This window comes from Onychostruthus taczanowskii, unplaced genomic scaffold (genome assembly GCF_017590055.1).
Source record: "Onychostruthus taczanowskii isolate IOZ18803 unplaced genomic scaffold, ASM1759005v1 scaffold75, whole genome shotgun sequence".
In the NCBI taxonomy this organism is placed as follows: Eukaryota; Metazoa; Chordata; class Aves; order Passeriformes; family Passeridae; genus Onychostruthus; species Onychostruthus taczanowskii.
In genome coordinates, this window is record NW_024505339.1 from 1564814 (window position 1) to 1807112 (window position 242299).

At 51.5% G+C, this 242299-nt stretch overlaps 12 protein-coding genes and 2 non-coding genes across 19 annotated transcripts; 7 read left to right on the forward strand and 7 right to left on the reverse strand.

Annotated features, from left to right (window-relative positions):
- Positions 1 to 6109: 6109 nt before the first annotated feature.
- On the reverse strand, positions 6110 to 24972 carry FOXN1 (forkhead box N1). Its single transcript, XM_041423082.1, has 8 exons — positions 24853 to 24972; positions 21698 to 22192; positions 19564 to 19674; positions 15436 to 15563; positions 14575 to 14671; positions 9770 to 9977; positions 8567 to 9094; positions 6110 to 6354 (listed from the first exon to the last, which is right to left on the reverse strand). Exons 1-8 carry the CDS (start codon positions 24970 to 24972, stop codon positions 6110 to 6112), a joined length of 1932 nt encoding a protein of 643 aa, XP_041279016.1.
- A 35215-nt stretch (positions 24973 to 60187) lies between these two features.
- On the reverse strand, positions 60188 to 72479 carry SLC13A2 (solute carrier family 13 member 2). Its single transcript, XM_041423009.1, has 12 exons — positions 72378 to 72479; positions 69177 to 69305; positions 68707 to 68843; positions 67417 to 67637; positions 66351 to 66528; positions 66012 to 66134; positions 64836 to 65057; positions 64637 to 64734; positions 63322 to 63443; positions 62042 to 62203; positions 61071 to 61208; positions 60188 to 60319 (listed from the first exon to the last, which is right to left on the reverse strand). Exons 1-12 carry the CDS (start codon positions 72477 to 72479, stop codon positions 60188 to 60190), a joined length of 1764 nt encoding a protein of 587 aa, XP_041278943.1.
- Positions 72480 to 75578: 3099 nt separating this feature from the next.
- On the forward strand, positions 75579 to 80507 carry SLC46A1 (solute carrier family 46 member 1). Its single transcript, XM_041423036.1, has 5 exons — positions 75579 to 75994; positions 76395 to 77247; positions 77607 to 77690; positions 78617 to 78773; positions 79310 to 80507. The coding sequence occupies exons 1-5, from the start codon at positions 75761 to 75763 to the stop codon at positions 79383 to 79385; spliced, it is 1404 nt and encodes a 467-aa protein (XP_041278970.1). The 5' UTR covers positions 75579 to 75760; the 3' UTR covers positions 79386 to 80507.
- A 1111-nt stretch (positions 80508 to 81618) lies between these two features.
- On the reverse strand, positions 81619 to 91935 carry SARM1 (sterile alpha and TIR motif containing 1). The gene is made up of 9 exons (XM_041422983.1): positions 91463 to 91935; positions 88454 to 89072; positions 87156 to 87368; positions 86942 to 87033; positions 85697 to 85932; positions 85509 to 85602; positions 84362 to 84551; positions 84151 to 84272; positions 81619 to 83663 (listed from the first exon to the last, which is right to left on the reverse strand). Exons 1-9 carry the CDS (start codon positions 91879 to 91881, stop codon positions 83534 to 83536), a joined length of 2115 nt encoding a protein of 704 aa, XP_041278917.1. The 5' UTR covers positions 91882 to 91935; the 3' UTR covers positions 81619 to 83533.
- Positions 91936 to 93139: 1204 nt separating this feature from the next.
- On the forward strand, positions 93140 to 98628 carry VTN (vitronectin). Its single transcript, XM_041423016.1, has 9 exons — positions 93140 to 93381; positions 95059 to 95201; positions 95654 to 95773; positions 96246 to 96530; positions 96637 to 96776; positions 97031 to 97187; positions 97296 to 97445; positions 97992 to 98264; positions 98446 to 98628. Exons 2-9 carry the CDS (start codon positions 95075 to 95077, stop codon positions 98562 to 98564), a joined length of 1371 nt encoding a protein of 456 aa, XP_041278950.1. The 5' UTR covers positions 93140 to 93381; positions 95059 to 95074; the 3' UTR covers positions 98565 to 98628.
- Positions 98629 to 98789: 161 nt separating this feature from the next.
- On the reverse strand, positions 98790 to 102749 carry KIF12 (kinesin family member 12). Its single transcript, XM_041423113.1, is given in 17 exon segments — positions 98790 to 98854; positions 98989 to 99125; positions 99230 to 99351; positions 99428 to 99502; positions 99589 to 99760; positions 99936 to 100207; positions 100295 to 100399; positions 100511 to 100629; positions 100716 to 100851; positions 101064 to 101155; positions 101399 to 101534; positions 101620 to 101754; positions 101875 to 101950; positions 102102 to 102223; positions 102305 to 102383; positions 102509 to 102633; positions 102636 to 102749. Coding segments are annotated over 17 exon segments (2082 nt in total).
- A 2198-nt stretch (positions 102750 to 104947) lies between these two features.
- Positions 104948 to 107272, reverse strand: TMEM199 (transmembrane protein 199). Its single transcript, XM_041423007.1, has 6 exons — positions 107064 to 107272; positions 106917 to 106990; positions 106751 to 106840; positions 105844 to 105880; positions 105434 to 105546; positions 104948 to 105350 (listed from the first exon to the last, which is right to left on the reverse strand). Exons 1-6 carry the CDS (start codon positions 107233 to 107235, stop codon positions 105255 to 105257), a joined length of 582 nt encoding a protein of 193 aa, XP_041278941.1. The 5' UTR covers positions 107236 to 107272; the 3' UTR covers positions 104948 to 105254.
- Positions 107234 to 116580, forward strand: POLDIP2 (DNA polymerase delta interacting protein 2). The gene is made up of 12 exons (XM_041422847.1): positions 107234 to 107240; positions 107291 to 107489; positions 107851 to 107932; positions 108512 to 108609; positions 109507 to 109603; positions 110069 to 110144; positions 110732 to 110839; positions 111065 to 111201; positions 112129 to 112155; positions 112341 to 112466; positions 112870 to 112949; positions 114430 to 116580. The coding sequence occupies exons 1-12, from the start codon at positions 107234 to 107236 to the stop codon at positions 114542 to 114544; spliced, it is 1152 nt and encodes a 383-aa protein (XP_041278781.1). The 3' UTR covers positions 114545 to 116580.
- A 171-nt stretch (positions 116581 to 116751) lies between these two features.
- TSR1 (TSR1 ribosome maturation factor) lies at positions 116752 to 123371 on the forward strand. Its single transcript, XM_041423146.1, has 15 exons — positions 116752 to 116909; positions 116987 to 117090; positions 117375 to 117591; positions 117672 to 117806; positions 118120 to 118547; positions 118805 to 118964; positions 119263 to 119426; positions 119706 to 119902; positions 120313 to 120475; positions 120705 to 120815; positions 121380 to 121512; positions 121856 to 121972; positions 122239 to 122379; positions 122488 to 122562; positions 122658 to 123371. Exons 1-15 carry the CDS (start codon positions 116804 to 116806, stop codon positions 122834 to 122836), a joined length of 2430 nt encoding a protein of 809 aa, XP_041279080.1. The 5' UTR covers positions 116752 to 116803; the 3' UTR covers positions 122837 to 123371.
- Positions 119963 to 120053, forward strand: LOC121345902. Its single transcript, XR_005954022.1, has one exon. It is a non-coding gene; the product is annotated as a small nucleolar RNA SNORD91 family (small nucleolar RNA).
- On the forward strand, positions 121560 to 121652 carry LOC121345903. Its single transcript, XR_005954023.1, has one exon. It is a non-coding gene; the product is annotated as a small nucleolar RNA SNORD91 family (small nucleolar RNA).
- Positions 123372 to 123394: 23 nt separating the features above from the next.
- SRR (serine racemase) lies at positions 123395 to 125419 on the reverse strand. 2 transcript variants are annotated; one of them, XM_041423145.1, is made up of 7 exons: positions 125254 to 125419; positions 124939 to 125074; positions 124650 to 124753; positions 124458 to 124577; positions 124292 to 124366; positions 123875 to 124021; positions 123395 to 123614 (listed from the first exon to the last, which is right to left on the reverse strand). In XM_041423145.1, the coding sequence occupies exons 1-7, from the start codon at positions 125410 to 125412 to the stop codon at positions 123417 to 123419; spliced, it is 939 nt and encodes a 312-aa protein (XP_041279079.1). In that variant the 5' UTR covers positions 125413 to 125419; the 3' UTR covers positions 123395 to 123416. The 2 variants fall into 2 exon arrangements, with proteins under 2 accessions (XP_041279079.1, XP_041279078.1); XM_041423144.1 differs by having other exon boundaries at positions 123875 to 124084.
- Positions 125420 to 125467: 48 nt separating this feature from the next.
- On the forward strand, positions 125468 to 230666 carry SMG6 (SMG6 nonsense mediated mRNA decay factor). 5 transcript variants are annotated; one of them, XM_041423142.1, is made up of 20 exons: positions 125496 to 125597; positions 126012 to 126039; positions 126402 to 128154; positions 129997 to 130189; positions 130886 to 130996; positions 131695 to 131801; positions 132420 to 132498; positions 133208 to 133318; positions 133902 to 134114; positions 148605 to 148666; positions 152218 to 152363; positions 176082 to 176198; positions 176716 to 176884; positions 185118 to 185319; positions 213172 to 213348; positions 216265 to 216414; positions 223242 to 223395; positions 226575 to 226786; positions 227037 to 227118; positions 228631 to 230666. In XM_041423142.1, the coding sequence occupies exons 3-20, from the start codon at positions 126407 to 126409 to the stop codon at positions 228759 to 228761; spliced, it is 4164 nt and encodes a 1387-aa protein (XP_041279076.1). In that variant the 5' UTR covers positions 125496 to 125597; positions 126012 to 126039; positions 126402 to 126406; the 3' UTR covers positions 228762 to 230666. The 5 variants fall into 5 exon arrangements, with proteins under 5 accessions (XP_041279074.1, XP_041279075.1, XP_041279072.1 ...); XM_041423140.1 differs by lacking the exon at positions 126012 to 126039 and having other exon boundaries at positions 125468 to 125597; XM_041423141.1 differs by lacking the exon at positions 126012 to 126039 and having other exon boundaries at positions 125468 to 125597; positions 216268 to 216414.
- Positions 230667 to 232339: 1673 nt separating this feature from the next.
- HIC1 (HIC ZBTB transcriptional repressor 1) lies at positions 232340 to 235313 on the reverse strand. Its single transcript, XM_041423034.1, has 2 exons — positions 235125 to 235313; positions 232340 to 234431 (listed from the first exon to the last, which is right to left on the reverse strand). Exons 1-2 carry the CDS (start codon positions 235174 to 235176, stop codon positions 232486 to 232488), a joined length of 1998 nt encoding a protein of 665 aa, XP_041278968.1. The 5' UTR covers positions 235177 to 235313; the 3' UTR covers positions 232340 to 232485.
- Positions 235314 to 242299: the final 6986 nt, after the last annotated feature.

The window sequence follows — 242299 nt, forward strand, 5'->3', positions numbered from 1 at the left end:
GAACACGCTGGGCTTATTCACCTACTTGAAATTAAATTCCAGCAGCTTCCTGGACAAGCAAGATCTTGAATTCTGTGTTCAAATAATGTGAATTCCCTTCTCCAGTGGTTTTTTTTTGGGGCAGATGTGCTTCTGCCTGAGCTCTCAGTGGGTTTTTTTCCCTCACCCACCCAGCCTGGGCCGCTGCTGCTGGAATGAATTTCCCAGTGCCGATGGCGTGAGTAAGGAATTAATTCATGTGACTAACGAGGGCTTTTGCTGCACAGCCAGGCCTAATTGGTTTTGTCAGGAATAAATCTTTAATGGTTTTTCTGTCCTCTGCTGTGCCCAGGTCGATCCAGAGCAGGATTCCCCCATTCATCCGAGCAGCAAAATGGCTCTGGGGTGAATTTACTGGGGCCTTTACACGTCCAAAGAGCCTCCAAAAGGGCTGAGATGGGGTTTTGGTAAGTCAGGACAAGGCAAAACGGCTTCAAACTGAGAGAGGAGAGGTTTAGATGGGATATGAGGGAGGAATTGTTTGCTTAGATGGGATATAAGAAAGAAATTTTTGGCTGTGAGGGTGGTGAAGCACACGGAAGTCGTGGCTCAACATCAGTCTTGGAGCAAGCTGGCCCAGAGAAAGGTGTTGGACAAAACGGTCTTGAATGTCCCTTCCTACCCAAATAATTCTATGATTTTATGATTAAAAAAAGACCTAAAAATCATCAGTTTCATATTCAGTCAGCATTTATTATGATTATACCCAATGCCTGGTATTTGTCATCAATGTGCTGCTTGAATAAGAGCCCCTGGGTGAAATAAGTGCCATGTGCATTAATGATCTTCCCACTGCTGTAATTTCCAGTGATTTAAATGTTTTCTATGCAAACAAATATTCTTTGTGTGTGTTTATTTCTTTGAACTAAAAAAATAACCTTTTTCTGCTTCTACACAGACTGCATTTAAATTCTGTTTTATGACAACTCCATCATTCATTATTTTAGTAGTTCTCAATTCAATTTTTGCTGTGACCACAGATGGAAAATGCTTCTTTAAAGTTTCCATTTATATCATTGCAGGGAGGGAATGCACAGTGAACCAGAGAGTTAATATTCTACTACTGAGGGTTTTGGGTTTGTTTGTGTAAGACTGAAAATGAATTAGGAGGTCAGGAAAACCTAATGTAAAAGTGTTTGCTGGTTTTGATATTCAATAGATTAAACAGAAACATTCACACACAAATCTGGAAGCCCCAAGTGCAAAAATGGAGCAGCAGCCCTGGTAAACTAAATTCTGGAATCCAAATATTTATTCCAGTGGTTTAAGTTTGTTTGAAAGTGCCAGGAAGCCAGTTGCACTTCTGAAGCTCTGTGTACAGTACAGCTGATGTGATATTCAGTGTTTTATCTGTTCCATAATTCCAGTTAATCACTGCTGGGTTTAAACAGCTCAGTGCTGTGCCAGGGGTTTGAAAGATTGTGCAGAGAGAATTCTCCTCAGATTAGCTCCTATCTCAACAAAAGCAAGTGAATGTTCAGGGATGATGCTTTTATATCAAGAACATGCAAATGTGGGAGGCAGAAGTCTTGTAATAATTTGGCCCCATGAGAAGAGAAAAGAGCTTCAAAACATAGTTCCAATATGAATGGTTATTTGAATGTTTTGAAGTTTAAATGAAACCTGCAATAAAAAAAAGGTTAAGCTAATAAATCCTAAACTTTAGAGTGCAAATTTTTCCTAATCATGTGTTGGAGAGGGCGGCTGTGAGCACTTTCTTCTGTTTGGTAATAAGATATTTTTATGGTAATTACACTTAAGGTTATTTTTTTCCTAGACAGGTTTGCATAATCTCTTTGGAAGAGGCTGATTAAGCAGACAGCATTAGCCCTGGACTGGGAAAACTTCATTCTTTCCTTTCTTTCTCCACCTTTTTTCAGAGTCCTGATTAAAATGGAATTTATTGCTAATGTATCTGAAATAGATTTGCAATGTGTGCAAAATACTGATTTTATGGTAGGTACAAGATAAGGTGTCACCACCTCTAAGGAAATGTTTATGTGCTGTCAGTGAAGTAATTTCAAGAATCAAAAACAAGGATTGCACAAGCTGAGGGTTATTCTTGTATATAAACTTTGATAAAAGTAGTTCAAAAACATAATTTCAACTTTGTTTTTTAGTAATTGTTCTGGAATTGTAATTTATAGTGTAACTCTTTCCTCATCAACCCATACTTCAATGGGTTGGATTTGTGTCTACCAGAACCACTAATGTTAAAGTGAAGCAAGACAATAAAATTTCAGATGCAGGAGCCTGAAGTGGAGCAGGAAGGGAAACCCAAGCCCAGACAATTTATATTAGTTAATAACTTGCAGTATTGTTTGTTTGTTTATCTTAAACATAACTCTTTTAAATAAAAGTTATTAGAGGACTTTTCTTATAACTTCTGTGAAATGTCCAACCATAAATTTTATTCCATTAAATATGGAATGCATTGGAAAAAATACTTTCAGGTGCTTTGAATAAAGAACTTCATAAAGAGAGGACAAACCTCTGGTGTGGAAAAAACATGTTAAAGTGGTTTTTTTCCCCTTTTGTTCTTTATGTCTGATCATGCTTCAAAGACTCATTACTGAAAAAAAAAATAGAATATAAGTCTGACAGTTTGATTTCTTCTCCATTTCTTTCTCCCCCTCCAGCTTGTGATCATGTGTGTGGTCACAAGCATGGAATATATTGGTGCCTCTGAGGGAATGGCTGAGCCTGAGGCCACAGAGGACACAAGTGACACACAGGAATTAACAAATCATGGATGGGATGTTGTGCCCATAAATTATAAATCTTTGACCCAGAAAAAGCAGTTTTGCTTTTCTCGCATTCAGATCTGTGAATGTGGAGTTTCACAGATATTTAACTCAGCTTGATAATATTGTCCAGATTCCTACTGTCAGTTTTGATGGATTTTTTTCACATGCCACGGGTTTGCTTTCATCATAAATATTTTATTACATTTCTGTTTTGTTTTTAGGGTGATGAGCTGCACTTCCTCTGGTGTGTTCTCATGCTTTTTTTTTTGTTGCCTCCCTCTATCAGATATAAAACACCAGCAATGCTGCTCATTCTGTCAGGAATATCTTGCAAAAGCCTGTGGTGTTCTGGCCATGGAGTGGTTCACTGTGTGTGACTCAGGAGGGGAATTTGCAAGGAGTTTTAAAAGGATTTAATAAGAATTTGGTGCAAATAGTGACTGAAAGTCATGGAGAACTGAGCATCTCACTCCCTTGGGGTGCTGAAAGTGTTTCAGAATATCCATGTGCCAGCTCTTTGCTGTTTGCAGAGAAAAGCTTTGAAAAGGAGAGTGTTATCTGGAAATTCCTTGAGGATGGAGGTGTGCAGAATTCCCACTTGGACTGAAGAGGCTGAAATGAATTTGAGGGGTTTGGAGGGTCTGCACCCTGGTCCTGCCCAACACTGGGAGTCCTGGTCCAAGACTGGGATCTTGTGTTGAAGTCAGAGCTCATGAACACACAGAGCCAAAGGAACCCATGAGCTAGACCTGGGTCTATATTCTTAGAGAACAATATTTACCAATTATTCTTATTATTTTTGGCCTAGGAGTGACGGTGACATATTTTAAGGCATCAGAGTAGCAGTGTGTTCAAGAGCCACAGGGGTACAAAAACAGTGCCTGAGCACAGGGCAGGGGCTGCTTTGGTTTTGCTTTTCCTCAATGCATGTCTGTATGAAAATGTGTACTTATTTGACTAAAATGTGATTTTTTTTTTAAAAAGGCACTTAGGGTAATAATATCCTTCCAATAATATCTACTCTAAATACTGTGTGTTTAGTTGTAAGTTGGTGATTCTTAAATTGCACTGAATATATATATATGCATTTATAATGTGCTTTAAATATATATTTAGTGTTATATATATATATATATGCATGCACACTGTTTATGAATAGTATTTTATATTTACATATAATGCTATATATACATATAATTTCCTGTTCATATACAGTGTTTCATATACACATACTGTGCTTTATATATTACACACAAATATATACACACTATATTTATATTTATATTTATATTTACATTTATATTTATATTTATATTTATATTTGTATTTATAGTTATAGTTATAGTTGTTATAGTTATAGTTATAGTTTTATTCGTATTTCTAGTTCTAGTTCTAGTTAGTTATAGTTACAGTTATATGTATATTTATATGTATAGTTATATTTATAGTTATATTTAGTTATAGTTATATTAATAGTTATATTAATAGTTATTTATATTTATATACTGTTTAGCAGCTTTATACTCACTGCATGCTTTAGACTTACCATAATATTCACATTTCTAATAATGCATCACACTTAACTTTTTCTGCATTTCTTTATCCAGACCTTAAGATGGCCAAAACCTGATTCCCCCAGCTCTAATAGGTTTGCATAACTCTCATCCTGCTGGCTTTTTTTTTTCCTGGCTGCATTTCTTCTGCTCCTTATTCTGTTTGCAGGCAGAGGGGTTGGAGTCAAGTGAGGATTTCTGGGTGGTTGCGTGAGGGATTACCGAGCTGCACCACGTGTGTTCCTCCTGAGTCTCCTTTATCCGTCTGCCCCTAATCTGATTTTAAGTCTGGACTAGCAGGGAAGGGTGACGGTGTAGCTTTAGGCCTTGGTTTGGGCAGAGCTCCCACCTTGCTGGCCAATTAAACCCCTGTGTCTTTATTTTTTTATTTATTAACAATTCCATCTCCTTTGCCCCGTCCTTGCTTTTTCGTGGTCTAAATCGCCCAAGCTGACTCAAGTTTTAACCTCCTTGGTTTAGTCCGAGTTTACATCACCTGTGAATAGAGATCAGAGAATCCCACAAGGGTTTGGGGTGGAAAGGACCTTGAAGGTCACCCAGTGCCACCCCCTGCCATGGGCAGGGCCACCTTCCACCGTCCCAGATTGTCCCAAGCCCCATCCAGCCTGGCCTTGGGCACTGCCAGGATGGGGCAGCCACAGCTTCTCCAGGCAACCTGATTTTTTTTGGGGTTTCTAGACTATTTTCCATAGTGCTGCTAACTTCCTTATATTGCATCACTTCAACCAAAATTGTTTTATTCTATTTTATTCTATTTTTCTACTTTTTTTTTTTTTATTCCAGCTTTGTGGAAAATCAGAGGGAGAAGGTTGTTCCTGAAAAACAGACCTAAAGTTCAGCTCACAGTAGGAACCTACTGCAAGATTTGGTTCAGGATCACAAGAAACCCCACTGGAGGGATCAGTAAAACACAGATGCTCTCTGGATTTGGCCAACTGCAATTCCTCTCTTCTTTTTTATTACCATTAAAAAAAAAGGGCTTAATAATGCATGCTAATGCTTAGTTTATGTGGTAAAAGATAAGAGGTATGAATGGGAATAATTTCCAGCCAAGTAAAAATTCTACTAAATAGTTTTGTTCTTTTTTATTAAAAAAGCAGAGTTTAAAATTTCTTTTTAAATACAGTAAAACTTTGATATTTTCCACTGAAGTATATTTGTTGCTTTGGTTTAGTCTGTCAGCAGCTGTCCTCTGTCTTCTAATACTTGCAGAATGTTCAGTTCACGTTTACCAAAACCCAGAAGTTCTTTCAAGGGGATTATAAATGTTTTAATAGGTAGATGTTATATTTTGAGTGGTCTGTGGTGGATGTTGTTGCCATCAGTGGCTCCAAGAAATAAGTTAAATTGTTGTGTGCTGTGAGTTCTGTGTTCTTTTGCAAGCAGCTTTTGTTGAAGAAAAAGAAAAAAAAAAAAAAAAAGAAAGGAAAAAAAAAGGTCAAAAATTTGTTTTCCTCTTATTTCTGGAAGACGAAGAAGATGAGCGCCTTGATAAAATGGTGTTGGCAAGTTCAGCTGTTAACCATACTCTCTTTAAATAATATTTTACAATCTTTTTTCTATTTTTTTTTTTTTTTTAACATCAGTCTGTAGAAAATCATCGTGGTAAAGCTACATATCCTGCAGGTGAGTTCTGGGGGGGGAAAAAAAAAAAGAAAAAAAGAAAAAAAAAAAAGATAAAATTCATATTCCCGTGGATATTCCCACCAGGGAGCCAGGGCGGATAGGGCGAGGCTTTTGGGGTGTGGTTCACATCAGGGCGATGGGTTTGGAGCCGGGGTTGCTCAGGTAGGAAGGGGACACCGTGTCCAGCTCCATGAAGGCGGAGTAGAGCGTGGTGAGCTGCAGCTCCGGCGCGCTCCCGTGCGCGCTCCCCTGCGCGCCGGGGCCGCTCTCCAGCTGGCAGTGCGAGGGAAAACACTGCGGGGATGACGAAATGAGGACAAGGGGATCCACGGCCAGGCTGTCGTCCTTCAGCTCCTCCCAAAGATTCCCTGCAATCAAAAAAAAACAAACCCCCGTGTTGGTTCACAGATTTGTGGGAACCCTGGAGGCTGAGAATTTTCAACTTTCCTCGCTGAAAGGCACAGACCCACAAAAAACCCCACTTCATTTGACCTGAAAAGGCTTCCAAAATTGAATGATAGAACTGAGATTGTGGGTGTGTATCTTGAATAGAAGTGTGTCATTTCACAGGGTGGAAAACTTAGAGTTTAAGGCTTATAATACAGCTATATATCTATATCTATATCTATATCTATATCTATATCTATATCTATATCTATATCTATATCTATATTTATATCTATCTATATCTATATCTATATCTATATCTATACCTATATCTATATCTATATCTATATCTATATCTATATTTATATCTATCTATATCTATATCTATATCTATATCTATATCTATACCTATATCTATATCTATATCTATATCTATATCTATATCTATATTTATATCTATCTATATCTATATCTATATCTATACCTATATCTATATCTATATATATCTATATGTATTATAGCTATATTATATAGCTATAATATTATAATATGGCTATATATACACATATATATACCTAAATTACTATATTACTATATATAAATATATAAATATAGCAATATAGCAATATAGCTATATAGCTATATAGCTATATATATATAATTTTATATATATATATAAAAAAAGGCAAGATGGAGGTTTTAGGATAGTGGCTGGTTGTTCTTCACCTTCTTCTCCATGGGTTTGGGTGGTATTGTGTAACTGGACAGAAAAGTCTCTGCTTCACAGACTTCTGGTGGTTGGTTATTGGGTTAAAAGTAAAAATAATTTAGGTGTCGTTTCTTAATTGGATAGTTTAGCCTTAAAAGGCCTTGTAGAGAAAGAGAGTGAGCATTTTGTGGCTTGTTAGTAGAAAGCTGTAGAACCTACAACTTGTATAATAAACATCTGAGCCTGAACACAAACTACCATCCTCAATCCTTGACAGAGGCAGAAAAGAAGTTAAAGAATCGACACAGATTGATCCACAGTTCTTTATATTTTCCCTCCACATGTTTTTTTGGGGTTTTTTTTTCAATCATTGTGTTGCAGGAGATGTTGGTTATTAAACATTTGTGGAGGTGATCCTAATCTCTTGGGACTGAGGAAGGGAAGAGGTTGCTTAGATGGTTATTATTTGTCTGTTTCCATGAATTTAAATCTGGGAGAAAACAGCATTAACTTAAGAAAATTCCTTCTAAAATTCTATTAGAAATGTATATATAAATGAAAAATATAAGAAGACACCTCAGAAAATATAATTATTTGGGGTGTAGATGCTATTACTGCCTTGGGAAGAGGGAAAGAGCATCCTTTTTAGCAAAGATTAGGAATCAATATTGATAAAGAAAAATGCTAACATGTTAATTCAATCAAATTTACTTCTCTTGGTGCCTTTCACTCAACAATTCTCTTGTTAGAATGGCACTAAATAGTTGTGCTTGAGCAGCTTCCAGTTGAAAATGGGTCTGAATTTAAAGAACACATTCTAAAAACTGTATTGCAGAATTTAATATCAGCGATTGTAACTGGGGGGGAGCAGGAATGTTTTTTACATTCCTGAATGCAAATCTGTAGCTTCCTTGGGAAACTTTTTAAAGCTTTAACACAAAATTGCATTGTCTTTATATAAAATGTAACCCAGGAAGGTGGTGGGGTTTGTAACAGCGGTGTGGGGATGTGAAAAAAGGGAGAGAGATGGATCTTGTGGAGGATGGGATGGGATGGGATCCACGGGATGGGATGGGATCCATGGGGTGGGATGGGATCCACGGGATGGGATGGGATCCATGGGGTGGGATGGGATCCACGGGATGGGATGGGATCCATGGGGTGGGATGGGATCCACGGGATGGGATGGGATCCATGGGGTGGGATGGGATCCACGGGATGGGATGGGATCCATGGGGTGGGATGGGATCCACGGGATGGGATGGGATCCATGGGGTGGGATGGGATCCACGGGATGGGATGGGATCCATGGGGTGGGATGGGATCCACGGGATGGGATGGGATCCATGGGGTGGGATGGGATCCACGGGATGGGATGGGATCCATGGGGTGGGATGGGATCCACGGGATGGGATGGGATCCATGGGGCGGGATGGGAACTAACCAACCTGACTCTCCAAGATAAAAACACCTCGAACACCTACCTTGGAGATCAAAATCAGTGAGGGATGGATTGAGAGCATCGATGTCATTGCTGAGGTCTCCCTCCTGCAGCAGCGTGTCCTGCACCGTCCTGGCCGGAGAATGCTCGGGCAGCATCTTCATCCCGCAGCTCGGGGGGCTCTGAGCCGGCACTGGGGAATCCTGAGGGATGCTGGGCTGAGTCCGGAGCTGGCTCTGAGCCTCCCCAGCAGGGAACAGGCTGGGGGGCTCGGGCGTGTGCTGCAGCAGCGCCGTGGGCATTTGGGGGAAGCCCTGGGGGGACGCGTAGCAGCCGGGCTGCTGCCCCCCGAGCAGAGCGGGCAGGGGGCTCTTGGCGTGCAGGGCTGCCGAGGCGTGGATGCCGTGAAATCCCTGCGGGATGCCCGAGGAGAGCGAGGGCTCGCACAAGGGATGGGATTGCGCTGCCATCTGCCTGGAGAGGGAGGCACCTGCAGCGCCCGTGGGGCTGCAGGACGCCAGCGACGAGCGCAGCTTCTCGCTCTTGTCGCCTATCAGGGTGTCAAGCTCCTCTGGAAAACAAGGGAAAAGTCCGTGGTTGACTTATTCCTGCATTGCTTGCAGCAGGAGTTGTGCTGCTACTCAGGAAATGGCAATGGCTGGCTTATCCCTGGATAGCTTCCAGCAGGAATTGTGGTCTTACTCAGGAAGGCAAACAGAAGTGCTAGCTCTTACATATTAAAACATCCAAAGCCTGAAATGTTTGCTTGTAAATTATCATTGCCAAGTGAGTATGTAATAAATTCCACTTTTAAAGGTTGGATACTTAGCAGTTAATCTCAGGTTTTATTTCATATTTTGTATTTCAGCATTCTTTTTGTCACAGAGTGGTTCGGATTGGAAGGGATGTTGAAGATCATCTCATTCCACCCCCCTGCCATGGACAGGGACACCTCCCACCACACCAGGTTGCTCCAATCCCATCCAACCTTGCTTTTTATCTTAAAGTTTAGTGAGATGTCAAGAGAGAGTATTTTCTTGGGGAAGCTTGTTTGTGCTTATCTGGAAACATCTACAACACCAGGCCTACTTTAATTCTGCTTTTTAATTTTTTTACTTGTTTTGCCGACCAGGAAAAATCCTTAAATGCTTTCCTAAATCATGTTTAAATTCTCTTACGGATCTTGGTAAAAAGAAAAATTCTGGGGAGAGCTGTTTGAGAGCTGAAACATCGAGAAATGACTGACCTGGCTTTGCCATACTCTTCCTCACGGCAACTGGGTCTTTCCTCTTCCATTTCTGAAGCTCCTCCTGCATCTTGTCAATCTTGGCTGGGTTCAGAGCCCACAAACAGCCCTTCCGAGAAGAATTCCCTGACTTGTTCTCAACTTTCTCAAAGCACTTGTTCAAAGATAAATTGTGGCGCACGGAATTCTTCCAACCATCTGGAGCTGTCTGGAGAAACAAACCCAATGTAAGAACAAGCTGAAAAAAATAAAATTAAAAGCTAAAAAAAAAAAATTTAAAAATGCATGTGTGTATATATATAACTGTGTTTTGACTGGTAGGGTTACAAGAAATGCTGTTTAAGTTTGTGCCTTCTGCAGTGAGAAGCTTGTACGTTAGAGGGAAGCCACAAAAATGTTACAGTCATGTTGTGTGGGAAGAGAGGGATCAGATAAAATAGTAACTGATCTTCTAAGCAAAAAGGTTGTCAGAGACCTGCTGGATCTTTAAGAGTGAATTTGCACATCACAAGAATTAAGTGTGCAAAAATTAATGTTCTAGAACTAACCAGAAATCAATCAGAATCTATCTTAGAACACCTAGAAATATTTCCAACTCTTCATTAAAGTACTGGGTGCTACCTGGGCTCACATTCAGTGTCCAGGCAGACTTCAAAGGGCTTTCTCATGCCACTGTAGGTGTAACTTTGTGTGCTGGCCAATTACAAACCCAAATGGTTTAATCACAAGCCCTCCAGATGAGATACAGGTTTCCACAGCTGATCACTCATCTCTGTGCTTTGCATTTGCTTTTAAATCAGCAGCAGAAGCTGGAAGGTTCTTGAAACTGGATCATTAAAATTATTATTTTCTTGTTTGCTAAAAATTCTCATATTTTCTTTTCAATTTCTCATAAGAATTGCAGGAAATGAAACAGCTCTGAAATGTGGGGAGGTTGTCGGTGGCTGTTGATTCATATTCATGGATGCAAATATTTATCATAACTGTTTGTATCAAGCAGATAATTATTGAACAGAGAGCATGAGAAATAAATGTAGGTTTCCACAGTCTATTTTAAAATGTTAAAAATTAGAATTTCCCTCTTAGGTTCATTAAGTTTTTTTTTTTTCATTTTATATTTTTTATTAATAGGATCCTTCTCTCATAAAAAGCCAGATTTTTGATAGTTTGATAATTTCTTTAACCATTGTCTAGTCCATCAGACTTCCTCTCAGACCATCTTTTATAAATGGATCTGAGCCCATTTGAAATTTTGGCTTTCACCAGGCAGACTGTGAATTTTGAACCTACTTTGATGAAATTATTTTATCGGGATTTAATTTTTTTGTACATGCTTTTATAAGAACTGTAAAACCTGTTGTTTTGTAGCTTGCAAAGAACCATTGTGTGGATAAAGCCTTATTGATGAGTTGAGGACCAAATTTAATACTCAATTAATTAAAAAATAAATAGATGTGGAATTAAATACATACTATTTACTAAAAGAGAAACTATTTTCCCTTCAGAGCAGCAGAGTTTCTTCCATTTTGGCCCACCTGATGTCAGCATTTCACTATCCTGACTCATGGGTGAGACAACACAAATTGAAACAGAAAGGAAGAGAAGAAGAGAAGAGAGAAGAGAAGAGAAGAGAAGAGAAGAGAAGAGAAGAGAAGAGAAGAGAAGAGAAGAGAAGAGAAGAGAAGAGAAGAGAAGAGAAGAGAAGAGAAAAAAAGAAACCCCAAACCTTTAAAGACTTTTCTGCCACAGGGTCATACTGAACATGACAAACCAAATATTTTCTCCCTTGCAGATAACATTCAAGTAACTTTCTGGCAGTTCCAAAAGTGAATAAAGCTGTTCCTCCCAGGCAAATGATGTATTTAGCTACTGAACAAGCTGACCTGGAAGAATATTCCTGTTTCTTGCCCTGCACAGAGGCTCCACACCCCCCTGTGTACCTAGACAGGATAATTGGTGTTTCTGCTCAGATGGGAGCGGCACGGGCTCCTCAGAGGATTTCAGAACGTGTGGGGGTGTAAATTAGGAGATGGTTTTAGAAACTGTACAAGCAAAAAGTACATGGATTGATTTTGGAGGCTGCTGCCAGGAGCAGAGCTGGTTCTTGCATTAAATTTGGGACTGCTGAGCTGTGAGAATTTGTTTGTCCAGGTAGGGCTTAACACCCTGAGTGTGTCAAGAGAAAAACCACCAGTTTTAAAAGCAGGTGTGATTGTTAAGTGAACAAACTTTGGCTGCTGGGGCTGCTCTTGAGTAGGAATCTCCTTGCTGGGGCTGATTTCGGCCATGGTTACATTCAGCAGGTGAGGATAAAAGAGCAGAATCACAAAATCAGCTGGGGAATCCCAGAATCACGAGGTGGGAAAAGCCCTCTGAGGTCACCGAGTCCAACCACTGGCACTGCCAAGGCCACCAGCAATCCACGTCCCCAGGTGCCACATCTACAGCCCCTGAGCCCTTCCATCACACCACAGACCTTTCTGCCCTCTCAGCCCACTGGCAACAACTCCAATTAAAAAGATTAAAGCTTTCTGTTAGACTCACAAATCACTACAAAAAAAAAAAAAAAAAAAGAGAAAATTATTGTCCATCCCCACTGATCCTGACCAGCTCTTGAAGTTTAAAGAGTTCAGTGATCTTGCAAAACCCTTTCTCTTTAAATCTAGGTCTCAAGAGAAGGGAGAGGTACATCAAAGACTAATTCAACTTTAGCTGCGTAGATTTTTTTTTTTTTAAGGACGTAGGAGTTGGATTGCTCTGTTTCAACTAGAAATGAGATTGTTGCATCACAGAAACTAAATTTGCTGTGGCAGCGAATCCCAGTTAATTTGACTCGGCTTGTATCATCCCATGTCTCCCAGCAAGGCTCTGCGTGCACTTGCTCTCTTTTTTCCTCCAACCTAAATTTCTTCCCCTCTCCCTGTTGTATTCTGATTTTTAGTGAGCACTGGTAGCAGCAGCAAAACGTTCTTTGCTGGTTTTTATGTGGTTTTATTTTGCTGAAGAGTCTCCAAAAGCAGGGAGGATGGAGGATATAAATTTTTGCCATCTATTGTTAATTCTCTGCTATAAAGACCAGAGGAGACAGAGACTGATGACTGTAAATGTAATGTCTGATTGCTCATTCTCCCCTGGTTATAAATGTAATGTCTGATTGCTCATTCTCCCCTGGTTATTTTAAGGATGTTACAGTCAAATACATCTGGCTGCGTTTGTAAGTAAAATGCAAAAACAAAGCTGCTACAAAATAGGGAATGTTTGGGTAGCACCCCCTGCTCTATTCTTTTCCTGCAGCAGTAACCTCACCCTCATCAGTTCTTAAATGAATTTTATAAAAAGACATGAGGTTCTGGAAAACCAGGAAGGGCCAGGATGGTGACAACTGGAGGAGCCACAGTCCTGAGTCCAAGGGATTCTGCCCATGCTGGCAGCAGCAGCTTTATTTGATTTAAAGCTGCTGATTAATTTTATAATCAATTGTGTTGTAAGACAACAGAGAATTAATTTCAGTTTGATCTGGTGAATGGACATGCATGTGCCTGCAAAAATTATTAATAATATTTCTACTTCTCTGCTTGAAACTCCTGCTATTTTCCTGTGGATTCCCCTGGGATTTCTAATGGTAGATTTCTTTATTTTTTCCTCCCTTCTCTTGCTTGTAACAAATGATGGAGTACTTAGTGATTCCTTTGGGAGGAAATCTGGGAGTACAGGAATGTGATGGATCCTGCCAGTTCTTCCTCTGTGATAATGTGTATTTTCTTTGATTACTGACATATTCAATCTTCTTTTTTTTTTTTTTTTGTGTGTGTGTGTATGCTCTATTTATCCTCAGTGTCCAAAGCCACTGCAAAATTGTATTGGAACATTTATTTTTCATTACTCTCAGCGTTCCTTTATTACAAATGTTTGAACTGCCTTGCTGTGGCTGTTTTAAATTTGCCTTGATTGCTGCAGGGCTATTTGCAATAGGAAACAGGACAGACACACTGGCTTTATTTTCATTTTTGGGCCTTGCTCAGGGCTGAGCTCACCCACTGTGGACTTCAGTGAGGCGCTTTTGGAGAATCAGCAGGAAAAAAAAAAAAAAAAAAAAAAAAAAGCCCTGAGTGGAGCAGCACTTGATGATTCCATTACAATCTGAACTAATCCTCCTGCCCGTGGATCCCTGTGCTGAGTGAGCATTTCCCGCTGCCTCTCCAAGTGTGAGGAGCCATTCCCTCCCAGCAGGGATCCAAATTTCAGCGGTGCTGCTGCAAACCATCCACCCCTTCCCTGCCCAGCTCACCGTGTCATTATGAGCTTAGTGCCATTATCACACCTGGCACTTTTCTTTGTGCAGGGCATGCTGTTGCCCAAGATGAATATCCCAGCTCCAGGATGGAGTGAGAGAACCTGGAATTCTCTGCTTCCACACCGGCCCAAAAGTGCTGCTGGTGGCAGAGGAAGCTACAAGACCAGTTCTGCCTGTGTTTGAGACCTGAGAGGAAGCAGTGAATGCTGTTTTTTAAATTATTTACCCTTTTTATGGGCTGCTGGTGAGGAATGTCACTGTTATACACACAAGCTCACAGCTGGAACAGTTCTTAAAATCTTCTTGAGTTAAATATCACCACATTTCACATTTCTGCCTAGGTGCAAAAGGCTGGGTGGCTTGTGACCATGGGAGGATGCAGTGTGTAATTGATTTGGTATTAATCTCCAAAGAAATAATCCCTTTTCATAGCGGGAATCCCATCCCTTACTCCCTCTGCTGCCAGATAAGCTTAGAGGGAGATTCCCCTCCCCATCCCTGTGGAACTCACCTTAAAGTAAGGGAAGTGTTCCGTCATGAAATTGTAAATCTCACTGACTGGCAAACTCCCTGTCTTGCTGTTTTTGAGAGCCATGAAGATCAGGATGCTTTAGGGAGAGAAAAAAAAGCATTTTAGCCTCTTCTGCCCGACTCCTCACAACCAAAAATAGATTGTTTTTTGCACTGTGTGTAGTTATTCTGACTTTCACTGTCACAGCACAAATACAAACGTGATTTTATGTTTCCACTCAGCTGTTTACAACAATCTCCTAACTTCTCCAAGCTCATCTAGAAGGTCCAACCTGGGTTTAAAATAAAAGAATACAGAAAGTAGAATCAAGACCTTCAAATCCTGCTGGTGTGTAGTTACTGAAGGTTTTGTTTGACTGGTGAAGGCCACAAAGAGGAGCAAACTGACAGTGACAGAGGGATAATTAAAATTTAATTGTCTGATCTACTTTGGGGGCTAAACCCCTGTGGTGACTGCCATAGCTGATACATTTTCAAGGCATTTACTTGCTCAAGTAACTGGGGGAAAAATCAGTTTTAATACAGAACAGACAACTAAGTAGCACCAGTCTTGCGCTGATGAAATTCGCAACACTTAAAATTTTGCATTAGAGAAACCTCTCACTTTTTTTTTTTTTCTCTGGGGAGTGATCAGGACTGCTCCCCTGCTTTACACCACTCAGTTTCTCTGCCTTGGCTGGCCCCAGAGCCTGGAACGTTTTGTGATCCACAGGGACAGGACAGAACACCCCGGGAACAAGACAAATAGAGCGAACGTGTTGCTGCAAACGATGCTGGAAAGGGGCCAGGGGTGAACAGGGTATTTCCTGTAAGGTGAGGGCTTGGAAAAATATTGGATTACCTGTAGGAGTAGATGGGTTTGGGGAACAGAGGCTGCTGAGATTCTTGGCTGCTTTGAGGAGCAATCCTTTGGTAGGGGTAGTGCGAGGAAGCGATGTAAGTCACGGGGTAGCTGCCTCCTGAGGGGTACTGGGGGGACAGCAGAAATGTTATTTATTTTAGCAACAACCCCCCCAAAACATTCCCTAATAACAGCATTATTTATGAGGATACTGTACGGGAAAAAGTATTTTCTTTATTGCCTGCTATGAGGAGCTGTGTGCTATTAATTGTCCCCAGATAATTCTTAATTTTATAGACCTAAAGCTTATCTCCCTCCAGCCATCTCTTTTGAAGTATTTCAGCCTGCTCAGCCTCCCCTGAATATGCACACAAATAAGGAATGATGTAATTTTATTGACATTAAAACCCCAAACCACCAGAGTAAAAAGCTTCAATGTTCACATTAGAAAAACCAGCTGAGGAAGTAAAGCTGCTAAAAATGTAGGAAGAAACAGAGAAGTTTTGCTTGAGCCTTATTTGGTTTTGTGTGATATTTTTGGTTGCTTTTTTCTTTAGGTGGAGAGGGTACAGAAAGGCAAAAATTGAAAGCATATAATATCTGCTCCTAAGGGAATAACATCCCAAAATCTCAGTTAAAATCACTGTTACTGTGCAAGGCAGGGAAAAACCCAACAAACAACAACAGGAACTTTAATGGATGCACCAGAATATATTTAAGAGGAATGTATTATTATGGAATAAGTCAGTGTTGTCATTCCAGGGGTCAGGAGAGCAGCATATGAGACATTTTTGGGATGGTCTCACACTGCCTGTCTCATGCTGAGGCTGTTGGGCTGCTCCCTGTTTGTTCCCTCACAGTCAATTCCAAGGAAAAAGCTTCTCCACAGGGCCAGGAGTTCATGTGCCACCACCTCAAGTGACTTTTCCACTCCATTTTCTCTATCAGAAAGCTGAAAAGAATAGCCAGGACCCCTAAAATCAGAAAATATTTATGTCATTCTTGCCCTGGGGCCAGCCACAGAAGCTCCCTGAGGAATGCTGACCTATCTCTCCAGGGGATCTCTAAGCCTGTCCCAAGACACACTACAGTGATGGGATCACCAGGATAAAAAACCAGGTGAGAGATGAGATGATCCACACAGACAGCCTGGATTGCACCAGAGCTTCCACAGATTTGTCCTCAATTTCTTAACACAGCACTTGGTCTTTTCCTTCTCTGAATATTCCACTTTTTCCTTCCTCAAATTACAGTTTAAACCTGCTGCAAAGAGACTTTCAGGAGCAAAGGAACGTGATGCAGCGCAGATAAGATAACATCAGCTGGCTCTCTGGGAGAGAGGAATTTCTGCCTCTTCCAGATGAATCTTTCCAGATGCCAGGGGTGAGGACATGGCCAAAATTAGAAGTCCTGTCACACACTACTAAAAAATCTAGCTGGATGCCATCCCTGGTACTCAGAGGTTGCTGAGCCCTGTCCTGGTGTTTCACTGCTCAGCTCCAGCAGTCCTGTGCCATGAGGTTTGTGTGGTTCCTCTAGAAAATTATCATGTAGCTCTCAAGACTCATTGGGAAAAATCCCTTGGACATCTCCTTGGTTTCTAATTCTACTTCCTTTATTTTTCTGGATCAATAGTTTTGATTGCTCTTGGTCTTTGCCCCCTTAAAACAGCAAAATATTATTTATTTACTCTGTGCTCTGAATAATTGATGTCATTTTCTCAGTAATTTTATGCTGGCTGCTGGCATTTTTCTTGCCTGTTTGCTTTTATCTTCCTTACACTGAACTGCCTGAAATGGAATGTGGAAAACCAGACTGAATAGACTCGGTTGTTTGCATGGTGAAAGAAATGAAATGTACATAATTAATCATGTCCTGCCTTGTTAAACTAAATATTGGGCACAATTAGAGTCTCCAGAGCAGCCGTGAACTAATTTTTGTGTGCACCGTGGTGCTCCCTGCCTTGTGCACAGATTTTCCCCCAAGAGCAGAAAACCAGACAATTCCTACAACAATTCTGACTTTTATTTGTTTTGGTGGCTCTTTGAAAAGAAACAACCCTAAGATAGGGCTGGTTTTGATGTCACCATGAAAGGCCAGACCTGGGCGTTTTAGGGATTATTTCTGTTTTATTGGTTCCATGAATCCTTTTTGAGGGAAGAGAGGCTGGGGAACGGGCTGGGATGACAGGCTGGAGCTGGTTTTACAGTCTCCCATGGCATGAAAGGTGTTTTATGGTGGGTGGGTGAGTGACTCCAGCCAGTGCCTGCTGCTCACTCGGGTCAGTAATAACTCATTTTTTCTTCTGAGTCACCACTTCTGCCATGTCCAGCCAAGGGGAAGGTGAGGCTGTTTTATCTTCTGCACAAAATTAATGAAGGGGCTGAATGCCTCTCATCCCTCTAATGAAAACTGGGGCCCAGCTGGAACATCCTTCACTCCAGGGCCCGTTCTCCAGAGTGGAGCTTCCTCGGAGGGATTGAACTTGCGCTGCCCCATTCCAGCTGGAAATGTGAAGAGTTAATAATGGGGCTGCTCCATGCAGGAGGGGTTATCCCACTTTTCTCAGCTGCATCTCAGCTCTTTTCATTTCCCAGTGTGTGATCATGGCACGGGGACAGCAATTCTACCTCTTTTACCTCTTATAGCTTTGCAAATTATTATTTTTCAAATTTTGTTTTTATTTTATTCCTGAGCAGTAGAACACGTTGCCAGACTTTTTCTACACAAGCATTAAGCACAGGTATTGAAAAGTCTGACAGAAACCTGCTGCACTTCAGAGATTTTGTCCCAGTGCCAGCCTGCAGGTGGATGGAGGATTTTCCTCTTGGTGCCTGTTGGGTCTTGCCTGGCAGCTGCCAGGAGTTTTAAATCTGGAGGTTTTTGGAATGTGATCAGTACAGAAACAGCACTGCTGTCAAACCAGCAAGGACAGGGGAAAGGTGCCTGCTGCAGAGTGGATAAAGAAATTAAGAATATTCCATGAATTCACAAGATAAGTGGGGTTTCTGCACACAGAAATGGCATTTTTATAGTGAGTGAGATATATGGAGCTGTGACATATCCACAGTAGTTTATATCTGCAGCAGAGCTTTTTTTTTGGCACCATTTTGGGACCATTTTCTTCTGAAATAACAGTAATGGATTTCTAAGTTAGGATGGTAGTGCAATATCACCTTTCCTTTTATTATATTTATATGTATTTATATATTTATATTTATATTTATATTTATATTTATATTTATATATATACAACTATATATATTTATATCTATATTTATTTTCTATTTGTATTATTTTTAATGTTAATTTTTATATTTATTTTATTTTCATTTTATTTATTATTATTTTTATTTTTATTATTGTCAATTATGCTTCAGCTGAATAATCTTTCTCTGGGGATGATGTAAGAGGCAAAAGGTTTCAAAAGGGGTGTGTGTGCCATCAAGCACAAGGAAAGTGAACATCATTTTTATTATTTTTAATGTTAATTTTAATATTTATTTTATTTTCATTTTATTTATTATTATTTTTATTTTTATTATTGTCAATTATGCTTCAGCTGAATAATCTTTCTCTGGGGATGATGTAAGAGGCAAAAGGTTTCAAAAGGGGTGTGTGTGCCATCAAGCACAAGGAAAGTGAACATCATTTTCCTGTTCCAATTTTACTTTAAAATATTTTTCTGTTTGGTCTGAATTTTAACAATCCATTTAGGTTTTTTTTTCCTGAAGTTAAAGGAACTTAAGTTAAAGGAAGTTAGTGTGTCACCCTAGGACACACAGTTAATTAAGACCCTGAAATATCAAGCGTTACCATTAATTTATCTGGCTCCAAAGCAAATTTTCTTGAGTGTAATAATGAAAATATAAATATCCAGTACCAAGATTCAATTCCTACAAGTTTTGGTTTTTTTTTTTTTTTTTTTTTCCCTCCTTCATGACCATCTTAAATAGCATTTAGCTGTGGTTCTTTTTAGATCTTACTCTCATAAACAGACTGTAGGCATATAAACACAACCCTGCAAACCCAAAAACTTAAAGATATTTTTAAATTCTTAAAAAAAAATGTGATTACCACAATTTTTGTACCATTTGAGTGCTAAAAATCAGGGATTTTGGTGCTGACCTGATGGAAAGGGTGAGAGGAGCAATACATCTGCTGCACCTGGGGCTGGTAGCAGTACAAACCAGGCTGCCCTTCCAGGGGGGATGTCCTGAGCTTCAGGTCCGAGTCCTGCTGCAAAACAGCCAAGGGAGAGCAATCAGAGAGAACAGCTGGATTTAGAGCAGGATAATTGGTCCCTGCCTGGGTTTGCCTTCCTTGTGTTGAGTTTTTGGGGATTAATTGTGTTTTAGTGAGGGTTAACAGAGGTTGGTTTTTGTTTTAGCGGCAGATCTGGGATGAGCCGTCCCTGGGAAGGGCCAAGGCCAGGCTGGAGCACTGGGACAGGGCAGGAGGTGACACTGGATCATCTTTAAGGTCCCTTCCAACCCAAACCACTCCATGATTCCATAAAGACATGAACCAATTCCTGCATTTCCATAACTACAACTCGAAAAAAGGAAATCCCAGCCCACATCCCGTGCAGAGGGCGATGCAGGAAAGGTCAGGCTCTGTTTATATTTTTATTTTTTCCCCTCCCTGCACACACAAACCACTCGCTCCAGCTGTCATTCCTCAGTGTCTCCCTCGTTTTTCATTCTCCCTGATTTTATCTTGCAGGCTGGCAGTGCCTCAGCTGCCTCTGGAATTTTGGCATTGGCTGGAGGGTGAGGTCTGTAATGTACAGGAAGGAGGTGGCAGAGAGAAAAATCACACTGGGCTGGCTACTGGGTTCAACCAAGATGCAGGAAATGTGTAAAAATGGAGGAATTCAGTGAGAATCTTGTGTTTTCAAGAATCCAATAGCGCTTATCCTTCTGCTTTAAAACATGGCCAGTTTTAATGGCATTTTAGTCTGTGTAAAAATATTAATAAATAAACATATATATACATTTTTTCTTATGTATATTTTATATATCATGCATGTTGTAAATCTAATAAATATAAAATATTCAGTATTTTTATGCTATATTATTAGAGGCACAAACTAAACTTGGTTTGACATCCACTACTAATAAACATCAGTGTTATCTTGGTGACCACCAGATGATGATTTTCAGAAATCCCAACTTTCCAGCAGTATGGAAATGATTTAAAAGTGGGAAGTTGGGTTCTGGCAGGACCCAACAGGGAGCAGCTACACGTGCTTGTAAAGGACTCCTGCTCTGCTGCCTTTGCATCCTGCAGCCCAGGGATTTGGGAAAAAAATGGGAATATTTTTTTTCCATCAGCTGCTCATAGGTTTTGCAGCACTGAACTCCTCTGACCTAGATGAGTGTTTATCCAGGAAATAAGAGATTTAGATCAATTTCCTCCTTAACCTGGATGGCTTCAATCCCCAGGTATGTTCCCTGACAACATCTCTCCATTCCCCTGGTCTTAATCCAATTAAGACTTTTTTTTTAACTCCTCTTTCATTTGGTAGCCCTGAATTTCTCCTCTCCCAGCCATTCAGAACCAGCTCAGGGCTCCCCTCTGGCAGGTGGAGTTGTTCTTTCTGGCTGCAGGAGATGATCAAGATGCACTTTGCACCTTGGATCACAGCAGAGATATTGTGGAGACACTGGAGGGTAATTTAATTTGCTTTTCAGGGATCTCTGCCACCCTAAGTAGGCAGTTGCCTCCATCTAGTATTGAAATTAGCCCAGGTAACTTTGCACTGCACATATAAACAGAGCTGATATTTATTTTTGGTGGGACTCATGTCTTGGAGTTTCTCTTCTATTTGCACTGAGAAAAGTGCAGGTGAGCTGTGGGACCAAATCTGCTCCACAGCCTCATGCTTGAAAATATTGTTTTGTGAACTTTTGTCTCTAGAAAACACAAGCTGATGACAAATTTGGACATTTAGGATTCGTGTACCCCCGTCTGATAGAAAATCATTTCTCCTTGTACCTCTTTCTGAGGATTGTTTGAGGAAAAGCCCAGAAAACAGATAATTTGGCCAAATAAACACACATCTGCTAATAACCCTAAATCTAAACCCTACATCTGCTTTAATAACCCTCAAAATAACCTAAATCTGCTTTCCCTGACCTCCAACCTGTATCCTCACAGAGCGACAAACACCAACATAGCCACTACGACAAAAAAAACCCTTCCAAAAGCGCATTTTTACCCCCGAAAAGAGGGAAAACAACAGCAGAACCCCACTGACCATGGCCTGGGAGCCGTGCTCCTGCCCGGCGGTGCCGTACTGGAGGCTGTCACACCACGGCTGCTCCGCCGAGATGTTTGGGATGTGGGTGGGAAACGCCTCCGGCTCCTCCGCGGAGCCCGGCAGAGCCTCGAAGCCATCGATGCCCCGGTGGCTTTTGAAGGGAGAAGCTTCTGGTGGCAGGGCCTGGTGAGCTTCCTGGAAAACATCCTCGCCGATCTGCCTCTTGTAAGGGTGGAAGGGGTTCCTGCTGCTCTTGAGGAAGCGCTCGTAGCTGCTGGTGCTCTCCTCGTAGCTGCAGCGCCGGAACTTCTCGGCGCTGAAGGATGCCCTGAATTTGTTCTTGCCACAGGGGATCCCTTGGCTGGCAGGGAACCGGCCCTGGATGGGGTCCTGGCATGGGGAAGCAGGGCTGGGGCTGGCAGAGGATTCCGAGCTCGTCCGCTCCGTCCTGGAGTCCGGCTCGTAGGGCTGGCAGCTGTAGCTGGGGTTGTCCTGTGGTGGGACATGGATATTCATTTATGGAAGGTCAGGACTGAAGTCTGAGCAAATATTTTATACTGTTTTCATTGTCTAAGTTATTTATTTATAGAAATTTTAACATAGAAATATATAGAATATATATAACGTATATATATAGCATTTATATTTTAATTACATTAAAAGCTGCGATGGAATATTGACATTTATTTTAGGTCAGGATTGAGGTTTGAGCAAATATTTTATATTATTGTCATTGTCTAAGTTATTTATTTATAGAAATTTTAACATAGAAATATATAGAATATATATAACATGTATATATATATAGCATTTATATTTTAATTACATTAAAAGCTGCGATGGAATATTGACATTTATTTTAGGTTAGCACTGAAGTTTGAGCAAATATTTTATATTGTTTTCATTGTCTAAGTTATTTATTTATAGAAATTTTGACATAGAAATATATAGAATATATATAACACATATATATAAAAGTATAACATTTATATTTTTATCACATTAAAAGCTGTGATGGGATATTGACATTTATTTAAGGTTAGCACTGAAGTTTGAGCAAATATTTTATATTATTGTCATTGTCTAAGTTATTTTATTATTGGCTAAGTTATTTTCATTGTCTAAGTGATTTTATTATTTTCATTTATTTATAGAAATTTAAAAATATAAAATTTATATTCTAATTACATTAAAAGCTGTGACGGAATATTGACATTTATTTATTTAAGGTTAGTATTTAAGTTTGAGCAGATATGTTATTATTTTCATTATCTAAGTTATTTATAGAATTTTTTAAGTTGACATTTATTTATTTAAGGTTAGTATTTAAGTTTGAGCAAATATTTTATTATTGTCATTGTCTCAGTTATTTATTTATAGACAATTTTACAACATGAAATTTATATTTTAATTACATTAAAAATGCATTTTTCATGGTAAGTATGAAACGACCAGCTCTAACCACCTTCATGTAGGGAAGCCGTAAAAAAACCTCAAGGGTTTTCTGGTTGCTTGGTATCCAAAACTCTTCATCAATTAATTAACAAAAGCAAGGCCAGGTTGGACTGGGCTTTGAGCAGATCTCCACACATTCCATCACTTCCCCTCATCAAGGTGGCCACATCTTGGGTTTCTGTGTTGAGGTGACCCCGAGGTGTTAGAAATTCTCTTTTTTCCCAGCCCCACGACAGAAGAAGAAGTTGAGATTCATCAGTTCTGCTTTTCAAGGTTTTTTATTTTTTCTTATCTGTTACATTCTTTCCCTGACCTGCTGAGATCTGTCCTGCAGGTCGGGTTGTGGCACAGTGCCTGCCCTTGGGGTGGTGTTAACTTTTTATACTAAGAACTATTTATTTATAGATTATTTACAATAATTTCCCAATACCTATCACCTACGTTAGTCTATCTCTACTTCACACCAATCCAAAAGTGTCACCATCACTGCAGAGGATGGAGGACAAGAAGGAGAAGAAGGAGAAAAAGGAGAAGAAGGAGAAGAAAGAGAAAAAGAAGAAGAAGGAGAAAAAGGAGAAGAAGGAGAAGAAGGAGAAGGAGCAAAAGGAGAAGAAGGAGAAGAAGGAGAAGAAGGAGAAGGAGAAGAAGGAGAAGAAGAAGGAGAAAAAGGAGAAGAAGGAGACGAAGGAGAAGAAGAAGAAGAAGAAGAAGAAGGAGAAGAAGAAGAAGAAGGAGAAGAAGGAGAAAAAGGAGAAAAAGGAGAAAAAGGAGAAGGAGAAGGAGAAAAAGGAGAAGAAGAAGAAGGAGAAGGAGAAGAAGGAGAAGAAGGAGAAGAAGGAGAAGAAGGAGAAGGACAGGACACACCCAGATTCCTTTATCTTGCCTCTTGAACCCCCATTCTAAAACCCCAAAATTCTACTTTTCCACCCCGTGACAGACCAACTATCATTCCACTCAAACCCTTGCAGCTTGTACATCTTCACACAAAGTTGTTAATTTTTTCCATGGGCTAAAATCGAAGGCCCAGGTGTCTTTGACTCCGTGCCAAGCTCTCTGAGCCCCCTGCCAGGGTCTCAAACCAGCCGGGGCAGGCAGAGGAATGTCCTGGTTTTCCACAGCCACGCTCATTTGGAGGCACGAGACAGGATCTGGGCAGACACTCCAACATCCCTGTGCCATCTCCTCCCTTCTGCCCTTCAGCCAGCAGCAGCTGCTGCAGTGCTCTGTGATCTGGAGGAAAAAGGCTGGAGCAGGGCTGCAGTCTGAAAATCTGAATCTGGCGCTGAAAATCTGCATTTCCCTGACATCAGGGATCAGCAAACACCGGGGAGCCTTTGGGAGGACACACACCAGGGAGGGGGAATGGGATGGCCTGTGCTCCACAAAAAGGCAGGCCAGCTTATTGAGCACTCCCCGCCCTCTCCAAATCCCAGAAATCCCACAAGGAAAATCAGGATAAATCCAGTTCTTTCTGCAGGGGAACACAGCACAGCTTTCCCACTCATTTTAAGGAGTGGAACGCAACATTCAGCTGGAGTTTAAGATTAGCTGAGCAGCATAACTCAGGTTTCTACCCTTCAGGAATAAAACTTCCAGTATTTGCTCTGTCACCAGTAGGTTTGGTGAGATTCAGCAAGAGCTGAATGTTTATTTTGATCTTTAAAGAAGGAGAACAGGCCTGGGCCAGTTGTACTCACACTCTGCTGAACTGGGGATATTGAATCCCCCTGTGCCTTCATCAGGTCCTGCTGGTCCCTTTCCAGAGTGTCCGAAGGAGAAAATTTAATATTGGACTGGTCCTGGAGTAGCGAAACCATCACCAAACCCACGTCAGACAGAAATCCTGTGAGGGCAAAAATCAGATTACAATAAGCACTTTTTAAATTTCGTACTGTGAGACAAACCCCTTGCTGGGTGCACAGGCTGGGATGTGCAGCTGGAGCCATCCTGAGGAATTTCTGACACAGTGGAATTGTTTTTTAGCTCTTAAAGAAATGTTCTGGAGATGCAATTCCAATGAAGATGTGGCACGGGGTTTCTGTGGATTCACCACATAATTTTTATAAAAATAAGCACTTTCTTTGTTTTCTATAGGATCATAAATTAATGAAAATGTACTGGTTTGGGGTTGTGCAAATTTAGCAATGTCACTTTTTTGAGAGATTGGGATATAAATGCACCCCAGCTGTTTTCAGAGAGACTATATTAAAAAAAAGGATATTTTTCTATCACTACTCAGACTGATGGCTACCACACACTTATATTTTCATTTTGTTTTTTATTAGTCCCAATCCCTTCAGCCTTTCTGTGCTGGTTTGCATGACTTAAATGCATCTGAGATATGTAAATTACTTAATCATTCCATCCCTGTTTTTGTTAGTTGGATCTCCTCTCAAGTTCCCAATCTTTGATCTTTGGATATAGGAGCTATATCTGATGGTGTTCTTTGGATTAAAAGGAATAAATTTAATCTTCTGGTCTTTTGTTTTCCTTGTTCACTGTAACCTTAGAGTAAAACAAAGGTAGAACATGCATCCTTTTATGCCATGCACCAAGTTTGTAGTTACATGAAGGTGTTCATGCTCATAATTTCAATTTCAGGTGAACAAATCAGGGGGAAAAAAAGCCACTTTAATTCAAGAGTTAATCTGCCAGGTCTTTGCCACGTGTTGAAACAGCTGCTAGGTAAATATCTAAGGGGTTTGTTAGGTTTGCTTAACAAAGATATATCACCTAAAAATGTGGAAACCCTTTTTCGCCTTTATAGTTCAAAGAGAAATCTGTATTTATGATGAGCAGAACTGCACTGCCCGGGGGGATGGAGCACAATGGGGCTTGGAAATCAAGCAGGAGACCTGTGGTAGTACATCAGGGGAAAAAAAATGATGTGAGATGGAGTTCAGAACATCTCAGGCTCTTCTCCCAGTGGCTTGACTGGAGGCTGATGAGGAGAGAGATTCCTCATCTTGAAAGAGGCAGGTGGGAAAACTGTCAGCTGGGAAAGAGATGCGAGTGTCTATTTGTAATTTGTAATTTGTGAGTGCTCCACGCTGGCTGCCCTCCCAGTGCTGCTTCCCCACTTATCTTCAGGTTATACAAAGCTGTCTCTGACCTCTCTTTTATACTGCAATTTTTCAGCCCAGCTGCCTCATTTGTGGTCTGGAGCATTAGAGTTTTATTAAAAGCTTTTGCACAGGTACAGTTCTTGCCTGGTGACTTCTGCACTGTGAGAAATTTTCCCAAATCCTTTCTGAAAGCAAAGGGAATTTGTCAGGGTTGTTTGGAAAATCAATACAAAAGGTCCAGAAAACCAAATCACTCTGAGACCTTTGCCAGGTTCTGTTGATAAATTGCATTTTGGTAGGGAAGGAGGAGTCTTAGTCACATTTTACACTATAAAAATTTCCCCCTCTGTAGGGAAACTACTTGCATTTATTAAATGAGAAGCAGCCATAGGGAAGGTATTTTTCTTTTTTTACTGTTAAATGAGAAGCAGCCTTAAACAGTGTTGGGCTGACAATCTGTACTCAGTGGTGGTTTTGGAATGCCTTTGTCAGGAATCCATCCTGAAGGATCTGCCACGTGGGGATAAATCCCAAGGCTACAATCCCCGTGCTGCTTTCAGGTTTCACACTGGCACCTCAGTGAGAGCTGCAGCTCCAGGTTCTGCTCGTCCTGGAACGTTGTGGAAATGTCTTGCTGTGAGAGAAAAACCTCTGGCCATGTACTTCTGATTTTTGTTTTATTCTTGGAGCCCAAACCTCTCACTTCAAAAGCCATTTGCAGCTTCAGCCTTGCTGGTGTGTCTCACAGCAGGTTGCAAATGCAGATCAGTTTAAACTGCCAAATCAACATACTGAAAAATCTTTTTGCTGTCGCTTCATTAAAATATTCATTAAATCTTCCGTTAATGTCCCTTAGAGACATTCTATTTTGTTAAAAGAACATGTAACTAAAAACCAACCAACAAACCAAAACCCACAAAAAAACAACAACAAAAAACCCCAAACCAAAACAAAAACCGACTCAAAACCACTTTGCATTGTTAACATAGATTTTAGCAAAGACAAATCACAACACTCACTGACAAATCTTCTTAAAGAGCAGAAATTACAGCCAGGGGAGGTTGCCAATAATCAGGATTACAATAAATCATTTGCAACAAACTGTTCCTGGGAGACAGAGCTTAAGGAAGCTGTGGGTTGCCTGGATGTAGGACGTGCTAAAGCAAACAATGATGCTTTGATTTGGAGAGAGGTATCTGATTATCCCAGCTGCAGCTGGAACCATTTCATGCCATTTTGGCTGCTGTAAATGTTGCGTGACCATGCAGGCTCCTGTGATAAGATAACCACCTCGAAAATAAGAAAAGAGTGAGAAAGTGTAACCTCAGCTGGTGTTGGGGTAAGCGAGGCAGCAGCAGCTGATCTATTAGCTCTGCATGACTGAGCCCGAGGCAGGAATCCATGGCCTGAACAATCCCTGGGCTTGTGTCTCCTCTGCCTCCTGCAGCCACCTGAACTGGCTGGGTGCTGCTGTGAGTGCCCTCTGCAGCCCCTGGGGCTGGGGCTGCTTCTCACAAGAGGTGTTTGGATGTTCCTCAGCTCCCAGTCCATCCTCTGCTCCTGTGTGACCTGCTCACTTCTCTGCCCAGAACCCTAAATCATCATTTGCCTCTCCACATCGCACTGATGCTTCCCAAAAAGCTCTGTGGGATCTTCTTTTCCCCCTCAAGTATTTATGGAAAAAGGAGCCACGAGGTTTCAGAATCCCATTTTTCCTCTTACAGTTAAAAATCCATCACATGTCAACCAATGATGCCACAAGGTTTCAGAATCCCATTTTTCCTCTTACAGTTAAAAATCCATCACATGTCAGCCAATGATGCCACGAGGTTTCAGAATCCCATTTTTCCTCTTACAGTTAAAAATCCATCACCTGTCAGTCAATGATGTCGTGTGCCATACATCACAGAAGTGCCCAGAATTTTGTGATAACACTTGTCATGGAGACAGGAATTTTCTACACATAATTAATTATGGAAAACCTTCAGAAAAGGGATTTGTTAATAAGAATCAGCATTTTTTCGGAAAGGATTTTCATGAATTCAAGCCTTTTCTAAGGTTCTTCCTGCCAGGCTGACACTGGAGGTTGTGCTGGCTCATCAAAGCTGTCACTGTTTTGTTGATCCCTGACATTCCTGTCACTAAGGCTTGCCCTGTTTTCAGGAGACATTTTCAGGAACAGGATTGGAACCTGCACAGCCCAGCACTAAACTCTGGTTTGGCCACATGAATTCCTCATTGCTTCCTTGCTCCTCTTTACAGGATGCAAGAACCTTGATTACAGGATACTTGAATAACTTTACAGAGCTTCTAAGGACTGTAATTTCTTTTCTTCTGGATTTAAATCTGCCTGTGAATTTGTTTAATTTAACTGTGCTGGTTTTGCTTTCTTATTCAAAGGTTCTGAGCTCAATTCTCTCACAGTTAGCTGTGATTGCTGCCCATAACTGGCTACCTCTGGATATTTAGATATTTATTTACCTTTTGCACATTTAGAGAAAAATAAGGTTAATGTGACAAAATCAAGGATGAGTGAAGAAAATTTGCAATTATCAGACCCTTTCTGCATCCAGTAACATGGGATGTGTTTGCTGCCAGCTAAGTAGTAAAGTACTGAATTCCTGTAAGAGAAGGATGCCATTTTTAATGAAATCATTCCTGAATTATCAGCGTTTGTTCATTAAGGAACACCTGTAGGCAAGGCTGCATACCAGGTGAGAACTGGGGTCTAATTGCCACCATGTCCAGCTGTGCTGTCCAGCAGGAGGGGTTGGGAACTCTGGAACATCCAGGTGTCTCCTGCATGAGGTGGGGAGAGTGTTTGCAGAAGGTTTTTAATCTGCTCTAGGAACACATTTATAAAAAACTACAACTCTCTGTAAAACAAAAAACAAAACAAAACAAAAAAACCCAAAACAAACAAACAAACAAACAAAAAAAAAACCAAACCCCCCCCCCCCCAAAAAAAAACAAAACTTTAAAAGGCATTTATCCCACATCAATTTTATGGGGGAAAAAAACTGAGGCAGAACAAGGAATTATTTGTTGGACTGCAGAAAATATCCAGGTGATGTTTCAGTGTGGTCCAGGTTCCTATCCTTACATCAGCATTTTAGTTTTTCTTCTTTACTTATATTTTATCCTGCATCTTTTACTTCTGACACCAACAGTGAGGACGGTCTGTCCCTGCAGATAACTTTGTGAATTATTAAATTTTTCTTATTTTCCCACTTTTTTCCTGGATGAAATGTACTAATTTCTCATTCTGAAGCCATTCCACACCTTAGACTGTACTGCAGCCCTTTCCTGAAGGATTTCTAGTTCTGCTGACACCTTTCTGGGATGGAAAGGCAAAAAACACCTGTGGTGTTTAAGATGTAGGCACACCATGGTGGTTGCTGTCCAAGCACACAGAAATTCCCTCAAAATAGAGAAAAGCAGATTATAGAGCTTCATTTCAACTTCATTGCTGGTCCTGTTCGTTCTGGGAATGGATTTTACCTCTAGTTCTAAAGTATTAATTTATGCAGAAGTAGAAAGCCCGACACAAATTCACACTGTGGCTGAAATAACACTGTAAGGACTCCCCTGTTTCTTGTAGACTGGGCAGGCTCATCATGTGGGAAGTTATAAATAGAGAAAAGTCCCTCACAGGTGCTGAACTTGCACAATCAGCCCAGCAAAGAGGGAACTCAGCACTGAGCAGAAACCAAGCATGGAGAAATGAAGCTGAGAAGGAGAATGAGTTCGTCAGGTGCACTTGGTTTTCCCCTCACCTTTTTCCCCCCATCCTAAACACTAAAACACCTTTCCAACTCCACCAGTTAAGCTGTAAAATAGATGTCAGCTCCCCCTGCCAGCCCTGCGACTCTGGCAGTGTTTTCAAACCCAATCCTTTGCATACCCTGTCCTGTTTTCTGGGTGAATGGTTCTGCTGCTTCCTGAAGGAGGGGTGTGAAATTTCATTGCTTTCTTGTAGACATCTAAGCATGAAGTCAGACACGGTTCCAAGGGCTGGGAGCAGTTAATATGATACAGAAACTGTGTGATTCTGTCATGAATAACCAGCTGGGTTGGCAGGAAAAACCAGCACAGGAGATAACGGCGTTCGCTGGCTGATGGCAGCAAATCTGTAACTGAGTCCTCTGGGCTGAATTCAGAGTTTTACTCTGGGTCAGGGCACTGCCAGTGAGGAGATGCCAGAAACACAGCAAAGCTATCAACACAACCATGTGGTTTATAAAAACGATTGCTAGGAGGAAGCAAGGCTGAGAGCTGCAGCCAAGCAATGGGATGGTGGGTAAGGAGGTGCCTCCTTTGGCTCAGAAATTCACCTGCAGATTGCTGAAATCTGGGAGAATGCAGCAGGGAATGAGCACTTTGTCCTTCTCCAGGCATCCCTCACAGCCCCTGCGCCTGTGCTTCACTCTTACCTTTTTTACAGCCCTGTTTCACACCATCATTTGTGAGCTTCAGTGTCCCTTTCTCCTATAATTATGTGTTCTGTCTCCCACGTATTCCTTCATCCTTTCCTTTCCTTTCCTTTCCTTTCCTTTCCTTTCCTTTCCTTTCCTTTCCTTTCCTTTCCTTTCCTTTCCTTTCCCTCTCCCTGCAATGACAGTCTAGGTCACTTTATTTTCTTCTACCACATTATAAAGTCATTTAATATATTCCAATGTACCCCTTTCCTTTCTGTGGCTATTTTGGTTCCCAGTTTCCAAAGCAGTTTACGAGCTATCCACAATATTTTCTATACCCGCAATATTTTTGTATAAGGTTATTTTTTTTAGAGTCCACCACTACATTTGAATGAAAAGGCAAATACCAGTCGGTTTTAACACCAGATGCTAAGAGTGGACATTGGTTAACATTTCCAAAAATGTGAGGAGCACTGAATGATACAACAAATAATGTGGGTCAGGGATTGCCAGCTGCTCCAGACCCAAAACACAACAAGTTGTGGCCCTGCTCCTTGTGGGTAATAAAAGATGATTAATGAGCAGCTGCTCCCATGAATTACCTATTGATAGCTCAAGGGCTCTGGTGCCACCATGCACCTCATTAACTCTCTGGGGAACTTGTAGGGGGGACACAAAGGGGAAGGACTTTTGGGAGCCTCCTAATTTGTTTTAGGTTCCTTTTTCTCCCCGGGTGAGTCACGCTCATCTCCCTGGGACTTGAGAGTTCATCTTGGGATCTCATGCCATCCTTCTGTCTTTATGAGAAGGTGTGGATGATGATCCACCCTAATGGTTTCTGTTGCTGGCTGTGGCAGCATGTTTTATGACGGGTGTGGTACATTCCCATTTTCTCTGTTGTGCATGTACAGCCCCACCCGTGGCCACTCCCACCCTCCCACTGGGAATCGCCCACAGTAAGCTCTGTAATTACCTTTATTTGATCTGAGAAATGGATTTGGGAATCTTATTATTACTCAGCACAGTCGTAAGCTGAGTATGTTAAAAAAAACAAAACAAAACAAAAAACCCCCAAAAAACCACACATAAAACAAAACAGGAAAAAAAATATCCAACAACAAAAAACCCCTTTTGGATGGCTGATTCACAGCAGGGATGTGTTAAGTGCGGAAACATCAGAGACAACAAAAACCAAGCTCAGGGGCTGCTTAACTTCAGTTTGCTTTAGTTTTTCTTTGGAAATGTCAGAGTACAATACGTGTAAACACATAGAATTTCACCTGTTTTGAATTCCTAATGTCAGCAGACAGATCTGCCCTGAGTTAGAGTTTTGATTGGAACAGATTCTGTTGGTTTTACATGGAATTAAATGGAATCAGCTCAAACTCCAGCAGGTTCATGTTTTACATATTTACTCTGGACTGCACAGTGTAGTTGACACAAGCCTCTGAGCTTCTCAGAAAGAAAAAAAAAAAAAAAAAAAAGGAAAGAAAAAAAAACCCAAAAACCAAAACCAAAACAATTTATGCAGCCAATTATGCAGCATTTATTTTGGGGCAAAACTCTGAAAAGGGAGGGAAAAAAAAATCCACCCAAACCCCAAGACTAAAGCTCCTGCTCTGACTTCAGAAGATCAAAGGTCTTTCAGCATCCTTGTAACAAGCAGTAGCTAATCCAGGCACTGACAGGAGCTCAGCTGATGTGCAGTGGTGTGTCCTGCTGACACCTATTCCCAGGCATGCATGAGAAATGGGGCATATAAAGCAGGAAAATGGAGGAACAGGTCATGGAGAGTGACATTTGTTCCTCACCTTCCACTCCTGGTAGAAAGCTCTCTGTCTACAAAGCTACAGTGCTGTTTTTTCCCTCTGCTCCATACTGGTTCTCATGTTCAGGTTACTGGGGAAACTGGGCTGGTGGTTTGCTTGGGTGAGCAGGAAGAGCTTTGGATAAGATTCTTCCTCACCAGGTTTTAAAGGAACAAAAATTTCCACTGAAATCCTGAATATAGACAGAAAATCTCTTTGCATGGATGATGAATATTTGGGAAAGGGAAAATAGAAGGTAAATGTGCTGGGGTGACCTTTAGGGGTCTTAAAGTATTCCCAAACAGCATGGAAAAAGGAGGTGTAAAGCTCCCATGAGAGAATTTGTAGGTGATGGTGTTGTTCTGAACAGTTATGATGAAGATGAGGTGGGAGGAATAGCAAAAATAAAAAAAGAAAAAAAAAAAAAAAGAAAAAAAAAAAAAAAGAAAAAAAAAAAAAAAGAAAAGAAAAAAAAAGAAAAAGATGAGGTTCAGTGATGGGGCATGAACCTGACAGGTTAAAGAGGAGTGAAAAACCATTGTTAACCAAAACAGGGCTGCAGTTCTGCACCAGCTCTGATATGAGAGGTCTGTTTTAAACACATAAACCCTCAGAATATTTCACATTTCAGTGCCACGAATTCTCTGCAGTGTAAAAAGTGACACAATTCCAGAAGTTACAGCTGCAGCTGGAGCAAACACTGCTTAGGGAAAAGGAAACAAAATTGTGGGTGAAAAAATAAAAAAAAAGGCAAATGCCTGATTATGCCAACAGTCTTGTCTCCCCCCACAAAATTGCAAAGTCATTAAAACCCCAGCAGCCAGCTGAGAACTCAGTTTTGTAGTTTAAAGCATTGTCTTTGGGATCGCAGGAAAAGCACGGGACAGGCTGAGGGGTAAATGAGGGCCAGTTTGGAAAATGAAAAAACCCTGTGGGAAAATACAGCCTGACATTGTTGTGCAAAATGAATAACACAGAAAAGTGTTAATCCTTTGGGGAGGAAAAACTGCTGGGAAGATGAGATAGGAGTTGAAATTAGGAAGACTAAAAAAGTGGGGAGGGGGAAGAAAAAGCAAATCTTATATTAAAAATAGAGGTTATGCATAAAGGCATTAAACTCCCCAGGAAGGGTTTTGTAAGCATTGGAAAACTTAATATTTGCTGTAAATATAAGTACAAAGGAAATTCCCAGGACAAGATCTGAAAAAGAGGGGAAAATATGAAACAGGCCCAGCTAAACCCTTCTGTTTTACAGTCCTGAGATGCAGCAGAGAATCTCAAACCTGTAAATTGCAGCTGCATCATTCCTGCCCCCAATTTCCCTTCTCTGCCTCCACTGCCAAACGTCCAGGGCTGGTTCTTCCCCTTTTCCCTGCCCTCTTCCCAAGCACTCCCACCTCTGCTACACCCAGTGTTTTCATTTATCCCTTCAGCCTATTTCTGTCTCACAGACCCTGTGCCCTCACCACGAACACGAAGAGCAGAAACCCCTGTCCCTTGGTTTATAATATAATTTAATTCTATTCTTCCTCTACTTTAACTCTTTAGGGAAAATTCTTTGTGGAAGCTGTCCCAAAAGAAAAGCAAAACAATGTTTCTTTCCCCAGTTCTCTCCATTCCTGTTTGGAAACAGATTGTTCCAGCCAGCGTGATTTAAATGTTTCAAGCAAAACTTTTGTAAAATTTGTTTGTCTGGGATGGGATTTTTCAGGCTGTGTGAAGTTTTAGAGGTTTTTATATTGATTTTAATTTTTCCTCAGCAAAACCACAGAGGGAAAAATCTCAAAGTTGGTGATGTACAGAATTTTTTTGAGGGATAAATGAACCTCTTCAGGGCCTCAGTCTTGAAAGTATTTTATCAAGAGTAGCTAAGAAATGGAGACCATGATAAAAGTATTTTCCATGCTTAAATTTCTCGACTTTTTAATGAATATCTGAAGCAATAACGTCCTTCAAGAGCTCTGTTGGTGTCCAAAAAAACATTTCTGCTTTCCACTGTTTCTGTGCAAGTTCCAAATTCAATAGATTTTGTGTGTCCCTGTTCTGAGTGAATCCCTTCAGGCTGAGCACGTCCACTGTTCTGATAACTGAGACAACAAATGTGCTTTTACTTTTTTGCTATCTCAAATTATGGTTAATGAAAATATCTTATGGCAAAGTATGAATAAAGAAAAATAAAATCTAGGTTAAATAAACCAGAAAATGCAAAGGAGGAATTTGGTTCTCTGATTTTATGAACGCTTCTCACTTGCAGGAAAACAAAAAAAAAAAAAAAAAAATTAGGGATTTCTTTCACCACAAAACCTGAGGTAACAACACCCTTGAAATAAGGGGCAGGAATTTCACAGAAAGAGCAAACATCCCCAAACTGTGTGTGCAAAAACAGTTTTGCAACAAACACTGAATAAACTGTCCCTGTTTCACTGAGGAAACATCATTTAAGCAAGAATATTGAATTGTGCACAGGACCTTGAAGCTGTTACAAAATTCTTCACAGAGATGAAAATGAGAAGCAAGAAAATGGTTGAAATTAATTAAGAATCACCCCAGTCCTGCATTTTCCTTGTGCAGTTTATGAAGCCCAAGAGATTCTTCTGGGAGCCTCATTCTCCCTCTGAACAGGGATTTTGTCCATTCTTAGTGTGAAAATTAACTCCTTTATTGTAACAGAAATTTTGGGGAGCAGCTGGCTCTAAAGAGGTTGGAATTATGCTCATTTCTTCTCTTAAAATATTAAATTTCAGCGATACATAAAACATAAATTAACTGATCTAAGGGGATTACCACATTAAAGGCCGAGACACAAAACTAAACCTAATACAAAAGCTCTTCTGTTTTCTTATACATAAAAAATCATGCAAATCAAACTTTTTATGGGTGTTTGTTTTCAACACATAAAGCACAGCTGATAAAGAATATTCATTAAGGGACTAGAAATACAGTTTTGTGTTGTTGCTGATGGGATCCTGTGGCAAGCAATTTCAGGAGAAAAAAAAAAAAAAGATATTTTAATATATTATCAAATAATATAAAGAAAATCTGCTCACAGATCTGGATCAAATTTGATAATGGCAACAGCTCAACACTTTGCCTCCTCCTAAAGATCTCTGTGGGTAATCAAATTTTCACTTGTTCCAGTTTTTTTATTTTCTTGGATTTTTAAGCAACTATAGGACTAAATTTATAATATTATGGTATTTTGGGCATTATAAAGAGTGATGCAAAACCAGAACAAGGAGTCATGGATTTAGTAGGAGAAAAAAGGTGTCAACATGGGAAAGTAGGAACCTGAACAAAGAGACTTTGTAGATGTTTATTCATAAATTAATGAATAAACTTGAAATTAAAGAACATGTTTTTATTTAAGGCCTTTTGCATTCACATATTTACACCCTCTGATTTCATATTTTTTCCTTTTTAAACCCAGAATTTTATATTGTGGCAGCTTGTCAGTTATTAAGTGGGAAATGTGTTTTATAGCCAGGGAGATTTGTGCCTGGGGTGAGTTTTATCTGAGTTTGTTGCAAAGGAATTTCTATATGAGTTTTTGTCAGCTTTGGCTGCTCTTTGCTGGTGAAAAGGCACAAATTTCTGTGTGGAAGCAACCTCATACGTTACTTCCTTTGTCACATTTATTTTTTGCGACAGAAGATCTCACTCCACAGTTAAAAACCATTTCCCCCCATGGTTGGGAGCTTTTAGAGCAGAGCTAAAAAGTGCCTGGTTTTCAAAGCCTCGGTTTCCAATTTATGCTGAGATTTACAGAGCAGAAATTTCACCAGAGAAATTCAGGACTGGGCTGGAAGGGATTTCTGGAGCTGACCTGCTCCAGCCCTCCCTGCTCAGCTGGGTTAAAGTGGAGACAAGAGCAGGAAAACAGTTAAAAAATAAAAAGCACGTGCCTGGCTCCTCCTGTCAGGGAAATCCAGTGTCTGCTCCAAAACTGTGCATGATGTTTGGCCATTAACATCCCTAATGAGCCCAGCATCAAACTCGCTCCACCGGGTAAAGGAATTCTTATGGGTTCTCTCATTTGCTTTTCTTACAGTCTTTCTTTTTTTTCTCTCTCTCTGAATAAAACAATGCCACTTGTCACTTTTTTTTTCTGCTGGAATAGGGAGTGTGCAAGAATTGCAATTTTAATCTCATCAGGAATGCAGATGTTTGCATTGGCAGTTAAGAAATAAAGGTAAAAGCTTGACTCTCACAGGTTTCTTGTAAAACCACAGGCAAGTATTATAGATGCATCACATGCTTATTTTTCAGAATTTGAAGATGCTCAATTTTATAATCCATGTTGTTAATTTAATGAAGTTCACTCCTGTCACTTCCCACCTTCACTTTCAGCGTTCACAGATTCCACATTTTCATTCTCTCTTAAATTCCACTTTGCCTTTCTTTCTCAATTTTTTTTAACCTTAACAGTGTCTTTATATGTGGGAAAGTATTCTATTCCTGTATACCTGACCTTTTACTATTTTTGCTGAACAGATTTTTATGAATAGCTTTTTCTGTGGGGGCTTTCAGCAATGATGAACATCATCAATTTAAGCCAAATTTTGCAGCCTCCTTTGCAGTCCTGCTGAGCATTTCTGCATGGATAAATCTGACTTATTTTGCCTGTTAAAAAGAGTTTCCTGCTGTATTTTGTAGAGTCAGAGAGGAAAAGGAGCAGGTGACAGAATTATGCTGAGTTTTAGCTGTTATATTTGCTGAACACTGAGCTGCAGGGCACTCTCACCTCTGTGAGGATGGGCAGAAATCTAGGAAAAATTACCTTTTTTTAGGAAGAATTCTAGAGTGTTTTAACCATTAAATGATTTTTTTTTTTTGAGGCAAAGAGCTTTTCCACACAGGTATTTTATGCTGTGTGCTGAAGTGGTATATACCCACGAACAGTAAATTTCCATAGATTTAAATAAGTGGTGTTATTGCTCAACACCTCACAAGACTGTGTGCAGACTATCCAAAAAAAAAAAAAAAAAATTACTTTGCATGAGTGGCTAATCTTGGGTAAGTTGGTCCTGGCTTATAATTTTTGAGTCCTTTGAAAGGTTCTTGTAAAAGATGTTGGACAATAATACTTGCTGCATGTTCCCAAAACAGAATCCAGGTGTCACAAAGCTGACCCCAAACCCATAGGGTAGAACAGGTGCTCTCTAGACACTCTGCATTTCAAAGAAAAAAAAAAAAAAAAAAAAAAGAACCCATCCCAAATCTATTCCTGGGTGGAAAAGTAGGGCAAACATTAATTACTGACCTTAAAGCACAGTGGAAAACTAACGGGGCATTGCCAAGTCAGAGGATGAGAAATTCTGGAATATTAATGATGTTTGCCTGTGATCTCACCCGTGGAAGAATACCTGTGCTCTCACCTCCCAGAGGACAGGGCTGGGGCTTTGTCAGGGCTCCAGGTTCAGTGGCCCCAATTAATTTAGTTCAGGTGAATTTTAGAGAATCAGCTGAAATTACTGCAGAGCTGCAGGTCTGAGAATTGGCTGGCTACCAGTGGATTTGCAGGACTGAAAGGAGGAAAATCACTCCCCGTCATCAAAGCAGAAAGGGTGAGGGAATTACAGGTGGCAGATTTAACTTTAACTCCCAGAAAAGGACAAAATTTTAAACCCACTGGACTGAGGGGGAGGAAAAAAAGGCAAAAGCAGAAAAGGAAAAAAATTTAAAGTCACTGAACTAAGGGGCGAAAAAAGGCAAAAGTAGAAAACGACAAGATTTTAAACTTATCCAACTAAGGGGATAAAAAAAGGCAAAAGCAGAAAAGGAAAAAAAATTAGACTCACTGAACTAAGGGGAAAAAAAAGGGCAAAAGTAGAAAACTACAAGATTTTAAACTTATCCAACTAAGGGGATAAAAAAAGGCAAAAGTAGAAGGTATTGTGAATTTGCTAAGGAGGAATTGTCCTGGCAGTGTAGTTTCCCTGGATCTTGGCCTTGCAAGGACAGAATAATACAGATTATACAGCTGGGTGTTAGTGAGGCTGCTCTGCTTTTGCCTGTGATGTTCCCCATAGCAAGCTGAGAAAGTGTATTTGAGATAAAACTCAAAGAGAGGAATAAAGCTGGGTGGAGCAGAGCATTAGGAGGAGTTAGAGACTGGCTGCTGTCACAATGAAAGGGTATTTGGAGTGGATTTCTTCAAGAGCCTGCCACCACTTGGTATTTTCACTAATGACTTGAGTGATAGGCTGGAGAGGAGCTCTAATCAGATTTGGAGACAACTGGGGGTGGGAGCCTTTGCCTCTCTAGGTGGAGGGCAGGATTAACATTCAAAAGGAGCCAGGAAAAAGAGTCTGCAGACAGCAAAACACAGCTCAGAGATAACTGAGCTCAGCACCCAGGCAGGAATAAGGAGCCCTGCAGACAGGGAGTGAGGGGAAAGCAACAATTCTGCACGGGAACATCTTGGGGGTTTGGAGGGCTGTGAGCTGAGCCTAAATCAGCCAGACTGTGGCATAAGGGAACAGGGAGCCATGCTGGCAGAAATGTGTTCTATGAGACCTGGGAAGGGAAATCCTCTTGGTCGAGTGACCGCTGGAGGTTTGGGGTTTTGGTCAGAGCGTTTCAAGAGGTTGCTCTCCAGTTTGAAGTGCACAGGAGAGGAGAAGGATGGTCAGAGCCCTGGGAATTCTGGCTTGTGAGGAAAGACTTTCAGAATTGATCTGGAGGAGAATTTATACTGCAGGACATTCCAGCTCTTAAGAGGAGGGAGGATGGTCAGAGCCCTGGGAATCCTGGCTTGTGAGGAAAGACTTTCAGAATTGATCTGGAGGAGAATTTATACTGCAGGACATTCCAGCTCTTTTTTTTCCCCCCCTCTTACTTGCTCTTCTTTGCAGCAGCTCAGGAGGACAGTGCCTGGCTGTTTAATTATTCCAGCTGGGAAAATAGTAAATTATTTCCTTCTATGAATTACTTGCATTCCTGGGAGAACAGGTTCCTGTCTAATATTTCTGGCATCCTACCATTTGCCCACAGAGGGGAATGTTGCAGGGACCTGTCCTGGCAGGTCTGTTGAACCAGCAGTTAAGAGTTTGCAGGGCAGGGATACCTACCCATTCCAGGAGCAAAGTACTGGATAGGTGTGGAAGTTGTAAGCTGACACTGGATGAGCTCCTTTGAGAGGCTCTAACAAACTGGTGAGGCAGCAGTACAGAGGGAAACAAATTGGGTTAAAATGACAGCATGTTTAGCTTCATTACATGACTCTGATGGAACCTCACCCTCGATGCTTCATTCATTTCTGAGCACTTCACCAACAGAAAGATAATAATGCTCTGCATTGCAGTGGCCCTGTCTCATCCAAACATCTTTAAATGATTTTACATATATTTACCGAGCCTCAAAAGGCACTGCTGAGATTTGTAAAGGCTGCACAGGAATCACTTTGCTAACCACATGTTTAGGAGCTGCCTCCAGTACCCAGCAAACATTCAGCAGGGCCCAGAGAATGCAGGCTTGGTTTGAAAATGGAGGGAATTTAGATAAAAGACAAATAATGACCTTATGTGTTATTATTTTGTTCATAGAATGCAAAAAGAGGAACCATGCCAGATAGCTCTAAGCCCTTGCATCCTGAATAAAATAAAGAATAATACATTCTAGCACAGTTGTTTGGAGCAGCCTGGTCTAGTGGAAGGTGTCCCTGCCCATGGAACAAGATGAGCTTTAAGGTCACTTCCAGTCCAAACCATCCTGTGATTTTATGGTTCTGTGTGGGCTCTTTTAATTGCTTTTAAAAGGAATAATAGTGGCATATATTCCCCTGGGAAGGGGGACTTTTTTTTTCCCCAAAAGAGTTTTTTTTCCTTGCAAAAAACCAGCAAGCCCAGAGCTCTGGGTCATACCCAGGTCTCAGCTCTCTTGGCATGATGGAAACAACCACTGCTGGTAGCTCAGGTGTGACCAGGAGTCTTGGGTGCACAAGATGGGTGAAAAACCCCCCAAAATGGGCAATGTTATGGACAGGACTTAATTGATTTTAAAGAAAACAACAAGATTTGTGTCTATGGGGTGAGGAGACAGCTGGGGAAGTAGCAGAGGATGTGTTAATGAGGGCATGACTTGGATTTCTGTCTGAAGAGTTAATTATTGCCCCAGTCTTATCAGAAGTGGCAAAGTGTCTTTGATCAATAGGACTGGCCAAGACTTGGCTTTCAGTTTCCAAAATCCCAAGCAGCATCGTGGGGTTGGCAGCACATCAGGGCACAGATGCCAGAGTGACTCAGGAGGGAGAGCAGCACCTCACAGCTCTGATCCTGACCCACAAATCCATGGAATTGTTGGGGTGGGGAAGGACCTTAAAGTTTAACCTTCCACCAGAGCAGGTTGTGGTGATTTAATCAGGGTAAATCACTTTATTCTGGCAGCTCCCAGCCTGCTCTCAAGCAGTGCCACCATGAAGAATTTCTTGGGAAGTCACAGCCCTGGCCGTGCTCACGGAGGCAGCAGAGGAGGATGTGATTTGTAGCTCCCTCCTAATCTGCATTATCTCCATAATTAATCTCTTTGTCTTTGGAGCTAATGATTTTTGAGGTGCAGGAGAGCAGGGAGGTGTGTTTGACCCAAATCTCAGAGCTGGGGCTGTCTGAGGAACGAGAAAGGGCAAGGCCATCACCAGCAAATGCTCTCTGCTGGGAAAAATCCACATTTCCTGGGCTTAGGGACACTGAGCCCCAGCTGCTGCTTCAGCAAATCTTCCTCACATCCAACCCAAATTTTCCTGACTTTCCAAGGGGCAGGAGCCAGCTCCAAAGCTCCAGCAGGAGCCAGGCTGGAGTGCTTTGCATGTGTAATTGTTTGGTTTGTAAGCAGTATCTGTAAAAATCCTTTGTGAGACACTCCAGTGCTTTGAGTCTCTGCTTTTTAAAGGGTAAATACATGAAGTGGTTTTAAATTTTTAAAATTTTGTTTGGGTTTATTTGAAATTTTATCCTTTTTAAAATGTCTTGCATGGACTAATGCAAGACTTCTGCCTCCCAACCTATCGTGGTCACTTTGGGCTGTAACCAAAGGATCCCTGTGCTTCTAACATGAGTCAATTATCAATATTTTCTGCAGGGGCTTGGAAATTTCTGTTTCAGATTTTTTTGGAGGCCATAACCTCTGCCTCCCTGTCCTTGGTCATTTCCCAGCACATGAAATCAGGTTATGGGAGTGATTTCATGAGTGAAAGTAGTTCTGACACCAATTTTTGTCTGAAATATCTGGAACTTTGTAGCCAAAAATTTCAGAATATTGTCATTGTTGTTAATGTTCAGTTTCCAGAAATACTAAAAAATTACATTTTCTTTTAATTTCTATTTTACAACACAGATGCTCTGAAAGGACAGAGAATGGAAAGGACATTTTCTGATTTTTTAAAATGTATTTTTCTCATTATCCTGAGCTACAAAAAAGGAAAGCCTGTTGTGACCACGGATGGATCTGAAGGATTATACTCCATGTAGGTGAATCTTCCCTCTCTCTACACTTTCCTCTTTCAGATCAGTAAAATCAAATGTTTTGTGTGCTCCTGGCAGGTTCCTGTGCTGCACCTACCACAGTGGCATTTTACAGATATTTCCATTTACTCCCCAGAGTGCTGGACTGACTCTGCCTCTGGCACGTGGCTGCAGTGACACCCAGGAGCTCAGCAGCATCACACCAGAGTCTGTGCTCTTCTACAAGCCAGGACTTTCTCACACTCTGCTTTTACATCTGAAGCTCAGATTATTTCATTTACATTACATTAACCCTTCTTCTGCCAGTGCCTGTCTCCCCTCAGCAGGATAAACAATCTGCTTTCATGGTGTATTTTCTTGGCTGCATGTATCATAACTGGCTGGCAGAAAACTTCACAATCCTTTGCTCCTTCAGAAATATACTTTATCGATCCAATTTTTTTTCCTTTACGCCCATAATTAGTTATTAACAAAATAAATACATTTTCAGCCTACACCTCACCCAGTTCAACATATCTCATATAGTATTCAAATTAGAAACATATGATCCTGATAAACCAAACTTTTATAAAGTCTAATTCCCCAAGATTTAATCTGCTGTCCAGGAAGGCAGAAGGGTCAAGAGTTGAATGACAGATGGTTGTTATTTATAGGTTTAGGTAATTACTATGTTTGTAACACAAACAGTCCCTTTCTTGCTGGAAATCTAACAGTCTGAAACTAAAAAGTGAAAAGAAAGCAATGTAAATAAATAAGAATTCCGTTTCTACTTGCAGTGCTCACATTCAGCCATTCCTGCCCTTAACACCTCCTGGCTTCTCTCTGGATGTGACTTCAGCCACCTTTCCATGTGGGAATAAATCCAAACAAAGTTTTTCATCCTCTGCTACAAACCACACGAGGCACAAGCACCAGATTTAAAACAGCAGTAAAGACAAGATTGGTTTCAAAACATAGAACTTCCCAAGGTTTGGATTCACCACTGGAAGAGTTTGATACAAATCTTTCAAGAATTGCTGAGACATGGGGCTTCCTGTATTTTTTCAGCAATATTTTTCTTGGTTTGTTTAATTCCCCCTGTTTGTTTTGTTTTTTTTTTTCTTTCAGGTAATGAAAACACTTCCAGCTTTCTTTATAATTATGGAGCAGAAGGATTGGATTAAGCTGCACCCGAGACGAGAAAATCAACTTTTTTTTCCTTTGGGAAGTCACCTCCAATCTTCCCTTCTCCCAGCACCAATGGATCCATGGACTCACCTGGATCTCCCCGGCTCCTTCTCCTGCTCCTCTGCGCTGCTGGCTGGTAAATACTACAGGAGCTGCCGAGGAACAGGATGGAGGTGCTGACCTGGAGTTCTTCAAAGCCAGCCCCAGGGACTTCACATTAAATAGAGGAGCCAAGGCAGGAGAGCTCTGCTCCCCCTTCTGTTTGGCTTCCACGGCTGAGTTCTAAAAAAGCTGCACGGAGCTGTCAGAGGTTTCCTCTTACCTGGGTACTGAAGCACAACGGCGTGGTGCTGCTCCAGGACAGGATTAGGTCATTCAAACAGCCCTGCAGAGAGAGTGGAGCTCAGCGGGACGGAGGCTCCAAAGGCTGGAAAGATCTGATCTTACATCAGGTGAGAGAAGGCAGCTGGCTGGGCAAGCCAATAATTATGATATCAGCTCTTGTTCGCCTCAGGCACTCCTGCATTTAATAAGAATACAAATATGACTAAGCTGCATTTTTTTTTTTTCCCCCTTGTTCTCTTGGTAATTCCTCAGAGAAGTTGGGCAGGTATGGAGCTCTAACTGTCTGGAAAGAGAGTGCTCCCTCTCCACCTCTCTGTTTTCCTTTTGATTTAAAATACCCATCTGGTACCGTGTTTTGCAAACCTATTATCCACCTGTGGTTATTAAAAACACTCTTTCCTGGCATAGAGTTTGCCAGAGGATCCCAAAGTCTCCAGCTCCCAGAAGTAGGTGCCTTCCTTGCGTTTGTTCAGCCTGAACTCCCAGCATGGAAAGGAGCCGTGGCTCCACGCTGGAATGTCAAAACATCTTCCACTGTTTAAAGCATCAGAGGAACACTACCAAACCAGGGCACTCAAGATTTTATTCCTCCCCAAAAGTGTCTCACACAGGACTAAATCAGAGGACTAGGTTAGTGTGGGCCTGATTTTGTACACACGTTTCTGTGGGGAGGCGTTTTTGTGCGCAGATCCGTGGAGAGGAGCAGGAACTGAAATGTGCAGTTGCAGGAACGTGTGTTCTGCTGCCCTTACCTGGCTTTGTGCACACTCTCCAATCCCCTGATCACACCTACTGTAATAACACTCACCTACCTCATAGGGTGTTGTGGGGATTAATTAATGTTTGTAAAGTGCTTTGAAGATGAAAAGCCCTGAATGAGTGCTAAATATAATTATCGTCATTCCACAAAACAGTAGAAACATCTCCATGGCCCCCAGGTCGTTGTATAGGTACACCCATGTTTATCTCCCACGATTATGGTCAGATATTGAACAAGGCATTGAAACTTTGATAAAAATTCCCTCTCTGCTCTGGAGGATGCCTTTAAATTCATGTGAAGTCCATGCTATTCGTGAAGTAGTTTTTTGTGATGCCTGTTGGAGAATATTTCACACTGATCTGTGATAGAAAAGCTCTGCCAGGGCATCCACATGACACAAAACCAGGAAAATCCATGTTTTCACCTGTGATGAATTATTTCCTATCACGAGTTTCCCGGTTTGATTTCATTAAATCTATCAGAGACTTCTGCTACTAGAAATGAAGACTTTGTCAATTTATCTGCTGGATCTTCTAATAATGTGCAGTGTTGGTGGATATGCTCTTCCTGTCTGGAAGATGCCAAAGATAGTGCTGGGTAATGACTTGACTTTCCCAAGGACTTCCACGTTTGATGTTCCTCAGAGCTGTGTGTCTAAAGCTGCCAGGGAAGGTTCTAGGATGACACTCCACATCTCCACTTCATTATTCCCAAATTCTGCAGCACCTTTAATCTCCAGCCCTCACTGTGATGGCTGGGACAGACAAACCTGAGGTGGTTTTTGTGTGGGGACAGCCCAGAAGCAAAGGCAGCCCCTGGCCTGGGTGTCCCCCCAGGCTCCTGGGGTGCAGCTGCTGGTCCCTAAATTTGCTGTTTTAACACCAGCCTGCTGGGTGTGCTCCCTCCAGCTGGAGTCAGTGCAGAGATAAGAGCCTGAATGAGAGTGAGCCACTGGCTGGAGAGCATTATCTCTTCATTCCTGGGATGAGTATCAGGAGGAAATACCCAGAGGAAAGCAGGCTGTCAGAATTTGCTCATTTTCCTGTTTCTTACCAACGTGGGTCACAGCCCTGGATCAGCTCCCATTTTTGTGGATGTGAGGAGCACAGCCCAGCACTGCTTCGTGGAGTCTCTCCTCTCCAGTGGCAGAACAGTTTTGTGGCATTTAAAACCAGCAATTTTTTCCCTTAGAGAGTTTTGTTTAAAGCAGTTTTTTCTTCAGGAGGTGCAGATGAACAACAGGAGAGATCAAGGTGTTTAAATCAGAACAACCTTGGTTTTGTCAGATCCAGACTAGACTACTGCAATGTGATAACTTTATATCTCTCCTTGGTCTGGGCTCTTATGGAGAGACTGAGCTGTTGATTTGCTGAACTGGCAGTGATGCTAAAGTGTTAAATTCTGTTCCCTAATCTGACATTTAATTTTAGGGGGGAAGAATTAAAATTACAGCCATCAAAGTTGTAAAGTAAATATTCAAAAAGCAAGTCAGTGGAACCAATTCAGTGCTGTCTGACTGTGTCCTCAGTCTGAAGTAACAATGGCAGGTGGAAATAGTTCCTATCTGCTTCCAAGGGCTCCTTGTTTTCCACAGTTTGATCCTTGTCCCAGAAGTTTTCCCTGGACTGGTGCCTTTCTGCTTTCCAAAGGAAGTGGAAAAGCTGAGCTCAAAGCTGTGCATGACACCCTGTGTGCAATTCAGAGCGTTTGATCAATTTTAACATTAAATATTCTTCAATTCCTTGACATGGAAAAGCACTGCTGACCTCATTATAAACCCCTCCTGCTATTTATAATTGACAAGAACAGTCTTGTTGATCTGGAAATTTGTCAACCAGTAGTTCTCTCTATGAACTTCATTTTTTGCCCAGCCAAAGCATAAATTAATCCCTTTGATTCAATATTCCTGCTTAATTTAGCAGTGGGATAATTGCTTATTTTTAATACATTGTTTATATTTTATTATGCAGTGATGGCAGCAGTATTTGTTATCATAAATAGCTTTGTAGGCTTACAATTTTTCTATCCTAACATTTGGATGATAAGCTTACAAAATGACTTAGGATGTAATCTAACCAGCTATTCTGCCACCATTAAATAGGAAAAGTGGCCCAGCATCTCTCCCTTGGGATCACCTGAGGGGAGACACACCTGGGTGTAACTTTACCCGTCTGCTGGGCTGCCTTTAAATAGTAGTTAGGACTTGCTTTTTATCTTCTGAGATATCCCTAGGGAATACACACCTTGGTTTAACCTACATACACTCCAGTCCATTTCTGTCCCTCAGAAGTAATCATAAGTGCATTTATCTGGCAGTTTGATGTGTGGAGAGAAACACATTGGCTCAGCTGAGCTTGGCACTGTCAGCATCCCAAATATTTCACCAAACCAGAGAATGCTTTGGGCTGCAAGGGACCTTGAAGACCATTTTGTTCCACCCCCTGCCATGAGCAGGGACACCTTCCACTAAACCAGGTTGTTCCAATCTGGACTTGAGCAATTCCAAGGGTTTAAGAGAGTATAGTTCTCATTCCCTCTTCTTTTGGCCAAATTTATCTGTCTTTCGCCCTGTTATTGTTATAGGGGAGCTGTGAGCTGGAACAGTGAAGGACAAAATTCACCAGGGAGATCTGAATTACAGCCTCCAAATCTGGCACACCCAGAAGATGCTCTTTTGTTGGCATTTGCAGAACTTTCAGCTTACTAATTGTTCAATCTTAAATTAAAATACAAAGAACCATCATTACACACGAAATATCATTTCCTGACCAGTGATTTAGCGCTGCCCATAAAGCGCAGCATGAGGAGCAGTGTGGCAGCCACTGTAAGGTGTCATTTTGTTATTTTGGAAATGAGGCTGAGCTCAAGATGGTGTTAGACTTGACTCTGTGCCTTTCTGCTCTAGGTGAAATTCAGGAAGGTGATCTAGACACGTGTTCCATCATTGTGTCACCAGCACTGGGCTTTGCTTTGCATTTTTGACAAGACTGCTCTTAGTGTGCAGCTTTCAGTGCAGAAGGGAGATAATTAATTAAAGAGAGACAGAGATTGGGCTAATAATTGGGAGTAATAATCTCTGATTGGCCTCACAGGTTTATTTTGTCCCCTGCTTAGTTATTTGGTCCTTCTGTGTTCAGTAGCAGGACCCTGCATTGTTCCAGGCTAGCTGGAGCTGGATCTTTCTCCTGTCCTCAGGGAGGAATTCCTGTTCCTCCTTGGAGCTGATCACTGTAGAAATACAGAATTCCAGGCCTCAGAACCAGGTTGGAATGCCCTGTAACAGATCATAAACCTTCTCTCCTCACAGAACATAGTGAAGAGTTGGCAGCATTCTGTCAACTTTCCCTTTTTTGTTGACACTGCACTTCAGAAAAAAAGCCTTTTGTGATTTTTTTCTCCCCTTTTTTTTTTTTTTTTTTTTTTTTTTTTTGCTACGAGGTTAACAGAAAGGGAGCAGGCTTTCCTAGCCTGCAGCTGCTGGATAAGTGGTAGCTTGGCAGGCTGTCTTTGTTTGTTTGGTCTTATGGCTTCTGCATTTTTGGCTGCCAGGCTGTTTCCAACATCACAGAGAGGTGCGGAGCGAGGCTGCCGGGGGAGTTCTGGTGGCAGGACAAGGAAAGGAGAGATCCTGCCTTCCACAGTTCCCAGAGCATGGGAACTGGATGGATGTCAAAGCCAGGGGTGTAGAAGAAGGTGGCCAATGTCACAAGACAAGGAGGGAATCCCAGCAGTGCTGCTGATGTAGGAGGGGTTGTTCCTCTGTCCCGTCTGAGCAGGACCTTCTGAAGGTCAGACCCCAGCAGATTCAGAGCAGAATGCTGCTGCACCCTGGTTTTAAGGCCCTGAGGGACTGTGGGAGTTTCAAGAACATGTGGATCTCCAAGGGAGACCTTTGAACCACATGAGTCCTCCCAACCCAATCCTGTCACACTCCTGACTCTGAATATGTCATGCAGGTTTGGCCACTTAGTGCCCAGGCATGAGCAGGGAAATGATCACTCATCCATGACTTCATTCTGTTGTTTCTAAGGCTTGCTGCCTGCTCTTTTTATTTTCCATTTATTTTAGGCTGAGTGGTGATTTCAGAGGTGTGGAATAACCCACACCTTCCTCCAGTAATGCCCAACTTTAAGTTCTTGGGTTGGGTTTTTTTTCTGTTCCTCCTTGCTGATGCTCTGTGGTGAACTTGCAGCATCATTTCTGGAGCTGTGGCAGAGCTCAGAAGCTGAATTAGTTTGTGAATAAGATGTTGCTTGGTGGTTCAGACGAAAATGTTTGCAATTCACTGCACTTCACAACCCAAGGTGAAACACTGTCCTCTGGCACTGTTCCTCTACAGCAGCAGGAGACAATCTTGTTGGAATTGCTGGAGTGTCTCTCCACATCCTCAGCTTGCAAAGCCTCCTAAATCCCTTCCAAAAAAATTATGAATTCAGGAATATTGCCTTGCTCAGTGTATTTTCTACAGAAGTCAGAGAATCCTTCAGCTAGAGATAAAACACAAAACCCTCTTGGCACCACAACCTTTAACCAAGTTTCTCTCCAGTTAGTGACATGATTGGTTCTAAACAGGATGATTAATATTTAGCCAGCTAGAAGACAGCTAACAGTGTTTTACTCCTGCCAGAGGCTTAGGCTAGCACATGATTATCTTCTTATAACTGGCTTGGCAGAAACGTGTGTGTGTGTGTTGGTTTGGTGCTTCTTTTCTTTTCTTTTTTTTTTTTTTTTTTTTTTTAGCCCCTTAACCATGTCTAATAACCAGAACAACTGGTCTGTCTTCTTTCCTTCTTGGAGTGTGTGCTTGGATGTTCCTGACTGCTCCATGAGCAGCCAGTGCCAACACATGCACACCCTTTTGGAGTTTCTCCACTTCCACAGAATCTGGGGGAATGATTTTCCCAAGATTTCCCAAGTATCAATGGGAGAAATACACATGCATCAGCAGAACTGGGTTTCATCCAACCATCAGGGTTGTATTGCAGAAATTCTGGTTCAGGAGCACAACTCAAATTCAGCTCTCGAATCACAGAGTCCCAGGATGGTTTGGGTTGGAAGGGACCTTAAAGATCATCCCATTCCAAGCCCTACCCAAACATCAACCAGGCTGAAATGTGAATTTCTTGGGAGCTCCTGAAGAGAGCACAGTTATACCTGCAGGACTGGTCTAATAACCAGAACAACTGGTCTGTCTTCTTTCCTTCTTGGAGTGTGTGCTTGGATGTTCCTGACTGCTCCATGAGCAGCCAGTGCCAACACATGCACACCCTTTTGGAGTTTCTCCACTTCCACAGAATCTGGGGGAATGATTTTCCCAAGATTTCCCAAGTATCAATGGGAGAAATACACATGCATCAGCAGAACTGGGTTTCATCCAACCATCAGGGTTGTATTGCAGAAAATCTGGTTCAGCTCTCGAATCACAAAGTGCCAGGATGGTTTGGGTTGGAAGGGACCTTAAAGATCATCCCATTCCAAGCCCTACCCAAACATCAACCAGGCTGAAATGTGAATTTCTTGGGAGCTCCTGAAGAGAGCACAGTTATACCTGCAGGACTGCCAGGTGAAGCTGACGGGTGTGTGATATCACCCCTCCAAGGTGTTCCTCAAATCCTACCAGCCATTCTTACATTGATTTTGAAACAGAAAGGAGCACTGGGAAGACCTGGCCTGGGACACTGGAAAGCACGGACACACTTGGGTTTTCCTGACCAATCACAATGCAAACACAGCGTGGGATGGATTATTTGAGCCAGACTAGAGCAGTGCCTGGGTTTAGGGAAATAAGCAGCATGTTCAGCAGGAAGGTTATGGAGTTACAGCTGTCTGCAGTCAGGTTTGAGCTGACCTCCCAGCTCCTCTGTTCAGGACTTTGCAGCCATCAGGTTAATAATCAGAATTCCCAGGTTCCCCCAGTCCTGTCCAAACCATTTCCCCATCTTTCCTGGACCATCTTCATCTTCACCTTCACCCCCAATAGTGGAAAACACAAAAACTTTGCGCTTCCTCAAACAGCCACTGAAATCATCCCAGAGGTATTATCTTAAAAATGAGAAAATGATTCAATGAAAGAAGGGGTGAATCACGTAAATACCCAGAGTGTTGTACCTCAGCAATGTCCCTCCCTTCTGAGTACAAAGCAAAGAACAAAAGCAGGCTGCTGCCTGGCATGGGCCCCTCCTAGATGACTTACTGGGACTGTGAAATCATCAGAAGCCTCAGAAAGAAGTGCTTAGGCAGCGTTTATAACTTGATTTTCTTCTCTTCAGTCCCCTGTGAGTGTGGACCTGCTCACTGTGTTTAGCCCACAAGATGGATGAGGAAGGCAAATATTTAATGCTCACAGAATTCTGGATGCCTTTTACGTTTAGAGGATGACAATGGGTTTTTTTAGAGCTAAAACATTGCATGGTGGAAGGGGCATAAACATTATAAGGTCATGAAAATATGAAACCGCATTTTTATTGCTGAGGATGATTTTAAACACACTCTTAGAAAACAGGCAATGTGAAATCTTGTCTGTTCAAAGGGAGAGTTATAATGGGAGGTAAAAATCCTCAGCAGGCCATTAATTCCTCTCTGGCAGCAAAACCAAGATTGCTTCAGCACTTAGAGGAGCTTCAGTTAGAATGAAATATTGATCTCATATTGTCAGATTTAAAATTAAGTGTGTGAGACACAAGAGTCCCAGTAATCCACTCTAGAAGGTACTCAGTGCAAAGTGTGCTGTGAAAGATCCTAATTATTTTATGAAAAATCGTTGTACAAAAGATGAAAAGACCCAAGGAGGATAAAAAGGAAGCAATTGCAACCCTGAAGTTTCCATTCTAAATTCAGTTTAAAACGTTTCAGCTTTAAACAAGTGTTTTGAGTCCGTGTGATTCTCCACAGGCTCCAGTCCATGCAGCTCCTTAGGAAGAACAGGATCAGCTCTCCCTCACTGCCAGCCCTCTGTAAGTCCTGAGTTTTTAATGGTTTATTCAGTGAAATGGGAACACTCTGCACTACTCCACACTGCTGAAATGTCTTTGTCAGTGGTTTTTTTCCCTTTCTCATTGCCCTCCTCAGTTGTTTTTCTGCACTGTGTGCTTTTCACTCTGGCTCTTGTGACATCAGTGGCGAATGTCTGTGAGGAATTGCCTCGGGCCAGTGTGACTTTCAAAGGATAAGACAATTTGTTCCCTTGCCAATGAACAGTTTATTACATTTCTAATTATTGTTATTAGTCTGGCAGTTGGTGCCATGCATGATATTTTTACAACTGCCAAAGATGCAGGTATTTCTTTCATGATGAAAAAATAACCTGGGTAAGATTTAAAGGAAAACCAGGTGCTCTGCTGTTGTATGTGCTGGATCATTCTTTGCACTAATGTGGTGCACTGGTTATTTTCAAATCTTAAGTTGAAACATCCTGACTCCTGAAAGATTTTGTTGTGAGACCAATTGTAATTAGTGTGTTAGCAGCCCAGGTTAGATATGGAGATTTCTCTCCCATCCTCCCTCTCAAACTCTTTCCTCTAATCTTTATTACTCTACTTGTTGTGCAAATTAAAGACTCATCATATTTATAAACTCTAACTCAGAGTTCACGTTAATCACTGCCTAAGAATATTAAATACCCCTTTCCCAATGAAGATCTAGGTTCCTGAACATAGAGATTTGACTTTCTCTGCTCTGTGGGGTTGCATGCAGCCAGATTAAAGACATAAAAATGATATAAATACTCTGTGCTGGTGCAACACCTTAATATCCCTCTGGAGCAGCCCAGTCCAGTTCTACCCACTACTCCCTGTGCAGAGCAGTTTATAAACTCTGAGCAACCTGATCTAGTGAAAGGTGTCCCTGCCCATGGCAGGGTGTTGGAACCAGATGGTTTTTAATGGTTTTCACCTCAAACACTCCATTATTCCATGACAAATTGTGTCACTTGTGCCTTTCGCACTCTCCTGGTATTGTGTGGCAAAATACACTTTCTGAAAGCAGTTTCACACTGTTTATCCTGTAAATCTTGGATGATTTCATGTTACACTCTCACTAAAGAGAAAAAGTGAATTCAAAAGCAATAGAGAAATGAAACTGATTTATTCACTGATGGTTTCAACAGCCCAGCTGACAATAATTAGAAGGGCCAAAGTCCAGCTAGAACTTAATCTGACCACTGCTGTAAAAGGCAATAAAACTGTTCCTATAAATACATCAGCAACGGAGGAAGAGCCAAGGAGATTCTCCCTCCTTTACTGTCTGGAGAGGGAAGCCCAGTGATAGCAGATGAGGAGGAAGCTGAATCCATCTAGGGACACTGAGGGAGCTGCTGGAAATGCTCCCTGAGCCCCTTTCCATCATTCCCCAGCAGCCCAGGCTGGCTGGAGCTTGCTGGAGGTCAGCAAATGTGACACCCACCTCCAAAAAAAAAAGAATCTGAAGGGGAATGCAGGGAATTCCAGACCTGCCCTTGGTGCCAGGCTGTGGAGCAGACCCTCTGGAATGCCATCACGTGGCAGGGATGGGACAGGCAGGTGATGGTGCACAGCTGGCAGAGATCCACCAAAGGCAGGTCCTGCCTGACCAACCTGATCTGCTCCCGACAGGGTCAGGGTGTCAGGAAAGGCTCTGACACCGCTTCCCACAGGATTCTCCTGGGGAAACTCACGGCTTGGATGGATGCACAGCTGGTGGAACACTGGCTGGGGCCCAGGGAGCGCTGGGGAATGGGGTCAGAGCCAGCTGGGGCTGCTCACCTGTGCTGCTGCTGCCCGGGCTCACGCTGGGGCCACTCCTGGTGACATCTCCACATCTTCATCAGCGGTTGGGTGAGGAGGGTGGGACAGCCTCAGCAAGATTGGATCTCAGGAAAAACATCTGCACTGAAAGGGCCACCAGTGGTGGAGTCTCCATCGCTGGGGCACTGACCAGAGTGTGGCTGTGGCACTTGGGGACAGGGCTGAGTGCTGGCTTTGGCAGTGCTGGGCTAACGGTTGGACTCACTGATCCTAAAGCTCTTTGCCAACCTAAACAATTCCTTCATTCCATGTTTGGATTCCATCAGCATTGCAGCAGCAGCTACCTTGTTGTTACTCACGTGGCTGCTGTCTTTACAAACACAAAGCAACTGTCTCTGTCATTCTCATGACAAAAACAAATGTATTCTGGGGAAAAAATAAATTTATTCTTTTCATATATACCCTTCTTTTCTTCTCCATTTGCCCAGGAATATCAAACAATCCGATTCACTAAAACCAGACACACAAATTTGCTATAATTAATGCAAATGGATTTTACTGAATTGTACTTTGGTTTGAGGAGTTAAAGAGGTGGGACACTCTTCAGCTCTGTCCCTCACCTGATGTTTTATTGTGACAGGACAAGTTTCCTTAATGCCACATTTTTGCCCCATAAAAATGGGCCATAAACTTGCAGCGCCAGAAAATTAGGAACGTCCTGTAAGAAAAACAAACCAGTAGAACAATTTAGTACAAAACTGAGTGGTTTTGTCTTTCGGTGACTCGCAGGAGCTGCAGCTGCGCTGGGATGGGTTCAGGACTTGGCTGACTTGTGTCTGCACCCGCCAGGGCTCCAGGTAGGAGCAGATCCTGCTGGAGCAGGGAGCATGGGCATGTTTTGGAGTCACTCCCTGCAGGGGCTGTTCAGCAGGTACAGGAGGCCAACAGTGGCACTGAGTCAAAATAGAGGCTGCAAAGATATTGCAGAGCTGACTGCACCTGGTGTAGAGGGAAATAAAGATGTCAGTGCCCTCCCCTTTCCCCATCACTTGTCTCATATTTCTGAGATACAGGTGTGTGGTTACTGTGTAAACAGAGCAAAGATTTTTCTTCTAGGCTAATAAGCTGCATGTTTTGGTTTGGTTGGGTTTTTTTTTTTTTTCCTTACAGTATCTCTGCCAAATTACAAAAGCTTAGAGTGTGAACTCCTGCACTTCCACACCCCTGTGCTCACTTGGGAGAAAGGCTTTGGTTTCTGAGCCAGGATTCAGTCAGAGCCTGCCCCTCTGGCAGCTCTGCCTCAGCCTTTTCTGAATTTATTTCAGACACTTATTTTTGTCTTGCCCATGCACCATGTAATCCACCAACAGTCAGAGCATCTTAAGTTAACAGATAGTGCATGAGCATGAAATTGGTTCTTGTTTTTACTGCCCCATTCACCAATCTGTTGTGACTATCCAGGTAGCTCTGGCTGTGGTCATTGATTTTTGCCAGTAATTGGTGGGGGGGAACTGCCTTATCTGCACCCTAAAAGTCCTCAGAACTAATCCTGCCGATGCTGCTATCTGCCACAGAGCCTGGGTGACAAAAACATAACACAAAGGTTATTTTGGGTTATGTCCACAGGATCTTGTGGGCTGCTCTTTCTGCTGTGCCAGCTGCAGCTCCCAGTGCCACAGGAGCGCTCGCTGAGGTCTGAGAAGAAAAGCAAAAGCACAGGTGTGAGGAGGCTGCCATTGTCCAGCTGTGTTATCTGTGATGCAGACAAGTGATTTATGATTGCAGGTTTCGTGTAGCAGCAGTGACATCGCCAGAGGTAAGAGCAAGGAGGAAAACTCAGGCTCCCTTCGGGTGACAGACCAAAGGAAAGAGGATCCTTTTTCAGCTTCCTGGCAAGTCTCATCAGGAGAGTCCTAGAGCAAAAAAGAGAAATGTGCCTTTCCTTCTGCAGTCACCAAACTGCCCCAGACTAAGCAGTGCTCACTGAAGTCCTCACTGGGAATGCTGGTGGCAGCCCAGCTAACTGGAGCACTCTGCACACACCCTGCTGCTCCATCCCGGCAGGTTCCAGCCGCGCTGGGCCCGGTGCACTGCCGAGGCCAGGATAGTCTCAGCGGAGGCTCAGGCTTGGTCCGATCTCCCAAGCCATTCCTAGCTGCAGGCAGCCAAGCAAGCTCAAGTGATTTCAGCTCTTAGTGATTATCAGCTCTGTGTGATTATCAGCTCTTTTGGCTTGCTTGGGCCGAGGCAGCAGATGCAGGGAGAGAGAGGAGAAGCGCTGTATAAGGTTCCGCAGGATTCTTTATTGGAGTGTCCCACTAAGGGTCTCAGTGACAACTCTTCTGCCGAACCAGGCAGAATTAGGGGTTTTTATACCCTACAGGGGTTTTGAAAACTGTCCAATAGAAAGGGTCAGGGAAAAGTGACCTATAGGCTTACAGAGTTATCTCTCTGTAAGCAAGGCAGAAGAGAGGGGCTTCTAAGGCCCGGTCATCGTGACTCGGCATTTCCTGGCTCAGGCTCCTGACCGCCAAGGAGGCCTTGCAGGCCCCACGCCTGCTGCACTGCTCTCCCCTCCCATCGTGCAATTCCTTATTCGTGTGCTCTGTTTTCACTGGCAACCCTGACCGCTTCTCCTTGTGCCTGATGGAAAGGAACAGGAATCGGCAGAATGAATGAAATTTGGGTTTCTGAATTGGGAAATTACTGAAATTCCCTTCCAAAGAATGGAAAGTCCTCGATGGGGGGAAATTGGAGTTGCTCTGCTCCTCATGGACTGGACAGGGATCAAGGGAAGTGAGGAAATTCCTGGAGTGCTGCTAGGTGGGCAGGACCTGAAGTCCTCTGAACGGTATAAATTGGAAGCAGAGTAAGTTTCTGATGGTCTAACTAATTCTAGTTCATATTTCAGGTGCAGTGGCAACTAAAAGTAGTTGTGATTCATTGTTAGATCACAAATACCTCACACAGGCATCCAACATCTGAGCCTTGAAGCAGCTGAATCTGGTCTGATTCATAAAAATAAATGTGTTGAACCCTTGAATTAATCATTCTGGTCCTTCTCTATTTTCAAGTTCATTTGGTTTTGCTGCTTTGATTTTTTTTTCCCTTTGGACAATTTTCATAAAAGTTATTAAATGTGTGACTCTGCTGCCCTGCATTGCTTTTGAGAAGTGTTCCCCTGTTCCATCCCTTTTTAAGGGAGTTTTCCAAGGAAAATCAACACCAACCCTGGTGCTTGGCCTGGATTTGGGGACCCTGGGCATGGCCTGGTGCAGTGTCTGCAGCCAGGAGGTGACACGTGGGGAGGGAACCTGCACCTCCTGCATGGCACCTGCATGGTTTCGGTGTGTTAATATGATTAAAGGATAAATAATGCTAAATGTCTCCTTAATAGGAGAAAATACCCAGCATTGACAGTAGTGATTAAGTTCCATTAAACAGTTGTTAGTTTGGACACCAGGTGATTAGTACATCCAAACCACTTCATTTCCAGACTTTGGCACCTTGCTCATTACTAACTCAAGCCATAAAGTTCAGTGAATCAAGTTGTAAATAGTTTTATAGGTCCCATGTTGGAAAAAAAAAAAAGAAGAAAAAAATTGAGGGTTGTGAAATTCCTGGATGATTTCAAGTTAGGTATTTCTTAAGTCCTCATGTTTCTGCTTTCTGTCCTTAGTTATTCATCATTGCAGAGGGTTTTAACTCTGTTTCTGCTTTAGCAGGCACTAAATCCAGTGGGCTAGTTGAGAGCAGAGAGTTGTATTCTTAAAATGAAATAAACCAAATGGAGAGAGGGCTGCACACAGCTGCCAACACGCCATAGTTATCCACGGGAGGAATTTCCTCAAGGACACAAGAGGAATAGCTTTTACAGCTCCTAGAGAAAGATCCACAGTTACCCACATGCTGCTAATTATTGAATAAAACACAGAACCTCATGTTTCTGTTTGTTTGCTGAAAATAATTTTCACCTTTTTGAGAATTATTTCATGTCCATTTTATGATAAAGTGTCCTTCCAAGTAGTTTTTGTTTATTTACTTTTATTTTTAATGAAAGTTTAGGAATTGAGTTGTATGTCCTGGGCATATTTCAAGATGTCAGTGCTATACAACAAGGCTCATTTTAATACCTCTTAAGTGACTGGGAGCACATTTTTGGTTTCTCCAAAGCAATTTGAGGATTAGAAAGATGTTCTGGCTTCATCCTGGTTCAGCTTTCAAATTGCCATGTGTCCTGTTAAGTCTGTTTATGATTTCAGTGACCCTTGCATCACTCCCATGCCACTTTACAAATTGCTGCCGAGGTGTTTATGGCCAGGTGCCTTTCCCAAATGTAAGCCATTTTTCAGGCTCCTGCCCAGAAACCATCAGCTTTTATGGTGTGGTCACAGAAATGGTGTGTTTTTACCAGGGCAAGGCCTCCCTGCTCCCTCAGAGTGCATGTGTGTGCCTGCAGAAAGTCTGTGTGTGTGCAAGGCAAGGCAGGACAGCTCCATAACTGCGGGGAGAATGAGGAGGTGACTCCGAGTCACCCACTTACTCACTGCTGGAAACCTGTATTTTGTGGTTTTGCAGAGCAGTTTTTTAGGCCAAGGCAGGCAAAAAAGACACAGGTCCCTCCTTGTTACCAAATTTATCATTTGTGGAAAGCAAACTTGGTGTCAGCTGGGAGATGAGGAGCTGCAGTGGGAATCCCAGCTGAGCACAGCAGGTGCTGAGCTGGCAGTTTCACAGCAGATTGTGAAATTTGATCTCACAATGGGAAATGGAGCCACTCCTTGAGGGCAATATCTGGAAACATAATGGGGAACCACCCTTCAAAGGTGATCCGGGTAATAATGGGGCTTAGAAACACTTTCTACCTGCTTTGCTTAGAAAATTATGAAAATTTTTAATAGTGTTACTGGTTTTTGCACAAGCACACTATATTTAGCCGTACCTCGACTGGTCCTGAGCTCAGACACACCCAGGGCAGTGAACTGCCCAGTGCCACTGCAAGGTGGAAACTGGACATGGAATTCTCAGTTCTCCTTGTGTCCTGTTTGTTCTTCTCAGTTCTCCTTGTGTCCTGTCTCTTCTCTTCTCTTCTCTTCTCTTCTCTTCTCTTCTCTTCTCTTTCTCCCTATATTTTTTCTGGAATTTGGGCATTTTTACACCCTCTGAGTGACTCCCACTGCAGAAATTCCCTGGCAAATCTGTCCTCACCCATGTTAATGAAGGTGGAACACCCAGCATTAATGCCTTGGCCCCATGACACTCTGTGCTACTTGATGTCTCCCTCCTTTCTTCTTGAGATTGGCATAAAGATTGCACCTGTGCTCCTGCAGGTACTTTATGCACACCACAGCCTCTGAATAATGTAGACTAATAGAAAAGACTTCAAAGAGCCATAACAGAGTTTTAAAAGGGCTGGAAGGAGAGGCAGATGGGAAATGTTATAAGAATTCCACCTTTCCTGCTTAGCTAAGCAGTAATTTAGGAGGACATGTAAAGTGTACAGGAGTATTTCAAAGAAAACAAAAAGCAAACAAAAGCAGAGCACACTGCCCTGATGCTGGAGACAAAGGGAGGGAGAAGGGAGAGGCTCTCAGCAAATCATCTGCTCCAGTTTGGCATTTTTAAGTCCTCAGACAGAGGGTGAGCAGAGTAATGAAAATATTTAGAGAGATTTGGGTGTTGTTTGGTAGAGATAAACCCAAAGGGAAAGGAGAGTGGTGTAGCAGTGACCTGAGCAAGTCGTTATGTGATTGAAATCTGTTACCCAGGAGCTCATTAGCAACAGAGAATAAATGCCTTTCCTTCTGGAGCTGTGGAAATTCTGCTGGATCTCTATCTCACATCAAATTAAAACTCTGTCAAAGCCACAGGAGGATTAACACCAGGCTGTTCTTTCCAAGACAGTGATTTCCACAGCCACTGGAACCATCAGTGCTGAGGAATTAATGACCAGCAGACACCAGAATTATCTGGATCTTTGGAACTGGAAAAAAACTGCAGCAAGTCAGTGAATTTGGACATTTTATTAATCAAAAATATATTGCACGCTGCCCTCATCTCCTAATAATTAGGGTAGAGAAATTAAAAAGAAAGATTTTGAGGAGAACATATTGCTTTAGAGTGAAATTCCCTCATTTTCACTCTCATGGAAGCAGTATGGAGATCCCACCAGAGTGGATTTCAGAAATGCACTCTGTGCAGAATTGAAGCAGGTAACAGCAGAACAAAGGTTTCAGAGCAAACTTCAGGGGCACACGTTGAGTAACTGCTCTGCCTGAACCCAACCTCATTTATGGCAAAGTGCTTTTGGCTATTTGTCAGTTTGGTCATTAGGAATTTATCTGCTACTGAAAGCCAGCTCCAGCAGAATAGGGATTAGATATGGAACAGGATTACATAACAGGTTTTTGCAAAGGAAGATCTTGGGCTGCACAGTCCAAGAAAATTTGACTCAGTAATAATAGCAACATAATTGCTACTTTAAAGATAAGAGAAAATCAACTATGCTGATTTCTCTGATTATTTAAAGATATTGTAAGTGAGAACATGGACAAGCAGTTGATACCTGGAGGACAGAAGCAGTGATTTATAATTAAAAAAACCCTAAACTCTAGAACACAGGGGTACATTAAAAAAAATCTTTAATTCAATCATACATACTTTAGGACACAGGGATTTTCTCCTTTTCAAGGAAAGGTCTTACCATGAACTTGCAGGCTGTGATCTGACATAAATAACAGCAGGGGTGGATGCTCTGGGAGAAAATTCATCTTTTACCTTCCTAACAAGGGGACTGCAAATAAATATATTTCACAATAGGAGGGGCTGACAGTGATTTTTCACACAAAGCCCAGCTTGCTGTCAGTGCCCACAGAGTGCATAACAATCATGTGCACCTTGAACATTTACACATAAACAGGAGAGCTGTGGGAGCACAGGTCTGTGCACTAAATCAGGAACCCAGAGTCTCTCTCCTTCCTTTTCTCTAGTCACACCTCTCTCTTTTTTTTCTTGCTGCAGATTTCAGACTTACTGGAAAAGCACTGGGGGCAAACACCCCTGAAGAGGCAGAAAACCTAAAGGTGGGAGGGCTGGAAAGCCAAAAATCACCTCATCCTCCTGCTGGAGTGACAAAACCCAACAGCAACCAGGCAATTTTACTGCTGTTCCCATTGGGAGGATTTACTTGTCCTTTTCCCCAGAACAGGCTTTTCTCTAAACCTCCGTGGGTGACAGCCCTGCTGTCCTTGCAGCTGTGGCAGGAGCAGTCCTGGCTCTGTCTGTCCCCAGGTCACAGGCAGGTCCCTGTCCTGTTTGCCCACGATGGGAATGTCTGCAGCTGGAACAAGGATGAAGCCCAGGTGTTGATGGCCATAGTTATGGTCAGGACTCCCAGGATGTTGAGTACAAACCCAGCTTTGGCCTAGGATTAGAAAAGAGAAGGGTTGTTAGCAGCCCTGAGCACTTTTCTCCTTCCTTGATGGTTAAGATGGTTTGCATGGTTTGATTTTCTCTTTGGCCAAAAAGAGAAAATTTCTTTTCTCTCCACCAAATTATATTTAAGCTGGATTTCTTCACAAATATAATTTGTATAAAGGGAAAGGTTTCCATTGAATACAATTCTTAAAACTTGAAGTCCCAAACCCTTTTAATCCACTTCTCTTCTGACCTGGTATTTCTCTCTAGTGTCACTTTGGGTTTCTTCTTGGATCAATTATAAGTTAGGGAAGTTATCAAGAGACAGGCACTGCTGTCCTTGCATCTTTAGTGACTTCTTGAGGCATCAAGGCACCCGGTGAGACGTGCCAGGCTGTTCCCTGTCCCTGCAGAAGGACTGCCCAGGTGACAGGGCCCTTTGACACCCTCATGCTCTACATTTGGGTTTTTCAAGCAGTTAGACATTGACATCTCTTATTACAAAATCTTCAAGGGGCCCTGGCTGTTCTTTAAAGGCTCGTTAGCACCTTTCTAAGATTCTCAGAGTGTATTAGAGACAGTGTGACCCTTTATTAATGCACACACGTCTTCTTTCCACTTGGCATAAGCCTGGCACACTGACTTTCTAACGCTCCTCCAAGAAGAACCAGCATTAGGAAAAGGAGAGATCAAACCCAGGGGTGAAAATTCTGGAAAGAAAGTGTTGTTTTGTTTTTTGTTTTTTTTTTTTTCCTCACCATATCAATAACCCTGAGCTGTCCATAGGAGAAGACAATGGCATTGGGAGGAGTTGCCACGGGGAGCATGAAGGCCAGCGATGCAGAGAGTGTGCAGGGCAGCATGACATAGAGAGGGTTGAGGCAAATGGCTTCAGCCTGTGCACAAAAAGAGAGCAGAGATGATGGGTTTGACACCCAGAAATGCACAGAAATCTGGTTGTATTTGTCCGTGTCAGAAGGCTCATTCTTCCCCAAACACTGCGGCCACTCATTTTTTGGTGCTGCTTCAGACACTTCTTTACGCAGCAAATGCAAGAATTGATTTTGTGGTCAGGGCTTTGTATAAATGGAAAAATAATGCTTATATTCAGCTCTAAACCCTGGTTAAGAATAAAATTAAATTATCAGGGGAGGCAGGTGATGCTCTGGAGGTGAGAGCTTTGGTTTAAGGGCTGGCTGGAGTCTGTGGCCTATGCAAAAAGATTTTGGAGGAGCTCATTCCAGTTTCTGTCTGGAACTAGCTTTTCAGTTTGCAGAACTCTGTCTAGCCCAGCAACAGGAATCTCCTGTGGAAATGCAGAAGTCTGAATTAGGTCATGCTATCACCTTCAGAGACTTCTGCAAGGCCTTGGTGAGGGTGAAATACAGTCATGGAATGTTGCAGGCAAGGAAATGCTGCTGCTGCTGTCTCCGTGCAGAACAAATTGGAAAAAACAAGTCCAGCTGGCAGTGACCTCATGTTCAGGCCAGAAGGGAAAGTCTTCATATGCCAATGAATTTAATCCCTTTGCTTTTCCCCAGCAATGATTTCAGAAAGGTTGAGCTAAGCACGGTGCGTGTCCGTATGTGCACACACAGATTTTTGTTTCAGGTCTGGTACCCCTGATGGGATACAGGAACCAGTGCTTGGCTTTGCCAGCCAGTTAGTTTTGCCAGCTGAGGAGCTGAAAACTGTCCCTATAGGAGTATTTTGACATGCTGGGACTCACCATGGAAGCCAGAATGGGGAGGAAGAGGGTGGTGGTGGCCACGTTGCTGGTGCACTCGGTGAAGGTGGCGATGAGGAGGCACAGCAGGAAGGCAATGGCTGGGGGAGGGATGCTCTGCAGAGGGGTCAGTTTGGTGCCCAGCCATGCAGACAGACCAGATTCCTGCAGGAGAGCACAGAGAGATGCCAGGTTGGAGAGGGAAGAGCCACACCAGTGTTCTGTTGCAGTTCTCATGCCAATTCAGCCCTTTCTTCTCAGAGCAGTTCTCATGCAAGCTGCAGGAAAACACAGCCAGTGCTCACAGACAGGATTGTTCAGGAAGTTAAACAAACAAACAAAAAAAAATCAACATTATTTCCCATGGAGATCCTGCATTTTTAGTGCATTAATAATTATGTCTCTCTTCAGATCATTACTTGTACATGATCAATATTTGAGGTGCTTTTTTATATATAAGTGAAGATATTTGAATTAATTTCCTAAAATATTTTAGTATAAATCTTATCAGATGCTGTAGTGATTTAATGTCATTTCATCACATTGTCTGAGATCTTGATAACTGTCTGAATCTTTTCACACCCTTCATCCTTGTCAGTCACTGGGAAGTAGCAGCATCCTCCCTGTCATTCTGGACTTTCTGCAGCAGCTTTTATGTATTTGGTTATTTATTCTAGGATAAATTAAAGTGATTTCCTAAATATTTCCTTTTCCAAACATGTACTTTGCCATTTTAATGTTGGTCTTTGAATTCTAAACTAATATTTCTAGGCACTTGAAGCCTTTTAGAATTTCTTTGTTGCCTAATAAATGGATTGTCTGTTCCATCACTTAAATCATTATTGAAAAATAATGTGTAGCACTGGACTTATTCCTGCAGATGTTTTTTACCTGCTCCTGAAGTTTCTCTAGCAAGCTCTACATTTCTTTTCTAATAGTTTAATTTAAATCCTATTTCCATAAATCCTTGGTTTGAAATGCTTTGGAGACCCCTCCTGGGTAAACCATCTCATCGTGCTGGCTGCACCAATTACACTTTATTTAAAACAACCTTTAATGTGTTGGGGCAGTTTCTTAATCAGCCAGTTTTCCAGAAACACATTTAATGGTGCTGCCCTGATTGGCACAAGGAACAACCAGGGTTTGATTCCAGCACTCCAGGGATGGTCCCGCTGCCAGGAGCTGGGGAAAGGAGCATCTGACGCTCCGGGTGTGCCCTCTTGTGTCCTGGGAGAGCAAGGTGGAGGAGCAACCAGCCAGGAAGACACTCCAGGGAAGGTTACCTCACTGCCTTTGGCCAAGGCAAAGCCACCTCCCAGCAGGAACACGATGTTCCACGGCATCTTCTCCTGAACGACCTTCCAGTCCAGCAGGGGCGGAGGCGCCCGGAACCTTGCCCTGCCCCCTGGAACCCAAAAGAGATTTTGTGAAGCCACGAAGTTACACTCCCCAAAGAAAGGAGAACTTCTTGGTGGGAGGTGAGCTTGGTCTGAAGGTCAGGGCAGGGCTTCCAGCTGTTGGTTCCTCTGGGTCTGGGCTGAAGGCACTTTAGGTGGTATTTCATGTTCAGACTCAGGTGTTTATTATTTCCTACCAGTGAAGCAGCCTCACAGCCATGAGTTCTGCAGCTTTTCATCAGAAGGCACAAAATGGCCAACAATCTTTTGTTACAAGGTCTTTTAAGACTAAACTCTCAAATTAAGAAAGGACACCTGGATTATTTTCCCTTTTAACCCAATAACTGATCCCAAAGGGCCCCCAATGCTGACTTTTCTGCCCAATTACAAAATGCTACCCAAACCCATGAAGAAGAAGCGTGAAGAAGAAACCCAGGACAACACCCTGTGCCCTCCATCTTGCTTCCATCCACAACACACTAAAAATCCCAAAACCTAAATTTCTCACTAAGTGATTCACCTACACTACTCTCTATAATCTATTTCACACTTTTGTGGATTCTGGTCTATCTTGAATTCTAGGAAAATTTCTCCATGAATGAGGGTCAAAATCAGTGCTCCCCTGGGGGTCAGGGCACCCCAGAGCAGACAGAGAAATATTCCCAGTGCTCTGGGTTTCCACACGTCAGGAATCCCTCTGTCAGCAAACTCTGGAATTATCTCCTGAAGCTGGGAGCACCAGCAACAAGGGTTTTAGAACTTGACTTGCAAAAGCTCTAATGAATGATCTGTAGCTGCTCCAAGAAGCACAGTAGGAGGCAGGGAAGGGTGAGTTAAAGGTGTGGCAGCAATTCTGTGTGTTTCTGTTAAATTGTGTGTTCCCTCCTGAAGATTCCAGCTTGGAATCCTTTACAAATGGGAATAACAGGAGCAGGAACACTGCTGGGGTAAGAGTTTCCTAATTAGTTGATGAGAAACTGATTAGTTGACGAGTTCCTGATTAGTTGATGAGCTTCCTAATAAAATGATGAGAAACAGAGAATTGTATGTGATATGTGCTTTTCCAAACCTAAAGCACACAGCTGGAAGAGCAGCTTGAATTGTTATTTGATATTTGAAATTTCCTTTGTAAACCCAAAATGTGAACATTTCCCACAGAAATGTTCAGACAGGTGATTTTTGAGTCACCTCAGTGACTCACCTGTTTGCTCTTGGTCTCTGTCCTGGTTGGAAAAGCCAGAAGGGAGGATGAAGAGCAGCACTGAGATGAAGAGGGCGACTGTGGCATCGGTGACATAGCTGCAGCAGAGCAGTCAGGAATTTAGTCAGCTGTGATTTCAGCTGGATAAAATCCAGCCTGCTCCATTTGTATTCAAAGTGAGGAGGAAAAGGGGCACTACCTTGTATTGTTTTTGTTGAAGAGAACTGTTGCCCAGCCTGGGATGAACCCAGGTTCTCTTGTAAACCACAACACCACCAGGAGAATGAAGAGGATTAAAACTTCTATTTCTGCAAAGCTCATTTTGCCCAGTTTCTTGCTCTCTTCCTTGATGATTTCATAGGCCTGTTGCTCCTTAGCCTTGGCAGCAGGACTGGCACCACAACCAAAATTCTTCTTAAAACTGGAAGAAAATGGATGAGAAGTGTCAGAGAAATTTTCCAGGTAACCAGAGACTTAAGAATACAAATTTTATACTCAATCATAATGTCTGTATATGTATTTATATATGAATATTGAAATTAAATATATTGTAACTTGAACCATGGTGAGTAGGAGCTGCAGGTCTTGACAAGATGATCAGAAAAAAGCTTCCTGCCCCTAAAAGCTCATTACTTAAATGTAAATAAATGAGATATCTGGGCATATGAGGGGAAAAAAATTACAGAAATCACAGAATGGTTTGTGTTGGAAGAGAAGAAATTCTATTTCATTCCAATGAATGGGCAGGGACACCTTCCACTAGACCAGGACAATGTTAAAGTGATTGACAAGGCTGTTTGATCACTTCTCTAGGAAGTAAAGAGTTGCCAAGCTTTTTAAAAGGACAGAAAATGTTAAAGGAGGAATTTGAAGGTGAAAATACCATTTCAGGTGTGACAGCACTCTTTCCATGTAAAATGAGTGAAGTTGGGATGACACAAACATGAAAAGCTGAGTGTTAAGCAGGAGGCAATGCAGGCTGGTTGTGTGGTCTGCTCCAGAACCAGCCCAGAACTAATCCTCTAGCTCTGAGCAACCCTGGTCACAAAGACATTTACAGCTCTCTGTAGAAATCAATTTCCTGCTTTGGAGCACAGCAATCTCCCAGGACACGACAGCAATGCTGCAGAACAGGTCGTGTGTGCTCAGAGCTCCCTGTTTTCCTCTGCAGAGTGCGTTTAGCTGGGATTTGATCAGGTTCCTCAAAGGAAAATTGCAGGGTTTTTAACAGGCACCGAGTACTGTTCCGGTGTCTGTCGTGTGTCAGGACTTTGCCGCCTGCTGTGTGGTTTTTCTCGTCAGTGAAGGGTCTCTGGTGTGGAACAAGCCCTGGTCAGAGCCCACCAGGGGCCTGGCAGGGCCGCAGGGTACTCACTTGAAGCCCAAGTACAGGATCTGCAGCCAAATCCACGCCAAAACCAGCAGCACCACCATGGTGGGGAAGGCGAAGGAGAACCAGGAGGCAAAGTTGATGATGCCACCATTGTCTTTATACATGCTGGAAAATGCAGGTGGCTGTTAGCATCCCAAATTCCACACTCTCTTCTGTCCTTCATTAATGAGCCGGGAAAGGGGAGGTTCTGTGGGGCCCATTAAGGAAGAGAAGCTCACTTCCCAGGAAAGGGACCAAACTGGCATTTTCCTTCTCTGTGCTGCCTGGGAGCCAGCTGGAGCAGAATGCTGCAGTTTGGAGGGTGTGTAATCCCAGACTTACTCATTAACTTGTCCTTGCAGCACCAGATTTGGGGTTGTCCCAGTCAGAGTGGCGATCCCTCCAATGCTGGATGAGTAACAAATACAGAGGGACATTCCCTTGGACAGCTTCAGGTGTTTCTTCTCAATCTCTTCATTTCTCTTTCTCTCTTCCTCAACTATCAGGACATGAGAATTACCTAGATCCCAAGGAACAAAAGAGATGCAGGAGCTATATTGGACAGGAAAAGGCCTGGGCCTGCATAATTTAATATTTCAAGGCTAGGACACAATGGATTCAAAGCTGAAGGAACCAAAGTTCCTCCTTATAAGGCTGGAATAGTTAATTTTTTGATCTTCTGCCCATTTTCACTGGTTGTCTTGACACAGAGCAGTTTTTCAGAGGGGAATTTGAAATGTGTGCTAAAGTTTGAACCCACTGCTGACACTTCCTTGTGAATGAGGGTAATGTCTGAACTGCACATGGAGGGGAGTGAGGCAAGAATTCAGGGAACTGTGACAGAGCTGGGCAAAAAGGAACTTTTTCTGCACCAGCACCTGTCTGCTGGCACTGAGATTTATGTTCGGAAACTCTGGAATCACCTCAAAAATGGGGAGAGGGCAAGACAGCTGGTAAAGAGATATTGTTGTTTGATTGTGTACCTTTGGATTAGAAAGATCATTTTAATCCCTAACCTTCCAGCTGAAAACAGGCCAGAAATTTTGCCTTGGGAATCCCCTATGATATGATAAGTTACACAATAGATAATAATTGAACTAACATAAATATACAGGGAAATAGCAAGCCTGATATAAAGGCTTCCCCTAGTGGAGAATTTGTACTTTTTGTCAGTTTGTTGAGTAGTTATAATCTTTTTGTATTTTTAACTTCAGCCAAATCAGAATAATAATAACAATAATATAAATTGTGGTTTTGCCTGGTTCATGGAAGAGCCTCCTCAGTGCTGTGTGGTGCAGTCAGGATGCTTTGGGGACAGTCTTCTTTTAGGATTTACTAGGAACTGCTACAACAGAAGAAAGGTCATCCTCCATCACCCTGAAGAAAAAACCACCCCCAACCCATTCACCTTTTTCCTCTGTCTCCTTGAAGCCCTCAGGTGACTTTTCCTGCAGCTCAAAGGCTTTGTTGGTGTGTTCAGACCCTTGGCCAGTGGTGCCAGACTCTGCCTCTGACTTGTGCAGCTGCTCCATCACGGCCTGTGCAATGGGGACCATCATGGCAGTGGTGGCTGTGTTGCTGATCCACATGGACAGGAAAGCTGTCACCACCATGAAACCCATCAGGAGTCTGAAAGGAGAAGGTTTGGGTCAGAGCTCAGCCCTGCAACGCTCTTCGTTTTTTTAGTTACAAAGTGCTGGGTTTGGAGAATGCTCAGCAATCCCCACCCAGCATTTCCTCCTGCCCTGGTTCGCTTTGTGAGTGACCCAGTTAAGATTTAACATCAATTTCTCTTTTTCAACCAATTTTTTGACATTCCTACGGCTGAGAAAGTGGGAGCAGGTAGCTTGGAGCAAGCAGTTTATCCAGTCAGACCCTGCTTATCCCCCATCCTTCAGAGGAAGACATTTCTCAACAGCACATGTCAATGCATTATAATAGATTTTGCAGAGGGATTGCAAGCTGAATTTGATCCCAAATGGCAATCAGTTTAAGCCATAAGGAAGATGATCTCTTTCTTTTTTTTTCTCATGTTATTTTATCCCACCTCTATTATTTAAAATTCTCTTCTTACTCATCTAAAATTCTAATCCTTGTTTCAGTATTACTCTGTTATTTGTCTCAAAATTATTCTTTAGATGAGATGTAGATTACATATCAGATGAAAAGGGGTTTATCTTGTATGCATTTTTATTCTATTGCTTTGTAATTTCCTTCAGTATTCCCTCTTCTTATGAGCTGAAACTGATTAAACAGGGTGGTGTAGCCTGTGCATAGCTTAAAGTTCTAGTCTGGAAAACAAAACATTTGTTGTTTTCCAAACAATCATCCTCATATTTTCTCTTCTCTGTGCAATCAGCTGCAGGCAGAGGGTCCAGGTTCTCTGTGTTCCAGCTGCGGTTTTTCCTGGCTGTCCAAAGCTGTGCTCCTGGCCCAGCCTGGCAGCACCCTTCTCTTTCCAGCATTGACTCCCTTGTTGCTATTTCTCCACCTAAAAGCCTTTTGGAATTAAAAAAAAAAAAGAAATAAAGACACACCAGGCGTGTAACACCTCAACATTTGCAAGGCTTGCTCAGGCACTAACTCACTTGGGCTGCAGGAAAGCAATTGCAGGGAAAGATTTTCAGATTCCCATCAGAGATGGGGTCTAATGCCATAAAATCCTCGATCCCACAGCATTTGCACCCCTGTCACTCACAGGGCTGGCCTGACACCAGTGATCAGCAGGACCCTCAGAGCCACTCGCTTGTGCAGGTTCCAGGTCTCGATGGCGATGGCCATCACCAGGCCCCCCAAAAAGAGCATGTTGGTGTCCTTCAAGTACTCCTGACAGACCTGTGAGGTGGGAGAAGGGAGAGGGAAGAGTCACAAGAGATGGGGACATTTTCTGAGGGGGTTTGTTCCAAAGGCATTAGCAGGGAGTAGCTCTGGGTTGCCTCTGAATTATTTTGATTTCAGATTAGGAGCTCCACCCAGAGCTCACTCTGGGCTCATGCAAGTTCTAGTCCATGGAGAAGACAGAGAGTAATTATAATAATAAAAATAAGTTAAAATAAAATAATAATACTATCAATAATATAAATATAATGATGGTCATAATATAATCCTGGGGAATAATCCCAGAATAAAAGCAGCTGACTGATTCATACATGGAACAAAATCTCTTACTGTTGTTGAATCCATGATATTCATGAGGGGGAACAGCAGGACGGGCAGGAGAGCTGTGACAGCCAAAGGCAGGGCTTCTGTGCACCAGAAAAGTGCCATCACTATGATCACATAGCCACACATTGCCTCCTGCCAGGGAAGGGGACAGGCAGTCAGAACACGCTGAACATCGAACCCTCGGCTTCTCCCAAAGCCAAGGCCTCTCAATTGCATCCACTGCCTGATAAAGAGATCAGAGAAGGTTATTTCCTGTGCTTCTCTCCCATCTAGCCTCTGACCTATGCAGATCCTAATCAGATGTCAAACTGTGCAGCAATCAGAACTCTGAGGAGCAGATGAGACCTTCAGAGGGGCAACAATAGCGCCGGAGGAAAAGAGCACGGATGACTTTGGACCTTCATGATAAGGGATTGGCAATCACTGAAACGGCTTCTTGATTGTGCTGATGGTGTTATATTCTGATATCCTGATTGTGCTGATGGTGTTATATTCTGATATCCTGATTGTGCTGATGGTGTTATATTCTGTATTTATGTCCTTGAGTTGTAGAATCAGTTGCTGATCCAGCCAAGCCTTCTCCGCCTGTTTTTGCACAGGTTTCAGGTCATGGCCCAGGTGAGCCACAGCTAATTCAACAGCTTGGGCTCCTTGTACTGTAAATACTTTTATAACTTTTCACTGGATTTTTAGCTTAGTAGAGACTTTGAGAGGCTTACTGGCAGACAGGTCACAGATCATTTCAGCTTCCACTGACTTTGTGTTGTTTGTTTGAGGAAAGTGAGATGCCCTATTTCATGTCACTTTTTCTGAGAAAACCTTGATTTAGTTCTGCTTTGGACAGCCACTCCAAATTTCATGTAAAAATGATTCAGCCAGTCCCTGTACACTGAAAAGATTCAAAATTACTTGCCACAACAGTGGCATTTGGTTGGGCTGAGAAAGAATGTAAGAGGATGTTTTGGTGTCTTCTGCATTTTGGAACTTGCACAATTATGGGAGACACCAAAGCCAAAGGAAGAAAACCATGGATGTGTGGTCTTGGATAAAGGATGTCCACTAAAACATACTGCTCAGTATGAATGAAACTGTAGTGGTGCTTTTGGAGGTTGGATTATAGAGGATCAAAGCAAGGAGCTGGAATAATGGGTGGCAGGATTGAATATGGGACGCTTGGGAACACGCTCAGGAATTCTGAATGTGGTGGGGAGGTTACAGAGCTGCTGAAGGGAAAGGATGAGCAGGGAGCTGAGCAGTCCAGAGAAAGAAGACAGCAATCTAGGTGTGAATTATCAAAGCAGCCAGGCTGAGGAAATAAGTCTGAGAGATTCCCAAAGATATGAAAATATTTCTTTTTGAGCCTTATTTTGGAGGCTTGAGAACCTTTATTATTCATCCCACTGATCACTGAGAGCATTTTGCCCTTTTGACAATCCCTTTTCTCCATTTTTGTTATTAAAAGACACAGATGGGTGCCTTTTGAGAGACCCTAGCAGAGCTTTGGGATGTATCTCATAGGCACAGTGCCATTGTCTTCCTTGCTGCTGTGAACAGTCAAAGCTGGAAAAAGGGTTTTCCCAAAGTCAGCCATCCTGTAAGGACACTTGTCTGCCTTTAAACAAGATTTTTAGCATTGTTTGCCCTCAACTATAATACCTCAGTGTCTAGTGCTATGTCATTTTAGGGCAGGTTAATAGATGAACAGAATAGAAAAAATGTGAAATTCCACCCTGTAGCTGCTGGCTGACACCACTGTGTGCAGAGGCACCAGCTTTTCCTGCTCAGCAGTGGCACAATTTAACCCCAAAAACCCCTTCTCAAAGGTTTCCTTAAGTCACAAAGGGAAAAATCCAGGACGTTTTCAGTTTTTTGTCTTGTTGCTGACTGCCTAGAAACCAGAGAGAGTCGTTTTCAAAGAGCAACTGAACCAAGACTGCCAAATCATTCCACAGGTAACTCCAAGGACTCACTGTATGTAACAATGCCTCCAGTAAGTGAGTTTGAACTCGTGGCCTCAGGACAAAAAAAAAAAAAAAAGAAAAAGAAAAAAAAAAAAAAAAAAAAAACACTTTCGTTTAAGAAAAAAAAAAAAAAGAAGAAATCACTCTCTGTCTCCTTAGAACTTTTCTAATCCTGATCTCTTTTCACTTCAGTGACTCCTTTGCCCACTGAACGTTAACTAGCAAAAAAAGGTACTTTTTCTTTTTCTTTCTTTCTTTTTTTTTTTTCTTTTTTGCCTTCCTACCAAGCTTTTAAGTAATAATTTAAACTATTTTATTTGCCTAGTGAGGGAATGAGAGCTGACCAGCTGCCACACTCAGAGCTGAGTTAGGGAGGGAAGGGTTAGGGACGTAGAGAACGGAACTTGGAGAAGGAATCTAAAATGGGAACCAGCAGGGATTGGGAGGCAGAGACCAGAGGGAAGAGTTAGGATTTGGTGTCCAAAGAAAAGTGACAGGAGGGGCAGTTTGGGATGAGATATTTCATGGTGCTGGGGTTGTAATAAGAGATCAGAGATCAGATCTTTCTGCATGAAGAGGTTGGGAGTGCAAGAAACAGTGAAGAAGCAGCAGAAGACTGGGAGTCTGTCAGCTCACAGCTCTCTTTTTAAATGATCAATACCCAGAAATACCAGACACTGCAGCTCCTTAGTCAACTTTTCCTGAAGGAACCCTGAGCCAGCTGTCTTCCAGATAAGGTGTTTTCAATTTAAAATCTTTGTTTGGGAGGATTCCTACAGAAATAAGTTGAAGCAAGACTGAAATGCATGTTGTTTTCCCTCATGTATCAGAATGCCTTGTCTGTCTAAAATGCCTCTTCTGAGCGGCAGTGACCACAAGGAAAAGAATAAAAGAAGATGTGGACTGAACATTGTTAGAAAATGAAGAGGGGGATTAAAATTGAGCTTTAGGTCCACACTTTCTTCAGCATAGAAAATGCTTTTCTAAATCAGCCAGATGCAAAGCAAGAGTCCCAAAATCTCCCTCAGTCACTGGGTGTTCCTCTACAAGATGCAATCAGAGGTGTAGCTTCTCATCCATCTATGCCCCACTGCTGTTGTATTGCCCCAATACACTCAGGAAAATAAAGAAAAGAGGTCTCCAAGCAGCAGATGCAGGTGCTCTGAGAAAGAACCTCCTCACCCTCGAAAAGAGCAGCTCTGAGACGTGGAGGCTTTTAAACTGAATTTTAAAAATTCCTTACCTTGGTGGGCAGAACCAGAGGCAGAGGGAGGAACACCAGGGGAACCAGGACGATGATGAGGTATTTCCTGCAGGCCAGCACTGCCTGCCAGGAGAAAGCCATGGTGCTGGAGCTGGCCCAGTGCTGAAAGGCCTGGAATCTGCTGCTTGGAGCTATATAAACACCAGGGAATATTAACCATTGACCTCGGGAGATTGGGTGTTGTTTTTGGAACTGTAATCGGAGAAAGAAGGAAGGGAACAAAGAAGGGAGGAGACAGTGAAAGAGTGTCAGAGCAGGAACTTTCTTCAGAGAATCTTTCAGAAAGGTGATAAATCCATCAGAGAATGAATTCCTTGTGGAGCAAATGGGTTTTTGAAAGCATGACCTACACTTTTAAAAACATAATATTAATGATTTGGTCTCTCATAATGCCCTCTTTGAATAGGTACTGTTATTCCTCCCATTAAAAAAGAGAAACTGCTCCCTCCAAAACAGACTGAAAAATAATTTCAATTTTCAAAAAATAGGGGGGGAACACTGAAAATGGCATCTGTAATGCTCAAATACAGGGATTGGAAACACCACTGTAAAATGTTATATAAACATAATTTTTTATGATGTTCATGTTTGTTCCCTGAGAAATTCACTTTGGCTGGCAAAACCCACTGCTGTCACCAGGTGCCACACCAAGTCCCCAAACAAAAAGGGACTGACAGTGCTTGCCTTAGGTCTTAGTGGTTGGGAAACACTTGGCTACAGGAGATCTCTTTGCAGACACTGGGCTATTTTTATTTTTTTTCCCACATTTTTGATCCTGCATGTTTATAGGCACAGCTTTGGGAACTTGCAGGGTGTATTGGGGCAGGGGAGAAATTAAGAAGAAAAGGTGCTGCAGGGAAATTAGCAGTGATTCTTGTCCCAGTTTCAGGCAACTTCCAAAATACAAGCTGTGAATCACTAGATTCTATACCTTAGCAGGAATAGTACTAAACATGTTAAGTCCAGAGGGTAATAAATTAATAAAATAATAATTAAATAAATAAAATAAAATAAGTACAGAGGGTAATTTCTTGTTAATACCACGCTGATGGCTTTATTAGATCATCCAGGTACATCCCTCAGCTAATAATGATAACATTTCCATTGATTGCTGTAAATTATCTTGGTACTGTTTATGGCTTACTGAGAGAGACAAAGGGAAGCACAGCCATTAGGTCATCTGTCAGCTCCACAAAAAGCTTCTGCTCTCTCTGCCTCTCCTCCCTTTTCTGCCTTTTCTCTCAAGAATGTGCTAATGATGGAAAATCAGCTGCCAGATTTGCAAGCTGGACTTGGGCATACTGCTCACAACGAACAGCATCACATTTCTCAGTGCCAGCCCCGAGCCTCAGCATCTCACCCTTGGTACAGAAAGAATGAGAAAGAGCTTCCAGCTTAATTCTGTTCCCCCACATCTTGCATCCATTGAATGTTTAATTACAAGGTGCAGTGACAGCAGGCAACAGCAAGGTCATTTTTTCTGCTTTTTACTCTTATTCCCTAAGGCTGCGATGGAAATCTAAAAGAACACCTCGTTTTTGCATCTCTGTGACACAAAGGTTGGCCTCCAGCTGCAGCAAATACCAGTGGGGAAGGGTCTCAGCTGAAGAATTGTGCTTGTCCTTTAAAAGCAGCACCTCCACAGAGATGTTTGCCACTGTCATGTGAGTCACAACACTTTCAAAGACACTAACAATTATTTCTGTTAGTGCTTTACTGCAAAATGAGTGGTTTATATCTTGTCCAAGCTTTTCCTGTGGCCCGTGAGCAGCTCAGTGCTGTCAGAGGAGCGATGCCAATTGACACTGGTTTGGAGCTGCTCCAAACTAATAACAGGTTAATAACTAATAAACAGGTTAATACAATACTCTGAATCATGTGCTTTGAATTCAAAGGACAACTTGGTCTTTGCGTCCTGATCTGCTCTTTGAGGCAGCCAAACCTTCAAAGAAACCAAACAGCACAGCCAAAACCGTCTTTATTAACTGAGTTTCTAAGTTATTTTGTCCTTTATGAAAAGCAGTACTTTCTAACGTGCTGCGAAGTAACAGAAGTGATCACATATTGCTAAATACAATATTTTGCTGATCCTAGTGCAGTTAAAATGTTGATTTTTGTTTTGCTTGGTTTGTTGAGCCTGCAGAACACTGAGGGGAGCCTTCATCACACCCTGCAGCTTCCTCACGAGGGTGTTGGAGGGGCAGGGGCTGTTCTCTCCTCTCTGGTGACCAGTGACACGACCCGAGGGAACAGCATGAAAGCATGTCAGGGGGGTTAGGCTGGATATTAGGAACAGGTTCTTCACACAGAGGGTGTTTGGGCACTAGTACAGGCTGCTCAGGTAAGTGCTGCAGCCCCATCCCTGCCGGGATTTAACTGTGAAGATGTGGCTCTTGGGGACAAGGTTTGGCGGTGGCTTTGGCCGTGCTGGGTTAACCTTGGACTCGAGGCTCTCAGAGGGCTTTTCTCGCCTCAGAAATGACATGGTTTTGTGGAACATCATCCCCTCAGAGCTGCACCTTTAGCACTTTAGGGCTCGCTGCAGCGCCAGCGCCGAGGGGTCTCGGGATCCCCCTCGGTCCCCGGCGGAGGGAGCGGAGCCGGTCCCGGGCAGAGCTGAGCCTGGACCGTGCTGAGCGGAGCCGGTCCCGGGTACAGCTGGGCCTGGACCGTGCTGAGCGGAGCCGGTCGCGGGCAGAGCTGAGCCCGGGCCGTGCTGAGCGGAGCCGAGCCGGGCCCGTTCCGGGCGGAGCCGAGCCGGGCCCGTTCCGGGCGGAGCCGAGCCGGGCCCGTTCCGGGCGGAGCCGAGCCGGGCCCGTTCCGGGCGGAGCCGAGCCGGGCCCGTTCCGGGCGGAGCCGAGCCGGGCCCGTTCCGGGCGGAGCCGAGCCGGGCCCGTTCCGGGCGGAGCCGAGCCGGGCCCGTTCCGGGCGGAGCCGAGCCGGGCCCGTTCCGGGCGGAGCCGAGCCGGTCCTGGGCAGAGCTGAGCCCGGACCGTGCTGAGCGGAGCCGTGTCAGCCCCATCCCGGGCGGAGGCGTGTCAGTGCCGCTCGGACGGAAGCGTGTCAGCCCCATCCCGAGCGGAGTGGAACCAGTCAGTCCCGTTCCGGGCGGAGCCGTGTCAGACCCGCTCCGGGCGGAGCAGAACCAGTCCCGTTCCGTGCAGAGCAGAACCGGTCCCGTTAGGGGCAGAGCACCGGTCCCGTTCCGGGCGGAGCAGAACCAGTCCCGTTCCGGGCGGAGCTGAGCCGGTCCCGTTCCGGGCGGAGCAGAACCGGTCCCGTTAGGGCCAGAGCACCAGTCCCGTTCCGGGCGGAGCAGAACCAGTCCCGTTCCGGCGGAGCCTCCGCCCCTCGTGGCCGCCATGGCCGCTCCGCCGCCCGCCGAGCCCCCGGTGTCCCCCGGCCGGCGCCGCCTGTCGCTGCCCGCCGTGGAGCCGCTGCTGTTCCTGGCCACCGTGTCGCTGGGGCTGCAGGGCCCGCTGGCCACCCAGTACCTGTGGGACCGGCTGGGAGCCGAGCACGGCTACAGCGACCGCAACAGCACCGAGTCCTCCGGCTGCGGGGACGGCAACGCCACCGCCGACCCCCTGCGGCAGGTGGGGACACCGGGGAAACGGGGCGTCCGGGGGACGGGAGGGTCCGGGGGCAGCGGAGGCACGGGATGGATGGGGACCCTGGGGAAAGGCGGGTCCGTGGAACTGGGGAGCTCCGGAGGGAGTGGGAGGCTCACGGTGAACGGGAGATCCCAGGGGAGAGGGAAGCTCTGGGGGAGCAGGGGAGGAGAGGTGCCCAGGGGAACAGGGAGCCCCAGGGGGAACAAGGAGCTTGAGAGGGGCTGGGAGTCCCTGGAATCAGAGTCAGGAGGGAATGTGAGCCCCCAAAGGGAGTGGTGAGCCCGGAGGGGAAGGGGAGCATGATGGAAGCAAGGAGCCCCAGGAGGAGCGGGGAGCCCAGTGGGTGCTGTTGGAGCTCCTCAGCTGCCTGTTTCTCCTGCAGGAGGTGGAAGCTCTGGTGTCCCACTGGAACCTCTACATCAACCTGGGAGGTTTCTTCGTCAGCCTGTTCTCCGTGACTCTCTTGGGCGCATGGAGCGACAGCGTGGGCCGGCGCCCGGCGCTCATCCTGCCGGCTGCGGGCATGGCCCTGCAGACAGCCATCTACCTGCTGGTCATGTACCTGGAGCTGCACGTCGCCTTCTTCCTCCTGGGACGCATCCTGAGCGGCCTCACGGGCGACTACAACCTGATCCTGGCCAGCTGCTTCTCCTACGTGGCCGACACCAGCGAGCGTGGCGCGCGGACGTTCCGGGTGGCCATCCTCGAGGCGTGCCTGGGCACCGCGGGCATGGTGGCCAGCATCGGCGGGGGCCAGTGGCGCAAGGCCCAGGGCTACATCAACCCCTTCTGGCTGGCCTTTGCTGCCAGCCTTGCTGCCACTCTCTACGCCGCCTTCTTCCTCCGGGAGTCGGTGAAGCAGAAGAAGGCGGCCAAGCTGCTGACGCTCGGCCACTACAAAGCTGTGTACAGGCTGTACACGGCCCCGGAGCACCTGAGCTCCAGGTGGAAGCTGGCTCTGTACTCCCTGGCTTTCTTTCTGATTGTCACGGTGCATTTCGGGGCCAAGGACATCTATGTTTTGTACGAGATCGGCTTCCCTCTGTGCTGGGCTTCTGATCTCATAGGGTATGGCTCGGCCGCCAACTACCTGACTTACCTGAGCAGCCTGGCGGGGCTGAGGCTGCTGCAGCTCTGCCTTGAGGACACCTGGGTGGCAGAGATAGGATTGATCTCCAACATTGCTGGGCTGGTGGTGATTTCCCTTGCTACCACAACGCCACTGATGTTTACAGGTGATGCTGAAGGCTTAAATCCCCGTTTCTCAGGCTTTTGGTGAATTGGTGCTGGTAGTGTGCTTCACGGGGAGTTCAGGCACGTGGGGAAGTTCTGCCTCGTGCACCAACAAAACTGTGGCTTGCTAAGCACAGTGTTGGCCAAACACTGAAGCTGGAAGTGCATCCATGTAGTTCCTAGAACATTAGGCTTCCCAGAACTGCAGACACAGACTGAAGTGCTTTATGAGATCCAGGAGGGTGAATTGTGTCTAAATATAGCAGGGAGACACTGCCAGCAGCTGCAGATTTCTGGGACTGACTTGGGAGGCTTTATTTTTCAGGTGAGCTTTCCCTAATGTGCTGTGTCTTGCTCACAGGTTACGGAATTCTGTTCCTTTCCATGGCAGCCACTCCAGTCATCAGATCCAAGCTCTCCAAGCTGGTCAGTGAGACAGAACAAGGTAAGGAATTGACCACTGTGCTTAAGCCAGATCCTGAAACACTTTTTTCTTGGAATATTGAAACCAGACTCTGGGGAGGTTAGGAATTCCCTGGCTTCTCTGGACTCCTGTGTGTCTGCATTCACCCTCAGGCCCAAGGTATTTTTTTATTTCCCCAAATAATTGTCATTCTTTGATTCAGACTTGCTGCATTTCTGAGATGATAGCAAGGGAAGAAAAGCAGGAATAGTTCATTCATCCATACATTCATTTCCAAAACTTTTACAAGGAGCAAGAGTTAAAATGGATTATATAACAAGGAGAAAAGAGTCATTCTCCTGCCCATAACTTTCCTCTGTAGATCAGTAACAGTGGGGAGAACCAGGTGTTGTTGGAGGGTTGTATCATTGACCACGGTGAAAGATCACGGATAACCCGTAGGAGGGGCATATTTGCCTTTTGTCCAGTTATGTGTTTGGAGGGTTTGCTGTGAAACACAGCACAGGAATGTCTCCAGGGCAGACAGGGGAGGAGGGAATCCAGGTGGCAACGATGGAGAGGTGATTTTGCAATACTCAGGTTTCTTATTTTAGGGCGGCGATGGCACGTACGGCGGATTTATGGTGCTAAATCTTGTGCTGTACTTAATGTTTAACAAGTGATAAGAGGTTCTCTGGCCTGGAGCATTTACAATCCAGCTGATGGATAATATCCTGGTCATCTCCTGATAGAAATCCTGCAGGTTGGTGAGGTGGTCATGGCCACAGGCTGGATGTGCCAGGCCAGGCCTGTTGCACCTTACCACACTTGATATTCACACACCTTTCTGATGGCAAGTGGAAACCCTTGGAAAGATTGGCAGAATGCGCTGAGGGTGATGTGTTACAGCTGTTTACAGGCAATAACCACCTGCCTATCTCACCATTAACCTCTTATCTCTTTTCCAGGTGCTCTCTTTGCTTCTGTTGCCTGCGTGGAAGGGCTGTGTTCACTCGTGGCTACAGGAGTGTTCAACTCTCTCTACCCTGCCACCTTGCACTTCATGAGAGGATTCCCATTTCTCTTTGGGGCTATAATCCTCCTTATTCCAGCAGCTATCCTTGGGTAATTTACTTCAAATGTTCAAAATTTGCCATGCAATGTCATGTGGAAAATACTGTTTAGTCTTAGGGTAGAAGCTGGCAGTTTTTAAGGCATATTTTTCAGTTCTGGTTGTGAGAGGGTGTCTGGTGCTCCAGTACAAAGAGGTGCAGCTCATTTCCTTTGGAATCTGAATTCTAGGGATAAACCTGCAGCCTGAGTAATGTAGCTCCCAATATTCAAAGTGCTTCAAAGCCTCACTCCAGCCTCAATGGAATCCAAAATCTGGAATTGAATTTGAAAGTTCTCCATGGAAGAGATGGAGCTCTCTCAGCAGTCTCTCTTCCTGTAATTTCTTTAGTAATTGAAGCAGAAGTTTCGTTGTGATAGAAAACAAATCCTCTGGTAGGTTCTGGGAGAGGAAGTGTATTTGGATTTGCAGAAGTGCAGCAGCTCCTGCCAGGGTCAGGAAACTTTTCCTCTGAAAACTTTTAAGGCTCACTCAATTCAGCAGCATCTCCATGTGCCTGTGGAAGCTGAAACTGTTCATTCTTTTCTAGGTGGATACAAATCTGGGATTCAAAACACGACTACAACCACTTCCAAGAGTCTTCCCTGTCCCCCCCAAAAGACTGAATTTAACACCAAGGAATTGGCCAGCATGGCAGTGTCCACCTGAAGGCTGCACTTCGTTCTTCCCTCAAAGGACTGATCAGTGCAGGAGGGACACTCTGCTTGTCCTTACTAACTTTTAAATGCCAAATAATTGGAAATCACAGGAGGAACTTGATTTGGAGCTGTGAATGCCTCCTCAGTGTTGTGTTGGCTCATCTGTCAGAGAAAACCCAAGAGACCCAAGAGCCAACCAAGCTGTTGTGGGCCTTTTGCAAGGCTGCCTCGTGGTTTGGGGTTTGGTGGGGCCAGAAGGCTCTGCCATGCTTTTAGTGGGGAGAGAGGACTGAGTTCTGCTTTAACTGCTGAGCATTTCCCCCTCAGGGTATTCCAGAGGAGCTGTTGGTGTGGGTGAGGCACAGGCTGAAGCAGAGGCACCCAACAGTGTCCTGCTGGGGGGAGGAAGATCTGTGCTCCAGATCATCATTGCAGTAAAAAACCAGCAAATGTGACATGCCAGACCACAAAACTCCTTATGGAGAGGGGTAGTTTAGCACAGGAGTGCTATTGCTGTCCTTACTGACTGAACCAGCTTTAGTTTTGCAAGTCAGAGGTGTCCTAAGAAGAGGATCTAGTTCATGAAGTGGTGGTTGGAGTGCCAGTGGTATGTCCTGCCTTTGTCTGCAGCTCAGCCCAGGATCTCAGAGGTGGTTTTGAGAAAATACACATCATCTGAGAATACTGCAGGGCCAGTAGAATAAATCCTGGGTTGGGAGGGACCCCCAAGGATCAACTCCTCTAGGTGCCTTAATTGACAGTTGCCAAAAGCTATGAAATTAAGGAGAAAATTGTCAAAATTGTTCCCCCCTCATACTGCAGATCTGAGCCCCAGTTTGACAGGTGTGCCCCAATCATGGGAAATCCCTGCTGTGCTTATCCAGAGGCCTTCCTCAGCAAGCTGGGATAGGACTAATGTCTTTAAGATTAATCTTTTTTGTTGTACGTGGTGTAATCTTGTGTTAATGACTCTGCTTGCCCTGGGATCTGTTGATGCCAGCAAGCAAACCCCATGTCCATGGTACTTATAATTGTTCTTTCTAAAGCATTACCTGTGCTGCTGCAATCTTTTTTTCTCTTCAATGTGCCATAAACCAGCAGTTCTGTGTACACTTAATTGCACATGCTGTTCAGGTACATGCAGTAATGACTTTACTGTTATTTTCAGAATGAATAAAACCTCCATGCTCTTTTATGGTTCATAAAACTCTGGATATCTTGTGCAGCTGTTGATATCGTTTGTCCTTGACTCATTGGAGGTTCCTCTCCATTATTTTACTTCTCAGTCCTTTATTGAAGACTGCAGTAAAGAAGGAGCAGCAGGAATTTATCTGTCTCATGGAGGATGAGTGTGTGAAAGTGAAAAGTCAGGGAAAATGCAGGTTTGGGACTTGCAAGCAGCCAAAACTTGCTTTTCCTGACCACCAGAGTAAAGCTTGCAGGAGAGCTTCACCTGAAACCTGTCCCTCAGTGTGCAGAAAATGTGAAGTGGTTTAACCCAGCTTTGTCCCTATCCATTGGGAGTTTGTGGTAAAAGCAGAACTGGGGAGCAGAGAAGCAAGGAGGCTTTAGGAACTTGGTGTTATGCCACTTGCCCCAAGCAGTTTTGCCAGGGAAGGTACGAGTTACAGGTCAGATTGCTGGGCTCAGCCTGGAATTGGCCTCCCTGAGGAACAGGGCATGCTGTGAATGTTGCAGTAGATGTTTGTGGGTGAACTGATTGTGAAGTGAAGCCCTCTCCACGCCGTGGGTGCCAATTCAAGCAGCTGCTCAGTGATGTGCAGTGAGCTGAAACCTGGCTCTGCATGGGGACAGATTCAATGGCAGCTATTATGCCTCATTAAAAAAATTAAACCAAAGTTTTTCTAGGCTGTCCTCCAAGAGTTGCAACAGTGGAGGCATGGCTGGTGACAGCAGGCAGTGTCCCTGGGGGTCCAGTGCATCAGTCCATGCAAAGGTGAGTGGGAAGTGAAGGGTTCCTGCAGGAATGGTGCTTGGCAATGTCAGTTCTGCTTCGTGGTGGCAAGGAAAAGCAAGTGTGAAAAGCCTGCAGGGAGAGAAGCACGTGATACAGACAAAGAGGAGGGGATTTACAGTAAAAACCAGATTTATTAATAATGCCTGATTGAATAACTCCAAACACTTGTGACGTGGCAGAGCAAAGGAATGAGGGAGGGCAAGGACAGAGGAATTAATTTCCTTGGGTCTGCTCCAGCTGGAAGGGCTGGGTATGGGATGCTTTGCCAGAAGCAGGGCAAGTTCATTAAGGTGAAGATAATGATGGGGAAACAGGAGGAGTCACAGTCCAGGCAGCTGGAGCAGGAGATGGGATCTCAGGTCAGGTGAGACACCTGAGCTGTGCAGAGCAAGTAAATCTCCAGTGAGGCTGACTGCTACAGAGCTCCTGGGAAACAAGACACAGTCATCTTACCAGGTATTATTGCAGGGAGAAAAGTCCTTAGGACTGCTTGTGTGGGACTGCTCCAGTGGTCATGGAGGCCTTGACATTCAGTTACTGAAGGCTTTTCCCTGAAGCAGCTCACAAGAGCTTTTATCCTTGGGCAGATTCACCTTTGGGCTCATCTGCTGCCTTCTTGTTACTTATTCTGGAGATTAGATGGATTCTAATTCTGATGAATGCTGGGCAAATATGGCTATTAACCTTTCACTGGAGAGCAAAGATGCCATTAACTGTGAGCTGATAAGAACTATCCATAAAGCACCAGAATTAACTTTTTTTTTTTTTTTTTTTCCCCTGATATGTTTGTGGATCAAAGCCAAAAGAAGAACATGTTTGTGTTCCTGACAGTTAAAGCAGGGCTCCAGGGAGAGCCAGGAGGAGGACAAGGTGGCTGAGACTCTTTGTTACCTCCTGAAAAGTTTGAGTTCTTCTTGAGCAAGGATGGGAAGAGGAGCCTGTTGCTTCTGCAAGGTGATTCAGCAGCCTGGAGTGTGGAATGCAGGGATTTGTGCCAGGATGCCCATGGTTCCTCACCTGCAGTGTTGGCAGCAGGCACTGATGGTCCTGGAGCATCCTTTGCCAGCCCTTTGCAAAAACTCCACTTTTTCTTGATATTTTAATGTGAGGAACTGCAAAAAGCCCTTATGGGTGTTGAGAAGAGGTTGATAGGAAGAAACAAGTGCTACTTGGAATTGCATCCAGCAGTGAGCAGAACAACCCCAGGGAGCTCAGCCAGGGCTGTGGTGGTCAGCAGAGAGATTGACCAGCTCCTGCTGAAGGCACAAGCACAGGAGCAGGATAAAATACAGCCACAGTGTAGAATAACTCCACAAGCACAGCAATTAGCATCTTCCCTGCATGGTTTCAAGTATACCAGGGTCACAATCCAACCCCCAGTGCCCTGAAAATACAGACCTGATAAAGTGATGAAGCTGAGACTTCAGATGGAGGGAAGGAGGGTATTTTAAAAGCACTTTTTGCAGGGATCCTGCAGAAGTTTTACGTGGTCTAACCCCAAATTTCCACGGCCAGAGGTAAGAGCACAAAGTGGTTTTGCAGCACTGGGAGGTGGAAGTCTTTTGATAAAGGGACATTGCTGGGAAAGATAAAGCACTTCAGAAAGCCCCTGTGGGTTATCTTTCCCAAACACAAAGATTTTGTTAGGGCTTAGTTTTTATTTGCCCTTTCCTGCTCTCAGTTTCTGTCCACAGGAATATTCCTGGGGCACACAGCAGAGCCTCACCTTCCTCTCAATTGCTCTTCTCTCCTTTGTGTCCTCTTACGATAGATTCTCAACACTTCTCTGATTTTCAGTCCTCCAAAGATTCTCCCTCTTTGGACGTGTTTCTGGGGGAAGCTGCAGCTGCTTGTGGGGGTCTGGATGGTGCCAGTCTCCTCACACCCCATGCATGTCCTGCCACCCCACAGGAGGACATGGAAGACATATAATCCATCCCAGAGTCCAGCCTGCCTTGGCTCCCCAGGCGCTGGGGGAGTGAGTGCCGGGGCCAGGGGCTTGTGTTTGGAGGGAGAAGAGGGAGCAAGAGCCACAGGTTTTCTCTCAAAGGTGGGAAAAAGTCAGGAGGGATAAATTTGGACCCACACACACAAAAAAAGGGGTCACCTGGGAGTCTGTGAGGCTGCTGTGCTGGCTCTAGCTCTGCCCCAGGGAGGGCAGGCAGTCCAGCCCGTTGTCCGAGCCAGCCGAGGAGTCCCGGGAGGAGCGGCCCTGCAGGAAGCGGATGATTTTGTCAATCGTGGCCTCCTGGTACTCGTGGGACCACCTGCATCGAGGGGAAAAATGGGATGCTTACTTTTCCTGCCGTGTGTGGGGTGCCACAAGATAGCTCAGTTCATTTGGGCCAGGAGTCAGAGACCCCTTTCCTCCTCCCCAGCTCTCTAGGAGCTCCCTTTTCCCCAGGGGTGCTGCGGAATGCCCTGCCAGGCTGGGATGTACAAAGGGAAAGCAGGGGGGGAAGAAACCCAGGTGAGCTGTAAAACCTGCCAGCATCACACTGAGGATGTGTGTCCTCGCAGCAGTGACCCCTCTGTCACCCAGAGGAGTCCCAGCACAACACCAGCAGCAGGGATGTGGTGGGAACCTTTGCTCCCTGCGAGCTCTGGAGCACCTGGAGTGACTCAGTGTCCCTTTGACCTGTTCTGCCACCCTCATCTGTTTGTCCCAATGTCCTCAGGCTCTTTGCTACTCCTTATGCCAGCTGTTCTCCCCAGGTGTCAAGGAACCCCGTGGCACAGGTGGCCTTTACTTACATGATACCATTAAATTTCAGGACAGCCCTCATGTCCTTGGGAAGCGTTTCTGGGTCTGGCCACTCAAAATGGTCTGTAACAGGTACAATGTTCTTGCCAGAGTTCAGGGCTGTCACAATCTCCTGCAGGAACAGAACATGGAGGTGCTCAGGCCCTCACCAACTCCCTCCCACCAATGTCCACACAGCTCCCACCTGGTGGCAGCTCTTACCTTGTGCACCCAGTCCTTGCACTCGGGGTCCTCCATGCATTTATCCAGTGCGTTTGCTGAGAGGACCAGCACAAAATTCCGGGCACTCAGGACGCTCTGGATCAACTTATCCTCAAACTTCCCTGCCTCCAGCTTCTCCACGTCGATGAACACGCTGAAGCCGTGGAGCTGCAGGTGGACCTTCAGCAGGCTGGTGGCAAGAGGGGACAGCACCATGAGAGAACGTTTCATTTGCTGCCTCACCACGTTGGCTGAGACACGGTGAGACAGAGGAGCAGGGAATGAGATGCCAGCTCCAGCCCAGCTGTCTGTGCATGAGCAGAGAACACCAGGAGCTCCCATTGACACCCTGCTGTGATCCCCTACAGCCACAGGAGGGAGGAGATATCACTTTGCTTCCCCTCATCCTCTTCCCTGTTGTATTTGTGGGGTTCCCAGATGAAGGAAGGAATGATAAATGTGCCTCCATGTTCTTAGAAGGCTAATTTATTATTTTATGATACTATATTATATTAAAGAATGCTAAACTAAAACTATACTAAACTATACTAAAGAATACAGATGAGGAAAGGGTCACTCAGTGCCAAAGTGGTATTGTAGCAAGGCGACCCCCAGCCAGGGAATAATGTGCATTGACTCCAGTGATTTCAGAAGGCTGAACAATTGCTTTAATAAGTTATATTATATTATACTACATACTACAATAATACTGTACTATATATTAGAGAGAAATCCGTGACCCCTTACAGACAGTCACGACACAGCTTTGACCTAATTGGTCAATCAATCAAAACAACCATCACCAGAGTCTAATTAAAAAATCCCTTTTGGTAAACAATCTCCATAATGCATTCCACATGTGCTAAACAACAGGAGCAGCAAGTAGAGATAAGAATTGTTTTCTTCTTTGTCTGAGCTTTCTCACAGGCTTTCCCCAGGAGAAATCCTGGGAAGGTTGTGCCTGCTGCTCTCCGTGGAGAGAGCTGTGGCCACAAAGTGGCGGTGACAGGACTGGGAATTGGCCTGTCCACGTGTGCTGTGTCCTCATCTGCAGTTTTGGCAGCCTCTCCCTCCTCCCCATGCCACACTTTTCCCACAGCTGACCACCCACCTTCCCCCTGGGCTTCTCCCTTCCCTGCAGGCTCACCTGGCCAGCTGCGAGCCGCTGCTCCTGCGGTAGCTGATGAACACGTCGGTGCCGTCGGACGTGGTTTGCAGCGTGATGGGGGAGTGCAGCGTCTCTAGACAGCACAAAACAACCACCAGCAGTTACAAACCACCCGGCAGCTCACCCCACACACCCCTCCACCCCCTTCCCTGCCGGGCCAGGCGCACCCCGGGCCGCGGTGAGGATGCGGACGCGGTGGAAGCCGGTGCGGATGTGGCAGTCCTCCTGCAGCTGCTGCTCCGTCACGCGGTGCAGGAGGTTGCGGTCGATGCCGCAGGTGAGCAGGTTGTAGGTGTACTGCCGGAATTTGGGGTCGATGCCCCCCAGCCAGTCGGCCAGGTTGCTGCGGTCGCAGGTGGAGTAGTTGGCGAAGGTCTTGAGCTCCGTCAGCTCGCGGAAGAACCTGGCGGAGGGACAAAGGGAGCGCTTGGAGACACGTGGTGCCGCGTCTTTTACTGTGGGGGTTTTGGAAGGAGTTTAGATTGAGTCAGAGACGGGAATTCTGAGTTGTTTTAGGGGATGTGGTTTGTTTTTCTTATCTTCTGCATAGGCAGGATGGGTGAGTTCTGCTCACATCTTTACCGCGTGGTTCAGAAGGTCACAAGGCTTGTAGTTGCAAGATTTATTGGCCAATAAAACACTGCTAACAAGGATATTTATGCTTTTAACTTAATCCTTAAATATTTTATCTTATGGACTCATGCTACAATGTAAGTTTTATTAACCAGTTATGTTATAACACACAAACCTACAGTACTGCATTTTAAACTTCTTGTTTACCTCTGTAACTACTTTTATTTTTTCTATATCTTAAACTCTGAAACTCTAAACTTACCTATTCTTAACGTGTCTCTACTTTAAACTATAAATCCACATTCCCACTTCTAGCACCTAAGTTTGGAAGCTTTTTCCAAGGTCTCAAATCAAATCCTATGTTTAATTCTAAGCTTTGGCTTACAGGCCCAAAGTTCTGAGAGTCCCCTGCCTTTCAAATTCCAACATTTTACCTGCTCAGGAGGGAGTGCAGCTCCACGCTGGGGTGAAGGATGAGCTCCAGGGACAGGAAACAGAGGAACAGCTGCATGGGAGTGCTGGTCCTCAGGACACTGAGGTGTGAGGAGCTCAGCTAGGGGTAAGTTCCCATCTTTTTGGGTAACTTGCATGATCCCACCTGCCCTGTGCCATAGGTGGTGTTTCCCCCACCCACACCTCTGCCGTGCAGTGGTGCCACTACAGAAATCTCTCTGGGACTGCAAAAAGTGCAGTGGAAAAGCCCTGGCAGTCCAGGTTTTGCATTTGGAGGATCTCCATTCCTGTTTTTGTGAGAAGGGAAAGGGAGAGACCTTGTCCCTTTCTCTGCCACTGTGATGATGGCCCTGAGGGAGTCCAGTGTGCCCTGGTGGTGGTCCTACCTTTTCCGAGTGATGCTGGAGTCCATCCCCAAATCCTCCTGCAGCTCCTGCTCTGTCAGCCTCAGGAGAATGTCCCCATCAACCTGGTGATCCTGCCAAGAGAAATCCAGGCTGGAAAGCTCCCAGGAAAAGCTGGGTGAGACGCTTACACCTCTGCTGCGAGATGGGGCAGAAGCGTCCATCCCTGTGTCCCTCCCCCATCACAGAGCCCTACCAGGAATCTCTGGCAGTATTTGTTGAACCCAATCTGCTGCAGCCACGTCTGCACCTCGCAGGACTTCCAGTTGGGAACCGTGGGCAGGATGCGCCGGGGAACCTCCTCCCCTATCATCCGCAGCACCTTTTTGGCCAGGGAGGAGGTGGTGCTGCTGGTGGAGTAGCACACAATCCTCTTCAGGCTCTGTGTGGCCCCGATCTCACTGAAAATCTGGGGGCACGAAGGGAGGAGATGTCACTTTGCTTCCCCTCATCCTCTTCCCTGTTGTATTGGCGGGGTTCCCAGATGAAGGAATGAATGATAAATCTGCCTCCATGTTCTTAGAAGGCTAATTTATTATTTTATGATGCTATATTATATTAAAGAATACTAAACTAAAACTATACTAAAGAATGCAGAAAGGATACTTACAGAAGGCTAAAAGATACTAATGAAGTCTCTTGACTCTTTCCAGAGCCCCAACACAGCTTGGCCATGATTGGCCAATAAAACAAAACAATTCACAAGAAACCAATGAAACAATCCCCTGTTGGTAAACAATCTCCAACCACATCCCAAAGCAGCAAAACACAGGAGAAGCAAATGAGATAATATTGTTTTCCTTTTTCTCTGAGGCTTCTCAGCTTCCCAGGAGAAGAATCCTGGGCAAGGGGATTTTTCCAGAAAATATGACTGCCACACTTCCCAACAAGCTGTGCTGGGCCAGGAGAGGACCAAGGTGTTTGGTGAGCAAAAGACACCGAGGTGCAGCTGTGATTGTGTTTGAGGGTCCCAGGATGAGAAGAGATGAGAATGAGAGAGATGAGAATCTTGACTCCATGTTTTAAAAAGTTGATTTATTATATTAAATTAAAATGCTATACTAAAACTATACTAAAAAGAATAGAGAGAAAGGATCCTTCAGAAGGCTGGAAAGGAAAAGAATGGAATAGAAAGATAATAAAATCCTGTGACTGCTCACAGCCTCGACACAGGTGGCTGTCATTGGTCATCAAGTGAAAACAATTTCACATGCTGAGTAAACAATTAATCACAAAATCAGAAAATTTCTAGGTTGGAAGAGACCTTTAAGATCATGGAGTCCAACCCATGTTCTAACACCTCAACTAGATCATGGCACCAAATCTCCAAATCACATACCAAAGCAGCACAACATGGAGAAGCTGAAGCTTCCCAGCTTCTCCGGAGAAAAAAATCCTGACAAAAGGATTTTTCATAAAATACGTCTGTGCCAACGCAGCTGTGGCGCCCCTTCCCATTGTCATCGCCTTCCTCCAGGCCAACCTACCCTTTACCTGTGTTTTCTTCTGCCTGGCTTTGATGGCAGCCTCGGTGCAGAGGTAGAAGGCGGCGATGCACTGTGCCTCCAGCCGGGAGCTGTCCAGCAGGGGCACGAGGCGCTGCAGGTCCTGCGCCGTCCTGCCCTGCACGTTGTCACCGCTGCCCAGCATCTCGCGGGCGAACCGCTCGGGGTCCAGCGAGGCGATGAAGGGCTCCACCAGCGCCAGCGTCCCCGAGCGCTCCACCTCCTTCTCGATCTCCTTGTTGGTGGCCAGCACCGTGATGGCCAGGCAGGCGTGCAGCCGGATCAGCTCGTCGTCTTTGGAGAAGGCCAGCGGGAAGAGCCACTCCGCCGCCTTCTTCTCGATCATCAGGCGCTGGTTGGCCTGGCCCCCGTACATGGCACAGTTGGCCAAGGCCATGGCGCAGTGACGCAGCACGGCGGGGTCCGTCCAGCGGCACCAGTACAGGATGGTGTCCAGGCCTCCGTCGGAGATGAGCTGGAAGCAGGTCTCCTCCGTGTGCTTGAACATGTGCTCCAGGATCCCAGAGACGCTCTGGGCCAGCTGGGGGATGTCCCGCTCCTTGGCTAAGTTCAGGATTACGCCCAGGCCGATGCGAGCGATGCGGTCCCTGTGGGGAGGAGATGGGGAGGAGGGGCAGGTGGACATGCAGGGAGTGACAACAGTGACTGGTGTGGCCCGTGCCTTGGTGACATTTATCCCAGGTGTTTCCCTGTAGGGCACAGCTGCCAGGCAGGCAATGCAGCAAGGTGCAACAGGCTGGTGTTGGAGGAACCTGTGTGGGTCTGATGGAAGAATTTGTGATGGGGTGCACAGCCCAGAACCACCTCAGTGGATGCTCTCATGCTGGAGGTAGGATCTTCGTAGCAATTAACAGGCAAGGTGGGTTAATGCCAGGCTGGAAATGGATCTGCTGGGCCAGCATTGCTGTGGTGTGGAGCTGTTTTGGGTTTGGGACTGAAACTTGTTTGTCCCCTAAGTGCTGCTGTCAGTGCTGTCAGGACAGAGCTTTCACACCTGGATGAGCAGCCAAGCAGCCCTGTCCACAAGTGGGACACAGGGGTCTGTCTGTCCTGGGATGGCAGCTGGAGGGAGGAGGGAAGCTCTTTATTTCCTCACACTGCACTCTTCTGGAAGTGAACAGCAAGAGCCAGGGGTAAGTGGCCAAGGGCCACCAGCTGCTGCTTAGCCATGGCTGGTCTTGGAAGGCCTGTGCATAAAATGACACCTGAATGGGGCTGTGCCTTGAAAGTGCAGTGAGGAAGGGGAAAATCAGATTCATAGAATGATTTGGGTTGGAAAGGATCTGAAAACTCAGCCAGGTCCAAGCCCCTGCCATGGGCAGGGACACCTTCCACCAGACCAGGCTGCTGCTAGCCCTGTCCAACCTGGCCTTGGACACTTCCAGGGATGGGGCAGCCACAGCTTCTCTGGGCACCCTGTGCCAGGGCCTCACCACCCTCTGAGATGAGCTCTTGGCTCTGCTCCCATGAGCTTCCCTGGGTGGCAGCTCCATTCCTGCCCTCAGCAGAGGCTGTGTGGTGCTGGAGCTGCTCTGTTAGTGACATCCCTGGCACTGGTGCCCCATGCCCTGCTGCCCAGGAGGACAGTGGCACACTCAGTTCCCCAGCCACGGTGGGGTGATGGCACGCCAGCCTCTGTGCTGGCAGGCAGGAAGAGCATTTCTGGGAAGCCTGTGACCCACAGGGCTCTCACTGACCTTGGGGTGGGTTTGACAGGAAATGTTGTGGAGAGCCCTGGGAAAAAAAAAAAGAATCCCTCAGGCCGGGTCTGGCTGTGAGCCCGGACTCAGCCATGGAGCTGGATGACAAACACAGGTCCCCAGCTCCCTGCAGCTGCAGATGGAGCCAGGACCTGTCCAGCTCCCAGCTAAACACCTCTGCTGCTGGGCACAGACTGGGAGAGTTCTGCAAGAGAGAGGCTTGGGCCCAAAGGGGAGCCCCACACCTCCTGGGAAGCGAGGGGCTGGAATGCCATGGCTGCTCCAAGCCCATGGACTGCTCCTGGAGCAGAAACAACAGCTCCAGCAAACGCTTTCTCTTGCTAAGAAGCTGAGTGCTGAATGCAGAGCATGCCAGTGATGATTCCTGGGATTAAATTCCACCCTAATGGGCTTTCCTGATTTAGCTGCTGCTTATTTTTGCCTGCCAGTGCATGAAGTGAGGCTCAGGCTGCAAGTCCACAGCTCCAGCAAGAGACATCCCCCAGAAAGCTGGAGCAACTCTTTGGCCAGGCTCCCTCCACATCCTTTCCAGAGCCCTGGCTGGGCTGGGCTGGGGTGCTCTGAGGGAGGGCAGAGCTGGCAGGGTGCATTTGGGGTGTTGGAAGGGTGAGCTGCGTGTGGGTGCTGTGATTTGGATGTGTCAGGCGTGCACATGCACCTTTGTACACACACACACACCGTGCTCATGCTGTGACAGAGACATCCCAGCACCTCTCACCTGTCCTGGGCAGCAGCACACGCACCTGAGCTAGGGGCTGAGGGCTGCTGGCCAGCTGACCCCTCCTTATGGCTTCACCCCAGCCCTGGTCAGCAGCAGGGAGGCTCTGGGAGATGGCTTTGTCCTCGTCGTGCTGCAGTTATGGCCAAAGGAGAGTCACATCTTGGCCTTTGGGTCAGATGCTCTGACTCAGCTCAGCCTGGCTGAGGGGGCTCAGGAGGACACCCCAGTCCTCACCAGCACCCCTGATCCTCCTCCCTCCAGCTGTGGGGGAAGGGAGCAGCCCATGGGCATTGCCTGGACACCAGCACTGGCTGTGGGGGGATGTGGTGGGGATCCGAGGGGTTTGTGCAACTGAGAGCACCCACAGCAGGGAAATCTGGGGGGCGTGGGGATGGGTGAAGGTAGATGAAGGCCAGGTTGGATTGATTCGAAGCAACCCGGTCTGTGGAAGGTGTTGAGATGAGGTTTTTAAGGTCCCTTGAAGCCCCACGGTGCTGGGGGCTGGCAGGGTCTGAGGGGCCCTTTGCACACTCACCTGTTCTCCGCCACCAGGATCTGCTCCAGGAGTTTTCCTGCCTGGCACTTGGTCTCCAGCTCGGCGGTGTAGAGCAGGTTGAGCAGCAGGTCCAGGCCCCCCTCCAGGCGGATCACATCGCACAGCACCTTGGCCACGTCCCTCCCCACGGCGGGCATCCCCCAGGCCTCCTCCACCAGCCGGAACACCTCGGACAGCGCCGCCCGCAGCCCCTGGGGGCTGGCCGCCCGCGTGGCGTGGGCGATGGCCCGGCGGAGGACGGGCAGGACCCGCTCCAGCGCCTCCCGCGCCTCCGTGCCCACCCCGGGGGACAGCCCGCCGCCCGCCCGGCTCTCCCCGCCGGGCACCGCCAGCCGCTCCGCGCTCGCCATGGCCCGGCACCGGCGCAGGGCGTGCAGCGACAGCAGCAGGGCGAGCATCGGCGGCCGCTACCGCCGCATCCCCGCGGCCCCCCGCTGCTGCGGGTGGGGGGCACGGGATGGGGGGATGCGTCCCGCTGCCCTGTGGGGATGCGGAGATGGATGCGGAGCGGGATCCGCCTTCCCCGAGCCGGGCTCAGCATCCCGGTCCCCGGGGCTGATGTCACCGGGAGCAGGCGCCGCCTCTCCGAGGAGGGGCTCGGTGCCGGCAGCTGCGGACCCCTCCCGCTGCAGAGCCCCCCGGAGCCCTCCTGCCACCAGCCCCGGAAGGATTTAGCACAATCGTGGATGTGGCACTTGGGGACGTGGCTCAGGGGTGGGCTTGGCAGTGCTGGGATAGCGGCTGGAGTCGGTCTTAGAGGGCTTTTCCGTCCTAAGTGTTATGTTTTCCATCCTAAATGTTATGTTTTCCATCCTAAATGTTATGTTTTCCACCCTGAATTTTAGGTCCTGTGATTGTGGCCTTTCAGCGCTTAAATAGGGCTCATTAATAAAAGGGGAAGTGGTTTTTTTACACGAATAGATACCGACAGGACAAGGGGAAACGGTTTTAAAGTAAAATGTGAGAGATTTAGATTAGATTCTAGGAGAAAATTTTTACTTGTTCAGAGAAGCTGCAGATGTCCCAACCCTGAAAGTGTCCAAGGCCAGGCTTGAAGCAACCTGGGACAGTGGAATGTGACAGGATTTGGACAATTTTTACTTGTGAAGTGCTTGTTCAGGGAAGCTGCGGATGTCCCAACCCTGAAAGTGTCCAAGGCCAGGCTTGAAGCAACCTGGGACAGTGGAATGTGACAGGATTTGGAACTAGAAAATTTTTCATTTTCAGCCCAAACCATTCTTTCCCACTCCCTGTCCTGCCTGAGCTCGTCCTGCTGTCCCCACAGCCCACATCCCCCACGGTGCCCGAGCTGCTGCTGCGGTGTCACCCCCATGCCAGGCAGGGACCCCCACGCTGATTTTGCAGGACACCCCTTCAGGACCCTCTGTGACCAGCGAGGGGACACAGGGGGCAGGTAAAGGCCACCAGGCACCGTGGTGCTCACGGCGAGGCTGTGACCACCCTGGCTCGGTGTTTTGAAGCCGTTCGGTATCAGCAGGAGGCAAATACCCATTGCTCGGTGGAAATTCAGAGCAGCTCTTCTGGGTGGGCTCTGGATTTGCATGATAAAAGAAAGAGCAGAGGCAGCCTGGGCCTCTTTTGTTTTCTCTTTTCCAGGCCAGACGTGCTCAGGGCAGAAATGCTTAAATGCTTTGGGCATTTCTCGGATGTGCTGGGAGGAGCAGCTTAAATCCTTGACTCCAAAACCAGGTTGTTGCCAGGTCAGCCTGAGACTTAAATTCGAGTTGATGTTTGCATGTGACAGAGTCGCTGTTAATCCTCTCTGAATCCACTAGGAAGGGACAGACAGAGGAAAGGGACATCATCCCACAAGGAAGGACGGCGAACGGGACGCCCCGAGCAGCGCAAAACTGCGGGAGAAGCTCGGCACAGAACCCGTAAGGAATTTTCTGATAAATTACTATTAATCAGGGGTAGCCATAAGGGCTGTTGCAGTGTAGAGCAGCAGAGGGTTTGCTGCCCGCGGGCAACAGAATTCAAACCATTCCCTTAGGCTTGTCCTGACTAGCCCAGAGAGCTGGGCTTTGTTTTGCTTTTAGTTTTTCTTTGCTTTGCTTTTTTTTTGGGAGAGATTTCAGACCCAGCAGCCTGGGCTCTGGAACTGCAGCCGTTCCCAGCCTTGCCCTGGCGGATCAGCCCCATTTCCCGGGTTTTCCTCACTGGCTCTGCTCAGCCCTTGGCTGCAGGAGCTCCCCGGGGCCCCTTTATCCAACCAACCCCTCTCCTGGGATCTGCTCCTGGCAGGGAAGGGCTCGCTGAGCCTTCATGGCTCTGTGGCTGGTGGTTGGGAGCCTGGAGCAGCAGGAGGGAGGTTTGTCTTAGCTGATCAGCCAAAGCAGCTCAGACAATGCCCAGCCCTTCTCCCCCAGAGCCTCCAGCAAGCCTGAACCCCAACAGGGCTGCTGTCCCCCAGGGCTGGTTCAACAGGGATGGGACGAAGCCCTAGTGCAGCACCGGGCTGGTGCTGGCATTTGGGGACAATGCCAGCCCTGCCATAGCTGAGGCCAGGGGACAAGGAGTGGGGTGAGGGCTGCAGGAGAAGTTCTGCCCCAAAAGCTGATGTCTGGTAGCTGCCCTCAGCTCCCCAGGCCTTCCAGGTGGGAATGCCTGTCTCAAAACCAAATAAAGCTCTTTCCAGCAAGATGCCAGGAGCAGACAATGCCAGGAACTGCCTGTGTCTGAAAGACCCCTGGAAAAGTGGGCACCCTGCTTTGGTTTCTCTCCCCCCAAATCTTGCATCACGTAAGGCCCAAAGCTGCACCACTCCTGCCCGAGGGCTGGGACAGATCCCTTGCAGCTCCTGTCCCAGCAGAGGCAGAAGAGGCAGGATTGCTGCAGCCTTGTCTGCATTTGCTCCTTGCCCCGATTCAATAAACATCCCAGAGATATCAGGAGCTGCCAAAAGAGCTGAGTCGACATTAATTAGTAACTGAAAGATTGGTTGGAAAGGGAATGACGGGAGCAAAATACGCAGGCTTTTGTTTGTCTTCTGCAGTGAAAGTGCTGAGGGCTCCTGCCCCCGGCCACTCACCTCTGGCCTCTGGTCCCCAGGCACTGAGGTGGCACCTGCCCCATCCCAAGCCACCCTACCTTGGGGCTCCCCATGTCTGTTCCCAGCCCTGACATTGAGAAAGCTGAAATCCCAAGAATAAGCCCTCTGACATGGTGATATTTTGGCCAAATATAAGCCCAGGGCTTTTCCCTTTGTCTTCTGAGCATTGCTTCCCCATCCAGTCTCATTTGGGTTTTTGGCTTTGCCAAGACCAGGCTGAGAAACAGCTGGTTGCTTTTACAGCATGAGGTATGTTATGAAATGAGTGTGGCACGACCTCAAAACTGCTTCCTGGCTCTGTCTTTCTGCTGTCCCTCCCCACTCTCTATGAACAGTGCCCAACCTGCACCGGGGCTGGGGAGGAGCTGCTTACCCTCCTGGCAGTCCTGTCCCCCTGCGGACATTCCCAGTTCAGTGTGGGCTGTGGGGGAAGCTGGGTGGCTGGTCATCTCTGTCCCTGTCCCCTGTTCCGACCTTGGGCTGTTTGCTTTCCCCGGGGCAGGCTGAGCAAACACTGGATGCTGGGGCTCTGCCGTGCTCCAGCCCGCACAGTCACAGGAGCGCCGCGCTCCCGGACACCCAGCATGAGGCTGCTCTTCCCTGCCCTCCTGCTGGCCCTGCTGGCCACCACCCGTGCTGCAGAAGGTGAGTTTCAGCCAGCCAACACCTTGCCAGGTGCTTTGGGGATGGAGAAAGAGCAGTTCCTGGGCTGATGGAGGGGCTGGGCAGGGTGGGGAGGGAGCGGGTGGTGGCCATGGCCACATTGGCTGTACCCTGCAGGATGGGGAGAAAGCAAGTGGGCAGCACATGGGTGTCAGTGGTGCCTTGGCAAATCCCTGCCCATCACAGCTGGGCTGCCAGCATGGAACTGGGAGCATGGCACAGCCCAGTCTGTGGCTCCCATCCCAGCAGGACCTGAGTGGGAGCAGGGCAAGGAGCTGCTGTACCCCTGGGGATGGAGTTGACCATGAAGGGGAGGGGTACCCCCAACCAGGACATCCCCAAGTTTGTTTTCCCCCATGGGGCTGGGCTGGAGGGGAGGCGTGGGCCCCACTGCCCCTCTCCCCATTACCCCTCCTGAGCTGTGGCTTTTGCAGACTCCTGCGAGGGCCGCTGTGAGGAAGGCTTCGATGCAGGGCACAAGTGCCAGTGTGACACCCTCTGTGTGTACTACCAGAGCTGCTGCAGCGACTACTCCACCGTTTGCAAAGCCAAAGGTACTGTCCCCATGGCCACTCTCCTGGCCAGGGCACAGGGGTGGCTTTGGGTGCTCCACACTGTGGGGTCTGTGCTGGGTCAGCTCTGCACCCACCTGTGGCTGAGGGTGAAGTCAGCACCAGGATTTGTTGCAGCACAGGGGGTTTTGAGAGCTGGCTCATCACCATCTGGAGCGTGGGATCTGTGCTAATTGGATAGATTGGTTAGGAGGAAAAATGTCTGCACTGAAAGGGTGTTCAGGCGTTGGAGTAGGCTGCCCAGGTGGAATCACCGTCCATGGAAATGTTCTAAAAAAGTGTGCACTTGTGGCACTTGGGGACGTGGTTGACAGTGCTGGGTTAAATTGGACTTGATGATCTTAGAGGGCTTTTCCAACCTTAATGACTCCACGATTCTACAAATCTCTGTTTCCTGGGAGGGAGCATCTCCTGCACCCAAACCCAGGGGGAACCAACCTGCTCCCTCCTGCAGTGACCCGGGGAGATGTCTTTGCCTTGCCGGAGGATGACTACCTGGACTACAACCTCACTGTCGACTTTGTCACGGACGAGGCGCCCGTGGCAGACCCCACAGAGCTGCCCACAGCCCCGGTGCCGGTGGAGACCACACCAGAGAGCAAGCCAAACCCCGAGGAGACACTGCCAGAGGTGCCCAGCACCACCCCAGATGTGTCTGGGGAGCCTGAGGAGCTGTGCAGCGGGAAACCTTTTGATGCCTTCACCGACCTGAAGAATGGTTCCCTTTATGCTTTCCGAGGTACTTTGGGGACCTTCCCCAGGCACGTGGGACATGCTGCCATGCTGTCACCCTGTGCTGGTGTCTGCAGTCCCTCCTGCTGCCCCTACCTCTCCTCTCTCCCCAGGGAAGTACTTCTATGAGCTGGACAAGACCAGTGTGAGGCCTGGCTACCCCAAGCTCATCAGTGATGTCTGGGGCATCGAGGGCCCCATCGATGCAGCCTTCACACGCATCAACTGCCAGGGCAAGACTTACCTCTTCAAGGTGGGTTGCAGGGCTAGAGGTACTCCCAGAGTGTCCAACACAACCCCCCAACCCACTCTATATCCCCTTCTGGCAGCTCCCAAACACCCACACACACAGTGGTTGCCAGAAACTCCAAATCCCTGTGCTTGTTCTGGGACCCCAAGCAACCACAGCATCATGATGGGGGTCCCCAACATCCCCTCGCTGATCCTGGCAGACTTGTGGGTGGGGGATGTTGCACCTATGACCCCTCTCTGTCCCCCACCCCCCAGGGCACCCAGTACTGGCGCTTTGATGACGGAGCCCTGGACCCTGGGTACCCACGGGACATCTCCGAGGGCTTTGAGGGCATCCCCGACAACGTGGATGCAGCGTTCGCCCTGCCCGCCCACAGCTACCACGGCAATGAGAGAGTCTATTTCTTCAAGGGTAAGGGGGGCAGCCCCCTGCTCCTGGCACAGCCTGGCACCACTGGGCACAGGCTGGACACCCCTCCAGTGCTCGTTCCCTGCTAACACGATGCTCATCCTCTCCTAGACAAGTACTACTGGTCCTACGACTTTGCCCAGCAGCCCACGCAGGCCGACTGCGAGAAGTCCTCCCCCTCCACGGTGTTCAAGCACTACGCCTTCATGAACAGGGACAGCTGGGAGGATGTTTTCCAGCTCCTCTTTGGCAGCAGGATGCGTAAGGGCTGGGCCAGACCCGGGGGGAAGGGTTGGCAGTTCCCAGCAGCGGGCACTGACAGGGCACAAGGCATCAGACACTCAGGGAGGAGGGAGTGATATCTGGAAGCAAGGGTGGGCAGGATGAGCCATCACATCCTGCCCAGGCCATGCACAGGAACCCCCCAGGCCACAGCTGCACCTCCCACAGCATCCCAAATCCCACCCTCACAGCCCTTATGCCCCCCATTACCAAACCCACCACCAGCTGCCTCACACCACGGTGTCACTGCTGGGGACTGTTTATTGTCACTGGAGCTGGAGATGCCACAGCAAAACCCCAGCCCTGGGCAGAGGAAAGGAAAGACAGAGAGGAGGAGAAGGGGGCTCAGCAGATCCCAGCCTTGGGGGACACTCCTGGCTCAGCCTGGCCTGTGTCACTGTCACACATCCCATCCAGGCTGGGATCCTTTGGAGCATTCCTGTGGGTCTCGGAGCAGCTGCTGGGTGCTGCCTGTGGGCGTGGGCTCAGCACACCCCTCTCACTCACCCTCTGCTCCTTTTCCAGCTGGGGCAAATGGCCCGTGGTACATCAGCCGGGACTGGCGGGGGGTGCCCAGCCGGCTGGACGCTGCCATGGCCGGCAGGATCTACGTGGCCTCCCACCAGCCCCGCAGGAGGAAGTCTCGCCGCCAGCGCAAGAGGTACAACCACCACCGGTCACTGAACTTGGGATTCTGGAGCTGGCTGCAAAATGACCCCGACTCGGCAGGTGTTGAAAGCGATGGGCTGTCGGGCTCCACGTGTGAGATGCTCCAGAGTGTTTACTTCTTTGTAGGAGGTGAGTCTGGTCTGGCAGGATCCGGGAATGATGCGGGACCAGGGCTGCAGGGGCATGGGGAGAGCTCCTCTCTCTCTGCAATGGCTCAGGGCTTTGGGATGCAGTGGGAAGGTGCTGGCAGTGAGGGCTGGCAGCTCCCCAGAGCTGGGGACAGTCCTGACCGCCACGTCCCCTTCCCCAGACAAGTACTACCGTGTCAACCTGCGCACCAAGCGCGTGGACCTGGTGCGGCCGCGCTACCCCCGCTCCATCGCCCAGTACTGGCTGGACTGCCCCCAGCCCGGGGAGGAGAGCACCTGATGGGATCCCTGGAGGCACCAGCAGCACAGCCCCAGCTAGACAGAAATAAACTGTGAGGGCCATGTAGGCTGGAGAGATCTGTCTGTCCATCCATCCAACCGTCTGTGCTGTGGTTTGTGCAGTCCTTGCAGTCCAAGGTCCCATGTCCCCAAGGGCTGTGGTTGTCCCCCCCAAGGCTGTGCCAGATCCCTATGCTGGCCCCATCCATGGCGTGCCTGTGGCAGCTCAGATCTGCTCTGCCAGCCAGTCCAGTGCCTCTTCCCACTGGAGGAGAGGGACGGTGCCAGCAGCTGCCAGTGGGGAGCAGCAGGGTCAGGTCTCCATCTCCCCGGGATCAGTGCACAGCCCCTTGTGCGAGTGGCTGTGCACAGGGATGGGTGTCCATCCAAGACCCTGCCTGGTCTCCCAGCACTGCCCTGCTCACCTCTGGGCTCTGGCAGCCCTGGCCACGGTGGTGCTGAAGGGATGACCCTTCCCTCGGGGCTGGGGACGCGCTCGGGGCCTGGCAGCTCCCGCTGCAGCGAGGGCTGCTGAGACAAGCTCCTGCTTCTGCCACGACTCCTGCCAAGAGGACACACGAACAAACCCTCACCTACTGTCCCACCACCCCCTGAAACTCCAAGGAATTCCTGAGCAGCAGCTGATGTCCAAGGAGCGGCTCTCACCGCTGCCTCTGGTGCGGCTGGGGGTGCCCGTGGGGGTGACAGGAGCCAGGCAGAGCCGTGTCCTCCTGTCCAGCACTTCCCTCAGGGGGGACTGGCTGTGGCACAGCGGGCACTGGCAGCACCTGGGGGTGAGCAGAGCAGTCAAGGTGGCTGTGCCACCCCTGTGCCACCCCTCCAAAGAGACCCCTGGGGCTGTACCTGGAACATGGTGGCATCAGCTGGCCCAGGGCAGCACTGCGGGCACCCTGGGCAGCTGGAGGCAGGAGGGAGCTTCTGCAAGAGAGGACAGCAGTGGGTGGGTGGTGTGTGCATGCTCACCCTGCCGTGGGCAGGATGCAGAGCCCAGGCCCCCCTCTCACCGGCAGCCGGGGCACAGAGCTGGGTGTGGTGTCGGGCCGCCGGTGCCTCTCCGGGTGCCTGGAGGGGACGTGGAGGGTGCAGGCACTCCGGAGCAGGGGCTGGCTGTCACAGGAGCTGCGGGTGGCCCTGTGGGATGGGCCAGCTGGGAGGTGTGGGGACAGACGGGGCTGCCTGGGGAGCAGTGAGGAAGCCCGGCAGGGCATTGGCAGCCACCAGAGAGCCCTGCCCAGCCCCAGGGAGTCACGGGGGGAGGCTGGTTGGTGCAGGGTGCTGCCAGCCAGGGGCTCTGGCTGCCCTGGCAGCCCCTTGATCCCCTATTCAGGGGTCCCACACAAGCCTCCCATACCTCATCTGCTCGTTCTCCACCACGAAGTCCCGCAGGAGACCGTAGAGGCTGGGCCAGGCTGGGGTTCCCTCTGGAACTGCTCCCTCTGGGAGCTGCCCTGCAGGGCCGTACCTGTCTCCCGAGCCTGCCCATGCTTTTGGAGGGTTCCCTGCGACCTCCGTGCTCCTCACCGGCACTCTGGGCAGGCACAGCTGCTGGCGCAGGGAGAGGTTTTCCAGCTGCAGGGCATGGATTTCTCGTTCCAAGGTTTGCAGCAGCTTCTCCCGGGACACCTGGAGGGGTGGGTGGATAAAGGGGTGGGTCGGGGCGGGTCCCAGTAGCGGGGAGAGGAGCTCAGAGGGGGTCCCTGTCTGTGATACCCTGTTGGCCAGGGGTCTGGTGGTGACCTTCCGGGCACGGCTGGCGTAGTGCAGTGTGCTCAGGGTCTCTGAGAGGCAGCGTGAGGACGGGGAGATGCAGGCGACCTAGCAACGAGGAAGACATGCTGCTGGACTGTCATCTAGAGGGCCACCATCCTTTTCCAGCCCTCCCCTCCACGGGGCGAGACCCCTGCCCAGCCTCCTCCATGGTTTTACCATCAGGGTGATGCCCGAGCCGCCCAGGGAGCGAGCCAGCAGCCGGGTGAGCTTGCTGTCCCGGTAGGGGATGTGCGTTCGCTTCCCTCGGGGTTTGGCCAACAGGGAAATGCAGTGTCCTGCCGGAGGGTGAGCCACAAAGGATGTGACAAAGCTCTGGTGGGGGCCAGCAGGGCGCTCCCAGGGCAGATTCCCCAGCCCTCACCCAGTGCCAGGAGGCTGCGGTTGATGCTGTTGGCCTCCACAGAGAGCTCCCCGCTGGAGCCGGTCTCCTTCACCCGCTCGCTGCCAGCCAGGTCCACGAAGCACAGTGTGCCCTGCTTGCTCGGGCAGGCGCTGGCCTGGAGAACCACATTGGGGGGTGATGCTTTGGCCCCCATCACCCCTTCCCCATGGCCCACAGCACTGGATCTTGGGTAGGATTCCCAGCTGCTCACTCCAGCCCCACCCAGGTATCCTTGAGGAGAGCGTGACCCCCCACCGTGGGGCTGTTTGCACCCCGGCGCTGAGCCCTGAGCCCCCAGCCCTGCCCAGGAGCAGGGTGCTCGCTCACGGCTCGGCTGCGGACGTGGATGGTCAGAAGGGCGTGGCTGCGGCTCGAGTGCCTGTTGAGGGCATGTGCCGAGGTCCGGCGCCTCTGGGATCCTGCCAGGGGAGGAATTGATAGCATGACACCCACATCTCTGCCCCAAGCCCACAGCATCCACTGCCCAGCACCCCCTGCCAGATCAGAGCTGCCTTGGCTCTGCAGCTCTTCGGGGAGCCGCTCCTCTTGGCTGCCATCAGAGTGCCACCAGCCTTGGGGATAGCCTGTGGGGGGCTGCATCCCCCCACACCGGGTCTAGCACATCCTGAACATGTCCCAGCCCCGTGCCTGCGGCTCAGCACCTTGCAGCAGCAGGCTGACGATGGCCTCCAGGCTCTCGAATTCCACACTGAGCTGGTTCTCCACGTAGAAGCCGCGGGTTTTGCTCCAGCGCAGGGGCAGGGCGCACGGTGGTCCCGGGCTCAGCAGGTCCCGGACCTGGGATATGGCAGAGGGAAGGCACCGGGAGAGCGGGGCACAGGGTGCCAGCAGGGCTGGAGGGGGCGGCTGGGCAGGCACTCACCTGTTCGTTGTAGATCTCCAGGTAGGAAGCGCTGAGAGCCAGGTCAGAGCCACGGCTCCTGCTCTGCTCCAGGAGGCAGGTGAAGGACCTCTGCATCAGCCCCAGCAGGGCAGGGGACGCCGGCTGGGTGTCCCTCTGCAGAGATGCCAGGATGGTCAGCGGTCACATCGGGCACCCGCCCGCTCCCAGAGCCCATACCCGGGTGGGAAGGGCTCATCCCACCACCAGGATCAGGTCAGATGGTCAGCGTTGTACCTGGCCGAGGGGTCCCATCAGGGTGTAGGTCTTCCCCGAGCCGGTCTGCCCGAAGGCAAAGACGGTGCAGGAGAAGCTGTGGAAGATGCCGAGCGTCAGGCACGGCCGCAGGCGGTGGCACAGCGATGCCACCTCCCGACACAGCCCGGGCAGAGCAAACGCGCCGGAAAGGCCCGGCGTGGGGTGGGTGGAGGGTTGGGCCCCCCGGGGGGCTCTCCGGGACCCACCCGTCGATGGCCAGCTCCACCAGCTGCCTCATCCCGCTGCCTTCGAACACAGCCTCCTGCGAGGCGCCGGCGTCGAACACGGCGCTGAAGCCAAAGGTGGCATCGTGCCTGGCCGCGCTGACCTGGCCGTGGGGACAGCGGCGGCTCAGGGGGTGCCGCAGCCCTCCCCAAGCCCGACACCCCCACGGGGAGGTGGCACTTACGTGGACGGCGCCGTCACCGAGGTTGTGCACAACTTGCTGGTCACCTCGCCGCGTCTCCGTGCAGGTCAGCGGCCGGACCCTAAGGGCGGGGTGTGGACGGGACACAGAGGTGTCGCTGCACGGGGACCCTGGGGAGCCCTGCTGTGAGCTCGCCCCAGGCTGGGAGGTTCTTGCCACGTCCTGAGCCCTTCCGTCTCCCCTTACCTGAGCACCACTCTCAGACGCGTCTCTCTGCCCTCCACGGGCCCCCTCGGCTCCTCTCCAGGACTCCTTTGGGGAACAGAGGGCAGCGGGGTGGTGGGTGCCCCCCAGCTGGGGGGTTCTGCCCGCGGGCACCCCGGGGACCGGGGTAGAGGGACCCCCGGTCGTGCTGTGCTTGCAGCGCGCTCCCACCTCCACTGTGCCCTGAGGCCTGGCAGGGGACAGAGCTCACTGTCCCCGCCATGTCGCCGCAGAAGGACAGTCTTGTCTCCCTCCCCAGCCTTTTTGGGATGCCACCCCCCGCTGTCTGTATCAGTCGGGCAGTCCAGTGCCCAAGTCCTGCTGCTCCAGGACGGTGTGGCCTCTGTCTCCTCCGTCTCCCCGACAACTTACGGTCTGTCCTGGCCCCGTGGGAGCGTTCTGGTCCGGGGGTCCGGCTGGGGGTCCCCGCCCCACTCCCCCTGTGGTTCCATGCGGCCCCCAACACCCGGTGCTCGGGGTGCCCGCAGCGCCCGGCCGGTCCCGGCGGGAGCCACCCCCAGCCGGCCCCGGCTGCCCCGCACAACCGGTACCACCGCTCCGGTTAAACATTGACCGGTGCCAGCCCTGGGGGAGAGCGGCGGTCGCACGGCGGGGGGCGAGCGGGGGAGGGCGGGGAGCCGGGGAGGGAGCGCAAGGGGCGGGTGGCAGGTGGGTCCCCGAGCCTTGGGATCCTCACGGACCCCACCGTGCCCCGACGGTGGCGCGGGGAGAGCTGTACGAGCAGCTGGTGGTCCCCGGGGATGCTGGGGAGTCAGTCGGGGCTGTCGGGGCTCTGCCATCGGGGGCGCGGAGCTGGGATCGGCCCCGGGAGCCCTTGGGAAGGGCTGCGGGGGGACAGCACCGCCCGCTCGGGGCGGTCCCAGCCCGCCGGGGGGGACCCGGGGGGGATAAAAGCAGGGGCGGCGGCGGGCCCGGGGGAGCCGGGCAGGATGAGCGCGGCCCCGGGCACCTCCCGCGCTCCCCAGCCGCTGCTCCGCTTCCCCGACGGGGCGGGCGATATTTTTTCCTCCACCCTCTCATTTTTCTTCTTTATCGGGCCGTGCCCCTGTCCCTGTCCCTGTCCGGGGGGGCCGCGGAAGCGGCGGCGGACCACGTTCAGCCGGGGGCAGCTGTCGGAGCTGGAGCGGGCCTTCGCCGCCGTGCCCTACCCGGACATCGCCACCCGGGAGCGCCTGGCCGAGCTCACCCAGCTGCCCGAGGCCAAGATCCAGGTGAGCGCAGGCGGGACCTTCCCCTCCATCCCTTCCTCCTTCCCTCCCGGGGCACCCTGTCCTCTGCAAGGCCACCCCGTCGGGGCGCCGTCGGTGTCTCACAGTTCCCCTCGCCCGTCCCAGGTCTGGTTCCAGAACCGCCGCGCCCGCAGGATCCGTAGCGCCAAGCCGGAGCCGCCACCGCTACCGCCGCTGCCGCCGCCCGGGGAGCGGGGTCCCCCCGCGGCACCTCCCGACGCCAGCATCCCGTGCCCGGCCCCTGCCCTGCCACCGCCGCCATCCCACAGCCCTGCTCGGGGCCTCCCCACCTCGCTGGGCTCCATCTCCGATCTCATCTACAGCGCTGCCATCACCAACCTGGGCGAGCCATAGCCGTGGCAAGGACCCCTGGCTTCTAGGGACCCTCCTGGCACCGCGGCCCCCCCGGATTAGCGCCACGATTTCATTAGGGTGTGGAATTACTGCCGGTCCCAAAGGCTCCGAGGATGTCATCCAATATCCTAAATGCCGGTGCAGCCACAGCAGGGACAGCTCCTCATCAGCTCCCTAATACCGACTAATCTTTGGGAAAAAATACCTTAATCTGAGGCCGTATCCACGGATGATTGTGGCGCGGCCGCCCCTAATCCGCAGGCACGTTCGCAGGTGCCGGCAGATCTCCCTGGATCGGATATTAAACCGTGTTTCCAGGGGGGCTTAGCTGCCATCAGAGCATTAATCACTGTGTCTGGCCCTGGCAGAGCGCCCACCCGGCAGGTGTCCGGGTCCCCAGGGCCTGCTGTGAGTGTCCCCTCCCCGCTGTGGGTGCACCGAGCTGGCTCTGCTCTCTGTCCCACAGCACCTGAGAAATCCCTGGGCTCAGTGTTGAGGGGTGCTCCCTCCCTCCCTACCTCCAGAATCTGGGCACCCTTGGGCAGGGGGTTGGAAGCACCGTGCATCCCTCACTGCAGGCAGAGGAAGGTTTGGACAGGAGATGCAGAGGGAGAGGGAAGTTTCACATCTCAGTGGTGTCTTAGATGCCACATCAGTGTTTCTCATATGGCAGGGGGTTGGGAGCACCGTGCATCCCTCACTGTGCACGCAGAGGAAGGTTTGGACAGGAGATGCAGAGGGAGAGGGAAGTTTCACATCTCAGTGGTGTCTTAGATGCCACATCAGTGTTTCTCATACCAACAGACATCTCCCGACATGCAGGAACACACAGTGTTATTTATTCCCAGAATAAAAGGACAGGAATTTCCCAGAACGGAGATGGCACGAGCTGATGCCCCTCTCTCTGCAGGGGTGGTCAGAGTCCACAGCCATTCCCTCTCCTGTTCTGCAGCACTGGGATTTCCAACCCATGATTCATTTCAGGAGCAGGAAGCAAAGGACGAGCCTGAGGAGTGCAGCAGCCTTCCCACAGCAGAAACAGGTACAGACAGGACAAGATCTGTCCCAGATTAGCAGCTCCTGAGGAGAACAAAATCCTCCAGCACGAAGCCTGCAGTTCACGGTCATAGTTTCCCAAGGTCCCCTTCGAGGGTCCGCACCATCACGTACAGCTCGGCCAAGCCCACCACCGAGGCCACAATGACAGCTGACAGGACACGCTGGGGACACACAAGACAGAGAGGTGACCCTGGGTGTCCGGCCTGGCTGGCACAGAGGGGCTGGCAGGGGCTGGCTCGCTCACCGCCGCTGTCTCTGCGAAGACGTACTGGCTGCCCAGGTAGGTGCAGGCAAAGGCGGCCACCACGGTGACAATGAAGTTGAAGATGGTGATGACAACGGCTTTCACGGAGCGAACTGGGGACACAGGGGTGAAGGAGTTGATTTTAGGGAAGGCTGGGGGGTAAGGCTGGACACAAGGTGTAATCATGCACAGCTGCCTCAGCTGGGAGATGTAATCGTGGGGAGTCACACGCTTGGTGCCTCCAGAAATATTGGAAAGAATGACCAGGAGGATCTTTTATTCAAGGAACACTTCAGTGCATGGAAACCTCCTGGTGAGATATTCCGAGAGGGAAGGGCTGTCCCCAGCTGGAGATGGAACAGTTCCCGTGCCTGACCTGCCACATGTCAACAGGACAGGGAGCCACTCACCTTGCCTCCCAAACTCAGCCAATGGCCCGTTCATCTCCTGAAAGAAGGGATTGAAACAGCTTGTGATCACTTGTGTTTTCATGTTCATAGTAATGTTATTTCTGTATGTGCAGAATAAAAGCAATGACAATGCCCTGTCCTGTCCCCAAGACTCTGAGCTTTGGGTGGGTGGGCTGTGGGGGAGCAACAATTTCACAACACTCATTCCTCTGAAATTTTGCACAAGCTCTGCTAAAACCACCCTGGATTATAGACCACAGCATGGCTTGGCTTGGAAGGGGACCTTAAAAATCATCTTGTTTCACCCCTGCCATGAGCAGGGACACCTTTCACTAAACCAGGTCAAACCTGGAGGGGTCCAGCTTGGCAGAGAGCAAAGCAGATCTTCCCATGAGAGTTAATGTGCACCTGGATGCCAGGCACAGTGTGGAAGGGCAAATGGGATCCCAAGGAATGCCAGCAGGAAGGGATGCTGACTTGTCTGAACAGTCACCCTGCCAGAAGATCTCAGCTCTCTCAGGAAAGAATGAGTACCCACATATGACCTTGCATTTTCAGCTTTTACCTTGACATGAATGAGGCAATTTTAAAACTATGACAAAAATTTAATCAGCACAGATGCTCCCAGTCAAACATTTACGGCATGTGCTCAGTCTCCCAGAACAGAACCTGACATCTTTGGCACAGTGAGCACTTCCCAAAAGTCAGTATGTCTAATTCACCACCCAGTTAACCCTGTCCTACCTCTGACCTCAACACCGGACCTGTTGTTCCTGGTGTGTTTACAGTGTGCTCTTCTCCAGAGCCTGCCACATCTCTGCACTGCACTCACTCTAAGGGGGAAAACCTTTACTCTCAGGTGTTTGAGGGATGAATCCTGGCAGCAGGCGCTGCAGCAGCCCCTCACCTGGCCGGTGATGTTGCGGGTCATCCGCTGGTACTCCTCGTGTGCCAGCTTGGCCTTGATCCGCTCCAGCCGGGCCACCAGCTCGGGGTTCTGCGGGAGGCACAGACCCACCGTGAGGGCCGGGCGCGCCGCCTCCTCCCGCGACTCCCGGCCGGCCCTCGCTTACCCGCGGCGGCACCGGCACCTCGGGCAGGTGGATCTCGCATCCTTCCAGCAGCTCGTGTAGGTGCAGCGGAGACCCTGCGGGCGGTGCACGGCGCGGTCACGGCGCGATCGCGGCGCGATCCCGGCGCCGCGGCGCAGCGCGGCCTACCTGCCTCCCGCAGCGCGGCGTGCAGCCTCCGCAGCGCGCTGAAAGGCACCAGCCCTCCTTCCTCCGCCAGCGCCGCCTCCAACTCATCCCTCAGCCCGGCGGGCAGCGCTGCTATCTCACCGTCCCGCACCGCCCGCCTCAGCCGCGGCCCGGCCCGCACCGCCGACGCCATGTTGGGCCCGGCCGGCGTTGCCGGGGCGACCGGGAGGGGTGAGGGGGAACCATAGAGACGGCGGGGCGGGGCGGAGCGGCGCGGGCCGCGGCGGGCGGGGCGGCGCGGGGCACTGTGGGCCGCGGGCGGTGGGACCGCGGGCCGCCCCCGCTCTGGGAGCCGCCCCCCGCCCGCCACCTGCGGGCTCTGGGCACCGGGGGGGCGGCGGCGCTGTCGCCGCTGCTGCTGCCGCCGAGGCGGCACCTCTCGTCGCGGTGAGGCCTGTGAGGGGCTGCGTGAGGGCAGGGGGGCTCTTGGGGGTGTTTGACGGTGGTTGGGAGGGGGTGAGGGGAGTTGGGGTCTGTTGAGTCACTGGGGGAAGACTGTGAAAGAGCTGGGGGCTGTCAGGGTACGGGTATGGGAGAGGGGGATTGGGTTAAAGGGACAATTGTGTGAGGGTGTCCAGGGCAGTGGGGAGAGGGGACACTGGCAAAGGGAGGAGGGACTGGGCTGCTCAGTGCATGGTGGGGCTCTTGGGGGGTGTCCCAGGGACACACGGAGTGGGGAGCAGTGTCCCCCCGCGCCGGGGGCTGCTGCAGCCCCTGCAAAGCCTCCAAGCTGCCTCTCTGCTCCCAGGAACCGTCCCGAGGGCAAAGTGCTGGAGACCGTGGGGGTGTTTGAGGCCCCGAAGCAGCACGGGAAATACGAGACAGGCCAGGTAAGGGGTTCTGGGGGGCACAGCTGGCCCTGCAGGCTGGCGCCACAGGGATTGGGCAGCTGAGGGATTTCCTGTAAGGAAAACTCAGCAGCAGGAAGCTGGGAGTTTCACAGCTCGGTGCTCCTTGTCTGTGCTGTGTCTGCAGTTTGTCAGTCATCTGACAATAGCAGCTTGATAAGAATCTGCAGCACAACACAACTGTTGTACAGTGGTGTTTGCTCCACTGTCTTTGGGGTTTTCTCCCTCAAGGATCCAAAGAGACAATCAGTGAATTTGAGAAATAAGAATTAGACTTGTAATTCCTGTCATTAATACTCTCAGATCTGTTTGTGAGCAGTCTCTCCTTTCTGCTGCTCTGTTACTGCATTACTCATTTAGCCCTTCCCTTTTATGGGATAGGGATGACATGGATTTCTTCTCCCATCCCAGACTGTTTCCCTCTTTCTGCTCTGGGTCATCAGAGTGATGTTTCTCCCTGTATCCCCATCCCACACATTAAACCTTTTGCAAATGTTTGTAGTTTTACCTCAGATAACGGATTTTTAAAATAATTCAGCTGCAATTATTTGTTCCTTCCAGCTCTTCCTTCACAGTGTGTTTGGCTATCGAGGAATAGTCCTGTTTCCCTGGCAAGCCAGGCTTTATGATCGGGATGTGGCTTCTCCTGTCACAGAAAAGTAAGGATTTGAGGGTTTGGACTGTTGGATTTGCATTTTGTAGTGAGTTTCCTATTTGGGGTAAACAAGTGTTTTTAAGGAGGGGCAGTGGCATGGGTCTGTTTGCATGAGTGTAAACCAGGAGAGGTCATTAAAGAGATACTTCATTATTAAGTATTGAGTGTTATTAATTAGAGACATGATGGAAGTATGAAAGATGAAAATGTGTGTATGGAAGAAATGAAATTCAATTAAAAACTATGCTAATGGCATTTTGTATTATACAAAAAGTCCCTCTTTGAGTTAGATCCAAGCTCCTGTGTTACCATTTGGAGACTGCTGTAGATTGTAGATTGAGTTTGTCAGCTTCCTCCTCAACTTCAGCCCACTAAGCCCACTTCATCCGTCTTGAGTTGCTGTTCAGTTCTCTCCCCTCTTGCATCTGTGTTTCCCCTGGCCTGTGATGAGTTGCTGCTGTAGATTGTAGATTGAGTTGGGTTTTTTAGCTTCCTCCTCAACTTCAGCCCACTTAGCCAAGTTCATCCTTCTTGAGTTGCTGTTCAGTTCTCTCCCCTCTTGCATCTGTGTTTCCCCTGGCCTGTGATGAGTTGTGCTGGGAAGGAGTGAGGATCAGAGAGAAAATCAGAGGGCAGTAGGAGTATCCACCCCAGAGAGGAGCCTACACTGAGCAGGAAAAACCTGTGAGCTGTTGGAGTTGTGTCAGACACCACTGATGGTCATCTCAGCTTGTCTGTCCTTGTGTGGGTGGCTCGTGGGGCTTTGGTTTGGGTGCAGCCAGATGATTACAGGCTGCAAAATACATCTTTCAAAAAATCATTGTTTATAAGTGCTTGGTGCTGGTAACAAGAATTTGCTGCCATGCTGGGCTTGAGCTCAGAGCTTTGCTTTTCTCTTTAGGAGCGAGAATGTGGCAGGCCATGGTTCCAAAGAGGTCAAGGGTAAAACACACACTTACTACCAGGTGTTAATAGATGCCCGGGATTGTCCACATATAGTAAGTAATGAGTGATCTTGGTATTGAAACTTGAGTATCTTCTACATGAGTGGTTCAGAGGGACAGGCACTGGAGGAAAATTACTTTGGTGGCTAACTGGATTGGTTAGGATTTTTGGGTAGATTTGTTCTTCAAGGCGTATTTTTCCTGAGAGAGATCATCTGGAATGTCACATGACTGTTTTCTGGATCATGTTTCCCCTTTCCAACCTCCTTTCCTCTTCCTGGTGCTGTTCCCACACTGTTGCACACAGGTCATTAGGAGTGTGGGCTGCAGCACTGAAAATGCTTCTCACTTCTTTGCGTGGGGAGTTAGCCCAGAGGAAGTAAAGGAGAGAATTCTGATCTGAATTGGTTAAATGAAATAAACATTATGTGCTTTATAAACCACACTAATGAGCTGAAATATGACTGGAAACTGTCGTGCAGCAGTGCACACAGAAAGACATAAACCTCCCTGTTTCAGTCCCAGAGATCACAGACGGAGGCAGTGACGTTCCTGGCAAATCATGACGACAGCAGAGCCCTCTATGCCATCCCAGGTGAGTGAAATCCTCCTGCAGCCTCTGCTCCTTGTGAGGTGAGGTCAGAAAAGGTGTCAGTGGTCAGCCCCTGCCAGTGAACAGCAGTTCCTACAGGACATTCTGTCGTGGATCTGTCCATAGCTTGGGGCTGTGCTGGACACAACAGAGTGATGAGAGTACAGGAGGCCCTTTGGATAGCTGCAGGTTGGGCCTCTGATCAGACACAGCCATGTCTGATTTGAGCTCTTGAGGCATAGATCCCTTGCCATGTTGTGCATGGGCTGTTCTACTTTGTGGTCAGGACAGCTGGATTTATTCCTGTCCTGGGCATTTCCTGCCCAGAGTGCTTTTGGGGCAGTGCAGGCACTTTGCAGGGCAATGTGTGTTTATCAGAGGAGTCACTCCATGAAAAGTCTCACAGCAGAACACTGCCAAGAGTTATTCCTGGCACATCTCTTCCATTCTTCATTGCAGTTGTGATATTAGATTTGACTTCTGCTGCCAAGGTCCTTTTTTCTCACCAGTGTGATCAGTTTTTCTGCCAGGAGACTTCTGTGCTGCTCTCTGTTGGGGAAGTTCCATAGGTTTTGGGGTTTCTTTTTCAGGTTTAGACTATGTAAGCCATGAAGACATCCTTCCCTACAGCTCCACTGATCAAGTGCCCATCCAGCATGAGCTTTTTGAGAGGTTCCTCATGTATGACCAAACAAAAGGTAAATTCTGGCTGCACAGGGAGTTCTCCAGGGCCAGATGCTTGGAGTGCTCTGTAACAAATACCCAAACCCACCATCTTGGATATGGTATAAAAATCACGTCTGGCTTGGGGTTTGTTACAGTGAAGCTGCCTTTGAATATTTTTTTCTACCATGTGAAAGGAATTGTGTTGAGGGGAGAGCACTCCAGCTACAGTGTTGCCTCTCACCTTTCCCTCCCCGCAGTGCCACCTTTTGTAGCGAGGGACACTCTGTGTGCGTGGCAGGAGAAGAACCACCCCTGGCTGGAGCTCTCGGATGTGCACCGAGAAACCACGGAGAACATCCGTGTCACTGTCATCCCCTTCTACATGGGCATGAGGGTGAGTCTGTGCTGCTCTGGTAATTCTGCCGTTTGTTTCACTGGCTTGTTTTTGTAACACTGGTTTGCTGCCTGAAGGTGCCTTCTGCTTACTGGAGAAGTGACATTTAACCACAGTTGCCATTTTGTTCTCATGGGTATAAACATGAAACTGTTCTGTCATATATTTTTGGAGAACATCTCCTGTGTATTGGCTTTTGCTGGTTATCAGTAGGATGATAAATAACAGTGCTAGCAAGATATTTGGGAAGACTTTTGAATTGGTCCTGTTAATGCCTCAGTCACATGAGGTGACACTGGGGCCATCTGCCCTGTAACAACAGCCACGTCTGTTATCCTGCCCAGTGATGGGCTGCAGTTCCCTGCCTGTTTCCTGCCTCTAGTTTGGCTTAGAGAGTTTGGCTAAAGCCTTCTGGATTTAGCTGATAACCGTGTGCTCTTTATAGCACAGAGCTTCACGTGGATCATCCAAAATAATGTGGCCCCAACAGACTCCTGAGTGGGAGAGCTGGGAATTCCCTCAGCGGTTTGTGATTTCTGAGCACGGCTGTTGGGGAGCCTGAGCTGTGGCAGGTGCACGTTTTGGTGCGGATTTGCAGCTTTTGTGGAGTGCAGCTGATGTCCATCAGAAAAACAGGTGCCTGAAGGCAAGGAAAGGGGTGGTTTTAGATCTGTAGAAAGTGCGTAATTAACATGGAGATGAACTGGGGGTTGTCACGAGCTCCTCATGATTACCGTAGGGCAGAGCCAGTGCCAGGCTCTGCTGAGGGGAGGCCTCAGAGAGCAGCTGTCTGTGCTCATGTGAGTTGTCTGCGTCACCCTGGCACGGAGTGAGAGCCCCTGTGCTGGTGCTGTGGTGACAGCTGAAGAGGTTTTTGGCACCACGTGTCCAAGGGCAGCTGCTAAAGTCTTTTGTTTCTCTTGACAGGAAGCCCAGAATTCCCATGTCTACTGGGTAAGTGCCTTTTGTATCACGGAGCAGCTAAAGGGAAGGAGTTAATTTGCTGTGGCATCACTGCAGCGTGATAAGCTTTGAGGGAGAGCAGCCTTTGCCTGGCAACTGTTTCCCAGTACCAGCTGTAGGTTATCAACTGGTTGCAGCTGATTCCAGCTCTTGATGAGAGTCTTTTCTCTGCCCAGTGGCGCTACTGCATTCGCCTGGAGAACCTGGACAGTGAGGTGGTGCAGCTGCGAGAACGGCACTGGAGGATATTCAGCTTGTCTGGCACCTTGGAGACAGTCCGGGGCCGTGGGGTTGTAGGAAGGGTAGGTACCATGCAGCTGTTTTTTTGGGAAACGTGACCCTTTGTTGGAGTTCTCTCACTTAGTTGTGTGGATTTGCCAGTACATTGCTTAGTGGGCACTTGAAATAGATGGAGTGGGAAGCTGGCAGTGAAAAAAGTCACATGAGCTTTTCATCTGTTGTTTGTCTGCATGAACTGAAACTTCACACTGAGTATTAGAGAATGATACTAAATGACTGGTGGTTGGAAAACTGGAATAATAACAGGATTCTGGTGCTACTCTGTGGACAAATTGTTTGCTGTGTAATTGGGAGAAATGCTGGGGTGTAGGTCTCTGTTTGGTTTTGTTTCATGCAATACAAATTTCCTGTTGATGCCTATCTGTGGTAGAATTGCTGATGCCCAGTGGTCTCTTGTTTCCTCAGGAGCCAGTTTTGTCCAAAGAACAGCCAGCATTTCAGTACAGCAGCCACGTCTCCCTGCAGGCATCCAGTGGTCACATGTGGTAAGAAAAGAAGCCCTTATTGCTGCAGCAGTGTTTGGGGTGTAGGACCCCCAGCAGTGAGCTGCAGTGCAGTTTGCAGCCTGGGGTTGTGGCTGAAAGCTGGGTGGAAGTGGACTGGACAGGGCATAGTTGGTAGCTAAAATCTGATGAGCTTCTCTCTAGCTGTATCCTATTAGTGATAAGATGATCTGTTGGTTCTCTGCACCAGGAGGTTATCCAGGGTAATTTCTCCTCCTGCTGTGGTCTGTGCTAGACTGGATTTAAAGACATGAAGCAGTTATTCCTTTTGTCCTTGGTGCAAGAGCCAAGGCCTTGTGCTGGTGATTCCTTCAGCAGCAGGGGTGTGTGCTCTGGCATCCTTTCTTGAGAGAGGATTGGGCTTTAACTCCATCCCTGTGCACTTCTGTGTCAGGAATTGGCATGCAAGGGTTTTCCCAGTTTAGACCAGGTAAGGACTTCAGTCTAACTGGTGTTTCAGTTTCTTCTTCTGTAACTGCAGGAGGGAAGTGCCCACCTGAGTTCTTTTCCTGTGCCTGGGGGTAGAAACAGCTTCCCTTTATTTGCCTTTTGGCTGGGTTAGCACATTTAGTGCCACCTCTGTGTGGACAAGGATTGCACAGCCACCTCTTGCCTTCTGTATGATAGGTCCTTCTGCATTTTTTTAAGGAAATCTCCTTCAAAGTTAGGTTGCATTTGAGTTGGGAAAAGCAGGAGAGCAGCTCTTTGCATATAGGGCATACCTTGTTTGCCATGTGAAGTGTTTTGAATTGCCTGAATGGATGCCCTGGGGAATAAAACCAGATGGTCTAGTGGTTTTTCCCTCTCTGCATACATCCTAAAGACAAAGAGACAAAGGTTCTGCAGCTCAGAAGCTGCTCAGCTTGACTTCTGATGTTCAGTTGTGTCCTCTCTGTCCTGAGAACCTGTTAATTTATCTCCACAACCCTCTTGTTGTGTTCTGCAGGACAGTTGTCTGTAGTTCAGAGCAGCAAACAAATGGTTGTACCAGGACAGGCAGGTTCAGCTCTGAAATGCAAAGCTGAAGCTGTTCCAAATTACACCTGTGATGGGATTTCTTAATGTCACAGACAACCAGTGGAGCTCCTGCCAAGAAACACAAATGAATTTCCGTGTAACCAGTCTGTAAAAATAGCTCAGATGGCTCTGTCTGCTGGGGAGTGGGAGTTGGGTAAACACCACTGCAGGTGCATGCAGGGTGCTTGACTCCTGTGGGCTGCAATCATCACAGCTTTGTGCAGGAAATGTGTTGGGGATGTGCTGTACAACTGCCCAGGAGTCCTCCACAAATGAGTTATCAGCAGCAGATGTTTGCAGCTGAGCCCTTGTCCTTGCTGCTGGACCAGCCTTGCAGTTGGACCCCCAGGGTGTGGAAGAGCTCAGGTCTTATTACCTTTTTGCTGATGCTTCCTAGGTGTGTTTGTCCCTGGCCTCAGTGTGACCTCTGCCATTATTTTTGCAGGGGCACTTTTCGATTTGAGAGGCCTGATGGCTCCCACTTTGATGTCCGAATCCCACCCTTTTCCCTGGAAAGCAACAAAGATGAGAAGACCCCTCCCTCCGGCCTTCACTGGTAGATCAGAGTGCCCAGAGCCACGGAGGCCTGTGTGTGCTGTAGACCTTTGCCTCCCCTTTATGCTGCAGCCAAGAACACAGAGCTTTTAAACATTTTAAACCATTTTTGTTTTAACTGTTGTCTGCCAGGGAGGCTTTTTTTTGGAACTTTACTACTGGCTCTTCTCTCAGGCTGCTTGTAAAAGATAAGCTGTGTTCCAGGTAACCCTTCCCTCTGTGGCACCTGCTGGGTTTTTGGGGCTGGGGGATGTAGATCTGTGCTGCTGCAGAAGACTGGCCCCCCATAGCAGGCCTGGACCCTTTCCAATGTGTTGTGACTTCTCTGCAATGTGAGGTTTCTCTAATAAACTGGCCCTTCCAGTTGCAACCAGTCTTCCTTCCTAAGCCAAGGCCGTGGCTTTGCATCCAGCCTGTCCCAGCTTGTTGCTCCCCCCGTGTGGAGTCAGCCCAGAGTTCTTGCTGCTTCAGAAGCAGCTGCTCCTCCTTTAGGGAACAGGAATGTGAGCTCAGCTTTCCTGCAGTGCAGCTGCCTTTTGGGATTCAGCCAGGGTTGGAGCAGCCTGTGAGCTCCACTCATGGCACAGCTTCTCTGGGCTTTGTGCTGTGATACAGAACCTGTTCTTTTTGGAGAAGAGGGTGCAGAGGGGACAAGGTGGGTGACATGTGGTGCTGTCACAGTGTCCTGTGTGTGCAGAGCACCAGGCTCTGTGCTGTGATGGTACAGGAGAGCTGAGGGGAGCCCTTCCCCTGCCAGGGCTTTGCTTTGCTGCAGGGATTTCCATCTCAGCAGCTCACACTGTGGCTGCATCCATATTTCCTTGGTAGTTTCTGCTTTGGCAGGAATGCTTGTTTTCACCTGGAATGCTGTGAGGCAGTGCTTGGCTTTCTGCTCCTGCTTGCTCTGCTTGGCAGGTTGTGATTTTTTGGTGGCATGTGTCTGGAGGGCCCTGCAGGACTGTGAAATCCCTGTAAGATGACAATGTTTGGATGTGTGGGAAAGCCTGAGCAGCTCTGAGGATTGCAAAGATCATCAGCCCCCGTGGTGTGGGAGCCTTCTGGCTGCCTCTGGGTATCCAGACTTGTGCATGACTCTGAGGCAGGAGTACTTGGCTTTGTGATAATCCTAGGAAGATTCCAACCTTCCTCCTTTCCCTGGTCTTGCTTAAACGACAAGGTGTAACTAACTCACGGGATGTTTTCCTTGATTTAGAAGTATCCCAGTTATTCCCTCTTCCCTGGAACCTCCTCTGAGCAGCCTGTTTGCCTTTGGCCCTGCAAGGCAGAGCTGAGGCAGTGCTGTGGGCAGGCAGCCCTGGGGGGACACTCTCATGCTGTCCCCCAGGCAGTGGATTGCTGTTTAGAGAGACCCAATCCCTGCAGTGTTTATCTTCACCTGTCTCTTCAGTTTTGTGTCTTCCTTCCTCTCAGGTAGTAACGTGCTTAAATTTAGAGTTTCAAAGGTTTAAACAGCCAGTCTGCTTTTAGGGGTAGAAAAGGATCCCTAAAGACCATTCACAGCTGACAACCCCACATGGCTGCTGTCATGCTGATTTCCTCTCAGGAGGAGGAGGTGGGAAGATGCCTCGAGTTCAGAGGCAGCAGGAACCTGCAGGAACCTGCTTCTCCCTTCCCATGCAGCTGCCCTGCCCCTCCCTCGGCTTGCTTCAGCTTTCCTGGCGATTGCAACACCCCTGCGAATGTCTGACCTCGCTGCTCCGCCCCTGAGGGATGGAGTGATGCCGGGGCGGGCTCTGCTGGGGTTTGGGGTTGTGTTCCACCGGGGCTGCCTAGGAACGGGCATTCCTGCCTGGATAATCATTGCCAAGACCGAGGTCACACACCGGGGCACGGGAGGAATGTTTCCACTCCAGCAGGCTTTGCCGTCCTGTCCTGGCGCCTGGGAGCGATGCCAGAGGCTCGGCAGGGCCTTTCCCCAACCGCTTCATGCCCCGGTCCCTTCCCGGAGCGCGGCCGAGCGCCGTCCCGCTCTCTGTGTAAATACCTGTACAAAGAACCAACCAATAAAGCGCTGAACGAACGCCTCTGCCTCCCGCCTCTCATTGCCCGGCGGCGCTACGGCCACCAACCCCGCTGCTCTTCCCTCCCCGCCCCGGGGCTCGCCCCTGCCCTTTCCCGGGGTTCTTGTCCCGGTTCCGCTCCCGTCCCGTCCTTCTCGCTGCCCACGTGGATCCCCGCAGTCCCCGTCGCGCCGGAAGTGACGCACGGCGGCCGCGCCGAGGCGGCGGCGGCGAGGCGGCAGCATGGTGATGGCGGCGGCGGGCGCGCACCGGCCCGGGCCGCTCAAGCAGCAGAACAAGGCGCACAAGGGCGGCAAGCACAGCGGGTCCTCGCAGCGCCGCGCTGGAGGTGAGGCGGGACGGGCGCCCCGCGGGTTCCCCGCCGCTCTCGGCCAGCCCTGACCGTTCTCTTCCCCCCCACTCTAGGCCGCGTCCCCGTCAAGGCCCAGCCCCGCCGGCGGCTCCGCGACCTGAACAGGGTGGACCGGCGGCATCAGGCGCTGCAGCTGCGCCGGCAGCGCAAGGAGGCAGTGAGACACCGGGGAAACCGGGCCGGTTGTTGCCGGGGAGCGGGAAACGGCTTGGTTCGAGTCTCTGCCGAGGGGGCTTGAATTGGGGTCTGGGTGTGGGCGATGCAGCCGAGCCCTCCGGGTCTTTGCGGGGAGAACGAGCGGCTGCCGGGGCCGCTTCGGGTCAAACGGAGCATTACGGAGCGGGAGCGTTCGGGCTGCGGTGTGGGGGAGCCTGGCCTGGTCTGGGGCGGGAGAGAAGCCGCGCTCGGCTCGGCATTGAGGCGCTGCCCGGGTCCCCGCAGGTGCTGGCGGAGAAGCGCAGCCTCGGCAGCAGGGACGGGCCCCCGCACCTCGTGGTTGTGGTGCTGCTGCACAGCAGGGCCGCGGCCCAGGACTCGCTGCGGCTGCTGCAGAGCCAGGACTCGGCCGCTGTGCGCGCAGATGAGGGCGGAGCTGGTGGCTTTGCCCTGCTCTGCCCCCGGCTCAAGCAGCGCTGGCGCTTTGTCACAGCCCAGCCAGGTGAGGAGGAGCTGCTGTTGGTTGGGTTCTTGGTTCTGGTGCCTCTGGCAGCCCCACTAATGGAGGTGTTTTGGGTGCAGGGGATCTCCACGCTGTTTTAGACCTTGCCAAGGTTGCTGACTCCCTGCTGTTCATCCTGGACCCTGTGGATGGCTGGGACAGTGCAGGGGAACACTGCCTCTCCTGCCTCTTTGCACAGGGGCTCCCCAGTTATGGTGAGAAATGTTTTGGGTTTCTGGGGGTGCTCAATTGAGATTGGGTGTCACAGTAATTAAATTTCAGGGCTCTGTCACCTTCAGTGAAAAGAATTTTACTCTTATGTTGGGGTGGAAGTTCTTTCAGTTTATGGCCATTGCTCCTTGCCCTGTTGGGCACCATTGAGATGAGTGAAACTCCCTTAACTCCCTTTGTACCTGTGGTGCAAATCTGGCCATTTGGGCTGCTGACATCCAAATATTTGCCTGTGTTTGGTAAAAAGAACAGCAGAAGGTTTAAGATTTTACCTGAGCTCTGTTCTCTGCTCACCAGCTCTGGCTGTCCCGGGAGGCACCGACCTGCCCCCTAAGAAGAGGATAGATGCCAGGAAGAAACTCTCCAAATGCATTGAGAAGCGTTTTCCCGAGGCCAAGCTGTTCCCACTGAACACAGAGCAGGAATGCTCTCTGCTCCTGAGGCACCTCAGCTCCCAGAAGCAGAGGCACCTGGCTTTCCGGGCCCGCCGCGCTCACCTGCTGGCCCGTGCTGCTGAGTTTGTGCCCAGCCAGGACAGCCACCTGCTTGGGACCCTGAAGGTGTCAGGCTTTGTCCGGGGACAGACCCTCAACGTGAACAGCCTGGTGCACATCGTGGGGCACGGGGACTTCCAGCTGAGCCAGGTGGATGCTCCCCCTGACCCGCTCTCCTTGAACCCACGGGTGCTTAAGGGACAGAAGAGGAGTCAGGACATGGAGGTTCAGGTGTGTGGGGTGAGAGCTTTGCCAGTTCTTTTAGAACTCAAGGTTTCTAAACTTTCATTGGGGGAAATACAGCTGGGGGTATGTGGGTGAGGGGAGGGGAGAGGGAGTTTTGTCTGTGCTCTGCTGCTGGGCTGAGGTTCTGTGCCTGCAGTGTGTAATGGAAGTTACAACACAACATCGTGAAGGGAGTTTCACCTGAGACTGACTGCAAGCTTTTAGGTGTGTTCAGATCTAGGAGCTCTGCTTTTCCCCTTCAGGATGACTCTGGAAATGGTGCTGTTGAGATGGAGGAAGATGTCAAGGTGCTGATGAAGGCAGATCCAAGCAAACAGGAGTCTCTGCAGTCAGAAGTGGTTCCTGATCCCATGGAAGGGGAGCAGACGTGGCCCACTGAAGAAGAGCTGCAGGAAGCAGAGGGTGAGCAGAAGCAATAGTTCTTATCTCGTCCTTGTTCCTCTTAGGAGGGTTGTTAGAAACTTCAGTCACCAGGGTGGCTGTGAAGAAACATCTTAGTTGGGATGGCTTCCATCCCCAGTCCCATCAGGTGGCCAGCAGGTTTGCCTGGCAAGTTAGCAGGTTTTAGCTGTCCTGACAAATTCTGTGCTGGAAAAAAAAAGCAATTCTAGTCTAGATCTGGTTTTGGCTGTCCTGGTGTAAATGTTGCTGAGGGGAAGGAGAGCTGATCCTGTACTAACCACTGGTGGGAATCCTACAGATTCTCTGAAGGCAAACAGGAGGGTGGTGAAGGTCCCCAAAGGCACATCCAAGTACCAGGCTGCCTGGATTGTGGATGATGGAGAAGAAGGCAGTGAGAAAGATGATGATGATGACGAAGATGATGACATGGATGATGATCTGATGGAAGAGGCAGTTTCTCAGGTACCTCCAAGAGCTGATAGTACAGGTGATCTCCAGGCCATTATTGCATGTTCTGGAAAGATTCTGTCCTTCCAGCTTGCTTTGTCTATGCAAGGGCATGGTGCAGAGCCAGGGCTTGCCTGGATCTCCACTGTTAAATCCCTGCATGTATCACATTGCTTCTTTGGCCTGTTAGACCCCAAAATGATGGGCTGGGGTCCCAAATCCCACAATGTGAGCACACCCAGTGCTGCATGCACAGCTCTGTGTGCTCACAGGCTCTGTGCTGCCCTGTGCCAGGAGGGGGAGAGCAGTGAGGAGGAAGCTGGGGAGGAGGAGAGCGAGACCATGACCGTGTCCGAGTGCCTGCGGGATGACCAGTACGACGAGAAGATGGAGGAGGATGAACAGATGCTGGAGAGATACAAGCAGGAGAGAATGGATGAGATGTTTCCAGATGAGGTGGACACGCCACGGGATGTGCCTGCCAGAGTCAGGTAAGAACTGGGATGATTTCCTGGGAGAGGAGCTGGAAGGTGCCTTTCTGTTTAATTTGGTGAGGAAGCCTGTGATGTCTTAGCCGTGGTGTCTGAACCTGGCTGAAGGACTCTTGTGAAGATTCTTTTTGGCTCTGAGGCTTCCAGAGCAGGCACTAGTTGGCAGGGAGAGCTGGGTCCTGACCTGGCAGAGAGAGGAGGATGGCCCTGTGGCAAGGACAGGTTGTTTGGGGATTTGGCTGCTGGTTTTAGCTCTCTTTGCACCGACATCTTTCCTGAGGGCTAATGTTTGCTTTGCACCCTTTGTCCGCCCTGAGGGTGTGAGGCCCTGCAGACCACAGCTGGTGGTGAAGGATGGGATTCACCTCAGTTGATGAAGCAATTTGTCTTTCCTGCTCTCTGTTCTCAAGATTCCAGAAGTACAGGGGGCTGAAAAGCTTCCGGACTTCTCCTTGGGACCCCAAAGAGAATCTTCCAAGGGATTATGCCAGGATCTTCCAGTTCCAGGACTTCTCCCGAGCCAGAAAGAACCTCTTCAGGCAAATAGAGAAGGAGGAGACTGAGGGAGCTTTGGTAATTCCCTTTTGCTGATCTTTTTCCCTATTGTGTTCCTTTGCTCCCAGTAGGAGTGACTTTTCAGGGAGCTGGTTGGGTGGATCTTTCAGCCAGCTGGTTCTTAGCATGAAGCTCTAAGTTCAGACAGTTTTCTCCTGGATTCTCTCCCTAATCCAGGCACATTTTCTGACACTTTTTTTTTTGTTGTTGTTGAGAGAAGTGTTCACAACTGCTCCTGTCTTGGCAGGTGGGCTGGTACGTTACACTTCATGTCTGCAATGTCCCTGTCTCAGTGATGGACAGCTTCAAGGAGGGGAAACCCCTGGTCCTGTTCTCACTGCTTCCCCACGAACAAAAGGTGAACACAAGGGATATACCTTGGAGGGGTGTGCAGCTCCCTATTCCTTCAGGCTGCATGGCCTGGGGAGGGTTTAATCCTCTCATTAATACAGGCACATCTTCTGACACTTTTTTTTTGTTGTTGAGAGAAGTGTTCACAACTGCTCCTGTCTTGGCAGGTGGGCTGGTACGTTACACTTCATGTCTGCAATGTCCCTGTCTCAGTGATGGACAGCTTCAAGGAGGGGAAACCCCTGGTCCTGTTCTCACTGCTTCCCCACGAACAAAAGGTGAACACAAGGAATATACCTTGGAGGGATGTGTAGCTCCCTGTTCCTTCAGGCTGCATGGCTTGGGGAGGGTTTGGGCTGAAATCTCCCCACATTGCTCCTGTTTCAGAGCAGGTTGAGGCACACAGAAGCTGCTGGGGGGGGTTAGCAGAAACTGTCTGAGCCTAGCACTGGTGACCAGTGACCTTTTGGGACCCCATTTTTGAGGACATTCATCTCTGCTGCAGTGTCCTGTTGTTTAATGCTGCCCACCATCCCCTGCCAGCAGCCCCTGACTGTGCTGCCTCTTGCAGATGTCCGTGTTGAACTTCCTGGTGCGTCGGCATCCTGGCAACAGCCAGCCAGTGAGGGCCAAGGAGGAGCTGATCTTCCACTGCGGGTTCAGGCGCTTCCGAGCATCCCCCCTGTTCTCCCAGCACACCTCAGGTTTGTCAGGGACTGGCTACAGCAGGAGTGGGGTTGGGAGTTCTGGAGCAGGAAGCCTGTGATGTCTTAGCCGTGGTGTCTGAACCTGGCTGAAGGATTCTTGTGAAGACTCACTCCTAGGCTCTGAGGCTTCCAGGGCAGGCACTAAATCATGGGGAGTAGAATGGCTTGGGAAAGGTGGTTCACTGATCCAGGCAAGGTCCAGGTTCCGTGCCAGAGGATCACCTTCATTCCCAGATACTCAGTGCCAGCAGAGGAGGGGTGTTTGTTGAACAGGGAAGAATGAGCTCTGGGGTTTCCCACAGCTCTGAGGGCTGCTCTTGACCTTTCTGTTCTGTCCCAGCTGATAAACACAAGCTGGAGCGTTTCCTGCGCCCAGATGCTGCCCTGGTGGTGACTGTCTACGCTCCCATCACTTTCCCTCCTGCCTCAGTGCTGCTTTTCAAACAGAGAAGTAATGGTGAGTTGATAAATGCTGAGGAGGTGATGCCTGGGAAATAAACTGTCCCCATACCCTGCTTACACGTGCATCTCTCCAGAAAGCATGACTTGAAAAAGCTGTTCCCTTCCTGCTGTTTGAGATGAGCTCACCTCCGTCCCTGTTGTCACTTGTCTGTCCCTGCTGTGGCGTTGCTCTGGGCCTGCAGGCCTTTGGGGAAGGGGTTTGTGGTGGGGAGGGGGTGATGGAGGCACCTGCCCTGGTGCATTGGTGACTCTGCCTGGCAGGAATGCATGACCTCATTGCCACGGGCTCCCTGCTCTCCGTGGACCCCGACAGGATTGTCATCAAGCGCCTGGTGCTCAGTGGCCACCCCTTCAAGATCTTCACCAAGACGGCTGTCGTGCGATACATGTTCTTCAACAGAGGTACAGCTGGTCTCTGGTGGGAGGAGGGGTTCTGGATGTTCTGTCCCTGTGCTTGTGTTGGTGCAGCACAGCCTGTTCCTTACCTGCCTTTTGTGTTTCCATCTCCAGAGGATGTGATGTGGTTCAAGCCCGTGGAGCTGAGGACAAAGTGGGGACGCAGAGGGCACATCAAGGAGCCATTAGGTAGGTTAGATTTGGTGTTTATCTCTTGTTGCTGGCGTGGTGTGATCCTCCTGTGCCTGAGAGACTGCTAATGGCCTCTTCTGCCCTCTGCCTAGGGACCCATGGGCACATGAAGTGCCACTTTGATGGGCAGCTCAAGTCCCAGGACACGGTGCTGCTGAACCTCTACAAGCGCGTGTTTCCCAAATGGACTTATGACCCTCATGTCCCAGAGCCTGTGCCATGGGTGAGGAGTGAGAGTGCACTGCCAGAGCAGGAGGTGGAGATGGAATGAGTCTCCAGCATGGCTGGAGTTTGTGCCTTGGCTCCCTGGATGCTGTTGGCCCATGCACTGTGAGGACAGCACTGATGCCTTGGACGTGTTACTGCTGGGGTCTGTACAGGGGCAGCTGCTGCTCAGGTACCAGCTATAGCTATTTATTTTAATGGAAAATGTCAAAAATGCCTAAGTGCCTCTGTCGTGGTGGTGGCCAGGAGGCTGTGTGCACCCCTTGTCCACTGAACCCACTGGGATTGTTCCAGTCCCTCATGCCCTGCCACGTGGGGTGTGTGGGGATTTTGCTGTGTGGAGGAGTTTGCTGGCAGTTCCTGTGATGCTGAGAAAGAAGAGCCAAGTAGCAGCTGGGGAGGGTGACTGAGCGCAGCTCTCTGGAGGCCTGGGCCAGAGCAAGGCAGCTGGGGAGGGGAGAACAGGCAGTGCTTTGTTTCCAGACCCCCCACAGAGACCAGTGCCAGCTGCCCTTGTCCCTCCACAAAACCTCCCAAACGTTCAGACTTGATCTGTTTTTAATAGCGCACAAAGCACCGCACAAATTCAGAGTGAGGTTTTCATTCCATGACACGCCGCTCCATCCTCATTCTGCTTTCCCAGAGAGGTCTGTGAGCCAGGTCAGGGATCTCAGGTCCACGTTTCCCCCACACAGCACGATGCAAACGTTCTGCACGTCCTGGGGGACTGCCTGGAACTGCTCCGAGAGCACGGCCGCCAGTCCCACGCCTGCTGTTGGCTCAACCAGCAGCTTCATCCTTTCCCACACCAGCCACGTGGCTCGCTGTCGGGACAGGGCAGCAGCTGTCAGCCCAGCAGCCAGCACAGGCTGCTCCGGGGCATCCCTGCAGCACTCTGGGAAGGGAGGGCAGAGCTCCCAACAGCCCTTTCCAGCTGGAGACAGCGTGGGTGTCACAGCTGCAGTGGTGCACAGGGACTTGAGCTGCTCTGGGAGTGTGTTGGGGTGAGAGCAGAGGGGCAGGGCAGGGGTGGAGGCAGCTGCCTGCTGGCAGCTATCGTGAGAAGGGAGCTGGGAGCCTTTACCTTGATTTCTTCCTCTGAGACTGTCAGGACATCATCAACCAAATCCCTGATGATGGGCCACGTGTTGGGTCCGATGCTGGTTTTTACTGCGTCTGCGATGGTGTCCCGCGGGTGGAGGTTGGGGGTCAGCTCCCCTCGGACCTTGGACTGGTAACAGTCATCCACGTTGCTTGGCTCAGCAGCAAACACCTTCACATCTGGCCTCAAAGCCTGGGGAGAGCAGGGGGAGCCACTTGGGTGACACCAGTGTGTGCCTGTCCCCTGTTTCTGTGTGCGCAGGGGGCTAAGCAGGCCCTGCTGCTGCTGCCATGCAGACTTTCACTGCAGGGTCTTTCTGTTTCTAAAGTTAAAAGCTGCTGCCTGCCTTGAGAGCCCTGCCCTCCCCACAGGGAGATTCCTGGATGAGCTGTTGCCTACCTTGATAGCGACTGCTATTCCTGCAACCATTCCTCCACCTCCAACGGGAACCACCACTGCATTTACCTGGGGTGCCTGTGCAGGAAGGAAGTGTGAAGGCTTCTGACACTTTGTGTCCCCCTTTTTGCTGTGCCCCTGCAGGGGCTGGGCTGTGCATTTCCCTCACCTGCTCCAGCACCTCCAGGGCGATGGTGCCTTGCCCTGCAATCACTGCCGGCTCCTGGTTGGGGTGCACCAGGACTCCTCCTGTCTCCTGGACTACACTGGATGCTGTCTCAGCTCTGGACTAAGGGAGAGCACAGCAGTCACCTCTCACTCTGGCTGGGCAGCGTCCCTGGCCCATCTCCCTGTGCCTTACCTTGTCACTGGGGTCACATGGCACCAGTGTGGCACCATAGGCACGAATGGCATCTTGCTTACACTGTGGGGCAGTCCGAGGCACCACGATGTAGGCAGGAATCCCTGTGGCATGAGAGAGGAAGTCAATCCAACAGCCCAAAAGCCACAGCAGCCAGTTCAAACTGCAGGAGCAGGCAATGCCTTGCCTGTGCCAGCTGCTGCATGGGCTCAGGAGAGGGATCTCCGGCCTGTCCAATGGAACCAGCTCTGCATTTACCCCGTGCCTGCCTCTCGGGGGTACAGGTTACCTTCTGCCTGGGCAGCACAGGCCAGTGCCTGGCCGTGATTGCCGCTGCTGTGTGTCACCACAGCGCGGGGCAGCTCCCGGCCCGTGCGCTGCCTCTCCTCCACCAGGCTCCGCACCGCGTTCAGGGCACCGCGGATCTGCAGGGAGAGCGCAGGGCTGTGTGTGCTGCGCTCTGTCCGCCTCACACCGCTCCCCGAGCCCCGGGCAGCACCCGTGCAGGGGGCAGGAGCCGCTGCGTGCCGGCGCAACGCGAATTTCCCTCTGGCAAAAAGCGACCTTTGCCCCGGGGCTTCGCGGTGCCGCCATCCCTGCGCACCTTGAAGGATCCGGTCTTCTGCAAGAGCTCGCACTTGAACAGCAGCCTCCTGCCGGCCATGCGGTCCAGCGCGGAGCAGGTGAGCAGCGGGGTGCGATGGACGCGGCCCCGCAGCCGCCGCTCCGCATCCCGCACCTCGCCCAGCCCCAGCGCGGCCATGTGCGCGCTCCCGTGCGCGCCTGCGCGCGGCCGCGCCGGCGGTTTGTCCCTGCGCGGCCGCCGTCGGCGCCGCCCGCCCCCCGGCGCAGCCAAGATGGCGGAGGGGCTGGAGCGCGTCCGCGTCTCGGCCGCCGAGCTGCGGGACATGGTGGCGGCGCAGGCCCGCGCGGCCGGCGGCGGCCGAGGTGAGGGGCGCCGGGGGCACTCGCGACCCGCCGCTGGGCCGTTCCTTCCGCGCAGAGGCGGCTGCCCGCGGCCGCGCACGGCCCCGCGGCCGCGCTGCGCCTGGGGTAGGGCTTGGGGCAGAGCTGCCGCCCCGCACGGGGCTGTCCGGGGTGGGAGCGCACGGCACCGAGAACCGGGGGACTGCGCGGCGGGCGGCGGCAGCCGGAGCGGCTTTGCCCCGGGATGGTCGGTCCCAGCCCCTCGGGGTCCTCCGGTACCGGTGGGGGTTCGGGTCTGCAGGACGGACGGGGAGAAAGTTTAGGGAATGCAGCGGGGAGCAGCCCGGCTTCGGTGGGTCGGTTAACCGTGCGGGGTGCGGCCTGGGCTCTGTAACGATTTTTTTTTTTTTTTTTTTTTTGTAAATACGGTTAAAGGAGGAGGAGAGAGGAACGTTACCGGATTGTGAGCAAGGGGGAAAGGCGTCTTTGACTCAAACGGTGCTGGGGATGGCAGCTCCCGCACCCACGGCGGGCTGGTGGCTGTTGCTGAACCTGCCGTGATACAACTTTACTCTTGCTGCTTGTGCTCAAGCCTGGCGTTGTGCTTTGAGGAAAAGCCTGTTGCAGGATGGGATTTGTAAATGGCTCAAGGCCAAGGATTTGGTTAGCTGTGTTAGACTTTCTCATTTCCTACTCTTTCTCTGTGATTTCTCCTAAATATTGATGTAGATTTTCAGATCAGGCAAGCTCTTTACCTTGACTTGAGTATTTATCATGGTATTTTTTGGTCCCTGGGAGTAACTTTCTTCTGTCTGTTTTCCCCAGAAAACATGAAGGAGGTGAAGGAGCCGAGGCATCGCAAAGACAACAGGCGCCCAGACCAGGAGATTTACAAGCCTGGCCTCTCCAGACTGAGGAGCAAACTTGTGTCACCAAAGCAGGAGGCCTCGGAGAAGGAAAGGAGCAGAGCTGAGGAGAACAAGGAGGAGAGTGCTGGGGACAAGGACTCTGTGGGAGTGGGAGCTCCAGCTCTGGAGGACTGTGACAAAAGCGATGGCCCCAAGCAGAACGGTCCTTCACAGGAAAAGGAAGACACAGAGACCAAAGGCGGCCTGCAAAGCCAGGAAAACTCATCCAAGCAGCCCATCGCGGATGAGTGGTGTCCAAAGAGCCCCAGGAGAACCAAGAAGCCAGACCAACAGATCTACCAGCCTGGGAAACGCCTGCACTCTGCTGCTAAAGAACCCTCCCTGCAGTCGGCCAGCGAGGAGATCACCGGGAGGATGGAGCAGCTGAAGGTCGAGGGAGATGAGGAGGCTGAGAAAGGCACTGGAAAAGACAACAACAGGAAAATTAAATCGAGCAAGGAGGACAGAGAGGGGAGCCAGGCAGGGGAAGCAGTGAAAGCCTCCAGGGGGGATAAAGGGAGGCGAGCAGAGCGAGGTGACAGGGCGAGGAGGGCGGGGGATGAGGTGCTGCCGGGGAAGCTGGGCTCCACCAAGCGCTATTCCCGCACGGACAAGCGGCGCAGCCGGTACCGCACCTGCAGCACCAGCTCAGCTGGGAGCAGCAACAGCACGGACGGAGCCCTGCTCGTGGATGGGGTGGAGAGGAGGCAGGAGCGTGCCAGGGAAAGGATACGTCCTAGGAAGCAGCTGTCCGTGTCCTCCACAGACTCCCTGGACGATGAGAGGATTGATGAGGCTGAGGTGTACGTGTCCAGCAGGAATTCGGACAGGAGAAGGCATTCGGAGCAGAGCCGAGCTTCCAGGAGTGAGAGTGAATGGAGCAGCAATGGCAGGGAAGTCAAGGGACCCTTTCGAGTGACATTTGACAGCAGGACCATGAACAGGGACGTCAGCCTGGCAGATACAGATAAAAAAAAGTCCCTGAAGGCCTTGGAGGTTTCGGAGGCGAGGAGCCAGAGCAGGGAGCCCCAAGGGAGGGGCCGTGGGATTCTGTTCCTGCCTGCCAACACGGACCTCTCTGCCAGCTCCGTGGGTGTCCCTGAAGCCACTCACCCCGGGCCCAGGCTCCTGCTGGGCGGGGCTGGCAACAAAGGGCCCCGGAGCCGGGGCCGAGGTGGCACTGCCCGCCGCCTGTGGGACCCAAACAACCCGGACCAAAAACCCGCCCTGAAGAGCCAGACTGCTCAGCTTCACTTCCTAGACACGGATGATGAAGTGAGCCCCACCTCCTGGGGGGAAGCCCGCCAGGCCCAACCCTCCTACTATAAATTCCAAAACTCTGACAATCCCTATTATTACCCTCGTGCCTCCGGGCAAGGCCCCCAGTATCCCTACAGTGCATATTCCCTGCAGTATCCTATGGGTCCAACCAATGGGGTGTACCCAGGAGCCTATTACCCCGGGTACCCTGGCCAGGCAGGGCAGTACCTGTGTGGCCCACTGCCCCCTACTCCTCTGAGCCCCGAGATGGAGCAGCAGATGAGGAACATGCAGCAGCAGGAGCTCAGCAAACTCCTACGTGAGGCTGGGAACCAGGAGCAGCAGCTCAGCAACCTCCTGTCCAGAGACCGCATCAGCCCGGAGGGGCTGGAGAAGATGGCCCAGCTGAGGTTTGTGGGTGGGCTTAGAGGGGGGAGTGAGTCATTTCCAGGGTGAAATACAGGAGAAATGTGTCTCCTTGGGAATCTCAGTGCCTGGGAGATGTGGCACTGGGCTGCCAGTTTTTGATGTGCTGGGTCTGTTTGTTGTGTGCCAGCGGTGTGTGGGTGGTGGAGGGAAACTGTGGCTGAGGATGGATGTCACTTCCCTGGGCTGGGAGCTGAGCTGTGGCTTCTTGTGCTTGGTAAATGCCTTGCAGGGACACAGAGGAAGGAGCAGGACAAGCACCTGCTGAAGATTTTTGGTTCTTCTGGCTCTTGCTGGAGCTGATGTTTCTCAGTTCCATTGCTCTCAGTGTTTGTTGTCAGACTTCTGCTTTCTTACCTATCCTTAGTGTGTGCTCAGGCAGCATTTTGTGTGTTCCTGGTGCTGTCAGTGGCAGTGCCTTTCCAGTGCTGTGTAATTTTCCTCTCGAAGCCACTCAGCGTGGTGGCACTTCAGTGGGAGTAGCCTGGTGATGCCAGTCTGTCAGGAGAGAAGTAACACTGTTGCTCTGGGGGGTGGTTAATATGGCTGTAACAAGTTTCTACTTGGCATCCTTCACGTTTATTTGTGATCTCTGTGTCTGCAGGGCTTCTCTGGAGGCTGTTTTTCAGAGCTGACTGACAGCAAATCTAGCAATTGAGCTCATTTCAGGGCTTGTTCTGTGTTTTGGGCACTTGCTCTATAAACCACGGGGTGGAATATGTCTGTGATTGAAGCAACACTTGAGGTTTCATGTCTTCCTCAAGGAGCTGAGGTCTCCCAGAGCTGTTGTGTGGAGGGAGAGGGAACACTGGAGTGCTGCTGTGGCCTGTGGAAGCCCACCCTGCCCTGGGAACGTGGGCACAGTTGACCCTGTCCTTGCTGGCAGTGCCCCTGGTGTCCTGCCTGTGTCTAAGTGGACACAGTCCCAGCTGTGTGGGGACTCTTACGTGGCATCCATCTATGGAAATGTCCAGTTCCTTTGGTGTTTGTGCTGTCCAGGTGTGTGTGCAGGGTTTGGGGACTGTGTGGGGTCAGGCAGCCCATCCTGGCTCTGTGCTTTGTGCAGGAACCCACCAGCATTTTTCTCTTATCCTGTCAGGCTCTTCCAGGCATTGCCATCTGGCTTCACTCCAGACTTTACCATCCACACTCTCCTACTATTTCTGTAGGACTTGAAAGATTATAAGAATAAGGCAGGAACAGCTGAGGATCCCCTTTACCACTAACTTGCCCCACATGTTTCAGTGCTGTTCCTAGCCTGCAGCTATTTTATTAAATTTGGGGGAGGAATTCTGCTGCAGCATCCAGGTAGGGCTGTAGGCAGCTGGGAGAGGGAATGTGATTTCTGGGACTCTGAGGCTTTATTTCCATTGTTCCCAACTCGTTCATTTTTGGGGAAGCAGAGTCTGTGTCTCTGCTGTGTATTTTGGTTGGATGGAAGAGGGGTGGGAATCATTTTAATGGCAAGATCTCTGTTGCTCTGTGGTTCTTTGTGTTCTGGTTCCTGGCCCACATCTTGTGCTCAGAAGGAGCAGAGCCTTGTGTGTGTTCTCTGTGTTGGATCAGGAGTCACTTGTGCCTTGCTCCTTGCCAAGCCTTGGTCCATTCTGAGTCACCTGTACAAGGGAGATGCTCCTTTTGGATTTGCCCTCTTGGAGCAGGAAAGGTGTTAGATTGCAGCAGCTCCCCTTCCCTGGGGGATGTGTGTGGAAGCCCTGAGTGCTGCTGGCAGCTGGATGTGAGCAGCAGGTGGTTCAGCACGTGTTCCCTGTGTTCCTGGGCAGTTGCTGTTGCATTGACCCCTCCCTGACTGTGTCTTGCTGTAGGGTGGAGATGCTGCAGCTCTATGAACGGTGCATCCTCATGGATATTGAGTTCTCTGACACCCAGAATGTGGACCAGTTGCTGTGGAAAAATGCTTTTTATCAGGTGATTGAGAAATTCCGGCAGCTCCTCAAGGACCCTCAGGGGGAAAACGCCCAAGAAATTAGGAACAAACTGCTTTTGCTTCTAGATGAGGTAAGAAGAGAGAAACATCCCCAGATTCTACTAACCTTTGGGTGGGATTGACTGGTTTTTAGAAAGGGATGGTGTAATGAGGCAACTGGTCATCTTGATCTTATTTATGTCATCCTTATGCAAAGAGGATGCTCAGACACGTTATGGGGTAGGTGTAGGTTATTATGGGGTAGGTGTAGGTCGAGGTAGACATGTGTTACAATTTAAACCAATTTGTTTTGGTGTGTTTGTGTTAATTAGATATTGATTTAAGCTAAAATGAAAGGAATGCCCTGAAGTGAAGCTAAACAGAAGCATTCCTGGAGGTGTTTGTGGCAACTTTACCAAATTTGCTTGGAAGTCATTCTATAAAACTGCAGCTCAGTTTAGTCTTTGTACCAGGTAGGCTGACAGACCTGAGAAGGTGTGTTTAAAATAATTAGGGTGAGAAGAGAAACTGCTGGAGGCCTTTAGTCCACCCTCCTCCTCAAAGCAGGACTCGTTAAACACTAAATCCAGTCAGTCCTGACTTTGTGTAGCTCAGTCTTAAAAACCTCTGAGGCTGGAGTTCCCCCAACCTCCTTGTTGTGTTTGAAGAGGAGCAGCCCAAACCTCGAGGAGATGGAGCTCCTTTCTTGCATGTGGCAAGGCTGATGTGGTGATTTTGTGTTTGTCATTAGAAAGGTCATAACATCCACGTGTGTGTGTGTTTTGCAGGGCTCTTCTTTTTTTGACAGCCTCCTCCAGAAGCTGCAGGTCTCCTACCAGTTCAAGCTGGAGGACTACATGGATGGGATGGCCATCCGCAGTAAACCTCTCAGGAAAATGGTAGGTTGGCTTCCTCCTGGAGACTTCTCATCCTGGTAATCCTGTGCAAGGTGCTGCACTCAGTTTTATGAGGGCAGGCAGCTGTACTCCAAACAGATCCAGTTTGTTTGCAGGGAATCTTTCTCAGCTGCTGGAGAACTCTGCACTCTGGTGTAGTAACATTTCTAAGCTTCCTTTGCAAAGAACTTGTTTTGTACCAGCTCTGTGACCAAAGCTAATAAAGCAAAGAGGTGTCCAAAGGCACCCTGACCTTTCCTGAGGTATTGAACATGGTTTTTCCTGGCTGTGGAATCCAGAATAATGAGGGAAAGCTGGCAATTGTGCTGCCTTCCTGACGTGTTGCCCTGAGCTGTGAGTGCAGGTGCAGGGACAGCTGGAAAAGGATATTTTAGTCCAGCTCCATTCCCACAGAGATGTGTTTATCCAACAGCTGTCCTCAAATTGGTCATGGACTGAACAAGTCCCTTCTGGAGAGAGGTGGGATGTTGTGTCAGAGAGGAGGTGTTTTGGGGATTGGCTTGCCCCTACAAATGCTGAACCGGTGCAATGGAACCTTGTCATTTCATCCTGCTGCCCTTTTGTGAGACCTCCAGTGTGTCACTGACCTCCTGCTGGCTCTGTACAGCCCCTGTGGGCTCACTGGGTCTGCAGGTGAGTCAGGGCTGTGTCCCAGGTGCTCCATGGCTGCTCCTTTGCAGGTGAAGTACGCCCTGATCAGTGCCCAGAGGTGCATGATCTGCCAGGGGGACATTTGCCGCTACAGGGAGCAGGCCAACGACACGGCGAACTACGGCAAGGCCCGCAGGTGAGCACTCAGCTGCTGTGTCCTTCCAGCACAGCTTTGCCTCTGGATACCAGGGGTGGATGTAATTTCATCCCTGAACTTGCCACTAGCCAAGGAAGTCTTCCTTTTTAAAGTCTTTCCACTCCTCTGTTGTGTCACAGTCCTGTAAAGCTGAAGGGTGTAGCTGGGTTTTGCTGTTCCAGAGAGCAAGCTGCCAGATGCAGTCATCCTCCATCTAGAAGTGGACGTGGTGGAAATTGTCCTGTGCTGATCCTGCAGTAGGGAGGGAGGGTTTAGAACACTGAGCCTGGCAGATTTGCTCTTGTGTTTTCTGGTGGCTTTTGTATCCATATGCTCTCACTCCATCAGAACTTAGCAGCACTGGTTGCCCCCTGCTCATCTGTGGGGTGAGCCAGGGGTGTTTCCTTCTGCAGCCTTCTCTTGCCCAGTGCTCCATCCCTCCCCAGGATGGGCACAGCTCACTGTCTGTGCTCACTCCTGCAGGCAGAGGGCACTTGTGGGAAGGGCCAGTTCCCTGCAGAAATGCCAATTCCAAGGGGAGTTCTGCACCCTTAAGGACAAGGAAGGCAGCCTGATGTCCTTTCAGTGACCTTTTCTCTCTGTTTTTTCCTTCCCCAGCTGGTACCTGAAGGCTCAGCAAATTGCTCCCAAAAACGGCCGCCCGTACAACCAGCTGGCACTTCTGGCCATCTACACGGTAAGATGCTCCTCAGGAAAGGATGTGCAGGCACAGGGGGAGCCTCTGGGATGGCTGGGAGATTCCATCTGGTGGAGAAAGGCATTGTTTAGGGCAGTGCTCAGATGGTTTGGGTTTTTTCCTAAGAGAAAAAAAAGGCTGATGGCAGGATGTGCTGTGTGGATTCCAGCTGCTGTGGCTTCATGCAGCTTTGTCAGATACACGCTACTCCCTCAGGGATTTTGGGGACTGTTTTGTGGGCTGTTGAGAGTGTAATTGTTTTAAGTTGAAAACACAGCTCACTTTTTGCATGAGATTTTTGTGCTCAGAGCCATCTGTTTGGTGTCTTATCACTGAACCTGTGGGCACTGGTCTGAGCAACATCCACACATGATTTCCCTGGGTTTCAGTTGTGCTGGCTACTCCAGCCATGCAGGAAAACTGACTTTGGGGAACATGTGGCAGCAGATAATGGAAGCATCATGCTGGGGCTCAGAGGCTGGCAGGGATCTGCCAGTTCCCAACACTGGAAGATACTGGTTTAAAGTAGAGCAGTTCAAAAGCACCTTTCCTTCCTGGCTGGGAAGGACCTTTCTCACTGTGTCTGTCTGTCCCAGGCAGTACTGAGGGAGGGAGAAAGGGAAACACATGAGAACACTGGGGCTTTGAATGCCCCAGAAGGAGTGGCAGCTCTGAGCCACTTGTTTTTGTTTTGTTGTGTTTTTTGCAGAGGAGGAAGCTGGATGCTGTGTACTACTACATGCGCAGCCTGGCTGCCAGCAACCCCATCCTCACTGCCAAGGAGAGCCTCATGAGTCTGTTTGAGGAGACAAAACGCAAGGTGAGTCTTGGAGCTGGGCTGTGGGGTGCTGCACCTGCCTGTGCTGCAGAGCATGGAGAGAATGGTGGCTTTTGGACTTGGAGCCACTCCTTACCTACTTTTAAGAAATTTCATGAGCGAGGCAGCCTTCAGAATGATGGTTTTGGGGTGGTTTGGGCAGCTGAATCTCTTTTTCTGGGTCACAATCTGATGTAGCTGAGCTCAGCAAGGGCTGTCGGTTGCTGTGGTTTGCAGCATGGCCTTGGCATGCAATCATTGCTTTATTCCACAGGTGCCCCACATCTGTGGGGATGGATAAGGGAGGCTGCAATGTCTTTGTGCCCCAGGGAGTCACCCCCAAATACAGCACATGGGCTGCCACACACTCCTGGGAGTGGATACAGCTTTTCTTGTCCTGGGGTAGCTGGAGTTGAAAACTGCTCACTTGCACTGTTCTGCAGAGTCAGAACCAAATTCTGTATGTGTCCATGAGTTACCATTGTTATGAAGCAGGGGAAAGGGCTGATTTTTCCATGAATATGAAATGATACACTTCCCCTGACCCTCGATCCCTGGGTGATCTGAATGTGTCCTGTGTGCCCAGTCCGAGCAGATGGAGCAGAGGAAACACCAGGTGCTGGATGTGAGCCCCAACCGCCGGGGCAAGGGCAAGAAATCCACCCTGCGACAAGTGGGAGATGATGCCACCAGGCTGGAGATCTGGATCCATCCCTCCCACCCCCGCTCCTGCCAGGGCCACGAGTCCAGCCGGGATTCTGAGCAGGACAACGGGCTTGGGAACCTCAGCCCCAGCGACGTGAGTACTGCAGGAGGCGGCGTTGGCTTCGGTCTCATGTGTTTGGAATGCAGTGGAATGACACTGGATCTGTTTTGCTTTCCTGTTGCTAAATTTTCCAGTGTTTTGGCTTTCCCTGTGGGAGCTGTGCCTGGGTCAGGCTGGGGAGCTGGTGACCTCGTGCCTCTCGTGTTTAAGGCATGTTGTTACCATCCCTTTCTTGGCAGCGCGTGCTGGCGTGGCTGATGTGGAACAGGAGAGGCACAAACAGAAGATGCTGTAAAATGCTTCTGCTCTGAGGGCTCTGACTTGGGTGAGGTTCCCGGTGGGAAATGAGGCCAGGTGCTGGAGACCAGGGTTAAAAGTGACCCTGGCAGTTCTGAGGCTTGTTCTGGAAGTGTGTCACTTGTTCCATTGCCAGATGATCACTGAGAATGTGAAAACTGCTTTCAATTTCCAGTGTAGGTGTTACATTTGCATAACTTGCTCTGCTGAGAGGCCAGAGCAGCACCTTTCTTTTGCAAGAATCAAAAATATAATTAAGTGATGGTGTCTCCTGTGAGCCTGTCCAGCTGTACCTTGCAGGAGGAGCACGGGTGAGCTCTGTTTGTCTGGCCCAGGAATGCGGGCAGAGGCAGTGGTGGTTGGGAGCTCATCCTCCAGGAATCTTTGCACTGCTCTGGCACATTTGACTTGCAAGAGAACTTGCCAGGGAGCTCTGGGCTGCCTGTCCTAAAATGGCTGTTAAGGATGGGAGTTTAGGAGAACTGGGAAAAGCTTCCCTGTACACTGTGGGGCCCAAAGCTTCTCAGATTTGTGCTTTTGTAACAAGTTTGTGACTTCAGCTGGGTGGAACTGGGGTGAAGTCTTGGGGCTTTGAAAGATAAGCTCTGGCACGTTGCTGCAGCATTTTTCAAATGTTCCTGCTGTTGGTTATTTTCCCTCTCCTCAGCTTTTCTTCTGGGGACTTTTGCTTCCTCAGCATCACTGAAAGGAATGTGCCAAGCTTTAGCTTCTCCATCAATCACAGATGAAGCTGCTTGGCACGAGATGCAGTCAGTGTTTTTGGGGCACTGGTGGGGGTTTCTCTTTTGCAGTGCTGTCACAGGAGGCAGAGTAGCAGCTGGCAAAGTGGGAGGCAGGGATGTGTTTGTAGTGCAGCACTTTGTGCTGGAGCTTCCCCTTGCTCTGTTCAGTGGGGTCTGTGCTCTCTGAAGTGCAGCTTGCTGGCACTGCCTGTACACACTGTCTGATATTTACCATTAGTCTTGATTTGTTTCTGTTTGAAACATTGGCTCCTGAAAAGGAGGAGCTTTCTGATCATGGAGAAGCCACACCATCAGAAATAGAATGGCAAAAGTGAGCTGAGGGCCTGGGTTTGGGCACTGTTGGTTTTGGCAGCCAAGGTATTTATTCTCAAGCTGCCTTTGCCTACTGTGGGGCAGCACTAGAGTTGGCACAACTGCTTATGGGGCCATATCACCCAAAATAACCACGTAGAAAGGAAACCTTAAATCTGTGTCGCTGCCAAAGCTCCCGAGCTGTGAAGCCGTGGGCTGGATGAATTCAGCAGCTCTTGGGGAAGCTCTGGACTCCTTCCTCATCGAAGGTGTAGCCTCTTAGCCTGCTCGTCACACCATCCCCGGGTGTTTTGGAGCTGCTTGGCTGGAGAGGAGCCGAGCAGCCCCGAGTTGCCACTGTGTGGCAGTGTTTGGCCTTGGAAGGGCCCTGCGTGCCGGGACAGGAGCAGGAGCAGCCCTGGTGCTGGCAGCACCTCTGCCCCACATCCCCGGCCGGCAGGAAGGGAACAGCTCTGCTCCCAGGGGACGTGTGCCAGCGTTTGTGTGTCATTTTGGGGAAATGAGGCTAAATATGTCATTGCCTGCCCAGTCCCTTCCTTGCCAGCTGCAGCCCTTGAAAAGGCAGAGGCAGGCTGTTCTGTGCTGGCCCTGATAGCTGTGCTCTGCAGGTAGCAGAGGCATCAGCCTCGTGGCAGCTGTTTCTGGGCCAGAGAAGGGGATTTTGCAGGGCAGAATGGGTAAGTTCAGGTGCCAGCAAGTAGAGATATAACAGCTCTGGATGCATTCTGGGCAGGGTGTGGGAGAGAGGCTGCTTGCACCCTTCAGCCAGAGGCTGTTCTTTCAAACCCAGCCACAGGTGGTTTGACTGAGGATGCTGGCTGTTCTACAGGTGGCAAGAAATCGATTAGGGTTGTTTTCTGTTCTCAGTAGTCACTGTCTTCACTGTGCAGGTGGTGAGGTGCCAGTCCTGTGATGTGACACACTTTGCAGGGAGGTGCTGCACGATTGCTCTCCCAGGACCTGCTGGTGTGTGTGCTGTCCTTGTCAGCACATGCTTACGCATCTCTGCTCAGGACTCACTTCACTCTCCCTTACGCAATTCTATACAAAGACCCAAAAATTGCTTTATTTCAGGGTCAGGAGCCCACAGGCTGGAGTCAGTAATGTGGTGTGGTAAGAGTGAAAAGGCCAGCTCAAACCACAGCCATTTCTGGGATGAGGGAAGCGTGTGGGGCTGGCAGTTTGCCTTGCACTGTGCTTTTAGGTAGAGGCTTGGCAGAGCTGCCTGTTTCACAGTTTGCTCCATCCCCTTTTCTAGGAAGATGCAGAACTGGAGGAACACACCACCTGTGCACACCAAGGGGTGTAAATCTGTGTTTGGCCCCTTCCCCCGTCTCTGGATTGGCACTGCTGGCACACAGGACAAGGGATGGTTTCAGAGTGAGCTGAGGAGGTGTTTGAGTTGCAGCCTGGCTGTTTGTGCTCAGGTGCTGAGGGTTTTGGCTGTTTTGGCCACAGCCTTTTGGGGTTTCGTTCTGTGAACAGCTGCTCTCTGTGGTCTCTTGTACGTTTCTGGGTGTGCAGGGGCAGGAGGGCCCAGGCTGACCCTTTACCTGGCAATATCTGGTCACTTCATGTGCAATTCCAATGAGAAATGCTAAAAAAGGAGGCTGAGCAAGTGAGCAGTTATTGGTGAGCTGAAGAGCTGAACCTCTGCCATTTCTTCTCTGCCACTGGTTTCATTTGCCATGGCTCTATATACATCTTAAATCTGATAGTACCATAAGCAGTTTGCTCTGCAGGCTGTGAATTGGTAAAGTAAACAGGGCAAACGGGCTGTCAGTCTCTTGAGAAAGTGCTAATATTACACTGAGTTTGAGATTTTAATCACTCCTGTCAGGAAATGCTGAGTTAAGGTTCTCACAATTGCTGCTGCCTGCTGCCTGTGCTCTGCAGTAGACACTTCCTTGTGTTACACACAGCGTGCAGGCACTAATAAAGATTGCTGCAGCTAAGATTAGGGAAGAGAGGTTTTCCCTTGGCAAGCCAGTAATTGAATAATACTTCTCTCCAGATGGCTGAATACTTCATCATCATTAAAGAATTAAGTCTCTTAGCCTCTTTGTGAGAGGTCAGTCCTGTAGAGCCATCAAAAGTTTGGTAGGGCCACCAGAAAAGCTCTTGGGAAAGCAAAGGCCAGAGTCAAGATCTGCTGTCACAGCCCTGTGCATCAGCTGCAGGAACATTCCCATTTTCCTCCAGCTGGTCAGGGATAGAGGTTTTGGATTTGCCTGGTGCTGGGTGCCCCTGGAGTAACAGCCCCTTTGCAGTGTCAGAGAAATCGGGGTGGAATCATTAGCTCTGGAACTCAGAGAAGGTTTTGACTTCCATTTCTTTACCCAGACTTTCTTCTCAGCAGCAGGGAGTGTGGAACACTGCACCAGGGCTTCCATGAGTGAGCAGTAAATACCACCATGAGGCAATTTTGGGAATGCATGTGCAGGAGCTGGGGGCTGCCCAAGCTGCTTCCTCAACAGAGACCTTGTGTCCTTAAAGGGTCCCTGTCCCAGCCAGCTCCTGCATGTTTCACATCCCTTTTTCCTCGGTGGTGTTTGTTGTTCCTGCTCTGTGCACTTGTTCCTCTGGCTCCTTCTCCTGCCTGGTTTCAGTCCATGCAGTTTTTCATCTGGTGGAGCTTGGGCTTTGCTTCTGGAGGCATTGGGCAGCAGCCACTTGGGTGACTGGGCTGGCTCCTTCTCCTGCCTGGTTTCAATCCTTGCAGTTTTTCATCTGGTGGAGCTTGGGCTTTGCTTCTGGAGGCATAAAAACTCATTTTAGTCTGGTAGCACTTGTGGTGGGGGTTTCTTGGCCATTCTGCTCTGTCGCCTGGACCAGTCACACACAGGAGCAGAAATGACCCAAGTTCAGAGCTGGGGTTTCCTGGATGTCACTGCCTCTGCTCCCTGGGAGTGTCTGGTTTGTTCAGAGGCTGTTGTGGTGTGAGCTGGGTGTCTCTGAGCATGGCCAAACTTTGCTCATGCAAATATGCCCCACAGACACCCCTGTTTCTGAGAGCTTCCCCCTCCACTCTCAGCTCTTCCCCTCACCTTGTTACTCTGTTCCATTTCACATGGCTAGAGGTAAGTGACAGGCAGAAGTGGAAATGATGTATTGCTGTAATGATGGTTGTTCTTCCATACAGATGCACAGAGAAGGGGCTGCTTGGGGAACTCATTATTTTTGGTGCATCCCTGCCAGGCTGGTGGGAGCATTTCTCCTCACTGCCAGCATGGTTGGGTGGTTTCACTCAGGACAGGGAAAGATTGATCTTTTCTTTGCAGACTCCTATAAATAATCTTTGCTGGATGAAGTGCAGGGCTCCTACAGGGCTCTCTCATTTGATCCTTCCATGGTGTCAGGTGGGCAAAGCCCTCAGAATGCTCCATTTTGGGATCTTGTGATCTGGAAGATGAGCCCAGGCAGCTGGGGCTGTGCCTGTGGCTTAGATGGGCAGGGTGAAAACACAGACTTGCTGCCTTCCCCCCACTGCTGGGGCGTGGCTCCCCAAAAAGGTAACCGTGCAGGCTGCACATGATGCATGCTGACTTTTGCATGCTTTTAGTTTTGTTTTTTTTTTAACCCAAAACGAGATGCTGGTGCAGAGAGTGGAGGGAATGGGACCCAGTAGCCCAGCAGTGCCTGCACACCCCCTGTGTGCTGCTGCTGGAGCTGTTCCCACAGCAGTTAAACATCTGAGCCCCACCAGAGCCGTGGTGCAGGTGTGTCCCCAAAGGGAGGGAGTGTCCCCTGGGGTTTTTCTGTGGAAGGAGCCAGTGAAATACACACAAGCTCTCAGGGTGCCAGTGCCTTGTCACAGGAGGGTGGCTTGTGTCAGGAAGTTTGTCCCCTCTATGGTTAGATGCTCTCTAGTATTGAAGTGAGTGATGCTGTCTGAGGTGTGCTGTGTTCTGGGCTGTCCTTGCTGTCAGAGGATGGCAGGCTGCCCCCAGCCTGCTCCTGACCCACACCTCTGCAGAGCTGCCAGCCCCTGCTGAGCCTCCCCTGCTGCACAACAAGAAGCAGAGATGCTCTCTGGGGTGGGAATGCCAGACACCAACACTCATCTGAGGACTGCCTTCCTTTATTTCTGGCCTTTGTCCACCACCCACATGAGAGAACAGCAAGAGCTGTTGCATCCTTCGTCTTTGTGCCCAAAGTGAGACTTGAGAGGGAGAAGTGTGGAGTTCCCTCTGTCCTGCCCTCATTTTCCTCACCCCCACAGGCTTGCAGGAAGCTGTTGGGTTTGGTTAGTCATTCATGGAGGTCAGAACTAGGTCTGGGGTTTTTTTTTTCCCTTTGTGTTTAGGAAACAGTTTACAAACTGTTTTGAGCACGGGGGAGCTGGTGGCGTGTGAAAGAGGCTTGTCAGCCTCTTTACTGCTGGACTTGCATTAATTCTCTGCCCTGCCTCCTTTTCTGTAATCTCTTGGTTGGCAGCATGAGTATTTCTGAGTGCTTTCCCCTGCCTGTAACCCCTCTGCCTCCTGATATGACCTCAGCCACCAAACCACCTTGGGGCTTTATTTTTACTCAAGCCGTTTTGTTTCGCGTGATGAGGTTGCTTTCTTTCCCTCAGCAGTGAGAAGAGTTCTCTGCAGAGGAAGTAAAAGAGTGCCAGGCTGCAGTTGAAACTGGTTAAACACCAAAACCACACTCCTGGTCTCACTGGGTTTGAGACGTGACACTCAGCCATGCAGTTCAGCCCTGGCTTTCTTTGCCTGCCAGTTGTGCACCATCCCTGCTTGCACTTCGTTTTTTTTTTAATAAATTGTGTTTTCACTTCAAATTGCTGATAAAAACCTTCTCAGCTTCAATTCCTGTGTTAGCAATCCAACCAGAAAATGCTGTTTCCACTCTGCCTGGGCTTGTGATGTTCTGTGGATGCTCAGTGCTGCTCCACCAGAGCCCAATCCAGCCTGTGCACTCATGTCATGTAGAACCCAAATGATCCTTTCCAGCACAACTTGACCTTTTGTCACTACCCAGAAAGTGAAGACTGAGCTATTTGTAACAGTTTCCAGAAGTTTGTGTTGATAATTTCCCCCCCTCTTCTTGTTTTTAGTTGGTGGTTTTATTTAACTGTGAAGAACAAGGCAGGGACTAATGTTGCCCGAATGGGAAAGAGCCTGGCACGTTCTCCTTCTGGCATCTGGTGCTAATGTGTGTGGTGGATCAGAGGTGGGAGCACTACAAGGACATCAGTGAGCTGTGCCTTGTGAGGGACTCTGCTCTGTCCCTGTGCTCAAAGAGGCTGCGGCGAGGGGAGAGAGGCTTCATGTTCCAACAAGCTTCTCATACCCCAAAACCAAGTACAATCATCCAGAAACCGCCTTTCCCTGTCAGTCACTCTTTCCTCATTTCCTCTCCTGCTGGTGCTGATCAGGCAGGGATTTGTGTGTAACCAAACCCCTCCTGCTGCTGCACACGAGGCCTGTCTCAGAGCACTGGGTTTGATGATCCTGGTGCTGCACAGTAGTATTGGGAGGGAGAGTTTGCACTTGAGGTGAGAATGCTGCCAGAATTGGCAGTGCTGGTAAAGGAAGTGAAATGTCTTAATAGCAGGATTGGGAGATTTTCCAGAGCAGGGTGAAGGCTGTAGACACAGATTTCTCTTGAGATTTTTTTTGTTGTTAGCCTAACCTTGATCTTTGTCTGAAGTTGGCCCAGGCCAACATTTCCTGCTGTCTGTTGTAGACTTTTTGAGATTGGCACCTCGTAACCCACAGCCAAACCTCTTAATTCTGCCATGGGGAATGTTTATTCCTCTTCAGTGTTGAATGAACCATTTCCAGACAGGCTTCTCTCCACTGTGAGGTGGGTACTAGGAAAGAAACTTCCTTCCGGAGGATCAGGGAGTGGAACCTGCTGCAGTCTGTGTCATTTCCTCTGTCCTTGGCTCTACTCTTCCTCCCCAGCAGATTTCACTGCTGCATAATTCCAAGTGGAGAGGGAGATGCAGCAGGGTGGACAGCTACCTGTGGGAGCAGCCTGGCTGGGAGCAGCTCCTGTTGTCCCGGGTGGGGAGCGAGGCTGGAAGAGTGGGGATGTGGAGGTTGCGTGAGATCATGCTGTCATCCTTCTGGAAGGCTCTGCCTCTGCTCAGCCTGTTGGCCAAATGTCTCTTCTCTTGGCCCAGCTCCATGCTAAGCCTTTCAGGGTTCGATCTCTTCAGTCTTCACCCTTAATTTCTCACATTATCTCCCTCCTTTGTGCTTTAACCCCACGGATAATCTACTCTGGAGTAGTGAAGGAGGCTGACAGCGCCCTGAGCTGCCTTAGCAGCTGATCTCTTACGGCCAGAATTCATCACACATTTCTCTGTGTCAGTTTTCTGTCACAAAAAGGTGACTGCTGTTTATTCCTGGCAAACAGTGAGTGTTTGAGTATTAGCTGCTTTTGGTTGGGGCTGCTTTAGTGCACGTGTGGCCTCCCCCTTACCTGCTGGACACAGAAAGCTCTGCCTGGGCTTTCAGTGCTTAACCAGATGCAGCCTTGAAGTGCTGAGCTTGTATCCTAAACGACCTGCAGCACCAGAGCCAATTTGTGAAAAGTTTTGTGTCAAAAGTGAACTTGATATCTCAGCTGAGGACTCTCTGGCGTGTTTGCATAGATTCAGGGAGTTTATGGTCAGCAGGGACCATTAGATCATCTAGTCTGATCTCCTGTATATCACAGGTCCTTAAATTTCACCCTGCTACTCCTGTATGAAGCCAAATAACTTGTGTTTGGCTAAAGCAGTACTTCCAGAAAGACATCCAGCCTTGAGAATCCACCCTTTTCCTGGGGAGTTCATTCCAGTGATAATTGCACTGGTTTTGAGATGCTTTTGCCTTATTTACAGAATGAATGTTCCCAGTTTGTTCCTATGCTTTGCTCTTCTGCAAGTGCAAAGAGCCCTTAAGTACCATGGAGGCACTTTACACCCAGCAATCCAATCGCCTCCCAGTCTTATTTTGATAACACTGAACAGATTGAGCTGTTGAAATTTTTCACTGCAAGGCATCAGTTCTAGCCTTTGAATCACTTTTATGGCTGTTTTTTTGGATCCTTACCAATTTTTCAGCATCCTTTTAAAAATAAGGGCACTAGAGCTGGGTGCAGTATTTCAGTGTCATCCCCCACAGTGCTGTATTTAGATGTGAATGTGCTGCCCAGTCCCTGCTCTGCTTGCACATCCAAGGGATGTGTTTAATCCTTTTTGCTGGACATTGCATTGGGAATTCAGCCATTGTGGTCCCTGAAGGCTTTGTGGAGAAGCTGCCTTGGGCACGATCTCCTGGAGACTTCATTTTCCATGTGGTGCCAGATGAATAACATGACATTTGATGCTGGAAACCCCCAGATTTTGAAGCTGTTATAATAAACCCTGTGTGAATGTTCTGTAGCCATCGTTACTTACTGCTCCAAAAGGGCAGTTTGACAGCAGAATTTCCTTTTGTTGATTAAAAATGTTGCTAGTGAGTCTCTACCATCCTCTTTCCATCCAGTTCAGTGAGGGTCCCTGAAGTTCTCTCTTTAAGAGGTTACTGCATCAGTTTATTCGTTTAATGATAATATTTTTTCAAGAATGTTGCATATTACTAATTCATGGAAACCAAATTTAGATACAAGCTTGGTTGAAAAGGAAGTAACACACATATAAATATTCTATTTGACCTGCTTTCACAGAGTTGAGAGTTCTGCTAGTAAATTAGTTACTAAATTATGTAGAATTTATTTAGAAGTCAGATACTTGTTCTGGAGCCAGTGAAGTTACCATAGCTTGATCTTTACGTTACTAAAGCAGATAATTTTCTTCCTTAACATTTTTCCTTTCACCTTCTCCCTGCTGGGATGAAGGAAGAACTCAAAAGCTCACTGCTTTTGCCAGGGAGCTTCTTAAATTCCTCTTTTTCTCTTGCTGGGTTGATGGCTTGTAACTCTTACGGCCATGAGATGTGTCCTGGAGCTGCTGCACTGCAAAAGACCAGGGAACTGCAGGAGTGTCTCAGTGTCTCTTTACCTGTAAATTAATTTTTTGTATGCCTCAAGGCCATGATGCATCAGGGTTCCCTCTCTCTTCCATGTCACAGCAAATTGGATTTTATATTTGTGCTGTGTCTGATGTTAAGTAGCAGGATTTTCACTGGAATTGCTTTTACTGCTACAGAAATGAATCCATTTGAGGGCAGGACATTGCTCTGCTAAGCAGAAACCTGCACCAAACACGTGGCATGAAGCAGCCAAGGCAAGCCCTGTATCCATTTGTGGTTGCAGGTGGTATATGAAGAGAAGTGATTATGGTAATTAGCCCAGCTGGAATTTGCCCACAGCTCTGTGGGTACCTTGTAAACACTGCAAAAATGCCAGACAATTTTAACAGCCCTTTTGTCTCATCTCCTTTATGTAGGTAGCCATTTGCACAAAACCCTTTCCACCAGCACTTGGGTGGGGTTGCACCTGTAGCAGTAAAAATTCCTCCTGCTATCCTGCCAGTCGAGCCCACTGCAGCATTCTGGGATTTTCAGGAATCTCTGTATCAGTGTTGGACTGAGTACTCTGAGAGAGCTGCCTGTGGAAAAACAGGAATAATCTTAATGTGGTATATCTAACCCTTGAGCTGGGTGTGAGAATATGGCACGTTTTGAGTGCCTGGATGTTATTTCACACAGTTCCCAGCAAGGAAGCTGTGCCTGGAAAAGCCTGACTGCCCAAGAAACCCTGAAAATATTTGGGATGAGTGTGGTACGTGTTTTGGAGCAGAGCTGTGTGGCTCTGTGGTCTGTATCCCAACCCCTTGTCACTGAGGAGACCCTCAGACTCAGGAGAACATCCTGCTGTGCTCCAGGCCCTTCCACTCCAGTGGAGACAGCACATTTGTTACAGGCAGTTTTGCATCTGGTCTCTTGATTAATGGACTTGTCTCTTGCAGCCTATTTTGACTCTGACACCGCTTTCTGCTCCACAGATGCTTTGCTGATGTTGAAGAAAGTTTGCCTCGCTTGATAAAGACCAGATCCTGGAATTTACTTCCAAACCTGAAGTAACAATTTTTAACTTGAAACGCTTTTTCCCCAGGAGTCACTTCTCCAGAATCTTTCCCTTATTTGGTGCCTCCTTCCCAGCTGGGGCTGATGCTCAGGTGCCAAAGCTCTGTGCACTCCTTGCCCGGAGACAAACGGGTTCCAGTGCAGCAGCGCCGCTTCCCAGCCCTGGTCATGGCACTCCATTCCTGTGCCCTGCTGTGGCATTTCCAGCATTGCTCTGCTGGGGTGGGGGACAGCATTTTTCAGTGCAGGAGCTGGAGGTTAAATGTTGCTTTCTTCTCTGCTGGCTGGACACAAGGCAGACCTTTCCTGAAGCTGCCCGAGCAGTTCTGTGTTGCTGTCAGGCCATGCTCCCCGTGGCCTCGAGGAGATTTGAGCTGGCTGTTCAGCCCTGTTGCTATCTCTGCTCTTTTAGCTGCTCCACAAGAAGTTGTTAGTCACTGTTGATTCCTTCCATGGCAACAAATCCAGTTGGGTTGGCGGCGAGGTGTGTGAATGCTCCCCAAGCAGCACTGGGCCGCTTCCTCTGGTGAGGTTGCCTCTTCCCAGGTGGATTTAGTCTGTCTGCACATGCTGACTCATGACAGCTGAAACAGCTGTTTTCAGCTTCAGGCACTACTGTGTGCAGGGACCCCTTCTTCTTCTTGACAGCTGGTTTGTTTTTGTAACTAATGCCTTCACTATATGCTCATAACTTCCATATTGGTGATGCCCGCTTTTCAGCTGGAAGGGCCAAAATCCAGTTTTTGACATAGTTTTGTTGTTGTATAAGCTTTTCTTGATGGGCTTTTCCCAAGTGAGCAACTGGGATGATCCAAATTTGGTTTTCTATGCCAAGGAACAGTGTTGCCCACAAAGGGCAGCAGTGTCAGTATGCTGGGAGTCCTGGTCTGGCATCCTGATATTGGCACGAGGACCATTTTTGGGAAATCTTTGGAGGGGGCTGCTTTTGGGCTGCGCAGTCAGTGAGAAGTTGTTGTGGGTCTCATGATAGCACTGTCAGGTTAGTGAGCATGCTGACAATGCTTTTGGGAATGTTCCTCTCCACCATGTGAATGCAGAGCAGCAGGTTACAGAACTTCCTCCTCTGTGCCAGGCCACTCATGGAGGTCCCTGTTTCCTCTCCCCGTGAGAAGCTGAGTGTGATGGGAGGAGCTGGGAGGGCTCCCAGAGGCTGAGGGACAGGTGAGTCAGTAGAGAAACAGTCATCCAGAGAAAAGCCCAGTCAAAGCAGCCCCATGGCCTCTGCATGAACCTGAAGATGAAAGGTCCAAAGTTGAGTGATGAGCTCGTCAAAACCTCGAGGCTGTGAGAGAAAAAGTGGTGAAAAAAAGCGTGAGGTGCCTGCTTGAGATGCCACAGTGCTAGGGCACACAGGGCTCTGCCTGGGCTTGCTGGGGTTGTGATTTAAGCTGGCAAGAGGCACGAAACATGCTTCATTCCTGGAGGCAGGTATCACATTTCCTAAAAACAATTACAAGGAAGCACATATCTCTGTCCCAGTTCTGTGCTGGATGCTGGGGAGTGTGACTGGTTAGTCCTTGGGATTGCGAGTGAAAAGGCTGAGTGTGAAACTTGCTGTGAGAAAATGGGGGTGAAGCCAGTGTCCTGACAAGCCCTCCTGGAGATGGGTGTCTGTGGATACACTCTGGGCATGTCCCTGCTGGGTGTCACTTTCCATTCAAGGCGGGGAATTTTGGTTTTCCCCCGCTGCCAGTAAAGTGTGGGGATTGCAGAGCACTGATGGGGCCGTGGGTGAATGTGGGCTTTGGAGGAAAATTTCTGCCTCATTTTCTTCCTTCCCCCACCTGCAGCCTGCCCATGAGTGTTGCTATCCAGTAGAGATGGGTCAGCCCAGGAGCTCCTTCTCTTTTCCATATTCCCCTCAAAGGATGCAGAGCATGGACCCCCTCTTCCAGCTCTTGCACAGGGTCTTGCTGTGGGGCAGAGCATTCCCCACCACCCCTCCAAGGCTCTTGCACTGAGCTGAGGGCTGTGATTCCTTAGATTCCTTATGCTGTGTCTGTGATTCCAGCCTGATCTGGTCACAAACCAGCTTTTTTGCTTCCACAAGCTGTTGCAAAACCAAAAAACGACCTGTTAAAGGCTTCAAGCTCTCAATTACCATAGTGTCCTAAGGTGAAGAATCAGCTATATCCAGACTTCACTGGCAGAATGAATAAGGGCTTTGCTGTGCTGTCCCAGTATTCCCCAGTCTCTTCTGGGTTCCATCTGCAGAGTTAATAAAATGGTGGCAAATCAAGTTGAGTTCTAGTGGAAAGGGCTCTTTAGGGCAGCAGTAAAATAGTGAGTAAGCAAGAACCCTTTGCTGCAGGGGCCAGTTTAATTGGTCTGGCTTGTTTTATGAGACAGGTTTTATGTCTAAACTCGCACATGGCCCAGGAGCAGCTCTGCAGCAGGGCATCATTCTCCTGCATGGATCCTCCGGGAACGCAGCCGGGTTAATTGCACCTCACTGAAGGTTCAGAGCAGCTGGCATCAGTCATGCCTTGAGCCCAGGGGCTCAGCAAACGGGGCTGGGAGGTGGCACCAGAGCTAGGATGCCAGTGACAATTGTCCCCTGCAGCCTGGCCTGGCAGAGAGCTCGGGAGGCACTGGTCAGTGCCTGCCCTGCGTTCTCTGGCATGTGCCCAGCTCTTGGCTGGGCAGTGCCACAGCCCTGCCAGGTGATCTTATCCTCCCCCTGTGAGGGGAGGTGGGGGAGTTGAGGCTGTAAAAGCCCTGGGTGGATTGGAGCAGCGTGGTGGTGCTCTGGGTCGCTCCTGGTCAGCGTCTCCCTCGCAGCACTCGGGGCCTGGCTTTTCTCAGCGCGCTGAGGCTGTGCAGGCACAGGCGAGAGAGGAAAACCTCCTGCTCTGGGGAAGGTAAAAGTGAGGCCAGTCCACTCCTGCTGTGACACAGCCACCCCCAGGGCCAGGCTGAGGGAGTGCTTACCCACCCACAGCCGTCCTCAGAGCCGTGCAGATAAGGAGTGGGAAAGCCCAGAGCTGTGCTGAGCGAGCAGAGGTGGCCTGGAGCAGTAGTTAGTAATTATTCAAGTCAGGTTTTGGAGTCAGGGGACCAAAGCTGGGCAGGAAGCTGCCTTCACACCATGTGCTATCAGCCAGCTCCCCTGTGTCCCCTTAGCTCCATGTCCATAGAATCATGGAATGGTTTGGGTAGGAAGAGACCTTAAAGGCCATCTTGTTCCAACCCCCCTGCCATGGGCAGGGACAGCTTGCACTACAGCAGATTGCTCAGAACCCCACCCAACCTGGCCTGGAACACTTCCAAGAATGGGGCATCACAGCTTCTCTGGGCAGTTCAGTAGCTGTTGAAAATGCAGGGTCTCAGAGGCTCTGTTGGCACATCTGAACACTGTCTGTAGCACCAGATAAATGAGGGGGTGCAGCATCACCCCAATCCTCCCTGGCTTCTGGAAGCTGCTTCTGGCAGGGCACAAACAAGTGTGGGTGCTGCTGCTGAGCTCTCTGTGCTGGCTGCTCTGCAGAAAAGTGCTGGGGAGGACATTCTGCTCCCTCTCTGCCTTGCCCACCTGCTGCTCTGCCTCTGACACAGTTGGGAGCACAGAACAGGCTGCTGCTGGTGCTTGTGAGGTTGTTTTTCCATCGGTGGGAATGCTAGTGGGGAATGCTGCCTTTGGAGACTCCTTTTCCAGAACCCCTTAGGCTGTGCTAAGTTTTGAGTTGATGAGACAGCGGGGGGGAGAGCTTTACCTATCAGTGCCTGGGGTGCAGGAATCAGCTTTGGGTTGCTGGAGTGCAGATGTGGGGTTTGGAGTGCCCAGGGTGTGGGTTTGGGGCTCCCGGGGTGCAGCAGCCCTGTGCAGGATCACAGGACCCGGCAGAGGGTGCTGTGTCTCCACCGCCTCTCCCAGCTCCGCTTCCAGCTCCAGCTGTTTGGCACTTGCCTCTGCCTCTGTGCATGATGTTTGTAAGAGTTTGGGCATGTCCATTTGGTTCCCATCTCCAGTGCCACCCCCAGCATCCAGGCCAGGTTCTTCTGTCACTGGGGACATTCTTAATTCACAGGAAATAGGAGAGAGTTTAATTGTTTTCTCCTCTCTCTCTTTTTTTTTTCCCTTTTTTTTTTTTCCCATGCAGCTGAACAAAAGGTTCATCCTCAGTTTTCTCCATGCCCATGGGAAGCTGTTTACCAGGATTGGGTAAGTGTGCAGGATGTTTATTTTATTTTCCTACATTACAAGTCTTTTTGGAATTTAATATTGTTAGCAACTAAGCTGTGTTTGGAGCTGAGGGCACAGGGTGTGAATTCTTGCAGGCCTGGCCTCCTGGTTCTTATTCTCCTTACCCGCCCTCCACCCCACACTGGCTGGAGCTTGGGCTTTTCCTTTCCCCCACCTCAAAGCCCATTCCTGCCATGCCCCAGGACCCTCTGGCATAAGCTGAGCTCAGATGGCTCATGCACACAGGAGGGGACTAGAGGCTGTTTTCTCTTCTCCCATCACCTAACTGTGCTCCCTCCACTTGAATTTCTGGGTTTAACCCCCTCTCTTCCATTGCCCTCACCCAGTACAAAGATGGCTCCTGGGGGTCTCAGTGGCTGTTGCCTGTGAGGATCACAAAGCTTTCGATGCAGATCCATGTGCTGGCTGAAAGCTGCCATCCAGAGCATGGCAAAACAAACCTTGCCCTTCATCTCCTCACTGCCATTTTGGTGAAAGCCCCATAGCTGAGAGCTGCCCTGGCTGTGGGAACTGGTTTGTACAAAGTGCCCTTGGCAGTGGCTGTCAGAAATGGGTTTCAAGTAATTGAACAGCTCCCCTTGAAGCAAAGCAAGCCTGATCCCAGCCTGGGCTGAGATCCCAGCCGAGGGGACACCCTTGTGACCCTGAGGGCAGAGCTCAGCCTCGCAGCTGATGGGCTTCCCATGGAGCTGCCTCTGCTCCAGGTCCGGACTGGCCCTCGCTGTGTGGGAGCAGCTGCTGAGGAGAGACCCCATGTGGGTCTCTGCTTGAGCCTGCCAGGAGCTCGGAAGCAACCAGAGTCTCCTGAGCTCTCTTGCTCCTTCATTCTCTTGTGGAACTGCTGGCTGCAGGTCACAGGGCTGAGAGGCCTTTTCCAGGCCGTGTGGGTGCAAAGTGACAGCCTGTCCCTGCTGGGAGCAGCTCAGATCCTGCCACACAGCAGCACTCAGCACTTGCTGTCTCCAGTGCTTACAGGGGTGACCACTCAGCAGGGGCACTTTGGACCCTTCACAAAAAACAGGGGAGCAGGGGCTGGTGATTTGCTGGAGATCCAAGTGCTGACCTCTCCTGATCCACAAGGCGCTGATTATCCACTCACGGGCCTCCAGGCTGGCCTGCAGCGAGGAGGCACAGCTGGCTGTCCTGCCTGCAGGAAAAGAGGAGGAGAGCTGCCAGAGCCAGGGAAGGTTCGGGAAGTGCAGGGTCTGTGCTGGAGGGCAGAGCATCCGGGGAGCTGCTGGTCCCCGGCGCTGTGGGGCCGCGCTCGCGGTCGAGCTCCGGTTGAACGGATGCCAGCAGGGGATTAATGGGGATGTAGCAGAGATCAGTTGCACATTTGGCTCCTGAGGCTTTTGTGAAATTAAGATGCAGCGTTTCAGGCAGTTGCTTCCCAGGACAGTCATTTAGAAAACCCAAGTATGTTTAATGGTACAATATGCCCTGAAGTACTTAGAAGGGAACTAGAAAGTAATACCATGACACAGGAAGAGAAAATCGTCCAGCCCTGCTAAACAGCTTCCGTGCTTAAAATAGGTAAAAGGTGAGGAATAGCCAAGTCCTTTTTGGGCAGGATCTCTGGTGATTTATCTGGAAAAAGTATGGAAAAGATGATGTTGTCCTAATTGGACTCTTGCTCCTAAAACCACAGGTAAGCAATTTATTAAAAGCTTCCGCTCGGCTCCTGACCTGCTGGTTCTGAGCTCAGTGGGGTTACTGCATGCTGTTCCAGATGTGCTGTGGTATCAAAGCACAGGTGGTGGAGCTAAGGAAGCCCTCACTCCTTTTTGTTGTTATTCCTTGGCAATAATCTTCATCTCCTCAGTAACAACCCATCCTGCAAAGGGCTCCTCCATCCCCAGAGTGCCGTCTGCCCTAGGAGGATGTTGCTGGATACACTGGATATGGTCTGAGATTTCTCAAAATTAGGAAGTCTTTAGAAGCAATCAGTTTGCTCTAATTCTCTGGCTGTGCCCCAAATCCAGGGAAGTTGCCTTTTGCAGGGAAAGCAGTGCATTTGTTCTGACAGAGCTGCTCCATTCTGCACAGCAACAAAGTACAAGGAGAGTGTTTGTTCCAGCCCATGTTTTTGGGAAGGTGACAGAGACTTTGAACTGCTCCAGCAAACAATGCCCAGGGAGAGGGTACCCTGCTGGTAGGCAGACCCAGGTGATGAAAAGCACCCATGAAATATGACTAAGAAAGCCATTTCTGTCTTTAAAAATAAAGCTGTCACTGTCCTGAAGTCTGTTGGGGAAGCCCAGCAGAATTGCCCGTGTGGGTTACCAGAAGTGGCTCATTAATCCAGCCCGTGGTGATATCACAAGATCTGAATCTCCTGGGGGGAAGAGAGAGGAAATTGCTATGGAGGCCCCTGAGGTCGCCTGCCCCAGCTCCAGATGCCTCACCCTCTGTGAGTTTTGGCTCCCTCACTCCCATGTGGGCACTTGATAATGTCACTGATAACTGGTGTGGGCACTTTCTGGGAGATACTCAGTCTGCTGGGTCTGGCTGTGGCTTTTTCTAGTGTAGGAACAACAATCAATACAGCAAACTCTGCAGAAGAGTCACTGGGACAGGAGGACCTCCCCCCTCAGTAGTTCCCAAGGTTTTGGGCAGCTTCTTGGTTATAAAATTATCTTCATGGGATACCAGGTGAGGACTGTTGTGCACAAGCACACCTCAGTCACTTTTGGGGTTTGACCGTGCTCTTTACAATAATTTCTGGGAGGTTGCTGAGGATCCAACAACTTTGATAAGTGACCTCAGCTAATTCCCTGAGCGATGAAGAGCAGGATAAGGGTGTCAGGTTTCCGTGGGCGCTTGTGAGTGGTGTTGAAAGCTCACCCCATCCCCAGGCGTGGCCCCGCAGCTGCGGGCTGCTGTGTCCTGACGCGCGGCAGCGGCTGCGGGGACCCGCTCCAGCTTTGACACTGTCAGCAGCTCCACCAGTCAGAGAGTCCCTGTCCTGTGGGGCTCGAAGTGATGAAGTTTAGGGGCTCAATCACAGTGCTGGGGAGTGTGTAGCCTGGGGGAGGCAGGGCTCGGTGCCATGGGATCCGATGTTGCAGCGAGGAGTTCTGGAGGAAGCACGCTCTGGCTGGCATTCAATGCACTGGAATTGCCACATCCGCAATGTGGCACCAGTGTGTGCATTTTGCTGCAGCCTTGGGAGTCCCATGGGCTGCTCCTGGTCCAAGTGAGCTGCTGGCCCCTTGGCACCTCTCCCAGATTGGTAGAAGTCAGTAGAAAAAAATGGTTGGTCAGAAATGACTCATAAAGGCCGTGTTTTCCTGCCAAAAGAATGCTGCCTGTCGGTCACAGAGCAATCCCTCACTGCCCTCTCTAAGGAAGCAGCCTGCACCTTCATTCCCCACAGCTCCTGGCTGGGAGACAGCACCCCAGGGATTCCCCCTTCCCCAGGAGATGTGACACGGGCCGAGCCATGCCCACCTCCCACCCCTCATCTCAGGGCACAGCCTGCTCTCGACAGCCTCTCTCTCTGTCTGCAGGATGGAGACTTTCCCTGCCGTGGCCGAGGAGGTCCTGAGGGAGTTCCAGGTGCTGCTGCAGCACAGCCCCCCTCCCATCGGAAGCACCCGCATGCTCCAGCTCGTGGCCATCAACATGTTTGCAGTGTACAACTCCCAGCCCAAAGGTACCACGTGCTGCTGGAGGGAAAACTGGATGGGGATCAGCCATTCCCCATGTGAAGAAGGGTGGGGGACACACCAGATGGGGAGGTGGGAGTGGTGGTTGGATGCCTGTGGGTGTCAACACAAAGGGACCTTGGCTGGGCCTTTGGAGCTGGCTGAGGTGTCTGAGGAATGAGGAGGCATCGCATCCCCCTGGAGCCTGAGTCATCAGCACAGAAGGAAAACGCTGCTTTTTGGCTCTGCCTTCCCAGTGTTCAAGCTGGGCCCTGCTCAGTGCCTGTGCTGGCACCAGGAGGGCTGGGACAGTCTCAGGCCTCAGCTGTTGGCTGTGGCTGCCTGTGTCCGTGCAGGTGGCTGGGGGATGTGATGCCACTCTCTGAAACACCGGGTTGGAGCCTGTGCCCCGAGGTAATTCAGAGAACAACACAGATCTAGTGTTAATTACTCTCCTCCTCTCACTTCCTCTATCCACCCAGCAGCCTGGATGGTCTCTGCCACTGACAAGTTTAATGTGCTGGGCGACAGAGGTACCACCAAACCAGAGCCTCTTCACTGAGTTTAAAATTATGCTTCCAGGGATTGTACTTTTCCCTGTGTCCCCTCTAACATGCACTCAGCAGCAGGTAGCCAGGTCTGCCTGAGCTGTGAGTTTGGGAGCAGGGATGGGGCTGCTCTCCCTGGGTGGGAGGAAGCAGCATTTCACATCCTGATGCCTTGGGATTTAGGTCCCAAATATGAAGGCCTCCAGCTGATGGATTTCAGCTAAGGCCAGCATGTGGGTGATCAGGCTGAGCCCCAGAGAGCTGCTGCTGGAAGATCCCTCCCTCGTGAGCCAGTTGGCCACTGCTCAGGCTGGTGGTCAGTGGCCAAGGTCAGCTGATGGAACAAACCAGCACCAGCTGGAGGGCTGGGAAGTGGCTCCTGTAGCTGTGCCTGCCTTGCAGGCACTCTCCTCTCCTGGACGGAGCTGTCAATCCCACTGGCAAGGCAGCCATGCCCTCCTGCCTGCCAGATGCCAGCCAATGAGGGCGTGTTTATCTTTGAGCTGCAAAGTACTTTGTGATTATAAGCAAATGCCTGTGCGTGACAGTAATTATTGTATTCATAATATTAATAATACCCCTGGTAGGTGAATTAACAGTGGTGTCTGTGCCACAGACAGGGGCGGGTGGGAAGGAGAGGATGAGATTTGTCTGGGATGGATGGCAAGCCCCTGTGGCAGAGCTGGAAGCAATCCCAGCTCTCAAACCACTGGGCTGAGCTCGTCCCTCCACAGCCGAGTTGTGGATGTGTGTGAGTGACGGAGGGAGTGTTTTTTATCTCATGAAAAATAAGTATTCTCAGAGTTTTCTGCCTCCTGTGTGGGTAGCTGCCAGCTGCTCCCAGCTTTCGGATCTCTGGAGAAAGCAAACCTGTTCCTGCTGGGGCCTGCGGGCTGCGTGCGGAGCAGGTGGCAGCACTCCTGGAATGCCCGCAGGTTGGATGGCACCACGGCTGCCATCTGATGCCAAGGGCCCTTCAGGGATTTCCCTGAGGGCTCTTTGCTCTGGTGACCCTGAAATATCGCTGAGAGTGTTGTTGGCAAAGCAAACCCTGCTGTCAGCGCAAACGCCCCGGTGGTCTCGGAGCGCTCGTACGCCGAGCGCTGGCACAGCACAGCTTGGGCTCGCTGCCGACGCTGCCATCCTGGGAAGAGCTGGGTGCAGATGGAAATCAAAAGCAGAACAGCAAAGGGTCTGGAGTTTTGAAGGAAGGCAGGAATGTTGGAAGGATGACAGAGTCCCCTGCATGGAGCGAGGGCGCTGGCTCTCTCCCCGGCGTGTGGGCTGCTGTGGGCAGGGGCCTGGCGGGAGCGCGGCAGGAACGCTGTCGGGAAGGTGCGGGTTTCCATTTCCCAGCACATGAGTCACCTCCCTGTGCTGCAGCAGCAGGGGCAGCAGGCAGCCAGGGGGCCGAGCCGCCCCTGTGGGCCTGTGGGAGGCTGGCAGGACTCAGGGAGCAGTCCCACCCTGCCTGCATCCCAAACTGCCAGGAAGCGTTGCTGGGGAGCCGGCTGTAGTCAGAGCTTGGCTGTGTCCACTCCGCAGAGCTGGATGCAACTTTGCAGTTGGACCAAACAGCCTCCGGAGATCTCCTCCTACTGAAATCCTCCTGCAAATCTGGGAGCAGAGCGTGGCTGTGTCCTTCCCATCACTCAGTTTGCAGTAGCAGGAGATCCGTGGGTTTGGGGCTGGGAGGGAGGTCTGAGCCTCTCTTTCCTGCTGTTCGGGGCTATTCTCTTCAGGGATAGCTGCTCCCTCCCTTCCCTGCTGTGCATTTCCAGGTCTCTGGAGCCCCAGCTGCTCCTGAGAAACTTGTAAATGTGCTTGTTGCTCCATGTCTGATGTGTAACAAATCCCTGGTGCCAAGATCCAGTGGTACTGGCAGTCATGGTGTGGTGTCACTGGCATAACCGTCACAATGTGGGGAATTCTATGGAATTCTTAACCCCTGAATAAGAACTTTTAAGTAAAGAGTCAGGCATTAAGAAAAAGAGAGCTTAACAATTAAATGCTGTGTTAAGCACCTGTCCTCCCTCTTCCTCAGCCTTGTACCAAACACAATCCTGCCCCACCTCAGCCTCAGTTTCTCCCATTTTTGGGTTGTGTTTCCTCTGTCCCAGACCTTCAGTGAGGCAATGGGCAGCACTGGAGGTTGGGGCTCATGCATAATAGTTTGTATCTGCTGCTCTTTGCTCTTTTACTCCTGTTCTCTTCCTGTGGTGTGGGTTGGCCGTAACCCTTCAGGGGTGCCCCTGTCCTGGCATGTGTCCCCTGTGGGATTTGTGACATGTCCTCTGTGTCTCTTCTCCCAGACACTGCCACTTTTTCATAAACCAACCAACCGCAAGGTCACCGTGTGCACTTCTGACAGGGTGACTTTTTTTGTGCTGTGTTTAAACTGGTTTCAAAACCAGCCAGCTGTGAGCAGCACGTGGCATTTCACATCCTCCTCCCACGCAGCTCACTGCTGTGGTTACCTGAACCCTGCAGTGGGTGCCAGGGCTCAGGTGAGCACAGGCAGGGCTCTGTGGCCCGTGCCCAGTGCAGCTGAGCTGTGCTTGTCCCCAGGGACAGCACCAGGCACGCTGGAGCTGGTCTCAGCTGCCTGTGCAGCCGGGCAGCACTGGGAAGATCCTGGGAGATGAATTGGATCTGTTGTTTTCTCTGACAGAGGAAGCCAAAGAATTCCCACATGAAGTGCATCCCCTGCTGTTCAGCATCAAACAGTGTGTTCCTGCTTTGTCCTGGGAGGCATGCAGCCACTGAGGGTCCCACTGACCCGGCTGCCTCCTGTCAGGAGCACTTCAGGTGTGAAAAAGCTTCTTGCAGACCTCAAACCCATGGGGCAAGGAGTGCCCACCTAGGGGAGGGAGGCAGAGAGAGGTGGCCACTCTACATGGCAGAGACTTGCAGTTGCTGGTGCTTCCCAGGATGGGACAAAGGTGACTAACCAGTGTTTTGGGCCATCCCGGGCTCTGGCTGGGGCGGGGCCGTAGTGGGGTGGCCCATTTTAACAGTTTGGTAGCCATCTGCACAACCAACTCGCAGAGAAGTTTGGATCCCTTTATCCCGACCACAAGCACTCCAAGAATTTTAATTTTTTTTTAATTCTGTAATTTGGGGAAATAAAACTCTGGTTTCTGAAAAGACTAATTGAAGCCGTGCTTGCGGCAGGGGCATCTCGGTGAGTGGAGAGAGAGGAACCCCCTCCCAGCCCATCTGTGCCCAATTTACTCCGATCTGGCCTCTCTGAGGCTTTTTTCTTTCTCTCTCTCTTTAATAATTTGTTTTATAATTCCTGGAATCAAACCCATCTCAGACACACTGTTTTATTTTACTGTATTATTGGATTATACTTCCTATAAATCACTGGATGTTATTCATAGGCCACCACCAGAATAACTTCCCCTCTCCCCCCAAATCCCCTCCCGACGGCCCCGCATTCCAAACAAGCTCTCACCAAGGTGGGGGTGCAGCAGCACGGGGCACCCTAGAGACACTTCCCGGAAATCCCAGCAAATTTGCCTGGCTGTGGGTGTGAAGCATCAGGCTGCAGCACCTGGATGCCTTCTGGCACTCTGGGCCGGTCGCGTTGTGCCGTGTGGAGGTTGTTAGGAGGTCGGGCTTAGGTGGAAGTGGAGAGGGGAGGGGGCTGCCATATGTGCATCCTCAGCACATGTAGGGAATGAAGTTGCATCCCCCGGGGCTGAGCATAGTCAGGGCACAGAGGCATAGGGAGGTTCTGGCCAAGTGTGTTGCTTTAGCTGAGGATTGGGAAAGTGGGAAGTGACAGTTTGGGCAGGGTGAGCCATGCATGGGGCATCTGCTCTGCTAAGGGCAAGGAGGAAAACCTACTAGCTGTGCCCTGGCAGAGGGACTGTGCTCATGTGGTTGTGAGGAGGGCTCAGTGTGGCAGGGGCAGGCTGAGCTTTGTTCTGCAGACACTGAGTCTGTCTTCTTGAGTGGAACAGGGTTGGGTTCTCTGTGCAAGGTGGTGTCAGCTGGGAAACCTTGAAGGCTCGTGCAGAAAGGAAAGTTTCACAGCAGCAGCTTCAGAGCACTATCTGCGGCTTTTGCCACACTGGTGTTCTGAGGCCTGGGCCGAGCAGGTCAGTGCTGCAAGGGTTGGAGAGACTGCTGGGCTCAGAGAGGAGCTGCTGTCACACAGCTGTGACTGCAGCCTGGGCAGTTTGCTAAGGCACGTGGCCCTGCTTGCTCCTTGAACACCGACACCAGCTTGAGATGCAGATCTTGCCCAAATCTGGATACGCACAAGGAAAGATCTGTAGGTCAGTGCAAATCCCCTGCAGCTCTTAAGCAGGTTCAGGACTTTGTGTTTTCATTGCAGAGGTCAGAGCCCTGAGATGAGGCTGTGTTGTGGTAACCAGCAGCCAGCCCCGCTGCCATTCCATACTACTCACAGCCCTGTGCCAGACACGGCAGGTCTCGCTTTGCTGACCACACCTGCTGAGGCTTGCAGCCTGAACCCTTAAAATATCCCTAGAGATGATGCAGAGGCTGGTGGTGTCTGCCCTCAGCAGATCCTCAGCTCTGACCATTGCTACGGGCTCGTTTCTGCTGCTTGGACCCAGCTCTGCTCAAAGAGCTGACTGCAGCATCAGAAGAGGCTCAGAGGAAGCACCTTCTGATCACCTGCAGCATCTCCACCTCTTCTTGTGAAGCTCTAACCACATCTTTCATGTCAGAGCTGACAAAAGGTGGGGGCAGTTAAACGCAAGAGAGTCCAGTGCATTTGCCCGAGTTTAAAAATAAGGCAGTGTTGTGGGTAACTGCCTTGGTTTGGTGGAGTTTTAAAATTAGGCACAAAAGAAAGCTTAATAAACCTTAGGCTATAGATAGCACAGAAGCAACTTGATCTTTCCCTGTCTGGGGAGCAGAACTGAGTCCTTTTCTCTGAATTCCTCTCTTTGTGTGGTAAATACACACTTCTGCTGTGGGCTGTGACACCTTTGGGCTAAACAGCCAGGAGGGTGATGAAGATGTCACATTGCAGGGCTGTGCCGGGGGGACGCTGAGCATCTGCAGCCCTGTGCTCCGCTGAGAGCAGAGCCTGAGGTCCCTCCACCTGCCTGGGGGCTTGGTTTGCAGTGCAAAGCCCACTTGATGCAGGGAGGCTGGAGTTGAGCAGTTTGACATCTGGTTTTCTCTGGGTGCTGGGGCTTTGGTTGTACAGCAGTTTTGGACTGAGGTGTGTGCACTGAGGTCTCCAGCTGCACCTGGAGTCGCTGTGTGACTTTCCCTCTGAGACTGGGCAGTGCAGTCTTTAGCGAGGTGGTGTTAAGACATAACACTTCCCAAGGCCTTAAGTTTGGAGGAACTGGATGTTTAATTTATCCTTCCCCTCCTTCCACATTGCTGCTTGTATTTGCTTCACATTTGAGTGATATTTAAGAGAGGAAACTCAGAGGAAGGCTGGATGATTCTGGTGTCCATCCTTCCCCTTGCTGCCTGCCTTTCACTGAGGCTCCTGGGCGAGCTGGCTCTTTGATGCCACTCCTTGGCAAAGAGCTTTTACACTGAAACTGTTGTTTAGTGATATCTGCTATTCCCTGTGTCCAGACACAACCCACACCCTGAGATGTGTGAATAGGAGGAAGGGTTGAAGTGGTGCAGGGAGTGCTACCTGCATTGCTCATCTCAGGAGCCACACAGCTTCCCGTGCTGAGCCTCCTAAGGGACACGTACGTGTCCAGAGATGGCAGCTGACCCTCCAGGGTTTCTCCTCTGAGCCATTGGGAGTGTTGGAGGTTGGCACAGTTGCTGGGAACTGTCGGCGCCTTTCCCTTCAGGGAAGGAAGCTGTCTCAGACTTGAGACACATCAGTAAAGTTCAGGTAAAATAATTCTGGCCCAGACGTGTCTTCAGAGTCTTGCTCTCGGGCTCTTGAGGCTGGTGGCAGCAATGTTTAGACCAAAGTCTTCCTTTGCTTATTCCCCTCTGTTTCCTGTTTAAAAGGCAGATTGTCACATATTTGGGGATTTATTTACCGTAATTGGAGTTATTTTCCTGGCTGCTGGCTTCTGCCCTCTGATGCAAGACTCCTTAGTGAAACGTGTGTCCAGAAAGCCATGTGACTTTTTTTTCCCCTTGCCACAAGTGCCAGCAGGAGATGCAATAATCAACGCGCTGCAGGGAATTTCCACTGGCAGTTCAGGTTTCTGAAATCTAGACGTTGGCTTGGGAGGCAAAAGATTGAGCAGGGCTTTGTGGCAGGGAAGGGAAAGGTTTCCAGCAAAATTGAGTGTTTGCTGGTGTGTCAGACTCTCCACTCCTGCCCTCCAGCTCAAGTGCAGCAAAGTCCACATCAAGTGGTGTTAGATGAGCTTGCTGGGGGCTTCTGCCTGGTCTGCCTGTCACACAAGCACATCCTTACATCTGCCCTTGAAGCTGTTCCACGAGGTGATAGCAGGATCTCATTTCAGGGCAACAAATCGAGGGGAAATGATTTGTAAACACAAAGCCTGAGTCTGCTTTAGAGCCAAGCTTCAGCAGCCCAAGCAGCAAATCAGGACAATCAGTGACAGGTGAGGTGAGGTTGGAGAGGCTTTGCTGTGGTTCCAAGGCATGGCCAGCTCTGCAAACACTGAATCCAGCCGCTATTTGGATGAAGAAGCAGCGTTGCTGTGTAAAATGAAAGGCAGGAAATGGAGCAGTGGCACACTGTGTCCATCTGTCCTGCTGTGGAACAAGAAAAGAGGTGCTCAGGCAGCTGTCCCAGGTCTCTGCAGCTCCTCAGCTTTGGTGGTGGAGAAAGGGGTGCCAGGGTGTCAGAGTGAGGTGCACCAGGTGCAGCAGCTTTGGTGAAGCTTTAGATGTTTGCAGCGTGACAGGAAGTCCTTTTGCTTTTGAAGAGATATTTCTGATTCTTTAATGTGCCTTGCACCTTTGATTTCCTCATGCTTTTAAGTAGCACCAAGTCAATTACTGTATTTCTGTTTAATTCTCTGAGAGAACACTGTATAATTAGGCTAATTATGCCGCTTTGTGAAGTTGTAAAACTCCTGATTGAGCTTGAGGGGCTGTTTTATAACCTTCCAGGTGTAGGCAGGGAGGGCTGCCTGCCCTGTACCCTGTGCAGGTTTGGGTGCAGCCTGCCAGCTCAGTTCCTTCCCAGGGGCTGCCCCACAGGCTCATCCCCTGCCAGCTCCATCCTGCCTTCCTCTTCCCACATGCTGCAGTCCCTCTGAGAATGCTGTGCCCAGTGCTAGGGGGGATTGTTGGGATCTCTTCTTGCCTTAATGTTGAGATCAGGAATGGCAGCACAGCCGAGGCTGTTTCTGCTCTTGAGTGTATCTGAGGAGGTGGCCCCATGCAGGTTTAGGTGTGGAGATCTTTTATTTTCCCTAATTAGGCTGCATGTGCCCTGCAGTAGGTTCTTGGCAGCACAGAGCTGGCTCTGCCTGTGCTAAGTGACAGTCAGGAAGAAGGTGTGACCTTCAGGTGTCACCCTGGCTGTGTGATGCTCACTCCAGCCTCACTGACCAGGACAGTTTAACCCCAGCTGAGTGACAGCCCTGAAGGCACATGGCCCATCTGTAATGGAAGGTCATTTTTAATGCTGGTCAGTGTGGCTGATGATGGCTGTGGTGGCCTTAGGGCTGGCTGGTAGGTGACACACAGAGGCCACAAGTGATTTGTCTGTCCCTGGGGCACTCAGGTCCCACCCCAGAGAAGCAGACAGGAGCACGTCGCTGTGGAATGGGAAGGAGCTACCCCATGGGGATGAGTTTGGCTGTGGAGTTTCTCCATTCCCCCTTCTCCCATCCCTCCTGGGATCATCTGGCCCCCTGACCCTGGCTCAGTGACCTCCCGGTGCTTCTCCTCCGGCCCCAGGAGCGGAGCTGGGGCGTCTTGCGAAAGCAGCGCCTGCTCCCCGGGTAATGGCACGGGGATGGAGAAGGAGGCTCCGGCTGCCAAAGGCGGGTTGGGAACAGCATAAACCCTTCAGCCCGAGGAGCCAAGGGCTGACAACCCTCGTGCCTGGTGCTGGGAGCCGAGCTCGTCCCGCCCGGGGGGCCCCAAGCGCGCTCGGGGCCGTGGCGGAGAGCGGCCAAAGGCGGCCACATGGGCGCGGGTGGCTCGGAAAGCAGGCGCAGCGGAAGTGATGCTCCCAGAGCCATCTGCACGGGGAGCGGGAGACGCGCCCCAGCTGGTGCGAGGCCCTGGCAGCCCCGGGAGCTGCCGTCTGTTGGGCTTTACTGCTGTCTACGTTGAAACACGGCTTGGGAAGGACGGGAGGGGGGTCGGTGGCACGGTGCCAGTCCCGGTTCTCCTGGCCTTCTCGTTCCTCTCTCCTCCTCCTCCCCGCTCCCTCCAATGCTTTAAAGTCACATTTCCAGGCCAGACATAGAATTAATCTCTGGGCACTTCACATTGCTGGCAGCGCAAAGCAGGATGTGGGATCTTTTTTTCTCTCTCTCTGCGTCTTGGCTGACTTTTTTACCTCTCGAAGAATTTGGAAGGGCCGTGAGATTCCCCCCGCCCCCCTCGCCTCAGTGCCGTGCAGTTTTTCAGCACGCTGATCACCCTGCTGTGGCTTCACCCTAATAGATTTCATATGCTGACACAGTTGACATCAGTACCAAACTATTTTACATGTGATCTGGTGTATTTCCTGAGGAAATCTGCAAGATATTTATTAAGAACTAATAAAATAAACCTCTCCATGAGCTTTTAGGTAGTTTTCAATTTTTCATGTCTCTCTCGTTTCCTCTTATCAATGAGTTTCTATTTTCTCCCTCCTCTCTGACCATTGCAAAAGGAAACAAAAATAAATGTTTTAAACCGTTCCTGAATGGACACTGGGAATATTTCTGTAGTGATGTATTAGCAAAGTCGTATTTTTAGGGCCGTATTGTCAAGACTAAAAATATCCTGCTGCAGTGCATCCTTTTTATAGGGCTTTGTGTGTGTGTGCTGAGCGTTGTACAAGTTTGCACCAACGTGCAAAGGTCTTTGTACTACTGCAGCGTTGCCTCCCCATCACAGCTGGACTCCATTAGGCCTTGGAAATTAGTGTAATCCTGGTTAAGAAAGGGGAAAAAAAAAAATCAATCAATCTCGCAGAGCCGCGTTTCCCCAGCTGAGCCGGGATACCTGCGTGGCAGCCGCGCTGCGGAGGGCTCCAGCAGCCGGTGGTTTTGCCACGGCTTTCCTGCCACGGAGGGTGTTCCCTGACGGAGAACAGCGGCTCTGCTCTCCCTGCTTGCCCCGGAGCAGCGGGGTTCAGGCAGGACGGGCTGTGGGCTGCAGTCACCCCGTGGGTTCTGCTCATTTGTCACAGCCGGGAGCCCCTTGGGGCTGCGCTGTGCTGGCAGGCAGCGCCGCGTGTGTGAGCGTAGCAGGGAGCGGGCTGGATGCTTCGCGTTCTCAGAGGGATTTTCTGCCTTCCTGCTATTTGTGTCTCCTTCAATTAGCCGCGATTGGAACAGAGAGAACCAAAGGTGGGCGCCGGGCTGAGGAGCCGCCTCCCCTGTGCGCTGCTTGCGGGGGGACCCCTGTGCAGCGATGGGAGGCGGCTCAGCCTCTCCGTCACGTGTGATTGATGCAGCCCTTTCCAAACACGATTTCCCCTCCGGCTCGCGTCCGCGGATGCCGGCGTGGAGCTGCGGCCGTCACTCTTGTCCCCAGCAGCCAGCCTTGCGTCACAGGTGGTGGGTGCAGCGGCTGACGGGGGCTGACGGCCGGGCCAGCGCCGTGCGCATGGCACACGCGCCGCGCTCCCCCTCCATCCCCTCCGTTTACTCGCCGTAGCTTTCCTGTCTGCTGCCGTCTGGAGAGCCACAGCCTCTGTGCTTCCTGTAGAGCAGTTCAGCGAAAGCAGTAATTAGGGCCCGTAAAAATTTATTTTATTAGTGAGAAGTGTTGGTGGGTAATTGGCCATAATTTGAACCCAGCCAGATTGGAGATTAATAAAAAAAAATTCATATATATATATATATATATATATAGTAAAAAATAAAAAAAATCACAGAGAGATCTTTTTACCAGAAACACCAGGGCTGTGAGCTGGAAACCCTTCCCGAGGCGGGTGGGACGGGACGGGATGGCGGCTGCGGAGAGGGCGGCCGGCAGCGAGCGCCTGTGCTGTACCCGTCCTTGAGGGTGTTTGACACTGGCATGGGAAGAAAGGAAACCTTGTTTTCCAAGAACTCTGCTCTTTCTCAGCTTGATAAGCATTTAAAATAAAAGCTGCACAATTGGAATTGGCAGAGCATCCTCATTCTTTTGTCTGTCTGTTTATTTTTTTCCCCTCATCCCTCGACATGTGTGCTACAGCCCAGGGTTACTACACCCCGTGGAACCACAGGCCTGGAGCTCTGCAGGCGCTCGCCGAGCTCTGCCCACCCCCGGCCTGGCTCTTTGAAGCCTGGCAGAGCAACAGAGATCCAGCCCCGACCCTGGCAGCCTCCTGATGGCCAGGGCACTGAAGTCTTTGACAAAACGTGTGTTCTCAGCCCCTTTTGGCTCCCCCTTCGCTCGCAGGGCAGCAAAGCCAGGGCTGTGCCTGGAGCCGGAGCGGTGGTTTGGAATCGGGCTGTGACTGCACTATATGGACCCGATGGCTTTGGTATTTATAGGCTTGGTTGGAGCAGCTTGAGCGTGGCCAACGGAGCGGGAGCGGCTTGAGGGCCGACGCTGATCCCGACGGAGGGTGATTGGAGAACTCCCCGCTCCGGGAGGACGGAAGAGCCAAGCCCCTCTGCACACATGTCACGCGCGGTTACTGCCGCTTGAATCACACCAGGGAGTTACTTCAGGCTACTAGCCCTGCTTGTTGCTTTGGTGTAAGTTACTCGGGGCGTTCCTTCAGGTCCGTAGTGCTTGTTTTTCGCTTGGCAGCCTCGGGGCTGGGACCTGGTGTAACCGTTTCCCAAGGAATATTTTTGGTTTGAAAACTGAAGGTCAGCAGTTCGCAAGGGCTGCGCTTGCAGCCAACTCTGTGGTTCGCCTTGTGCCACCGGGCCAGCAGCACTTGAAATCCTGATCAATTGATCTGCAACAATATGAAACCACGAAGGGTGACTGCCAGTTAAAACTCCCCGTCTCGCCCCATTTTCCCCACCCAAAGTGTCTTTCTGCCCATATCCCCTTTCTTGCCGCCTGTCTCCCTCCCTCCCTTTCGGCTGTGTATTGGAGTTTTTGTCTATCTTTTTCCATCTCTCTGTCTCTTTTCATAACAGTTTTTAATAATGTTTTAGTTAGTTCCAGCCTTTTCCCTCAATGGATCCCATTGGAAAATACATTTGAAAGGAAACAGTTATACACTTCCCTTCCTTTGAAACTCTGTTGGCACCTTTTCCAGTGCAGTAAACCATACAACATGGATTTTCAAAGTTTCCAAACACAGACATGCTGGCGTTAAATTTATGAAAAAATATTTTATTCGGCTGTATAGTAACTATGAGTCTCCGAGCTGCTGGTCACAGTGAAATCGAAGCTCGCTTTGGAACTGCAACAGGTTTTCAAATCTCTGCAGGAAACGGCGCTGGAGCCTGCAGCTCCCTCGTGTCCTCCCGCCAGGAGACACAGCAGCAAACAAAAGGGGTGCTGGGGCACCCCATGGCGAGCCCACCAACCCCCAGCACGGCCTTTCCCTCTGCATGGCCATGCTGGGAATGCTGCAGCAACGGTAGCTGCAGGGAATATCACAGTTGTGCCAATCCTATCTCAAATCACGGGGGAAAAGAGGAATTTGGCATAAAGGCGTGATGTCTTAGGCTTGTTAATGAATGTGCAGGGTTCAGGCTCTTTAGCTGCTGAGCGCCGTGGCGGCTCCGTCGCCTGTGTGAGCCCGCACGTGCGTTGGGAGCCGAGGCTCCGGCTCCGTGTGAGCTGTTGGAGCTCTGAGATCGTATTTTCTAACAGGGGGGCTCGGATGTTAAACTTCCTGGAGTGGTTTCCCTGCGTGCTGTGGGTTTGTGCCTGTGGTCACGGCCCTTCCCTCAGGGAATCGCTCGCTCAACACCTGAGAGCCTCCCTTTGTGTGGCACCGCCCGCAGCTGGACTTCTTCCAGATTTCCACAGAAGACCACAGTCCCTGCTCACCACCAGAGGTCTGGTGGGTGAATCTGGCTGCATCTTCATGAGGAACATTTTGAGGGGTTGTTTCCAAGCAGAGCCAGCCTCAAGGCTGTGCCCAGTGGCACTTCAGCTATGCTGTAAGGCACACAAAGCCTCCTGTGATAGACAAGATGATGACAAAGAGATCCCAGACTCAATTTTCCTGTTGTCCTTTTGCTTGTAAAATTTCTTTCTGTTCTCCTGGGAGTTTTCCAGAGAAGCCACTAATTGAGTGTTATCGTTGTGCTTGGTGCCACATGGAGTGTAGGAAAACCTACAAGATTCAGGTCCAAATAATGTTGTAAACTCACTGGTGTGTGCTCAAAGCTTGGGTTTGGGTGCCTTTTTTCATGGTACTGGTGGGGAACTGAGCTTAAGGAAAATGCCAGATTTTCTAGTCCTTTGTCTGCCCACCTTGAGATGCAAGAGATGGAGTTCTCCTAAAAACATGATCCTTCAGGAGCTGCATTTGATCAAAGCACAGTTGCCCAGTGTCTGCAAATTCCATCTCCTCTGTGTCACCAGCCAACCAACACGTGAGGGACACAAAAATAGTTGAGCACATGCGTTGGGAGGAGTTAAGGGGACTTCTGGATCTCCCTGAAAGTTCAGCACCAATGTGAGGAATGGAATCAAGTTCTGCATCTTAATCCCCCAAACCATGACTTGTCCTGCAGCCCTGAGGCTCATTGAACACGTGCACATTTCAGCACATCAGAACACTCTGCAGGAGGGTCTCTGCTGCCTGTTAATTTTCTGTGTTGACTGAAAATGGTACCTTGAGGGGAGGAAAAGTGACGTGTCTTTAGGATGGCTTTATGGTGAGTAAGTGCGATGGAGTTGACTTGAAGCTGCATAGATGCCTCCAAGTCTGGTGTTCTGAGATTTTTTTGCATGTGTAGTTTCCATAGTTTTCAGAAAAGCGAGCTCCCCTGTGGAACCAGGCTGACCTCATCTGGGATCCTTGGCTGGCACGTAAATCTGGATGCACCACACCAGGCTCTGCCACGGCAGGAATGCTGCATGTGTGGGGCTGGATCCTCTGGGGAGAGCAGCCACTGATGGTGCCAGCAGAGCAGTGAGGGGGCTGGAGAAGGGGCTGCTCTGCTGTGCCTCACTTGTGCTGCTTCAGCCCCCTTTTCCACCTGCTTTTCCCTCTCCAGTGCCTCACCTGGCTTGGTTTATTCTTCTGTCCAAGCAGGTGAACCAGCTTTGGTTGGAGTGGCATGAGAGAGCTGTCTGATAGTGAGCACCCAGATTTCCATAGGCCTCCACCTTGGCAAAGCAGGATGGAGATGGCAGAAGGCACACCCAGACCCCTCTGCTGTCCCCTGCCAAACTTCTGGTTCCTGGTCCAAGTGTGAAGGTGCTAGGGATTTTGCTGAAATGGTCAAAGAATTTTTAACTTGAGAAGAACAATATATTTTCCCTAACCTCATTCTGGCAAATGGCTGAACCTTTGTAGTTGAAATTTTCCCAATAAATTTAGCTCGAAGAAAGCTTTTGGCATGAGGGATTGCAGCCTAAATGGTTAAAGTTTGGCAAAGTTCTTAGGAGCTGAAACCAAGGTCTTATAATGGAAATTGTTAAGTAAGCATCACAGCAGGCAGAGTGGCTGGGCTGTGCCCCTCTTGGTGGGGTGTCCTGGGGCTGGGGGTGCCACTGCCATCAGCCAGGGAGGCTGGAGGGACCAAGCAGGGCTGGAGTGGGAGGTGAGGAGGCAGTTCAGGCTTGCAAGCATTTGATGAAGACCCTGGGATTTCCTGCTTCCCAAGAGCTGGGAGGAGGGCATGGATTTCACTTCATGTTTTGGCATTTGCTTTGCAAACACTGGGCCCTCAGGAAGCCCTAAGAAGACCAGCAGCAAAGGAGGGAATGTGCTGAAAAGGAAGCTCCACGCTTTGCTGTTCCTGCCCCATCAAAGGCTCCTTTCTCTGAATGCTCCTGTCTGCAGGCACTTGCTCTCATGAGCTTTAACTGCAGGCTCAGAGCTCACCCAGGTTCACACCCAAGGAAGCCAGTTCTAGGCTGTCTGCTCACATTTTGCTGTCAAGAACATGCCCACCCCCAGCAAGAGCTTGGGGAGTGCAAAGTGCTGCCTGTTATTTGCTGCTGTTATTTGTCCTTATTTGTAAACTTCCCTCAGGGCTGGAGGAAATCTCTTGGGAAGTTCTGTTCACACCTCCTCCCTGTCGTAAATAACATCTGACACAGTTATGGCTGGGCACACACAGCTCCTGGGGGGATGCTGGAAGCTCTTGCCATGCTCCTGTGTAACCCAGCCAGGCTCCCCAGCTCCTCACTGGCTCTTTTTGTGGGGTTCGTAGCTCTGGCATCTTCAAAAAGAGCTGACAGATCTGTGCAGACAGAGGATAGGCCATCAGGGGTTTTCTTTTTTCATTCTGCATCATTGCAGTGCCCCTTAAACAATTTTCCATTTCTGTCATCCGCGATTTTTCTTCTTTCATGCAGCATTCCCTGTTTAATCTGAACGCATCCTGCTTGTGCATTTTATGGCAAATATTCTCTCCACAGGAAGAGACAGCTGGTGCCAGGCTGGTCTGGAGCTATAGATATGCTGATGAGCTGGCATGCCAGCTTGAAGGGACACACTTCCTTATGAGCCAGCCAGGAGTTACATACATTTAGATTTGCCAGCCTTTTAGCTGCCAGACGGGTCAAATTCACGTTGCTGTCAGTTGTTGGCAGCAGAACCTGTGGCTCTGGGGATCTGCTGTGACACTGCTGGCACTTTGCTGTGCCTGTGTCACAAGTGCCAGCGTCAGAGCAGCTCCAGTGAGGGCAGTGCTGAGAAATGAGAATTTCTCTGGCAGTTCTCCAGGTTTGCCAGCATGGATGAGCCTGGAGGTGCTTTTGCTTCAGTTGTGATGGTCAGGGACTGGCATGTCTCAGTGCAAGTGTGACTAGTGACAGCCGGGATGGATGTGCCTCCCCAGGCAGGGGGAGTGTTTCTGGCTCTATATGGGCTGTCCCACATCCCAAACTGACTCCCACAGCCTCGCTGGGGTCAGGGGGGCAGAGCAGGATCCTGGCCTTGCAGGCTGGGTCAAGCACCCCAAGCGTGTAGGGAGAGCTCCGGAGTGCTGCTTAGTGCAAGTGGAAATGGCTTCAATCTGTGTTTTGACTGATGGGTCTTTTCAGGAAATTTCTGAGAATAACATTTCTAAAAATGGCTGCTTCTTTCCACTGATATTTCCTGGAAAAGGCTGTAGTTAATTTTAAACCACTATCCTTTTCCCTTTTCAAGTGGAAATGGCTTTGTGCTTGTCCTCAAGGCTAATGTCATTCTTTCTGACCTAGCCTGGGTTGTGTGATGGGGAGGGACATTGTGCCATTGCCATTGCCTCCTCTTGCAGGTCCTGTTGGTCTCCCAGAGCTTCAGAAATTGGGGTGTTGGGGACACTCTGTGCACGTGTCTGCTTTCCCTGTGGAAATTAATAACTTCTTATTAAGTTAGTATTATTAATAGTCACTTCACAATGATGTTTTTTGTCGTTGACTCCTGGCCAGCCCTGACAACACAAGAAAGCTGTCCCTAAAGTCATTCCCTAAAGCTTTGTTCATCAGGGTCAGGAAGGATATACTGAGCTGGTTATCGCACCCCAGGTGCAAGGATCCAGCCCTGCCTGGGCTTAGGGACAAAAAGAGCCAGACACAAGTTCCTGGATCAGCCAAAGGGAGCTGGCAGCACAGAGCTGTCTGGGGCAGGCAGCCCCTTCGTGTTGGGCAGAGCATGGCTTCCCCTGTGGCTCCTGGGCAGGCTCTCTGCTTCGGGTGGGAATATGTCATTAATTTTTATACCTTCCCCTGTAAACCATCGACCCTTTTTATGATGTCATGAGGGATTCCTTAATTTTGCAGCTGCTTCCTGGTTACGTCAGAGAAGAGCCTCCCGTCCTAGAGCCCAGCGCTGCAGTCCAGGACGGCTGGAAACAAATGAAGTGTTGAATATCTAATGGCTTCCACAGGGAGAGCTGCTCCATCCTCCCCAGGCCCCCGGCATTCCTCACCTCCTAGGCCTCCCTCCTTCCTTCCCTCGGACAAGTTCAGGGTTGCAGAGGGAGCCGCGGGCTCCTGGGCGGCCCCAGCTGCTCTGGGAACACGTGCAGCGAGTTCCCCGGTGCTGCTGCTGCTGTGACCAAGACCCTCCCAGGGCCTTCCTGCCTCTCCACAGGGGGACATCAGCACAGGGAGGTGGTCTGGCGGCATCCAGGTTATTACTGAAATCCTGAGGTTGTGTGGGAGGGGTCCAGCTCTGTGTGCTGCAGGTGGTGATGTTCAGCGCAGCCACGGTGCTGGAGAGGCTGGGGCTGCCATCCTGTTTGCTCAGAATCTGGGAGCATCCTTCCAGGAAAGCTGCCCGTCATTCCCAGGGTATCAGCCAGGGCTGAGCAGTGCCTGCAGGTTCCCAGGCTCTCTCGGGGGCAGATGAGTGCGTGTGTGACTCGCCAGTTCCCAGAGCTGGGAGTGCCAGTGACTCACAGCTCCCCTGCGAGGGGGTGCCGGGGAAATGCCCCACAGCTGTGAGCATCCCCCTCACTTCTGCTGCTTGATATTCCCGCGGTTGTGTGCGGTCTCCACCAGGCTGGGCCGGCAGCAGGGCTCTCCTCACCCGTTTCCTGCAGACAGCCCCACCCCAGGGGGCTGCCCTGTAGCTGTGCCAGGGCTGTGTCTGGCGGGAGTGACTCACGGGGAAAGCTGTGTCTGAGAGTGAGGGAGCAGAGGAATTGCCTTCAGGTGGTGTCAGCTCCGAGGTGACCCCAGCTCTGGTCTCTTCCCCTCAGGGCAGCAGCCAGCTGGTGAATCAGTTGTCTGTGCCTCCAGAGTTGATGTGCTGACACATCAGCCGGGTGCCTTCGCCCCCAGCCCAGTGCTCACCGAGCTCCTGCAGCTCCTGTGTCCCCTGGCCAGCCTGTTATGTCATCCTTGGGACTGTGTCCACAGAACTGTTCGTTCTTTTGAGTGCCTTCCCATACAGTCCTTCACCCTGTCACCAGGAAAGGTGGCTTCAGCTGTTGTTCCCTGGGAGCAAAGCACATTCCTGCTGCTCTGCCAGCACTGGGATCACCTGCTGCCAGCGCTGTTCTGGGCTTTCCAGCCTGGAGCCACAGCTCAGGTGAGGACAGATAGGCCAGCGTGGAGACTGTCCCCCTGGAGCCCTCCTGACCCTTGGCTGAGGCAGTCTGGTTGCTCCAGTCAAAGGAATCTGCTCTCCTTTGAGATTTGTTGGCTGGGATTGTTTTAACTGTGGAAGGTTCAGCGTTCCTTGTGTTTTGTTAGCTGGGATGGGTGGATGGAAGATCATGTCCTCTGCTTGCTTGTAAGCTTGGGGGTTGCTGTGGCTCCTTTCCACCCAAACTGGGGGCACACTCGGAGCAGAACAGCTGGGGGCCCTCACTCCCAGCCCTGCCCTATCCCTGTGAGCAGCCCACGTGTCCTGTGCTGCCTGTGCCCCGATTGTCCCTCGCAGGATTTCCTTCAGCACATGGCACTCGAGCAGCCACGAGAAGCTTCCTCCAGCAAATCCCTCTCCTCGTGGGCGGCTGCCCCTTGCTCTTTTCCCATTCCCATTTCCTGTGGTTGGTTGTGCTGCCCTAATAAAGGTTTGGCACTGCTGTTTTGCACACCCTAGTGGGAGAGGGGATGTGTTTATCACTTTTCCTGGAGATTATCTGTTTAAGCACTCTCTGACAGTTACAATAACAAGGGCAGCGCGTTGTGTTTCCCAGCAAAAGGACACTCGCTGCTGAAAGATGTATAGCACTAATTAGAAATACATAACATCCGGCCACATGGCAGCCTTCTCCCGGCCGCTCCATTTCCTGAGCTCAGACGACTTTGACGACAGTTGGTTTATGTTTTCCATGAATATAACGTTCTCAGAGAAGCACAAATTTCTCCCCGCTACAGAAGTCCCCTTTCTCTCTGCCTCTCACCCTCTCCCCTGTGGAACAGGTAGATTGATGGCTGCAGGAGTCCTGGCTCGGGCTCTGCTGCAGGCTGGGTGGGAGCAGAGCCCACAGACCCCTGGAGAATCCAGGTAGGAGCTTGCAGAGGGCGCTGCAGCTGCTGATCCACCCAGCTCCCTGCAATCCCTGCAGGAAACTGCCTCCTGCTAGGAAAACAGTGCTCTCTGTGCAGCCCAGACCTCAGCTGGGAAAAAAACCCTCTTTCCTACACGCAAAGAAACAGGAGGACTCCTCTTCTTGATCTTCAGAAAAACCACCCCTCGCTGGTTCCCAGTTGCTTTTGCTCTGTTCTTGCAGTCTGATGCTCATCAGCTCCCAGTTTTTCCATCCCATCCCTCTCCCTCACTCACCCTTGGGCTCTGCTTCAGAGCAGATCTATGGGCACCAGTTGGAGGAGCCTGGGTCCACTCCCCAGCTCAGGCACTCGTACAAGGACATTTTTACAGAGGTGCCCACCTGCTGGATGGGAGCAGGGCAGTTGTTCTGCTGCTTGTAACACAGGTGAAGGGAGGTAGGAAGATGGAGTTTGCTCAGGGAGGTGAAATCTTAACAAGTTTTAACTGTTGAAACAAATTCCTACTGAGTATGGAAAAACTGCTGTCTTTCAGATGTTTATAGCTTGGCTAAGTGTGGACAGATTTCTAGTAGGACAGGAAAACTCTCTGTTAAAGAGGTTATTCTGCAGCAAAATCTCAGATCCTTGTTCCAGGATTTACAGTTGCTAGATTAGCTGAAGGAAAAGGTTGTGTTTTTTACAAACAGGGGTAAGCCACTATCTTGTTTCCTAGCCTCATTCTCACAAGTGGCCAAGCTGTTTTGGCTGAAGATTTCCAGGAGAATTCAGGCTGACACAGGCACCTAGCATGGAAACTTCAGCAAAGTCTGGGCTAGCTAGAAAAAGGGGCTGGCAAGTGGCAAGTGTCAGGCAGGGTACTCAGGACTGTTGCAGCTTATGTCCTGCTGCCAGTCTGGCCTCCAGAGCCCTGACATTCGCTGCAAGGCTCTGCAGGGCTCTCATTTATTTATCTGGTGCACAAAGACAGATCTTTCAGGCAAATTCAGCCTATGAAGTGTGGGGTAGTACAAATCAGTCATTTCAGAGTGTTTGGTGACTGCTTTAAAATGCTCTGCCTGCTCCTTCCTAGCCCCATGCGGCATTCCACAGACTGGAGTTTTGCTGATGTTGATGTGGGGCTATCAGTGGTCAAGAAACAGCTCCAGCCTAAGGAAGCTTTCCCAAAGGAGGCTTTTTAGGCCAGCTCAGCTCCCTGCAGCATGGCTCCAGGGGCTGTGTGTTGGTACAACAGCACAGGCGAGGGTGTGCGTTTACCCTGACTCGGTCTTGGCTGCGAGTGCGGGAGCCCTGACCTTAGGCTGTGGTTTAACAAGCAGTTATTGAGGCAGCAGTGCCAGCTTTGCCCACCTGCCTCTGCACCCACGCAGCACCTCTGAAGGCAGTGGCACAGCTGAGAGGTGACATTTGTGAGCCTGCTGAGCGCTGGTGTTCTCAGGGTGGCTGCGCAGGCGAGAGCTGAGAGGTGACGTGACAGGAGCTGTTTATCCAGGGCTGGCATTAACAGGGACGTTTGCTGGCTTACAAGGGGAGAAAGGTGCAGGGGGAACGTGTTGTGGTTGGTGGTGTTGGATGATTTCCTGTGGAGTGTCACTGCTGTGGCTGCTGGTGGCACAGAGGAGCCACAGCTCCAGCTACCTCAGAGCTTGTAACCTCGTGGCCCCTTCCTTTGTGTGTGATTTCTTTCCACAGTTGCCTGACACCTCCACGGTGTGCCCCAGCTGTGCAGCGTGGCTGGGTGTGAATTGGGAGGGTTATCTGATTACAGCCCCATTTGGGGTTTCAGGGGAGGAAGTGGAGTGGATTTGTGGCAGCTTTAACTGTTGGGGTGCCATTGATGCCACTTGAAGTCTCTGTCACCGAGCTTTGGTGACAGCCTGCGGGGGTGGGATGCAGGGTTGCCTGTGGACCTGACACTCATTCTGCTTCACCTGCACCCACTGTGGATCTGGGGAAACAGATCTGGGAATTACAGTTTGCCCTGACTTGGGCAGTCAGGATCTCTCTGCCCGTGCTTGTTGGTCTGGGGCAGCTGGTATCTCTATTTTTACTAGTGCTGTGCAACTGGAGGGACAGAAGTGACCTAAGTGTCACTCCATCCTCCAAAAACATCTCTTTCCAATAAGTTTGTGTGTTACTGTGCTTTTCCAGCAGCACAGACGTAATTACCAGCTCAGGTCAGAAGTAATGATGCCCTGTGGGCTCCAGAGCAGATTTGTTGCTCCAAACCTCACTTCAGCATATTTTCTACAAAATGTTTTCCTCTTAGTGCCAGGCTGGGCTCAGACGCTGAGTGGGTCCAGAGAGTTGGTTTCCTTATTGCCCATCACTCGAAACATTTTACAAGTTTCTGCTTAAACACCCCAAGTGCTTTGCCCTCTGATTGTACCCTCACCTTGTCTGTCTCCTGTGGCAGGGGTAGCCTGGGTTTGTCCCCACATCCTCTGTTAGCCCTGGCCACTGGCTCCCAGCTCGGGGCAAGCCAAAGCTCCCAGCCTCCCGAGGAAAGTGGTGAGAAGGCACAGAGGGAAAGTTTCTCCTGATTTATGGTGCTTTCCTCTTTTCTGCTGCAATTAAGCTCTTAAAGGCCTTTGCTGGTGCATGTTCAGGGGTCTTGAACGAGCACCCACCTGGATGTTTGTCTTTCTCTGCTGGAGGATTCTCCTGGGAATGAGGCTGATGAGCTCATCCCGTGAATGAACTTTCAGGACTGGGGGAGTTTTGTGCGTTTTGTGAGTTTAATGATGAGCTGCACCCATGGTAGCTGAGCTGGAGTTGTGTGACAGCAGCCCTTTAAGTGTGGGTGTGCTAATGCTCTTAGCTGCAGAGTGGGCAGCTTTGCAGGCTGTACCAGGGCTGAGCATTGTTGGGGTACATCAGGGCACCGTGCCTTTATGAGCTGGTGGGCACACAGTTCGTGCTTGCAGCAGAACAAGATGTTTGATGGATAGTTCTACCTGCCACAGCTCAAGTGCAGGAAACTTTTTACTGTATTTTGGCTGTTATATTTTGTGTGGGGAACTTGTAGCCTGCAGCAAGAGCTGCTGGTGGCAGTGGGAAGGGCTGGGACCAAGCCTGGCCGCAGCCACCACAGAGCTTTTGGAGCCAGTCTCTGAAATGCACCCTGAAATATAGGGTGCTCGTCACCTTCACCATCACAAACACTGAAGCAGATGTTTTAAGCTTTGCCTGTTTTGAGGGGGTCAGGATGTAGCTTTTGCACCACCTCAGTTTGGGGGTCACTGTGAGCGCAGTGCCTGGAGCCCTGAGGGCTGCCCACTCAAAGTGTGGGGGTTCATGCTGAAATGCCCAGAGATTTTCACCACTCAGGGGACTTGCCAGACTCAGGTGTGGCAGCTGGACCACCGTGGTCTTGTTGTGTGTCCATTTAAGACAAGAAGGGAAGACAGTACAGCATCTCACCCGAGCGCAGGGAGGGAGCGCGGGGAAGATGACTGTAATTTCTTGGACTGGACTGTGGCCAGAGCACTGGGACTAACACTCTTAATTGTGGGAAAGGCTTCATGAAAGAGATTTACTGTCCCAGAGTGGTCACATCTTTAGTTTTATGTTTCCTCCAAAAGCTGACAGCCCCTGTAGTACAGCACTTCCTACCATTGCTCTGCAGCACCAGCTCAGCCCTGGCTCCACGAGCAAAGCACCCTCTTTCAGCTACCAGGTGCCTTTGGTGCTGCTCTGGGTTACCCTCCACACTGGGTGCTGAACTCCTTGACAGCTGTAAGAACTGTCAATCAAGCCCTCAGATATTCCTCCCTATTTTTCCTGTATTTTCTTGGTGTGTTCTTGGGGTTTTTTGTGTGTTTGTAACATCCCACCCCACTCCTCTGAAATGATCTGTCCTTAAAACCCCACTGTTTATTCTGTGCACCTCAGGTGTTTTGCTAACCCCAGCTTAAACATGGTCCCAGTGTCTTGCTCTAATCCTCTTGCTGTTTGCTCAAAATCCCTGCTCTGCCTCATCTGGGCAGTTCAGCTCCCAACACCTCCGTGCTGACGTGTGGCTGGTGCTGATGTCTACAGCAGAGCTGCCTGGGAGCTGGGGGGCTCTGGGGGCTCTCCCTCCCTGTCTCAGCCCTGGGGCTTCACTCAGCCATTCAGAGTCAGTAGCTGTGAGTTTGTAAAAGTCCTCTGCCTGGCTTGGGGCAGCTCTTCTCAGGTGGAAGTTCTGATGCTGCAGTAAGCCAGCGAGAAGCATCCTGCACAGAGCAAACAGCACTGATGGGTAGGAGCCCAGTAAATGTGTGGGTACCCCCAGCCAGCCACTCCCCCACATCCTGGGAAGGTGTGAATGGGGAGTAGAGGAAGTTGGGAGGGCAGAGGCTTCCCTTAAGGCTTAAACCTCTTCTGAGAGCTCTGGGGCAGGCTGGCATGTCCCACAGCACCCCTGGCCTCCCCAGCCTAACCCAGGGCTGGCTCCAGGCAGTTCCCTCGAGCCAGCTCCCCGCTGCTCTCAGCAGCCTCAGAAGTGGTTTCTGGCTGGGTGTAGATGTGCTGGGGGGATTGCTCTCACTCTGAGCCAGCTCTCTTTGGAAGGGCTGTGGTTGTGTGGCATCTCCTTGAGTAACAGTTCCAATTAAGCTCTCTTGACAAGCTGTTGTGTGACTGTGAAACTAATGGGAGGATCCCCCTCCTCAGTTGCTGAGGTTAAAACTCCAGCAGGGACAGAGATCAAACATGTAGCTAATTACACTTTTAACACTTAAACATCCCCTCCTCCTCAGGGGAAGGCATCAGCCCCAGCAGCAGCTTCTGTGCTGGGAGCCCTGAGTGCCAGCGTGGTCCTGGCTGGCCCAGCACATGCCATGGGGCTGGGCATGGTGTGGGCAGGGTGTGGGCAGGGTGGCTGCAGCCTCTTCCCACTCCATCACCACCTTTTTCCTCCCTGCATGGAACAATTGTGTCTGGGACAGGTGTAAATTAGGGAGTTGCTCACCCCTGCCCCCATGGGATGCAGAAAGGGAGGCAGTGAAGGTGAAACCAGATCTGACCCAAACCCTCTCTGTCTCCTAGAGTGCATCTCTGAGGATTGCCGCTCCGTCATCCAGGAACAGGCCACAGCCCTGGGGCTCTCCATGTTTGCCCTCCTGGTGAGGAGGTGCACCAGCCTGCTGAGGGAATGTGTGCCAGGTAAGGGCTTAGCTGCAGGATCCATGCAGGGGCCCACGAGGCAGCCTGGTGGGGGTCAGGCCTTCATTGCCTGCTGGTTTTTACATCCCTTCTCCTCTCTTGGGACCTTAGGATTCTCCCCCAGCATCCCAAGCTCTGCCTAGGTTTTAGCTAGATCAGCTGCAAGAAAGCCCCTGGTGTGTGCAGACAGAAATGTTTGGAAGAAAGGGATAGACTGAGGCCATGCTTTCTGCCAGCAACGGGAAAACTTCCTAAAACTGGGACCTGGGAATCCTGTCTCTGTGATTGGTGCAGTGGCACCCTGCTAGCCTCAATAAAAGGGATCACAAACACCCTGGCTTGCCCTCCAGGGCAGTCCATGGAGGGAGAACAGATCTGTCTTTGTGCTTGCTGTGGGTTGTGGCTGTTCCCTTGTGCGTCCCAGGCTGGGATGTTGGGATCTGTGTCATACTTTCCCAGTCCCTGCCTGAGCCTGGCTGTGGTGAGCTGCCTCAGCTCTCACGTCTTCTATTTGCAGTTCAGCCACAAGAGATGGAGCAGGAGGATGAGGAGGACGACATCAAGGTCTCTGCCTTGCCCCAGGACCTGAAAGAGCTGCTCCCCAGTGTGAAGGTCTGGTCGGACTGGATGCTTGGCCACCCGGACACCTGGAATCCTCCTCCAACGTCTCTTGAGCTCCCCAAACAGTACGTGCACCCTCTGGTTTCTGCTCCCCCCCTGAGCTCCTCGTGCCACCCTTCCCCCTTGCTCATGCTTTACTGCTGGCTGTGGCACTGTGACCTGAGCACCCAGGCAAGGCCTGCCCAGGGAATGTTGGGAATTTGTCACCCTTGGTGACACAGTGACTTCTTCATTGATGTGTGAGTGGGGCTGGAGGGTGCCTGGCGGCTGCCCTATGTTTCCATGTGTTAGAAGATGGATTATGGGGTGGATTTTTACTTTCTGCTTAGGATGTGCATCTGGTTTTGTTGGGATCCCCTTCCTTTAGGTGTTCTGCTGGCCCAGCCAGCTGGACAGGCAGGGCCTTCCTCTGGACCAGAAGGAACTCCATTTCCAGCATAAGCATTTTGTTGCCTTTAGTTTGACTGAGTCAGACCAACCTTGGTTGGACCAGCTAGCCTGGAGCAGCTTGCCTGTTCCTGGAGCTCCAAAAGTCACCTCCCCTCTGCTTCAGAAACCGCTTGTCCCTACCCTACAACACACAAAAGGGTTAATTTTCTAAACTGGCCGATTTCAGCCCATTAGTCCATAATGCGGACTAGGCAATTTGCATATTTTTGGACAGAAAACTGAGCGAAGGGGCCAAGTATGGAGTATGCGAAACGGCATCTGAGCATGCTCCGTAGCTGCTTTCCCGCAGGATTTTCCATCTGCCTCCGGTGCTCCGGATCCAGAGCCTGAAATCACGTCTTATTGTTAATCCAAAGGAGCCAGAACCCTGGGTGATGGGAAGGAGCATTAAGAGTAATCCAGCAAAGTGGCTTAACCATTAATGGGTCCCCGCTCCGTGCGTCAGGTCCAGTCCCGCTCTCCTGGTTTATTGCCTCTTACTCCAGTTCTTTTTCATTTGGCTGAGGAAATGGAAATCTCACACAGGAAGTTCTGGGCCTCATTTTGTGGAGATGGAGTCTGTTTTCTGTTTGTCGGCTGCTCGGTGTGGGACCGCTGCCTGCTCATGTGAACTGCTGCCCATCTTTGGGCAGGAACTCAAACTGGGATCCGTCACGTGAGCCCGGCTGCACCAATCCCCCCTTCCCCTCGCGCTGCCTGCGCAGGGAGCCGCCGAGCCCTTGGCCACGGGCAGCCTCGAGATGGAATTTCTGATTGGCTTCACGCAGCCAGCGCTCGGCGCCTGCCCTGGGACCAGCTGCTCCCCCTCCTGTGGGGCACGGGGCTCTGTCCCCCCTGGTGATGGAGCAGGTGCCGGCTCCTGCTCGCCTGTTGGGGTGGGAGAAGGTGGTGGTGGTGGTGGTGGTGGTGGCAGCCCACCCCAGGGCTCTTGGGGGAGTGGTGGGCATAGACTGGGGGCTCTACTCCCCAAAATACTGATGTGTTCAGTGGAGGAAGTATCTCTTGTCTTGCTTGGCATCTCCATGGAGAGTGTCCCACTTGTCCCCACTTGTCCCACTGTGCCCATCCTGTCCCCCATGTTGGCTCCCAGCTCCTCCACTCTGGTGCTCTTTGGCTCTCATGGAGGATCTGCCTTAGCCATGCTTCTCTTCCAGCCCAGACCTCTTGTATGGATGGGTGTTGGTGGTCCAGGACTCTGGGACAGCAGTGGTTGAGCTTCCATGGAGATGCAGGTAGTCATGAACAGCAGGGAACCAGCTCTGCTCTTGGGCATGACCTGGAATTTGCAACATTTGCCCTGGGGATAGGAAAAGGAAAGGAGAGCACTGGGTTAGTGTTTCAGCTCTCTATTGACACAAGCCTGCTGGCTGCCCTGGGGCTCTTCAGGAACCAGGTAGAGCCACCGAGTCCAAGGGTTTAGATAGGAACAGCTTCAAAGAAGTTTAGAAGTAAAACATGGGTCAGAGCAGCAGGCGTGGTGGAGTAAGCCAAGGTTTATGGGCAGGGTGAGCTCAGGAGTAGGGAGAGCACGTGAGGAGCAAGTGCAGATGCCAAGTTACAGAGCTGAGTGAGGGGCCTGGGCCATGTCACACATGCTCCCAGTGCTGGGACATGCTGTGACATCCACCATTGCCAACAGAGAAGCTGGTTGGATACTCTTAAACCACTTTCCTTGCCTCTTGTGATGGCATGGGCACAGAAAAATGATGTAGAAATCCCCTGAAGCACAGCAACACCCTGCAGAGATGCCATGAATGTGCTAAAGCTTCTGGAAAAAACAGGCCTCATACCCACCTGGAAGCCCACTCAGAGCCCAGAGCTCGCATCAAAGTGCAGCTCATCCAGGGCCAGAAGGCTGGGCTGGGCTCGTGGCCAGCAGGGCAGCTTGGCAGGACTCGGCCGGAGCTTTGGGCTGGGGCTGTGTGTCCCAAGGCCTCTCTTGCCATGTTTGCAATAGCTCCTTCTTCATATGGGAGAGAGCTGGGGGACTTTGAGAACGTCTAAACTCAGCCCAGCTGTGGCAGTTGGTTTATTGCTTTCAGCTGGTACTTGAACCCGGGTCCTGGTCTTGGAGTCTTTCCCAGGTTTAATCCCCGGAGCTTTCTCTGCAGCTGTATGACACTGCGCTGACCCCGAATGAGGATAGGAAAATAGAAACGGTGCCAAGCCAGAGTCTCTTTTTCATTTGGAGTCTGGCTGTCTGCCCATGACCAGGGTTACATAATGGGAAACATAGCTGGGGCTCTGGAGAGCCCGCGTTTCACCACGCTGCCCAGACCTTCGCGTTCTGATGCTATATATCTTCCTAATTGTAGCTCGGATGCATTTATCACACTGCTGGATTTGAGTCCTTACAATAAAAAAAAAAAAAAAAGAAAAAAAAAAAGAAAAACCAACCCCACACCAAATTCCTCAGCTTGCTGCTTTCCCTCTTGGACAGAGGCGGAGGGAAAGGTGTGAGGGGTGAGCGCTGCCGAAAGCCAGCAGATGGATGTGAGCCATGCAGGAGTGGGCTCCGTGGAGTGGGATGAGAGGCTCAGGAGGCTGTGTCTTCACGGTCCTTTTTCTTGGTGGGAGCTTGGGAATGAACCCTAGTTCCTGGCAGGCAGCCTCTCCCTACCTGGGGGCTCAGCAGTCTTGAATTGAACCCAAGCGAGAAGCTCCGTCTTTCCCCAAATCCACCCTGCATGGTCTGGTGCACTCCTGCAGCTCCTGGCCACACTGCATGGCCATCACAGCTCAGGGGATGCACTGGAACAGATTTTCAGTTGTTGGACTTCCTAACTACCTCTCTGTGTGAATTTGAGAGGTGAAAGGTGTCCTTCCTATTTTGGAAGAGGTGCTCAGTGAGCTTTCCATGACTCTTTCCTCATGTCTTTCCAGAATACGAGCTAAACTTAACCTTGGACATCTCTGCTTCAGTGCCTCAGGAATTGTGTGTCTGAACCAGGTGTTGCCAGGTCTCCTAGCAGCAAGCAGCTGTCACTTCTGTATCTTAAAATTAATTTCAGTCTTCATGTCTCATGGCAAACCTTGTGTCAAGTTCGCTGCAGGTGGTTGTTTAAGGCAGTTGGAGAAGCATCTTTCAGACCAAATGTCCCCGGGAGTGAATTGCAGAGATTGGGGTGTAAAAGCAGGGATTCTGGGAAAAAGGGAGCAGGGTGGCTCCCCTAAGGCAGAGATATTGGCAGCAGATGGGTCAGAAGGTGGATCTCCAAGGAGGCTGCTGTGTAAGTGACTCTATCCCATTTTGGGACATGTGGCTGGGAGGAAGGTGCAGAGGGCTGGACAGAGCTGCTCCTTGCTCTGTTCTGTTGCCACAATTAATCCACTGCTAAATGAAGCATAAGAACTGATGGGGAAGCCACTGACTAGACACTCACTGCTGCAGGGCTAACCCTGGCAAATCCATGCTCCTTCCACACGGGGCCAAGGGCCTCTCAGTTTGTGGAGACTGTCTGCAAGCATTTAAAAATGGTTAATTTAAACCAAGTATTAAATTAAATCCAAAAGCTGTGAGCACATTCTAGAGCTTACCTTCCCAGAGAGATGTGCCAGATCGCTCTCATCACTTCGCTCATGTGGAGAAGTGTCACTGAGATGGCAGCTCCCACTGGGAGGGATGGACAGAGTCTTGCACAGAGGTGCCAAGACATTGCTGGAGTTTTCTGGAGACTAAATGGAAAATCCCTTTTGCAGATCCCGTCCTCAGTAACTCCGGCCACCACAGTTTCCCTATCGAGACATCAAAGCCAGGTTCAGAGGTATCTCAGCAATGTAAACCTGGCTGAGATTGGAGATAAAGTCGACCAAAGGAGAAGCCAGAAGTCTCTGTGGAGAAGGGGGCTGTGGCAAAGCAGGGGCTGGCTGGGAGAAGACTGCTCCTCTCCTGGGTAAAGAACATCCCCCAGCTCCAAAGTGGGTTCTGGGAGAGAAATGGGTTTATGGATGCCTGGCTGGCCAAAGGGACTGTGTGCAAGGCAGAGTGGGGGAAATCACTGATGCAGAAGGGCTGTGACCACCTCATCCTGCCCTGAGCCCAGACCAGGGCTGCTGAAGGCTTTGGGAAGAGCTCCCATGGCCAACCCTTTTTGCTCCTTGCAAAGGAGCCGCTTTTAGTTCATCTTCCCTTGGTCCAGGAGGGAGGAAAGGCAGGAGGAGGAGGATGCAGAGCAGCTCATCCGGCGGGCACCGGGAGCCGGCAGTGCCAATGCCCGGCCCCGGGAGCAGCGGCCCGAGGCGTTTGCCATCTGCACGGCAGCGCGGCTCGGCAGCCGCCGGGAACACAATGCAGGGCTTCTTCTGCGCCGCGCTTTCCGGGTTTGTGCTGCAGCTGTGCAGTTTGGATGTTAGTGTTTAAACAAGCTGGTATTACACAGGAAATGGCCACCTCCACAGGCCCCCGCAGGCTTGTAACGTGGGGTCATTGTGCTTGATATTAATCACCAGGCAGCGCGCGCCCCCGGTGAGGATGGCGGGGATTCGGTGAGCATCAGGCTCGTCCTGGCATCCTCTGCTCTCCCCGTGCTTCACTGCGTGCCTTTTGCCTTGTAGTGATGCCCATCTGGGCATCATCTCTGCCAGGAGCCCTGCCCAGCCTCGCTGGGGTGGCTCTCAGCCCCGGGGCTGCAGTCCAGCTCTCTGCAAGCCGCACTTGCGCGGCTCTCGCCGCTGCCTGGCCGGGCCGTGTCCGTCGGCGTTGCAGCTGGGCTGCGCTCACACTGACAGCTACATTAAACCTGGAATCCTGAGGCAATAAAAAAGAAATTAACTCTTATTTTTTTTTCCTGTCCTAGTGGAATAAGCAAATGTAAATGTGTCTGTGGGGAAGTGAATGAACCCCCGTTCCGAGGAAAGACCTCGCGCTCACCCCCTTCTCGCTTCCTCGGTTAAAAGCTCTGGGAGCCTCGTCCCTGTACCTGGGAGCTGCGTGCCTGGGCTCGGTGTCAGTAATTCGGGGCCTCCCTCCGCAGAGGGACGGTGAAGCCGTGGCACTGTGCATGCACAGAGCTTCCAGGCACCTGGAGCTGCCTGGGCTCTGCACAGAGGCTCCGGCACTGCCGTGCCGTGGGGTGACATAAGCCAGAAATAAAGCCTGGGGGTGGCCGTGGAGTGGTCCTGGGCAGAGGCAATGGGGAGAAGGAGGCTGACAGGGCTCACAAGTGTTGTGTGACCTTTGCAGGGCAAGTGCATGTCCCAGCAGGAGATTCCCAGGGCTGTAGGTGTCAGTGTGAGCCGTTTGTCCTCACTGGTTTTGCCAGCAGTGGTGAATGATCTTGGTGGTGGCAGTGATGGGAGATTTGCTGCAGAGGAGGAGCTGCACCCGAGAGGGTGGCAGAAAATGGTCAGAATTGATCTCTGCAGTGCTGCTCTGCCATCACAGGAGAAAACCAGGGAAAAATGCCAACACTAGTTGTTTCTTGGCTTTCTGAAGGCTCTGCAGGGTGCTGCTGGGGTAGCAGTGCAGTGAGAGCTGGCTACCCAGGGAGCCAGCACAGTCTGAGGTTTGACTGAAGTGAGCCCAGGGTGGGAATCTGTCACGTCCAGGGCAAATGGGAGATGTGGCAAGGCACTGTCAAGCTGTAGGTGAAGGATGAAGTGACAGGGGCTGCTCTCACACTCAGGGGTGGTGAGGGGTGCCCTGCCTAGCAGTGCTGCTGAGGGGGAGAGGAAGGGACTGCTGGGCTGGGTGCCTGCAAGGGCATTAGCAGTGCCAGCTCAGTGACTGTTCCTGTGGCATTTTTCTGACTTTGGATGCCAAGCCCTGTGGAGGGAGATGTTCCCTGTCTTTGTCTGTGCTGATATGCCTGCTGCCACCACCCTGGCCCTGCAGTGAATCCCAGTCCAGCCCAGCATCCTGCCACTGCCCTCTGCCTCCCTCTCACACTGCTGTCATCTTCATCCCTTGCCTGCAGCTCTGTTTTTTGGGAATATGGGCGAACTCTCTGCAATGTGTTCCTTTCCCCTCTCCTCTACCACAGCCCCATACACCTGGCTGTCCCAGCCCCCTGGAAATGTCCCCTGCATCTCTGCCTGTCCTCAACACCCCAGTGCTCTCATTCCCCAGCAGTTTTGGGCACTTTTCCCATTCCTCTCCCTGCTGATGCCTCTGCACCTCCTTCATCCCAGCGAGCCCTCGTGGCCGTGGGGCCCCAGCAGTGCTATGTGACTGGCCTCAGGCAGCCAAGCCCAGTTGCCAGCAGGGCACTGGGGGAGGCTGAGCCTCCCAAGCCCTGTGCATCTCCCATGGGCAGAGCTCGCCTTGGAGGTGGCCCAGAGCAGCCCTATCACATCCGGTGCTTGTCTCTGCAGCCTGGGCCGGAGGATAAACTATCAGGGCTGTGGGGCAGTGGATCATTCCTCTTATTATTTTCTTCTTTTGCAGATAGGGGTCGTGGAAAGTTCAGTTCCTTTTAACCCTCGCAGCTCTGTTTATTTTCCAGCTGGTAGCACAAACGCAGCGTTTCCCATTACATCACAAAGGGCCTCGGACAGATCCCTCCGAAAAACGTGTTGCAACTGTTTATTTTTTTCCATATTTAAACATTTCTGACAGCCAGACCTGGCTGAGCCAAGCGATGGAGCTTTGTGAATGAACCCAGCTCCTGGTGTCTGTGAGCAGAGGGTTTTGAAGGACCTCTCCTCCTTTGCAGGACGTGGGCTAGGGCTGGCTCAGGGACGTGGGCGACTCTGCGTTACATGTGTGCTGATTACGTGCCGGGCTTTGATTAATGGCTCCTCATTCTGCCTGGCTCCCAGGACGCTCTTGAAAACAAGATGTTTCATTTCAGTGTGCTTTCCTGGTACATTGATTCCCGTAAATAACCGAGTGCAGACTCTGTCCACCTGGAGCAGTTCAAAGAGCAGGGGGCCTCCCTCCAGCCCTGGGCTGCCTCGGCCCGCACCGGTCACTGCTGCACCCCCAGGGATGCTGGATTCCCTGTGCTTTCCTCCAGAGGTGTGGGCTGGAGGAGCAGCCTACCAGAAGCCCATCAGCCTCAGTTTCCCCTATTTCCTACTTAAATCCCAGTTTACATCCTTAAAAAAAACCCCAATCTGAGTGTTTGTAGAAACAGGAGGGGGAAAGTGTGAGGCAGCCCGGTCAGCTGTAGTATCCCCATGCTTGTTGCTTGTTTTCCCTGCTTTCTCCACACTGGGTCCCTCTGGGGTGCTGGGCCTTCCCTGGGTTGTGCTCAGCTGTGGAGATGTGTGATGGGAATGCATGGAAAGCAGGCCAGGGCTCCTGTGTTTGCACCCTGGACATCACTGCCACTCTGGGAACATGAGACATGGCAGAGGCAGCTTTGCAGGTCACTCGTGAGAAACACAACACGGTTTTAACCCCCCATGGCTGGGGTTCAGCTGTGAAAAACTCTGTGGCTGCAGCACGTGGTCCAGCAGATAAGAGCTGTGTGAAGGAGAGGATGCTCCGGGCTGGGCTGGAGCCCCCCAGGGTGGATTGGAGCCCTCCAAGAGCCCCTTCAGCCCCGACAGCAGCGCGGGTGTTCGCTCTGTCCTTCCAGCAGCCTTTAAAATTGAGTAACATCATCTGGAACGAGCTGGGTTCTGCTCCCCTCGGGCTGAGGTGGGCAGAGCGGCGGGAAGGGGACATCCCGGGAGCTGTCCCCACGCAGGGGGACGGTGGCCGGGGTCAGCGCTGGCGGGTGAGGGTCGCGGCGCTGGCGGGGTCGGTGCCAGCGCAGCTGCAGCGGGGCTGTCCCGCGGGGCAGGGCAGCGGCGGTGCCGGGCCTCGCCTCGCCTCACCTCTCTGGTATTCGCTGCAGCATTGCAGGCAACTCCCAACGCATTCCAGCCCCGAATTGCTCACGTCTCTCCTCGTTCTCCCAGGGTCTCAGTAGATGTGTGGGCGACGCTGGCTGACTTCTGTAACATACTGACCACAGTGAATCAGTCGGAGGTGCCCTTGTACAAGGACCCAGATGACGACCTTGCCCTGCTTAGCCTGGAAGAGGATCGGCTGCTCTCGGGCTTCGTTCCCCTGCTGGTCGCCCCCCAGGAGCCCTGCTACGTGGAGAGGACCTCGGACAAGGTCAGCAGTAGGCCAAACATCCCCCCTCGATTCCTCCAGACTTTTATTCTTGGGAAGTTTTCTGTGCAAACGGAACACGATTAAGTCATTGAGAAGGGTGTTAAGGGAAAATATCGACCTTTCAGCCGCTGACATCCAGCTCTGTGTCATGAAAACCCCTCTCGACTTCCTCTGGTGTGTGTGTGCTCGCTGGCATGTTGTATATACGATCATTTCCTCACTTGTTTAAATAGTGCAGCTTGTGTTGGCAGAGCTCTCGGTGCACTCCAAATGGTTTGCATCATGCTTAAAGCACCCTCCCCCTCCCCCCGGCCACAAAACTCTGCCTTAGGAAGGCAGCCAGGACTTTTTTCCTTCTCTAAAGAGGAGAGTGATAAATAGGTGACTAGAGAGAAGCAGACACCATGTGTTAACTTACAAAAGGCTTTTAGGAATATGAAGCATTCCCCACTGCCCTCTCTCTATTTTCCTTTCTTTGCTCTAGGAGCCCATTCTAGGCTGAACTTTCCTTTGGCTGTTTGTTTTTAGAATAATGAAATCAGTTCCCTTGTTGATGTGGGGTTTTGGGTCTGCTCTCTGCCACCACCTGGCCAGGAGGGATCTGGAGGCTGCACTTGGAGAATGTGTCAGAGCCTGGTGGGGGATGGAGGAGGCACAATGGCATTTGTTTTGCACGCCCTTGGAGGCACGGCAGGATGAGAGTGGCTCTCAACAGTTTCCTGCTCGGAGGCAGAACTGCAGCTCCAGAAACGTGGCTCATCTGGGAAGCTGCAGTGTCCCCTCCCTGAGGGGTTGATGCTCCAGGAGGAGAAGTGGGGATGCAGAGCAGGTTTCTGTGGAGACAATGGCAAGGTGCCTTTCCCTGTGCCACTTCTTCTTCATGACATTGTCCTGAAATGACAGTGAGAAATTCAGGACCTTTCTCACAGAAGGACCCAAAGGTGCAAATTTCTGTTTCACTTCTCTGTCTGCCCCAACCTGTGCTCACAGCACTGCCTGCAGCACAGGAGCACAGGCTTCCAGTAAAACCAGGAGCCCTCTCAGTTTGGGGAAGCAGCTTCGTCCAGGAAGTGTCTGTGGAAGCATGAATTTTCAAGGTTCTGTTTGACAGGGTTAAAATAAGAAGCATGCAGTTGCCATTGCTGCCCTAAGGTTTGCCCAGTGTGTGTAGTGGCCTCAGGAGGGTTCTGCTGGGGACAATCCAAGTGTCCCTATACAGAGATTCTTTTCCCAGCAGCCACAAACCAGAGACCCCAGCAGGCAGGTGAGGTGGCTGAGCAGCTCTGGTGCCCTGTAACTTGTGGGAGGGGGTCAGTATTCCCTGAACTCTGCCTCCTCCAACCACACACCAGTTTATTTGGAGTGCCATCTACCTGCCCTGCCAGGCACTTGCACTCATCCTTGTGTCTTTGTCCTGTAGCTACACCTGAGCTACCGAGCTGAGTTCTCCCTGTCCCAGCTCCCTTTGGTTTTGGTGCTTTGTAAAGAAACTGCACAACTCCACAGGTGGGAGTTGGTGCCCCCACCACTCAGCACCAGCCACCCAGGAACTCTGGAATATCAGGCATGGTGTGATCTTAGTTCTGCTGAAAAAGCGGCACTGATCCCAGAGGGAAGCAGCCAGGCCTGGCTGTGCCTGTACCCTTTTATTTCTTTCTGATCAGTGTTTTTATTAATGGTCAGACAGGTGAAACAGCAGGTGGGCATGTTCACTGTGCAGAGGACACCTGAGAGGATGAAGGGGAGGACAGTGAGTTAGCAAAGAGAGCTCAAAAGCCTGATTTCCAAGAAGAGCCTGGGTGAACTGAGGCTTTTCAGTCTAAAGGAAATTCGGGGAAAAGGCAGAGAGGAGAACAAGGTGTCCTCCAGCTCCATGCTGAAAAGCACAGGAAAGAACAGGCAGAAATTGTAGCAAAATAAATTAAGAAACTTCAGGAAAGGTTTCATACCTTTGGGTAGTACAGCACTTGAGAGCAGCTGCCTTAGTGAGTCTTGAGGAACTCTCCAGCCTTGGAGATTTTAAAAGCAAGCTGAGTGACTCTCTAAGGTACAGCTTGGGTTGAGGTAAGCAACTTGGAATAGGAGGCAAAGTGACCTCTTTGGGTGATCCTACCCCATTTTCTGCCATTTGGAAATGCTCTAGAAAGAGGCTGCAGTGGCAGCTGCGTCAATGCAGTCAAGTGACTGCCCTGTTCCACAAATGTTATCCCTCTGCAGCATTAATGGAGGAATTGTTGGGCTCTGCAGGAGTAGGGTGTGGCAGAAGGCACTGCAGAGCCAGCCAGAACTGAGGCACAAACCCACATGGGAGTGACTGTGAGCAAGATACAGAAAGGCACTTTCTAGCAAAGAACCCCCCAACCTAACTTAAACTTGTGTGCCATCTCCACTCCACCATCTGCTCCTTGCCCTCCCTGTAGCATACAGAGCCCAGGTGAATCCAACTCCTTGGCAGTTCAGCAGTTCAAGGCCAGGTTGGACAAGGCTTGGAGCAGTCTGCTCCAGTTAGCAGGAGGTGACCCTGTCCATGGCAAGGGGTTGGAACTGGATGGTCTTTAAGATCCATTCCAACCCCAACCATCCTGAGCCTGTGGGATGCATCTCTGGGCTGTTTGCAGTGGAAGGTCTGTGCTGAGCATGGTGGAATTTTGGGATCTCTGTCCCTGAGCCTCCAGCAGGCAATGGCAGCGGAGCAACTCTCTCTGGCACTGATTTTTTTCCCATACTGATTTTTCATTGCTTTTTAGCAGGAGTTATTTTTTGCACCAAATTTCTTCTGTTGTGTTCTCAGTCTTGGCCCAGTTTTCAGCCCAAATTCTTTGCTGGAGAGGCAATGAGAATGTACTGCTCTTTATATGGCACAATGTGAATATCTTGTGGGTTCTGGTGTGCCAGAGTGACTCTGGGTCCTTTTTCTACCACTTGCATGGCTAGGAGGAGGCAGTTGGCTTTTACTACAAGGGTATCTCACCTTGCTTACTGATGCTCCAAATCCTTTCCCCATTTTTTTACCTTCTAGCTTCTTAATTAATTTGTAACATTTCAGAGGAAAAGAATCTGTTGAAAAGCAGAACCAGAAGGAATTGGGCTTAAAATGGTGTTGGGCTTTTTGCTCTACCAAGAGGGTGGTTGTTTTGTAAGCTGCATAGGACAAACACTGTGCTTCCCACTCCTTTTTGTTCTCCACGTCCCATTTAGCAGATGGAGTGCAGAATTCAGCCAGAGTTCCTCAGTAAGTTTTTGAGCATTTGGCCTGGCTCTTATTTTGAGTGAAAACGTTCTGACTCCGTTCGCTGCCATGAAGCCGCGCGTTCGAATTCCTGCTGGAGCCAGTGGGACACTTAGAGCTTCCCATCGTCTCTTGCACTGTCATTGGAGCTGTAACCAACAAAAGCTGGCTCTGGGGTGAGCAGAGCTCAGAGTTGTTTTCCTGGGTGTGTGTGTTGGGCACATCTCCACTGCAGCTTGTGTGATGGAACACCACCGACCGTACCAGTCAGCAGCAAACTATGCAGCCTGGTGCCTGAGCTGTCAGCTGTGTCTGCAGCTTCTGCAGCCCCAGGAGACACTGCCAGGACCTCCCTCACCCACCCTTGGACCCCAGGCAAGAGCAGGGAGCAGCAGCATGGCTGAGTTAAGGTTGGGAAGGGGGAAGGTGGTAACTGTGGAGTCGTGGTGCTGGTAATGGAAAACAATTGGGTCGTGTTGAGGTTAAAGAGAGCCCTGGTGATGGTGCATGGGTGCAGCCCTGGAACCTGGGGCACGTCCTGGATTCCTCAGCTCTCACTGGATGCTGTTGTCTCAGGAGCATTCTGCTCTGCAGTGACCCCATGGAGCTCCTGGCAAAGCTGGAAGAGAGCTGCAGATATCCCTGATGTGGAGCAGAGCGGGGAGATTCTCCTCTCTGCGGCGTGGATTGCCCACATCCCTGCAAGCTCTTCATGGGCTCAGCATGTGCATCCCCCAGGCCTGTTCCTGCAGCACACCCTCTGCCACATGCCCCAGCCATGGGCAGATGTGGAGGAGAAAGTGTTAATGTCCCTTCCCACAATAAACCTCTCTGCATGGGGGGTCCTGAAACCTGAGCCTGTCTCTCCTCCCCCAGCCCTGACACACGTTAATAAAAGGTTTTTAAATGCCAATAAAAAGGCAGCAGCCCCAGCTCACCAGGTCCGGGGCCCAGGGTCCTTGGGAAGGCACTTCACAAATGTGTTTTTTGCATTTTCAGGCTTTTGGCTGGTGAATAAGATTGAGGAGAAATACTCCTTCCCCTGATAACAATACAGTGAGACGCAGGATCAGCAGTGTGTGGATTAAAACCAGACGGTGCATGATTAATACATGTGCTTATAGGGCCAGTCACCGTGGTTCCCTCCTCTCAAACAGAAAGGCACTTTTTTTCCTTTCCCTCATGTGCATGCTCATGTGTGGAGTGGACTGTCTCAGATACTCACCACTCAACTGGTCTCAACCCTGTCTCACCTCACCAGGCAAATGAAAGCCCTAAAACGCGAGGCTCTGAAAATTAATTAGCAATATTTTACTGCCAGACCTACAAGCTGGGTATTGTGTGGCTCCTCCTGCTCTGGGGTGGCCAGTGAGCTTCCCACACTTGGTGCTGTTCCTTGTTTCACTCACCTGTCAGTGCAGATAGCCTAAATCCCAAGCTTTATTCTCCTTAGAAATCCCAAATCTCCTTCCTCTGCACTGTCCAGCCCAGGTGGATAGTTCAAATGTGACTCTCTCTCTAGTTGCCCCAACATGCTTAAGATTGGGCAGTAGCCTTTGGATTAGCTGTTTAGGAGCTAATTATTATTTAGACTTGGGCTAAAATTAGTCCTGTCTTGTTATTCACTTCACTTATTTATGGTATTTCAGTCTTCCTAAGACTCTCAGAGATCTCTTGGCAGCATGTAGTCATGTCTCATGCTTTTTGGAAAGGGAGCCCCAGGTTTAAAAGCCCAGGAGGAGTAGCTGTTGGAGTGACTGGGCTCTGTCATGCCTCTAAACACCAGAATTTTTGTCCTTTCTGAGACCTAATGACTCCTGGAATGCCAGGGATTAAATCCACCTTGGAGTGGCCACACTGTTGTGATTTTGGGAGGACTTTTTGCAAGGCATCAGAGAAAAGGTAACAAGACCAGAGCTCTGAGAGCACAAACTCTTTTTAAGCAGAGAGAAAACCCCAGTGAGCAAATGTAACTTGTTTTCTCAGCATCCTTTCCATATTCCCATTCCATAGCCTTGGAGCATCTCCCTCCAGCTGGCAGGCAAATGCTCTCAGCCCATGAGAGCGAGAGCTTCCAGCTTGGAGTTTGGTCCAGAGAGGAAAAGGGAAACTGTGAGCAGAGATCGGAGCCCCAAGTAGGAGAGTCCAATGAAGAGTCATCCTTGAAAAACTCCTTCCATTCCTGCCTGCCTTGGTTTCCAAACAAGTAGGGAAAGATCCCTGCCACGGGCAGCCCTGCTCGGAGCGGGGACTTGGCAGGAGCTGGCAGCCCCGAGGCGGCAGAGTTAGAGATGTTTACATTTTCTGACCAGTATCTGAACTCCATCCCAGCCTCGACCTTCCCTTTCATGTGGTGCCTTTGGATTGTAAAAGGCAATTAAACTAAATTATGGGCCATGTTGGAAGATGATGTCACGGGGTGATGGAGGAGAGGCTGGATTTCATGCCACCATGAAGGTAGTGTGGGGAATATCACCTGCTTTGAACTCCTCAGCTGTCCTTGGCATCACCTTGAACCATGAGTGCCAGGGGCTGTGTGGGCACTGTGGGAGCCTCTCTCTGCCTTTGCCAGGTGCCTTTAGCACAGTGGGAAGTGCCAGGCTCAGTCCGTGTCCCCAGGTCTGAGTGGCAGAGGAGACAATGCTGGTGTCTGTTGTGCTGTTTTAAATTCAGCATTGTAGCAATGGGCACAAGTTCTGTCCAGTGACTGCTGCAACATCTCCTAGGGTTGTGCAGGGCATCTTCCAGGGAGAGGAATCCTGTTCTTTTTGTTTGGCCTCAGTTTTTAATCACTTTTTAAGCCAGGAGAGTTCTGAGGATATTCTTAAAATTGAGTTTCTGCAGCTGAAGGTGAAGTGAACCGATGGCAAACAAGCACTAGCCCAGCACAAGGACACTGAATCCAGCACTGGAGAAATCTGCAATGTGGAATAATAGTTCAGCCTCTTGAAGGGGGGGTGGGTTAAAAAGAGGGAAAAAAAAAAAAAAACCTGCAATAAATCTAGCGAGTGGAATCTGCGGGAAATGATCCCATCTGGAAAACTCCAGTGCTGGTGCTGCTGAAGGCTTAAGGAGCGATGCAGATCGCAAAAAGCAAAGCCTGCAGTCTGAGGATGACAGGCTGCTTAATTGATGTCCATTGCAACTGGTACTCTGCCAGTTTATGTTGGCCACCTGCCAGCGTGCTGTAATTTTGGGGCCAGGTGTGAAGCGTTTCTGTTCCATCTTGTTCCCCAGCACCTACAGAAGCCTCACACATCTCACTCGAGGCTGCAGCCCTGTAGGAAACAGCTGTACAGGTATAGGTGAAAGGAAATGTCACAGCTGGGCTGGGAGCCCTCCCCCGTGCCTCGCCCAGGGCTGTGTTTGGGGGGCCACCCCCTCCCCTCCGCCCCCACACTGGCTTTGGGGAGGTGGTCACTGTCACAGGCACACCTGCCTGTCTGTCAGCAAGGTGCTTTGAACATCAGGGAACTTCTGGGAAGAATGTACAGGGCAGAAACCCCCTCTTCAAAGAGGAGCCCAGGGTGGTGTGTGTCAGTGCTGGGAATGGGGAATCCAGCCCGGGAGAGCCCCGGATGCTGGCCAGCTGGGGAAGCTGTGGCCATCTCCACTGGTTTTTTCTGCCTCATGAAACCACAAGGAAATTTCCAACAGCAGGTCTTGTAGAAAGCACAAATCCTTGATTGTGGAAGGCTGAGAAGGATCCTCAGCAAATTGTCACCAGGCCCAGTTTCAGTCACTGTTAAAAACATGCTTTATTTCCCAGCAAAATTTGCTTTGTCTCAGTTTCCAATAATTGAATTTTGCTGTAGGTTGGGAAGTCGTGGGTTGGTGCTCTAACTCTGATATGTAAATGTATCCCAAGTCCCCCCACTTCCCATCCTATTTTTTATAAGCTGAATAGATGGAGTGAGAGGCAGGACAGTCTGGGGCATGGTTTGGATCCCCTGAGCTGCTCTCCTGGTGTGTTTGAGCTGTGACTGTCCAGGCTGCACATGTTATTCCTCAGGAGGAGGTGACACTGTGCTGTCCCACTGTCCTCTATACCCATGGACACTCCCAGTGTCCTGCAGCCTTTGCTCCTTCCTGCAGGCACAATTTGGCATTAACTGTGGTAAATAGCATGGGGTTTGTTCCTAAGTGACTGAGCAATCCCAAGTTTTTGCCTGTTACTGAGCTGCTCTCTTGAAACCTCGGGAGGGTTTGAGTCAGTGTCTAATCTGCTGGCTTTATCAGGAGAGGTTTTCTTTGTCCAGGTCACTGAACCTATTGTTAAGCAGCATAAGCCCAAGCAAGCTTCCCTGCAGCCCCGCCAGCACTGCCCTCCTGTTTACACTGACATTTTAAGACCTCTGCTGACCAGATTTTAATCCAGGCCGTATCCTGTGCACCGCAGTCTCTGGGGCATAGGAGCTTTTCACATCCTCTGGCCCGGCCATGCCGAGTGCTCGGGGCTGCTGACGCACGGCCGTGGCATCGGGCTGTGAAACAGCACTGGGGGCAGCAGGAGCTCAAAGCCCTGCAGCCCCTTTGCCACAGCCAGGTGTGAACAGGTCCTCCCCTAGCCCTGGGCAGGCAGGGTGGCGAGGAGGAGCAGATCTAACAGCAGCCCCCCGCCCCGTGCAGAGCTGGGGTCCTGCTGCTTTGCCCGGGGCTGAGGGCTGTGTGTGGGAACTGCAGTCGCACTGCGAGGTGAGGAACCACCTGCCAACGTGTTAAGATCCAGTTACACGTGTTCTCTTCACCCTCTGTGTCAGTGAGAGGCAGAGTGGCTTTGTGGTCTGGGCACAGCTTGCAGGGAAGTACAGGGTGCTGCCTTCCAGGCAGCCCCATCTCCTGCGGGGGGGGGAAGAACCAGCAGCTGGTGGAAACAACCTTCCCTGTCCCTGAAATGCCTCTTTCCTGGCATGGGGAGGGAAGGAGCGCTACCACGGTGCGTGGGGAGTTTTCTCAAGTGGCTTGTGATGTTTCCATGCCTTCCTCCCCAGCCTTGGATGCACCTCTGCCTCTCCTCCAGGCTCATCTTGGACAGGGCGCTTCAAGCACAGTGTGAGCTCCAAGTGAATCAGGGTGTGAGCTGTGCACGTGCCCCAGCACGTGTCGGGTGCTCAGCCAGCCCTGCACAGCTTGGCTCTGCTGTCAGCTGAAGGCTCTTTTAAAGTGTTTTCTGGAAGTAGATGGGATCATCAGCTCGAGACAGAGACTGACAGGATAAATCAGCCTTGTCCCACGCCTGGGGTTGGATCTTTCCGTGTGGATCAGATGACGCTCATTGTCCAACATCCTCACTTGTGCCATGGTCAGGCCAGGTTTGTGTGATGAGATGGGAAACTTACTTGTGTTTAGTCCTTTTGTCCTAAACTTACTAAAAAGTTTTTGTCCTTTTGTCCTAAAAGCTGATTCCAGGGGTTCAGCACAGATTCTTGGGAAACGGGAAATGTCCTATTCAAGAAACTCGCTGACCGTGTGTTCCTGGAGTTGGGAATAGTGGAGTGACCTAGGAAAGGAGAGTCAGACCATGTGCAGCACCTCCTTGGAGCACACAGTGTGCACCCTTCACTTCCCTTGGGATTTTGCAGCAGGAAATAGCCTTGTTTCTGCTGCCCCAGCACCCAGGTAGCACAAAACCTGCCACCTCTCGGCAGGGCATCAGGCCAGAGAGTGTACAGCTCTGGCTGTACAGAGGTATTGCCACAGCTTTAGTGTACTTGGAATGACATATTGGAGCCCAGAGCTCGTGGAATTTGCTGATTAGTCTATAAGTGTATTGAAAGGCCTCATTAAAACACCATTAATGCTGGATCCCCTCCCAATGAGCCATCTCTTATTGCTACCCAGAGAAACCCTGAGGAAATGGAAAAGCTGCTTTGGCTGGCTGAGCTGTCCCTGGGCATGAAGCGTGGCCTGAGACAATCTTTGTGCTGCTCAGGTGTTACTGTGGTGCTCTGCATCACACGAGAGGTCCCTGGGACTCGGGGTTGCATCTTTGCCTCAACTTTGCCAGCTGGATACACTGCCATTGCTCAGACTCTTCCTTCTGGTACTAAACTCAGTCCTTGACCTGACTCTTGGCCTCTGCCCATGGGTCAGCTTTAGAGGGACCCTCTTTCATGGCACTGTTTTGTCCCTGCCCAACTGAAATGCTTAAATCCCATCTGAAGGCGAGGACGGCTGTGGTCTCCACCAAGGCAGCTATGGGAAGGACCTCAGGAAACCCGAAAAAAGACCCAATTAATAACTCCTCATTGTTATCCTGAATAAGAAAGATCCACGTCCTGCAGAGCTTGCCAAAGAAGTGGACGGGGTGGAATGCAGGGAGTGGTCAGCCCAAATAACAGATGGGGATCTACTCTGTCTCTATGGGAGACGGAAGGTGACCTCTGTCATTGAGCTTGGAGTCTGCTCCCCACGTTTCTGCTCCCAGCTGAAGCTTGTGTTGTTTTTGTGGATGCCAAATCTGTTTGCCAGCGCTGGGCTGGGGCTGGGCGAGGCTGGAGAGCCCAGCTCCTGTGGCAGGACAGAGCTGTCACCCCTCAGTGCCCTCCTGCTGTCGCATCCCAAAGCCCAGAGAGAAGAAGACACCACCATAATCTTATTTATTGATTTTTTTTTTTCTCAAAGTCATTGAAGTCAAAGCGCTTCCCAGGCATTAATGAACGTATCTCCACAACACGTTGTGACAGAAGGAAAAGCAATTTCCTTGTTAGGGATTGGCAGCAGAGGTACACAGGGCTGAGGGACTGAGCTGGTCCCACAGGAAGCCTTGGCTTCAGGATGAGAACAAACCCCTGATACCCAGGATTTCAGGCCAGTGCCTCAGCCCCAGGCCACCCGTGTCCCTTAGGAAGACAGGGGGGTACTAAGGGAAGGTTCATTGGGAAGCATTCAAATTCTTCCCAAACACAGACCCCACATGAGCAGCTTGACTGCTGCTGGCCTGGCTGTGTCTGTGGTGGGACATGAAAAATGTTGGATATTTAATCCAGCAGATAATTTAATTGCATTTTTCCCCATAATGTATTTGCATATATTTCCTTAAACATAAGATAAAAGCCATAATTTATTTAAATTAACAAAATTTGCCTTAACATTTTACATACAGCATTTTACATAAAGCATTTTCTCCACCATATGTAACAAATATTTGTCTATATGTTTATATATTATGAATAGTGACAACTATGGTTCTTATTTGTAGTCATTTCATTGATTTATTTTTTTAAACTTTCCCAAAACTTCATTGTGCTTGGAATAGGTAGATTCACATATAAACACAAGCTCTCAGTATGAAGACAAATGTGTTTTCTGAGGAGTCACTGCCTGCCTGCTCTGTGAGCAGCAGAGCAGATTTACATTCTGGTTCCGTATTTATCTGAAGCATAAACGATGTGATGTTTATTACAGCAGCCATTATTAGGGAAGGAAAGAGATTTATATCCACACACAGAAAAATATGGAGTTTGCTACATCCTTCCAGAGCTGTGTCACTTCACCTGATACCTGTTCCATGTGTGATTGAAGGAATATTTACTACATCCTTCCAGAACTTTGTCACTTCACCTGGTACCTGTTCCACGTGTGATTCCCAGTGGCCCTGGAGCAGCTCCTCAGGGTGTGTCAGGGACGTGCCTGCTGCTGTGCATTTCTGGAGCTCATGCAGTGACCTCCCAGCTGAGGTGACGTGCCACATGTCTGGTGCTGAGGTCACCTCTGAAGATCATTTTTGTGCTCTTAAGTCACCCAGATGCTTCTGGAACTTGCACCCCTTGCCAGTTTTTATTATTAGCTCCCTCTAGTACCAGTAACTTTTTTTAGTTTTAATGAGTAAAGATTTAATCAGCAGTGATCTGAGCTTTGCTGAAGCCTCGTGGATGAAATGCTCTCGTCAGCCCAGGCCGTGGGAGCTGAATTTGCTCAGCACTTGCCCATTTTCACACTCATAAATAAAACTTCCATTTAGACATGAGCATCCTCACCAGTTTCCCTGGGACTTGAGTTAGTGACTGTCCTGATGTGGGGAAGGAGAGATCCTCCAGGTCTCCTCATTGGGAAGTATGGAATACCTGCTAAACATGCCTTTCTTCCTGGGAATCTGACCCTGTGGAGGTAGCAAAGCCCTCACCACAGCCACACTTTGCTCCACAACATCCTCCCATTTCCAGGATAAAATCCACCACTTTGGAGAATGGTTTATTTAAACGAGTTCATTTTTTATGTGTTTTTTTTTTTGTGCAAAGTGAAACATCTTGGCATGGTGAAGTGTGAGGACAGGAGAGAATTTGCTGGAAATTCTGAGAGACTTAGCACGCGTATGCTAATGGGATATAATTTCCACCCTGCCATGTCTCTCCTCATTCATACTGAAGGGCATGGGCTGTTCCTCCTTGTGATGAAATCCTGGAAGCCTGATTTACATGGCTTCAGGGCAGCCTGGTGAGGAAGAGGAAGCCTGGCAGCACTACCCCTCAGAGATGCCCCATCCTGTCTTGGGCAGTGCCACCCCTTTCTGCTGGCACCTCGCTCCTCCCAGAGCTTGTTCCCTCAGGCAGGATTCCCACTTTGCAGCTCTTCCCAGATTTCACCTCGGTTTCCCCCTTTTTAATAGGAATGTTTGGCCTCTTGCACTCGGGCTCGGGGAGGAGCAGCTTGTTTCTGTAGCTGGCCTGGTGCCAGATGTCATCACTTCAGGCAGTGCCACGCTGCACATCTTCAGCAGTTTGAAATGGAGAGACAGAGAGAGACAGATAAGATCAGCAGCTTTAGGTGATGGCATTGTTTCAAATAAACCATGCATGACCCAAAGCTTCCACTTCAAATGGGGAATGAAATTGCTTCATCCTTTGACAGCTTGCTCCATGAAAGAAATTTATCTTCACTTAATTGCTTTAGATCCCAAGAGGCTGTGTACAGTAATTTCTAGGAGATAATTATATCAAATTAAAAAAAATCTGTGACTATCCGGCTGCTGAGCATGAATGCAATGGCCAGAGAAGAGAGCAGGGAGGAACCACAGCTGAGCCCTGCTCACAGTGTCCCTCTCCTCATGGTCCACAGGCACTTGGAGAGCCCAGGAGAGTCTGCCTGCAAGGCACTGCGAGCTTTGAGCTGAGCAGCGAGCTTGGAGCTGGGAATTCTGCTCTCCCAGAGCATCTTCAGGAGCAGGGAAGCCTTTGCTTCCCTGCTGGGGCATGGCAGGGATGTGTGTCACCCCTGCCTTGTCCCTTGTGGACAGGACACCTCGCCAGAAGAGCTTGGCAGTGCCTCCATCCGCTTCGTTCTCCCGTGTGGATGTACAGTAGAGCTGAGGAACAAGAAAGCTTGTTGATTTAAAAACATGTATATTTAGAAGCAGAGTGTAAACTTCCTGCCCAGGCTGGGATTGGATTCTTGACTATGTTTGAGTTTCCAGTTTTCATTTCCTTTGCCCTCATACTTAACATTGTGTATCTCCCAGAGTGTGCCCCAGACTAATCTCTCGCTAACCCTCCCTTGCCCCGCATTTTTCTGCCATTATTTGCACATCAGTTCCAACTCTTCCAGGAAGCAGCATATCTCCTGATTGTCACTCCATGCCACGGCTCAGCCTGGGCTCCTGCAGGTCTCCTGTGTCCCTCTGGAAGTGACCTCAGACCCCAGCCAGCAGCAGATCTGAGCTGGGGACTGCAGCAGGGACAGAACTGCTGGCAGTTGCCATCCCTCAGAGAAAGATGAGCTCTTGGCACGGGTTTGAAATCCTGAAGGGACACTCATTCCTCTTGTTAGCTCATGGGAAACAGTCACTGACCAGTCCCAGCAGGGGTAAATCCATCCTCTAAGTCTTCTCTGTCTCTCCTTCACATCAGGCTTCACGCCCTCCCTGACTGCTCCTTGTGACAGCTCCTGCCCTGCCATTGCCTTTATCCTGGGACATATCCTGGGGACAAAGAGAAAGTTGTTCCCCCCAGGGCTGTGACAATTTTTGTGTGTGATCCTGCGTGGGCTTTGAAAGGGTTGACAACAATCCTGAGCCAGAACTGAGCTCCTCCCCAAGCCCTGTGATGTGCAGGCTGGTTTTTGAAGTGCGCTGCTGCTTCAGCTGTTCCCAGGAAGTCTGCAGGGGAACCGTGTTTGTACTAACGAGGTAAAGTCCCCGTGTGTTTCTGGAGGGGATCTGCTCAATGGGCTCTTTGATGTCATCTCAGTTTTTGGACTTACATCAAGTAAATCTAAAAAAGAAAAGAAATGTTTTGGCTTAGCCCAAAACATTTGCACCTGAGCAAGATGACCTGTGGCTGTGCTGAAATCTGTGGCCACCAGTAGAGCTGTGGCCTGGAGCAGGGAGATGGAGGCTTCTGCTCCCAAAAGCTGCCTGGGTTTTCTCAAGTGGTGGGAGAGCTGACAAGTGTAAAACAGCTCCTCAAAGCAGTCCTCAGACATAGCACTGTCCCCCTGTGCTGATCAAGGTGCTACTGATGGTCAATTTTATACCACCCTGGGTGCAGACAAAACTGGGTAGTTCAGGCCATTTGTGCCACACTGAACAGCCTCTCCTATCTTTCCCTGTGGCTCTAGAGCCCTGAGAAATGTTGTGTTGGGATGACTGCCCCTAAATATCCTCAGATTTCATGTGTTGTCTCCTCGTTCAGACCTCACAGTGCTGCCATGAGGTTTATAATGAATCACGGGAGTGTTCAGTTGCAGAGGGGTTGGAACTTGGTCCCTTCCAACCCAAACCATTCTGAGATTTTTGGTCCTGGCTGCCCAAGCCCAGCTCTGTGACATGTCACACATCCTGATCTTCAATTCTAGCTTGTTACCTTTTTTTTTTTTTTTGTATGAGATGTCCTGATAAAGCTCAACACATCACAATGGGTAGCAGCTTCCACTGCTCTCCCTGACAGCCTCTACAGCCCAAATAGCCTTTGTCCCTTTGTGTCCTCCTTCTGGGAATGGCATAAACTGGCAGAAGAGCAGTTAAGAAATGGAGTATCCAAGGAGCTCATCTGGCTGGAAGCTGCTGCTCACAGCCAAGTCGGCATTTTTGTTTCAGAAGCCACGAGTGAAGGAGTTAATGATGATCCCAGATGGCTTCAGACTTTGCCTCTTGCCACCCCTTCCCTGTTCCCCCAGGATCTCAGATGGTGGCGGGAGATGAAGTAAAATTCTAGAGTTTATTGTAAAGTTCATCCCTCTCCCTAAATCATGCTGGAACTTGTGTGTGCTGTGTTGGCAGCTTCAATGGGATGCTACCTGGTAATTAATTAGTTGTCAAGAGACAGCCCAGAGCTTCCAAGTCTGTATATTCTTGCTAATAGAAATTGCTCTGATTACATTTTCCCCCTTGGCTGGAGGGATGAGGAGCAGGAGTGATGGTCCACGGGCAGCTGGAGCACGCCTGCCTGGCCTGTGCTGGGACTCCTGTGAGCGTGCTAGCACATGCTTCCATGAGCACAGACCCTGAGGGAGCCCACTCCTGAGCCAGGGCTTTGCCAGCCTGGTCTGCTCACGTTTCTCAGCACACACTTCCCCTGCCTTTGCAGGTGAGCCTTGCCACAATTCCCCTTCAGCTGCTCCTCGGGGTCTTCCCTTGGCATCTCCGTTCTCTTCCCCTGCCCAGGCATAGGTGCTTTGCATGTGCTTTTAGAGCCTTTTTTCTGGGCTAAGCTTAGAGAGACATTCAGTGTCTACAGAGGTTCCTGGTGTTTTCCCTCAGCCTCACTTCTGTTTCCTTTTCATTTTTATCTCCCTGTTCCTGCAGTTAGTTGTCAGCAGATTTAGGTTTTTACCTGCAGAGTGTGGTCAGGGAGCGAGAGGTGCCTGGATTTTGGGCTCAGCCAAGCAAGGCACTGCTCCCAAGCTGGGTTTACCTTATCCAACGGTTTGTTAAAGATTCATTTCCATTTTTGTGCAGTAGTTTATGTTTCTCCCACCTTTTTTGCAGAGATTCTCTAACAGCTGACAGTTCCCATTCTCCTGCTCTCTAGCCAATGTCTGTGTGTCCCCTAGCAGCCTGACACCTTGAGCAGCCTCAAAATTAGCATGTCAGGAGCTGAACCCTTCTCCTCCTTCTCCTCCTGGCTGGCCAGTGTCTGTGTGTCCTCTAGCAGCCTGTACCTTAGGCAGCCTCTAAATGAGAATATTAGGAGCTGAACTCCATCATCCATCCTTTCTCTCTCTGGTCAGCACCACCACCTTGGGGGCAGCAAAGTATGACACCCCAGCTCTTTTGGGAGGTGCCATTCATTGCTCTTCAGCAGGTCACGCTCATTTTCTGTCTCAGTGATGTGCCTAAAATCAAACCTTCCCGTGGCTCCAGGAGCAGCTGCCTGGGCAGGAGCTGGGAGAGAATCAACCCAGCCCTTCTGGCAAGTGCAGAGCCCATCCCACGGGTGCTGCAGCTCCTTGGAGCCGTGTCCCGGGGAGCAGCTCTGCCCTGGCTGCTCCCAGGAAGCCTCCGGGATGCAGCGCGGCTCTGCCGGATGCTCTCACGCCTGCCGGGGCCGTGCCTTCCCTTCCCACCCCCGGGGAGCCCCGGGGGCCGGGCTCCGACCCACCTGACACCGCCTTTGCAGCCATATGGTCCCTTCTCTTTGTGTTTGCTTTAGTGTGGGAGGGCTCCTCGCTGAACTCCTGGAGCTTTTCAAGCTATTGTTAGTGCCGACCCGGCCTGCAGCAGCCGTGGCAGTTTTACAGGCATGGCCCCATCCCTAACAAAGGCAATTAGGATGCTATTCTGTTGGAGCTTTGGGGATGAGAGGTTTCTAGTGTCTGGAAGGAGCAGTCTGGAAAGGGCATAATCTAATGCAGAAGATGAAGACAAAGGCATTTTGGAGGCAGGATGTGGGGGAAATGGGGGCATGAGATGCTCAGAGAGCAGAGCTGCTGCAGGATTGTGGGGGCAGGAGCCCAGCAGCTCGGGATGCACGGGTGGAGTGAGCAGGAGAACAGCAGAGATGCTGCTCTGGGCAGGTACAGGGAGGTGTTTCTGCTAGGGTGGGGTGAAGGGGGAAGGGGAAGAGTTGGGTGCTCTGTCCTTGGGCAGGAAATGATAGTTCTGGTGAGAAAAGTGGGGTGGAAAAAGCCCCAAGGTGTGACAACCACTAGAGTGTCACCCTGCAGAGTAGTGAGCAAAGGAGATGGAGGTGACAGTTGGGACAGGAGTGTCACAGGGCTGTCGAGTGACCTTGGAGATGGCACAGGAGGGGTGGGGGAGCAGGAGAGGGTCACAAGGGCCACCAGCACCATGTGGTTTGGTGAAATTCACCCAGGGCGAGTCAGGAGGCCGTTCCCAGTCACAGGGCTCGAGTTGCATTTCTTGCTGCTGGCTCCTTCCTCGCTTGGCTTTTCCAGCATCTGATCTGAGTGTTTGTTTGCTTCCAGTGATTTCAGTTGTTTTCTATTTTAGCTCCTGACCCCGAGTGCCTGGGCTGGGGCAGGCAGGCACCGTTTGAAAGCCGCCACTTGGCGGCAATAACTGTTCGAGCAGCACCCATCTAACCCCTCTTTTCACACACTCGGAGCTTCCCAAACATTAACCTTTGGATTAAAATTTTCCATGCTTGGTCTCTCCCCAGATGTGATGTCTGAGCTTTGGTTTGGGTTCATGTTTTTCCTGTTTGTTGGATTCGTATTATGGGAGAATGAAAGAAATACTTTTCCCATTTACAAAAAAAAAAAAAATTATAGTCTTCATTTATTTGGGTTGGTTTTTTTTTTTGCATTCGGGGATTCACCAAAAATGGTTGAAGTTTGAAGCTGAAAATAATTAGCTTGGCTGCAGTATGCTGTTGTGACAGCAGTCAGGGAAGTGCCACAGCTCCAGGTGTGTGACACCGTGGCTGCCACCAGCACAGCCTGCTCAGCCCACTCCAGGTACCTGCAGGCACTGCCAGCAGAGCCAGGAGAGCCTTGCTGTGAGTCAGCCTGAGTAACTCCAGATCTGCAAGAGGGCGTCTGGCTTTTTGTTTTTTAGAAAAGAGGGGAAAAAAAAGTTGTTTTTCAGGCTCCACATGCAGGCTGCCGATGCCGGGGCCGCGCAGGCTCCCGGGCCGGGTGAGTCAGGCCCAGGGCTCGTCTCCGCACCGTTCCCAGCCCCTGCTCCCGCTGCAGCTCGTGGCACGGCCGGGAGATGACGTGCTGGGGACACAGCCGTGTGCTCACCCCGGGTGGGAGCCCTGCGGCTCAGCTCCTGCCCCAAGGCCCCTGTGCAGCGTGGCTGTCGCTGCCCTCCTTTCATCTGATGTCACCACGGGGCTGCACCGTTCCTTGTGCTGAAGCCAAACACTCAGATCCCACTCTTGACACCTTCTTCTCCACCTTGGACAATGCTCTGCGTTTCCCTGCGTTGATTTTTTTTTTTTTTTTTTTTTTGCTGGCTGCTGCACCCCTCCTTTGTGCTCCAAGTCTGCTCGCTGCTCATCGGGTGGGGACCTGTGCTGCTCACACCAGCACTTGTAATGTCTGGCCTGCAGCTCTGCCAGAGGCCAGAATTGGCTCTCAGTGCGCGGCTGGATCGCGAGGACGGTGTTAGATGGAGGGTGGAGTGAGTGAATACCCCTCTCTTCCTACTGTGCTTTCAGGAAATGTCTCTAATGCAGCTGTAAGTGTGAATGAAGTCAAAAGTATGGATTGGTGCCCCCGCTCCAGCCCACCCCACTTGTCGGGGCCCATCCAGAGTCCCCACCCTATTGTTCTGCTTCAGCTCCTCCGTTTCGGGGCAGGGGCCCTGCTCTGCACTCAGCATCCCACTCCCGAGAGGAGGAGCTCTCCCGAAAACAAAGACACAGCGAATAGCTTTCCTTTCCCCACCGAGCCAACGTTCCAATTCCTCCTTCCCTTCCCTAGGTGTGTTTGCAGCTCTTGGCCCAGCTGGAAGCGAGCAACTACAAGACTCAGGCCATTAATCATTTGCCAGAAAAGCTGAGTATTGGGTATAAGTAGCAGAGCTGTGCTTGCAGCTTCCTTAAAGCAGAGCAGGATCTCCGTGGGCCAGAGCTCACGGCCAGTGCTGAAAATCACCTCTCTGCTAGGCTGAGGGAGCATGTCCTGCTTGGAGCAGCCCCTCCTGGAAGAGGACATGGGCTCTCAGGCACAAGAACGTCATCGGGAGTCCCCTAAGTGGCAGCATTTCACTGTAAAGCAGAATAGAGCGTTTGTCCCTCCCTGAAGCGGCTGCTGGAAATGGTGTGAGCCGCTTCCCGCCCTGCCCCGAGCCGGGAGCGTGCTGCCAGCGCGGTTCTTGCGGCAGGGGGGAAATGCCAGTGCTGGTAATATCTCTGGGGCTGTGGTGTCGCAGCCAGCCGAGCTGTGGTGGCATTTTTCTGGTGTTATTCCATTGCCTGCTGTATCCCCACCCTCTGTTTTCAAGGGAATTCAACGCTGGCCCCGACGGAGCAGTCGGAGGAGCTCCTCCCTGCACATGGCAGCCCCGTGAGCTGCCCTTTCACCAGGGCTTTGTTAGTTCAAAGCAAAGCTGCTTCTCCTTCCCCTTCCAAAGCTGAGGAGAGGCAGAGTGCCCTGAGCTTCCCAGCAGCATCCAGGGCTGATGAGGCGTGCGAGCAGCACCGGGGCAGCTCGGCACTGACGTTGCTCCGTCTGGCTTCTGGTTTGTGGAGCAGAGGTTTCTCATCCCATGGCTCTGACTCAGGTATCTGTTTTCTCTGATGTGGGCAGTGATGGAGCTTTTGCCCTGGGCATGCTGTTGTTTTGTGTCCCCCAAGGGGTGGTGAGAGTTGTGGGAGAGCTCCCCGAGTGCTGCCACAGCTGGCCAGTGCTGTGGATCCCTGGGATGGGAAAAGCAGCGTTGCAGGAGCATCATCTCTGTGTTCTAAAGTTGCCCTAAAACTGGTGGGATGAGCATCCAGTTTGTGTCCTAGACTGAAAAGTCTGAAGGAAATGAAGTGCACACACACCTTGACTCAAGCCAGTGCGTGCACTTTAACTCAGATTTTGGGCTGTTGCTGGGTGTCAGCTCAAGGACCCTCAGCTCTCTGCTCCACATCCAGCTCCGCGTAACAGCAACACCAAATTCCTTTGGCACTGAATGCTTAGGAGGGATCTTTTGTGGTATTTCTTTAGCTGCATTTTCCTGGCCAAACAGCCTTGCCTGAATTCAATACCGTTGTGCCACTGGCACTAACCACTCTGACCAGTTTACCTAGAGAGGGATCCCAGTTCAGCAGGTTGGGATTATCACCCGCTGAGAATTGCTGGTGTTTGAGGAAGTGAAAACCCTCTGGGGAGGCTGCGAGCAGTGGCCAGGTGGGAGCTTTGCTGCTTTAGGAGGTTTTAGTGGTTCTCATTAAAACAGTCTCCTGTAGACTCAGTTTCCTAAAAGAAGAGGAGAAAATTCCAAACCCTTTCATCCCAGTTCAAGTATCCACCAGGGCAGGGAACTGTGGAAGTTACGGTGGGATCTCAGATGACATTCTCTGGAAAGAAAACTTAATAGAGTGCAAGTATGAAATGCTCAGGCCAGAGCAGCTGTGCCCTCTGCAAGGGCTTGGCCAGTGCCTGCACCTCTCCCTTGCCTGTGCTGGGTAAGGAAGGGCAGAGAGGAGGAAATCAGGGGTCTGCTGGAGGAGCCCCTCTACTTTGGAAGCCTTTGGCACCTCCGTGAGATATTTAAATGACAGACAGACATATAGGGATCTGTAAATACTCATTTGGTGCCAACTAAACCACAAAGAAGATACAGCATTTGTGGTCCAAGGAAGTTTAAATATTTGTGGTCAAACTTAAAATTCGACATAAAACTCTCATCTGCAATGGAAGGCAGCCAGGAACTGCATGGAGAATGTATAAGCTGTGTAAACTCACAGAAATGGCTTCCCAGCCAGCTCTGCCAGGACCAGGCAGAATATTCCAGCTCTTGCCTCTCTTCCTGAAGCAGAGGTGACACTGGAAGGGCAAGAAGTGGATGATGCTGTCAGGGTGAGCTCTGGTTTGCACCTTTTTTATGCTGTTTTTATTTTGCAGATTGCCAGCCCTGCTTCCCCATTCCTGTGTTGTCATGCTTTTCCTTCCACCACCCACCTTCCCACTGTCACAGCACTCTGTGACACTGGTGCTTTGTCCTGTGGGACAGGAATCTCTGAGTTACTCAGTGGGTGAAATCATGGGGGAGTTTCTCGTTGTCTCCATGGGGAATCCTTGGGTAAGAGTTTTGCTGTTGGTGAATCTTCAGGGTTTCCTCCTCGTGAGCCCCCAGCAGGGCCAGCTCCCTCCTGCCACTGCTCCAGAGACGCATTCCAGAAGAGGGAGGGTGCCAGATAACCACAGCAATGTCCCCACAGCATGGGGCAGCCTGCACTGGGCTCCTGCCCTTTTTTTTCCCTCCACATATCCTGCAGAAAGGGCTCTGTCTCAGGGCACTGTCGCAAGAGCGCCCTGAGATTTGCAATCGAGATGTTGGATTGAACATTCATCAGCCGCATTTCCCAAATTCCAGGAGAGACAGATCCCAGTCCTGGCACAGCAACACGTCTCTGGTCACCAGTGTGGCCCCATGAGCAGATGCACCCAAAAAAACCCCGGGGTGGAGAGGTGTGGGGGTGTCCCTGCCTTGTCCCCAGCGCCTCTGGAGTGGTGGCCTCAGAGGAAGGGCAGCGTGCGGCTGCTGAGAGCAGAGCGGTCGCCTTTCCCTTACTAAGCAATCCTCCCTTCCTCCACCGAAGAGCCTGCTAACCACTTTCTTATCTGTCTGAACTCTGCAAAACAATCTCTGGCAAGGCAGGCATCCTCCGAAATGGCAGAGGAAATAAATTCCCCCAGTCCCCGAAAAGGAAAAGACTGGAGGCTCCTGCGGCAGGGAGAGCGGCCCGTGCCCTGTGAAAGCTGTCAGTGGTGCCATGTTGGCTTTGCTGAGGATAAGGAGCTTGCCTTCCTCCTTCCCCAGCCTGGGACCACGGGTTAGGGATAGGATTTCAGGGATTTGTCTTCCCTGGTTCATGTTCCAGTAGGATTTGCAAGGGAGGAGCAGAGTGGGCTGCTTTGGACTTGGCTTTACTCGTGGCCTGAGTTTTTCCTCTTTCTTTCCTTGGGAAGTTTGGGGATGTGCTGGGAGCTGGGCTGGGAGACCAGCCCAGAAAGGCACTGAGGTGGCTGTAACAGGGAGTCCCTGTGTGTGAGTCACTGTTTCTCTAGGAGTCATCTGCCTCTTTCACAGCTGTGATTTTTTAGCCATTCAATTCACATGACAGACAATTTAAATGTGTGGTCCTATGCTCAAGGCTTCACCTTGAAAAGCAGAAATGCCCTGGATATGTCACTACTGTGGGGATCAGCACATATGGCCATGGTGGGTGGAAGCAAATTCTTTCTCCAGTGAAAAATTCCTTCAAAAATTCCTGCAGTGACTTATTGGAGGCACCATTTTGCTCTGTGGAGGAGCCCACAGCCTCTGCTGAGCTGTTGGCACCAATGCCTGAGGACACGAGGGGAATCAGACACTCACAAACCAGATGAAACATCCCCATTACTCACTGGAAGCTTCCTGTATCCCATCATCTGCCCTGGGACTGCTCTGGGGGGGGGGTAAAATTAAACAAGCTGAAGAGCCACCTCCTGCCTGCGAGGTGTTGGATGCAGCCTGGAGCCAACTATTCCATGCTGCAAATGCTGCTGCTCCCTGGATCTGACAATGAAGTTCTTTAGCACATTTAACAGGTGAGTAAGACATTAGGGCAAGTCTTTCCAAGCATCAGTGAAAGCCAAAAGCTTGGTTTGGAATCCAGCAGGAACTTTCCTCTCCAGGCTCTGTAGCTCCAGGGAAGCTGTTGGTCCTGGGCTGGGCTGTGTCAGCTCTCCAGGCCATCCTGGGCACAGGAACTTTAGGTGGATCTGGAGGATGGTTTTTCATCTGGAACATCTGCTTTGGCTTTGATGTTGACTCTTCCACAAAATTAACTAAAGGTTCCTGAAGGACCCTCAGAGGTATTTTGGCTCCAAGCCCCAGAGCTGCTCACAGCTTCCCCCATGTCACTGAGTGTCACCCTGATGTCCTACAGCTGCCTGTTAACAGTGACAGGTACCAGAACCTTGGCAGGAATCTGTGCAGGGTATTCAGGGCTTCTTCAGGTCTCTGACCCCAAAAACTGGGTGACTCAGCTCAGAGCCATCACTTTGCACCTTTATGTCACCCATGTGTATTCTCTGCATCACTGCATTGGATGAGGCAAGCCCAGCAAGCCCTGGGGATGGTGGGCAGCTGGCTCCCTTTCCGTGCTGCTTTCCAGCTTCAAAGGCCATTCCTGGCTGAGCTGTGTGGCCTTTAAAGCTGGAAAGATGGAGGTGTTTGCCAGGCCACAGCACATCTGCTGTGATGACTCGTCTGAGACTGTGTGCCCCAGTGCAGAGGCTGGAGCTGTGCCTGAGTGAGGCTCAGGATGCTGGGAGAGAGTTTGGGATAAGACATGGCCACACTTTCTCTTTGGAGAGTGGTTCTCCAACTGTGGCCACGGGGAAGAGCGACTGGAATGAATGGTTCTTCTGGACTTCTCTGTCTTCCTTGGGTGTTTTCTCTTGCTCCTCTCTGTGATGGAGCATCTGGCATGGATCCTTTCTGCAGATGTGCTCTCTGGTTGGTGCACAGGATCCAGCAGTGAGATCCATCCAAGCCAGAGGTGCCTTGGTTTGGTCCCTGCTGCAGTCACAGTTTCTCAGGTCACACACAGCATTGCAGGCACGTGGGAACCACGTCCACAGAGCCTGCTTGTGGGATTAGTTGAAATTAAAAGCTTCTCCGAGAGACCTGTGCCTGCAGGCAGCTCTCAGCTGCCGAAACCAGGGTTACACCCAGCTGTGAGTGCCTCTGCCCAGCTGGGATGGACACCTTGGGCCTCCCTAGCCAGGAACCAAACCCCTCCAAGCTGTATTTGGGGCTGGGCAGAGCAAGGGGGTGGGGTGGGGAGCGAGCCCAGAGGAGTTGGGCTGTGATGAGTCCAGGGCTGAACCCAGCCCAGCTTCTGTGCAAGCCTGTGAGATTAAAACCCAGAAGGGCTGAGACCAGAGGAGGCAGGAGCTTTCCTTTGTGCTCCTCCTCCGAGCTGGCTCCCCCGGGATGGGAGGAGGCAGCCCAGGGCACAGGGAGGCACTGAGCCATGGCTTGCCTGGATGTTTTGCAGGGTCAGTGCAAACGTTTCAGCTGGGCAGTGCAGTCGCTGCGTGGTTTAGATTGTTTGGGGCTCACTTGGTATCAGCATCGTTCAGCTCCTTCAGCTAAGACATGTTTAAAATGATGTGGCAAAAACAGTGTTATCCCCACTCTGGATCGTGCTGGAGCTTGGCTCTGAGTCCCTGTCCTATCCCGTTCCCATCTCGGAATCTGGGATGGGATCTCTCCACGCTATGACTCAAACTTCTCATGTCCTTTTCCCCTTCTGAATCCAGCTGTCAGGATGTGCTGGTGTCTCCCCCTCGCACACAGGAATGCAGAGCCGGCAATGGCAGCCTGTCCTCTGAGCAATCGCTTCTCCAGAGCTGCTGCCTCCTGTTTCCTTGTGGAGTGGCAGGTTTTGCCGAGGGAGAAGCTGCCAGGATCCCTGCACACACCTCCAGCATTGCCTCCAGTGTGGCATTGCCGGAGCTGGCGCGGGGCAGCCCCTCCCGAGCGCGTCCCCCCGGGATGTGGCAGGTCCCGGCGGCTGAGCAGGGCTCCCCTGGCCAGCTGGCTGGGCTGCCGGAGGCTCTTTGGACTAGCTGAAGGAATCTGCATTCCTGCCTCCCAGTTGTTTGCTCTTTAGGACGCTGTGTAAAATTAACAAGTTGTAAAAGTTGATTGAAGGCGGCGGAGGGTGTGACAGCGCTTTTCGGAGCTGCGGGAGAGCGGCGTGCGGAGCGGCGGGGCCGGCCCGGGGGCAGAGGCGCGGCCCCGCCGGCTCCAGGCGCTGCTCTGACCCAAAGCGAGAGCCCGGCTGGTTTCTGCTGGTGTCATCCCCCAGCACCAGGTGCAGGTGTCCCCTCAGGCACAGAGCTCACAGCTCGCAGAGCAAACCTTTCCCTCCTCTTAAATCTTCTGGAGGACATGTGGTGCTGTGGTGTGGGAGTCCTTTGCCCTCCACAGTGCTCGGGGAAGCTTTTCCCTTCTGCCTGTTTTATCAGTGGGGGGAAATACAGCTGAGACCATGGAGGGGATCAGCTTCATTAGATCTGGGAAGCCCTGGTTAGACTGGGGAACCTCACTGACTGCTGGCAGGAGGTGACACTCGTGAGGTCCTGGTGGCACTGGCACTGCAGAGTGGCTTTGAAAACACAACAGCTGGTACAGTTAATGCGCAGCCCTGTGGGTCTCAACAGGCAGTTAGTGTGTGTTAATGCGTGTCCCGCTGTGTCTTACTCAATGATCAGTATGTTAATGTGTGACCCATGAATTAGCAGTTGGCTAATGAGCCTCGGCAGCATGGCCAAGCAGCCGCCAGCCCCCAGTGGGTGGCTGGTGCTGGAGCTGGTGGTGAGCCTGTCTGATGGAGCAGGAGATTGGAAACATCTCCCCTCCAGCTCCGATGAGGTCAGGCTGGCAGTCAGGGCTGCTGCAGCCAAAGCCACCTCAGTCCCACGCCTGGTCCCCAGCCACGTGTCCCCGAGAGGCACCGCGGTGGCGAGGGGCTCTGGGGTGGCTCTGGGGAACTGAGCCCGGGTCATGGACGGGGGCACCAGACCACTTCAGCAATTCTCGTTTTCGGTTTTCCTTTGAGAGCGGCCGCGTTCGTGTCAGGCCTATTTTCATACCCAGCAGTGACTCGGAGCCAGGCTTTCGGTTCCTGCTGTCGCACTGCACAGAGGGGGAAGGGCTCTATTCCCCGCTGGGGCTGAGGTGTCTGCTGCCACATCACCAGAAACATCCCTACCGTGTTATTGTCATTTCACACTGTCTTTCCTTCGGGAAGGTGGGCACAGCTCCTGGTGTCCCCACCACACCCCGCTGTCATTGCCACGTGCGCCGGCGAGCACCTTCACCATCGCGGTTATCCCGGCGCTGCCACTCGCATTTCCACCTTGAAACAGGAAGTTTCTGAGCCAGGCGGGTTGCTCGGCGGCACGCAAGGTCCCTCTCTGCCGTTCCAGAGAGCCCTGGGTGCCAGTCACGGGTCACTTCTTTCCCAGCCTGGCTGCCGGCAGCCCGGGGCTCTGCCGCGTCCTCCCCGAGCGGGGCTGCACGTGACGGGGATGTGCAGAGCATTTGCTCCTTCCCTGTTTTTCATTCATGTGGGCTGGAAAAATGTGTTCATGAGACGAGTTGCTGTGGCATTATGTCATGGGCCTTTGGTTGGGCTCTTTTCCCCCCAGCAGATGAGCTGGATTTAAGCATGTGCTTTGCTGGCTTGGCAGGAAATCTGGTGTTTCCTACTGGTTTCTTCTTCAGGAGAGGAAGGAGTGATCCCACCTGCCCTTGTCCCCAGCCCCAGCCAAGGGTGAAGGGAGCTCTTCTGCATTTTGCCCAATCATTTGTGATCCAAGAGGCTCAGATTTAAGCCTTTGTGGAGCAATGGCTGCACTGCAGCTGTGCCAGCACTCAGCCCCTCCTGAAAACCTCATGGATGTGGCTTTTATTTCTAGAGGTGTCTTGAGAAATCCCTCAGGAATGGGGTCAGGATGGGGCATCCGTCTCTTCCCCACCTATACAGGCAGTTCCTGCATCCTCTTCCCTGCTGCTGCTGTTCTTGGTCACATCCTGGCATCCCCTGGCACGTGGCTGGTGGTGGTGGGCACTCTGCTTGCCCAGCAGCCTGGGCACAACAGAACTACAGATACCCAGACTGGAAAATCCCTGGGCAGAAGTTACCCCGTGTGAGTCAGGCTGGGTCTCTGTGGCATTAGCCCATGGAGCTGGGGGTGAAGCCAGTGGTGAGGTTTCCACCACTTCCCTCAGCTGCAGCCCAGAGCTCTCAGGAACTCTCAGGAGGGATGTTTCCCATGACAGCCATTCCCACTTCGCTCGTGTTCTCTTTCCTTTGGACTTTCCCCTGCACACAATCGTTCCTAAAGGAGAGCCAGGAGGTTGGGAATGTTCCTGTGGTGACACATGCAGGGATTTCTCCTGGCTGGATGTCACAAGCAGCAAAAGGCTGTCCTGGGAAAGAGGGTTCCCAGCAGCTCCTGGAGCTGCTGAGCTGCTGTCACCTTGTCCTTTGCTCCCCTTGGTACCGTAGGACACATTTTATAGCTGCAGAATCAGTGGTTATGAATCTATTGGTCCTCAAAATACTAATTCTTGTGATCACCCTGTTCACACCACCTCCCTGCAGCAGCAGCTGCCTCTGTGGGGAGGACAGGGCTTCCCCTCCCATGCAGGTACAGGGGGACAGGAGGATTTCAGGGGGACACCTACCAACAGAGGCATCCCCAGCTGCGGGTGCACGAGGGTGGCTCGCTCCGGCAGTAGCCGAGGTGGAAGGTTGGAGGTCAGAGGAGGGTCAGGTTTTTGACACGCACGGCAGCGACACGGTTGTTAAAATTAGCCTGCAGAGAGGAAACTGGCAGTGCTGTGGAAGAGCAGAAGTTTCCTCTCACAGCAGCCTGGTGCAGCAGGGTTGGTGCCACTGCCAGCCCTGGCTCACCGAGGCACGTCCCCGCCGGGCACAAGCTGATGGCCACCAGACCAGGACCAGGCCTGGCATCACACGCTGTGTGTCCCTGGCTGTGAGGCACCCAGCCCTCTCCTCAGCTTCAGAATCCCAGTCCTGACAGCTTGCAGACACCCTTTTGGGATGGGGGTCTCTGAGACTGCTTTGGTCTATGAGCACAGCAAACCCAGGGTGGTTTGGGGCAGGGGAAACTCAGGCGTCAGCACAGACTTTGTGTCCATAGTGTGTAGCACTTTTAATCTCGTTTGCTGACTTTCTCCCTATAAATCTGCAGCTCCCTGGGGGTGACACCAGTCAGCAGGAAGCACCAGGGGAGAGCTGTGCAGGTGCAGAGCCCTGCTGCAAGGGGACAAGGGCTGAGCCAAGGCCAGGCGTGGCAGAGGTGCCGGCTGAGGCTGTGCCGCGTGGGACAGGGCTGTGGAGGCACTGGGCTCCTGTGCTCTGGAAACTCCATTTGAGAGCCTCATAAATTGGATAATTACCCAAGCTATTGAGTTTCCTTCAGACCAGATCCGTCCCAGCCTCCCCAGCAGGGCTCCCCAGTTGGTCTGTGAGATGGGCCCGTGGGACAGGGTCGGGCTGGAGGTGAGATGGGGCTCAGGTTTTCTCAAACGCCCCCACCCTCTCACTCTCACACCTGCATCCCTCCACAGCTTTTAGGGGGGAAACCAGCAATGAAGCCAAAAGGAAGCAGAGGAGTAGGCCACATCATTGATCTGTCATGCTTCAGTAGGATTTTCCCCCATTTTCTGGGGCTGGGCTTGGGGCTGGCTGTGCCCTGGGAGTCCTGCAGCCCTGGAGTGCTCAGAGGAGGCAGGACAGGATCGGTGCTGAATGTCCTGACTTTGCCTGCCTCCTTTTCCCTGGGGACTACAAAGCAAGGCAAACCCCTTCCAGCCATTTAGAAAAGGGGCACCCCTCACATCCCTGTGGTGCTGCCTGCATCCCACTGGGCCTTCTCTCCCAAACATTTCCCCCTGGTCGTTACTCATCCGCTCCCCTTTGCACTGACTTTGTTTTCCTTTCCCTCTCCCCAACCCCCTCGTCCTCACCCCGTAGGTTATTGCAGCCGACTGCAAGAGGGTCACAGTTCTGAAGTATTTCCTGGAAGCCCTTTGTGGACAAGAAGAGCCTTTGCTGGCATTCAAGGGTGGAAAATATGTGTCAGTGGCACCCGTCCCAGACGCCATGGGAAAGGAAATGGGAAGCCAAGAGGGAAAACAACTGGAAGATCAGGTACCGTGCGGGAAGAGCGCGCCTCGGTGAAGGAAGAATCACCCCTGTGGGGCCCAGCCTCTGCCTGCCCTGCAGCTCCCGCTATTTATAGCTGGCCTAGCTGCGTGTGCATTTTATGGGGGGAGGCAGGGGGGGCAAATGGTGCACAGCCCTTGTCTCCTGAGTGTGCTTCGCTCGTGCCCTTTCCTGCCAGCCCAGCCCGCCCGCCTCTATCTCGCACGCCGCTATGAGTTCCAGATGCTGCTTTTTTCATACCCAGGGTGGGGGCAGCTTTAATAACGTGCAGCACCACGGCCCCCGGAGAGGAGGTGGGCGAGGGGGTGTCAGGGTTCAGCTTCAGGATCAAGTTTATAGCCGTGGAGCTCGTTGAGCAGAGGCCTGAGCTCCAGCCTCCAGCACACGTACAGGAAGAGCTGACATTGGCGCCCCGTCCCTCCCCTGCCTCTCACATCCTGATGTGATTAAGGAATTCAACTCTTGTTTTTCTGCCCTTGCTTGTTCCTGTAGGCCTTGCTTCACTCCAGGCTCCGTGTGTGTGTTTAAGGGCCCTGCCAGCTGCTCTGCAGGTTGACTCCTTTCTTCTGTTTAATCTTGCAGTTGGAAAGGCCAGGGAAACAGGAGAGAAGAGCAGAGGCGTTGGGAACGGGAGGCTGGGTGGCCTGGTGCTGCCCAGGCTCACTCTGGCTCCCCTCCCTGTGCTGGGGCCGGGCACTCAGAGCCAGAGGGATGTCACCCTGAGCAGGGACAGCACCTTCTCTCTGTCCCATGGGAACTGAAAGTCAGAAAGCTCAGAGAAGCCCAGAGCAGTGCTGTTCTCAGCACCCTTCTTGTCCCAGCTGAGCAGGGGACAGCAAATCCCCAGGCAAGAGTTGTCTCTGTAAGGTGGGAGACCTGGATCTTTGTCCTGTTCTGGAGAAGGTGCCTGGAGGTTTTCAAGCTGTCATGTGGGGGGTGTTTAGGTTCTTCCCAGTGTCATGACAGGGATTGTCCTGTTCTTCAGAAGGCTCCTTTGTTGGCTCAGTCCCTCCAGTTCCTGCTGTGAGCAAGCACAGTACCAGGATAGCTCCCTCCTGCCCTGTCCCCACAGTCTCTGCTCAGCTGTGGGAATCTCTCCATGAGCTCGTTGTGCAACCCTGGAGCTTCCCTCTTGGGCTCTGATCTCAAGGGAGCTTCCAGCTCACCAGAGTAACCACCAGCACTGTGGGGCAGCAGGTCCTGACCCCCCAGCAGAGCTGCATCAGACAGAGGCTTGTCCCTGAGGCAGCATCCCCCCATCCCCTGTGGTCCAGGCTGTCCCAGCAGAGGGAAGTGAGCCTGAGGGCTCCCATCTTCCTCGTTCCCATGGCTAAAAGGTCACAGGGAGAGAAGAGAAGGTGGTTCTGTGGCCTGGGTGAAATGATTGAGTGCACGACTGTGCAGCACTGGGGTTGTTCTAAATTAAGACCACGAGTCCCTTCTGCTGACACGTGTCGTGGCAGCCTGCACAGGGCAGGGAGTGTGGCCCTGCCCTTATCCCTCTGGGCAGGGTCTGTCTCCTGCAGCCCTCCAAGGGCTCAGAGCAGGTTTTTCTGGCCAGGTGTCATCTGGAAATTCTACCCAGTCCCATCACAACCCTTGGATTTTGTGCAGAGAAGGGAGAATGGGTAGTGGCACGACTTAGGAAGGCCACCCATAGTCACTGGGGAGCAAGGTTGGCTGCATGAGGTGAGGGGTCTGCAGGCAGCAGAGGAGAGTTGGGCTCCTGGGCAGCACATGTGGGACACATGTTGAGGAACAGGGACTTGTGGGCTCTCCTTTGGGTGTGGAACAACTGGGGAGAGCAGCAAGGCTTGGGCAGAGCATGGTTGTGGGTGATGGCCAGTTAGACACCAGCCACCATCTCCCACCCTCCTGTATCCAGAGATTTGGGAATGTGGGGAAAGGCCAGTGTGGCCTCCACCTAAGGTAGGAACAGCATGGCTCCTTCTGGGGTCTCCAGTTCAGGCAGTGCAGGCATACTGGGAATGGTCTGCAGAACTGGTGGGGAAGGGTCTCCAGGAGAGGAAGAAGATGCAGTATGGTCCAGATGTGCTGGTGTGGGCAGGAGGCTGGAGAACCAGGGAGCCTTGAATTCAGCAAAGACAAGGTTCCTGGACAGCAGGAGCACGGCAAAGGCTGACTAGAAGTAGGGTGGAAATGTTAACAGAGGAAGTCATTAACTGTTGAAATGAGTGACCTTGAGACACAGTGGATGCTCCATCACGTGGAGCTTTAAAATCAAGATTTTTAACATCTCCTTCTGAAACATCTGTTCCAGACCAGCTGGAAGTTTTGGGGTGGGTGCAGGAATCTCTCTGGCCTACTCAAAGGTCAAAATGGAGTAGGGCACCTGAGTTAGTGGATCTGAGGTTCCTGTCAGGATGAGCAGCCCATATGCCCTGTGGGATGAGGCAGCAGTGTTAGAGCAGCCTTGTACTGCCCTGGTGCAGGGAGGTGGGAAGAAGCAGCCTGAGCAGGGATGTGCAGCCTGAGCAGCCAGGCAAAGCAGAGAGACAGGGAAATACCATGATTTCACAGAACTGGAGGCAATAAAACATCAGTGACTCACCCAAGGCTGTGGGAAGAGTTTCCCAAGGTGAGGAAGAGGGTGTGATTTTAGAACAGAGCATAAAGCTGGGCTGCCCCTGCCCAGCCTGGTTGCTGCCTTTCCTGCCCATTATCTCCTGTCTCACCTTGTCATTTCCTGAAGGTTTACTATTTATTTGCCTTCTTTTGCATGTTTAGAAATAGTCAGTTACCCATCAGCAAGGGGTGATGGACTGCCTGGCAGGGATTTGTCTGCTGGAAAAGGAAGAGCAGAACGAGAATGATCCCTGCCACCAGCATCCCTTACAGTGACTGCCCTCTTGTTCTTTTCTTCTCTGCATTTCCTGGAAGAAGGAGGATGATGTGAGGATTGAGGCCTTTGAAGATGACTCTGAGACTGAAGGCAGTGGAGGAGAGATGGACATCAAGGAGCTCAGAGCCAAAAAGCAAGCGCTGGCCAGGAAAGTGGCTGAGCAGCAGCGCCGTCAAGACAAGATTCAGGTAGGACGGGCTGATCCCACCTTGCTGTGCCAGCTGTTTTCCTACCGTGCTTCAAAGGTCCCTTGGGATGTCCCATGCCACCTTAACCTTCCTGGGTGTAATGCCATGTGCTGCCTCTGTGAAACCCAGCAGCAAACAGCTTTGGCCCTTTGGAAGGTCCAAATCTGGGTCGCCGTCCCCACCCTGGGTAAGAAATGTGGGTTTCTGCCCTCACAGACCTTGAAATTAATGTTTTGGAGACCCTCTTGAAGCCAGACACAGCTTCCCTATGGGTGTGCCAGCACACCCAGGAGTGGCAGGGCAGTGTTTTGGCTGTAGTGCAGTGTGTGCCAGGCAGCGAGCTGTGCCCCAGGGCAGCGGCTCCTCTGCGTGTGTGCCAGTGAGCTGTGCCCCCACCCAGGGCAGAGGCTCCGTGACAGCGAGATTTGGTGAGAAATCAGCCTTCCTGTGCAGCGGGGCACAGGCAGACAAGGGAGAGGGTGGGACGTGAACGGCAGAGTTCACGCAGGAGCCAGCGGCGGAAAAATCGTCTGCGAAGGGCTGCTGCAGCCAGAACGTTGCCATCGTTATGGGGACAAACAGACGGGATGCAGGTGATCCTGGCCTGGCCCTGGCCTGATGAGAGCGTGTTTCCCAGTGGGAGCTGGTGAAGTAAACTGGTTGAACTGGGAGCAGATGCCTGGCAGTGCACCCTGTTGCTTTAAGAGCAATCTCACATGCATGGATGGCTGTTGGCTGCCTCCTCGCTCGCAACCCCTCTTCCTCCAGCCTCACGGCCCAGATGAGGATTTCTCAGCAGAGGAAAAATTCTCCCTGGCTCCCCTCCCCCTCACCTCCGCCCTCTCTAATGCCCAGGGCCCTTCACTTCCATAATTCTTCATTTTCCAGCCTTGAACGTAAGCCAGACACATCTGTCTGGCCATATGCGTGAACTCTGCAGTGTGTGCCGAGGTGGTTGTAAAACAGGGCTGCTGAAGGCCCTACTGGGAGAGCCTGCACATGTGTACCCTCGGGCTACTGGCGCCGGGCCCAGAACCACTGCGCTTCGCTTTTCCAAACCCACCCCAACCTTTTCAGATTTCGCCTTTTTTCTCTCTTTTTTTTTTTTCCCTTTTTTTTTTTTTTTTTTTTCATTTGAATTCGGAGCAATCCATATCAAGGCGAAGGTAGAAGTTTGTGTGCCGGGAGGGAGGGGCCGCCCCCACAAGCCAGTCCATTATTGTTGGCAGGTACCTGGGTCACGTTAATATGAGGAGGAAGAAAGCAGCAACGAAAACGAGTGAGAGATTGGAGAGATGGGCTGTAAATTAAAGCGGCCTGAAGCCTTCCAGCCTCCCATGGTTGTTAAGCGGGAGGTGTAAGTAAATTCCCCACTTCCCACTGCCTTGTACAGACACAGCAAACAGGAACTGCACATGTTCGGGGAGGGCAGCGCGCGGCAGATCGCGGCGAGCGGCGCAGCTGCGGCGGGGCCCCCCGGGATGGCCGCTGCCCATTCTGCAGGGAGAGTGGGGGCTGCCTGATGTTGTCAGGGGCTTTCTCCCCCCGGCCTGCTCCTCCCTTCCTCCCCAGCCGTGCTGGGGCCGATGCTCGCAGGCAGAGAGAGGTCAAAATGAGGGTGTGGGCAGCTTCAGGGGCTGCACAGCTGAGAGCTGAGGTGCACTTGGAGTCTGAAGGCGCGGGGTGGAGGAGAAGCCCTTGGGGCTTCAGTAAAGTCATCCAGGCCGTAGCTGGCTGGGAATGGCCTGGAGCAGAACATGTGTGCTTGCCCCAGTGCTCTCCCTGCCCGGGTACTGACCACGCAGCTGGAGAGCAGAGGAGCTCGGGTGGAAAATGCAGCTGGGGGAGGCCAGGTTGGAGCCAGCTCAGCATCCACCCCCTCCACTTTCCCTCTTAACCTGTGATCCTTGACCTTTCTGCTCTTCCCAACAGACTCAGTGTTTCATGGCAGCTGGGGACCTTTCCCTTCCCTGTTACAGCCTCTCTCATTCACTGCCTACCTAGGGAATATCAGCTGCTCTCCAAGTCACCCTTTCATTTTTTTGGGGACAAGCCACAGCTCCATCCGAGTCCAGCAGATGTGGCTCCTGCCTCAGCACACAGGACTCAGCTCCCACACAGCAGTGGGGACTCGGGTCCAGGTGCTGTGACTGCCTCCTGTGGAATCTGTGATGGTGTGTGCAGTCCCCCGAGGTGCAAAGCCTTTATCTCTTGGCTGTGTGGTTTCTTTCTGTGCCCAAGGAGAGCACAGTGTCACGGCCTCTCCTGGGACTTGCCTAGTTGTACTTCTCATGGATCAAGTCACTGCCTTCTCCCCTGCAGGTTTTCCTGCCTTTGCCCTGCTCCCCAGTCTCTGGCAGCCCAGCTGTGCTGCTGATTGACACCTTGAGGGGGATTTGAGCTTCACTGCTCTCCTTAGGTCCCTGTCCCTGTCCTGGCTATCTGCAGGACTGTTTCTTGAGTTGCTGGGGAAGCACAGATTCAGGCAGGATAAATGGCAAATGGGGTGGCCCTCAGCCAGCACCAGCTTTAGAGAGAACTCAGCTCAGCTCTATTCCCCTACACAAGCACAGACCCCAAAACCATTACTCTGAGAGGAAAGATAGACCAGAGCAGGGTCAGGTTTCTTGTGTCCCTGATCAGCTCTAGATACAAAGCAGCTCCCTGGCTGCGCTGCCAGCCTGCCACTGCCCTCACCACATTCCCACACTGTGACAGAGCTGGTGACAGCTGCTGGCAGCAGGGATGCATCAGCACCGAGGTGAAAGACCAGGCACATCCCTGGGTGCTGCTCAGGCGTTTAGAGGGAGGAGAGACCAGGCAGGCAGGTGGACAAGAAGAGGTGGCAGCAACACTGCTGGGGCAGGCAGCGCTCTCAGACAGGGCTGTCCCCAAGCCACAGCATGTCCTGCAGCTTGGCCAGCCCTCGGTCCATGCTGTTCAGCGTCCCCTGTCCTTTGTGCCGCCGCTGCGCGCTGGGAGCGGTCGAGTTTCCTGACCGGTTGAAAACATCCCACCTGAAACATAACAGGCTCTTCCTCTGGATGCTGCTATTGTTTTGCTCAGCATTACAGAAGCAGCTCAACCGGGGCAGCCAATTATGACATGTCTTCCCAAAATAACCTCTCTCCTGTCCCTTCTGAGCCCACGGAACGGCCGCCCCCTTAAGATGCAGCCGCTCCTTTGTGGCGGTAGTGTGAGTAAGTGGCTAAATTTAGCCGTGTCCCATTCACGCTCTCCCTCCCCGCAGGAACAATGCCGCGGGCGCACACGCACAGCACCTGCCTGGGAGCGGGTGCCTGCTGCCTGCGGAAGGCGCACACCCACCCACGGCGGCTCCGCCACGGCGGCGGCCCCGGTGTGCTACCAGGCACGGGGCACGTTTACTCCCGAGGAAGACGCTGGGGACGAGCCTTGGGAGGAGGAAGCCCTGGAGCAGAGAGGCTTGGAGGAGGCATTGTTCTCGGCCCTGGAAAATCCGATCCCCGCGGAGAGCGCGGGGTTGGAAGGGGCAGCGGCGCCGGCTTTGCCGCGGTCGGGGAGAGGGTGGTGGCGGGACAGAGGTGCTGGCAGGATGGTGGTGGCCCTTCCGTCCTGGCGGAGCGGCGTGACCCCGTGTGACCTGTCGCTTTTCTCGTCGGCCTCTCTGCCACCCTGGCACCACGGGCAGAGGAGTTCTGGGGTCCGTGTGCGGAGCTCCAGGGTCCATGTGGAGCCTTCTCCTTTTCTGTGCTGCTGGTGGAGACCCTCAGTTCGCCCCCCTGTCGCTCTGCACAAAGTCCTGGCTTTTGGGGGACCCGTCCCCTGCCCACGCTGGGAGCCTTCACCCGGGCATCGGCTTCCGGGGAATTCCCCAGGTGATCGCAGCTGATGGATGAGCTGGGAATTTGGGACCGTGTGTGCGGGAGTGTCTGCTCTCAGTGCTGCCACCAGCTGGGGCAGCCGGGGGAGCCACCTCGGCTCCGGCCCAGCTCCTCGGAGAAGCCCCCGCGGCCGGAGCAGCGCGATGGGGAGGGGGCTGCGGGAGGAGCAGGAGGCGAGGGGGATGGAGCTGGCAGCCCAGGAGAGGGCAAGGAGCCCCTGGTCTCAGAGGTCCACTGCCACGTCCAGCACTGTGGGGTCACCCTGCCACTGAGTTGAGCCAAGCCGAGCCTATTTGTTTAACCCAAATAAGCCAAAGCTAAAATGCGGCTGTCCCAAGACATTTGGGCCAGGGCGAGGCTGTACCTCTGCTGTTCCATCCACCCTGCACTCCTCAGGGTGGTTTCCAAACCCCACCTCCCAGCAGGACGCACAGGCCACCATCTCCCTCTCCTTGTTTTAGGGACGCTGAGGCATGGTGGGACCAGCAGCTCGCTTCTGGCAGCCCTAAAAGCACAGAAGCTGAGTCCCAACCACGGACATCCCGATCCACACCCGCATGCCCCTCTTCCTCCCCACGGACCGTGCCCCACTGACCGGCAGAAGGGTTAAGGCAGAACTGGCCTCCCCGGTTCTGCCGCACATGGGCTCCCTTTCATCTCTGGCGTGGGGCCAGCCAGCGTCCGCATGAATCACAGGCCACTCCTCTCTCCCCCAAACCCCTTGGCCGGAGGCTTCTGCAGCCTTTTACTCACACAAACAAAAATAAATCTCGCTGCCGGCCTCTGAACTCTGCAAAGGCGAGTTTCCCTCTGGCTCCCCGAGCGGCCCGGAGCTGTGCGCGGGGACTTGGCACGCTCCCCGCCGACCTCGCTCTTTCACTCCCGGCGCATCCTGTGTCCTTCTCTCACCGGGCGGCCCGGCGAGCGGAATGGGACGTGACGGCCGGCACAGGCGTTGCTGGCGGCTGCCAGGAATCGGCCGGGTACAGGGCAAATGCCACACACGAGGGTACTGCCCTCCCCGCCGCCACCCCCGGCCAGAGGGGTAGGTGAGCGTCCTGCTGACACTGCTGAGCTCACCTGCACGGGCTGGGGTGAGTCACAGGCTCAGGAACTGTGTTGGGGTACAGGCAAGGGTCCCCTCCTGCCACCAGCTCTTGTTCACATAGGACTGTCACTGTTCAGTGGAGATTGCGTGGTTTCATCCCCACTTCCTGCGGCTTCAGGGCCATTGACCTCTAGGGCAGCCCCACAAGGGACTTGCCACTCTGAGTCTCTGCACTGGTCACTGGGGCCCTCCTCTATCTCCCCAAGGCAGGTGAAGCAGGCTCCAGTGCCTCCCAGGGACAAGCAGCTCCTCCCACACCCCAAAACACTGTGGAGACATCCCAGCTGCAGTTCTTGTGGTGAGGGGGCAGCAGCAGCTGCATGCTGGGGTTGGTTCCAGGCTGTCCCTGTCTGTAGCTCTTCCTGTACCACCAGGAGTGCCAAGGCAGAGCACAGGCAGGGATGGCATCTAGCACGTGGCTGGTACAGAGCTGCAGCCTGGGGACACTGGTGTGTCCTCTGTGTGATGGGCAAGGCATGTCCTCCCACTGGCATGCAGCAGACAGGACCTGGCATGCTCCCTGCTCTGCCTGCCACCCCTGAGGGTTTGTGGGAGCCACATCCCCAGGACCAGCACTGCCAGAAGGAGGGTGGGAGGCACGTGGTGAGGTTCTGCTTGCTGCCTTGCCTGGAGACACTTGTGGGAGGTGGCAGCATCAAGCCGCCTTGATTTAAAGCCAGATGACAACACTTGGAAATGAATTAAAAACCACTTCTTTCCATGGCCACTGCTGGCCCATGCAGCTCGCTGTTCCAGTGCGCCTCCGAGGGTTTGGCATGACTGAGGGAGGGTTGGGATCCTCACTGTGGGCAGGGGGAGCTCCCACACCGTTGGGCAGGACAGGGTTGGTGGTCACCACGTGTGCCCAGGGCACCTCTGGTGGGTCTGAGCCCTGTCTCAGAAGGGTTTGCATGGTGGATGTGTTCCACAGCAGCTCTGCTGTGCTCCATGGGTGACCGGTTCCTATTAGAGGCAACAAACATCAGCGAGTCCAGGGAAGCTATTTTTAAGCAGAGGAAGCACTAGAATAGCATCCTGAGTTTTTTAAGCCTGTGGCTTACTAAAGAGCCCAAGTCCTTCGAGAGCCTCGAAAGTCATACGTGAGCACTGGGGTCCCGTTTTGGCAGCTGACTTTGGCCAGAGGTCCAGGTGCAGCCCAGAGGGCGGCCAGCGAGCCCCAGCAGACCCTCCCCCTGTGAGTGTGAGCACCTCTGCTCTCTGTGGGTGTGAAGGGCTCGACCAAGGACAGTGCTGTGAGTTTTCAGGGCTGGAACCCACCTGGTTTCCCAGCTGGATGGAGTTGGAAAAGGCAAGGCATGTGCAGGAGGTGGTAGGAGAGTGGAGGAGATACTGAGCCAAGAATCCCTACCCCACAGACCTCTGCCTGCCTGCTTGGGGTCCCTGTGTTAGGAGGCTGTTGGCAAGACTTCTGCACCCCAAACTGATTTGTTTTGTCTCGTGTCACCTTGACCTATTTCCATGTGAAGCCCCAGAACCCCTGTCCTCCCTCCCCCTTGGCACCAGTGCAGATGATCCTGGCAACTGCCAGTCCCATAAATAGGACAATTCCCAAAATACCTCCATTTTCAAGGCTGGTCCCAGCTCTCCCAAAGCCTGGACAGGGCTGTTTTTGTAGGAGAATGTTTTCTTGGAGGCTTTTGCCATCCTGCTCACATGTACTGTGGGCCTGCAAGAGCTGATGTTTGGGATGTGCAGGTGGGATGGATGCAGCCTCCTCCCAGTCCCCTTCCCGTGGATCTGTACGTGCCAGCCAGGCTTATCTTCTGCTCTCAGGGTCCACAGGTCATAGGACTGACATCCTCCTTACTCACCATGTGTCCTTCCTTCTCCTCCAGGCCGTGCTGAAAGACCAGAGCCAAATGAGGCAGATGGAGCTGGAGATCAGACCTGTCTTTCTGGTCCCGGACACCAATGGTTTCATCGACCACCTCGGCAGTTTGGTCACGCTGCTGGACTGCAGGAAGTTCATCCTGGTGGTGCCCCTGATCGGTGAGTAGGGCCAGTGCTGTGGTGGGGGCTTCTCCTCTCTCCTGGTGTGGTCTGTTCCTCCAGGCTGGCTGCCTCTCTCCATGCCCCACGTGCCCTCAGTGCCTGTGTGGTCTGGAGCTGGTCAGCTTGTGCCGTGGGACTAGACTTCATCCTGCCCTGTCTCATCCCAGTCGTTGTTGGCATTCCTTCAGCCCTTGTCACCCTGCTCCCTCCCTGCCAGCCTTCTGCCCACAGCACTCAGCAAACTTCTCCTGGTGCTGCGTTTGGGGGTGCCAGGGGCTGGCACAAAGCAGATGGGTGTTAAACAGGATTTGGAGGGAATTTTGAAGGGAGCAAGGAGGCGGAATTGTTAAACAATCAGAGCAGATAGCTTATCCCAGCTGAGCTGGGGCTTAGGCAGGCTGAGCAAATGGCCGGCCTGTGTCCCAGCGTCTCGGAGCTGCTCAAGCCCAGCCCTTCTTTTTATCCTTATAAAGCTCGCAGTAAAACAGCAAGCTGGTTCCCGTTATTGGTAAACACTCACCCTGGCAGATAACGGCTGTGCTGCTGGGTGGTCTCCCGGGGTGGCGGCAGCCTTGGGTCCGTGCCTTTGCTCTGGTTGTTTGATCACGCTCCGGGCTGGAGGTGCCGCTCCTCCTGCCAGTGCCACCGCGGCGCCTGGCACGTCCCGGTGCCAGCCTGGCACTCACAGGATCCCCAGGGGCAGCAGGAGAGGCTGGGGCAGGAGTGGGGCTGAGCGTTGCAGAGCCCACATCCCATCCACAGCCCCCGGAGGCTGGGGACCAGCTGGGTGTTCAGGCAGTGAGGTGGCACAGGTGCACCCCTGGCATGCGGGGCTGCTGCCCTCCGAGCCATTGTGGGGGTTCCTGCTCATCTCCTGGTGTCCAGCAGACAGCTCTGCTTGTCCTAGAGCCAACATCCAGCTGCTGCCCTTTCCCTCAGGCTGAGCAGGAGGGATTCCTGGGGCTGGCACCCCTGGGTGGGGAGAGCAGGGCTGGATGCCTGCCCAGCTCAGCACAGGAGCTGCCAAGTTGCTTCGTGGCTTGGCACTGCAGAAGCCAAGGGAAGGCAGTGAGCAGCACCAGCAGAGCCTGGGAAGCCCTGAGGGCTGTGGGGCATGTAAACACCTGGGAGAGCTGGGACCTGCCCTGGAGCCATGGCTTTGCCTCCTGGTGCAATCCAGTGGTTGCTTGGAAGCTTCTCCATCAAACCCCAGCCGGGGGCAGCAGGAGAGCTGAACACTCTGGTCCTCCCCCTGTGCAAGAGACTGCTGCCCTCAACCTGCAAAAGGAGCCTGGCCTGTGCTGCCACAGGCACAACTGAGCACTTGTAGTGCCTTCCTGTCCTGCTGTCTTGTCATGTGGGAACAGGGTAACTCATCTCCCACTGCGGCCACAAGCCCCCCAGAAGCACCCCAAAGCCAGCAACTCCCTGTCCATGCACTTGTTGGTCTCATTTCCCCTTGTCCCCCAGGACAGCCATCAGTATGGGCAGGAGGAAGCCATCCCCTGGGCCTGTGGCTGCTGGGGACAGAGGCCTTGGTGCCATGTCCCATGGGCACGCTGGAGAGAGGCCCAGTGCCCTTCCCCCGGCACTGCTCCCTGCTCTTCCCGGGGATGCAGCAAGGGGTTAAGCGCTTGGCTTCTCGTTGGGTTTGTTTCTCTTGCTCTTTAACCTGCTCCGTGCTCCTTGAGCCTGACCCCGCCATGGAGAAGCCAGGCCTGGTGCAGAAGCACAAACAAGCCTCCCCTTTGAAGCCTGTTTAGCTTGGAAGCAGGAAGGCGGATTTCGGGAGGGAATACCAGCTTTTCCTGTTTGATGTTCCGTTCTTGCACGGCTCCCCCCACCCCGGGCCCAGCCGTGCATTGTGTGGAAATGGCAGCATCAGGTCGGTAGCAAGAAGAGTCTCCAGCCAGGGAAGAGCAAAGCAGCTCCACGCAGATTTAATTGGAATACCCAGACAGTGAGTGCCAGTCTCACCATGGAACAGAGCGATCACGCAGGCTCCCCGGGCAGTGATTCACAGCACTGGGGAGAGGCCTCAGACCCCGAGCTCTCTCCCCGAACCCCCCAAGGAATGCATAGTTCCCACTTGAACTCAGGACTTGGCTCCAAGCTCGGAAACAATCTTCAGAAATGAAGCCATGGCTCAAACACACACACACACACACAGAGAGCGCGCGGAGGCTCCCTCGCACACACGTGCACACCAGCTCTGTGCACACGCAGCCCCAGCACCAGCACAGCCAGGGGACACTTGTTTGCACATCTGGATGCTCATTGTGTGCCCAGCCCTGCTGCCAGCTGTGAGGCCAGGCATACAAGGGTGTGTCCAGATGTGCTCACGAGCGTCGTCGCTCGCACACACATAGCAGCTCTTCCAGCAGCCCCAGCACCCAAGGGCAGGTCCCTCCTGGAGCTCTGGGGTCCCTTGGGCTCGTCAGGATGGAGCAGCTGGAGTTCCCAACCACTTGGCAGCAGTACAAGGGGTTCCAGTCAAGGTGAACAGGCTGGGAATCCACCTGGATTCCAAGCTCGTCTCGAGGCAGGACAGATGCGCAAAGCCAGATGGGTGAGGTGTTGAAAGGAGCGTGTTCCCTGCCAGGAGCACGGGGTGGTGGCTTCAAGTGGGAAAACAGGCCTGGGATTTGTGTGGGAAATAGTGCCAGGGTGGGAACTGCCTGCTTCCTGTTCCCATGTGCAGCCCTGCAGTCAGGCAGTGCAGAGGCAGGCAGTGCCACACGGGCAGGAGGCACAGTGCCACGGGCCATCGCTGTGCTCGGAGATAGAGCAGCAGGATGCAGGAGTTCAGGGTTTCCTGACACCCCCAGGCACGGACGTGCTGTTGGCATGATAGAGCAGTGTGGGCTGGGGGGCACAGCGATGCTCCCAGTGCTTGGCAGGGCAGAGCCAGTTGCCCTCACTGGTTACCCTGCGGGGGTGAGGTGCCTGCGCTCTCGGGGCCCAGCCAGGTGACCCACGGAGGTGGAAGGCAGCAAAGCTTTTCCAGACCTGCAGCCAAGTCCAGGAGCACAGGGACACTGCAGCAGCTGAACCCAGATTTCCTGAGCCAGCTCCCAGTGCCCCGGCCCTGAGGCCTTGGCAACTTGCATGCTCCAGCAGCAGGTCACGGGAGCACCTTGTCCCATAGTAACTGTACCTCCTCTTCCTGTTTGAAGTGATAAACGAGCTGGATGGCCTGGCCAAGGGCCCAGAGATGGAGCACCGGGCTGCAGGCTATGCCCGCCAAGTGCAGGAGAGAGCCAGGAAGTCCATCGAGTTCCTGGAGGAGCGATTCGAGAGCCGGGACAACTGTTTGAGGGCTCTGACCAGCCGAGGCAACGAGCTGGAGTCCATCTCCTTCCGCAGTGAAGACACCACTGGCCAGCAGGTGAGGGCATTGGGGAGCTCTTTGCCACCACCTCCTCAGGGAAAACCAGGGAGCCTGAGGTCCGTGAGCTCTGGCAGGGGTGGCTCTGTGCCCCCAGTTTGCAGCTGGCTGAGCAGACCCTTGTGTCTCAGCCTGGGGCAGCCCTGCTCTCACTGAGCTGTGTTGGGGTGTCTCCAGGCAATGCAGCAGTCAGGGTGGTGGGGGTACAAAGTTTTCCCTTCCAAGGGTAACCTTGCCCTTTCTTTTCCAGGGAAACAATGACGACCTGATTCTGTCCTGCTGCCTCCACTATTGCAATGACAAGGCCAAGGATTTCATGCCCTCCAACAAAGGTGGGACATCCTCACATCCTCTTTGTCCCTTCTCTGTTGCATTCCACAGAGTCCTCCTGTTTCTCTTTCATGGCCCTTGGATCTGTTCCCTCCTGCATTTTGCCTCTTTCAACACCAAGGTGCCACCTCCTGCCTCCGGTCAGCCCCAGGCTGTGGCCCTCCCACCTCATTGCCAAATGTCCCCTCATGGCACCTTGGGGATGCCCCGGCCTGTGACAAACACACCATAAACATCCACAGATCCATTTTTTTGTGGCGACAAAGGGCCAGAAAGTGCCTCCTCCCCATGACCCCTGATGCCTTCTGTCCAGGACTCTTTCCTCTGGATTCCTGGTTGGCATCAGCCATGTGTTCTGGGACCAGACAGCCTCCAGGCTGTTGCCAGGGCGGCAGGGATGGGAATCACATCAGCAGCTGCCCAAGAAATCAACCCGCATTTGTCAGCACGAATTCTTAGCAGCTTAACTTGTCAGATTCACAGAGAAACCGTCACCAAATGTTTATGTGCAAATGATGCTGAATTTTGAAATCATGTGGATTATGGGGAATGGGGCCTGACAAGCTGACAGCCTCTGGTTTGTAACAAGGAGGCGCGTCACCAGCGCGGGGCAGAGGATGTTTATTGTTACACATTTCTTAAAGTGTCCGCGCAAAACCTCCCGCTCCCACTTGAGGCAGCTCTCAATCCCTGGCCTGCCTTCCCACTGAGCCCCCAGTTCCCTTCCCTCCAGCACAGGCCATACCCAGCCCCAACACCGTGACCATAGCCCGCGTTCCTGGCCACCCTCCCCTTCCCCTCGTCCTGCTGCTCCCTGCGCAGCCAATCTGGGCCCATGTTGGGCTCCCATAAACTCTGTTTTTTCCATTCCCGTCCTGGCTCGGAGGCACTGTGTTTCCTGTGCTCATAGGAACAGTACTCTGGTCACAGGACCCAGCTGCTTACACATACCCCATATGCTTCCCCTGCCTCGCACACACGTAAGCGTGGCTCCCACATCCCAGCCCGGCGCGTTGCGTGCGGGGCAGCTCATCCATCTGGGGGCAAGATCCCTTCGGTTCTTTCTCAGGCATCAGCTCTCAGTGTCTGTCTGAGCCCCAGCCAGAAACGCCTCGGTGTCAGTGGCCACTCCGAAAAAGCTCCACAAAAAATAAGGGGTGGCTTTAGATCTTGTAATGAGATCAACAGAATAATAGCACCAGCTTCCTGCTGGAGCCAGGGTCTCAGGCCGTCTTCCTGGCCTGGGTCAGGCAGGGACCTCCTCTTCCCAGCCTGTCCCAGTCCACCACCCCTGTGGGCAGTGGGCAGTGGTCACAAATCATCCCTGGCAGCACAGAGAAGGGAGCAGATGGCCTTCGGGACGCAGGGCTGTGTCCGAGGCCCACCAGGAAGCTTGGCAAGGAGCGGGGAGCTGGGAGCCGGGAGCAGGGAGGGTAGGGGAGCACACCGTGGGATGGGTGGAAGGCCTGGGGCAGGTCTGAGCTTCACTGCGCTCCCTGTGTGTCTCCTTGCAGACGATCCCATCCGTTTGCTCAGGGAAGTGGTTTTGCTGACGGACGACCGGAACCTGCGAGTCAAAGCGCTGACCCGCAACGTGCCGGTGCGGGACATCCCCACCTTCCTCAAGTGGGCTCAGGAGGGCTGAGGAGGCCATGGGGGGCCCAGGGCCCCTGAGCGAGTCACGCAGCCCCTGACGGTGGGAGCCCGGCTCCAGCGGCCGCCTCGCCGCGCCGCCACCGCCGCCAGCCCACCACGAACAATAAACGCCACGTCTTCAACCCACCCCGGAATGGCCGTGCTGAGAAGGGCCCCCCGAGGGCAGAGCAGCTGGGAAGGTCATTGCTGTGGATGGTTCACGTGGAGGCTGGGCCGTTGAGGGTCCCGCCGGCCTTTGGGCAGTGCCAGCGCGGAGCTGGAGAGCCCCGCTGGCGAGGGAAGCTTTGGGTGAGCCCTGTGCTGGATCACCAGCCTTTTGCTTGGTTTGCTTGGGTGCAGAGAGCTCGAGTCACGCCTCGGTGGCTCTTTGGGTTTGTAGGCTGCGTAGGGCAGAGATTGGGGACACGCCGGCACAGACTTTGGGGTTGTTTAGTCCAGCCTGTACCCCTCGGAGAGGCCATGGATTTCAAGGGCAGGTTTCCCCCTGCCCCAGCCTGTTTGTTCTGCATGGCCAGACAGCCCCAGGTCCCCATCCCCCTCCCCACCGTGTGCTGCCCCATGCAGGAGCGCTGCTTGCAGAGGAGTTTGTCCTCTCCGTGGTGCAGGGTTTGCTTGTTGAGTTTCATTTTTTCAGTGTAGGTTAGTTTTCAGGTGTGTGCCCTGCCTGCTTTGCTGGGGGAGGCTTTGAAAACCCCCACAGCTGCTTTGTCCTGGTCCCCTGCCCACCCCAGCTGTTACTTGCCCCTTCCCTTCTCCTCCGGACCCCTCAGTCCTACCCTGCTACCTTTAAGCACGCTTTTGACCTAAGACTCAGTGTGAGGCTAACAAAATTCTCCAGGGACCCCAGGACCGGCTGTCCCATGGGTACTGTGTGTCCTCACATTGCCACAGGCTCCTCTTCCATGTGGGATCTGGCTTCTGCCTATGGCTGCAGTGTCAGAAAGATCCACAGAAATGCTCAGCCCCACTATTTGCTAGCTGAGAGGGTCCATGGATGGAGCCATTGCCTCGTCCCTGGGTCATTTTGCACTTGGAGTTGGGTTTGGGGTGCTGCTGAGCCTTCCACGTTGTCCCATCACCAAGTGTCCCATCCCCAGTGACACACCAGATACAGAAGCTAAGAGGGAGCATTAACCCCTGAACCAGAGCCCCTGGAGCTCTGTCAAGTCCCAGTCCCATGAGCCAGGGTGGGAGCAGCCCCAAGGCCACCCCTGGTCCCGCTGGGGCGCCACAGCCGTGGGAGGGAAGTGTCAGAGGTGGCAGAGGAAGCAGCAGGACAGAGCCCAGCGTTTTCCTTTCCTGTGTGGGTGGCTCAGACCCAGAGTCTGCATCAGGAAGCTCAGTTACCCCTGTGGCAGCCCCCCAGCCCCTCGGGCAGGGCCAGCAGCAGGGTCAGAGCCTCGGCAGCGCGATGGACACGCAGCTTGTGCTGGGTCACCTGTGCCAGAGCAGTGCCCGGCCCGGGGCACCGGGCACCGAGACTTTGGGGTGCCCACGGCTGCTGTGGGGCACAGGGAGCCATTGGCACAGCACCCACGCCCCGATTCCTTGCCCGCAGCCGTGCTGGCTGCCAGCTTTGCAGAGACTTTGCCTTCTCCTCCATGCCGGGTGTGTTTCAGTGTTTGTTTTCTTACGGTGCTGCCCCAGCGCTGCTTTCCGAGCCCTTTCCAAGGTACCACCAGCCTGGAGGGCCCTGCAGCTCTGCCAGATGTGTCACAGGCTCGGCCATGGGACAGTTTTGGTGCCACCAGACCAGGTGGCACAACGGCGAGCAGAGCTTGAGCGCCTGGGGCCATCCCTGCCAGGCTGCTGGGAGCCCTTGTCTTGGGGCAGCACCCGCGTTCGGGATGTTAAGTTGGTTTTAATAATTTTTAGTATTAAACGTGTCAGTGCAGCGTGGTGTGTCATTTGTTGTCAGCCCGTGAGTTGCTGCTGAGGTTGGGGTGGGGGACACCAGGGAGGGACAGCAGTGGGACACATTGTAAGGATGACAACAGGATGTCCCACCTGCATCTGCTGCTGCCCCCCAGCTGAGCAGGTCTGGCTGAGCAGATGCACAACAAAACCCCTTGGGTCCCCTCCCTGCAGCTCTGCACCCACAGGCGACCCCCGGGGTCACTCCCAGCCGAGCTCAGCTTCAGCCCTGCACCAGCCAGGCCCCTCCCCAGAGAAGAACGCGAGGCCACGCGTGTTAATGTCACTTTATTGCTCATTCCGTTTCGACTATAGAAAAAAAAAAAGGGCGAGAAGCCCGTGTACAAATTGGACGTGATACAGGGGGGGCCGGGGCCCCGCTGGGCGCTGCCAGCTGTGCTTTGGGTGCTGCCACCGCCGCCAGTCACCCCACGGCAGCTCCGGGGGACACTGCCGGCCCCGGGGGACCGGGCCAGCCCCGGGAGGCTCGGGGGCAGCTGGGCAGGAGCGGCCAGCTCAGGCTAAGGCACAGTGGCTGCGAGGCCGGGGGCAGTCGCTGCTGGCGGCCGCCCGGAGCCTCGTGTGCAAAGGAGAGGAGGGGGCTCAGGAGGGGGGAGAAGCTTCACATTAGCCCCAACGGAGGGGTCAGGGCACGGGCCGGGGGGGTCCAGGCTGGGGGGACTTGGCCCACACCGAGCAGAAGGTGGGAGAGGGGCTGCGGTGGTGGCAGAAGGTGCCCGGGGGGGACTCGGCCCCAGGTCACATGCACCCCCCGGGCTCTGCCCCACGGCCCCCTCCCGCAGCCCCTGCCCACCTCCCGTAGCTGACAAACCAGAGACCGCTTTGTCTTTGTCACGGACCCCCCGGCCCGGCCCGGCCGCGCTGGAGACGGGCGTCTTTGGCAAAAAATAAAAAAATAAAAAATAATCAAGGCCAGTGGCCGCCCGAGGGCGAATCCGCCGGGTCCCGGGGCTGGCCCGGGTGCCCCGGGCATCCCTGATGGCGAGGCAGGGCCCAGGGGCTCAGTCTGGGACAGGCCCTGCCCCACCTCCCAAAAACACGGGGAGCAGCCGGCTGAGCCCCTGCGCTCGGGACGGGAGGTCAGTGCTTGCTTCGGGGCGAGGAGCATCGCGATTCCCCGGCCTCCCCAGCACGGAGGTGACCGCCGCTGCCCCGTCCCGCGCCTGCTGCTCGGACCCCACCGTCCCCTCCGTCAGTCCGTCCCCGAGCCCCCGCGGCGTGCTCGGGCACACAGCCCCGGCCCAGCGCTGGCCGCTCCCGCTCAGCACGGAGGCGTCGCTCCGGCCCCGACGGACGAGCTACTCACGGCCGAGGCACAGTCCGGGTCCCGTCGCGGCAAAGCCGAGCGCCGGCGGGTCCCACCGTGGGGCCGGAGCGACGCGGCGGCCGCCGAGGGCGTCCCCTCGCCCGGGGGCAGCCCTGAGGTAAGGAGCGGGCTCATGTCCTCCAAAGCCTCGGGGCGCAGCCCGGCCTCACAGCTTGTGCGTCGCTGCCGCCCCGTGCCGGGGTCCCGGCACCCCCCACGGCAAAGGGGCGGAGGTGCCGCGGGGTCAGTCCCTGATTTATCGGCTTCTCCCGGGCAAGCCGGGGCGCTGGTCGAGGGACACGCCGTCCATCCATCCCGGAGCAGCTCACATGGGACCTTCGCTACGAGCGAGTTCTCCGGGACCGTCGGCAGCGCCTGGGGACGAGCACCCATCACCTCTCGCCCCCCCCAGCTCCACACGGGGCAGCGAGGGGAGCCCAGCGGCCCCCCCAGCCCCCCGGCCAGGCCGGTGCTAGGGGGGCGAGTATCGCTCTATGGTCCGGGCGGCCTCGGTGTGGAGGTGTGGAGCCTGCGCCAGCACCTCGGCCGCCTTGTCCTGGCTCAGCCCCAGGTGCTCAGCCGTGAACTTGGCCAGGGGGTAGAGGCTCTCCATGGCCTTGGGGTCGCTGAGGAAGTGCGAGGTGTGGGACAGCAGCTCGGCCGCCTTCTCCTGCTTGAGCCCCAGCTGGTCGGCGGTGAGTCGGGCCATGGCGTAGACGCTGTCGGGGAAGTCCAGCTTGGCTTTGCCGTCGGGGCCGGCCGCGTGCATCTTCATGTGGCTGATGAGGTTGCGCTGCTGGGCGAACTTCCCGCCGCACACCTGGCACTCGTAGGGCTTCTCGCCCGAGTGGATGCGCATGTGCTCGGTCAGGCGGTACTGGCGGGTGAAGCGCATCCCGCAGGCGTCGCAGGCGAAGGGCTTCAGGCCGAGGTGGCTGCGCATGTGGCGGGTCATGGTGCCGCGCTGCGTGAACTTCTTGCCGCAGATGGTGCAGGGGTAGGGCCGCGTCAGCCAGTGCGTCTTCTCGTGCTGCCGCAGCGTGGCCGGGTCCTTGTAGGACTTGTCGCAGGAGGAGCAGCGGTAAGGCCGCAAGATGTCACCCAGCCCTGGGCCACCTTTGTCCAGGAAGGGCACGGCCTGCTCGGCCGCCGCCTTGTGATAGAGCTCCTCTTCGTTGTGGGCCTCCACGTGGGCGTTGAGCTGCTCGGAGCTGGGGAAGCCCTTGCCACAGGGGATGCAGACGTACAGGTTGTCGCCCAGGCTCTCCGGCTCGTAGCCCAGGTGGTTGCAGTAGCGGTCCAGCGCGTCGCCGGGCGAGGGGCCCTCGCTGCTGCCCGTCTCCTCGCTCGTGCTGTTGTCAGGCTCCAGGTCGTTGCTCTCCACGCTGGGGTAGCGGGGCTGCGGTGCCGCAGGCGGCGATTCGGCCTTCTCCTCCCTCTCCAGCTCCTTCTCCGCCTCCCCCTCGTCCAGGTAGGGGCCCAGGGGCTCGTGCTTCATCCAGCGGTACATCAGCTCTCGCCCGTCAGCGCGGGGCAGCGGGGGCTCTGCGCAGGGCGGCGTGCTGCGGAAGGGGTCGGGGGCGTGGGGGTGCCCCCCCGGCTCACCGCCCGGCGGGGAGTCCTTGTAGGCAGCGGCGTGGCTGCCCAGGAGGCCGGCACTGACGGGGGGGCTGTCGTGCCGTGGGGGCAGCGAGGGCTCGCGGGGCTCGCTGGGCAGCAGGCGGTCGGTGGGCAGGAGCTGGGCAGAGGGGCCGGTGGGGCTCTTCTTGGAGAGGTCGAGGCCGCAGGGCGGCGAGCAGTGGCGCTCGGGCGGGCACAGCCCGTGGGGGTGCAGCGGGGCGCCCTGGGCGGCCGAGGCGTACAGCTCCCCGCACTGGGTGTTGAGCGGCGCCGCCGGCTCCACGGGCGGCAGGTCCACGGGCCGTGGCGTCCCCGAGTAGCAAGCCTGGATGACCGGCGTGGCGGCCCGCAGCCCGCGGCCCAGCTTGTAGGGCGCGTAGCCCCCGCGCAGGTGGCAGTACTTGCCGCTGCGCTTCAGCTTCTTCTTGCAAAGGGCCACCAAGCCGGGGATCTGGAGGTAGCTGGCGGCAGCCAGCACAGCACCCAGGCTCTGCTCGCTGCCCGGCTCGCACTCGGCCAGGCGGCCGGTGTAGATGAAGTCGAGGATGAGGCGGAAGATGCCGGGGCTCACCATCTCATGGTCCAGGTTGAGCAGGTTGTCGTGGACCACCAGCGACTTGAGGTAGGCGCTGCTGGCGGCCAGGATGTTCTTGTGCGCGCGGAAAAGCGCGTTCTGCACCACGATGATCACGTCGCACAGGAAGCCCTTGGTGCGCTGCGTGTTCAGCTGCAGCAGCAGCTGCCGCGAGTGGCTCGGCACCTCCATGGCGTCCAGCATCCCGCTCCTCGCCCGCCGCCCTGCAACACACCGGCCGCCCCGTCAGCGCCGTGCCCGGCCCCGCACGCCCACCGCAACGCGCGGGGGGCTCGACGTGCGCGTCCGGGGCTTCACCCACGCGTGGGGCGGGCGGCGTGGGGGGGGCGGGTCTCAGCCCCACGCACCGCTGAGTCCCGGCCGCTCTGCGCGGCCGCCCGCCCGGTGCCACCGCTTATATGGGGGCTCGTTTCTCGGCGGCTCGGGGGGGCGGGAGGGGGGCGAAAACCCCCGGAGGGTTTTGGAGAAAGTGACATCACCCGCCGCCGCCGCCAGTGCCGCGCCCCGGCCCCGCCAGCCGTGGGATCCCGCGACCCCGCGCCCACCTGCCGGGGGAGGGCAGGGGGGGACACCCCGACACGGTGCCCGCCACTCGCCCGCCGATCCCCGCGCCCCGCCGCCGTCCTGCTCCCCGCCGCTCCTCCCCGCTTCTTATGCGCCCCGGTCCCGGGAGGCGGCCGGCCGGACCCCCCGGGCGCCCCCCGCCCCCGTTTCCTCTCCCCCCCTCGAGGTGAGCGGGGGGACGGTCGGGGGTGTGGGGGGGGAGCGGGACCTCCCCTCCCCGCCTCCGTCCCGGTGCCGGTGCCCCCCGCCCAGGTGCGTGAAGCCAAGCGCCCGCGGAGCTGCTTTTCGGCTGATTTCCCCCGTATTTCGGGGTGTTCCCCCCCTCCTTTTACCTGGGCGTCCGGTGGCCTCCGCCAGCCAGCTGAGGTCTCGGTGAACTCTCATGGCTCAGCCCCGGGGGGGCCGCCGCCGGTTGCTGCTCCCCTCCACCCTCCTCTTCCTCTGCTGCTTCTCTTCCTCCATACCCCGCTCTCCCGGCCGGTCCTACGGAACGGGAGGAGGAGGAAGAGGAGGAGGGGGTGGTTGTGGAAGAAGCAGCAGCGGTTCCTCGGGGTTCCCGACGCCGCCAGCTCGGAGGTGAAACCCGGGCTGCGAACTCCCCCTGACCCCGGCCTGAACTCCGAGCAGCGCCGCTGGCTGTTAAAGGGACGGCGGGAGGTTTTCCTCCTCCCATCCCCGGGCGGGGCACCGACAAGCCGGGCCCCCCCTTTACACACCCCTCCCTCCCCATCCCGGTCTCCTCCTCCTCCTCCCAGCCCGGCTTTTCCCTCCTCCCGGTCTTCTCCTGCCGCGCCCCGACGGCCCCCTCGGGGGTCTCTGTCCTTAGGACATCGCTCCTTGCCCGGGGACAGCCCGGGAAGGGCCGGGAGCCCCGGAGAGGGGGGGACCCGGGGTGTCCCCGGGCGAAGGGCGATGTGTCCCCCCCGTCGGTACCGCTCGTAGGGCGCCATCTAGCGGCTCCCGGTGCGCTCCACCCCGCCCGGTACCGGCGGCGGCTCCTCCCCGCGCAGGTGGGACCCGACGGGGCGGACGGGGCTGGGGAACCGTAAAGTGGAGGGGTTTCGCTGGCCGCCCCTCCCGAGGGATGGACGCTAGTACGCAGAGCGGGGTGGCACCCATGGGCTGGAAGGCTGCAGGGGGTGGTGTCGTTTTGGGGTGCAGAGGGTGGAACGCCGTGTCCGATGAGTGGAGATGAGGGGGGAAAGGGTTCTGGGGAGCAGGGAGGGAAGGCAGAAGGGCGTAATTTTCTGGTGAGGGGGGAGAGCAGAGAGCGGGAGGGGCGCGCAGCGCTGGCGCCCAGATGTGCGGTGCCGGTGGCTCGGGGTGGGCTGGGGGCTTGTGCTGGTTTGGGATGAGGAGGAGGAGGAGGGGGAGGCAGAACCACGTTTTCCCCGGCTTTATCCTTCCAGCCTTCGCTGAAAAAGCTGCTGGGCTTGGGGTGCAGCATGGGGTACCCCCCTTGGCGCCGGGGGAGCCGCCTCTCGCTTCACACTTTCACTTCTCCTTTCTCACAGCCGCAGCCTCTTGCACAACCTCCTGGTACAGCAAAGCATCGTGATGGGCTTCCCCAGGGCGGCTGCTAATCCTGGGGTGTCCCGCTGGCACCCCCTGGCCTGAGCAGGGCACCCCGAGCTGTGCCATCCCTCCCACTTGGGCTCTTGGGGCTTCACCCCATAACCCTGATCCCCTGGTGGATGGGAGCCAGTGTGGTCCCTGGTGCCTGGGAGAGGGTTTGGCCAGCCCTGAATTTGGGACAAAAAGGGATGGGTGCCGACAGGGAGGATGCAGGCTGGTGGCAGCCCTTGCCCTCACAGTTCAGCATCACTCACCTGGAACTCACCCTCAGATTCCCTTCACATTCAGCGCGTCCCAGTTCACCATGGAGACGTCACCCCTGGGACCGGGACGGAGTGTCACTGCCCGTGGGCTCATCCCAGGCTCACAAATTCCCCTCCTTGCTCCCCATGCTGGGCTCTTGCCCACAGGAAGCGCCGGGATCCTGGGAGCGGGACGTGGGCGACCCTCGTTAGAGCCGCGGTTTAATCCCAACTCCCCGGGCACTAATTTCTCCCCCCTCTCCCTTTTTTTTTTTTTCTCCCCCCTCTTCAATTAACGGCTGGAAGTGTTTCAGGTTCTGGCAGCGAGCTCTGGACGTCGCTGTGAGCGATGGCTCCCGCGGGCTCCGTCCCGGTAATTTATGGGGCTGAGCTGCATAAATCACGGCAGCGAGCGGCTCCCAGACAGCTGCATCCCCCGGGGCCGGCCGGGACCCCGGGCTGCCCCAGCTACCTGCTGAGTGACGCCGAGCCTCGGGGGCAGCGGCCGAGGGAGGGAATGGAAAAACCCCTCACCTTTTCCACCCTCCTCTCCCATTGCCGGCCTCTCCCAGGAGCAGAGGGGCGGATCGGTGCCCGCAGGGGTTTGGGGCAGGTGGAGGGGGGTTTCTACACGAGTATTCCACGTCCTATCCTGCTCAGCCTTCTGGAGGGATCCTAACACAGCAGCCTGAGCCAGCGTTCCGCACCCAGAGCTCTCAAAAGCTGCCGGGTGTCCCCAGGGAGCTGCAGCCCGTGTCCGGCTCCGAGGGATGGGGACGGCCGGGCTGCGGGGCCGCGGGGAGAGCCAGCGCCGGGGGCCGGCAGCGCGCAGAGAAAGGGGCATTTTCGCCTCAATGTGCTGAGCAGATTGGAACCAGCTCTGGTTAAGTCATTGGCTCTGTTGGGAGGTCTGAGCTGGAGCGTTTCCCGCCTGTGCCCCCTCCCCACGATCAATCAAAGTTGCAGCAAATTAGCCCAGATGCTGGGAGATTCGGTTCAAATCCAGCTGTGGTTTGGATCGCGTTCGCATGCCTGGCTTCATGTGGGACCTGGGCTTTTGGACAGGATACAGCCCCCCGGTCTCTGCAGGGCCCTGTTTCCCAGCGCAGCCTCTCCCCAAAGCCCACACACATGTCTTCCATTACTGCCGTTGGCCAGCGGGGCCGCATCCGGCAGCGCCAGGAGCCTGCAGCCCCCGCTGGCAGCTCCAGCTCCGTTTTCCCGGCGGTGCCGGGGTACAGCAGCCCCGAAACTGCGCCCCCCGCGCTGTGTGAGCAGGGGGATGTGTGTCCCCTCCGCCTGGGCCGGGCTGAGGCTGTGAAACTCGTGACAGTGCTGAGCCCCGGGTCACCGCTGCCCGGCTCCTGAGCTGTTCCGGTGCCAAGCCCTGCCTGCTGCTGCTGGGGGCAGCCACGGGACCCTGCCAAGTTCTCCCAGGGTGCCCCCCATCAGGAGAGGATCCCTGAAAGGCAGCGGGAAGGGCAGAGCTTCCCTGGCACAGCACAGCCCAGCCAGGGTGGCTGCTCTCGGCTGTGCTGGGTGGCATTGCTGGGGTGGACAATGAGAGTGACAATGACAATCACCCTGTGGGGTGATGCCCAAGGGGCTGTGGGGCCCTTCTCCTGGACCAAGGCTTGATGGGGCAGTGGGACCCTTTTCTTTTGGGGTGACACTGGGAGGACCCTTTTTTGCAGAGTGTCTGCCTTGGTCAGACAAGGACACCGATCCCTGCAAGGTGATATTTCATGGAGAAGGACAACCCTTCCTTGTTGTCCAGGTACACAAGAGACAGTTAAAAAGTGGGACCTGAGATCAGGAGAGACATCAGGAAGTCATCCCCAACCCCAGGAGGGCCACCCAGGGCTGGCTGCACAGGACCTTGCCCAGGTGGTTTTGGGAATCTCCAAGGACAGTGACTCCAGCACCCCCTGGGCAGCCCAGGCCAGCGCTCCCCTCCCGGTGTGGAAGGGCTCCCTGATGGCCAGAGGAAGCCGTGGACTCGGTCTGTGCCACCTGCCCCTGCTGCTGGCACTGGGCAGCACGGAGCTGAGCGTGGCTCTGCCCTCTCCACACCCTCCCTGCAGGGAGGTGTGCACTGACAGGTCCCTGGAGCCTTCTCTTCTCCAGCCAGTCCCAGCTCTCTCCTCATCAGGGAGATGCTCCATCCAGCCTTTTACTCTTCTTAGTGCTCCTTCCCCGGACTCTCTGGAGTATTTCCCTGCTGGGAGCCCAGCCCTGGACTCAGCATTCCAAGACTGAGCAGAGGGAAGGATCCTCTCACTGCTGTCAACCAACACAGACCAGGACACCATTCACCTGCTTCATCCCAAGGACACATGGTCAACTTCCTGTCCCCCAAGGTCCTTTCCACTGAACTGCTGTCAGCTGGACAGTCCCTGGGATATCCCAGAGCTCAGGGATCTTCCTCCCCACGAGCAGGGCTTTGCAATTCCCGTTGTTGAACTGGGGACAGTGGGATCCCTTCCTTATGGGGGGGTGTTTGGGAAGACAAGGACACCCATCCCTGTGAGGTGATGCTTTGTGGAGCAATGGGACCCCTTCTTTGTGGGATGGTGCCTGATGGGGTGACAGGACCCATCCTCTGCAGGCAGATGAGGATCCTGTCCCTGTGGGTCAGGGTTTGGTGAGAAAGGGACCCCTTTCCTTACGGATGATGCTTCTTAGGGATAATTTTCAGTCAAACAAGGGCACCCATCCCTGCCAGGGGCTGTTTCCTGGGGCAGTGGCACCCCTTCCCTGTGGGATGACACTTGATGAGGTGATGGAACCCCTTCTCTGCAGGCAGCTGATGATCTCATCCCTGTGGGATGATGCTTGATGAAACATTGGGACCTTTCCCTTACAGGTGATGCTTCATGGGGCAGTGGGACCCCTTCCTTGTGGCACAATGCTCAGATCGGCTGAGGAACACTTCCAGCAGGGTGATATTTTGGGGCTTGAGGCGATGAGACCCCTTTCCTTTGAAGTGATCCATGGTGGGGCAATAGGATCCCCTCCTTGCGGGGTGACGTCCACGCAGGTGAAGACCCCACCCCTGTGGAGTCACGATGGCACAACGAGACCTCCTTTCTTCTCTCCCTTCCTCTTTCAACCCACTCATCCATCACCCCCTTTCCACGTCCTACAGGTGACCTCCCCCTCCCCACCCACATCAGCGGCTCCTCTCACCCCCTCCCACGGCAGGGACACGGCTGTGTCACCGGTGGGAAGCCCACGAGATGGCAGCAACGGGCCGCGCTCCGGGATGCGACACCCCCTCCTCGGGGGCCGCGACCCCCCACTCCACGTCCCGTCACCTTGTGGGCGTCGTGGGACCGGGACGTGGAGTGGGGGGGGGGGGGGGACGGCGGGGGGGGGGGGGTCGCGGCCCCCGGAGGAGCGGCGGAGCTGCGCAGCCGGTTGCGGGTGGGCCGGCCCCAGTTGCTGACTAATCCCGGGCTGAGTCACGGTTGCGGCGGGGAGCGCTGCGGCAGCGATTCCCCACCTCCCCTTCCCGAACCGGAGAGCCCCGACGGGGCGAGCGCCGGTGCTGCGTGGGGGGGAAAAAAAAAGGGGGGGGACAGGAGGGGGACACCCCCATCTAGCAGGGGGTGGGTAAGGCGTTTTGGGGAGTTCTAGGGGGGTGGCAGCTCCTCGGTCGGCGGAGGATGGAGAGGTGCCGGTGGGGTTGGGAGGGGTTAATTCTCTGAGCCGCTCCGCCGGTATTTGGGGGTGTGAGGGGTAAGGGAGTGGGGGGGTCGTGGCTTGAGGCCCCCGTAGCAGCGTGTGGCCTTGCAGCAGCGCGGCCTTGCGCAGCGGCGGATGCTGGCGGGCGCGGATGCTGCTGTCAATGACAACGCCGCTGTTGCTGTGGTTACCGGTGTGATGCTTCGCCAGAGCAGAGTGAGGTCAGACGGCTCCAGCAGGAATGGGGGGATGCATGGATGGATGGATGGATGGATGGATGGATGGACGCACAGGTGCAGAAAGGGGGAAAGGATGCTCCCAAATCCCCCTGGATATGACTCTAGGCCCATCTTGTGGGGTGCTGGCACTTGCGAAGGAGCAAGGGGCCAAAATTAACTCACCCATAAATCCATAACCTTTTCAGTAGCACTGATGATTTTTGGGGGACACAACCCTGGTGGGAGCGAGGGCCAGGCCCCATTGTGAGGCTGCAGGGGTCAGGACAGCACGGTGCTGCAGTGGGTTGCTCACCCCATGTATTCTAAACTCACCCCCCAGCACTGCTTGTGCCGTCCCATTGTCCTGCAGCGCTTTGGGGTGGCACCCGTGGGTGCTCGTGACACTGCAAGGACAGGGGGTCTTATGAGGGGGCACGGGGGCTGCTGAGGACATTGCTGTGGGTGAGGGATGCAGGTGGGCAGGGGGCACTCCCAGGCTGGTGCCCGGCTCTGGGGACCCCTGTGCGACCCTTGCCATAACGGGGGGCTCAGACAGCCCCAGATCAGCAGCTCCCTGGTGATGTCATGAGGCCAGGAAGGGGCCATGTTCTGGCCCAGCAGAGTGCCCAGGGGCGATGGGGGTGCCTGGATGGAGCCCTCTTGTCTGGGGCAGGGGTGCCCCACGCCGCACTCCCAGGGGGACAGGACCCTCGGTTTGTGTCCCAGTGGGTGCACGGCCCCTGGGTCTGGCAGCAGGTGGAGAAGGGATGTGGGGTGCTGGGTGCTGCTCCACTGCGCTCCTCGAGCAGCCAGGGAACGGGGGGGCTCCGGAGGGGTCGGGGAGAGGGCCGGGGTCTGTTGCAGCCCGGACCCCCTGCCCGGCTCCGGCCCGCTGTCCTCCCCCCGCGCCGATATAAATAGTAGCGTCTTCCCGTTCCCTAAATTTCCTCGCTGACGTAGCGCTCACGTCATTGTGTAGGTTGATGCTTTTCTATGAATGAGCCGAGATCCCCGTTACTACGAGCCCGATCCTATAAAAGCCCCGCGCGCTGCGGACAGCGCAGCACCGACACCGGCGCCGGCCCCGCCGGGAGCCGCGGGGCCCCTGCCCGGCCCGGCAGCCGCGGGGCCCGCAGGAGGTAAGGAACCGGCTGGGTTGGCCCGCAGGTAAGCGGGGACGGAGCCCGGTGCGGGGGCGGGAGGGGGCAGCGGAGCCCCGCGGCACCGGGCGCTGCACCTGCCTCGCCGGGGCGGGGGTGAGGCGGAGCGGAGGGCACGGGGGTGGGGCCGTGCGTGTGTGTCCCGCTCCGCGGTGACACCGGCGGCCGCTGTCCCCCCTTCTCCGAGCCTCCCCGCAGCCACCCCCGACGGGACCCCCCAGCCCCGTCCCGCGGGGCCGCCGTGCCAGGCACTCGCCACCGCCACCTCCCTCGGGTTCCCCCGCAGCCCCGTGTCCCCAGCCCGGGTGCTGCCGGCTCCGCAGCCCGGGGAGGGGGGGGGTCGATCGCCTTCACCCCTCTGCGTCTAAAGAGCGCGGAGACCCCGTCGAGGAGAGCCCGAGTCAGAGCGTCGGCACCTTGGCTCTAGACTGCTTACTGCTGCGTAGGGACAGGACAGTAACAGTCTACAGTCATGGCTACTGAAGCATGACCCACCGCCAGCACCGGCCCCGGCCCCGGCCCGCACCGTCCCCGGCCCCGCCGCAGCGCCGGGGGGGCGGGCGCTGTCCGTGGTGCTGAGCCGTCGGGGAGCGCGCCCCGACGGGGGCGGGGGGAAGGCGGGAAG

Coding starts and splice junctions, on each gene's coding strand:
- FOXN1 (XM_041423082.1), bottom strand. CDS start 24,972: ATGGTTTCGCTACTCCAGGACCAGTCCAATATTAAATTTTCTCCTTCG. Junction 19,675..21,697: donor AGCACGGCTCCCAGGCCATG/GTCAGTGGGGTT, acceptor GCTGTTTTGCAG/CAGGACTCGGACCTGAAGCT. Junction 6,355..8,566: donor CACTGATTTTGATCTCCAAG/GTAGGTGTTCGA, acceptor TTTTGATTGCAG/GGAATCTTTGGGAGGAGCTG.
- SLC13A2 (XM_041423009.1), bottom strand. CDS start 72,479: ATGGCTTTCTCCTGGCAGGCAGTGCTGGCCTGCAGGAAATACCTCATC. Junction 68,844..69,176: donor ATATCATGGATTCAACAACA/GTAAGAGATTTT, acceptor CCCACCTCACAG/GTCTGTCAGGAGTACTTGAA. Junction 65,058..66,011: donor ATCCTGTACTTGGGCTTCAA/GTGAGTACCCTG, acceptor ATTTTCTTCCAG/TTTTAAGAAGAATTTTGGTT.
- SLC46A1 (XM_041423036.1), top strand. CDS start 75,761: ATGGCCGCTCCGCCGCCCGCCGAGCCCCCGGTGTCCCCCGGCCGGCGC. Junction 75,995..76,394: donor CCGCCGACCCCCTGCGGCAG/GTGGGGACACCG, acceptor TTTCTCCTGCAG/GAGGTGGAAGCTCTGGTGTC. Junction 78,774..79,309: donor ATTCCAGCAGCTATCCTTGG/GTAATTTACTTC, acceptor ATTCTTTTCTAG/GTGGATACAAATCTGGGATT.
- SARM1 (XM_041422983.1), bottom strand. CDS start 91,881: ATGCTCGCCCTGCTGCTGTCGCTGCACGCCCTGCGCCGGTGCCGGGCC. Junction 87,034..87,155: donor AATACTGCCAGAGATTCCTG/GTAGGGCTCTGT, acceptor TTCTCTTGGCAG/GATCACCAGGTTGATGGGGA. Junction 83,664..84,150: donor CTGAAATTTAATGGTATCAT/GTAAGTAAAGGC, acceptor CCCTCGATGCAG/GTGGTCCCACGAGTACCAGG.
- VTN (XM_041423016.1), top strand. CDS start 95,075: ATGCTGGGGCTCTGCCGTGCTCCAGCCCGCACAGTCACAGGAGCGCCG. Junction 95,774..96,245: donor CACCGTTTGCAAAGCCAAAG/GTACTGTCCCCA, acceptor TCCCTCCTGCAG/TGACCCGGGGAGATGTCTTT. Junction 96,531..96,636: donor TTCCCTTTATGCTTTCCGAG/GTACTTTGGGGA, acceptor CTCTCTCCCCAG/GGAAGTACTTCTATGAGCTG.
- POLDIP2 (XM_041422847.1), top strand. Junction 107,933..108,511: donor GGAAATACGAGACAGGCCAG/GTAAGGGGTTCT, acceptor TGTTCCTTCCAG/CTCTTCCTTCACAGTGTGTT. Junction 108,610..109,506: donor GCTTCTCCTGTCACAGAAAA/GTAAGGATTTGA, acceptor TTTTCTCTTTAG/GAGCGAGAATGTGGCAGGCC.
- TMEM199 (XM_041423007.1), bottom strand. CDS start 107,235: ATGGCGTCGGCGGTGCGGGCCGGGCCGCGGCTGAGGCGGGCGGTGCGG. Junction 106,991..107,063: donor CGCCGCGCTGCGGGAGGCAG/GTAGGCCGCGCT, acceptor CACCGCCCGCAG/GGTCTCCGCTGCACCTACAC. Junction 105,351..105,433: donor TCTTCGCAGAGACAGCGGCG/GTGAGCGAGCCA, acceptor GTGTGTCCCCAG/CGTGTCCTGTCAGCTGTCAT.
- TSR1 (XM_041423146.1), top strand. CDS start 116,804: ATGGTGATGGCGGCGGCGGGCGCGCACCGGCCCGGGCCGCTCAAGCAG. Junction 117,592..117,671: donor CTTTGTCACAGCCCAGCCAG/GTGAGGAGGAGC, acceptor TTTTGGGTGCAG/GGGATCTCCACGCTGTTTTA. Junction 117,807..118,119: donor ACAGGGGCTCCCCAGTTATG/GTGAGAAATGTT, acceptor TCTGCTCACCAG/CTCTGGCTGTCCCGGGAGGC.
- SRR (XM_041423144.1), bottom strand. CDS start 125,412: ATGGCCGCGCTGGGGCTGGGCGAGGTGCGGGATGCGGAGCGGCGGCTG. Junction 124,367..124,457: donor CCCTGGAGGTGCTGGAGCAG/GTGAGGGAAATG, acceptor CTTCCTGCACAG/GCACCCCAGGTAAATGCAGT. Junction 124,085..124,291: donor GAATAGCAGTCGCTATCAAG/GTAGGCAACAGC, acceptor TGCTCTCCCCAG/GCTTTGAGGCCAGATGTGAA.
- SMG6 (XM_041423138.1), top strand. CDS start 125,507: ATGGCGGAGGGGCTGGAGCGCGTCCGCGTCTCGGCCGCCGAGCTGCGG. Junction 134,115..148,604: donor GGAACCTCAGCCCCAGCGAC/GTGAGTACTGCA, acceptor TTTCCCATGCAG/CTGAACAAAAGGTTCATCCT. Junction 216,415..223,241: donor GCCGTCAAGACAAGATTCAG/GTAGGACGGGCT, acceptor CTTCTCCTCCAG/GCCGTGCTGAAAGACCAGAG.
- HIC1 (XM_041423034.1), bottom strand. CDS start 235,176: ATGAGAGTTCACCGAGACCTCAGCTGGCTGGCGGAGGCCACCGGACGC. Junction 234,432..235,124: donor GGAGGCCACCGGACGCCCAG/GTAAAAGGAGGG, acceptor GGTGTGTTGCAG/GGCGGCGGGCGAGGAGCGGG.